The sequence below is a fragment of the Urocampus carinirostris genome, chromosome 15, assembly GCF_059441175.1.
Source record: "Urocampus carinirostris isolate Australia breed hairy pipefish chromosome 15, RoL_Ucar_1.0, whole genome shotgun sequence".
Taxonomy (NCBI): Eukaryota; Metazoa; Chordata; class Actinopteri; order Syngnathiformes; family Syngnathidae; genus Urocampus; species Urocampus carinirostris.
In genome coordinates, this window is record NC_142363.1 from 36,173,882 (window position 1) to 36,457,370 (window position 283,489).

At 43.1% G+C, this 283,489-nt stretch overlaps 12 protein-coding genes and 3 long non-coding RNA genes across 23 annotated transcripts in view; 11 read left to right on the forward strand and 4 right to left on the reverse strand.

Moving 5' to 3' along the window:
- Positions 1–6,761: 6,761 nt before the first annotated feature.
- On the forward strand, positions 6,762–20,316 carry nusap1 (nucleolar and spindle associated protein 1). The gene is made up of 10 exons (XM_088354390.1): positions 6,762–6,981; positions 7,077–7,133; positions 8,521–8,836; positions 10,920–11,000; positions 11,988–12,082; positions 12,148–12,287; positions 16,239–16,348; positions 19,482–19,595; positions 19,956–20,058; positions 20,138–20,316. Exons 1-10 carry the CDS (start codon positions 6,907–6,909, stop codon positions 20,223–20,225), a joined length of 1,179 nt encoding a protein of 392 aa, XP_088210516.1. The 5' UTR covers positions 6,762–6,906; the 3' UTR covers positions 20,226–20,316.
- Positions 20,317–21,499: 1,183 nt separating this feature from the next.
- pacc1 (proton activated chloride channel 1) lies at positions 21,500–31,586 on the forward strand. 2 transcript variants are annotated; one of them, XM_088354427.1, is made up of 8 exons: positions 21,500–21,579; positions 21,654–21,885; positions 25,078–25,180; positions 25,287–25,502; positions 27,107–27,398; positions 28,713–28,854; positions 29,631–29,738; positions 31,150–31,586. In XM_088354427.1, exons 2-8 carry the CDS (start codon positions 21,856–21,858, stop codon positions 31,303–31,305), a joined length of 1,047 nt encoding a protein of 348 aa, XP_088210553.1. In that variant the 5' UTR covers positions 21,500–21,579; positions 21,654–21,855; the 3' UTR covers positions 31,306–31,586. The 2 variants fall into 2 exon arrangements, with proteins under 2 accessions (XP_088210553.1, XP_088210554.1); XM_088354428.1 differs by having other exon boundaries at positions 21,536–21,885.
- Positions 31,587–33,118: 1,532 nt separating this feature from the next.
- znf106a (zinc finger protein 106a) lies at positions 33,119–65,479 on the forward strand. Its single transcript, XM_088354426.1, has 20 exons — positions 33,119–33,215; positions 35,830–35,903; positions 36,229–36,290; positions 43,869–44,063; positions 47,001–48,864; positions 48,928–48,997; positions 50,840–50,994; positions 51,062–51,122; positions 51,201–51,849; positions 52,923–52,960; positions 53,028–53,143; positions 54,342–54,476; positions 55,682–55,798; positions 57,888–58,079; positions 59,077–59,139; positions 60,899–61,018; positions 63,070–63,141; positions 63,225–63,296; positions 65,084–65,206; positions 65,278–65,479. The coding sequence occupies exons 2-20, from the start codon at positions 35,850–35,852 to the stop codon at positions 65,332–65,334; spliced, it is 4,215 nt and encodes a 1,404-aa protein (XP_088210552.1). The 5' UTR covers positions 33,119–33,215; positions 35,830–35,849; the 3' UTR covers positions 65,335–65,479.
- A 5,821-nt stretch (positions 65,480–71,300) lies between these two features.
- capn3a (calpain 3a, (p94)) lies at positions 71,301–85,500 on the reverse strand. 2 transcript variants are annotated; one of them, XM_088355155.1, is made up of 22 exons: positions 85,112–85,500; positions 79,715–79,784; positions 79,501–79,619; positions 79,309–79,442; positions 79,075–79,243; positions 78,909–78,992; positions 78,753–78,847; positions 78,601–78,678; positions 78,309–78,469; positions 77,943–78,112; positions 76,488–76,499; positions 76,214–76,422; positions 75,999–76,079; positions 75,680–75,716; positions 75,497–75,574; positions 75,313–75,377; positions 75,119–75,200; positions 74,634–74,702; positions 74,487–74,565; positions 74,293–74,409; positions 72,648–72,706; positions 71,301–71,734 (listed from the first exon to the last, which is right to left on the reverse strand). In XM_088355155.1, the coding sequence occupies exons 1-22, from the start codon at positions 85,430–85,432 to the stop codon at positions 71,708–71,710; spliced, it is 2,316 nt and encodes a 771-aa protein (XP_088211281.1). In that variant the 5' UTR covers positions 85,433–85,500; the 3' UTR covers positions 71,301–71,707. The 2 variants fall into 2 exon arrangements, with proteins under 2 accessions (XP_088211281.1, XP_088211282.1); XM_088355156.1 differs by lacking the exon at positions 75,999–76,079 and having other exon boundaries at positions 75,128–75,192; positions 75,320–75,377.
- A 3,344-nt stretch (positions 85,501–88,844) lies between these two features.
- LOC148352281 (neutral alpha-glucosidase C-like) lies at positions 88,845–116,963 on the reverse strand. Its single transcript, XM_088354131.1, has 23 exons — positions 116,854–116,963; positions 116,705–116,767; positions 114,233–114,335; positions 114,023–114,150; positions 112,106–112,285; positions 112,000–112,021; positions 111,881–111,941; positions 111,083–111,179; positions 109,483–109,654; positions 108,041–108,161; positions 106,162–106,397; positions 103,307–103,513; positions 101,805–101,948; positions 100,453–100,549; positions 100,292–100,393; positions 99,078–99,252; positions 97,310–97,378; positions 95,224–95,288; positions 95,079–95,155; positions 94,942–95,016; positions 93,111–93,224; positions 89,121–89,233; positions 88,845–89,058 (listed from the first exon to the last, which is right to left on the reverse strand). Exons 1-23 carry the CDS (start codon positions 116,886–116,888, stop codon positions 88,845–88,847), a joined length of 2,670 nt encoding a protein of 889 aa, XP_088210257.1. The 5' UTR covers positions 116,889–116,963.
- Positions 116,964–120,412: 3,449 nt separating this feature from the next.
- Positions 120,413–145,107, forward strand: vps39 (VPS39 subunit of HOPS complex). Of its 2 annotated transcripts, XM_088354896.1 has the most exons (25): positions 120,413–120,633; positions 120,731–120,970; positions 122,637–122,702; positions 123,250–123,314; positions 124,438–124,480; positions 124,547–124,641; positions 124,715–124,813; positions 124,888–124,980; positions 126,492–126,675; positions 127,601–127,721; positions 127,787–127,907; positions 130,022–130,151; positions 133,009–133,151; positions 133,225–133,365; positions 134,950–135,091; positions 135,178–135,264; positions 138,019–138,092; positions 142,455–142,671; positions 142,740–142,868; positions 143,317–143,419; positions 143,483–143,528; positions 143,596–143,745; positions 143,801–143,935; positions 144,001–144,092; positions 144,871–145,107. In XM_088354896.1, exons 2-25 carry the CDS (start codon positions 120,898–120,900, stop codon positions 144,950–144,952), a joined length of 2,631 nt encoding a protein of 876 aa, XP_088211022.1. In that variant the 5' UTR covers positions 120,413–120,633; positions 120,731–120,897; the 3' UTR covers positions 144,953–145,107. The 2 variants fall into 2 exon arrangements, with proteins under 2 accessions (XP_088211022.1, XP_088211021.1); XM_088354895.1 differs by having other exon boundaries at positions 120,413–120,970.
- Positions 145,108–162,071: 16,964 nt separating this feature from the next.
- Positions 162,072–189,284, forward strand: galnt16 (UDP-N-acetyl-alpha-D-galactosamine:polypeptide N-acetylgalactosaminyltransferase 16). 2 transcript variants are annotated; one of them, XR_015852819.1, is made up of 15 exons: positions 162,072–162,386; positions 165,510–165,685; positions 167,706–167,804; positions 169,401–169,468; positions 174,939–175,004; positions 175,749–175,870; positions 177,849–177,936; positions 178,050–178,134; positions 182,781–182,884; positions 184,284–184,410; positions 184,484–184,572; positions 185,570–185,653; positions 185,765–185,891; positions 188,237–188,353; positions 189,128–189,275. XR_015852819.1 is itself a non-coding variant. In XM_088353910.1 (15 exons), exons 1-15 carry the CDS (start codon positions 162,219–162,221, stop codon positions 189,269–189,271), a joined length of 1,668 nt encoding a protein of 555 aa, XP_088210036.1. In that variant the 5' UTR covers positions 162,072–162,218; the 3' UTR covers positions 189,272–189,284. The 2 variants fall into 2 exon arrangements, 1 of the variants encoding a protein (XP_088210036.1); XM_088353910.1 differs by having other exon boundaries at positions 184,484–184,576; positions 189,128–189,284.
- On the forward strand, positions 179,548–181,025 carry LOC148352284 (uncharacterized). The gene is made up of 2 exons (XR_015852934.1): positions 179,548–179,795; positions 180,558–181,025. It is a non-coding gene; the product is annotated as an uncharacterized LOC148352284 (long non-coding RNA).
- Positions 181,109–182,301, reverse strand: LOC148352285 (uncharacterized). Its single transcript, XR_015852932.1, has 2 exons — positions 181,904–182,301; positions 181,109–181,484 (listed from the first exon to the last, which is right to left on the reverse strand). It is a non-coding gene; the product is annotated as an uncharacterized LOC148352285 (long non-coding RNA).
- An 87-nt stretch (positions 189,285–189,371) lies between the features above and the next one.
- LOC148352286 (uncharacterized) lies at positions 189,372–190,385 on the forward strand. The gene is made up of 2 exons (XM_088353912.1): positions 189,372–190,183; positions 190,248–190,385. Exons 1-2 carry the CDS (start codon positions 189,372–189,374, stop codon positions 190,375–190,377), a joined length of 942 nt encoding a protein of 313 aa, XP_088210038.1. The 3' UTR covers positions 190,378–190,385.
- Positions 190,386–191,713: 1,328 nt separating this feature from the next.
- Positions 191,714–240,104, forward strand: numb (NUMB endocytic adaptor protein). Of its 5 annotated transcripts, none has more exons than XM_088354253.1 (11): positions 191,722–192,020; positions 213,541–213,677; positions 219,696–219,770; positions 223,590–223,622; positions 224,902–224,976; positions 230,521–230,661; positions 231,069–231,273; positions 232,604–232,897; positions 233,821–233,967; positions 237,134–237,268; positions 238,502–240,104. In XM_088354253.1, exons 2-11 carry the CDS (start codon positions 213,552–213,554, stop codon positions 239,125–239,127), a joined length of 1,857 nt encoding a protein of 618 aa, XP_088210379.1. In that variant the 5' UTR covers positions 191,722–192,020; positions 213,541–213,551; the 3' UTR covers positions 239,128–240,104. The 5 variants fall into 5 exon arrangements, with proteins under 5 accessions (XP_088210383.1, XP_088210379.1, XP_088210380.1 ...); XM_088354254.1 differs by having other exon boundaries at positions 233,824–233,967; XM_088354257.1 differs by lacking the exon at positions 237,134–237,268 and having other exon boundaries at positions 191,714–192,020.
- A 700-nt stretch (positions 240,105–240,804) lies between these two features.
- On the forward strand, positions 240,805–244,276 carry LOC148352288 (uncharacterized). The gene is made up of 3 exons (XR_015852896.1): positions 240,805–240,943; positions 241,457–241,529; positions 244,228–244,276. It is a non-coding gene; the product is annotated as an uncharacterized LOC148352288 (long non-coding RNA).
- Positions 244,277–245,691: 1,415 nt separating this feature from the next.
- Positions 245,692–259,852, forward strand: exd2 (exonuclease 3'-5' domain containing 2). Its single transcript, XM_088355011.1, has 8 exons — positions 245,692–246,007; positions 247,963–248,309; positions 249,862–249,988; positions 251,122–251,387; positions 251,894–252,000; positions 254,360–254,495; positions 255,948–256,319; positions 259,211–259,852. Exons 1-8 carry the CDS (start codon positions 245,714–245,716, stop codon positions 259,440–259,442), a joined length of 1,881 nt encoding a protein of 626 aa, XP_088211137.1. The 5' UTR covers positions 245,692–245,713; the 3' UTR covers positions 259,443–259,852.
- Positions 259,853–262,290: 2,438 nt separating this feature from the next.
- On the reverse strand, positions 262,291–265,828 carry LOC148352290 (enhancer of rudimentary homolog). Its single transcript, XM_088354409.1, has 4 exons — positions 265,660–265,828; positions 262,757–262,844; positions 262,566–262,686; positions 262,291–262,493 (listed from the first exon to the last, which is right to left on the reverse strand). The coding sequence occupies exons 1-4, from the start codon at positions 265,660–265,662 to the stop codon at positions 262,391–262,393; spliced, it is 315 nt and encodes a 104-aa protein (XP_088210535.1). The 5' UTR covers positions 265,663–265,828; the 3' UTR covers positions 262,291–262,390.
- Positions 265,829–269,531: 3,703 nt separating this feature from the next.
- Positions 269,532–283,489, forward strand: part of psen1 (presenilin 1) — a 25,400-nt gene continuing 11,442 nt past the window's right edge. The window contains exons 1-6 of the mRNA XM_088354767.1: positions 269,532–269,641; positions 272,141–272,198; positions 274,995–275,284; positions 277,651–277,792; positions 277,954–278,021; positions 278,087–278,307. Of these exons, the coding sequence (XP_088210893.1) occupies positions 272,178–272,198; positions 274,995–275,284; positions 277,651–277,792; positions 277,954–278,021; positions 278,087–278,307 (742 nt within the window). The 5' untranslated portion in view covers positions 269,532–269,641; positions 272,141–272,177. The remainder of the gene's footprint in view (positions 269,642–272,140; positions 272,199–274,994; positions 275,285–277,650; positions 277,793–277,953; positions 278,022–278,086; positions 278,308–283,489) is intronic.

A 283,489-nucleotide genomic window follows, 5' to 3' on the forward strand; every position in this document is an offset into this window, starting at 1 on the left:
TTGATATAATTGGAAATTATTATAAATGATTTAAATTCCTTTTAAAAAAAATCTCATCGTGTTTATTTTTTCCTAGCTGTTACTTTTTCCTTGCTTTTTTGTTCTCTATTACCTTTTTTCCCTTTATTTGCTTCTTTCTTTTCTTCTGGCTTTTTTTCTGATTTTTTCCTGCTCTTTTTTTCTCTTTTTCTCTCCTTTTGTTTCGTTTTTTTCTCAGCTTTTCACTACTTTTTCATTTTGGTATTTTTTTCTTTTTGGTTGTATTTGCCCCCCTTCCTTTAAGTCATTTTGTGCACAATTTTGCATAATATTTGGTCTTGTAGGGATTAAAGAAGCAAAAACAACCCGAAGAGCCGTTCAGGATCCGAAAGAGACGGTTCTTTTTAGTGAGTCGAGCCAAAGAAGCCGGTTCTCGAAGAACTCTATTGACCTTACTCAACTTCGTTCTACTTCGACCTTGACTTCAAAATACCGCATTTAGAACACAGCGTCAGGGGAACCTGTGTAGTTTTACCTTCATACACTGTAACTTTGACTTAATTCATTTCTTAATTACCAATTACGAGCCCTGATTTTTGTGAGCTGGCTAGATTTTCTTGTGCGCGGAAAAGCTCTGGCTAGTGTGCAATTGCCCAATTTCCTCCACTACAGAAGTACATTACTACAAAATTACTACGAAACGAAATATCAATATAGTGCTTCCAACAGAGACCTCTCATATTATAAGCGTGGAAACATGACAAAAAATACTTCCACAAAATTATTACAACAGAAATTCCCCAAAAATACAACTAAAGTAACGGTAATACCACAAACTGTCAGGACCAGAACGGAAACAGGACCCAATTGCGTTACGTTTCTCACAAGTTTTATTAAAGGAAAGAGGGAGGACTTGGGAAGCAGGATCTTCAGTGGCGAGCGATGGCGGTGTCGGGAACGGAAAAACGGGTCAGTAGACGGGACAGGAGAGCAAAAACGTGGTCGGAAGCGAGTCGTAAGCCAGGGCGGGAGAGTAGAAGGGGTCAGGATCAAAAACGGGTCGAAGCCGGGGGACAGACAAGAGCAAAAAAACAGGTTGGAGTCAGGGTCGAAAAAAGGCTTGCCTAGTGTAAACGGAGGTTCGCAGACGGACTGACCACAGGGGACAGATTGGAGTAGGTTTAAATAGGGACAGAGAACCAATCAGAGTCCGGGGCAGTTGGCGGCAAAGGAGCGGGCACAGGTGAAGCATATCGGTAATCATGAAACAAACATACTACAAAAATACTGCAATAATACTACAGTACTACAATATTGATTGTAGTAGTATTATTGCAGTATTTTTGATCGGCCTCATCTCTGAAGAGGCAACTCTTAAAGTAGTGTTCAATTTAATATACGACATGAAGGGGACGAGGCGGCATACAGGGATGAGGTTGAGTCACTTTCAACGTGGTGTTCGGAAAACCACCTCATATTGAACACCACAAAAACAAAAGAACTGATTCTGGATTTCAGAAGGAATGGCAGGAATCCAGCACCACTCATCATAAAGGGAGACTGCGTAGAGAGAGTCCACTCGTTCAAATTCCTGGGCGTGCACATCTCAGACGACCTCTCCTGGTCTGCAAACACCAGAGCGGTGGTAGGGAAGGCCCAGCAGCGACTGCACTTCCTGAGATTGCTCAGGAAAAATAACCTAAAACAGCAGCTGCAGGTGTCCTTCTACAAAGCCACAGTGGAGAGCATCCTAACATACTGCATCACGGTGTGGTATGCTGGGTGCACAGCAGCAGACAGGAAAAAGCTCCAGAGGATCATCAAAACAGCCCAGAGAATCGTTGGCTGCTCTCTGCCCAGTCTGGAGGACATTGCCTGCTCTCGCTACCTCAGCAGAGCAGAAAACATCATCAAGGACTTTTCTCACCCCGGCCACCATCTCTTTGACCTGCTGCCTTCCGGCAAGCGCTACAGGTCACACAAAGCAAAATCGAACAGACTCAGAGACAGTTTTTTCCCCACAGCCATTACCACCCTAAACAGACACCGCACAAAAAACTGAAAACTGTTGCAAAAAACTACCTACACGTATGTAAAATGGTACTCACGTACGTGCTGTCTGCACTATGTTTGTTCACTGCTCAAACAGACACCGCACAAAAAAACTGAAAACTCGTGCCAACACTACCTCATACGAATATAATGTTACTCATGTCTTGTTCTTGCACATGCCGACTGCACTACGTTTAATGCTCAAATTGCACAATGTCTGACCATTTCCTGTTTCTGCACTATGATGTCTATGTTTGCACCAATGCATATGCTGACTATTTTTGCACTATGATGACTTTGCACCAAATGCAATATTGCACAACCGTTACGATACCAACGTTATCACGACAACCCTGTATGTAACATCCCACATGCCGACATTTCTTGTGTAAATACCATGTAAATTATAACTATAGCCTTATCCCCCTTGTCTTATAACATTATCTTCTCTGTTCCTTTATCTTCTTGCTCATACCTCACTATAAATGTGTAAAACTGGAGTGTCATGCCCAATTTCGTTGTCACAATATGTTAGCCCATTTGTAGCAATGACAATAAAGGTATATTCTATTCTATTCTATTCTATTCTACTATTTTTGCAGTATATTTGTCGTATGTTTGTGGTATTTTGTGCAGTATTTCCATCGTAATATTTTCTTATTACTTCTGTTGTATTTTTGTTGGATTTCTATCGTAGTAGTTTCTTGGTACTTTTGTGTTTTTTTGTCGGATTTCCATAGTATATTTTATGTTGGATATCTGTAGTATTTTTGTAGTACTGTAGGAGTTTTATGTTTGTTTTATTTTGGAGTGTTACTGTAGTATTATTTGTTAGTATTTTGTGGTAATTTTGTTGTATTTCTGCGGAAGTTTTTTTGGGTATTTCCATAGTATTCTTTTCTTAATAATTGTGTAGTATTTTTGTGATATATCTGTAGTATTTTTGGATAATTTGTGTCGTATTACAGTAGTTTTACATGTGTCGGACTTTTGTAGTGTTACTGTAGTATTATTTGTTAGTATTTTGTAGTAATTTTGTTGTATTTCTGCAGAAGTTTTTCCCGGTATTTCTATAGTATTCTCTTCTTAATATTTCTGTAGTATTTTTGTGATATATCTGTAGTATTTTGGGATAATTTGTCTAGTATTACAGTACTTTTACATGTGTCGTACCTTTGTAGTATTACTGTAGTATTATTTTTTAATATGAGTTTTTATAGTATTTCTGTTGTATTTTGTCGTACTTTCATAGTTGTTTTTTGTTGTATATCTGTAGTCGTTCTTGTCGTATTAGTGCATCTATTTTTGCCCTGTATATTATTCTCTCCAGTTTTCGTTCCTGTCTAGTTTGTCCTGTTTATTTTCGATATCCTGTTTCATTATCTATCCTGTCTGTCCTGTCCTGTCCTGTCCTGTCCGGTATCGACCCCATCTGTCTGATATCAACTCAGCCAATCAGTATCGATCTCGTTGGCCTCTGGCTTCCTATCATTTCCCGTAAAATAAAAGGCTTGTGTGAGTAATGTCACGCGTTTGGGTCCTGATCCTGTTCTGGTTCATGACACCATACGCACTTATAAACATCCATACTTCTACACCCCAAGTACTTTTAGTCGTAAAGTTTAACAGGAGCTGATCTATGCCATTTATTTCCGTGTCAAAATTGTCGTAAAAAAGAATGTGCTAAGTACATCGGTAAAATTTTTGCAACATGTGTTCATTTACACACGCACACACATGCACACCAAAATTTGGTAATACTGTAAATTTCCTCCGCACTTTGTGTTATTACCTGAATGCAAACCCTCTGCCCAAACTCCAACAAGTGTCAAATTGGCACCCTTTATTTTTTTGGTTATAAAATAAAAAGTCAACAATAATACTATGAAATACTCATGCACAACAAAAATAACAAAATAATCTATTTCACAACAATGCTCACACGAAGTTGTGAAAATTTTACATGAAAGCAGGAAATTGACCAATTTTGCGAGTATTTTCCTAAAAACGGGTATCGATACTAGGTATTGTTATCAAAACCCGATTTTATTTTAGATATTGGTACTTGCAACTGTGGCCAGTAGCAATATTTAACATTATCTAAATAAGAATAATAATTAATTCATATAGCCTAAATTAAATCAAAGTTAAAGTAAAATTTTATGTTGGGATTTAAATGTATTTCTGTTTTTTTTTGTTTTGTATTCCTGCAAAGGAAAGACCAATATTTTGTACAAGTGGCATCGGTATCAGTCTTCAAAGTCCACGTATAGTGAAATATGAACCAATAAGAGGACCCAAAATGCAAATGTCCTACCAACAGACCTTTGCTAATGCGCTTTCATTCTATGTTATCCAAAAAGAATAGGATGAATAAAGATTCTTAAATCTAATTTAGAGATACTGTTGTTTTGTGTCAGTCGCACAGGCTTTACTATCTTGAGTCTGATGGCCTTTGGAAATATAAATACAAACTTTCTAGATCAAGGTCAGGGATTTTAATCACGTTTCAGACTTTTGAGAAAGCCTAGAAGACTCTGACAAAGAACTTGGTAAAATGTAATCGAATACATTATATCGTATGTAAAACCTCAAAAACGAATTACCTTCTAAAACAGGCATGTCAAACTTCGCTTGGCTTGGGGGCCCAATCCATTGAATTTTTTTAACAATTTGTTGATTTCTACTGATGAGTCAACAAAGCTTTACATCTGAACCAACTCACCACAAACATCACAAACATAAACAAACTCAAGTGGACGCTACGGATAAAAATATGCTTGCCTCATTTGTCATACTTTTTTGACGAATAAAAAAGAAATACAAAAAAAGAGTTTAAGCGGAAACAACATAAAATCGAAGTACTAGGCTAGGCCTCGTAAAGATGAGAAAATTCTTCACAATAGTCTTTAACACAAAACCAGACTGGATGTCAGCTCTTTAACACCTTTACTGCCCTTTACGGCCCAGATCCGGCCCATGGGCTGTATGTTTGATATATTTGTTTTACAGCATGCTGGTTGTGACTCTAGCTATGATAAACATTGCATTTGCCTAATGTAGTTTTTCAGCAGTATTGGCATATTTACTTGTATTAATTATTTTATTTGAATGGCAACATTTTTATCTTCATTACGATTTTTGAGAAGGGACTGCACAATACACAAAGAGGTAAGTATTAGTTTCAGGAGCGAGCAGCAGCAAGTCAACTGCAGGAGAGAGAGTGGGAAAGGTGAGAGGAGAGAGAGTGGGAAAGGTGAGATGGCACAACATTCATTTGGACAGGTAACTTAAAATTAGTTTTACCTGGTTATATCAGTATCAGAAATTATTTTCCCCCCATTTTATTAACACTCCACTTATTGAAACATGAATATTTTGTTTGTTTGTTTGTTTGTACATGATTCAATTATTTGTTTGTTTGTACATGATTCAAATTGAATCTTTTCTTCCGGCGCCGTCACGAATGGCAGCCACTCCAGCAGCTCCCGTGTTATTTTCGATTGTTTTGTTCTCGATTGTTCTCAGCTCAGGGATGCTGCTGGAAATGTGAATTTCCCTTCGGGGATGAACAAAGTATCTATCTATCTATCTATCTATCTATCTATTTGTATTTTTGCAATATTTCTGTTGCAATCTGTCTGCAGTAGTATATTTGTAGTAATATTTTTCGAGCAGTGTTTTTTACTATAGTATAATGTAGTGGTATTTTTGACGTATTTCTGTAGAGCTATTTTTGAAGTATTTCCAAAGCAGTATTTTAATAGTTGTTTTGTATTTCCATAGTAGTATTTTTGACCCATGTCTTTCGTATTTTTGTAACAGTACTGTATTTGTATTTTGTAGTATTTCTGGGGTCATATTTCTGTTGTGATATTTCTCTTGTAGTGTTTTGTATTATAGTATTATGGAGTGGTATTTTGTGGTATATATCTGAAAGTATTTTTAAAGTATATCCAAAGCGGTATTTTAGTAGTAGTTTTGTAATTTATTTCACGGTATTTTTTTGTCAATTTCTTCAGTATTTTTCGAATATTACTGTGATTGTATTTTTGGTAGTATATCTGGTAATATTTCCGTATTTTGTATTATAGTATTACTGTAGTATTTTTTGTAATATTTCTATATTTATTTATTTTTTCTTTTCAGAATGAAATCAAAATAGTGTATGAAGTCCCTGTTACGCACTATATTTGATATTTAAAGTTGTAGTCATTTTGTAGTATATTTGTTTTTATTTCTTTGATTTTTGTTGTAGACACACAAAGGGACAGCAGGGACAAATTTAGCACAAAGCAAAATTACCACAAAATACTAACAAATAATACTACAGTAACACTACAAAATAAAACAAACATAAAACTCCTACAATACTAAGAAAATACTACAGATATCCAACAGAAAATATACTGTGGAAATTCGACGAAAAAAACAACAGAAGTACCAAGAAACTACTACGATGGAAATCCAACAAAAATACAACAGAAGTAATAAGAAAATATTACGATGGAAATACTCTTTTCTTACCAATAATACTTTATTCAATAGTTCATGATAATAGAACCAGTTTGCTTTAAAGATCCGGATTCAAAAGGCTGTCGGGCCACCTATGGCCCGCGGGCCGTAGTCCTCCTACACTTCATTCTAGAAAAAAACACAGCCGAACATTTCTCTTTTGGATTGGCTGAGGGTTTGCTGAAATCCCCGTTTGCAATTGGACGAGAGCCTTTTTTGCCAAGCGCGTTCAGCCAATCAGGAGCCCGTCCTCTCTTTTAAATCATAGTCTGTTAGGGAAGCGAGGAAAGCGCTGTGATCGCATTTCTTTCTTCCTTCTTGCTTATTTTTTGTATACCTTGTTTCTCATTTCCATCAAAAATGGATTTGGATTCCATGACTTATGTAGAGCTACGCAACTTAGCCAAACAGCTAGGTCTGAAAGCTAACATGAAGGTAAGAGAAAGTCACATTAACGCTCTAACAAGGACGCCTTCTCGAATGCGAATGGAAAAGTAAATCGTAAATATTCGTCGAATTTGTTCAAACAGGCGGACAAGCTCCGAAAAGCCATCAAACGTCTTCAAAAACAAGAGGAGCAAAACAAGGTAACTTCATTTTTTTGGGATGTTTTCCACTCTGTTCAAACGGAGATGTTACGTCAAATCAACCGACGAATATTTAAAAATAAATGCATGTTCATTTGACAGTTTATGTCAATATCGCTTTTTTTAAATAGAGAAATAAATACTTTCGCTACTAGGATACGCTTAATAACACACAAGTCCCGTGTTATTATTATTATTATTATTTTTAAAATAAGTTTAAATGCTATACAGTAATCCCTCGGTTTTCGCGGTTAATGGGGACCAAAACCACCCGCGAAAAGTGAAAATCTGAGAAGTAGCGACGCCCCTTCAAAAATGCCTAATTTTTATTATTTTTTAGACCCGATTAGTGGGGACCAAAATCACTAGCGAAAAGTGAAAATCCGCGACGCGCCTACAAAAATGCATAAAAAAATTTAAAAATATATTTTTTTATTTTATTATTATTATTTTTTAGACCCGCGTAGCTCTGAACCTGCGACCGTGGAACCGCGAAGTAGCGAGGTCCCACTGTAATTTGACTGTCATCGATATGAAAATTCAATAAAGCATGAAAAAAAAATCTCCATTTATCTGTGTGTAACCGCGGTGTACCTGTCCCACCAAAGATCCGCATTCATGCTGGACTGGATGATAATGTTTTTATTATCGTTGCTGCAAATGAATGAGTCACATCACATGGTAAGCTTCTCTGCTGGCTTTGATCTCAATGACAGCTCTTGTAGACTGCCTTAAAATATATCAAAGAGCTAGATTTTCAGTTTACATAAAATACATTTCAGAATATCAACCATCACAATACATGTTTACATCCATTTTAACAAGATACTTTGAACAAGAGATCGTATAGTGGTTTTTTAACGTCTACAATGAATTCAACATATTTTTCTTTAGTCCGAATTTCAACCAACATCATCCTTTTTATATATATGTGAGAAAATGGAAATAATAACAATAATGAGTATAAAAACGGGTACAATTTACCTGCAATTGAATGAGTCACAACACAACACGTGGTAAGCTTCTCTGCTGGCTTTGATCTCTATAAGGGGAATTAGCATTTTAGCACAACATGCAACGTCCGGCAAAACTAACATAAAAGGCGACAGAAACAAAACGAAAATAAATCAAAACAGCTTGACAACATCAATCACATTACTGTGCATGTTGAGAAATTTGTCAGCTGTGGTTTTAATGTTTCAAATTCACTTTTTTAACTTTTTAAGATCGTATTTTACCGTTGACAGCTCGTTGTATACTGCCAAAAACCCTCACCTTCCTGTCGCAAAGTCTAAAGCCAAATCAAACCTTACCCCATACCAGCAGGTGGCACTGTTGGACTCATCATTGCATTCCTTATAGGTGTTTTTATTATTATTTTTTTCAGATAGAAGACGTGGAGGCTGACTTGGAACCCCAACTGGAGAAAGAGACCTCCTCGGTGTTAGTCGACCCACGTCGAGGAAAAGCCAAGAGGCCCCATTCGGAATCCACGTCGGAACGGGAGGCATCGACCAAAACCAATCCTCTGCAAGCAAGCGGGGAGGCCAGATCCACCATAATGAGTCCCCCAAAACCGGCCACTCCGGAAGTCCAGGCTCGCAAAAAGTTGCGATTGTCCTCTTCGTCGAGAAAGTCCCATAGTGGCGTCGTGCTGGAATTTCCAGGCCACAGGAATCCAGTGAAAGCCAAGGATGAAGCAGGTCAGGTTCAATGTTCTGCCCGCACATTCTCAGCGCACAAGAAAATCTAGCCAGCGCACAAAAACGAGGGCTCGAAATTGCTAATTAAGAAGCCAATTAAGTCAAAGTGACAGTGCATGAAGGTCAAAATACACGGGTTCCTCTGATGCTGGGTTCTAAATGCGGTATTTTGAAGTCAAGGTCGAAGTAGAACGAAGTAGAGTAAAGTCAGTAGAGTTTTTCGAGAACCGGCTTCTTCGGCTCGGCTCACTCAAAGGAACCGGCTCTTTCGGGTCCCAAACGGCTCCTCGGGTTGTTTTTGCTTCTTTAATCCCAACATGACCAAATATGATGTAAAATTATGCACAAAATGACTTAAAGGAAGGGGGGAATGGAACGAAAAAGAAAAAAATACCAAAATGAAAAAGTAGTGGAAAGCTGAGAAAAAAACGAAACAAAAGGAAGAGAAAAAAAGAAGGAAAAATTTAGAAAAAAAGCCAGGAAAAAAAGAATGGAAAGAAACAAAGGAAAATAGTAAATGGAGAACAAAAAGAAAAAAGTAACAGCTAGGAATAAATAAACACAATGTTGTTTTTTTTTTTCAAAGGAATTAAAAAAAATATATAGAAAAAACAGGGAAAAAGAAGAAAATGTTTGTGTAGCTAATTTTTGAGCCGGATCGACCAACTCTTGTCATGGTCTGCTAATCACTTCCACCTGAATGTGCATTTTATGCTCTCTCACTCAAACACACACACACACTTGATTGAGGAATTAGTGGTATGATAAGAGCTAATTTTAGAGCCAGATCCACCAACTCTTGTCATGGTCTGCTAATCACTTTCACCTGAATGTGCATTTTATGCTCTCTCAATCAAATACACACACTCGAGGAATTAGTGTTATGATAAGAGCTAATAGATTAGTCTCCACCTGAACGTGATTACCATAAACAAGTTTACTCCATGTTTTACGTTATCTTTTAATCGCACGGACTTTGATCATCTGAATATTGCCTACGGCTTGATTCTGGTCTGGAGTCGGAAAAGCAATTGCTTCGCCTCCAGTCAGATATCTCATCAGAAGGTACGGAATGGGTAACTAGGTTTGGAGCGAGTGAAAGCATCGGAGCCTAAATAACCCCGTTTTGAAATCTGTGCTTGTAACAGCTCACAAGCTAAGGTTTTCCCTAGCTAGAGTGCCAAGCGTTATAAAAATAGCACGAAGCAGAAAAATGGGGACCCGAGTGTGCCGTTCCATCGCAACAGCAACTGGCATTAGTTTTTACAGCCTTTTCCCATGAAGCGTCATCGCCCCCTACAGGACAGGCGCATACTATATTCAGGGAACTATGTAAAGTCTTATTTACACTTCAAACCTTAATTTTCATGGTGCCTTGATCATGTCATAGTTACCCTAGGAACTTGGGCGGGGCCACATGGACACTCGCTAGTTTATTAGAAGCTGTTACGATTTGCAGGGTTTGTTCGGGTGCTTTGAATCCTTGGAAAAGCTTAATTTTCAATGGCGGGTTTCCAAGGGTTGAAAAGGGCTTGAATTTTGGGTGAAGTGCTTGAAATTGTTGCCGTGTTTCTGAACAAGTCTGCTTGAAAATGAGGCTGACGCTGCTCTCTGGTGGTTTGACTTAGCCATTTCTTCCGTCGTGATTAACGGCAGCTGGCATGAGTTTGTATGGCGTTGTCCTTTGAGGCATGCCAAGCAGGGCACTACGAAATGTGTATTAGTGTGTTGATTATGTCGTCGTTCTGGACATGTATTAGTACTTCCTGCAATTGTAAGCTACATACGGGGTTTGTACGGGTGCTTGAAATCCTTAAATGCTTGAATTTTAATGACGCGTTTTCAAGGTTGAAAAGTAATGGACTTTTGGGGGAAGTTCTTGTAAATGCTCGAAATTGTTAGCCGGCAGTCTTGACTCGATTAGAAAATGAAATGACGCGGACACACCTCTGGTGGCCTTGCGCCGCCATCGCATTTCTTCTTCCCCGGTGACAAACGGCAGCTAATATGAGTTTGTATGGAGTTGTCCCCTGAATTCTGTGTCCACCCTGGACATGTATGCTAAATATGTCTTTTTGTGTAGAAAATGTTGTGAAGAAGACGAGGATTCCTCGCTGTAAAGATGGGCAAGCCAAGATGAGCGCCCTGAAACCAGTCGCTCCCAGTAAGTTTTGTTCCTTTATCTTTGTTTTCTTTAACCTCACTGTAAAACGTGGACCTGGAGTGCCACGTCCAATTTTATTGTCACGATATATTCAACCCATGTTGTAACAATGACAATAAAGGTATATTCTATTCTAAGTGCTCCTTTTACACTAAAATCCCTTCCTTAACTGCTCCTGTTAAAGGGACAGTGTGTAGTATTCGGAAGCCTCTTGGTAGAAAAGAAACTTGGCATCCATTAAAAACAAAATGGTACCGATTTGAATATTAAGCAAAAAATACATCAACTTGCATTTTCTTTGAGAAATTGGTCATTATTGGACCTGTAATGAGGCCTAGCGAGAGCTGATATGATTTTTGGCTATCGTGCTGCTACGGGTACCCTCAAAACCTTTTTTCCTTTTTTTTTCCTAGGTGTTTTCCTTTCTTTTGGTGAAGACCTTTTTTCTTGCGTTGTTCCCCCCCTTTCCCTCCTTTTTTCCAGCTTACTGTAGTTTCATTTGTGGCAACTATTTTTTCCCTTTCCAAGTTTTTTTTATTTTGCTTTTTCCGGGGTCATTTTTATTTTATTTTGTTTTTTTGACTACCCCCTTTTTATTTTTATTTTCCCTAGATTATTTTTTTTCCTTTTCTTGCCTTTTTTTCCATTTAGTTTTTCTTTTTAGTTTTGCTTTCATTTCCCCCCCTTTTTTCATGTAATTTCTATTTTTCTTACATTTCTTTCTTTACTTTTTTCCTTCACAAAATCCATTATTTCTCCTGCTTCCGTGGCTCCTCCCCCGGCCGCTTATCCAATCAGAAGGCGCAGAGCGGGTAGCGTCCGAGACGGAAAGGCGGGGCTCAGCTTTATCTGAGCCGAAATAACGGGCCCGTTGAATAAATCGAGAATGCCGATACCGATATCGGGGCCCCCTTCTAATGGAAACGCGGGGGACTCCACGACGCGACGAAGGCAAACCATCAAGACTTTTTTTTTTTTTTTTTCCAGACTTTCAAAAACTGCACGAGGCCCAGTTCAACAAGATGGAGTCCATCGACGCCTACGTTCAGAGGAAGAAAGTGGCCAAAAAGGAACCGCTCCAGGTAGACCTCAAAATCCCTTCGTCATTTCCTCAATTCTGCGTACTAAATGTGGACGGGCCCTTCAGCCCGCCGCCGCTTGCTTGTTCAGTCCGGCGGTCCACAGGAACAAAACCGCCAACGAAAACCCAGCAAAGAAGATGGCGGACAAAAACCGAGACCCGGTCTTCAAGCCCACGGTCCTGTCCACGAGGAGGATCAACGTCAGGTCGGTGGGCGGGGTCTACATCGGGGCGTACTCGTCTCCGATTCGTTTCCCCGGACCGCGACCCGCACGTATCGAATCCCGATGGCCAAGTGTTGAGAAAATAGCTTTCGCATTGATATCGTGATCGTGTAATCGCAAAACACTGCGCTTTTTTTCAAAAATGCATTGTTCCGGTTTGTTCTTGGAGTGTTTGGCCAATAAGAATGGTCACATTTGTGGTGCAACGGCATCGGCCAATCAGAAGCGGGTTTTCACGACACCGGCCAATAAGGGCAGTCGAACGGCCCTCGCACAAAACAAACTCGAAGCTTTAGGAAAATGATGAAATCTGATTCTGAGGAAAGTCAGTCGAGCCCAAAAGGGGGATCTCGCTGGATTTTGATGGCGTCCTGGAATGGACTGAGGCGGCGTCGGAAAGGGAAAGCTAACAGCTTTGGGTCGGCAACCTATAACGCGCACGCGGGGGTTTAACCAATGGCACGCGAGCATGCGGTAAAATGATGATGATGATGATCATATTTTTAAAATGCGCATTTTTACCTGAAATTTAGACATTTTCAGTTGCGCGCTGGGTTATTATGAGGCTTTACGTTAGCCCCCCTCCTCCTCTGCTTCTTGTGTTGGTGTGTGTTTGCGCGGCGCCTCGCAGAGGAGAGATCAGTGTTTTAACCTGGCCAACGAAACACACCAGCGTGGACAGACGAATGGGGCTTTGTGCAAAAATGACCGTGCTGTTTTGTGCATTATGCCTCGAGAACGTTGTACCTGGCGCAGCAAGTGTTAAACGTCATTATGAGACGAAACATGAATTCAAGGATGAGACATTAAAATGCGCAGAGTCCAGGTATGGCAAACAAACACCAACCCTGAAAACCTTTGTCACTGCTAAAAACACCACCACCGAAACAAGTTATCACATTGCTCACTGCATTGCAAAGCATGGAAAACCATTTACTGATGGCGAATATTTGGGAAAAGTAGGAACGAAATAGCTCTCATTTTGCGATCACAAAACGATATCCGTTACATTGATACTTCAGAAGCATTTTATGACATGAAATTTCATTTCTTGGTAAAACTGTTTTTCAAAAATGGCATTCACAGAAAACTTGTAGCCAGGTCCATGAATGTTGGCCATAAGTGCATTATGAAAAATAGTTTTCCCGAGGGAGCACAGGCTCAAATCCTGGTGCGTGCGATGGTATCGCCTTAAACATAGACTTCCATTTTAAGTCCAATTTTATGGGGGTTGGGCATGTCCAGAAATGTTCTCTGGTTTGTAAACGGTAGTCCGCATAGAGCAGGGGTCAGTTTTTAATCACAATTTATTGGTAATACAAATCAGTTATCACTTCAGATTTTTCAGTTCACAATATTGTAAATTATACAAAATAATATTGCTGAAATATTAGTCTATTCATGCAGTTTTAATCATCACAGTTAATTGGTAATACAAAGCAGTTATCACTTCAGATTTTTCAGTTCATATATTCTTCGTGGTCTGCTGTCACGCCACAGTTGTATTGCCTTCTCAAGGTCCAATCCATTATCATCCTCCTCATAGTGTCACCAGGAATATAATTGAGTCCATTTTGGCAGAAAAGTCCTTATCTTGCTTAGGAGTATTATTTTGTTTATTGTCTTTCGTTGACTCGTTCGCTTCAACACACGTGTTTTCCTTGCCTCCCGTGTTTTCCTAGCAATATTCCAAAAAATGTCTCCGCCGTTTTTTTGTGCCGGAAATCTTGCCGTTGTTATCACTTTCGGCATTACGTTTCGACTTATTACTGACACTGAAGAAATGACCAATTTTGTGTTGATTTTTACCTTAAATCGACGACAACCACCGCAACAATGACGGCATCTCAAAGAAACGAGATTTCGTTTGCCGAGATCGGCGCGCGGACGAAAACTCGAACGGCCAGACCGAAACAACAATGGCGGATCTGCCTGACGAAAAGTTTGGAGTGCGGTAAATCTTTGTTAAAAATTAAAAAAAAGTGATCGGGTAATAATGACAATTTTGTGTCAAAAAAGTTGCGTCCCCGGGACGCACGTTGATTCGACACTATGCGTCCCCAGCAAAAATCATGGGTCTAGGACGCGGAGACGCGGGCAAACCAGAACACTGTTAATGATTTGCACAACATTATTTAATATTCAACAGAGTTTTCATTTTACACCAATCCCAATATACAACATGAATGTACATTGAAATCGTAGAACTCTGTGTTTTTCAAGCCTTTTTGAACCAAGGTACATTTTTATTTATAAAACCGTTCTGAGGCACACCGTCCGTCGAAGATGTTTGAAAATGAAGTTGGGTCAAATATTTCACTGTACTACCTCATAAGCAGATAATAGATAATACAAAAATAATACTTAAAATAAAATGATGTGCTGTCAGGTTTTCAAAGTAAATCTCTTGAATTTCTGTCTCAAGGTAATTAGCTTGTTTTTATATTACTAAATATAAAAACAATGTTTCTCATACACACACACATGAAGTAATGTTTCAATAATCAGTCTAATTGCATCTCTTGTACGTTTATCAATCTTATATTCTTTTATTGTGAAATGCTCATGTGAACTTTCTCCCTGAAGTATAATAAATGACGCCCATGTTGTGGGCGGGGTCTCTTTCCCTCGTAACAACATCACATGGAGGACGTGAGGAAATCTGCTCTTGGTATGATTCAATTTTAACTATATATATGTATTTTATTTGGGTAAATATGGCCACGAAATAGTCTTAACAATGATTGACTTTAACATGTGCTTTATGTTTTTATTTTTACAGTGCAATCTTAAACCGCGTCATTAAACAAATTATTAAATGTACTGCGCTACCTCGAGTAGAAAATTTGTATATAAAAATCTACTGATATGGATGACTATTACAGTTCCTCGTCTGAAGATGGTAAAAATACTGAATATTGATTTTTTTGGAAAGATAAAATTGGGCAAATTCCAGCGGCACACTAGACAAGGTCTCACGGCACACAGTTTGAAAAACACTGGTATAACTGACCAATTTATTTTCCTCTATTCTTGTTCATCAATCAACTAAAATATGAATGTGAACAACATGTGGAAAAGCCTGTAGCCATTCTGACTACAACTTTTTACCACAAGAATTAACCAGAATCGACCATTCTTCATCAACTATTAACTACAATCAAAAAACAAGTAATATGGTCAGCTACCGTACCATTCATCAATGATATCTTGTTGCAGAAAATATTAAAACTTGAAAAAACGGCAGCAATGCACGCGCGCTTCTTTAAAATATTTGCCATCAGTAAATGGTTTTCTTTGCCTTGCTATGCAGTGAGCAATGTGATAGCTTGCTTCAGTGGTGGCGTTTTTAGCAGTGACAAAGGTTTTCAGGGTCAGTGTTTGTTTGCCATACCTGGACACTGCGCATTTTAATGCCTCATCCTTGAATTCATGTTCATGTTTCGTCTCGTAATATGACGTTTAACACTTGCAGTGCGAGGTACAACGCTCTCGAGGCATAATGCACAAAACAACACGGTCATTTTTTGCACAAAGCCTCATTCGTCTGCCCAAGCTGGCTGGAAAGAACGAGATGTTTTCGCTCAAGGGGCCGTCATGATTGGTTCATTTATCGCACGCTTGTGTTTCGTTTGCTGGGTTAAAACAAGGGTCTCTCCTCTGTGAGGCGCTGCGGAGACACACGAAGCAGAGGAGGAGAGGCGCTAACGTAAAGCCTCTAAACAACAAAGTTCGCGACTGAAAATGTCTAAATTTCAGGTAAAAATGCGCTTTACAAAAAAAAATTATTATTGTATTTTGTTGTGCGCTCTCGTGCCATTGGTTAACCCATCGCGTGCCAGCAGTGGCACACGTGTCATAGGTTGTTGACCCCTATCACAGACCAATGGAATAGTTCCTTATCCAGCAGCCATGTTATTTTTCTGTGCGCAGGTTTTCGGAGGCCATGCCCGACAACGAACACAAGATGTCGCTGGCGAAGACGCCGGCTCGTATGGCCGCCACCAGCACGCCCTTGAACAACAACTCCAAATTATTTTCGAGTAAGGGCACCTCACCGAAATACACACATTTTTTTTGTCTCATTGCAATTGAAAAATATTAAATATTCGCTATAGTGTTGGGGAAAAAAAAACTATATTACAAATGTAGCGTTTACCAAATTGTTCGAATTTGTTATCTGACTCCATTAACCAAACACAAACTTTATTCTCCTAACAATGCATGCTCGTTTTTTTAATTTAGGGAAAATATTGACAAGAGACAGGCATTTTCACACGGGGGGAGATTTATTTTCTTAAAGTATTTAGCTAAGTGAATTCTATCGAATTTAGCTGAATTTTTGTCGAATTAGTCTTCGTCGAGCCCCCCCATCTCTTGTCTCTCTTCTTCCGTCTTTTTTCACACTTCGGGGGGCCAGGAACTCTCCATGTGGCAGACTCCTCAGGTGGCCTCCACCTAGTCGCCACCTCCTCGCCGAAAGGCGCCGCCATGTCTAAAGGACTCACACCAACAAAGCTTATCAGAACACTTGTCTCCTTTTCCCGCGTCAACCCTTGTCCCCGTTCTTGTTATTTTTTTTCTGTAAACATCCTTCTTGCCTAGGCCACACTGACCCCAAGCCTTCCCTGTGAAAAATCACTACTGCATTCAACAAGTGTAATTTGTATTACCGTATTTTCCGCACTATAGGGCGCACCGGGTTATAGGGCGCACCCCCTAAAAATAGTTTTTGGTCCTATATCTTCCATACATAAGGCGCACCGGATTATAAGGCGCTACAATGGGAACGTGGACAAAACAGTCAGATAGTTCAGTCCAACTTCTTACCCCCTTAACATTCCGAAAGCTTGCAAAGAAGCAAATACGTGTCTCAGACATGTACGGAAACAGTGTCTGTACCATGTCACCAATCACTCAAATGCATCGTTCCAAATATCATTCGGAAGGTTCAAGTCTTGGGATTCAAGAAATGCCAACCATTCCTTAGTTTCTATTTTCTTTTTCGCTCGCAACTTTACTGTGCATATGACAATAAACACTTGGAATTGAGTTGAATTTAAAAAAGACCCATCACAGAAACATCGATATCACTCTGAAACAAGATACTGGGAAAATATATAGCCGGAGTAGCTCACCGAAGTCGTTGCGTTCAATAATAATGTGCAGCCATGGTCCTCTTATATCCGTGAGTGTAGTCAATCCAGGAGAGTAAAATATTTACAAATACAGAATAGTAAAACATGTTTTATCTATGCCGTAGACAACCAAACTTGCTATTCACATTCATCTTTTTCAATTGCAGGCTTTGTTTCGCCCCTTTAGCCTATGCGAGCCTGTAAATGATAAAAAGGATCCGCCTCCTTTACCTCCTAATAACTTTAGCCAATAGTGACTGATTCAAATGATAATTGACACATTGGTTAGCCAATGAAACGCCGGTAAATAAATCCCAGCATACACCGCATACTACTTGGCGTTCGGGGGAAAATCGAGTCGGCGGCTGCTTGCCTTAGTTGCAAGACTTTGCGACTTAATATTGATCCATATATAAGGCGCACTGTATAATAAGGCGCAAGGTCAGTTTTTGAAAAAAATAAAGGCTTTTAGGTGCGCCTTATAGTGTGGAAAATACGGTATATTAAATCCCTTAAAGTCAAATAAAAAAAAATAATTTAAAAAATCCTTCAATAGTTTTCGGTCAAATTTTCGCCCCTGAATAAACGTTGACCAAACCGAATGCCACTTTAACCAATCTTCAAAGGCGCCCGGTGACAAACCACTACTCAGATCCTATACGGAAGCCCCGTCCTCCTCGTGGGAGGAAGCTAGAGTCGAGAAGACACTGGCAGTCATTCCACTTTGCTCTTCCCAACCTGACACAGAACATTAAGCCCACAGAACATGGAGGGAACCCAAAATCAGCAGAGAGGCCCTGCAGCATACATTTAAACAAAAAATGATAGGAAACAAAACGGCAAGAAGATTGGAAATAACCCGAGGGAGACCTGGTGGAGTTGTTTTTGATTTTCCATGTACTTGAGCAGAACGCGTGGCTCGGAACTCAAATGTGTCTATCGCACATTTCTCCAAAAGTAAGCGGTTTTATAGATTTTTTTATAGTTAAACCACCAAACGGTCCACAATAAGAAAGTGCGAATGTATTCTTGAATTTCTTCTTAATGCATACATTATTTATATGTATATATATATATATATATATATATATATATATATATATATATATGGCTCTCAATTTTGGGGTCTAAAAGGTTCTCGCCCCGTGTTGTGGATATTGTTTTGAAATAATGAAATCAATTCGTCAAAACACACGCTGGCGCTCCATTTTTAAAGAAAAAATGTTTTTGTCGGACTCGAAGTAGAAAAAAAACCTCAACTGAAGGGCCTCTTTTAGGGCGTCGCCACAAAAAAATATGCAGAGAGGAGATATGTCAAAAAGGGAACCCGCTTTATTGCATTCAGGACACGTTCAAAGCTCGGCGTTGGCTTTTATAGTGTTCTCAAATAGTTAAGATATTTCTTGAAGGTCGTCCGCCCCGGCATATCAGTTAGTGACCTCTTGAAACAATGTCATCCCACGACCTTCACCAGATGCCCACGTACTTATCATTAGTTATCATCCACATTCCACAACACTCTCATAACTTTGACTCCTTTGTGTCTTATTTCCCTTTTACCCTGTGTGAGATGCGCCATGGCCACTGGTTGGTCTCCTGTTGGTTGGTCCGGAACTTGCGTTTTCAATGCATTAGCGCCCCCTATTTTTCCGATGGTCGGGTGGTGTCATTACAGTGAATGATCCACTTTTTTTCAAACGTTTTTTCTTATTTCTTGTGGGGGAAAAAAACAATACGCTAGTTGCGAGTTTAAAGCCCCTGTCCTATCTTGGCTATGGAAAAGTCCGAATCAGACGGCCGCGCCCTTTCTAAAACCCTTCCCCCGCTGCGCTGTACTTTATTGAAGTCACAATGGGGTGGACAAAGAAACAGGAAAAAGAAACTCCCTCTGCCCCTCCCCCCTGGGACGGTACCAACATTTTTGACAAAGAAACGGGATACAATCTGATTAGAAATACACACTTTTGAGCAAATACGTTGAAGCCTACTTTACACTGTCGGAGGGCTAATGATTTTGTTTCCCCTTTCACAATAAAAGCTCCATTTGTGTTCATGGGAGACGGGAGCATGAGCACTCCTCGAACGCAAGAGAAGAAGGTCTTTGACTTGAAGGCTAGCTTGTCTCGTCCCCTCACCTATAAGCCCCACACGGGTAAGAAAACGGCTTCCTTTGCTTTGGATTTGTGCTCACTTTTTACAGCGTCGCCCTTGTTCTCCAACTGCTTTTATTTGCACGGCCTGGCTCTACTCTTTTGGTTTGTTGTTGTTGATTTCAGTTCCTATTTTTTCCTTTTTATATTCTTTTTCTTTGTCCTTATTTTTCTGTCCTGTGGCTTCCTTCATTTTCTTTCTTGCCTTTTGATTCATTCCAATTTGTTAATCATGTATCCTCCCTTGACTCTTTATAGTTCCCGTTTTTCTCATTTTCCCACTCTTTTTCCCCTCTATCTGTATATCTGAGCACGCCACAAGCTCATTTTGCAAGCAGTTGACCCGTTTTTTGTTCCCGAAGGCAAACTGAAGCCGTTCGGCGAGGACAAGACGGCGGCCGCCGACAAATCTTTCCTGGCGGAGTCTCGCAAGAAAAACTACAAAAAGCACCAAGTGCAAACCAGGTACTGTAAAACGCGTTTCGGTGGGAGGGGAAAAAAAACACGGGAGCTGCTAAATGTGGAGGCATTTCTGCATTTTCAGGCAAGAGAGACAATCCAAGATGGCGACCGAGCGCAACCAAAAGAAGCAGGACATGTTGTGCACCCGGCGAGGCCTCCTCATGACCTAAGAAGCCATTTTTGCGCACTGTAAATGGCTTCCTTTCTTGTTTTATGAGCTATTACTTTTAAATTATACGTGTTTCTGATCTCCTAGTTCTTGCTACTTGTTAAATTGTTTCAGCAGAAAAGACGTCTCCCTGTCCTTTTTAGAACCGTTGAAGCTGCAGATACCACTTTTGCAAATTGTAAATAACTTCCTGTCTTTTTTTAATAGTGTTAGGGAAAAAACTGTATTAAAATGTATCGTTCACCCAATTATTCAAATGAGTTATCTGACTCCATGAACCAAACACAAACTTCATGCTCCTAACAATGCATGCTCGTTTCTTAAGGGGGAAAATGAACAAAGATAGCCGGCATTTTCACACAGGGGCAGATTTATTTTCTTAAAATAGTTCCTGTAAAAACTGGACTATGAGCCGCTACTTTTTCCCCAAACTTTCAACCCTGCGGCTTATTCAGTGATGCGGCCAATTTATGTCATTTTTCTAACGGCCGCCAGCGGCGCTCGAGTACAAAAGGTAAGATTTAGACCGCTGGAATATATGCGCCGAGGAAGACTGCAACTTCTTGGCTTGTGCATAAATTAAATCAGCGTAAACATACCCTCATCATGCAAAATGCAAAAAGAAAGGCACATCAAAAAATCCACCATCACCAACGGGTTCCGAAAAGCCGGTCTGCTGCGTGACGGAGAGGAGGGCACAGAATCAGGAGTGGATGAGAGTTACAGCAACAGTGACAGCGCGAGTGAGGCTGTGGGAGCGTGGGACGACGTCTAAATGACAAAGTTTCTTTCCGACACTGAGGAAGACGACTTTGATGGCTTCAGTTCTAAGGAAGAAGATGAGGATGGTTTACCGTGATTTTTACAAGTATGGTATTTTTTATTTTTTTTTTACCTGACCCGTTTACTGTGTTGCTACCATTAACTGCCCACGGTTTGGGATGAAAGTTATATTATTATTATTGAAGCTTTGAAAACTCTCTCTGTGTGCCGTCTTTCTTTGTAAATATGTGTAACCATGTATAATATGTATTTGCAACTATACAAATAAAGATGACTTGACTTGACTCTACATTTTGATAATTATTTTAACCTTTTAATCATTCTTATGTCTGTCTCTTCCCCTCATTTTCCCTTTATCCTTTTTTTCTAGAGAGGAACAAAATAAAAACGACACTACATGTCATATTTGAACGAGCCGGTACACAAATCGAGCGCTATCATTTGGAGCCGACAAATGAGCGTCGCGGTGTCGAGCAAGGATGCGCTCCATTTCCACACGCAGGCGTCCGGTACATCGTTGGTGAATATTAAACGCGTTAGAGACTATTTTGTGACCAGAAAATGAACAAACGGTGAATTCTAACGTTACACTTGCGATTAATGTCGCCATTGATGTTAATTGTGTTTTGACGTTTTCCCCTGACAGGAAAGAGAAGAAGCGAAAGGAACGGAAGACCTCCCTTCCCACTTTTTTTTTTTTAATTTGCGTCCGTCTCTGTCACGACGGAACGCTTTATTTTTCCATTTAAAACGTTTCTAATCTTTCTAAAAATATATATTTCGAGTTTTGAAAATGTTGACAAAAAGTTGAGGGAGGGTGTTGTTGTGAAAAAAGAGGAGTTGACGGGATGCTCGGAAAGGAGAGCACTTACCGAGAGGTACGTCCTTTTTTCATGCACAAAACACTTTTAGAAACAAAGATGCTTACGTTTCTATTTTCTTATCTTTTAAAATGTATACTTATAATTGTTTTAAATCGATATAATTGTAAAAGGAATTGGAATGTGTCCTACTTGACGTCATGTGATCCGCACGCGCGCAGGAAAAGGCGCTTCCTGAAAGAAAACCTGTAAATTCCTCTTCAAACCCCCCCAAAATATCAAATAAAATTGTTTTAAATTACATTTATTTTAAATGAATTCAATGCTTCGAATGAAGGCAGTCTTGTTTTGCACTAAAGTCCAATACAGGTATCAAAGACAGTATCAAAGTCAAAAGAGGATCACCAATATTTATTTTGCACGTTACCATATTTCTAAGTTGTCTTTCAGGTTTTACATTACTATTCTTATCTCGTTTAACTCTAAAAATAACCCCAAATAATCCTTAAAATAAACTCAAAGGACTGCACCAATAAACGCGACTTGACTTGTTTGCCAAAGCGAAGTAAAAGTAATTTAAAGTCACGTGGAACGCGGGCTAAGCCTTTTCCCCTTTCACGACGTAATTGCACCTATTTTATGATTTAAATTAAAGGGGCAGTGTGTCATATTTAAGCACTCAATGTCACCGTATTGCAGGGGGCCACACGATAGAACAAACATTCTGTAGATTAAAGAGAAAGAAAAAGTGATAAAGAAACAAGAGAAAGAGGAAGGGAGAAGGAGAGAGGGTGGGACAAAGAAGAGAAAAAAGAGAGACACAGAGAGTGAGAGAGACAGAGTGGGAGAAAAGGGGTAGAAAAGAGAGAGAAGGAAAGAAAGAAAGAGAGAGAGAGAGAGAGAGAGAGAGAGAGAGAGAGAGAGAGAGAAAGAAATACAAGTACAGTGTCTTTTGTTCGAGGCACCTGGCTTTGGCAACATCAAGTTGACATATTTCAACCTGCAGCTTGTTTTTCTCTTGCGCTTCTCTGAGTGTTGTCTCGCGGGCCGGATTCAATCCCTTAGCGGGCCTGATCTGGCCCGCCGGCCGCCTGTTTGACACCTGTGTAGTATTGTGTCGCGCAAGCGAAGACGAGTGATAAAAAGCACAAGGAAGAACACACTCTACGGAGATTCGAAGAGACCAGCATTTTTCTAAAAAACAAAAAAGAAGATAAAAACAAGAAAGGAAAAGTCAAAAGATGAAGAAAATGGGTTAAAGAGACAAAAGTAAAAAAATTAGAAAAAAAGACAAACGTAAAGAAAGAGGAAAAAGAAGATTTAAAAACAAATTATCAAGATGGGGAAAAAAAGAAAGAAAAAGTAAATTAGAGCTTAAAGGGGGAAAATGGTCAAGTAGAAAGTGTCAGGACCAGAGCGGAGACAGGACCCACTTGCGTTGCGTTTCTCACAAGTTTTATTTGGAAGAAAGAGAAAGGGAAAGACAGATATTTGGATTGTGCTCCGAAAGCGAAAATGGATCTTACGTGGCGAGTGATGGCAGTGTCAGGGACGGAAAAAGCGTGTCGAAAGCCCGGACGGGAGATCAGAGGTGGTCAGGATCAAAACACCAATCGAAGCCGGGGACAGACGGGAGCAAAAAACTTGACAGGTGGGAGTCGGGGTCAAAAGAGGCTTGCCTAGTGTTTACTAAGGTTTGCAGACGGACTGACAAAAGGGGACAGACAGGACTGGATATAAATATTGATCGCGAGCCAATCAGAACCCACGTCAGTTGGCGGCAAAGGAGCGGGCACAGCTGAGTCACATCAGTAATCATGACAGAAAGAGAAAAAACAAAGGAAAAAAGAGAGGAAACACAGAAATAAAGGAGAAAAGGTGATTAAAAAACAGGCAGGAAAAAAGAGAAAGACGAATAAAAAAAAAATGAAAAACAAAGAAAAAGTAAAATAGAGAGAAAAAAGAAAAGGATAAAGGAAATAAAATAAAACAAAAAACAAGACAAATGGGGGAAAAGAAACAAGTAAAAAAAAGAGAAAAAAAAGGGAAAGAAAAAAAGGAAAATGGAAAGTAAAAGGGAAATCAGGGAAACGATGTAAAATAGAAAGAAAACAATACAAAGGAAAAAGCAGAAACAGAAATAAAGATAAAAACGATTTTTTAAAAAACAAACGAGATGAAAAGCAAAAAAAGAGAAGAAAAAAAAGTATGCCTGAATATGAGTATATATAAATGGGCAAATATTACACACTGTCCCTTAAAGTCCTTTGTGACATGTTTCTCCTTGATTGCCCCAACTAATCAATGACAATGAAGATGTATCTAATTGTAATCTGTTAAAGGTGAGGTGCGTAGGTTGAGGTGTCCTTAAAAAGTGTTCACAATGTCCAACTGAGTTCAAAGAGCCTTCATATATATTTTTAATATATAGTGCATTAAGCTGGACGAAAGGAGGGGGGACGATACTCGAGGTCTTTTTTAATTATAGGATGAAAATGGTGAAAGTAAGAAATAGACTGTTACCAAGACAGTCCAAATACCAACCTGAAGCTTAAAAGAGACGACAAAAGAAGAGTTTATCCGAGCGCATCTTAGAGAGACACTTTCGTGCACACGACACGTAAGCGTCTTTGTCGAGGCTGCAATGATGATTTCAGCCAGAAGATGGCCGTCAGAAAGTTTCGGAGCAGACCGTGTATCCGCCTCGCCCCAGAAATATGCACAAATAGCAGGGAAGTTGATGGAGAGGGAGAAGTTGTTTATTGATATTCGTTAGCGTTCAAACAGCGTTCTCATTCGTCTAAGAGACAATCAGCTTTCTTATACCCTCCGGAGCAGACACATCACGTCAGGAATAACACATGTTGCTTAGTGCGTCCTTTTGCGATGACGCGCTTGATTTTCTCAAAGTGCATGCTTCCAGGAATTGACAACCTTTTTTTCAGAACGTTTTCGTCCTCTTTCGATTCTCCAAAATTACGCGATTCCCAAGAAAATCGTTGGAGTCGGCCTGACCCAGCCAAATTCCCATCAGCTTGCAAGCTGTTCCAGACATTTAAACTCAGGAGAAACAAGCCTGGAATTTCCTGTCCAAACAAATGTGTCCTCATTAGGTCGATAAGCTCCGACTTCATTAATCCACAACAAAAATAGAATATTTTTGAAGTTACGGACCGTAACCTTTGAGGATCCAAATCAAGTGAGAAGGAAATGATTTTTTGTTGAAGTGGACGTAATCCATTTTTTCAGTTCAACGATGACGACAACCACTGTGAAGAAATGCGGTCGCCTGATTTTTTCGGCGACGTTGCAGAAGACCGGGACCAGGACCAGGACCGGAGCTTGTCGCCAGGTAACTTTTGACTTGGTCAAATATTCACACTGGGGCTTTAAGATAATCCTCAGTCACAGCCCTAACAGTGGATACATAGAGCCTGTACGTTTTTACGATTTTTCAGAGGAGGAAAACGAAAAGACGAGAGCGACGTCGTCGACACGCGTGACCAAGGCGTGTTTGAAGAACGTCCTGACGGTGGCGCTCATCGCCGTTTACCTTTTGCTAACGGGCGTGGCGGCCATCTTGGCTTACCAGACCATCTCCGACTTCCTAGAGAAGCTCCGACATCCCGTCATGTCCGTCACGTACCAGGAAGTGGACGCTTTTGCGCCGCCCGGTAGGTCGCAGGCGTTTCTTCGAACTCGTTTCATTGGTTCATTCCTTTACTTTGCAGAAAAACAATCTTTTCGTTGTTGTTGTCAAATTCATAATTGAATAATTAGTTGGGGCTTCATGCTAACGAGTTATGCTTACGGCAATATGCTAACGAATAGATGCTAGCGAGTCATGCCAACGGCTTCATGCTAACGAGTAGATGCTTACGAGTCGTGCTACTTCTAAATGCTAATGGATAAATGTTAACGGCTTCATGCTAATGAGTTATGCTTACGGCAATATGCTAACGAATAGATGCTAGCGAGTCATGCCAACGGCTTCATGCTAACGAGTAGATGCTTACGAGTCGTGCTACTTCTAAATGCTAATGGATAAATGTTAACGGCTTCATGCTAATGAGTTATGCTTACGGCAACCTGCTAACGAGTAGATGCTAGAGAGTCATGCCAACGGCTGCATGCATTCGAGTAAATGCTAACGAGTAGTGCTACTTCTAAATGCTGATGGACAAATGTTAACGGCTTCATGCTGACGAGTTATGATTGCGGCAACATGCTAACGTGTAGATGCTAACGAGTCATGCTACTTCTAAATGCTAATGGGCATATGTTAACGGCTTCATGCTATGCTAACGAGTAGATGGTAACGAGTCGTGCTACTTCTAAATACTAATGGGCAAATGTTAACGGATTCATGCTAACGAGTCATGCTTACAGCAAGATGCTAATGAGTAGATGCTAACGATTCATGCTATTTCTAAACGCTAATGGGCAAATGTTAACGGCTTCATGCTAACCAGTTATGTTTACGGCAACATGCTAACGAATAGATGCTAGAGAGTCATGCCAACGGCTGCATGCATTCGAGTAAATGCTAACGAGTCGTGCTACTTCTAAATGCTAATGGGCAAATGTTAACGGCTTCATAACGAGTTATGCTTGCGGCAACATGCTAACGAGCCATGCTACTTCTAAATGCTAATGGGCATATGTTAACGGCTTCATGCTAACGAGTAGATGTTAATGAGCCATGCTACTTCTAAAGACTAATGGGCAAATGTTAACGGCTTCATGCTAACGAGTTATGCTTACGGCAACATGCTAACGTGTAGATGCTAACAAGTCATGCTACTTCTAAATGCTAATGGGCATATGTTAACGGCTTCATGCTAATGAGTAGATGCTAACGAGTCATGCTACTTCTAAAACTAATGGGCAAATATTAACGGCTTTGTGCTAACGAGTTATGCTTACGGCAACATTCTAACAAGTAGATGCTAATGAGTCATGCTACTTCTAAATGCTAATGGGCGTATGTTAACGGCTTCATGCTAACGAGTTATACTTACAGCAACATGCTAACGAGTAGATGCTAACGAGTCATGCTACTTCTAAAACTAATGGGCAAATATTAACGGCTTTGTGCTAACGAGTTATGCTTACGGCAACATTCTAACAAGTAGATGCTAATGAGTCATGCTACTTCTAAATGCTAATGGGCAAATGTTAACGGCTTCATGCTAAAACACAAGATTCTAATTGAGTTAATCGGATTAATCGACCGATCAATCGACTAGAAAAAAAAAGGTTTCGATGGATTTTGTAGGCATCGCCTTGTATCCCGGCAACGCCCGACTGCTGAGCTGCCGCCACAATTACCACGCCCACGTCCCGCCCCTGGTGGATCCTGGCCAACCGCAAAAGAGCGACTGCGTCACGCAGGAAGTGACCTACGACGGGCTCTCGGCCAATCGGACACGAGTCGTGGTGGTCCGGGGACCGTCGGATGTCCGTCGAAAAGAGTTGATTTTCATGCAGTGGAGTCAGAACCAGACCCAAGAAGACTTTAGCGCCATCACCTACATGCTATTCGCTAGCTTTAGTGACCTGCTGCACAGGTTAGGTCACGCTAATAAGCGCGCTGACAAAAATGCTAACCGCTAATTAGCATGCGGACCGCTATCGGGGTTTCAGTGCTCGGGATCAGGATTTGCCCTTGATTTTTTTTCTAACCATACCCGACAGGACTTTAGCACCATTACCTTGATTTTATAGCTTTAGCGACCCTCTGCAAAGATGAGGAGCTAACTAGCACGCTATCTGCTAACCAGCTTTCCCTGCTCTGGATCAGGACTAAAATCTGAATTCTAATTCGTTCAAGCTGCAAAATCTTCGATCCGGCTCAAAGGACCAAGTGATTGAAGAACAATCTTATAGCTGTGACTTTCCAGCTTGCGTCGGTGAGAATTAACATTAAATTTAGAACTCAAACTAGACCTAGACTTTTAATTTACTCACGCTGGAAATTCATGATTCCGGCTCAAAGGACCAATTTATTGAAAAAATTGACAGATGAGGACTTTTATTACAAAGTTAGAAACTAAAACAACACAGAGTATATTCCCGACTGACTAAGAGAAGGCTTCCTTTAGAAAAGGCATCAAAAAAAGGCTCTCCCCCTGCCTTTGTCAAGACCAGAACGAAGACAGGACCCATTTGCGTGCTGAAAGATTTTTATACATTTGACTGTAAAGGATTTTGTACGATCAAATACAAATTACATTTAAATGCAAAAGATATCACTGGCTGAGCTGCGGTGCGGGGTCAGGGCACCTTAGTAGAAAATGTTGTTTACAGGAACGACGGGAACGGGACAAAGGTCTAATCAGCTTATCCAGACGCAGTGGGGCCCTGATGACGTAGTAATGCTCGGGGACGTTTTGACCATTTCAGACATCGAGGCGGGGGGGCTTTCCTGGCACGCCCATGGGTGGAGCCAGCCCATCAGCTTGAGGGAAAAAAAACGTGGGCCGGGAGAAGGAGGAGCAAGGCAGAAGCGGGTCCAGAAACAGGTCGGCAACAGGTATCAGGCAGGAGTAAAATGGGCAGGAGAATGTCGGATAGTGCGGAGCTTGCCTAGCTGAAAGTATACGTTCGCAAACAGTCTGACAGCTTCCTCTTGGAAGACGGGGTTTTAAAAGAGTCCGGGAACCAATCAACGGGGCAGTTGCGAATCAGCAATCATGACACACTTAAATGCATGATTATCAAAGTAATGATAAAATAATAAAAGCAATAGGTGTGAAATACTCATGCCACCGGTGGTAAAGACATACTCAGCGACACATTTTAACTATGCAACAATATTTTAGATGTAAGGTTTTGAATCCGGCTGGAAGGACCAAGTTTTGTCGATTCTGTGAATTTTCCAGCTCCGACAAATCCGATTTCATGAGGGACTGCGAGAGGAACTACTCCAAGTGGACCTTCTCCGGCGGTTTTCGGACTTGGGTCAAGATGTCCTTGGTGAGGACGGCCGGCAAAAGTTCCAGAACGGTGGAATTTCGACAGGAAGTGAGTTTGGCGACAGACAGACGATTGAAATTTCGGCCACAAATTCCACGGGTTAGATTTGCTATTTCTCATCTGTGTTTTGGAGTCCTCCGTCCACCAGGGGAGCTCTCGAGTAGCTGAGTATTATTTGCTCGGAGTTGAAGCAGTGTGACAGATACAGGACCCAATCACAGACGAGATTGATTCCAATTGCCCGATATGATATCGGACGGATGGGGTCGATACCGGACAGGAAGTGACAGACAGGATAGATAACGGAATATCGAAAATTAACAGGAGAAACTAGACGGGAACGAAAATTGGAGAAAATAATAAACAGGACAAAACCAGACGGAAACTAAACTGGAACCAGAAATTAAACAGGACAACAATAAACGGGAACAATACCGGACTGGAGATATCACAGGAAAACAGGATTGAGTCAGAACCCACGTCTTGTGGGGCAGAAGTTCGTTTGACGGGCTGACAAAGGAAGCAAGAGAGCGCTGAGCTCTATATAAACAGAAAGTCAATCTCTCAACGAGCTGCAGCTGGGGCCACACGGGAGGTGCCAATTGGGCACCATGGCAACCGTGACACACTTGGGCGGGGCCAATTGGGCACCACGGCAACCGTGACACACACGACGGGGCCAATTGGGCACCACGGGAACCGTGACTCACACGGGCGCGGCCAGTTGGGCGCCATGGCAACCATGACAGTATCGGAATGAGAATTGATGCATCCAAGTAGCAGTAGGGAACTACTCGACACATTTCTTGTGTGTTTTTTTTCAGTCAGCGGTGGTGAAATTTAACGACAAAAGGCCGGAAGCGGAAAGGAGTCAGGAGCTTTTCTTTGTGGTCTTCGAGTGGCGAGACCCCTTCATACAAGAAATTCAACTGGTGGGTTCCCCGTCGCCAAAAACCCATTTCGCATTCGTGCAACCCTCCATTGAAAAAAAAAAACAAGGACAATCTAGTTCACAGTTTTTTTAAATGAAGGAAACAGGAAACACAGGCGTAAAACAACACATCTGATCGGCTTAAACGAAGTCACGTGAATACATGGAAACGAATCTGATTGGTTAGACAGAAATCACATGTTTAAAGCGAAAAATGCCGGTCGCTAGGTGGCTTTATCCGCAATAAAAAAAGTGAAACTTTGTAACACAAAAGGTACAATGCTGTGAAGTCAAGGGAGGCAAGCTTGTGACCAGACTTCCCGGCACTAAAGCGAATGTGTGAAATACAACAGTTTTCGAATATTACACACAAAACAAAATCCCTGAAATTTCAAAAGTATAAATATTTAAAATATAAACTCTTCGTTGCTATAAAAAATGACGAAATGCAAAAAAAAACTACGCAATTTTTACTCATTTCGACAAACTTTTCTAAAAATAAGTTATTACAAAAAGCAAAAGATCAGCAGTTATTTTAAAGATCAAAAGTGTCATGAACCAGAACAGGATCAGGACCCAAACGCGTGACGTTCTCACTCAAGCCTTTTATTTCATGGTGAGTCATGCACGTTGGGCAGCAGTCTGGCGAGATTTATACCAATTGCCCGCGTTGCTATCGGACAAATGGGGTCGATACCGGACAGGACGGACAGACAGGATGGATAACAAAACAGGATATCAAAAATAAACAGGACAAACTAGATGGGAACGAAAACTGGAGAGAATAATAAACAGGAACCAAACTGGAAACTGAAAACTGATATTAAACAGGACAAAAATATACGGGAACAATAAATGTAGATGGTCTGCATTTCTATAGCGCTTTTCAAGTCACTGAAGACCTCCCAAAGCGCTTTACAATGTGCTTCACACTTACCCATTCACACACACACTCACACACCAATAGGAAGTCATCCATACAAGGCGCCTACCTCTTTATTGGGGGCATTAGGTATTCAGTGTCTTTCCCAAGGACACTTCGACATATAACACGGAGGAGCCGGGAATCGAATCTGCTACCTCTTGATCCCAAGACGAACGCTCTACCTCATGAGCTAATGCCGCCCCATCATTAAGAACAAAAAAATCTGAAGAACCGTTTGGGAGCTGGCTCTTTTTAGTGATCTGAAAGAGTCAGTTCTCTAAAAAGAACCAAAATTCAAATCACTGCATTATAACAATACAGGACAGGAAATACCAACAGGAAACAGGACGTCTTGCGGGGCAGAGGTTCCTTGACGGGCCGATTGGGGCGCCACGGCAACCCTGACAGAAAGATTGAACGGAGTCTGCTTGGCAGCAATCGATATCGTCATTTTTTCTCAGCCAAGAAAGCTTTTTTCCCTTCTCAGGTGGTGACGGCCAACCCGTGGTCCTCGGCGGCCATCTTGTGCGGCGTCTTCATGGCGCTCTTCAAGGCGGCTAACTTCGCTAAGCTAACCGTCCAGTGGATCGTCAGGATGCGACGGCGACACCGACGCAAGACGAAGCCGCCTTCGGGAACGTGACGTAGCGACCGGGACGCTTTCTGCTCCGAAGGGACGAAAAATGGACGTTCCCGAGCGTTCCGTTTGCAGGTTTCCGATCGAAAAACCGGCGGGCGGGTTCCCGATTTCCTAGCCGTTCTCGTTCCCGATCGGAGAGACGCCGATCTCGACCGGATTGCGGAATTGTATTCCGATCAAACGTCCGAATGGCGCCTCGTGAAAACATTTCCTTGAATTCTTCTCTTTCTCAAGATTTTTTTTTAAATAAAAGTTTCAAATAAATGAAAACATTGTAAATCAAACTTGGAATCTTTCCTTCATTATTATAAACTTCTCAAGCCAGAAACGGAGACAGGACCCAATAGCGTTCATTTTACTCAGTTTTATTGAGAAAGAGAGCCAGGCAAAACAGGTCGATGGCCGGGGCGGAGGAGCAAAGGCAGTAACGAGTCCAGAAACAGGTCGGTAAGAGGTATCAGGCAGGAAACAGGGCAAAACAGGTCGATGGCCGGGACGGTGGAGCAAAGGCAGTAACGAGTCCATAAAAGAGGTTGGTAACAGGTATCAGGCAGGAAACAGGGCAAAACAGGTCAATGGCCGGGACAGAGGAGCAAGGGCGGTAACGAGTCCAGAAAAGAGGTCAGTAACAGGTAGTAGGCAGGAAACTGGGCAAAACAGGTCGATGGCCGGGACGGAGGAGCAAAGGCAGTAACGAGTCCAGAAACAGGTCGGTAACAGGTATTAAGGCAGGAAACAGGGCAAACACAGGTCGATGGCCGAGACGGAGGAGCAAAGGCAGTAACGAGTCCAGAAACAGGTCGGTAACAGGTATTAAGGCAGGAAACAGGGCAAAACAGGTCGATGGACGGGACGGAGGAGCAAAAGCAGAAAAAGGTCCAGAAACAGGTCGGTAACAGGTATCAGGCAGGAAACAGGGCAAAACAGGCCGATGGCCGGGACGGAGGAGCAAAGGCAGTAACGAGTCCAGAAAAGAGGTCGGCAACTGGTATCAGGCAGGAAACAGGGTAAAACAGGGCGATGGCCAGGACGGAGGAGCAAATGCAGAAACGGTCCAGAAACAAGTCGGCAACAGGTATCAGGCAGGAATAAACAGGGCGGGATAATGTTGGATAGTACAAAGCTTGCCTAGCTGAGAGCATAGGTTGGCAGACGGTCTGACAGCTTCCTCTTGGAAGACAGGGGTTTAAAAATTGTCAGGGAGCCAATCAGCAACCAGGGCTGTTGGCGCCAAAGGAACACTTTAGACCTTTAGGAAATGCTGCTCTACTTGTGACTATGGCAGTATTTTTGTATCATAGTGTTACTATCGTGGTCTTTTTGGAGTATTTCTTTAGTATCTTTTTTTCATATCACTGTAGTTGTCTTTTTGTAGTATTTCTGTTGTCATATTTATATATGACATTATTTATCAGGTGAGTCAGCGTACCAACCAACCAACGTCGCTTCTTCGGCCATCTTCGATGGAGTTCACTTCGTTCTTTGTTAGGGACATTAAATCTGTTCCCGTGTGAAAATGTCAGCTTTCCTGTTCATTTTTCCCTCAACAAACGAGCGTGCATACATTGTTGGGTGAATGTAGGTTGTGTTTGGTTAAAGGAGTCAGTTAATTGATTTGAACAATTAGGTAAACACTACATTTTCTACATTTTATTAATTCCCAACAATTGCCGTTTTATTTTGAGCATTTTTGTCTGTCGCACCGGATGAAGAACCCTGACGGGGCTGCATGTGGCCCGCGGGTTGCAATTTCCCTCCAAAGCAAATTTGGAAAGCCTTCTTTCCGACGACGCAGCCTTACACTTGAACGCCTCTTCTGTTGCCATGCGTGGGTTCGTCGGCGCCGCCGGAGTCAAAATATTTTTAAATGAGGACAAAATCGAAGAACGAAGTCACTCGCGGTTGTCGTAAAGGTAAAAACCAAAGCAATCAATTCAAAATTCAATTAAGAAACAGGGTTTGAAAATGGAGTGTGCCTTCAAGCTGTTTGATTTAAGTTGCGTTCAAGAAAACTGGTGACCTGAGTGACGTCGGCTAGCATGCTAGCTGGATACTAGCCTAGTTTGTTGAGGATACGGTCAATATTATAACTACAATATTCACTATTATCATGTTAGGGTTTTAAATTTCCTCTTAGCGCAAGTTGTTTTATTCACATTTTATCAAAACGGCGCCTGTGTTATTGTTGACACAAGTGTTAGCATGCGATGCTAAGAAACATCAGCCTAAAGTGGATTTAACGGTTGTAACTTATCGCTTTTTTGTTATTCGCTTCATCGAATACAATAGTATTTGCCTCGAATAATTGTTCCGTTTGAACAAGAAAGTTCAAAAAGATTTGTAGCAAACGAAAACATTTTCCTGTTTTTCCTCGGATGTTTTGGCTTTGGAGTGACGTCACGGCGTCTTTGCCCATTTAGTCATGTACACTAAAGAAAGAACAAGGTTTGTTTTGGGTGTCTTTGGGAGATTTTTCTAAATGTGGAGATATTTGGATGTGCACTCAAAAGAAGTAAGGTCATATTTATATGCATAGCCCTTAATCTAAAAGAGTCTCAAAGGGCTGCACAGACCACAGAATATTGCAAACCACAGACTATTATGACTCCATCCCCTGATCTAAAACCTACATGAGGGCAAGGGAAAACTCAAAAACCTCAAGTCAAGTCAAGTTGTATTTGTTTTTACAGCCCTTAATCTCAAAGAGTCTCAAAGGGCTGCACACACCACAGATGATTGCAAACCACAGACTATTATTACACTATCCCCTGATCTTAAACCTACATGAAGGCAAGGGAAAAGTAAAAAACCTCAAGTCAAGTCCTGTTTGTTTGTGACGCCCTTAATCACAAAGAGTCTCAAATGGCTGCACAGACCACATACTATTGCAAACCACAGACTATTATGACTCCATCCCCTGATCTAGAACCTACATGAGGGCAAGGAGAAACTCAAAAACCTCAAGTCAAGTCAAGTCATGTTTATTTGCGACGCCCTTAATCACAAAGAGTCTCAAAGGCCTGCACAGACCACAGATTATTCCAAACCACAGACTATTATGACACTATCCCCTGATCTAAAACCTACTTGAGGGCAAGGAAAAACTCAAAAACCTCAACATGAGGAAAATGAAGAAACCTTGAGAAGGAACAGTTTCAAAGAGCTGCACAGACTATTGCAAACTACAGATTATTATGACACAATCCCCTGATCTAGAACCTACATAAGGGCAAGAAAAAACTCAAAAACATGTCAAGTCAAGTCATGTTTATTTGCGACGCCCTTACTCACAAAGAGTCTCAAAGGGCTGCGCAGACCACAGATTATTCCAAACCACAGGCTATTATGACACCATCCCCTGATCTAGAACCTACATGAGGGCAAGGGAAAACTCAAAACCCTCAACATAAGGAAAATGAAGAAACCTTGAGAAGGGACTGCACATGAGGTTTCTTTCAGGATGACCAGGCTGCCACAAACGTTGCAATAACAAATAATAAACAGTTATTGTCAACATAAAAAGACAAACATTTGAAACAAAAGAAGATTGAGAAACTAATACAATGATGGTAAATAAGAAGGTGTTTTAAAAGGCGAGGAAAAGTGGATCCAATATATACACAAAAGGTTTAGTGCATGTGGAAAAGAAATACTATTTATTGTACACATTTGATTTGCTAATCTAAGATTTTATTTGGGCTTCTCATGATAGAATATTCAAAGCGGTGGAACCTTTCAGAATAAGGAATTTATTTTAGGAATTCTTTATCCATTAACCTGTTCAAGTCACAGATTATGCAAAAAGAGAGAGAGTAATGGAAAAAAATATATATATATATATTTTAGAGAGAGAGAGAATGAAAAAAAGAGGGAAAAAGAGAGACAAAGAGGGAGAGAGAGAGACAGAGACAAAGGATGCATTGTGCAAGATATACAGTAATATGACCTCTGAGCCTTTTGTGGCGTTCCTCAGGGCTTCGTACTTGGTCCCCTCCTATTTACTATCTATGCCAAAGGCCCTAGGTGAGACAGAAAAGGACTGCTGCTATCCACATATAAGGGGCTCTTTGAGGAAATTGGCATTAAGTATCAATCCCAGGTAAATAGGATCGATTTGATCCGAGTACTTGCTCAGTATCGATAATATCGATATTTGGATCCTTCCACCCACCCCTAATTCAGATATCCTAGGACAGGAATGACACTTCAAATTAGGAGCTAGAAGCGTGTCAGAATGCAATGAAGAAGAAGAATGCATTGAAAAAAATAATAATAGTGGAAAAAAACTAAGCAGCGGCAATTAAAAAAAAAACCCAAAACAATCTGATACAAGAGTATCTGTTTTTTATTTTCAGTTTCATATAGCGACAACAAAAAGCGAAATGGGAATTGTCTTTTAGAATGTTAATGGTACCGCGAGCCGGCAATGTCTTGTAGACTGGTCAGAGAGCGGCCGATGATCTTTTGAGCTGTGCTCCTCTTTGAAATTAAGATTCACTTCAAGGTCCTTTTTTGTTTTCGTTTCAGCCACTTTGTCTTGAGTCAAGATGGCGGGCGACAGGAAGTGCATCCTCTGCGAGACGGTCCACGCCTCCAAGCAGGTAACCCCTCTACCTTCTTCCTATTTTCAACTTTTTGCCTTTCATCAAAAGGACTCCTGTTTTAGAGCTGCATTGATGAAATCATGTTATGGTGACAGCTAATCACGTTCTGATAAGAGCTTAGATATCAGTCTCCACCTGAATGTGCCTACCTATAACAAGTAACCTACCCTTTGTACGCTATTTCTTATTCACACACGTGCCTTCTTTCATATCAGACTTTTAAAAATTTCAATATTATCAATATTATGGATTCGCTGTCATGTCGTGACTCGTGAGTTAGCAGAGCTGGCTTTATTTATGCAGAAATCTTGTCTGTGTACAGGAGATGGACGCGCACATGAGGAGCATGCTGCACCACCGCGAGCTGGAAAATCTCAAAGGAAGGTCAGTCCATTATTTTGACAAATGTACATTCAATTAAAAAAGGCCAGTCATTACCCGTGAAACGGGTGACCTGGAGCTACAACTCGCCTCGGCTCACCAGAAAGAGACGGCTCTTTCGGCATCCAACGGCTCTTTGCATCGTTTTTGTTGCTTCATTCCATGTCGGACCAATTATTATGTCACATGATGCACAACGTGACTTAAGAGGTAGGAAAAACGAAGCAAAAAAGGCGAAAAGAGGAAGAAAACGAAAAAAGCTAGGGGAAAAAAGAGAAAAGGAAGTGTAACAAATAAAAGAAGAAACGAGAGTTCAAAGGAAGGTCGGTCCATTATTTTGACAAATGTACATTCTATTAAAAAAAGACTATTCATTACCCATGAAACGGGTGACCTGGAGCTACAACTTGGCTCGGCTCACCAGGAGACGGCTCTTTCGGCATCCAAACGGCTCTTCGCATCGTTTTTGTTGCTTCCATCCATGTCATACCAATTACTATGTAACATGATGCACAACGTGACTTAAGAGGTGGGAAAAAACAAGCAAAAAAAGGCAAAAAGAGGAAGAAAAGGAAAAAAACAGGGAAAAGCTAGGGAAAAAAAGAGAAAAGGAAGTGTAACAAATAAAAGAAAAGAAACGATAGTTCAAAGGAAGGTCAGTCCATTGTTTTGACAAATCTACATTCAATGAAAAAAGACTATTCATTACCCGTGAAATGGGTGACCGGTAGCTACAACTCGGTTTTTGTTGCTTCCATCCACGTCCGACAATAATGTAACGTGATGCACAACGTGACTTAAGAGGCGGGAAAAACGAAGCAAAAAAGGCGAAAAGAGGAAGAAATGGAAAAAACACGGGAAAAAAAAACAAGAAAAAGCTTGGGAAAAAAAGACAAAAGGAAGTGTAACAAATAAAATAAAAGAAAAGAGGAAACAATTGTTCACAATAAGTAAAAAGACAAGGAGGGAAAAGGGAAAAATCTGGGGAGTAAGAAACAAAAAAAGAAATAAAAACGCACACAGGGAACATTGACAGCAACCTTAACGAAGCTCCCCAGAAGAGGGCGCCGTTTCCTCAAGTTTCACAAATGTCGAAGTCAGGTCCGTAGCCCATTTGCGGGCCTGTAAACCTCTGTCATCAAATTCATCATATGTGACCAGTCATGTTGAATGAATGAATGAATGAATGAATGAAAACTTTATTTCGAACATTAAAATAAAAAGAGAACAAAAACAATAACCCAACAACAAAATAATGTTACACAATATGTTCGAAAAGGGGTAGTCAGAAGCAGATGCTTATTTTTTCTACCACTTCATCTTTCCTATTAAATACACCAATGATAATAACAACAATAGTAATAATATTAATAATAACAGTTATGATATAACAATAGCAACAATAACAACAAAGTTAACCATTCTTCTAGACGCCCTGTTCCCAATCTCTCGAATCACTCATACCCCATTTTCTTCATCTCTGTATTCCGCCAGGAATTTTTTTTTTGTACATTAATTTGAACAAGTGAATAGTTGGACATTGTTTGATCTCGTCTTTTAAATTGTTCCAAAGTTTGACTCCACACACAGACACACGCATACTTTTCCTGGTGGTTCTCACCTTTGGGGTTATGAATTGACTACAGCCCCTTAAGTTATAACTTCCCTCCTTCCGAATGAATCATTTTTGGGTGTTTTCTGTTGACCTTAAAAAGCAGTTGTGCAGTGAAAAAAATTACTAAATCATCTAATTTTAATCATTTGGACTGCAGGAATAAAATATTAGTATGATCTCATGTTGACCGCGGTACAGTATAGAATACTAATAATAATTCACCATTTGACTAGATGATGGCAGTAGCCCTTTGGCCACCTTGCACTTGGCTTTCTGTGAGAATTATAGCCCACCCCAGTTCTGACACGGCCATTGGAAATAAAGAAAGGAAAGTTGACTGTGAGGGCTAATTGAAGTCTTTTTTTCAACATAACCTAAAAGAACCAAGAAACTGTGGCTCTTCTATAGATAGATAGCTACTTTATTCATCCCTGTAGGGAAATTCACACTTTCAGCAGTATCCTTGTGTTGAAAAATAAAATAATAAAGATAGAGAATAGAAAAATACCCAATATAACGTTTTGCTACAGAGTATTAAAATAGTGCTATGGAAAATACACACTCTAATAAAATAGGGCAATATGCAAATGTGGGGGTGGGGTTTCATGTGGGCTTTTACTCCCTAGTGTTCATTTGAGCTGTGAAAAGCGATGGGTCCCAGGGACTCGCATGCTCAAAAATCTATGGGTCCAAACAGAGATCTATAATTCCTTTTCTGCATTAAATTATTGTTAGTAATATACTGATTCAAAGGGATCACCACAAACCTGTCTTTTTTCATTTTCTCCTTTTATACTTCCTTTTTTTCTTAACTTCTTTATACAACATCATCATTTGTAATCTAGTGCATCAAAGCAAGTGAGCCGTTGGAGAGCCGGCTCTCTTGAATGAGTTGAGCCGAAAAAGCCGGTTCTCTAAAAAGAGACGGATTTTCACGACACAACCCGAACTCGAGATCGGCGTGCGGACGAAAACTCGAACCGCGAGACCAAAACAACAATGGCGGATCTGCCTGACGAAAAGTTTGCAGTGCGGTAAATCTTTGTTAAAAAATGATCATGACAATTTCGTGTCAAAAAAGTTGCGTCCCGGGGACGCACGTTGATATGACAGGATGCGTCCCCAGCAAAAATAATGCGTCTAGGACGCAGGGTCGCGGGCAAACCAGAACACTGTACTCCCCGGGTGGAGTTAAAGAGCCTCATGGCATGAGGAAGAAATGATCTCCTCAGTCTGTCCGTGGAACAAGACAATATATATATATATATATATATATATATATATATATATATGCATATATGGATGTATATATAGATATTATATAGAACTAGACAATTCCCGCGGCAATTGTAAGAGATGTGATTGATCTGGAAGATGATCCCGGTATGTATATATAACCCCGGTTGTTAGCATTATGAGTAGGCGTAAAGTTTTTAGCTCAGAGAGATGTTTCTGTCATTTTTTACTTGGTTCTGTGGGGGGACTCCCCCCCCCCCAGCCCAACACTTTGCGAGCGGCGCACATAGCTGTTAGCATCCTCTCGCTAGCATCCACTCTTTGGGAATCACCATTTACCCATGTTAAAAGTAATGTGGGGTTGGGCCCCCTCAAACCACCCTGGGGACAGTCCCTGGTTCCTATGACTACCTTTGGGAAAAGCCTTGTGCTCCCCATTATATTGAATGGGCCCATGTATTCCGGATGGGAGACTCTCAAAATACATTAGAGCGGATGGGGACTTTTTTTCGTGACTCGTATCGCTGTCAAAAGACAAGCCATAAGAGTCCCGGTCGGGCCGGAATTTTTGGTACATGAATCGTTGGGTTACTCCAAAAGCTCTGGGAGGAGATCCCCGTTAAATTTCGGCGGAAGAAGATAGATATAATAATAATAATAATATCTCGGGGGACTGTATTAGTTGTGCCTGCTTACGGCACTTGGCAATGTAGTTGTGCCTTGCTGAAGCAATCACAACTAATAACACAAGGGACTGCCAGACTTGAAAAAGCAAACTGGAAACAAACGCTGGAAAAGCTGAAGGAACCGGAAGCGTTTTTCACGGCACAGCAGCTCTTTTTCCCCGCAAGTCAAATGAAAATGCTACGAAGGCGAGCTACGAGGTCTGATGGCAAACCTTTGAGGAAGGGTGAATGTATGAAAGAGTGTTGAAAGAATGCCAGGCTGACCCATTTTCATTTTGGCACATTTGGCCCCCCACTTCCTCAAACGTTTGGACACCCCTGGGATACTATAAAGAAATACTCCCCAAAACCAAAACCGGCACAGAAAATCCCCTTTTCTGGTTTTGTTTTTTTTCCATGACTGCGAAGCCCTCACGGTTTTGGTTTTTCTAGGTCAGGGTGAGGCAAGCGGGCACGTGCCAGTCAGGACTTGGCACGGGCGACCTGAGTTGTTCCAAGTGAGACAGGGAGATATATTTGGACGCAAACCGGCGTACCGGATACTCCGTACAAGGCAGCTGGCGTGAAGGGAATCTCACTCTCGGTTATTTTTACCCTGGAGCTGATAAAAAGTGATGAGGGCAAAGTGCAATAAAGGCTTTCCACTCAACTGAAGAGAACAGAATGTCAATGGAATTCAAAGCTGCCCCATATAGTACCCGTCGAACTTAAAGTGACATCGAATTTCAAACTAGTACAATTACCAATATGAAAAAAAGGTATATACAGTCGTATGCAAAAGTTTTGGCACCCCAACAGAAAAGATACATAGATAGATACTTTATTCATCCCCGTAGGGAAATTCACACTTCCAGCAGTCTACCCCGTTGTTTATTAACAGATGAACATGATGCCCTAGGGGTGCTTGTAGCGGAGTGGATGACGTCACGCCAGTCCAAAAGTTCGACATCCCTGCGGCAGATGGAAAACTTTTCTTTGTGTCCAGGGATACACCACCTCGTGTTAGCAAGTCCGCCTCCTCTCCGATTCCCCCCGGCTTTCGTGTCTCTGTTTAGCGGCGTTGAAGCCGGATAGCTCCGGGTAGCTCCGGGTGGCTACACGTTAGCGTCCGGAATGCTAAACGTGGGCCACGTTTCCGCAAAACACAGCAACTGCGCTCCCTGTGCGCTTCGATGTTTTCCACCAGCACTCGATGATCTTATTTGGTCGTGAGTTCGCATTTACCATATTACGGATGGCACCGAAGACTTATAACGGCGCTAGCCGCTTCGCTAGCTCCGGCTCTTCTTCCACAATAGGCCCCTTCATCACGCCGGCACGAGAATTCTTCAGGTCAAGGAGTTGAAATTCCTTGAATACACGCATTTTTGTGCGCTAAAACCAATGTCTCATAGGATAGAAGTAATCCATAGTGTAGTTGTCAAAACGGGAAGAAAAAACACCGAAGATAGGAGCAGACAATAAAACAATAGGGCAGCTGGAAAAGGCAGCCGCTCGTGGCAGCGCCGCTTTGATGATCCTCCTTTCGCAGAAATAACAGCCTCTAAACGCTACCCATAGCTTCCAATGAGGGTCTGGATCCTGGTCGAAGGTATTTTCGACCATTCTTCTTTACTAAACATCTCCACTTCATTCAGGTTTGATGGTTTCTGAGCATGGACAACCCGCTTTAAATCACACCACAGATTTGCAATAATATTTAGGTCTGGGGACTGAGACGGCCATTCCAGAACATTGTACTTGTTCCTCTGCATGAATGCCAAAGTAGAATTTGAGCAGTGTTTTGGGGTTTGTGTCTTGTTGAAGTATCCAGGCCTGGCGCAACTTGAGCTTTGTCACCGATTCTAGAACATTGTTCGCAAGAATCTGCTGATACTGACTGGAATCCATGCGACCTTCAACTTTAACAAGATTGCCAGTACCTGCACTGGCCACACAGCATAATGGAACCACCCCCAAACTTTACTATGGGTAGCAAGTGTTTGTCTTGGAATGCTGTGTTCTTCTTCCGCAATGCATACCGCCCCTTGTTATGTCCAAATAAGTCAATTTTAGTTTGTTGGAGAAAATGCAGGTTCGATCATCGTTTAAGTCTTCTCTTACGTGATTTAATCAAGTACACGGAGGCTTGCCATGAGGGGGAGCTCTTTATTGCGTCATCCCAAAGAACTCAGCAAACTCCAGACATAACTATTCTTTTATAGCTTCAATTTGAGTACAACCCAAGAGGCGGCGGAGATCTCACGTAACAACAAGGAAGATGCTGTCGTACCCTTATTAGGACATGTTGTTGAGTTTATGCCAGTTTGTCACCTTGCCCTTCACCGTTATCTGTTGTCCTCCTGTGAGGAGGATTGTTGAAACTAATTTGTCCTTCGATACTTTCCCGAGATGTGAACAACATTTCTCACAACTGTAAGCAAGTCTTTCTACATTTCTTTCTAAATGTATGCCAATCTATTCTACAAATGCAAGTCTATTTTCCACAACAAGTTTCATCAGCACCTTATTCCGGAATAAAGCCGACTTGTCCAAATGTACTTTAGCATACATCAAGCGACTCGGTTTGTGGCATGTGCGCAGAAAAAGCTTCTGTCCCATTACTCTACCATACAGCATCTCTTTGTGCAAAGTGCGCTGAACAGTTGAACGATGTGCAGCGACACCATCTGCAGCAAGATCATGTTGTAGGTCTTTGGAGCTGGTCTGTGGGTTGAGTTTGAATGTTCTCAAACATGACTTCGATAATGTGGTGTCCTCGTTTGCAGTATTTTGTGACATTGTAGCAAAAGAACTTTGCTTGCACCTTGTTTTGAAACCGTGATATAGGACAAAAAGTATACGGTACCCCCCGTCTCGATTACTGTAATGCACTACTCTCTGGTCTCTCGAAGTCCAAAATCAAGAGCCTTCAGCTGGTACAAACATGACTTAAATAATTTGGTGTCCTCGTTTGCAGTATTTTGTGACATTTTAGCAACAAAACTTTGCTTGCACCTTGTTTTGAAACTATGATATAGGACAAAAAGTATACGGTACCTCCCGTCTCGATTACTGTAACGCACTACTCTCCGGTCTCTCGAAGTCAAAAATCAAGAGCCTTCAGCTGGTACAAACATGACTTAAATAATTTGGTGTCCTCGTTTGCAGTATTTTGTGACATTTTAGCAAAATAACTTTGCTTGCACCTTGTTTTGAAACCATGATACAGGACAAAAAGTATATGGTATTGAGGGAGACACATTTTAAGTGGTTTATTTCTATTGATATGGGACACAGGCTATGGCATTCTTGGTATGTCATAGACTTTAACGATCAGCGCAATTTGTTTTACTGTTTGATGAAGAATTAGCTTTTATCTGGAGAGTGTGTTCGGCGGTTTTCCTGTATTTTGTCTAAAGATATCTGGTATGGCTCCATCCAAAAATAAATCTTTATATTTTTGCTTTTATGGCTCTGGGTCAAAAAGGTCCTCCACCCCTGCACTGCCCCTTTAAGAAATTCATTGTAGTCTTCCTGACTTGCATGAAAGTAGGTCACAATTTGGCTTCAGAGTTGGAAGCTCAAAGGGTGAGAAGACAACTGCAAAAAAAGATCATGTGACATATTTCACAGAGGTCAAAGGTAGTGAGCAGCTGTCCGGCTCAGATGTCTCTTTTGCGATTGGTCCGTTTGACGGGCAGGAGGCGGGCAGTGGAGGGGGGTTCTGATACTTCCCCGAAGGTGGTCCGAAAGAGTTTCAGAGCGCAGCGGGCGCCGTCACGGCCGAGCCTTCTTGAGCGGCCGGCTCCGTTAGCTTATGGCCGCTCGGTCTTCTTCCTCACCTGCTAGATAACTTTTAGGATCAGGAAGATTTTTGTTCATTTTTGACACCAGATCAAATTAAGTTAGCCACCTCCTGATCCGCGACCGATAGACAATTCGACGACTAGATGAAATAAAGCGGGGATTGTCGAGTCTTCTCCTCTCCCGACAGCCGACGTTATTCGAAATCATGCCGGAAGGAAGCATTGAGCGCCCCCTGTCGCCTTTTGCGCCCGGCAGGGACTGCGGGCACGAGTGCCGCCTGTGCCAGGTGACGCTGGGCACTTTGACGGAATACGCCGGGCACATCTCCAGCCCGGCCCACAAGCAGAAGGTGGACCGGGAGAAGAACCAGCCGGGCCACGTCCACCGACAAGAAGACTACTTCGACCGATCGCTGGTGGAGCTGGTCCGCAAGAGAAAAGAACACATCCGGTAAGAGACCGGGTTCGTACGGGTGCTTGAAATCCTTAGAAATGCAAGAAGGCCAGGAAAAGGCGTGAATTTTGTTTTGTTTGCTAACATGACACCCACACGCCTGCTCTCGGTCTTTATGGCGTCGTGATGTGAAGCGTCACCGCCCTCTACTGGTCGTACCCGGAGCACAGCTCTATTTAGAAAACCGGCTCTTTGGCTTTCAAACGGCTCCCAAGATTTTTTATTTTATTTTTAAATAATAATAAAACATGATGCGCTAAATCAGGGGTGTCAAACTCATTTTAACTCGGGGGCCACACGATAGAACAAACATTCTGTCGGGGGCCGGACGAGTAGATTAAAGAGAAAGAAAAAGAGAGATAAAGAAATGAGAGAAAGAGGGAGGGAAAAGGAGAGAGGGCGAGACAAAGAAAGAAAAAGAGAGAGAGCGAGAGAGCCTGAGAAACAAAAGATAAAAAGTCGTGAGAGAGGGAGAAAGAAATCCAAAGAGAAATAGAAAGACAGGAGAGAAAAGAGAAAAGAAAGCATGAAGGGTATGAAGAGATAGAGAGAAAAGGAAGTTAGAGGAAAAGAGGTTAAAAGACACTGAGAGAGAAAGAGACAAAGAGCAACAAAGGAAGAGAAAAAGAGACACAGAGAGTGAAAGAGACAGACAGAGAGTGGGAGAAAGGGGTGGAAAAGAAGGAGAGAGAGAGAGAGAGAAAAAAAAAATACAAGTAGAGTGTCTTTGTGAGAGGCACCTTTCTTTAGCAACATCAAGTGGACATATTTCAACCTGCAGCTTGTTTTTCTCTTGTGCTTCTCTGAGTTTTGTCTCGCGGGCCGGATTCAATCCCTTAGCGGGCCTGATCTGGCTCGCGGGCCGCCTGTTTGGCACCTGTGATTTAGAATACCGGCTCTTTTTTTGTTTTTTAATAATAATAATAATAATGAAACCTGATGCGCTAAATGGTTTAATAACTTTTTTTTCTGCAAAACAAACAAAATATAAAAATTTAAATTTTTAATATTTGAAGGACGATGCCAGAAAATAGAAGAAATATGGTGCTTATGGTCACTTTGAGTCTCCATAGTTTGCATTCTCCTTTGTGCTTCGTTGCGCTCGTTTTGAGTTGCGCGACACAATACGAGAAGTCATTGATCCACGCTGGTTTTTTTAACTTTCATATCAAGGCCGCAATTGGCCCCCAGGCCCTGAGTTTAAACCCCCGAGTTATAAGCACCTATCGTTTTCCAAAACTTGCGGAAAATGCCCCCGATAAGAATAATATCCATAATATATACTTTATAAAGGATTTTCTTTCCTGTTTTTCCATATTTTGTAAAGATTTATCGAAAAGATGCCCAATACATAGATGAACTAAATCACGGGTGTCAAACAGGCGGCCCGCGGGCCGGATCAGGCCCACTAAGGGGTTGAATCCCGGCCCGCGAGACAACGCTGAGGGAAGCGCAAGAGAAAAACGAGCTGCAGGTTAAAATATGTCCACTTGATGTTGCCAAAGCCAGATGCCTCTCATAAAGACGCTGTACTTGTATTTCTACTTGTATATCTCTCTCTCTCTCTCTTTCTGTCTCTGTCTCTGTCTCTTTCTTTCTTCCTTCCTTCTTCTCTCACTCTATCTCTCTCTTTCACTCTCTGTTTCTTTTTCTCTTTTTTTGTTCCTCTTTGTCTCTCTCTCTGTGTCTTTTTACCTTCTTTTGCTCTCTCTTCTTTTTTTCCTTTTCTCACTCTTTCTCTCTCTCTCCCTTTCTTTCACCCCTCTCTCTTTCTTTCTCTCTCTCTCTTTCTTTCTCCATTCGTCTCTCACTCTCTCTTTCACTCTCTCTTTTGCTTTTTCTTTTTTTCCCTCTTTGTCTCTTTCTGTGTGTCTTTTTACCTTCTTTTGCTCTCTTCATTTTTTCCTTATCTCTCTCTCTTTCTCTCTCTCTCTCTCACTTTCTACTTCTCTCTTTCTACCCTTCTGTCTTTCCTCGTTTCTCTCTTTCTCTCTCTTTCTTTCTGGGTTTCTTTCTTTCTCTCTTTATTTCCCCCTCCCTCACTATTTCTCTTATCTTTTTTGTTTCTCTCTCTCTCTCTCTCTCTCTCTCTCTCTCTTTCTCTCTCTCTCTCTCTCTCTTTATCCCTTTCTCTCTTTCCTTGTCCAACACTCTCTCTTTTTTTCTCCCTCTCCTTCTCTTATTTCTTTCTTTTTTTTCTCCTTTTTTCTATCGTGTGGCCCCCGAATTAAAATAAGTTTGACACTCCTGAGCTAAATAAAGATGTGGCCTACTTTCTATAGAAAGACATTTCCCACGATGACCACTTGGGGCAGTAGTGCTCACTCTTTGCACGCTATATTTAGTGGCATTCTTTTCAGCTGCTGCTTTCATACAAACTGACTCCAATTTCAGAAAGGGGATTTTCTCTGCAGGGGGTTGCACTTTAAAGGACAGTGCGTATTATTCAGTGCCCCCTGGTGGTTAAAAAATGTCACTCATTGAAAAAAAAAAGTCTTGAAATACCTCTCCTTATTTTCAAGGACATTTTTGTACCTTTATGCAAATGTGAATCAAAGCATTTCAGTTTTTCGACTTTTGGGACCGGTCTTAGAAAAGTCATCGCATTTCAAGTTGAAAAATTCATAGGGATTTTTCTTCTGGGGTTTAACGACAAAGTGGTGCGGCATTTTGAGTCAAGGAGGCTTAAATACAGAGCAAAAAGACTTGACATTCACAATGAACGTGGGTTCTTTTTAAAAATAGAGAAGTTTTTTATTTATTTTTAATGATATGAGCCTCAGCTAGTGGTCGCTGTCACAGTGTTCATTTTACCTCTGAAAGTGATGGGTTGTGTAGCGGGCCGGATTCAATCCCCTAGCGGGCCTGATCTGTGCTTTAAATGAAGGTTATTTGCGGCCCTCTAACGCCGTGGCTTGTGGTCTGCACCGACAGCAAAGAAAAGGAGATGGCCGCCGCCAAACTGGCCCAGGAGACAGCGGAAGCAAAGAAACGCGAAATCCAGCAGAAAGTCCAGGAACTCAACCAACGCTACCGATGGGAGGGCGCCGGGCGCTCCGTGCCCCGCGACTTCGGTCGGAACCCGCCCGACGGCTTCCTACCGACCGACTCCTGCAGAAACGACAAGCCGGGCAAAAGCGCCTCGTGGCACGCCCGGGACCCGCCGGATTTTCGAGGCTTTCAAGGCGCTCGCCGCTCCTCGCAGGACTCCGGCCCCGCCCGACTGCCCTGGCTCAGTAACCAGGGCAGCAGTTACGGCGTTTACGGAAGGAATAACATCGCCAATTACCGACTGCCGTCCTTTCAAACGTACCCGCCTCCGCCGCGTTTGTTTGCGGATTACCAGCAGGGAACAGGGCCGCCGAAACCCGACCGGGAGCCTCGCGCCAAAAACCTGGACAAGTCCTCCCGACGGTCTTCTTGTCAATCCAGCACAGAGTCACTTCCCGGCAAGGAGGCCCCCTCGAACCTAGAACCCTACCCCATCTCGATCCAGCAAAAACGAGAGGAAACTAAAGTCAAGGCGAAGCTTCAACGGAAACACAACAGTCCAGCCCAAGCACCTTCAAAGACCCAAGGGAACAGGAGTCTTTCGTCTCGACCGAAACTACCAGAAACCTCCATCAAGTCCTTGCCCCGCTCCCAAAGGAGGAGATCTTTGGATGGCCCCCGCCTGGCAACACCTCAGAACAATGGAGAATCACCTAAAGATCCAGTGGGAGGACCCATCACAGAAAACAAGGAAAACACCTGCCGGCAGAACGCATCTCGACCGAAGTCAACCGATACAGACCCCGGTCCTTCATCCGGTGCCAAAGAAAGTCTGGCCGCCTCCTCCGCCGAGAGCGTCCGGTCCTCACAAGTCAGCACATCCGTCCCCGAGAGACCCGACGACCCGGAAAACCTGACGGACGATTCAGCTCCCAAAGAACACACCAGAAAGGACCCGACCTCCACCCAACTGGAACTGACCAAGCGCATAAGCGTCCGGTCCTCGCAAGTCAGCACATCTGTCCCCGAGAGACCCGACGACCCGGAAAACCAGACGGACGATCCCGCTCCCAATGAACACGCCAGAAAGGACCCGACCTCCACCCAACTGGAACTGACCAAGCGCATCAGCGTCCGGTCCTCGCTAGCCAGCACGTCCGTCCCCGAGAGACCCGACGACCCGGGAAACCAGACGGACGATCCCGCTCCCAAAGAACACACCAGAAAGGACCCGGCCTCCAACCAACTGGAACTGACCAAGCGCATCAGCGTCAAGAGCAAACCGGGCGTCCGGGAACCCAACCTCCTCCACGCCAGGCGCGTCCGCAACCTCAGCCCGTCCCGCCGCACCGAGGGCGAAAAGGATTCCGGCCTCAAGCCCACCGTGCAGCAGCTCATCAGCGCCGGGGCTCGGCGCAAAGTCAACTGGGAGCAGGTGTACCAGGAGGTGCGCAAGAAGCGGGACGTGGGCAAAGGGATGCCCAGGTTCGGCATCGAAATGGTACCCGATCAGGGCCGGGAGGAAGACGACATAGCCGCGCTGGAGAAGTTCCCCTGGGAGGAGCTGATGGACACCTCCCCGTCCGCCGCTCCCCGCAAGCGCTCCCTGTCGGAGAGCAGCCTGGCCCCGGCGTCGACTGAGGAGACGGCGCGGAGGTCCTCGCTGGAGGACGGCGGCTGGCAGATTCAAAACCTCGCCCAAGAAGAAGCCATGAAGCGAGCCGACCGGATCATGTCGGAGAAGGTCCAGGCTCTCTGCAGATCTGACGACGGACAAGGAAAACCAAAGAGGAGGAGATCGCCGGGGGTGAGTTCCGGACCAAGTTGAGTCCAAAAGCTTCTGAAACAGCTTCTCCTTTTTATTCTTTAGGACCTTCCCGGTCTGGACGCTTCTGGTCTGCAACAAGATCCCAAAAGAAGGAAGACAAAGTCCAAAGCAGGTTTGAGACTTATGATTAGGGATCGACCGATATACGACTATTCGTATTAAAAAGAGGCCGGTGAGCCATATTTGGAGCCCATATTCCATCGCTGTAAAAGCTTTAAAACGTACTTTTTTAAGAACGTAAAAAAGAACGACGTATTTTTCTTCTCAATTCAACTAAAACTTAATTTCTCAAACATTTTACAGTCGATCAATTCTAATTTCAATTTTGTATCACGGGATCTTTGAGCCATTAAATACAATACATCAATACAAATAATCCCGTTGTGACGCTGAGAGGTATAGTACCACTTTAGTTCGACAGAGGGCGCTAAGACCGTTTTATTGAACTTTTCATCATTACAAACCAACCTGGCTTTAAAGTTTCAACTCTGTAGCGTTTGATTGTTTCCTCGTGAAAGGGAAGAAAAGTGCAGCATAAGTACAGAGAAAACATCTGAACCCTTCCAAAACACAACTGCGTTGACAACATTTTGAAAAGTGGGTTTACATTATTAAAATATTTGTTGTGGATAAAAAAAAAGACACCAAAGATGATATGATCATTTCATAAGGTAGTAGGAAAAGACTATCTTCCATATTTGCAGGTGTCTAGGATAGATTTGTAGGTATTAGATAGATAGCTAGATAGATAGATACTTTACTCATCCCCGTAGGGAAATTCACACTTTCAGCAGTATCCTTATGTTGAAAAATAAAATAATGAAATAAAAGAAATAGAATACAGAAATGCGCAATATAATGTGTTGATATAGTGTTTTTAAATAGTGCTACATAAAATACACACTGTCATAAAAATAGGGTAATATGCAAATGTAGGGGTGGGGTTTAATGTGGGCTTTTACTCCCCCGGGTGGAGTTAAAGAGCCTCATGGCATGAGGAAGAACCGTGGAACAAGACTGTGACAGCAGTCTGTCGCTGAAGCTGCTCTTCCGTTTGGAGATGATGTTGTGTAGTGGATGTTCTTATTTATTGTAAAGTTATTTGACCAACACTTTGATTTTTTTATTGTTTTATATTCTGCTGTTCTGTTCAAAACATACTTGAATAAAGAAGAGGAGATTAGAGATGCATTTAAGCAATCTCATTCATTGATTATGAAAATAATGGTTAGTTGCAGCCCTACTTTAGATGCGCAATCACAAACACGCACGCTCGATTGACAAACTTGTGTTATGATAAGAGCTAATAAATCAATCTCCACCATCCCAAAAACAAGTTAATTACACTATTTAGACTATGAAATGAAATGATCTGCATTTATATAGCGCTTTTCAAGTCAATGACTTCCCAAAGCACTTTACAATGTGCTCCACATTTCCCAATAGCGGCCTTGCAGCCATGTAAGGCGCTAACCTGCTTATTGGGGGTATTAGGGGTTCAGTGTCTTACCCAAGGACACTTCAATATGTAACACGGACGAGCCGGGATTCGAACTGGGATCCCTTGATCCCTAAACGAGCGCTCTACCTCCTGAGCTACTGCCGCTATCCCTTTATCACATTGACGCCAAGGCACGGACCTTTTAAATTCTTGATATTATCGGCAGCGTGTGATGTCTGCAAAGCTTTTGTTTCATTGGCTTCACCCTCGCTCGCTTCTCCAATCGGAAGGCGCGGGGTCAGCAGAGGGGAGGAGCGAGTGAGAGAACAGCTACAAAGCAAAGCTCCCTCCTGCTCCTCTGACCCGGTTGAAATCAATTAAATAACAATGCCGATACCAATATCCGTCAAATTCCCAACTATTGGTGCCGATAATCGGCCGACCTCCGTTAGCGCCGAAAGTCTCTCGTCCGTGGGCGCGGCATGATCGGTTGTTTGTGATTGGTTGAAGCAGAGCGCGTGCAGATCGAGCAGCTATTGGCCGTTTCGCTGCGGGAGGAGGAGCTGAGTCGCTCGCTGCAGACGGCGGAAAGCCGACTAGGTCGAGCTCGAGTGGCGCTGGAGGCAGCCTACCTGGAGGTGCAGAGGGCCGTGCTCTTCAAACAGCAGGTACCGACTTTTACCTGGACCTGTCTTGCATTCGGGGAGGTCCAATCGATTGGTTTTCCTCTTTCAGATCGCCACGGAGATGAGCACGCTACGAGATCAACGCATCCTCTTATTAAAAGGAATGCGAGGTAAACCGTATACACGAAAGGAATTATGAGATGGAGGACACGGCAGGATCCAACAAAGCCATTTTGGTTTCATCTTAGGCAATATGGATGCGACAGAAGTAGCCGGGATCCGAGTGAAGGAGGAGAAATCGGACCCCTGGGAAAGACGACCGTGTTCTGAGGCCCCGCCCCCTGCACCAAGTTCCACGCCCCCGTTTTCGGTCACCATCAAGCAGGAGCCGCTGTCCCCTGTGCGCGTCTGCGGCGCGTCGGACATCTCTGAGACGCCGATCAAGACCGAGCCGTCCAGTCGACCGGACGAACCCGCCGGCATACCGTCGGGATGGGCGGAGTCCGCCGCAACCTTGGCGTCGAGAGACGACACGAAGCCGGCGACCCTCGAGACGGACGTCCCGCCCGACGCTGCGTTCGAGACCCCCTGGGCCCCCGACTCCTCGCCCGGTTCGCCCTCCGAGTCCGGCAAGCGGGTGAGAAAGCTGAAGAAGCGCAAGGTTCTGGAAAAAGCTCACGGCAAGGCGGCGCCCGAAAGCAGCGAGGCGGAGACGGACGGCGAGGCCTCCGGGCCGCGCTGGCCCCGCCCGCAGAGGAGGGCCAAGACGGAGGAGGAGGAAGTCCCGCCTCTGAAACAGGAAGCGGAAATCCAGACGGGAACACCCCGACGTCTCAGTCGGGACTGCGACCGGGTCATCTCCGCCAGCGACATGGACATCTGCAAGTCCTCCGAGAGGTAAACGTCACGGCTGGCTCCCGGGCAATGTTCCCTCTAATTTTCCAGGGGTTTGAGCGTTCACACAAAGTCGGTGAGCAACGCTTGAAACAACAGTGAGCAACCATAATACCAAGTGTGGCAAGATAATTCATTATCAAACATGTCCAAAACTTCACGTTACATTTTGCTGAGTTTCCGGGAATGCAAAATGATTTTTCTCTTTTGAATGAATTGACTCATGTATTATTGCAAAGGTTGTACAATTCTTACAATTCTTTCACAAGATATCCATTTCTTTTTATTTCCTGATATATTTTGTCGCATAATATTAACATTTTTGGGGGCTTATTGAGTCGGTTGCACGATACAGAATTGTATTTAATCACATTTTTTAGTGGAAGTACAATGTTGGCAACAAGATTCACTTGATATCATTGGAAATTATTTGAATGCAACACAAACTTTTTCTTCTTTTTTCCTGTTTTTTAATTTTTTTTAAATTCCTTTAAAAAAAATGTCATTGTGTTTATTTTTTCCTAGCTGTTACTTTTTTCTTTTTGTTCTCTATTTACTTTTTTACTTTGTTTCTTTTCTTTTTTCCGTCTTTTTTCTGAATTGTTCCTTCCTTTTTCTCTTCCTTTTGTTTCTTTTTTTCTCAGCTTTTCACTACTTATTCATTTTGCTATTTTTTTCTTTTTTGTTCTATTCCCCTTCCTTTAAGTCATTTTGTGCATAATTTTACATAATATTTGGTCATGTTGAGATTAAAGAAGGAAAAACCACCCAAAGAGCCGTTTAGGACCCGAAAGAGCCGGTTCCTTTTAGTGAGCCGAGCCGAAGAAGCCGGTTCTCGACAAACTACTAACTTTACTCAACTTCGTGCTACTTCGACTCAACTTCAAAATACCTTATTTAGGACACAACGTCAGGGGAACCCGTGCATTTTGACCTTCATGCACTGTAACTTTGACTTGAGTCGCTTCTTAATGAGTCATTTTGAGCCCTGATTTTTGTGCGCTGGCTCGATTTTCTTGTGCACTGAGAATATGCGAGCAGTGCCACAAAAACAAATCCCTTTTTGTTTTTTGCAGCGAAATGTCTCAACCTCCGATCACGTGGATCCCTTCCTGTAAGTGTCTCCTTTCCCGCTCCCGCAAACCCACGAAACGTCAACAGTGAGGTTTTCGCGTTCTCAGGCTCGTCGGTCGGCGGTTTCGAGGGCCACCGGGAGTCGGTCAACGGCATGCAGATCCACGAGGGGATGCTCTTCACCTGCTCTGGGGACCGCACCGTCAAGGCCTTCGACCTGCTGGTGGGTGTCGCCCCCATGTTTGACGACCCCCTGCCCAGTTACTGGAGAAAAAGTGACTTTATTTAAAAAGTAGCCTGCTGAAGGTTCCTGTTGATCCTTTTCAAGATAAAGTTCTCTGATTGATAGAAGAAATTGAGTAAAAGCAGTGTCTGCCCGGGTGGCTGACAACTTTTTCAAGAAGAAGGGGGAAAAGAGGAAAATTATCACATCAAACGATTGCTTTATTCCGATTTCGAAATCGGTTTGGAAATTTCAGAATTTCATTTCGTTTGGCAATTTGCATCATCGGCAGCCAATCAGAAGCCCGCATCGAATAACTTCGTGCATCCGGACTTTCCCGAGCGTTATTAGGTCGTGCATTTGCATATCGTTTTCCACAGTAGACGCACAGACAACACAAGAAAATAGAGAGATGGATGGATGGATAGATAGATACTTTATTCATCCCCGCAGGGAAATTCACACTTCCAGCAGTATCCCTTCGCTGAGAACAATACAATAATAAAGCAAAAGGAATACAATATACAAATACCCAACGCAGCGTGTTATAGAGTATCTAGATGTGCTACACAGAATACACACTGCAATAAAATACGGTAATATGCAATGTGGGGGTGTGGGTTAATGTGGGCTTTTACTCCGCCGGGTGGAGTTAAAGAGCCTCATAGCATGAGGAAGAAAAGATCTCCTCAGTTTGTCCGTGGTACAAGACTGTGACAGCAGTCTGTCGCTGAAGTTGCTCTTCTGTCTGGAGATAATGCTGTGTAGTGGATGTGATAGAGAAGTGCTTAGGAATCAAGCCAAAACCTCAGCCCCAGAAGAAAGATTCAAAAGAAGCTAACAAAATATATGACGCTACAAAACATAAAACGTACATTAAAAGCATGGTGGAAAGAGGAGTTCACCTGGCTTGTAGCAAACATGGCATGAATGAAGACGAGTCAATACGGGTACATGATGGCAGATGGAAAACATGCAATGAATGTTCTAAGTAGATTTATAAGAAACTTCATTTTAAAGTGTTGTTCTGTTATATATTCTTCTTGGTGAGGGAAAAGAAGGGTATTGTGGAACGAATTGTGAGTTTTTTGCATTTCCTTCCCTTTTTGGAAAAGTCCGGGATTGGAAAAGGTATTCGTACCAATGTACTCTCTCCTAAACACGTCAGCTAACTTGTGTCTTTTTTTGCCTTTGACAGACTCGCCAGCAAGTTTGGGTTTTTAGCGGTCACACGTCCAAAGTCAGCTGCCTGCTGGTGTCGGACGCCCCTTCCCTTCCCCTCCGCCTCTACTCCGGCTCCAGCGACCGGACCGTACGCTGCTACGATCTCAAGGTCCGAAACTCAAAAACATCAACGAGGGAATCTCGACGCGATCTCATAGTCATCTCGTAAAACCGTTAATTTCTGAATGACTGTATTTTCCGGGGGCAGCACAGCGGCGCAGTGGTTAGCGCGTGTGGGGCACAGTTCCGAGGTCATGAGATCGAACCTCCTGTGTGGAGTTTGCATGTTCTCCTCGTGCTTGCGTGGGTTTACTCTAGTTTAATCCCATATTCCAAAAACATGCATCATGCAGGTTGATTGGCCTAACCGAAATCTCCCTAGGTGTTAAGAAGCAGGTGAGTTGTCTGTCTCTGTGTGCCCTGTGACTGTTGAGGGAGTCCACTGCCCGAAGATAGCTGGGATGGGCTCCAGCGCCCCCGTGACCCTACTGAGGATAAGCAGTGCAGATAATGGATGGATGTATTTTCCAGACTAAAAACTCCAATTTGGCCAGATATTTGAAAGCCTTACATACCGTAGAATATGTGGAGAAGATTGCAAATAATAAATGCTTTATTACACGAGGTTTTTGATATTTTGTCGATCAATATTTTATCATCGCTGACTTAAATGATAAGGCGACGGGATTCAAACCCAGGTCGTGGCGGTGAGGGCGCTGACACTTTCCCACTGGACCGCGGGTGTTCCAAAAGGCATGTGAAAAGACTTGAGGGATGATCGATCGCATTATCTCAACATTTTTACTGATTTGCATAGTGCATTTTGTTCTGCGTTCTGATTGGTTAAAGAATCTCTCCACATCTTCACCCGGGTGTCAATGAAAGACACTATTAGATCTTTATAATGTGACACATTGAGTTTTCCTGATCTATGACGTCTTATTGTTAGTGATAGGAATGAGTGGAGAGGTGTTGTAAAGGGATAATGGGATGTTTGGACGCGTTCTAAGAGATGGGCAGGGTACCTCTATGATGCGGCAGGGGTAAACCAGTGAAAACTGTCACTGTCGATTCTTATCCACGCGTGTGAACCAAGTTTATACTTTCTGTATTCGTTCGTTGTTTCAAGGTTTCCACAAATCGGGTACTTTCCCAGTAGTCTCTGCGGCTTCGGTTGATACAAAAAAAAAAAATCCACGATCGCTAGGATATTTGCTAACAGAATCAGGATCCGGAGCATCAATATGCGATGGCGAATCGCCTTTTCCGTTAAAATTCCATTATTTTCAGGCGCTTTTTGCTATTTCCTCACAGAATCGGGAGCTGGAGCATCAGTTTACCATGCCGGATCGCGTTTTGTGCCTGCACAGCCGCTGGAAACTTTTGTTCGTGGGCCTGTACAACGGCAACGTGGTCACCATCGATCTCGCGGTGAGTTCCGGTACAAACTGAGAAAAAATTGGGATAGCCTTCGTAAACCGCCGCCTCTTTGAAGTGAAACATGAGAGAGAGAGGGAGAGAGACAGAGAGAGATGGAAAGCGAGAAAGAGAGAGAGAGAGAGACAGAGAGAGAGATGGAAAGTGAGTGAGAGAGAGTGAGACAGAGAGAGAAATGAAAAACAAGAGAGAGAGACATAGAGAGATGGAAAGCGAGAGACAGAGAGATCGAGAGAGACAGAGAGATGGAAAGCGAGAGAGAGAGAGGGAGACTGAGAGAGGTGGGAAGTGAGAGAGAGATGGAAAGCAAGAGAGAGATGTAAAGCGAGAAAGAGAGAGACAGAGAGATGGAAAGTGAGAGAGAGAGAGACAGAGAGAGAGACAAAGAGAGAAAGATGGAAAGCGAGAGAGAGACAGAGAGATCGAGAGAGACAGAGAGATGGAAAGCGAGAGAGAGAGAGACAGAGAGATAGAGATGGAAAGCGAGAGAGAGAGACATGTAGAGGGAGATGGAAAGCGAGAGAGATAGAGACAGAGATCAAGAGAGACATAAAGAGATGGAAAGCGAGAGAGACAGAGAGATGGAAAGCGAGAGAGAGAGAGAAAAGAGGGGGGGAAGAGAAAGAACCTCTCCCTATTAATTCTCTTTCATTCTCTCCTTGTCTTTGTTTTTCCCCTCTCCTCCCACTTTCTCCTTCTCTCACACCTTCCGTCTTTCTCTTTCCCTCGCCCTTTTTCTCTTCCTCCTTTCCATTTGTTCCGCCCGCTACCATCGGAGCCAAGACAAATAGACTCGGGGACAGCTTCTTCCCCGAGCTGTCCCAATACTAAATTCAAATTTGCACTCCACTATTTGCATTTTGCATTTTCTTATTTCTTCATATTTTGTCATCTGTATTTGCACTGTGAATAAGCAATATTTATCATGGATCGCTGCTACCTCGGTTGCTGCCGACTGGATTTTTATATTGTGTTCCGTCTTCTGTTTTGTCATTTAAGACACTTTACCCATTCTCACACACACACACTCACACACCAATAGGGAGTCTGCCTCCAAACGTTTTGAGGATAATCGAGATGCTAAATGGTAAATGGTCTGCATTTCTATAGCGCTTTCCAAGTCAATGAAGACCTCCCAAAGTTTTTTACAATGTGCTTCACCCTTAAGCCATTCGCACACACACTCACACACCAATAAGGAGTCAGCCTCCAAACGTTTTGAGGATAATCAAGATGCTAAATGGTCTGCATTTATATAGCGCTTTTCAAGTCAATGAAGACCTCCGAAAGCGCTTTACAATCTGCTTCACACTTACCCATTCACACACTCACACACCAATAGGGAGTCAGCCTCCAAAAGTTTTGAGGATAATCAAGATGATAAGTGGTCTGCATTTATATAGCGCTTTTCAAGTCAATGAGGACCTCCGAGAACGCTTTACAATCTGCTTCACATTTACCCATTCACACACACACTCACACACCAATAGGGAGTCGGCCTCCAAACACTTTGAGGATAATCAAGATGCTAAATGGTAAATGGTCTGCATTTCTATAGCGCTTTTCAAGTCAATGAAGACCTCCCAAAGTTCTTTACAATGTGCTTCACACTTAACCCATTCACAGACACACTCACACACCAATAGAGAGTCGGCCTCCAAACGTTTTGAGGATAATCAAGACGCTAAATGGTAAATGATCTGCATTTATATAACACTTTTCAAGTCCATGAAGACCTCTCAAAGCGCTTTACAAAGTGCTTCACACTTTACCTATTCACACGTACACTCACACACCAATAGGGAGTCAGCCATACATTTGATCCTGTCTGTAATTGCACTCATTTTAAATTTTAATGTTCACTCTATGAAGCAGCTTTGAATTTCATTGTCATGACAATAATAGCCTCCCATTCCTCTTTTTCACTCTCTCGTTTTCTCACGCCTCTCTCTCTCTCTTTTTTGCCGTAAATGCGGTTGCCTGAAGAGCATAGCAATTGCCGTCCCTAAGCCAAAGTGCGGAATTGTGATTTTGAAGCCTTTGTTTCCCTGCTCTCCGGCTCTCCGGCTCGCCGGCCTTCTAGACCAACAAGCGGCTTCGGGTGTTGGAGTGCCACGCCCCTCGCGCCGTCAGCTGCCTGGCCTCCTCTCAGGAAGGCTCCAGGCGCCTCCTGCTGGCGGGATCCCACGACTGCACCGTTAGCGTGCGCGACGCCGAGACCGGACTGCTGCTGCGCACGCTGCTCGGCCACGGGAAGACCGTCCTCTGCATCGCGGTGGGTCCCTACGCTAACGCTTAGCCGCCCTCCGGAGGGACGCTCTGAGACTGCCGATTGGCCCTTCTGGACATGGACGCTAACGTTTAAGGACTGCAAATGAGACGTCGTCGAACGTTAGCACAAGCGCGTACTTTGGTAACGGCTCATATGCAGTTGTTAGCCTTAACGTCCACTTCAAGGACAACAGTTTTGAAAGATTAGCATAAAGGAGCATTTTGAGGACGAATCATATGCAGTCTTCAAACGTTAGCATTAGCATTTGTAGTTTTTTGAGAAGGGCTAATTTGCAGTCTTCAAACATTGTTATTATTAGCATTGTTGTGGATTGGCTGTGAGTCAGCAGCTTTGGAGCTGACAACAGAGCTGATAACAAACATCTGGCAGGATGTATGACTTAATGTTGAAAAAATCACAAGCGATACTTGACTTGACTAGATGTTGACTGAGCAAAGTCGGGGCCGGAAAAAACACTGTCGATTCCGAGAAAAAAAACACTTTGGAATCCGAGAAAAACACTTTGGTATCCGAATTTTGCCCCACGTTGGGCGCCACTTATTTTGGAGCGGACGTCGTTGGGCGTCGCCCCAAAATATACGCAGAGACAGAATATGACAGAGAGGGAACCTCCTTTATTCAGCAACATTCATCCAAGCCACGTTCAAATTCGTCCAGGAGACGCTGGGCTTTTTATACTGTGTTCCCGTGATCACGTGACGTTTTTCTCGGATTCCAAAGTGTTTTTTCTCGGAATCGACTCGCTTAGTCAGCAACTTGTGACTTCTTGTATCAACATCGTTTCATAACATCCTGCCAGTTGTCTGTTGTCAGCTCCGAAGCTGCTGACTTACAGTTAATCCACAACAGCATCCGTTTTGGCAACTTCTAATTTGCGCTAGTCAAACGTTAGCTTTAGTTTTGTTTTGAGAACGAATCATTTACAGCCTTTGAAGGTTAGCATTAGCGTCCGTTTTGACGCTAAGGTATTGGTGTTCAGGTGGTGAACGATCTGGTGTTGAGCGGTTCCGGCGAAGAGTGCATCTACGCCCACAACATCCACGTAAGTCCCCGTTTTCCTTTTCAGAAGGCCAGAAAACAAACTTGTGCTATTTTTAAAGGGACACTGTGTTCGGAAATAATCTTAAAATGTAGCGTTTACCAAATTGTTCGAATTAGTTATCTGACTCTATTAACCAAACACAAACCTTCATTCCCCTATCAATGTGTGCTCGTTTCTTTTGGGGAAAATATGGACTAGAGACCGGCATTTCCACACGGGGGCGGTTTTAATTTCTTAAACAATCTCAAATTAACTAAGTGAACTCCATCGAATTAGCCGAATTAGTGTCGCCCGATTCTCCCTTCATCTTCTCTCGATCTTCTCAAGTTCTTCTCTCGACCCACGTCTCTCTGCCGGCCGGTGTGCCGGCTCCTCCCATGGGCGGGCCAGAAAATCCGCATTCGGGCTCCACTTCCTCGCCTCGATGTCTGGACCCCGAGCGTTCCTGCGTCACAAAGGCCCCTCTTGCGTCGGGAAGCGCCGATTATCATATCAGCCCTTCGTCCCAGTTCCTGCTGTTTTCTGTAAACATCATCCTCCACTAGGTTGCAATGACTTGCCCCACAGCCTAGCCAGTGAAGATCTGTTGCGTTAAATATAATTTGTATTTGATCGTACAAAATCCTTTATAGTCAAATGTAAAAAATCCTTCCACTGCGTTTGATCGAATTGAGATTGTGCTTGTAGAACACACTGCCCCTTCCAAAAAACGTCCACGTCCCGTCTGTTTGAATTTTGACTGCATTGTCTCGTTACTCAGGATTCATATAGAGCAGGGGTGTCAAACTCATTTTAACTCGGGGGGCCACACCATAGGACAAACATTCTGTCCGGGGCCGGACTAGTAGATTAAAGAGAAAGTAAAAGAGATAAAGAAATAAGAGAAAGAAAGATGGAAAAGGAGTTAGGGCGGGACAAAGAAAGAAAAAAAGGGAGAGAGGGAGAGAGCGTGAGAAACAAAAGATAAAAAGTCATGAGAGAGGGGGGGAAGAAAGGGAGAGGAAGAAAGAAATCCAAAGAGAAATAGAAAGACAGAAGGAGAGAAAAGAGAAAAGAAAGCGCGAAGGGTAGGAAGAGAGAAAGAGAAGAGAGAAAAGGAAAAAAGGAAGTTAGAGTAAAAAAAGTTAAAAAGACACAGAGAGAGAAAGAGACAAAGAGCAACAAAGGAAGAGAAAAAGAAAGACACAGAGAGTGAAAGAGACAGAGACAGAGAGTGGGAGAAAAGGGGTGGAAGAGAGAGAGCGAGAGAGACAAAAGAGATAAAAAGAGAAGTCGTGAGAGAGGGGGGAAGAAAGGGAGAGGAAGAAAGAAATCCAAAGAGAAATAGAAAGACAGAAGGAGAGAAAAGAGAAAAGAAAGGGCGAAAGGTATGAAGAGAGAAAGAGAAAAGACAAAAGAGGAAAAAAGGAAGTTAGAGCAAAAAAAGTTAAAAAGACACAGAGAGAGAAAGAGACAAAGAGCAACAAAGGAAGAGAAAAAGAGAGACCCAGAGAGTGAAAAAGACCTAGACAGTGGGAGAAAAGGGGTGGAAAAGAGAGAGAGAGAAATAAATACAAGTAGAGTGTCTTTGTTCGAGGCACCTGGCTTTGGCAACATCAAGTGGACCTATTTCAACCTGCAGCTTGTTTTTCACTTGTGCTTCTCTGAGTGTTGTCTGGCGGGCCGGATTCAATCCCTTAGCCGGCCTGATCTGGCCGCCTGTTTGACACCTGTGATATAGAGAGTGACGGAGAATATGTGTATTTTTTTCTGGGGTTAGAGCGGCGAAGTGCAGCGAGTTTACAAGGGCAACAGCCACGCGGTGACCGTGGTAACCGTCGCCGGCAAAGTGATGCTGAGCGCCTGCCTGGACAAGAGAGTTCGCGTCTACGACCTTCAGGTCTGCTCCTTCTCCTCGCTCCTTTTGCTTTCGCCATTTCTTGTCTTTTTTTTTATGTCGTTTTTTTTTTGTTCGTATTTGTTGTCGTTCTTTTTTGTCTTTTATTGGTTCTTTTTCTAGTCATTGTTGTTTTTCTCCTTTTTTTACCTATTTTTTTTGTTGATTTTTGATCTTTTAGAGCAGGGGTGTCAAACTCATTTTAAGTCGGGGGCAACACGATAGAACAAACATTCTGTCGTAGATTCAAGAGAAAGAAAAAGAGAGATAAAGAAATAGAGAAACAGATAGGGGGTAAAAGTAGAGATGGTGGGGGGAAAAGAGAGAGAGAGAGAGAGAGAGAGAGAGAGAGGAAAGAAAGAGAGAAAGAATGAAATCCAAAGAGAAATAGAAAGAAATATGGGGAAAAGAGAAGTGGAGAAAGAGGGAAGGAGAAAGCAAGAGAGAGAGAGAGAGAGAGAGAGAGAGAGAGAGAGAGAGAGAGAGAGAGAGAGAGAGAAAAGAGAGTGTGCAAAATAAGGTAGAAAGACACAGAGAGAAAGGAACTAAGAGGATCAAAAAAGAGAGTGAAAGGGAGAGAGAAAGAGAAAAAGGGAGGAAGAGAAAGACAGAGAGACCGAAAGAGACAGAGACTGAAAGAGAGAGTGCAAAATAAGGTAAAAAGACACATAGAGAAAGAGACAAAGAGGATCAAAAAAGAGAAAGAGAGTGAAAGGGAGAGAGAGAGAGAGAGAAAAAGGGAGGAAGAGAGAGAAAGACAGAGAGAGACTGAAAGAGAAAAGGAGGAAGAGAGAGAGAGAAAGAAAGAAAAAGAAATACAATTACAGTGTCTTTGTTCGAGGCACCTGGCTTTGACAACATCAAGTTGACATATTTCAACCTGTAGCTCGTTTTTCTCTTGCGCTTCTCTGAGCATTGTCTCGCGGGCTGGATTCAATCCCTTAGCGGGCCTGATCCGGCCCGCGGGCCGCCTGTTTGACACACCTGTTTTAGACCTTTTTATGGGTTATATCCTCGTCTTTTTGGGGGGTCGTTTTTGGTGGCAGTCGTTTTTATGGTGATTTTGGGGGCGTTTTTGTCATTATTTAGTCTTTTTGTTTTTATCGTGTTTTTATTGTTTTTGTCATTTTTTTGGGTCCATTGTTCATGAGGTCATTTTTTTTCAGTCTCAGTCGTTTTTTTGGTCTTATTTTGGTGGTTGTTGTAGTCATTTTTGGGTCGTTTTTTGGGGCTGTTTTCTATCATGTTTTAGTGATATTTGATGTTGTTTTTGTCATCTCTGTCCATTCTTTTGTTATTTTGCATTTTTGTAGGGGTGTGTTTGATTTTTTTCGGTCGTGGTTTTGGTCTTCTGTCATTTTCTGGTCTGTTGTTTGAAGGGGGTCATTGGTTTAGCCTTTTATTGTTTTTTCTTTTGATTCTTTTCTTTTTTTTTAAATTGATTTTGTCTTATTTTGGTGGCTGTTGTAGTCATTTTTTGGGTCATTTTTTGGGCTGTTTTCTGTCATGTTTTAGTGATATTTGATGTGGTTTTTGTCATCTCTGTCCATTGTTTTGTTATTTTGTATGTTTTTTTTGTAAATTTTTTGGGGTCTTATTTTGGTGATTATTATCGTCATTTTTGGGTCATTTTTTGGGCTGTTTTCTGTCATGTTTCTGTCATACTTGATGTTATTTTTGTCTTCTCTGTCCATTCTTTTGTTATTTTTGATGTTTTTTGGGGGGTGGGTTTGAGTTTTGCTTTTTTTTTTGTTTTTGTGTTTTCGGAGGTTTTCCGGGTGGTTTCCTGTCGTTTATTTTTCAGGATAAATGAGCAAAAGTACCGGCAAGGTCATTAAAACATACGCTCGAAATGGGCGTCAAACCTCCCGTTCCGGCTCCCGTCACGCATCGTACGAAAACATCGGCCAGAACGAGGACTCGTTTCTCCTCCGGAAGGGCTTCCTAAATGTCCCCGCGAGGTTTTTTATGTGGAAAAGAGCAGCTCGCTGTTTTCCAGCCCATAAAAGGTAGGTGAAGAAGGAGTGTCCTGACGTTCAGCGTTTTGGTTCCAGTCGGGAGAGCATCTGCAGACGTACGCGGGCTACTCGGACATGGTGACCGGCATGGTGGTCCACCGGGACGAAGTGAGGGCCCTCCCGTCCCCGCCCCCGCCCACTTTGTCAGGCCGCCGTAATTATATTCCCTTTGGTTTTTGTTTTCCCTTCAGATCTACGTGGGCTGCTACGACGGCAGCGTGCGGGTCACCCGGCTGGACCTGCCGCAAAGCTACCTCTGCCAGGTAAGCTTTTGGCGATCCTGGACCATCTCTTTATTCTCTCACGCTCTTTCTGTCCCCTCTCTCTCTCTCTCTCTCTCTTTCCATTCGCTCCTTCTCTCTTAATCGCTCTTCCTCTTTTTCTCTCTCCTCCTTTTTCAAGTCAAGTCAAGTCATGTTTATTTGTATAGTCCCCTCCTGTCCGGTATCTTGCTCCAGTATCCGGTATTGTCCTGTCCGTTATCTTGCTCCAGTATCGATCCCACCTGTCTCGTCCTGTCCATTATCTTGCTCCAGTATCCGGTATCGATCCCGCCTGTCTCGTCCTGTCCGGTATCTTGCTCCAGTCTCCAGTATCTGGTATCGATCCTGTCCTGCCCGGTACCTTGGTCGTGTATCCAGTATCCGGTATCGATTCTGTCTTTCATGCCTTGTCCGGTATCTTCTTCCAGTCTCCAATTTCCGGTATTGATCCCGTCTGTTCAGTCCTGTCCGGTATCTTACTCGTGTATCCAGTTTCCGGTATCAATTCTGTCTGTCCTGCCCTGTCTGGTATCTTGCTTCCGGTATCGATTCCGTTTGTCCTACCCTGTCTGGTATCTTGCTCCAGTATCTGTATTGATCCCGTCTGTCCTGCCCCTCGGGTATCTTGCTCCAGTATCCCTATCTATCCCGTCCGTCCCGTCCTGTATCTTGCTGTTGTATCTAGTATCCGGTATCGATCATGTCCGGTATCTGCTCATGTATTCTGTATCTGGTATCGATCCCGTCTGTCCTGTCCGGTTTGGATCTCGTCTGCCTCTAGCTTCCTGTTATCCCATTTCTTTCCCTTTCTCTTTCGCTTTCTATTTCTTGTCATCACTCTCATTCCCTTTCCCACTCTTTCTCTCGTTCTCTCTCCGCTTTCTCCTTTCTTTCTCACCCCCCTTTTTTCTCTTTTCTCTGTCCTTTTTGTCTCTCGCACCTGAGTCGCACTGGTTCCTCTGTGAGAGTTGTAGAACCCAAGTATAAATATGCTTTAACGCTCTTTCTGTCCTCTCTCTATCTCTCTTTCTGTCCTTAACTTTCACTTTCTCTTCCTGTCCTTTTTCTCCTTCTCTCTCTCTCTCGCTCTTCCTCTTTTTCTCTCTCTTCCTTTTTCCTTTTTCTTTTTCCATTTCTTTCCCTTTCTCTTTCGCTATCTATTTCTTGTCATCTCTCTCATTCCCTTTCGCACTCTTTCTCTCGTTTTCTCTCTGTTTTTCTCCTTTCTCTCCCACCCCCCCCTCTTTTTTTTCTCTTTTCTCTGTCCTTTCTGTCTCTCGCACCTGAGTTGCATCGGTTCTTTTCTATGAGAGTCGTAGAACCCAAGTATAAATATTCTGTCATGCTCTTTCTCTCTCTCTCTCTCTCTCTCTCTCTTTTGGTCTTTAAGTTTCTCTCTCTCTTTCCATCCTTTTGCTCCTTCTCTCCCTTTCGCTCTTCCTCTTTTTCTCTCTCTTCCTTTTTCAAGTCAAGTCAGGTCATGTTTATTTGTATAGTCTCGTCCTGTCCGATATCTTGCTCCAGTATCTGGTATCGATTGCGTCTGTTCTGCCCTGTCTGGTATCTTGCTTCCGGTATCGATTCCGTTTGTCCTACCCTGTCTGGTATCTTGCTCCAGTATCTGTATTGATCCCGTCTGTCCTGCCCCTCGAGCGTCTTACTCCAGTATCCGTATCGATCCCGTCCGTCCGTATCTTGCTGTTTTATCTAGTATCCGGTATCGATCTTGTCCGGCCCTCGCCCCGAATCCGAACGCGGTACGGTTCTCATTTTTGTTTTTTCGGCAGGGCCCCCCGCCGGCTACCGGGGCGTCGGCTCACCCGCAGCGGCACGTGGCGCCCGCCCGGCTACGGTCGGCGCGCCTTCGCCGAAAGGACCGCCGGAACGGCTCCGGCGTCCCCTCCGAGCAGGTAGGCCCCGCCTCCTCCGTTCTCATTGGACGTTCGGTCTGGCGAGCCCCGCCTCTGCTGTGTGTCCCCAGGGGGCCGTCTCGGCGCCCGCCCGGCCTCCGCTTCCCGTTTCCCATATTGGGAGCTAAAACTTTCCCCGTTGGAATCCAACCTTCCGCTCTTTTATTTTGAAGAGTCGGGCGGTGGCGCCGCCCCTTTTCCTGACGTCTTTTGCACTGACCAAAACTTGACAATTGTTTTTGTTTTGCCACGGGAAGGCTTTTGCGCCGTCGAGTGCCAAAACGCCGTGTTTCTGCTTCCTCTCGCCCTGTTTTATGTTATGGAATTGGACTTTTTTTTCTCTTTTACTTCTTCTTTTACCGAATGGCTCGCCATTCAGAGGTGGGGAAACCACGTGGAAGGATGACTATATATACACTCAATGCCATCTTAAATAAAGTATTACTAATGGGAGTTGGGTAGCTTGTCCCTTTTGAGTGTCAACTACAAATCTAAAAATCGAATTTAGCGCTTGAGACTTGTTTTTTCTCTTCAAAGAAAAAAATACGCTAGAGAAATACTACTTCAGTAGTACTATAATACAGAAATATCACAAAACGAAATATCAAATGTAGTACTTGAAGACAGAGACCTAATATATTATTTTGCTTTTGTTCTTAAAAGAAAAAGATACTATAGATACTACAAAAAATACTACCGCAGTAACATGACAAAAATACTCAAGAAATTCTACAGAAATTAAACAAAATTTATGCAGAAATGATACAAAAATATATGAATACTACGACAGAAATACTACTATGCTCCTCCATTTGAGTGTCCACTACAAAAATACTACTACAAAACTAAATATCAAATTTAGCTTTTTGCTCTTCGAAGAAAAAAAAACGCTATAGAAATACTACTACAGCAGTACTATAATACAGAAATATTACAAAACTAAATATCAAATTTAGTACTTGAAGACAGAGACCTAATATATTATTTTGCTTTTGTTCTTAAAAGAAAAAAATACTACAAAAAATACTACTGCAGTAACATGACAAAAATATTCAAGAAATTATACAGTAGTTATGCAGAAATGATACAAAAATATATGAATACTACGACAGAAATACTACTATGCTCCTCCATTTGAGTGTCCACTACAAAAATACTACTACAAAACTAAATATCGAATTTCTTTTACATCTTTTTGTGTTTTTCTCTTTGGAGAAAAAAAAACGCTATAGAAATACTACTACAGCAGTACTATAATACAGAAATATTACAAAACTAAATATCAAATTTAGTACTTGAAGACAGAGACCTAATATATTATTTTGCTTTTGTTCCTAAAAGAAAAAAATACTACAAAAAATACTACCGCAGTAACATGACAAAAATATTCAAGAAATTATACAGTAGTTATGCAGAAATGATACAAAAATATATGAATACTACGACAGAAATACTACTATGCTCCTCCATCTGAGTGTCCACTACAAAAATACTACTACAAAACTAAATATCGAATTTCTTTTACATCTTTTTGATTTTTTCTCTTTGAAGAAAAAAAAACGCTATAAAAATACTACTACAATAGTACTATAATACAGACATATTACAAAACTAAACATCATATTGAGTACTTGAAGACAGAGACCTAATATATTATTTTGCTTTTGTTCCTAAAAGAAAAAAATACTACAGTAATACTACAAAAAATACTACCGCAGTAACATGACAAAAATACTCAAGTAATGCTACAGAAGTTATGCAGAAATGATAGAAAAATATATAAGTACTACTACAGAAATACTACTATGTTCCTGCTCGGAACCTTGGCTGGAAAAATGCTGGTTTACTGGTGTTCCCAAGAGCCAAGAAGAAATCCAGAGCTTTGACTTGACTATGATTCAAATCTATATGGGCTGATTTTTAGAAAATGAAGGGTTTTTACTGAAACCTAGGGGGCGCTACAGAGTACACACTATCTCTCAAAGTCCTGTTTTCAGTGACAACGTGTCCTTCTCGCTCAAAAGAGAGCGACACAATTCAGGATTATTTTGTGTTTTGTGGCAGTTTGTTTACTGTGTTTTTTTTTCCTGTTTTTCCTTTCTTTTGTTTGTATTTTCTTCGACGGTGGAAGGATTTCGGTGCAGTGTGGCGTTTGGCGTTATTTTGCAGTGAAAAGGAAAGTTTTGCCCAGGAAAAGTTGGGAGTATTTGTTAGGGTTGGGTAGGGTTACTTGAACTGGATTACTTTCAATGACTTTTGGATTACTCTAATACCAAATATGCACATAAAAGACACTAAATAGGAATCAAATGATGACTCACAACACGTGGTAAGCTTTCTCTACTGGCTTTGATCTCTTTGATCTCCGGCAAAACCAGGGTTGGGTAGGGTTACTTTAACTGGATTACTTTTAATTACTTTTGGATTACTCTAATACAAATATGCTCATAAAAGACAAAAGAAACTAAATCGGAATCAAATGATGACTCACAACAGGTAGTAAGCTTTCTCTACTGGCTTTGATCTCTTTGATCTCTGGCAAAACCGGGGTTGGGTAGGGTTACTTTAACTGGATTACTTTCAATGACTTTTGGATGACTCCAATACCAAATATGCTCATAAAAGACAAAAGAAACTAAATAGGAATCAAATGATGACTCACAACAGGTGGTAAGCTTTCTCTCCTGGCTTTGATCTCCGGCAACTTTTGTCTTTTATGAGCATATTTGTTATTGGAGTCATCCAAAATTCATTGAAAGTAATCCAGTTCAAGTAACCCTACCCAACCCTGGTTTTTGTTGTAAAATGTGATTTTTATGGTTGCATTTTGGGTTTTTTGTGTGTGTGTCATAACGGAGGAAGATTTTAACGGTTACACCGCATTTTTCGTACTTCCGATTTGCTGAAATAGCGGGTTGTCGGTGGAGGTGTTCGATGGAGGCCTAGGAGGATTTTAGGTTTTTTGGTTTCCGTAGCCAGGAAATACAAATTTTAGCATCGGAAGGATTCAAAGGAAGCGAAACACGGCGTTGCGCTCCGGCCTGCCCGTTCCCGTTCTTTCCTTTTTTTTTGTACCGTGCGATCAACGCCTTTTAAAAATGAAAATAAAAGAAGAAAATGCAACTCTGTGCAAAGTGTCCCGTTTTCTTCGGTTTTGACTTGAAGTCGCTAAAATTCGCCCCATGCTGCCTCAGTTATAATTCACGCGTTTGTTACCTTACTGTAATGCCCTACTCTCCGGTCTCCCAAAGTCAAAAATGAAGAGTCTTCAGCTCACAGGTGTCAGACAGGCGGCCCGCGGGCCAGATCAGGCCCGCTAAGGGATGGATTCCGGCCCGCGAGACAACAATCAGAGAAGCGCAAGAGAAAAACAAGCTGCCGGTTGAAATATGTCAACTTGATGTTGCCAAAGCCAGGTGCCTCGAACAAAGACACTGTACTTGTATTTATTTCTCTCTCTGTCTCTCTCTCTGTGTCTCTCTCTCTTCCACCCCTTTTCTCCCACTCTCTGTCTCTTTCACTCTCTGTGTCTTTTTAACTTCATTTGCTCTAACTTCCTTTTTTCCTTTTTTCTCCTTCTCTCTTCCAACCCTTCGCTCTTTCTTTTCTCTTTTCTCCTTCTATTTCTCTTTGGATATCTTTCTTCCGCTCCCTTTCGTTCTTTGGATTTCTTTCTTCCGCTCCCTTCCTTTCCCCCTCTTTCACGACTTCTCTTTTTATCTCTTTTGTTTCTCATGCTCTCTCCCTCTCTCTCTCTCTCTTTCATCATTTCTCTCTCTCTCTCTCTCTCTCTCTCTCTCTCTCTTTCATAATTTCTCTCTCTCTCTTTCGTCATTTCTCTCTCTCTCGTTTCATCTCTCCCTCTCTCTTTTTTTTCTTTGTCCCACCCTCTCTTCTTTTCCCTCCCTCTTTCTCTTATATCTTGATCTCTTTTTTTCTTTCTCTTTAATCTACTAGTCCGGCCCCCGACAGAATGTTTGTTCTATCGTGTGGCCCCCGAGTTCAAATGAGTTTGACACCCCTGCTTCAGCTCGTACATAATGCGGCAGCGAGGCTTTTAACTAAGACAAGAAAGTTTGATCACATGACCCCGATTTGAGCTAACCTGCATTGGCTCCCTGTCCGCTTAAGATGTGATTTCAAGGTTCTGTTGGGAGTATAGATACAGCAGGGAGCCAATTGAAGTTACTCATATGATAAGAAATGTACGGTTAAAGTTTGTTTTGTCAAACATTATGTTCGTTAATTTATCGTTTTTTGCAGCCTGACAGACGGCTAACCCATTTAAGCTCTGGGGCCGCATGGTACAAAAACACTCACACTTCTATCTACCGAGAGAGCTAACTGTGTTCATTGTGGTTGCTGTTTACGTTCCACCGGATGCTAACGTTAGCATAGCGCTAAATCTCCTGCCCGCTGCTATCAATAAACAGCAGCTTGCACACCCCGACGGAGCTTTTATCGTTGCCGGCGACTTTAACCAGGCATGCTTAAGGACTGTACTTCCCAAATTCATTCAATACGTGGACTGAGCAATTAGTGAAAAAAACACTGCGTGTGTACAGTAAGATCAAACATTTAGTTGGATCCGGCCATCTCTGTCTGTCCCTCACCCCCTCCTGAGGAAAACAAAGCCTGCAACAAGGACAGTACAAACATCTTCTTTGTTCCTTTATCTTCTTTGTTTTCTTTTATCCTCACTATTTTCAGTGACATGCGAAACTGGAGTGCCACGTCCAATTTCGTTGTCACAATATGTTCAACCCATGTTGTAACAATGACAATAAAGGTCTATTCTATTCTATTCTATAAGATAATCAGCAAATCCAGACGCAGAAAAGCCCTGATGACGTAGAAACGCTCGGTGTTGTTTTGAGTATTCCAGACACCGCGACGCCCAGGGGGGGCTTCCTTGGCACACCCGTGGGAGGAGTCAGCACGCCATTATGCGGGGAGAAGATGGTGAATAGGAGAGAGGTAAAGGACTTCAGAAGAGGGCTTCCCAGAGACTCCAACGTCGCTTCTTCGGCCGTCTTCGATGGAGTTCACTTAGTTCTTTTGTTCTGCCCCCGTGTGGAAATGTCGGCTTTCCTGTTGGTAAACGCTACATTTTGATAGTTAATTCCAACAACCCTCTATACCAGGGGTGTCAAACAGGCGGCCCGTGGGCTAGATCAGGCCCGCTAAGCGATTGAATCCGGCCCGTGAGACAACGCTGAAGGAAGTGCAAGAGAAAAACGAGCTGCAGGTTGAAATATGTCCACTTGAGGTTGCCAAAGCTTGGTGCCTACACTGTACTTGTATCTATTTCTCTCTCTCTTTTCATCCCTTTTCCTCTCACTCTCATTCACTCTCTTTGTCTCTCTTTTTCTTTGTTCCTGTTTGTCTCTTTCCCTGTGTCTTTTTTCCTTTTCTCTTTTCTCTCTCTCTCTTTTCTCTCCTCTTTTCTCCCCTTCGCTTTCTCTTTTTCTTTTCTCTCCTTCTCCCTTTCTCTCTTTCTATCTCTGTTTGGATTTCTTTCTTCATCTCTCTGTCTTCCCCCCTCTCTCACCATTTCTCTGATTATCACTTTTGTTTCTCACATTCTCTCTCACCCTTTTTTCCCCCACCCTCTTTTTCTCTCCCCTTCTCTGTCTCTCCTTCTCTTTTCTCTCCTCCCTTTTCTCTTTCTGTTTGGATATCTTTCTTCATCTCTTTTTCCCCTCTCTCACCATTTCTCTTTATATCACTTTTGCTTCTTACATTCTCTCTCTTTCTCCCTTTCTTCGTCCCACCCTCTCTTTTTCTCTCCCTCTCTTTTTCTTTTTTATTTCTCCTCAATCTACTAGTCCGGCCCCCGAGAGAATGTTTGTTCTATCGTGTGGCCCCCCGAGTTGAAACGACTTTGACACCCCTGCTCTATACAACGGGGTGTCCCCTTGTTTCTTCCCTCAACAACTCTGTGACTAAACCGTAATAAACAAGTTCAGCTACCGAGGTTCCGGTCGGATGGGGATCGTGCCTAGAACTGGCTGATCGCCTCATGAGCTGAAACGAATGTCTCTTTTCTCTTATTGTGTCTTTTATTCAGAGATTTAAAGCGATAGACCCAACATTCTGTTTATTTGCACTTCCGTCTCTGCAAAGACAGGTGAGTATGACCGAAATGTACAGATTTGCAAAACGTATTCATCGAGAGCAGTGATGAGGACCCTTATTTTCACAGTTAATACGAACCGATTGGTATGCCTGAGGTCTCCGCAAAAAGAGGTCGTCTTGTGTGATGCCTGAGTGAAAATATGCCATCAAAATATGATGCCAAACTGTGGTTGCTTCAAAACATTGAAAGAAGATGCGTTGACTCTGGAGTATAAGTCCCCCTACAGGGAAAGAGGAGGGCATTTCTTGTACAAACTAACAAAAGTACTGAGGAGATGGATGCAAATGGCCGGAATGAGGAGGAAGCGGCGCAGGAAGTAGAACAGGAAGTGTCGAGGTGAAATCTTGGCAGGTGCGCCCCCCTCAGGCGTACATGGTCAACTGCAGCCACTGCGGGTAGGACGACAAGAGAATGAATGGCTTTTATTGTCCTTCTACAAGTAGAACGAAATTGGAAGGATTTTATACATTTGACTATAAAGGATTTCGTACAATCGAATACAAATTACATTTAATTATAAAGGATTTTGTACGATCGAATACAAATTAAATTTAATTATAAAGGATTTGTTACGATCGAATACAAATGACATTTAATTTTAAAGGATTTTGCACGATAAAATACAAATTACATTTGATTGTAAAGGATTTTGTACGATCAAATACAAATTACATTCAATGCAAAAGATATTCACTGGCTGGGCTGTGGGGCGAGGTCAGTGCAACCTAGTGGAGAATGATGTTTACAGGAACGGCGGGAACGGGACGTAAGGCTGATAAGATAATCAACACATCCGACGACGCAGAAAGGCCCTGATGACGGAGGACGGCGGGCATTGTTTTGAGATAGGCGAGGTGGTGGAGCCCACGCGGGGCTTCCCTGGCACGCCCATGGGAGGAGCCGGGACACCGTCTTGCGGTAAGACGTGAGCCGAGAGAAGAAAGGCTAGAGGGCTTGAAGAGAGGGTTTCCCAGAGACACTAATTCGCCTAATTCGATGGAGTACACTTAGTTAAATTGTTTATAAAAGTAAATCTGCCCCCGTGTAAAAATGTCAGCTATTCTTTTCCATCAAGAATGAGCACGCATTGTTAGGTGAATGTAGGTAGTGTTTGGTTAATAGAGTCGGATAACTCATTCGAACAATTTGGTTAACCATACATTTTTGATATAAATTCCTAAGAATAGGAAATACTCGAGAACGCTGGAGATGAGCATTCGAACGCGGCCACCGGAGGGCGACGGAGCGCAGAGACGGCTTGCGTACGAGTCAAATAGGACGAGCGTTCATAGTGTTTCTGACCTCCAGTACGCTGAGTCGAATGGTCCCATCTCGGTCCTGGTCGAAGGCCTGGAAAACTCCTAAAATACACAAAAAAAGAAGATTTTCCACTTGCTCTCCCGTTCCCGAAAACTCCCTAAAACAGTCGTGACTTTTCAAGTAAATGCAAACTAATTGCTCCCCCGGGCCACTAGAGGGCGCTCAGCTTTCGTAGGCTTTTCGAATCACCAACCATCTGCTAAAACTTTTATCATTTCCCACTTGACTTTATATAGTGTGGTGATATGGTTCAGGTGTAAAACTGCATTCACTCAACTGAGAAAAAATCGTATTTCTTTTTAAACGGTGGAATCCGCGCTTGGCAAACTGCAGCCACGCTGTGCCGTGTATATAACTGGACCACGGTGCCATCTACTGGTCGATATAACACACTGGGCCTTTAAGGATGTCACCATTTCTAAACCAGACGTCATGACAATGGGCATTATTCCGTTTTTACCCGTTTTGGGCGCTTTATTGGTGATTGTTGTTGTTGTTGTTGTGGGTTTTTTTGTCTTTTGGACTTTGTGTCATTTTGGGTTGTTTTTGGTCATTTACTGCTGCTTTTAGTTTATAGTTTCAGTTTTTTTGTCCATTTTTCTAGTCTATTTTTGGAAGATATTTTTTTTTCATGTTTTTTTTTGTCTTTTGGGGCATTTTATTGGCGTTTTGGGACGTTTTTCGGGGTTAGGTTAGTATTTTGGTTGGGTATTTTGGACCAGGTTTTTTGGGTTGTTTTGGGTTGTGTTTTTGGAGGTTTTTTTTATTATTTTTTTTATTTTTTGTCGTTTATTTATCCTGACAAATAGGCAAAAATCTTGACAAGGTAAGAAAAAACATACTCACTATAATAGCATCAAACATCCAGTTCTGAACGATATGAATATAGTTGGAAAAAACATGGACTCATTTCTCTAGAAGGGCGTCATAAACGTTTCCGGACGTGTTTTGTATTTTTTTGTAAAAAAAGAGCAGCTCCCTATTTTCCTTGGTGCCCGCACAAAAAAAGAGACATACGGCCCGCGGGCCAGATCGGGCCTGCCGAGGTTTTCAAATGGGCCTGCGAAATTACACCCAGAGAAGTTCAAGAGAAAAATGTAGCTGCAGTTTGAAATATAACCACCAGGTCCCCCTCGCAGAGCAAATGGAGCTATATTACTTTCTCTCACACTTTCTCTATTTTCTTTTTTCCTATTTCTCACTTTCTCTCCTTTCTCTTTTTCTCACTCCCTTCTCTCTCTTTTTATCATTGTCTCACTTTATGTCTCTTTTTATTTCTTTTTTTTGTCACTCCCTCCTCTCTCTCTTGTTCTTGGGCAGCACTGTCTGACGTTTTGTGATTTAGGGCCTAACAAATATACACGACTTGGTTTGCTCTTGTTCTCTTTCTTGTTCACTCTATTTCCTCTCTCTTTCTCATATCCTTTCCCCCCTCTCTGCTGTTTTATCTACTAGTCTGGCCCCGTGAGAGTTTTTTTTTCTCCAAGGAATTGGACCCCCCCCCCCCGAGCCACAACATATTTAAAACCACGACGTAGCAAAAAAAAGTAGCGCTCGGAATCCAGAATTTCGGAAACTACTTTGGTGCGGGAACTTTCTGGAGGGCGGCTTTGGTACCGGTACTCACTGAACATGGCCTGAAGGCGGACCAGGCAGCTGACGAAGCTGTCGAAGTCCACGTTCATGCCCTCGTCGGCGTAGCGGACCCCGATGATGTCGTACAGACGATTGTTGAGGCGGAAACCTGAGCGGGACACGAGAAAGTTGACCGCGCAAACTGCATCGGACACAAAAGCGGCCCCACCCCAGGCGACTCCCGACCTGCGTCGTTGACGGCGTTCCTCATCTCGTAGCTGTTGATGCTCCCCGACGGGTCCGGGTTGTAATGCTTGAAGATAGCCTGGGGTAGAAGAACGGGCACGTTAGCTAAATTGGCTACGTGGCCGGGACGTTAGCGGCGTGGCTAACCTGCCATTGTTTGATTTTGCTCCACAGCTGGCGGAACTCCTGAAGGTTGAGACGACTCGTCCCGTCCGTCTGGGACGAGAGTTAAGACGACATTCGTTGAAATCGGAGACGGGGGCAACCTATGGCTCCTGGGCCACTTGTAGCCCCTCGGGTTTTTCAATGCGGCCCGTCTTACGGATATCGCCAAAATAGAAAAAGATATTCCAGTGTTTTTTGAGATTTCTGGGGCAAGGCACAGTTTTTTCCATTCAGAAATCTCAAAATGTTTCAAAATCAATTTCCTGCTCCGTTTTGTTTTACAAGCTTGATATAAGGAATCTTCTGTTTTCAGACCAAAGTTTGGAATAGGACCAAGAACGTGAGAGTAAATACTGGGATATTGTCCTTAGTGTTCCAGTTCCGTAATAGTGACATCATTAACCGAGGATCAGTTCCAAGAGAAAGAAAGACCAGGCCCGGATGCGAACCGGTCGAGAACTCGATACGAAGGATACGTCCATCAGCGCTATCATGCTCCTGCAGCTGTCCAGGCTGAAGCCTTCCAAACTCCAGCTCTTGTCTGCAGAACATTAGCAATAAATCAGTTGCGTCAGGGGGGAATCCCTTCTTGGTATCAGTCCAGTACTAGGCTATGCTGTCTCTAGTGTGTAGTCCAAGACGCTAAAACCGAATTGAAAAGGACTCACGTTTGGCGACCACCCTGTTAAGGACTTTCCTCAGTTCATTGGCCGTGATCTCCGTGTCCTACGAGAGGGAACAGAAAACCCGTCACTAGCTCAGACTCTTGGTCGGTTGTCTTCGGTTCTAGGACTCCGTCCCTTTGAGTAACCACTATGAGTCCACTTTCTGTCGTCTACACTCACGTTTCCGGCGATCTCTTGAAAAATGGTCCGGAACTGCTGGTCCTCCTCGGTCTCCTCCTCCGCAGAAGCCGGCGCCGGCTGGAATCGCGCAGGACCGGAATACGGACCGAACAAGTGGATCGTGTGGCGGAATTTCATAAGAGTTTTTGGTGAAGTGCAACCAAAGACAAAAAATGGACTCACCACAGGGTGATCGGCCTCTATGCGGTTCTCGATTTCCCTGAAAGAACACCGAAAACGTGGTCACTGCGGTTCCTGGCAACGGTACGTTACAAGCGGACCACCAAGCTGGCAAGAATGGACACAGCACTCTTGATGTGGTTATGATTAGTTGACATCGGGTATTTGATTTGAACCACGAAGGGACACCATTTCTGTCCATCACTACTTGGAATTAAAGCATCTTCATTGGAGTTGTGCAGGCTCCCAGTGCGCCTGGCTGCAACTGCTATCGGAGGCCAGGAGGGGCGCTGATCGGCTAAAGACACTATTGAACGTTTACCGCAGGTGTCCCGAGACGGGAGTGGCTTGTCCTGAAAAAGATTCCATAACAGCCTCCAACTGGGGCCGCTTTCTTCCAGTTCTACAAATCAAATCTCAGTTAAAACAGTTTGTTCTTGAGCAGACACCGGAACCCCAAAGCCCCCAGAGTCACAAACCCTCTAGGTGACAATTCTATTCCCTTTATCGCTCAAGTTTTCTACCCCAAACGCTCACTCTGACGTGTTCTTCTTTTCGGAGAAGACCCTCAGGATGAAGTCGCCCTCCTGGTGCGGTTCGTACGTGGACGGCACGATGACGTACTCGCCGGGACTCAGCCGGAAACGTTGGGTGACTTCGCGCAAGTTGATGTAGGACTTGCAGCGAGCCTTGGACGGACTGACCAGGAAAAAGTCCTTTGGCATGTGCTGCTGGTTGCCGTGCATCTGGAAAGGACGGGAAACCTTGTGACGTGATGAGGCCGGAGCTTGGAACCTGAGTAGGGACGTACCTCCTTTGGAACCTGTGGACAGACCGAGAAGATGGTTAAGCTATCAATCCTTCTATAAGTAACCTGTACTGTTTCGAAACTGAAAAATAAACGTTTGATAAAATAATATGCTCTTTAATGTTACAAATCAGGTTTAATGATAAAGCATAATACTAAAAAAACAAAGCTACACGTTAGGAATTAAAGGATTTTATACATTTGACTATAAAGGATATTGTATGATTGACTACAAGTTACATGTATTGAATTTAATGCAATAGATATTGATGGATGAATGTAGGTCATGTTTGGTTAATGGAGTCAGGTAACTCATTCGAACAATTTGGTAAACGCTACATTTTGATCATAAATTCCCAACAGCGTTGATATTCTCTGGTCTGTGAAGCCCTTTGAGACTCACAAAATATACATGAGTTCACTTCATTTATCTTTATAGTCAAGTCAAGTTTGACTTACTTTTGGAAGAGATATGCGACTTCCTCCTCCGTGGTGAAAAGGGGACAAAAAAAAGCGATCAGACCATTGTCTCAACCGCATCAAGCTTTCTTATTCCACTTTCATTTCAAAAGAAACGGCTCACCTCTTCTTTACACCAACCACATTGAATGGATTAGACAACAAATATGTCAAAATTCTTAGCGCGCTGGAGATACAGTATAAACATAGACAGTATAGAATGTTTACACGCAAGGTAGGAAAGGAAAGCCGGTGCACACAATACAAAATCTGACTTACAGCAATGTCCGGATATTTTTCCACATCCTGTCACAATCACCCGGATCGGGAACACCTGTGTTCAGGATTTGGCGCCAACAGCCAGGACAGCTGATTGGCGCACCCTGTACATTTAAATCCCCAGCTTCCGGTAAGACTTTGTCCGATTGTACTATGCGATCTGTTGCCATCTGCTCAGAAAGCCCGTACCTCCGACTCTTTGCCCGCCTCCTGTTTTTCTACCTGATCTCCGTTGCCGACCCGTTTCCGAATCTGCCTACGACCTGCCCTGCCCGCCTGACTCCTGATCTCTCTTCCGAACACAACGACGCCCTTCTTCTCCAGCCCCGACCAACAACACGACGACTACACCTGTCCAAGCCTTCACCCGCCTGTCAAGTCTCGACAATCCGTCAAACAACGGATCGAATATTCACGTCTTGTCATTCCTTCCTTCCAATAAAAACCAAGAAACGAGTGCAAGTGATCTCAGTTTTCCTTCCGTCCCGCCTGACACATTCCCCCAAAAATGTTCGTATCTACCATTTTACGTAGAATGGTCGTAAGTAGGGGAGCATCTGTAAATGTTTTGACCATTTCCAGGGTTTACTCTAACCCTTCAGCAAAAGCCTGAGCTCTGAGTCCAGAAACCCAGAGCCTTAGACCCCAGAATGACCACACCAGCAGAAAGTACTGTCCATTTCCGCCTCAAACCTTCAAAGAGGAAGCTAGCTCACAAACCTCGTAGATGGCGAAGCCAATGGTGAACAGGTTGGCGCCAATTCGGCGCTCTCTGCGTTGGTTCTTCTGCATCAGGGCCACCACGAACGTGCAGTTCACTTCGTTATCTTCTGGGTCATCGTCCTCCTCCAGCAGTTGAAGGCGGTACTGAGGGTTGGTCCAGAAAGTTTCTGCAAGATTGAAACCAATGGCATCAGGGGAGGATCTTGGTCTGGTAGTTTCTTCAGCCGTTGCGGTTTTTTGGGGGTTCACTGACTCTACTCTTACACCGGATGTGCAGTTCGATCTTAGTAAATTTGATAATTTAGCCAAGTCCGCCTCCTACATTATATTCCAGGATTTTGTCCCTGTGACGGTGTTTGGTACCAGGATAGTTCCTGCAGCCTCCAGCCGAACAGCCTCGCACCCAACGGCCCTCGTTGACAGAGACGGTCCACTTGTGGAGTTTGTCATCCTCCAGGGTGTCGGGAGTGAGGTTGCAGATCTCGATCTTTGTGTAGTTCTTCTTGAAGTCCTCAAAAGACATCCTGCATAATGGAAACAGGAGCATTCCTCACAAAAACTGCTTGTGTTCTTCATCAAACTTCTCAGCGTTTTTGATTTCTGCAGGGATTAAAACGGTTACAGAAGGATTAGAACTGATGTGAAGCCCCAATACCAGAACTCTCCATCTTCTGCACTCTGGTGTTGTAGCTTCTCCTTCTCACCATTGGAAAGCATGGCCCACTCCTTGGAGCTAAAAGACACCAAGCTGATAAACTAGCTACATTTCCTAACCCGGTCTACAAGTTCTCCTGTAGTTATACTGACTTGTCACTCCAGGGTCCGTTCCACTCCACCTGGCCCCAAGGGTTCCTGAGACGCACCAAGCGTACTTTGAGGTCTCTGTGCTGCGAGGGCCGAAACTGACAAAGACAATGACAACCTGTCCCTTTTCCTGATACAATTTGGCTTCGAGTGGTTTACCTCCTCCACTCCCGTCACAGAGTAAGCGTGGCCCTTGACCAGCCCCGTAGCAGTCCGGGTCTCATAGCGAGCGGGGACCAGAGACTGTTGTGCCAAAGAAACATCAAGGCGGCGAACCTGGTTTTGAGTTTACCCATGAAAAAAAAAACCACGTTCACGAACTCACGTCGATTGAGCAGCCCATCAGGGAGCCTCTCTCCAGAGCCTTCTTCATAATCTTGAAGAGATCTCTGGGAACTTCCTTCATTTCGTAGAACTCAGTCACCCCGCCCGTGAAGTCCTCCATGGCCTCTGTGGTGTTGCCTCCTTTCAGGGCCTCGTAGGACCCATGCAGTCTAAAGACCAGAAGAGGGTGTATCAGTTGCGGCGGTGGATTAACGTACCGACAAAAGACTCTGACTTTGCGTAGGCTTTTTCCAGCAAGGCGCTCCAGAACTCGTTTCTCTCCGCCGATTTTGTGAATACCAGCTGATTGTTGAAGGTGGGGATGCGGTCGTCGATGACCACGTCCACCCAGTCGCCGTACCGCCAGAACTGTGGACCGGTTCGGATATCAGTCAGGAAAAAGACCGGATGACTGGTGTGGTCCAACCTGGAAGTGAAAGATCCCGGCGTAGTCCTGCGTGAAGCTCTGGTCTGACGGAACCACCCGGTACAAGAGCTTCTCGTTGAGGGTGAGGCTGGCGATGGCAGCCAGAAGCCAGCAGTCGCCTGCGAACGCAAAGGTAAGAACACACCGGAAACGGCGCCGACCTTAAGTAAATGTCCGATCGCAATTCAGGGCTGAAGCGGAACAGTAAACCCACCTAGATCTCCTTGGCAGATGTCAGTCCGACTGGCCCCGCCTACAATGAACTGCGGGTTCTCACTTATTTCCTACACGAAACAGGACAAATGGGTGCCTTAGATCTGGTCATATTTCACAGGAGTCTATTTGAAGTTGCGCCCCAAAAACTCTGGGGTTAAGGTATGGGTCAGGGGTAAAAGGTTATGGGGTTAGGGATTCAGGGTCAGAAGTTAGAGTACCAGTTAGGCGGGGTTAGAAGTTGTTTGGGGTAAAGGGTTTAGGGTCAGTGTTAGGACGTTAGAGGTTTGAGCGATTAGGTAAAGTGTTTGGGCAGGGGTCTCAATCTTGCTCGGAGGCCATTCTTGGCCTTCCAGAAGATAGCTTGGGGTCCACACCATAACATGAAAGCTTAATGTTAGTGCGGCCCGTGCTAGTCTCATATAGATGCTAGCTTGGTGCTAATTTGTTAGGCAGCACTCAAAGTTAAATATAATTTGAGATCAGACCTCCGCCTCGCGATATGTTTGGTCAGCTACTTCCTGGTGAAGGATTTTATGTTAAATACAAGTTACATTTATCGAGTCCAATGAAGATTTTCACTGAGTGAGCGGAATGTTTTGGCTGGGGAATGTTGATAACAGAACTCTGACGCAGTACGTCAGGCATTGTTTTGATAAAGAGTTTCTTCGGACATCAAGGCGAGGGGCTGGACCCCGCGTGGGGACTTTCATTGACGCGCCCATGGGAGCAGCCGGCACACCAGCCATTGGAAAAAACCGTGGGAAGGGAGAAGAACTAAAGAAGATCGAGAGGGAGAATCGAGAGAGAAGGCTTGACAGACTCAAGCGACACTAATTCGGCTAATTCGATGGAGTTCACTTAGTTAAATTTGAGTGGGCAGTGATCTGTGAGTGCTGACGGAGAGGGCCAGACGCACAAGGACAGACATTGCGACGCCCTTTGGCAAGGAGGTGGTGAAGCCCAGGGGGGGGGGGCTTCCCTGGCACGCCCATGGGAGGAGCCGGCGCACCATTGCGTGGCGAGAAGAAGATTAAGAAGAAAGCTAAAGAACTTGAAGAGAGAGTTTCCCAGAGACTCAGACGACACTAATTCAGCCATATTCGATGGAGTTCACTTAATGGAGTCAGATAACCCATTCGAACAATTTGGTAAACGCTACATTTTGATAGTTAATTCCTAGCACTGGTTTAACCCACAGCTGACTAGAAGTTTCAGCAATGAAGCGAATTCGATTTCTATTTTTTGCAAACCGAACACGAAATCTTCAATTCAAATTGAAACGTGGAACGAGAGACTGCCCGGGTGTGGAAGAGATCGTCGCTGTGGTTGAACTGAAGCTTAAATGACATTGGATGCATCTTTAATGTAACTTTGGATGAATTTTTGTCCTTGAAAACCTGACTTCATTTAAACCACAGGTGTCAAACAGGCGGCCCGCGGGCCGGATCAGGCCCGCTAAGGGATTGAATCCGCCCCGTGAGGCAACGCTGAGGAAAGCACAAGAGAAAAACGAGCTGCCGGTTGAAATATGTCACTTGATGTTGCCAAAGCCAGGCGCCTCTCACAAACACTGTACCTGTGTTTCTTTCTTTCACACACACTCTCTCTCTCTCGCTTTCTCACTCTCTCTCTCTTCCTCACCTTTTCTCTCACTTTCTATCCCTCGCTATTTCACTCACTCTGTCTCTCTTTTTCTTTCTTTCTTCCTCTTTGTCTCTTTTTCTATCTGTGTCCTTTTACCTTCTTTTGCTCTCTCTTCCTTTTTTCCTTTTTCTGTCTTCTCTCTCTCTCTCTCTCTCTTGCGTCCCCCTCCTTTTCCTCCCCCTATCTCTTTCTCCCCTTCTCTCTTTCTATTTCTGTTTGGATTTCTTTTTCTATCTATTCCCCCCCCCCTCTTACTATTTCTCTTTTTATCTCTCTTGTTTCTAACATTCTCTCTCTCTCGCTCTTTCTTTCTCCCTTTCTCTCTTTCTTTGCCCCACCCTCTATCTTTTTCTCTCCCTCTCTTTCTCTTATTTCTTTCTCTCTCCTTTTAATTTTTCTCAATCTACTCTTCTTTCTTTCTTTCTTTCTTTCTTTCTTTCTTTCTTTCTTTCTTTCTTTCTTTCTTTCTTTCTTTCTTTCTTTCTTTCTTTCTTTCTTTCTTTCTTTCTTTCTTTCTTTCTTTCTTTCTTTCTTTCTTTCTTTCTTTCTTTCTTTCTTTCTTTCTTTCTTTCTTTCTGTCCAACTCTCCTTTTCATTCTTCCTTCCTCATTAGTTTGGCCCCTGAGAGAATGTTTGTTCTATTGCGTGGCCCCTGAGTTAAAATGAGTTTGACACCCCTGCTTTAAACCCTACTTTCGAAGGCCCTCAAGTAAATGGATTTTGAGACACCTGGGTTAGGGAAAAGGTTTGGGGGCAATGTTCCCTGTCATTTTCCTTAGGGGTCTGAGCGTTCACACAAAGTCGGTGAGCAGCGCTTGAAACAACAGTGAGCAACAGCAATCCCAAGTGTGGCAACTAAATCGTTATCAAACATGTCCAAAACTTGACATTAAGTTACATTTAGCTGAGTTTCCAGCAATGCAAAATTATTTTTCTCTTTTGAAGGAATTGACTCATGTACGATGGCCTACAAACGTCGTTTGTTCTTACAATTCTTTCACAAGATATCCATTTCTTTTTATTTCCTGATATTTTTTGTCACATAATATTAACATTTTTGGGGGCTTATTGAGTCTGTTGTAAGATACAGAACTGTACTTAATCACATTTTTGAGTGGAAGTAGAATGTTGGCAACAAGATTCACTTGATATCATTGGAAATGATTTGAATGCAACACATACTTTTTCTTCTTTTTTCCGTCTTTTTTTTTCTACTTTTTTTTAAAATTCCATAAAAAAATCTCATTGTGTTTATTTTTTCTGAGCTGTTACTTTTTCTTTTTGTTCTCTATTTACTTTTTTCCTACATTTCTTTCTTTTCTTTTTTCTGGCTTTTTTTTCTCAATTTTTCCTTCTTTTTCTCTTTCTTTTGTTTCTTTTTTTCTCAGCTTTTCACTACTTATTCATTTTGGTATTTTTTTCTTTTTTTGTTCTATTCCCCCCTTCCTTTAAGTCATTTTGTGTATCATTTTACTTCATATTTGGTCATGTTGGGATGAAAGAAGCAAAAACAACCCGAAGAGCCGTTTAGGACTCGAAAGAGACGGTTCCTTTTAGTGAGCCGAGCCGAAGAAGCCGGTTCTCGACAAACTCTACTAACTTCACTCCACTTCGTTCTACTTCGACTCGACTTCAAAATACCGCATTTAAGACACAACGTCAGGGGAACCCGTGTATTTTTACCTTCATGCACTGTAACATTGACTTAAGTCGCTTCTTAGTTACCGTAAATTCCGGACTATAGAGCGCACCTGATTATAAGCCGCACCCACCATTTATTGAGTGGTTTGACAATTTTGCACTTACACAAGCCGCACCCATGTATAAGCCGCGGGCGCCCGCATTAAAGCTTGTGATACAGTCACAAGTTTAAACATTTCCTCAATTGTAACTTCATAGACAGTACACAATTCTAGAACCACAGTTGACATCACAACTAGAAAATGATACACGTAATTAAGGTATGATGCCGACTTGTAAAGTCAGGGTCCCGTTGAAAATAATCCAAGGAAACAAAATGTATATTTACAAAGTTAAGGGCGGGAAAAATATATATCCACTATTGTCTGCTGCGACAACAGATTTACCGGTAACTTAGCTTTACCACATTTCCCATCAGCCCGCGTTTGCTCCGCCCCTTCTTTTTGATTCGTCCGAAGAACACATAACAGAATAAATCTCTAAAATAAATACATGACAAAAATATACAGTTGCAAATACACATAATACACGGTTACACATATTTAGGAAGAAAGACGATACACCGAGAGAGTTTTCAAAGCTTTAATAATAATAATATAACTTTCATCACAAACCGTGCCTGTGAAGGGTAGCAAAACGCTACTAGGAACACGCTCTCAATGATTCAAGCATACCTGTAGAGAAAAAACTTCCCGCAAATGTGAAATTCACGGTAGATCGTTCTCAACGCGCGCAGCTTAGAGGGAACACTGCTTGGGGGTATGGTTGGATTTAAGGTGATGGACGGGGGTCGGGGAAAAATTTGAGGGTTAGGTTTAAGGGGTTAGGGCAGGGGTGTCAAAGTCATTTTAAGTCGGGGGCCACACAATGGAACAAACATTCTGTCGGGGGCCGGACTAGAAGATTAAAGAGAAAGAAAAGAAAGAAAACAGATGAAGAAATAAGAGAAAGAGGGAGGGACAAAGAAAGAAAAAGAGAGAGAGGGAGAGAGCGTGAGAAACAAAAGAGATAAAATTCGTGAGTGAGGGGAAAAAGAAAGGAAGAGGAAGAAAGAAAATCCAGACAGAAATAGAAAGACAGAAGAAGAGAAAAGAAAGTGCAAAGGGTAGGGAGAAAGAGAAAAGAGAGAAAAGGAAAAAGGAAGTCGGAGCAAAAGAAGTTAAAAAGACAGAGAGAGAAAGAAACAAAGAGCAACAAAAAAAGAGGGACACAGAGAGTGAAAGAGACAGAGTGGGAGAAAAGGGGTGGGAAAGAAAGAGAGAGAGAGAGAGAGAGAGAGAGAGAGAGACATAGAGAGAGACACATAGAGAGAGAGAGAGAGACATAGAGAGAGAGACACATAGAGAGAGAGAGAGAGACACATAGAGAGAGACAGAGAGACACATAGAGAGAGAGAGAGAGACACATAGAGAGAGAGAGAGAGACACACATAGAGAGAGAGAGAGAGAGACACATAGAGAGAGAGAGAGAGAGAGAGAGACACACATAGAGAGAGAGAGAGAGAGAGAGAGAGAGAGACATAGAGAGAGAGAGAGAGACACACATAGAGAGAGAGAGAGAGACATAGAGAGAGAGAGAGAGAGAGAAATAGAGAGAGAGAGAGACACACATAGAGAGAGAGAGAGAGACACATAGAGAGAGAGAGAGAGACATAGAGAGAGAGAGAGAGACATAGAGAGAGAGAGAGAGAGAGAGAGAGACATAGAGAGAGAGAGAGAGAGAAATACAAGTACAATGTCTTTGTCGGAGGCACCTGGCTTTGGCAACCTCAAGTTGACCTATTTCAACCTGCAGCTCGTTTTTCTCTTGCGCTTCTCTGAGTGTTGTCTGGCGGGCCGGATTCAATCCCTTAGCGGGCCTCATCTGGCCCGCGGGCCGCCTCTTTGACACTTGTGGGTTAAGGTAACCTGAAGACTAACTTAAATATGATCTGAAGGAGTTACAGTAGTGGATTCAAACCTTACCAGTATCGCGGTAGTACGAGTCTAGAATCCGGACTAGCTCCGATTGCCCCTCGGCCGCCCCTTCCCTTGCCTGTCGATGACCCTACCTTAGGCCTTTTCCAGACGACGTTCTTGACTTTGCCGGACTTGCGTCCGAGGTCCCTGAATCCCAGGGACTCGGCGCCGGCCGGGAAGGACTCGTCCTGGAAGAGAGTCCCGCCTCGGAGGTACTTCCCCCTCAAGGCGCCAAAGTCCTGTCCGTTGAAGCGTAACGGTTTTTGGAGGGCGCCTTCGCCGTCCTGACGCTCGCGTTCCCGAATCAGCCGGTCGCAGAAAAAACCCGACCCCGAGTGGGGCATCTCGTCCCCTTCGGTTCTCTCGGACGGGGTTTTCGGAGCACCGATGCGGTCGAGCGGTCGCGCTGGCATAAATCCAAAGACGGAGCGTGTGATTGGTTCCCGGCGACCGTGACCGGGTCTCCTCGGAAAATGGAAATCCGGGCGAGGTACGGGAACGCGACGGCCTTTGTTAGCCGGAACAAAGGGCGGAGGCCCACCCCGGTGAGGCGGGCGGTCGGCCTGCCTCAGCACAAGTCATTCAAGCCTCTCTCAATGGAGATCCAGCTGCCTCAGCAAGAACGCTAACCCCCGAGGACCCCGATGCTAGCTTAGCCGCACAAGGGTTCCTATACCCACAGCCAGGGTTGGGTCGGGTTACTTGAACTGGATTACTTTCAATGACTTTCGGATTACTCCGATACCAAAAATGCTCATAACCAAATTGTTCGGATTAGTTATCGGACTCCACTAACCAAACACAACTTTATCCTCCTAACAATGCATGCTCATTTCTTAATTTAGGGAAACATATTGACAAGAGACAGGCATTTTCACACGGGGGCAGATTTATTTTCTTCAAGTATTTATCAGAGTTGGGTAGGGTTACTTGAACTGGATTACTTTCAATGACTTTTGGATGACTCCAATACCAAATATGCTCAGAAAAGACAAAAGAAACTGAATAAAATGACTAAATTGTATTTTCATTTTGTTTCTGTCGCATTTGATGTTCGTTTTGCCGGAGATCAAAGAGATCAAAGCCAGCAGAGAAAGCTTACCACGTGTTGTGAGTCATCATTTTACTCATATTGAGTTTCTTTAGTCTTTTCTGAGCATATTTGGTATCGGAGTCATCCAAAAGTCATTGAAAGTAATCCAGTTCAAGTAACCCTACCCAACCCTGTTTATGGGTTGGGTAATATGTAGTAAATTCCATTTTTATTTTCAGGAATTTACCACTGGGAAACTTTAACTTCATTTTTTGAATGTGTAAAACTGGAGTGTCATGCCCAATTTCGTTGTCACAGTATGTTAACCCATTTTGTAACAATGAAAATAAAGGTAGATTCTATTCTATTCTATTCATAATCGACACGTAATCTTTACACGAATACACATTTCAAAATGCTCCGTTTAGGTGTAATATGCTCCTGTCCCATAGATGGCGCTCCATAAAACAATGGCAGCTGCCATCGGTAACCAGGGAAGAAAACATTCAATGGCAAAGACGAGCTTCCACAAAGCAGTTTTTCTTTTTCTTTTTTCTTTTTTTATTTCTTTCTTTCTTTTCTTTTCCAGCCCTTTTCTCCCACTCTGTCTCTGTCTCTTTCACTCTCTGTGTCTCTCTTTTTCTCTTCCTATTTTCCTTTTCTCTCTTTTCTCTTTCTCTCTTCCTACCCTTTGTGCTTTCTTTTCTCTTTTCTCTCCTTCTGTCTTTCTATTTCTCTTTGGATTTCTTTCTTCCTCTCCCTTTCTTTTCCCCCCCTCTCACAACTTTTTACCTTTTGTTTCTCACGCTCTCTCCCTCTCTCTCTCTCTTGCTTTTTTTCTTTCTTTTTTCTTTCTTTCTTTCTTTCTTTCTTTCTTTCTCTCTTTCTTTCTTTCTTTCTTTCTTTTTTTCCTTTTTTTTCTTTCTTCTTTCTTTTCCACCCCTTTTCTCCCACTCCATCTCTGTCTCTTTCACTCTCTGTGTCTCTCTTTTTCTCTTCCTACCCTTCGCACTTTCTTTTCTCTTTTCTCTCCTTCTGTCTTTCTATTTCTCTTTGGATTTCTTTCTTCCTCTCCCTTTCTTTTCCCCCTCTCTCATGACTTTTTATCTTTTGTTTCTCACGCTCTCTTCCTCTCTCTTTCTTTTTTTTCTTTCTTTCTTTCTTTCTTTCTTTTTTCATTCTTTCTTTCTTTCTTTTCTTTCTTTCTTTCTTTCTTTCTTTTTTCATTCTTTCTTTCTTTCTTTTTTCATTCTTTCTTTCTTTTCTTTCTTTCTTTTTTTCATTCTTTCTTTTCCACCCCTTTTCTCCCACTCTGTCTTCGTCTCTTTCACTCTCTGTGTCTCTCTATTTCTCTTTGGATTTCTTTCTTCCTCTCCCTTTCTTTTCCCCCTCTCTCACGACTTTTTATCTTTTGTTTCTCATGCTCTCTCCTTCTCTCTCTTTCTTTTTTTCGTTCTTTCTTTCTTTCTTTCTTTTTTTCTCTTCCACCTCTGTTCTCCCACTCTGTCTCTGTCTCTTTCATTCTCTGTCTCTCTCTTTTTCCTCTTCCTTTTCTCTCTTTTCTCTTTCTCCATACCCTTTGCGCTTTCTCTTCTCTTTTCTCTCTTTCTGTCTTTCTATTTCTCTTTGGATTTCTTTCTTCCTCTCCCTTTCTTTTCCCCCTCTCTCACAACTGTTTATCTTTTGTTTCTCACACTCTCTCCCTCTCTCTTTCTTTTTTTCTTTCTTTCTTTTTCTTTCTTTTTTCTTTCTTTCTTTCTTTCTTTTCCACCTCTTTTCTCCCACCTTGTCTCTGTCTCATTCACTTTCTGTGTCTCTCTTTTTCTCTTCCTTTTTTCCTTTTCTCTCCTTTCTCTTTCTCTCTTCCTATCCTTTCCGCTTCCTTTTCTCTTTTCTCTCCTTCTGTCTTTCTATTTCTCTTTGGATTTCTTTCTTTCTCTCCCTTTCTTTTCCCCCCTCCCTCACAACTTTTTATCTTTTGTTTCCCACGCTCTCTCCCTCTCTCTCTTTCTTTTTTCTTTCTTTCTTTTTTTCTCTTCCACCTCTGTTCTCCCACTCTGTCTCTGTCTCTTTCATTCTCTGTCTCTCTCTTTTTCTCTTCCTTTTCTCTCTTTTCTCTTTCTCCATACCCTTCGCGCTTTCTCTTCCTTTTTCTCTCCTTCTGTCCTTCTATTTCTCTTTGGATTTCTTTCTTCCTCTCCCTTTCTTTTCCCCCTCTCTCACAACTGTTTATCTTTTGTTTCTCACGCTCTCTCCCTCTCTCTTTCTTTTTTTCTTTCTTTCTTTTTCTTTCGTTCTTTTTTCTTTCTTTCTTTCTTTTCCACCTCTTTTCTCCCACTCCGTCTCTGTCTCATTCACTTTCGGTGTCTCTCTTTTTCTCTTCCTTTTTTCCTTTTCTCTTTCTCTCTTCCTATCCTTTCCGCTTCCTTTTCTCTTTCCTCTCCTTCTGTCTTTCTATTTCTCTTTGGATTTCTTTCCTCCTCTCCCTTTCTTTTCCCCCTCTCTCACAACTTTTTATCTTTTGTTTTTCACACTCTCTCCTTCTCTCTCTTTTTCTTTCTTTGTCCCTCCCTCTCTCTCTTATTTCTTTATCTGTTTTCTTTCTCTTTCTTTCTCTTTAATCTGAAGAATGTTTGTTGTATCGCGTGGCCCCCCGACTTCAAACGAGTTTGACGCCCCTGATCTAGAATCTGACCCCGCAACCGATACCCAAATCAAATCTAGAAATGACAAAAGAGAGAAAACAATTGTTCTTGTGGAGCGTGAGATTTATTTTGTCCCCGAATGGGAAGTCAGCATATTTGGACGTCCCAGTCTCCGTCCAGGCTAAGCTCCAAGTTAGCCATGCTAACGGAACGCCGCTCCGATTGGTACTGAAACTTTTGGGGGACCTCCCCCCCCTCCGAGGAGACCACCACCACTTCAGAGGGTTTTTCAGGTACCCCCCAAATCTCAACCCGAGACACGGCTTTCCCGCTCTCGTAGCTTCCTGATCGGGTGCCGGCCCTGCCCGTGGAAAAACAAGATGTTGTGAAAATGGCCGCCGTGGGGTTTCGGGGAGGACTCACCGGCAAGCGAGGCGTCCGTTCCCCATCTGAAAAGTCCGAAGGGAAAACCGGTCCCGGTCTCGGTAGGCGAAAGTCCGGCCGTCATCCAGGTAGAGCTCGCCGCTGGCGCCGCCCTGCAGGAGATTTCAGTAATGACGGGAGACGGAGATCCCCGATAGGTCGATTCTTTTTTGAATATGGGACGCCTACAAAAGGGATTTTGTACCGTCCCGGCTGCTGTTTTATTCCGAGAGTTTCGCTATGGGCCAATCCTGTTGCTGTTCTTTGATGCCCGCACCCTTTTGGGCGGATCTACTTTTTGTAACCTGGGACGTATCGTTCGACGTAAGGGCTCGTGTGAAGGCTTTTTTTGCAAATTCGAAATCTACTTCTTTACTAATATGGAGTGAAATTTGGGATCTATTTTTTGTTGGGTTTTTTCTGGGTCGTTGTTGTTTGTTCTACTTTAGTCGTTTGTGGTACTTTTCACATTGCTTTCTGGTGTTTGATTTTTTTTAGTCGATTTTAATTGGTTTTTGGGTCAATTTGGTTCATTTTTGTCAACTTTTTTTTTAATGTTTTTGGTATTTTTTGTTGCTTTTTTGGGTCCATTTTTTTTTCTGGGTCGTTGTTGTTTGTTCTACTTTAGTCATTTATGGTAGTTTTCTCATTGCTTTCTGGTGTTTTATTTTTTTGTAGTGGAATTTAATTGGTTTTTGGTCAATTTGGTTCATTTTTGTCAACTTTTTTTTTAATGTTTTTGGTATTTTTTGTTGCTTTTTTGGGTCAATTTTTCTTTTTCTGGGTCGTTGATGTTTGTTCTACTTTAGTCGTTTGTGGTACTTTTCACATTGCTTTCTGGTGTTTGATGTTTTGTAGTGGAATTTAATATGTTTTTGGTCAATTTGGTTCATTTTTTGTCAACTTTGTTTTTTTTTAATGTTTTTGGTATTTTTTGTTGCTTTTTTGGGTCAATTTTTCTTTTTCTGGGTCGTTGATGTTTGTTCTACTTTAGTACTTTTCACATTGCTTTCTGGTGTTTGATTTTTTTTAGTGGATTTTAATTAGTTTTTGGTCAATTTGGTTCATTTTTTGTCAACTTTTTAAAAAAAATGTTTTTGGTATTTTTTGTTGCTTTTTTGGGTCAATTTTTGTTGTTTTTTTCCTAGGTCGTTGTTGTTTGTTGTACTTTGGTACTTTTCACATTGCTTTCTGGTGTTTGATTTTTTTTTTTTGTTACCGATTTTAATTTGTTTTGGGGTCAATTTGGTTCATTTTTTGTCAACTTTTGTTGTTTTTTTTTAAAAATTGTGATCACTTTTGGTGTTTTTTTGTTGTTTTTTTGGTCCATTTTTGTTAAACTTTGGTAGGGTTTTTTTGGCAAAGGATGTCACTGTTCTTTGATATCTATTTTTGTTGTTTTTTTCTGGGCCATTGTTGTTTGTTCTCCTAGCAAGTTCAAAATCCACTTCTCTCCTAATATGGAGTGTCATTTGGGATCTATTTTTTTTTTTTTTTTCTGGTACGTTGTTGTTTGTTCTACTTTAGTCGTTTAGGGTACTTTTCACATTGCTTTCTGGTGTTTTATTTTTTTTAATCGATTTTAATTTGTTTTTGGGTCAATTTGGTTCATTTTTGTCAACTTTTTTTTTTTAATGTTTTTGGTATTTTTTGTTGCTTTTTTGGGTCCATTTTTTTTTCTGGGTCGTTGTTGTTTGTTCTACTTTGGTACTTTTCACATTGCTTTCTGGCGTTTGATTTTTTTGTAGTGGATTTTAATTTGTTTTTGGTCAATTTAGTTCATTTTTTGTCAACTTTTGTTGTTTTTTAAAAAAAATTGTGATCACTTTTGGTATTTTTTGTTGTTTTTTGGGTCCTTTTTTGTTAAATTTTGGTAGGGTTTTTTGGCAACTCATTTCACTGTTCTTTGGTATTTGGGAACTATTTTTGTTGTTTTTTTTCTGGGTCATTGTTGTTTGTTCTCCTTGCAAGTTCAAAATCCACTTCTCTCCTAATATGGAGTGTTATTTGGGATCTATTTTTGTTGTTTTTTTTCTGGGTCGTTGTTGTTTGTTCTACTTTAGTCATTTATGGTAGTTTTCTCATTGCTTTCTGGTGTTTTATTTTTTTGTAGTGGAATTTAATTGGTTTTTGGTCAATTTGGTTCATTTTTTGTCGACTCTTGTTTTTGTTTTTTGATGTTTTTGGTATTTTTTGTTGCTTTTTTTGGGTCAATTTTTGTTGTTTTTTTCTGGGTCATTGTTGTAGTGTTCTACTTTAGTACTCTTCACATTGCTTTCTGGTGTTTGATTTTTTTGTAGTGGATTTTAATTTGTTTTTGGTCAATTTGGTTCAATTTTTGTCGACTTTTTTTTTTGTTGTTGATGTTTTTGATATTTTTTGTTTTTTTTGGGGGTCCATTTTTGTTGAACTTTGGTAGGGTTTTTTGGCAAATCATGTCACTGTTCTTTGATATCCACACTCTTAAGGGTGTATCTGTTTTCATAACCCAAAAGATCTTATCAGAAGGAAGGGCTGAGGGGAAGCCCTTTGGAACATGTTGGACTTTCTTGTCTAAAGGCTTCTCTCCCTGTTCTCCTTGCAAGTTCAAAATCCATTGATGTCTTCTCTCCTTATTTGGCATGTCCACTAAACTTGAAACTTGACTAATGGGGGACATTTTTGAAAAGCAACCCCCGCAAGTTCAAATCTGCCGGGGGGAAAACCTTTTTTATGAAACCCTCCTACACATTCAAACCAAAGAACAAACCCTATTTCCAAACTCAAGCATTTGTTAAACAAATTAAAGTACGGTACGGTCCAAGGGGTTCCCAGGGTAGGGAGCTAAAATTGTGACTCCTGTTGAACTGAAGCTTAAAGGACAATGGTCGCACCCTGCAGGTCACTTTCAGTGAGTTTCTGCCTATTAGCCAAGTTTGCTAAATGAGCTAATTTGTTTCAACATGTAGGCAGCAAAAAAAAAGGTTTGCAGGCTGTACTTGCCCAAGACACACCACAGGAACTGGTACCCCTACCCCTGACAACCCGGCTCGTTACGGGAACGTTTTTTTTTAATACAAATAATTCCTCCACCGTCAAATTATTATTCACAAAAAAATTAAACTGCCAGACTCTATTTGTCATGGTTTGGTGCCCGCAGTCTCCTATTCTATTTTCCAGTCCCCCCATCCTTTTTCCTCTCTCCAGGTGATTCCAATCGCACAATTAGAATCCTTCATATAAATACCCCAGGCTCCCACCTCACATTGCCGACTTTTCGATTCCTTAAGCGATTCACCCGCCAGGACTACAAGCTTCTCCTGCCAGACCTTCTTCTTCAGTTCCCGGGATCTTTCACTCCAGCCATCTTTTTAAAGGTACTCCCATATCTCATTTTCAAGATTTTCACCACTTAAGTTTCCTTCCTTAGCAGTTTCAGTCACACACTCCCTTCCAGTAAAGTATTTTGGTTTTTGTTAAATAATGTCCCTTTGTTGTCCTGCATTTGGGTCCGTCACCTGATTCCTAATAGACTCGAGATGATATTTTTTCATTCTTGGAAAAGAAAAATGTGAGTTTTGTGAACATGGTGGCTTTTAGAGGAACTGGAAATTGAAAAAGGTTTGCCTGTATAATATAGTTTGCTCAGATTGTTTGACGTAGGTGTGCAACGTTATTGACGCACAGGCAGACACCGGCAGAAAAGCAATATTTGGTTGAAATTGCTCCCAAAATGGGCTTTTCTTGTCTTTGTTTGATTGCATATGTATCAAATGCTGTTATCTGATATTTTCCTGAGGTCTGATTGTCTTGCACAGGTAAAAAAAAAAAATTATAATAAAATAATAATAAAGAGCGAAACCACAAAGAAGAAACCAAGATACAGCTAAGGATTACTTTTAACGGCAATCTGGAACGCTACAATTTTGCTCGCTACTTTATACCTGAAACGAGGATACCGTTTTGCTAGCTTCCGTGCTAAAAGACACAGTGGACTTAGCTTCCTCTCACCTGAGCGTCCAGAGCGATCGTGATGCTAAGTGGCGTCCCCTGCAGGTCGGCGGTGCAATTCCCCACCACGGCCTCGCGGCACACCACCGTGCCGCCTCGCTGGTAAACCGGAATCTGAAGGTACAAAATGGACGCCTTTTGTGATTCACCTGGTAAGTTCATCCTGACCTAAAGGTTTTGGAGAGGACATATAAGCAGAGACAGAAATATGGCAAAAAGGGAACGTGCTTTATTGCATCCGTTCGTTCATTCAAGCCACGTTCAAAATTCGTCCAAGAAACGCTGGCTTTTATACTGTGTTCTCGTAATGTTTTTCTCAGAAACGAAAATGTTTTTTCCGGCCCCGGCTCGCTCAGTCAACAACTTGTGACTTTTTGTATCAACATTGTCTCATGACTCATAACACCCAGAAAAAAACAACAAAAATAGATCCCAAATATCAAGAACAGTGACATGATTTGCCAAAAAACCCTACCAAAGTTCAACAAAAATGGACCCAAAAAACAACAACAAATACCAAAAGTGCTCACAATTAAAAAAAAAAAAAAGTTGACAAAAAAATGAATCAAATTGATCCAAAAACAAATTAAAATCGACTAAAAAAAAACTTGTGACCTTTTGTATCAACATTGTCTCATGACTCATAACATCCTGCCAGATGTCTGCACACAACAGGCCACCGTCAGCTCGAAAACCGCGGACTTACAGTTAATCCACAACAAAGGGACAGTGGGTAGTACATGACCACGACGTATTGCAAACGAGTGCTAAAAAACACAAGGACGAATACAAACTATGGAGACTCTGTGACCAATATGCAAACCTTTTTGACTTTTTCTTTTTTTTTTACCGGAAAAGGATGACAAATGGACACAAAAAAAACGCAAAAAGGGAAAAAAATAAGGACCAAAACGATGATCAGAAAAGACTCCTAAAAGAACAAACTTAGACCGAAATAAACAACAACAAAAGACTAAAAATAAATTTAAAAAAAACGACCCCAAAAACAAACTCCCAAAAAGTTGGCAGAAGGAGTGCCACCTCCACAGTAAACCATTGAAAAAAAAACGCCCAAAACACAAGCAATAAAAGGCCAACCACAACCAAACCAATCATTTAAAACCATCCGTAGTAGGCCAAAAATAAAACCCGCAAAAAAGGGATCATAAATGCTGAAAACGCCACCAAACCCATCTCCCCAAAAAAGGCCAAACAAAAGACACAGCCCCAAATGAAAGACCCCAGCAAAAACGGATCAAAAAGCCCCCCGTGAAACGCAACCAAAAGCAGGCAAAAGGCAAAACAAAAATGACCAGATTTAATCTGGCTGCAAAAAAATAGATTTTTTTTCGGTTTAAAACCGGGCTTCTAGAAGCCTTTTCACGTTGAAGGATTTTATACATTTGACTATAAAGGATTTCATACGATTAAATACAAGTTACATTATCGAGTGCAATGAAGATTTTCACTGAGTGGGCTGGGGAATTTTGATAACAGGACTCTGACGCAGTACGTCAGGCATTGTTTTGATAAACGCTCGGTGTTGTTTCGAGTTTCTCCAGACATCGAGCTGAGGGGGTGGACCCCACGTGGGGGCTTTCATTGGCACGCCCATGGGAGGAGCCGGCACACCAGCTTGCAGAGAGACGTGGGTCGAAAAAAAAAAAAAAAGGCAGGAGATCGAGAGAGGGGGGCTTGACAGAGACTCGGGCGACACTCATTCGGCTAATTCGATGGAGTTCACTTAGTTAAATTTTGTATTTCTATATTTTCCTTTTTTGGGGTTCAAGACAGGATTTTTTTCAGCATACGAGATCCGAAGCAGAGTTACCGTTTCCAAGGTGACGGCGAACGTTTCCATCCCGCCTCCTCGCCGAACTCGGGCCGTTTTCACGTCGTACCAAAGCTAAAATACGAATCGAACGCCGTTAAAAATTCCGAATCCTTCCTCGCCGTCGCTCGACCTACCTGTTCCGCTCCGGGAAATAGGACTTTCACTTCGGTGGCTCCCGCTTCCGTGATGGGAATCGCCATCAGCGCCGTTCCTGAGTTTGTTGTGAGCAGACGGTTAGCATAAAACGGTCAACCAACGGGAAAAAAGAGGCGGGCTGACCTAGCATGTACTGGTTGTCCACGCCGAAAACGCTGGTCTCCTCGGGGAACTCCATCCACAGGGGCCTCCGCAAAAAATGGACCAAAAATAGCAACACATTTAAAAACTACCAAAACAACCCCCCCCTGCTAGTGAATGACCCAAAACTATCCATCCATCCATGCTTCTCCTCAGTAGGGTCGCGGGGGTGCCAGAGCCCATCCCAGCTATCTTCGGGCAGTGGGCAGGGGACACCCTCAACTGCCAGCCAGTCGCCACAGGGACAGACAATTCGCTCGCTCATTCACACCTAGGGACAATTCGGACCGGCGTGGGGAGAACATGCAAACTCCACACAGGAAGTTTCGATCTCATGACCTCAGAACTGTGTCGCACACCCGCTAACCACTGCGCCGCCGTGCTGCCCCCAAAACAACTATAAAAGGCCAAAAACGACCGGAAAAGAAAACCAAAACACGACCCCAAAAAATGACCCACAAAAGGACAAAAAAATGGTCTAAAAATTGGGCAGTTAAATGGACAAAAATAGACAAAATAATTACCTCCCCCCAAAAAACCTCACCAAAGGTGACAGACAAAAACACTAAACAAAATACACACAAAAAAAGAGAAACTGACCCCCAAAATAATTGACCAAACTGACCACCTGAAAACCCCCCAACAACTCCCTAAATTTGACAAAAAAACAAACACTCCCTCCAAAATGCTTGAAAAAATGACCGCCAAAAAAACGACCCAAAAATGGCAACAAAAAACTTCTGAAATGGCGACCAATAAAAGGCCAAACGTGACCGAAACAACCACACTGAAAAAACGACCAAATAAAAAGACAAAAGAAAAAACATGGCAAAAAAGAGAAACTGACCCCCCAAAATACTTGACCAAACTGACGACCTGAAAACCCCCCAACAACGCCCTAAAATTGACAAAAACCACAACCAAACACCCCTCCAAAATGCTTGAAAACACAAAAATGACCGCCAAAAAAATGACCCCCAAAAACGACCCAAAAATGGCAACAAAAAAATTATCAGAAAAAGAAATTCTGAAACGGCGACCAATAAAAGGTCAAACGTGACCGAAACAACCGCCCCGAAAAAACGACCAAATAAAAATACAAAGGAAAAAAATTGCCAAAAAAGAGAAACTGACCCCCCAAAATACTTGACCAAACTGACAACTTGAAAACCCCCCAACAACGCCCTAAAATTAACAAAAAAAAAAACAACAAACACCCCCTCCAAAATGCTCGAAAAAGACAAAAATGACCACCAAAGAAATGACCCCCAAAAACGACCCAAAAATACCAACAAAAACCTTAGCAAAATAGAGATTGTAAATTCTGAAATCTTGACCAATAGAAAGCCAAACGTGACCGAAACAACCGCCCCAAAAATACGACTGAATAAAAAGAAAAAACATGGCAAAAAAGAGAAACTGACCCCCAAAATACTTGACCAAACTGACGACCTGAAAACCCCCCAACAACGACGCCCTAAAATTAACAAAAAAAAAACCCATCAAACACCCCATCCAAAATGCTTAAAAAAGACAAAAATGACCCCCAAAAATGACAACAAAAACCTCAGCAAAAAAAGAGATTGTAAATTCTGAAATGGCGACCAATAAAAGGCCAAACGTGACCGAAACAACCGCCCTGAAAAAAACGACCGAATAAAAAGACAAAAGAAAAAACCTGGCGAAAAAGACCAAAAAATGACCAAGAAAACCCTTCATTTTAAAAACGTCAAAAAGGCTTTAATAAAAGGAGAAAAAAAGCCCAAAAAGCAAAAAAGAAGTCCCAAATGGCCAAAACACAAGCAAATAAAGGCACAACAAGATCAATCCAATGACCCCAAAAATATCAAGGATCAAAAAGCCCCCCAAAACCACCATGATCCAAAACCACCCACTTAAAAACATCAAAAATGCTAAAAACTTGACCAAAAAAACAAAAAAAAACATAAAATGACCCCACCCTAGCATAAAAGCTATCAGAACAAAAGCGAAGCAACGATCCCAAAATGGCGCTAAAAAGACCAAAACCCAACGGAACGAAGGAGCGTTCCCGTCGTACGGCACTTACCTGAGCACAGGTAATCCGTCCCTGTGAGCCTGGTAGAAGAGCGTGTACCAGTACGGTAGCAGCGCGTACCTGGACAGACAAAAGTCCCGTTGCGGGAAAGATTGTAGAACGTTCAAAATGGCCGAAAAGGGTACGTGCTTTTTGCAACCAGACGTCACGGGTATAATCCGTTTCCGGACGATGCATTTCAGAGACGAAGAGATGACCGGGGTTCCGTGGCAAATTTCGCAAGCTTTTTGTCGTCCAGTCTCTGGAGTTCCACTTTATACCGGAGCGATGACGACAAGACCAGCTATTTTGCAAAAAAAAACCGCGTCTGTGTCGCGAACCCCGACGCACCCTAACCTGAGGGTCTACTATTGTAGACGTAAACCAGAAACCTGGTGTGAACTCCAAGGACCTGGCCATAATGGGTACTATTATGCACAGGAAGCAACAATCCTTAGCCTTGTAGGAAATAACTTTTCTTGTCCTGGAGTTGATCAAAATCTTCAGTAACTTTCACGTAAGGACAAGCATGAGTATCGATCCGACACGCGACGCTTCCCGTGGTCCAGTCTCTGGAGTTCCACTTTATACCGGACCGATGACAACGAGACCAGCTGTTTTGCGAAAAAAACCACGTCTGTGTTGCGAACACCCAACGCACCCTAACCTGAGGGTCTACTATTGTAGACGGAAACCAGAAACCTGGTGTGAACTCTAAGGACCTGGCCACAACAGGTATTATTATTGTTGGAATAATGTACATAAGTTATTCAACTTTACTAAAATTTCAACCCACCCTTAACCCTTAGTGTTGAAACCACAATGTAACAAGGGCGTTCCCTTTCTAAATAAAAGGCAAGCAGAGGGAAGACTGCTTGGGAGTGAGTCGGAGGACTGTAAATTTTCCGTTCACTTCCCTTGCATGTAAAACCATACACAATTCTCTGTGTCTTTTTTTGTATGCAGGTTTTTGTTACAAGTGTTGGGTTGAACCTGACATTTATGCACGGGAAGCAACAACCCTTAGCCTTGTTGGAAATAACTATTCTTGTCCTGGAGTTGATCCGAATCTTCAGTAACTTTCACGTAAGGACAAGCGTGAGTATCTCGCCAAGGTCCAGACTCCTGGTCAGACAAACCGCGTACCCGTGGTCTTTAAGCGGCTTCTCATATCTCGACACCGACACTGATTGTGTAGATAACAATGACTTAATCACCTCGCCTGTCCTAATCACTCCACCTGGGGGCAAGGACGATGACCTATCACACTTCTCCCACTGCTTCGAAGGACGATTGGGATAATTGCATCAACACGGCGTGGACCAATCAGCCAGAGGCTTGATCACGGGGAGTGAACAGTTCATCCCATGTGGCATAAAAGGGGCATCCCTGACAAGCCCCCCTTGTCTCTTGTGCACGATTGAAATTGGAACAGACAGAGACCTGATTTGTTAAACTATGTGATTCGGCTAGAGAAGTCAATATGAGGACTACACTCGTCGGTACAGTTAATTCAACTTCTCCGACTTCTGAACATGCTTCTACTGTAAGGAATTAGGAGTCCGATTTCAGTTTAATAGATGTTAAAACCTTACAACAGGAAGCAACAATCCTTAGTCTTGTTGGAAATAACTACTCCTGTCCTGGAGTTGATCCGAATCTTCAGTAACTTTCACGTAAGGAGAAGCATGAGTATCTCGCCAAGGTCCAGACTCCTGGTCAGACAAACCGCGTACCCGTGGTCTTTAAGCGGCTTCACCTATCCCGACACCGACCCTACCGTTCTCGAATGATGCTCCTTATGATGCGGAGGGCTTCCCGGTCCAACAACCAGGGTTCCCTGCGGGCCGCGTTCATGGACGAGTGTCCTCGGAAAAAAGGCTGCAGGCAGGACGCCTGGTACCAGCGCAGCAGCAGTTCCCGGCCCGGCCCCGGGATGAAACCGCCGATGTCGGCTGAAAAAACAAAAAAGGAAAAAGCGTCCGGTCTCTGGAGTGCCGAATCATCCGGTCTCTGGAGAGCCCGTTTCAGGGTACGTCGAGGGACTCATGTTGGAATGATATACATATATTTATCCTACGGTTGACATGAATATGTTATAAGTGTTCTCAGCCCTTCTTGTTTAGTTTTCAGCCGTAAGTTGTTCTTCAAGGCCATGAGTTGTTCTTTGTACAGTCTGTCTCTTTTCATCTTACATACCAATGAGAAACAACTTGACCTGGAACGCAATAACTCAAGTTGTGTTTCATCGAAAACCTTGAAAGAAGAAAAGGAAGTGTCCGCAAGAAACCTGCTGTGATCATCGGGCGGAAAGCAGGCCGTGCGAAAGAAGATGAATTAACTCCGCGTAGCAACGGTTAGACGGCAGTCTTGTTGTGGTAAATACACTTGCATTTGTAGAATAGATTTGCATACATGTAGAAATTTAGAGAGACTTGCTTACAGTAGTGGGAAAAGGTCGGGTAGACATCCTTGAAGATACTCTTGGCAGACATTAGGTTTCCTTGAAGATAGCGTGCAAGGGACGGGACGCTCTGTACTTGATACGTGATACAGGACCGCCTTTTGGGGTGTACTCAATCGAAGCCAAATCGTCACTACCAGCTTTAAATACATTGTCATGTTCCTAGCTCTGTGAGATCTCCATTGACGCATCAATAAAGTGACATCTCCCTCCAAACGGGGCTGGCTCCTGTCCATCCTTATCCACATATGAGAAGACTTTTCTCTCGATTATCGAACCTCCAATTTCTCCAACATTTCTCCAACAGTCTCAACTAGTTAGATAGAACCCCTCCCTTCAGAAAGTTGAGACTCATGTACGATAGGGCGAACCTTAATAAAAAGAAAGGAGATATCGGAGATTTCTTCAGAGTAATTCGGGTGATTGGCGGTATACATTCTCCGAACCTCTCCTTGCAAGAGTCTAACTCATCAGATTCTCTTTGTCTTTTATTTCAGAGCGTTTGATCATAAATGTCGGAGACAACTCACCTCCGCAAAAGGAAAGGCCGGCCACGCACATGGACAGACACATGGGGACGGAGATCTTCAGATACTCCCACGTGGACAGGTTGTCCCCGGTCCACACCGCCCCTAAAAGACAAAGGTGGCGGTTTCCCAAACCAGTCCCGATGGGACGAATCGGGGCTCACCCAATCGCTGCGTCCCGGCGAAGAAAGCGCGGGACAAAACGAAAGGTCTCTCGGTGCCGCCCGAGCGGGTCAACAGGCCGTCCGCCGCCGCCATTTGCTAGAAACAAAAAGCACTTTGAAATGTGAGCGCCTCCTAGTGGTCACAACGTGGAATGCCCAAAGGGAAGCCAAACCAAATCAGACTCTGGTGTAAAGATAACGTTTGGTGGGGGCGTACCCAGCCTGTATTTTTCTAGTATTCTGATTTTTGTAGTATTCTGTAGTATTTTTATAGTATTGCCATACTTTTGTTGTACTTCTGTCGTAATATTTCCGTCGCAATATTTTTGTAGTATTTCTGTCATAATGTTTATTGTCTCATCTCATCTCATCTCATTAGCCGCACCGCTTATCCTCAGTAGGGTCGCGGGGGTGCTGGAGCCCATCCCAGCAATCATCGGGCAGTGGGCAGGGGACACCCTGAACTGGTTGCCAGCCAATCGCAGGGCACACGGGGACAGACAACTCACTCGCTCAGTATCGTAGTTAAATTATCGTGGACGTTTTGTAGTATTTAAGTCGAAGTGTTTTGAAGTATTTTCATACTACTGTAGTACTTTTGTTGTGTTTCTTTATATTTTTCGACGATTATTGTTGTTTAATTTTTGTGGTATTTCTGTAATAGTATTTTTATATCATAGTATTTCTATACACTTTTTTTTTTTATCAGGGGACTTGATGTCTTCATTCTATTTTGGAGTACTCTATTTGATATTTAGTTTTGTAGTCATTTGGTAGTACTTCTTGTCATCAAGATTTAGCGCACTCCAAACTTCTCGTCAGGCAGATCCGCCATTGTTGTTTTGGTCTCGCGGTTCGAGTTTTCGTCCGATCTCCGGTTCGAGTTGCGTAGCGAAAGTCCGTTTCTTTTTAGAAAACCGCATAGAAATTCTTCGGGAGATGGCGGAGGCAAGGAAAACACGCGTGTTGAAGCGAACGATTCGACGAAAGATAATAAACAAAAGAATACTCCTGGCAAAAAAAGGACTTTTCTGCCAAAATGGACTTAATTATATTCCTGGTGACGCTATGAGGAGGATGATAATGGATTGGACCTTGAGAAGGCATTACAACTGTGGCGGGACAGCAGACCACGAAGAATATATGAACTGAAAAATTTGAAGGGATAACTGATTTGTATTACCAATAAACTGTGATGATTAAAACTGAATGAATATATAGATTTATATTATATATTTGTCGCCAATTTAACACGAAATTTTGGGGAGCCATAGATCTCTGTCGGGACCCCTAGATTTTTGAGCACGCCAGTCCCCGGGATCCATCACTTTTGTAAAATAAAGACTGTTCACCTGTTGAAAGCCGTAAAGGTTGTGCAGGTCTCGGTGCTCCCAGCCGCCATATTGCAAGGTGTCCTTGGGCAAGGTCAACTCGGGCCCCGAAAAGACGGTGGGTTCGTTCATGTCCACCCAAGCGTGCAGCGACGCCGTCGAACCCTGGCCCCAAAAAACCCACCGAACAAACACTTCAAGGGGGGAATATTGTGGAAAAAGCTCCTTTCGCAGTTGAAACCGGGGTTAGGACACTGGTGTCGGATCAGGCCCGCCGATGGTTTGAATCCGGCCCGCAAGACAACAGTGAGAGAAGCGCAAGAGGAAAATGAGCTGTGGTTTTAAAGATTTCCACCGGATGTCACCCAAGCCAGTGAACACTTGCAAAACAATCGTGGACTTATTTCTCCGTTTCTCTCTCACTCACTTCTTTTTGATTTATTTCTCCCTCTTTTTCTTTCTCCTGTTCACTCTCTTTTTCTCTTTTCTCTCTCTTCTTCTCTAACTCTTTCTTTTTCTCTGTCTTGCTCTCTTTCTATTTTCTCTCTCTAATTTACACTTTCATTCTCTTTCTTTCTATTTTTCTCTATCTTTCTCACCCTCTTTCAGGGTCGAACAAAAGGCTCGCCTAGTAAACACTGAGGTTCGCAGACGGACTGACAACAGGGGACTGACAGGACTGGGTTCAAGTCGGGACGGGGAGCCAATCAGAACCCGCGGTAATCATGACACACACTAACAATACTACTACTAGAGTATTACTACAGAAATTCTGCAAACATACAACTACAGTAATACTACACAAATTCTAGAATTGAAATGCTACTATAAAAAAGACGTGGTCAGGATCAAAAACGGGTCGACAGACTGGAGAAAAAAACGGGACAGGTAGGAGTCAGGGTCGAAAAAGGCTTGCCTAGTGTACACTGAGGTTCGCAGACGGACTCACAACAGGCGACTGACAGGACTGGGTTTAAGTCGGGACAGAGACGGGAGAGTAGACGTGGTCAGGATCAAAAACGGGTCGACAGACGGGAGCAAAAAACGGGACAGGTAGGAGTCAGGGTTCAAAAAGACTTGCCTAGTAAACACTGAGGTTCGCAGACGGACTCACAACAGGCAACTGACAGGACTGGGTTTAAGTCGGGACAGAGACGGGAGAGTAGACGTGGTCAGGATCAAAAACGGGTCGACAGACGGGAGCAAAAAAACGGGACAGGTAGGAGTCAGGGTCCAAAAAGACTTGCCTAGTGTACACTGAGGTTCGCAGACGGACTGACAAATGGCGACTGACAGGACTGGGTTTAAGTCGGGACAGAGACGGGAGAGTAGACGTGGTCAGGTTAAAAAACGGGTCGACAGACGGGAGGAAAAAACGGGACAGGTAGGAGTCAGGGTCGAAAAAGGCTTGCCTAGTGTACACTGAGGTTCGCAGACGGACTGACAACAGACGACTGACAGGACTGGGTTTAAGTCGGGACAGAGACGGGGCCACCCCTGTTTAAGCTAGTTTTTGCACTCACCTTGTAGCGGTCCAGGTCAAAACATCGTGCGTACCAAGCCCGGGCGTGCGGGCTGCTAAAGTCCGGAAAATAGGAGTCATCCGCCCACGAAGTACCCTTATAGGGCCGCCCCTGTCGGTCCGACACAAAATGGCCGCCGTCCAACCCCTCCTTGTAGAGGGACCAATCGGGATCCACCTTGATGGGTGGATCGATGATCACCACCAACTGAAATTGGAGAAAAACTGGACTTGAAATGAGAAGGAACCAGAACTCGGGTTTCTGGACTCGCTAAAGACCAGGGCAGGATCAGGACTACAGCCTGGGATATGGGTTCTAAAGACAAGTATTTAGGACACGGGTGTCAAAGAGGCGGCCCGCGGGCCAGATCAGGCCCGCTAAGGGATTGAATCCGGCCCGTCAGACAACGCTGAGAGAAGCGCAAGAGAAAAACAAGCTGCAGGTTTAAATACGTCCACTTAAGGTTACCAATGCCAGGTGCCTCGAACAAAGACGCTGTACTTGTATTTTGTTCTCTCTCTTCCTCCTTTTTTCTGTAAACCTTTATCTCTCTCTTTCACTCCCCCTGTCTCTCTTTTTCTCTCTCTCTGTCTTTTTACTTTATTTTGCTCTCTCTTCCTTTTCTCTCTTTTTTCTCTCTTTTGCTTTCCTGTTTTCTCTGTCTCCCCTTCTCTCTTTCTCTCTGTTTATTCTTTCCTTCTCTCATTCTATTTCTCCTTAAATGTATTTATTTCTCTCGCTTTCTCCCCCTCTCACTATTTCTCTTTTTATCTCTTGTGTTTCTCATGTTCTCTCTCTCTTTCTCTCTCTGTCTTTCTCCCTTTCTCTCACTCTTTATCTCTCTCTTTCACTCCCCCTGTCTTTCTTTTTCTCTCCCTGTCTTTTTACTTTATTTTGCTCTCTCTTCCTTTTCTCTCTTTTTTCTCTCTTTTGCTTTCCTGTTTTCTCTGTCTCCCCTTCTCTCTTTCTCTCTGTTTATTCTTTCCTTCTCTCATTCTATTTCTCCTTAAATGTATTTATTTCTCTCGCTTTCTCCCCCTCTCACTATTTCTCTTTTTATCTCTTGTGTTTCTCATGTTCTCTCTCTCTTTCTCTCTCTGTCTTTCTCCCTTTCTCTCACTCTTTATCTCTCTCTTTCACTCCCCCTGTCTTTCTTTTTCTCTCCCTGTCTTTTTACTTTATTTTGCTCTCTCTTCCTTTTCTCTCTTTTGCTTTCCTGTTCTCTCTTTCTCCCCTTCTCTTTTTCTCGCCGTTTCTTTTTTCCTTCTGTCATTCTATTTCTCCTTGATTTCTTTCTTTCTCTTGCTTTCTCCTCCTCTCACTATTTTCCTTTTTATCTCTTATGTTTCTCATGTTCTCTCTCTTTCTTTCTCTCTCTCTCTCTCTTCCTTTTCTCTCACTCTTTATCTCTCTCTTTCACTCCCCCTGTCTTTCTTTTTCTCTCCCTGTCTTTTTACTTTATTTTGCTCTCTCTTCCTTTTCTCTCTTTTGCTTTCCTGTTCTCTCTTTCTCCCCTTCTCTTTTTCTCGCCGTTTCTTTTTTCCTTCTGTCATTCTATTTCTCCTTGATTTCTTTCTTTCTCTTGCTTTCTCCTCCTCTCACTATTTTCCTTTTTATCTCTTATGTTTCTCATGTTCTCTCTCTTTCTTTCTCTCTCTCTCTCTCTTCCTTTTCTCTCACTCTTTATCTCTCTCTTTCACTCCCCCTGTCTCTCTTTTTCTCTCTCTCTGTCTTTTTACTTAATTTGCTCTCTCTTCCTTTTCTCTTTTTTTCTTTCTCTCTCTTTCTCTCTCTCTCTTTCTCCCTTTCTCTCACTCTTTATCTCTCTCTTTCACTCCCCCTGTCTCTCTTTTTCTCTCTCTCTTTGTCTTTTTACTTGATTTTGCTCTCTCTTCCTTTTCTCTCTTTTTTCTCTTTTGCTTTCCTGTTCTCTCTTCCCCCTTCTCTCTTTCTCTCTGTTTCTTTTTCCCTTCTCTCATTCTATTTCTCCTTGGATTTTCTGTCTTTCTCTCGCTTTCTCCCCTTCTCACTATTTATCTTTTTATCTCTTATGTTTCTCACGTTCTCTCTCTCTCTTTCTCTCTCTCTCTCACTCTCTCTCTCTCTCTCTCTCTTTCTTTCTTTCTTTCTCCCACTCTTTATTTCTCTCTTTCTCTTTCTCTCTCTCTCTCACTCTCTCTCTCTCTTTCTTTCTTTCTTTCTTTCTCCCACTCTTTATTTCTCTCTTTCACTCCCTCTGTCTCTCTTTTTCTCTCTCTCTGTCTTTTTACTTTATTTTGCTCTCTCTTCCTTTTCTCTTTTTCTCTCTCTCTCTCTTTCTCTCTCTCTCTCTCTCTCTCTCTCCCTTTCTCCCTTTCTCTCACTCTTTATCTCTCTCTTTCACTCCCCCTGTCTCTCTTTTTCTCTCTCTCTCTGTCTTTTTAATTTATTTTGCTCTCTTCCTTTTCCCTTTTCTCTCTCTCTCTCTTTTCTCTCTCTCTCTCTCTCTCTCTCTCTCTCTCTCTCTCTCTCTCTCTCTCTCTCTCTCTTTCTCCCTTTCTCTCACTCTTTAGCTCTCTCTTTCAAGTTTGACACCCCTGATTTAGGACCAAAGGCAAAGACGGCTTTACCAATTGGGACCGCACACTATGATCCCAATACCTAAGAGTAAATGTGAGACCTGTGACGAGAGACAGGACTGAAAGCAGGACCAGGTCATGATACTCAAGACCAAGACAGGTCTACTCATTAGGAATACATTCTATGATTTACTACTGAAGCAAAAAATTTGGGACTAAGGACAAGAAACAGGACTCAATTCCGGGCTGGGGTGTAGCTCCAACAGCACAGGACATAAGAAGGACACCGGGACGGACCTTCCGGTTCTTCTCCTGCAGGTGTCGCAGCAGTCGAGTCGGATCCGGAAACAGGTTCGGGTCCCAGGTGAAGAACCGTTTCCCGTCGGTGTGCTCGATGTCCAACCACATGACGTCGTACGGGATCTCGTACAGGTCAAACTTGTCGTCCACATCCGCCACCTGGTCTTGGGTGTCTTTGTCCCAACGCGAATGGTGGTAGCCCAACGTGAACAGAGGCGGGAGCATCTGGTAGCCTGTGAGAGAAAGACCGCCTATGGTTTTAAGTCATGCGTTTATGACTTCTCGGCTTGATTACTGTCATGGAAATGCTACTACAAAAAAGACGTGGTCAGGATCAAAAACGGGTCGACAGACGGGAGCAAAAACGGGACAGGTAGGAGTCAGGGTCGAAAAAGACTTGCCTAGTATACACTGAGGTTTGCGGACGGATTGACAACAGGCGACTGACAGGACTGGGTTTAAGTCAGGACAGAGACGGGAGAGTAGACGTGGTCAGGATCAAAAACGGGTCAACAGACGGACACCAGAAACGGGACAGGTAGGAGTCAGGGTCGAAAAAGACTTGCCTAGTATACACTGAGGTTCGCAGACGGATTGACAAATGGCGACTGACAGGACTGGGTTTAAGTCGGGACAGAGACGGGAGAGTAGACGTGGTCAGGATCAAAAACGGGTCGACAGACGGGAGCAAAAAACGGGACAGGTAGGAGTCAGGGTCAAAAAAGGCTAGCCTAGTAAACACTGAGGTTTGCAGACGGACTGACAACAGGCGACTGACAGGACTGGGTTTAAGTCGGGACAGAGACGGGAGAGTAGACGTGGTCAGGATCAAAAACGGGTCGACAGACGGGAGCAAAGAACGGGACAGGTAGGAGTCAGGGTCGAAAAAGGCTTGCCTAGTGTACACTGAGGTTCGCAGACAGACTCACAACAGGCGACTGACAGGACTGGGTTTAAGTCACCGGATGTCTAGCATCAAAAGTTTGAGGCTGGTTCAGAATGCGGCAGCTAGACTTTTGACCAAGACCAAAAAGTTTGAGCATATTACTCCTGTATTGGCCAACTTGCACTGGCTCCCAGTCCACTTAAGATGTGACTTTAAGGTTCTCTTATTAACATATCAATGTTTGCATGGACTTGCACCCTCTTATCTCTCTGATTTGATTTCCCCCTACGTTCCTGTACGGAGTCCGCGCTCGGAAAATGCCGGTCTACTTGTGACTCCGAGAGCCAAGAAGTCTGCAGGCTCGAGAGCGTTCTCCATCCGGGCCTTGGAGATAAGATCTGCAACCTCAATGGAAGTTTTTAAATCGAGCCTTACGACACACTTCTATTCCAAAGCTTATGATTGATGCCCAGCTTATATTCTGTATTGTCCTGTCTTTTTCCGACCGCCTGCCTGGTGGAGATACGAAGGAGAAGGACGATTTGAGATGAGTCAGCGGACCAGCGTTTGACCTGAAGCATGTGAACGCCTGCATGGACCAGCTGGCAGAGTTTGGAAACTGCGTCGTGGCCGTCGTAGACTTTCTGGACTAGCTTACAGGCTGGGGGAGTCGCTGCTGTCATGCCACTTGTGAGGTCCCTTCTCAAGGTTTCTCTTTTTCCTTACGCTGAGGTTTTTGAGTTGTTCCTTGCCCGCATGTTGGTTTAAGATCAGGTCATTGTAATCCTGTGCAGTCCTTTGAGACATTTTTGTGATTAAGGGCGTCATCAATAAATTTGACTTGACTTGACCACCAAGCTATCAGGACGTGAGGTCTTGTGGACCACAGAAGTTGAGAATCTTAGTTGTTTTGGACAGGTTCCAAGGAGAAGTTCGAGAAGATAGATCGTCCTCGATGTGAAGACTTAAGTTCGGTTCTCGGTCACGTACCCGTCAGTTCGGCGTACTGGCGATACATCTGCGCCGGACTCGGACCCAGTAGAAGCATGCAGTCTATCACTCCGCTCTCGGACAGCCAGTGGACATCGGTGTGGGTCGGTGGACAGTCTTTCTGTAGAAAGTAGACCAAAGTACAACCGAGGCCAAAAACTTGGACTTCAACGAGGATTAAGGACCATGGACAAGGAATACAGTTTTTACTCTAAAAACTGGTACCAGGCGATAGTAGATATGTACAGAGTCCAAAATACAACTAAAGGACTTGGCGACTTCAAACAGTATCTAGAGCACAAGTGTCAAAGAGGCGGCCCGCGGGCCAGATGAGGCCCGCTGAGGGATTGAATCCGGCCCGCGAGCATGACGTTTCCACCCCTATGCTTCACAGTGAGCGTGGTGTGTTTCAGGTGCGATACAGTGTTCTTTCTCCTCCAAACATGAGAACCTGTATTTCAACCAAAAAGTTACTGATAGTAGCCTTTATTACTGTGGTCCCAGATCTTTGTAGGTCTCTCTCTCTCTCTCTCTCTCTCTCTCTCTTTTCCACCCCTTTTCTCCCACTCTCTGTCTCTTTCACTCTCTGTGTCTCTCTTTTTCTCTTTTTTTGTTGCTCTTTGTTTCTTTCTCTCTCTGTCTTTTTAACTTCTTTTGCTCCGACTTCCTTTTTCCTTTTCTCTCTTTTCTCTTTCTCCCTACCCTTTGCACTTTCTTTTCTCTTTTCTCTCCTTCTGTCTTTCTATTTCTCTCCGGATTTTCTTTCTTCCTCTTCCTTTCTTTTTCCCCTCACTCGTGAATTTTATCTCTTTTGTTTCTCACGCTCTCTCCCTCTCTCACTTTTTTTTTCTTTGTCCCTCCCTCTTTCTCTTATTTCTTCATCTGTTTTCTTTCTTTTCTTTCTCTTTAATCTTCTAGTCCGGCCCCCGACAGAATGTTTGTTCCATCGTGTGGCCCCCGACTTAAAATGACTTTGACACCCCTGATCTAGAACCACGGTCTTCTAAATCAAAATTGGTTGGTTGGATCCCTTAAACACAAAGTTTTTTTTGGTGTGTCTTGGGCAAGTACAACTTTGTGGCGCCCATCCCTCCCCAGGCCAAGGCGAAAGTCCATTGGTTCGAGACAGGGTGGAAACAATTGTTGGCCTGGAGAGAGATGGGCGCCACCAGGCTGTACTTGCTCAAGACACACCACAGGATATGGTTCCCCTACGAGCGGTTAAGGGATCCAACTGACCAACCAACCCATTGATGTGTACAGAATCCAAAATACTACCGGGGCAAAGGGTTAAAGAGAAGAGACCAGGAATACAGTTTTTAGAGTCAAAACTGTTTACTGGTTGCGGTTCAGAGTCCAGAAGACAAACTAGACAAAAAACTTGGAACCCCCAACCAGGAACAAAGACACTAGACTAGGACCACAGTCGTCAAAATTGGTACCTGGCTATAGTTGATGTGTACAAAGGTGTCCGAGGCGTTGAGCCAAAAGACCCCCAAAGTCCGGTCCTGCTTGTGGGCCACTACCAGCGGCACGCTTCCATAAACCCCCAGACGGCTGTTGATCTCGTACGCAAAGACGTCCAGGTTGTAGAGTCGGTAGGGTTCGCCGTCTCTGTGGACAAAGGGGGACATCGGAGGAGATACTCCAGTCGCAAGTCCAAGGTTTATCTCAATACTTGGTTATATACCCTTTGTAACGGAGGCCAAACATTTTCAATAAGTCTTCACAAGCTTTTTCAGACACTATTGCTGGTATTTTGGCTCATTCCTCCATGCAGCTCTCTAGAGCAGTGGTGTTTTGGGGCTGTCCTTGAGCAACACGGACTTTCAACTCCCTCCAGAGATTTCCTATCAAGTTGAGATCTAGACACTGGCTAGGCCTCTCCAGGACCTTCAATTGCTTCTTACTGAGCCAGTTCTCTGTTGCCCTGGCTGGTTGTTTGGGACCGTTGTCATGCTGAAAGACCAGACAAGGTCTCATCTTCAATTCCTTTGCTAATGGAAGGACTTTTTTACTCAAAATTTTGTCTGTCCTTTACACAGGTTGGGCGTCTTTGTCAGGACCAGAACAGGGAACAGAACCCACTCGCGGAACGTTACAGTTTTCTTGGGGAAAGGAGAAAGGAGCGCACACTCGATCCGGAGATCGTTGGTCTCGGGGAGTAGTTTGCTCAGCGATGACGGTGTCGGGAACGAAAAAAGTCTAAATCAAACAGATCGTGGCAGGAGCAAAACAGGAGCAAAAACACCGGAAAAACAGAAATTCTCAGACGCACCATCCCAAGGCTAATGACAGGACAGCGTTCAAATATTGACAGGGAGCTAATCCGTCAACGAGCTTCTGCTGGTGTCCATGGGCGGGGCCGATTGGGCGCCATGGCAACCATGACAGAAGCTGGCGCCACATGGCGGGGGCCAATTGGGGCATGACGTTTCCACCCCTATGCTTCACAGTGAGCGTGGTGTGTTTCAGGTGCGATACAGTGTTCTTTCTCCTCCAAACACGAGAACCTGTCTTTCGACCAAAACGTTTTGGTTTCATCGGACCATCACACATTCTCCCAGTCCTCTTCTGGATTACCGAATTCGGACGGGCCTGGACGTGTACGGGCTTCGGCAGGGGGATACCTGGCAGTACAGGATTTGAGTCCCTGGCGGCGCATTTTTGTAGCGATAGTAGCCTTTGTGTCTATGGTCCAGGTTCTTTGTAGGTCTAGTAGTCTACCCTGTTCTACTAGTTCCCCCGTGTGGGTAACTTCATCAGGGGAACGCATCTGGCAGTCCAGGATTTAAGTCTCTGGTGGCACGTTGTGTTACTGATAGTAGCCTTTGTATCTGTGGTCCCAGTTCTTTGTAGGTCATTCACTAAATCAAATACTCTGACTGGAAAATCAGTGATCCAGGACTGGTGAGATCTTTTTAGAACTGGTCTGCGGGCACCTCAAGTGTCCTGAAGAGGCCCCCTAGTGCCCGCCGGCCCTACCTTGGAGACCCCTGGTGTGTAAAACAATACATTGAGTATTTGGGATCCTGGACTGACCTGGTGTCCGCCAACCTCAGTGTATCGGCGTGCTCCGGCAGGCCGAAGGCATCCCGGAATCCGTGAAGACGCAAGTCGGCGCCGATGCTTGTCGGTCCTACGCCATCGATGAAAAAAAACGAGTAAAAACACGTTTTAGTGTATTTGCAGTGCATCCATCAGTCACACTAACGGACCGGTTTTCATTTTACAACGATCCAGCTAAGTGTTTTTCCTCAAACACGAAAACGGGGACAGCACAGCGGCGCAGTGGTTAGCGCGTGTGCGGCACAGTTCTGAGGTCATGAGATTGAACCTCCTGTGTGGAGTTTGCATGTTCTCCCCGTGCTTGCGTGAGTTTCCTCCCACATTCCATAAACATGCATGTCAGGTTAATTGGCCGGTCCAAATTGTCCCAGGTGGGAATGAGCGAGTGAGTTGTCTGTCTATGTGTCCCCTGCAACCAGTTCAGGGTGTCCCCTGACCACTGTCCGAAGATAGCTAGGGTGGGCTCTAGCACCCCCGCGACCCTACTGATGATAAGCGGTGCAGATAATGGATGGATGGATGGATGGATGAATGGACGAAATCGGGGCCAAATTCAGCTTTTGTCTGCTTTTGTCCCAAAATGAGACTCAAATGTGAGTGTCCTCGTCTAGTTTGGTGTCTTTGAAGTCCGTCAAAGACACTCTGCTCTCTCTTTCGTCTTTTTATTTCTTGAACAATTAAAATTTCAACTAAAACGTGCGTGTCCTCATCCAGTGATTGTGTGATTTCAGTGTCCCCCAATCTTGTCGAGTCTTTGTGTTGAACTCAAACCGTTGGCTTTGATGTCCACGAAATTCCTGAAGGTCTCCCTCCACAGGTTGTCCTCATCCGCCTTTGACAACAAAGAGACAATCAAGTCCTACTCGTCCATTTGTTTAAGCGTTATCTACCTCAAGGTTGTCTTCCTTTGCCCTGAGGGACACACACCCAAGACAAACATGTCAATCGCTTCCGACGGTGAACCGTAATCATCAAAGACGCAAAGGGGACGCTCACGTTTGGGGACGTTCCCGTAAAGTCTCGAACCAAAACTTGTTTTGCGCGTTGAAGGTCACCAACATTTGGTCCTCAAAGAGGATCTCCACGCTGAAAGGACGGCGGCGGAGCTGGCACCGATAGTGTCCCGAGGACCAGGTCAGCGTCACCCACTCGTCGTGGCGCTCTACCACTCGCATTCTGAAGGAGATCAGGACATCAAAGACACATGTAAGGACACTACAGATCTCAATGACGTGTGTCATGATAAGGACGAGAACAATCCAGGTGAGCAACATCGAATCGTCCTGGCAAAGAAATAGATGTGGTAAAAGAATCCAGCGGTTTTTAGGACGATCTCGTCTCAGGACATCAAAGAGGGCACGTGAGGACACCGAGGAACTTCGTAATGTCAATGGCGGGTCTAAAGACTTGGACGAGGACGGAAGCGAGCCGGGTGAGCGACATGTAGTCAACCTCCAGGACGATTGTGTGGAATGACCAGTATGGAGATTTATGATCTTTTCTGTTTCAGGACATCAAAGAGGCATGTGAGGACACTGAGGAACGTGATCCAAAAATGATGACGGGACATTGAAGTGAAAGTGCAAGTTCATGTTAAAAAGGTGGAGTAGTGTGCAACAAGGAGAACATCAAAGAGGTGTGTTGTCGCAAGGAGGAGAGAGCAGTTGCAAAAGGATTGTGCGAGAGGTAAGGGAGAATCTCAAAGACACGGGAATCCAACGGGGTACCTAATGACATCTGAGAGGTTACAGGTATATCAAAAGTATGATCGTCAAAGAGGCTGAGCGACCTGGAGAGATATTTAGTTAAATCAAAGAGGTGTTGGATGACAACCAAAGGTCCAAAGTGGTTTCTCTGTGTCAAAGAGGTATCTCGTTGAGATTGACAATACCATCTAGGAGATAAAGGGTGGGGGGGGGGAGAACATCCAATAAACCTCAATGATTACAGTGGTTCATTAAACAGGACAAGGACATAACCCAGACATCAAAGAACAAAGAGGTGATGCTTTTAAAAAACCTTCACAAAATGTGTCCGCTGATGTCCACGAGGCAAATTCCGACTTCGGTGTTCAGAGGGAAGAGGTGTACGATGACCTCAAAGAGGTGGATGGGAACACTAAGAGGCGTGGGACATAAACAGGTCTGAGTCAGAAGCATATAAAACAAATCAAAAAGGTGTCGAATGGGATTTCTCAGGTACTTTGACGAGATTACATCAAAGAGATACAAAGAGCGAGGTGACATTTCAGAGATGTGAAAGCTGACATCCATCAGGGATACCGTTACGAAGGCTTGACAAAGAGGTGTCGGATGACAGCCAGAGATCCAAAGTGGCCCCTCGGTGTCAAAGAGGTACTTCAATGAGATTTGCAATGTCATCAAAGAGATACAAAGACAGAGATGACATTTCAGAGATGTGAAAGCTGACATCCATGAGGCGATACCTTACGAAGGATTGACAAAGAGGTGTTGGATGACAGCCAGAGATCCAAAGTGGCCCCTCGGTGTCAAAGAGGTACTTCAATGAGATTTGCAATGTCATCAAAGAGATACAAAGAGCGAGATGACATTTCAGATATGTGAAAGCTGACATCCATCAGGGATACCGTTACGAAGGCTTGACAAAGAGGTGTCGGATGACAGCCAGAGATCCAGAAGTGGCCCCTCAGTGTCAAAGAGGTACTTCAATGAGATTCACAATGCCATCAAAGGGATAAAAAGAGTGAGATGACATCAACATGGTGATGCTGTTACTGAAGCTTGTCGAAATATGGCGCAGGACATCAAAGAGGCAAATACTGACTTCAGCGATCAGACGGTCAAGTGAAAAGGGTGTGATTTTAGCACAGATGAGGTCAAAGAGCTGTACGCCATTTGATGTGTGTGTGTCTTGGAGTGGGCGGGGCCTCACCTTTGGCACTGCGGCTCTTTGACCAGCACATCCCGGACCCTGTAGCGAGGCCTGACGGCGTCCAGCTCGTCCACCAGGATCCTCAGCGTCTCGTTGAGGCAGGCCGACACGCTCGCCACCAGCTTGCTCTGCCACAAAATCAACGAGACGGCTCGCCAAAACCACCCATTGTCTGTGTCTTTGAGTGTCTTTGGGTGTCTTTTGGCCTACCTGCGTGGCGGCTTCCAGCAACTCAAAACGGACTCCGTTTTCTGTCAGGACCAGCGTGTCGAGGAGCGCTTCGTACTGCATTTGAGTACCCCCGGTCTGACGTCTTGAGAAAAAAAAAAATCAAATCGCGTGTCTTTGATTGAATGCAAAGTCTTGAATATAAATGTGTGGTCACAAAATTCAAACGTCTCATCTCATCTCATTAGCTGCACCGCTTATCCTCAGTAGGGTCGCGGGGGTGCTGGAGCCCATCCAAGCAATCATCAAGCAGTGGGCAGGGGACACCCCGAACTGGTTGCCAGCCAATCGCAGGGCACACGGGGACAGACAACTCACTTGCTCATTCACACCTAGGGACAATTTGGACCGGTCAATTCACCTGAAATGCATGTTTTTGGAATGTGGGAGGAAACCGGAGTGCCCGGAGGAAACCCACGCAAGCACAGGGAGAACATACAAACTCTGCACAGGAAGTCTGGAGCTGGACTTGAACCCACGCAGGAGGTTCCCATGACTTGAACTGTGCCACACATGTGCTAACAATGCACATGGAGGGCAACAAAGACCAGCGCATCAACGACTCCATTCTTCTTCTTTTTTATGTTGTCTGCGGACACGAAAAACCATTCCCCTTTTTCTTCTCAAAGACGCTCGCTCCTTTTTTATGTTTCTACTGGATTACGGGACTATGTTTGCCTCGGTTTCATCAGGACCACCTTTTCTCCTTTTATTTTTCCATTACCGCAGAGAGAACTGAACCATTGCGTTTCACCCCGGTTTCCAGAAGTCAGGCGCCCCCCAATGGACAGTTCCTAGACACCACAAAACTGAAGCGGAAGACAATAAAGCCTGAAAACGTGAGATTTGGATCGGAATCCAAACATTCAAGGTTTGGGATGGATGAAATTCTGTCCCCGGAATTAGCACGCGTGTCGTCCGGCCGAAATTCCCGCGCGTCGGCTAAATTTCCGCCGATGGGCTCCGTCAAATCGAGAGAAAGGGATTGGCGCCTTAGAGTCCAGCGTCGCTGCCCCTTTAAAAGAGACGCCGACTGGAGATGGCTCTTGCTCAAAACCAGACCGCGCCAGTCTACATCGAGGACTCTCATCGACACGCGGGGCTTAGGCTGTAAAACCTAGGACATTCATCTCAAGACGCTCAGCTTCCGAGGTGACGGTTTCAAGTAAACATCGTTCTCTCGGTTCTTGGGGAGAGATTGTGAATCTCCTCGAAACAATTCGCATTACTGTCAGGTCCAGAAGGGAAACAGGACCCAATTGCGTTATGTTTCTCACAAATTTTATTAAAGAAAAGAGGAAGGGCTGCGCTCACGATCCGGATCAGCTAGGCAAGCTTTTGTACTCTCCGACATTATCCTGCCTTTTTCTGGACCCGTTTCTGCTTTTGCTCCTCCGTCCCGCCCATCGACCTGTTTTGCTCTGTTTCCTGCCTGATATCTTTTACCGCCCTTTTTTCTGGACTCGTTATTGCCCTTGCTCCTCCGTTGCGGCCATCGACCTGTTTTGCCCTGTTTCCTGCCTGATACCTGTTGCCGACCTCTTTTCTGGACCCGTTACTGCCTTTGCTCCTCCGTCCCGGCCATCGACCTGTTTTGCCCTGTTTCCTGCCTGATACCTGTTGCCGACCTCTTTTCTGGACCGGTTTCTGCTTTTGCTCCTCCGTCCCGGCCATCGACCTCTTTTGCCCTGTTTCCTGCCTGATACCTGTTGCCGACCTCTTTTCTGGACCCGTTACTGCCTTTGCTCCTCCGTCCCGGCCATCGACCTGTTTTGCCCTGTTTCCTGCCTGATACCTGTTGCCGACCTCTTTTCCGGACCGGTTTCTGCTTTTTGCTCCTCCGTCCCAACCATCGACCTGTTTTGCCCTGTTTCCTGCCTGATACCTGTTGCCGACCTCTTTTCTGGACCGGTTTCTGCTTTTGCTCCTCCGTCCCGGCCATCGACCTGTTTTGCCGTTTCCTGCCTGATACCTGTTGCCGACCTTTTTTCTGAACCCGTTTCTGCTTTTGCTCCTCCGTCCCGGCCATTGACCTGTTTTTCTCGCTGTCGGATCGCGGATGCAAGCACTGGCTTGTGACATTTCCAGCATTTTCTTCAAATTCAAGTCGATGAATATTTTGAATTTATTTATATATATATATATATATATATATGTATGTATTGATAACTGAAATTCATTTTGAGAAGGTGAGTTGAAACAGCAACCAGTTCAGGGTGTCCCCTGCCCACTGCCCCAAGATGACTGGGATGTGCTCCAGCACCCCCGCGGCCCTACTGAGGATAAGCGGTGGAGATAATGGATGGATGTATAGTTGAAACAATATAATCATAAAAATGAAAGGCATCCTTCGTATTTTCCACCAAAAACACCTTTAAAGATCTGAAAGAGTTTGATACATATTCAAATATGTTTTCTTCTGGAAATGGTCATAAATCATTGAAACAGACTGACCTGTAAAACGCCACCTGCTGGCTGGTCATAAACTTATCCTTTCCATCTCCGCCGGGAACGCCTCTAGTCCAACACAAAAAAAGTCAAAATGTCAAAGAATAAAACCTTTACATATTTCAATTAAAGGGATAGCGTGCAAAACTGGCTACCCTGGAATAGGCTGCTTCACGTTCAGCGTCTCCATCGCAGAAGAAAAACAAAAATGAAGGATTATAAAGTCAAAAGAATTCAAATAAAAGTGAATCTAATAAGCAGTGGCGATTTTTCGGTTGTGCCGAAATTCGACTTGGGCTTACCTTTATAGTGGGAGCCTTGGACAGCGTCAAGCTGCGAATGCCACCTACGTATTTCCGGTATAGAGAACGCCCTCGCGTTTCCGGTGTACTCTTTCAAAATAAAGCGCGAATGAGGCGAAAAGAAAGGGACTCTTCGGCTCCCAAACGCTTCTTCAAATTCGGTTTTTAAATCATATTTTTTTTACCATAATCATAAAAACGTGACGCACCAAACCAACATACCATTTTAGTCTCAATTGTTTCAAATAAAGTGAACTTTTATTTCATTTCAACTTTCAAGTAGCGTACGAACAAAAATCACGCCAACTGGTGACAAGCGCGTTCAAGAAAGAGAGGGAGAAAGGGAGTAAAGAAGAATGAGAGAAAAAAGAATAGAAAAGGAAAAAGAGAAAGATGTAGAGAAAGATAGGGTTGAATCGATACAGAGAAAGAAAGAGACAGAAAGAAAGACAGAGAAATAGAGGACGAGAAGAGTGAAAGAAAGAGTGAGATAGAAAGAAAAGGAAAGAGAGAGTGGAAGAGAAAGATATTTTAAGCAAATAATTAAAAAGGAAAAACGGAGGGAAATAGAGAAAGAGAGAGATACAGAGAAAATAAGTGATAGGAAAAGAGAGAAAACGAGAAAGACACTGGAAGAAAACGTAAGAAGAAATTTGAGAAAAAGAGAAGAAAAAACAAGAAGGAAAGGGTGAGAGGCTGAGAGCAAAAGAGAGAGAAGAGAAAAAAACTATGCGAGAATAGAAGAAAAGGAGGCAAATAGAGAAAGGACAAAGAGAGAGAGAAAAAAAGAATAAAATGGGAAAAAAAAGATAAGATGTAGAGATAGATAGGGTTGAATAGAAAAAAAGAAACAGAAAGAGGGAGACACAAAAAGAAAGAGAGACAGAAAGAAAGACGGAGATAGAGAAGACGAGAAGAGTGAAAGAAAGAGTGAGATAGAGAGGGAAAAAAGAGAGTGGAAGAGAAAACGATTTTAAGCAAATAATTAGAGGGGAAAAACAGAGAAATAGAAAGAGAGACACAGAGAAAAGAAGTGGGAGGAAAAAAAGTAAAATGTGAAAGAGAGAAAACGAGAAAGACACAGGAAGAAAAAGTCAGAAGAAATTGGAGAAAAAGAGAAGAAAAGGGAGAGAGAGGGGGAAATAGAAAAAGAGCGAGAGCAAAAGAGAGAGAAGAGAAAAAAAACAATGTGAGAAGAGAAGAAAAGGAGGCAAATAGAGAAAGGACAAAGAGAGAGAGAGAGAAAGGGAGAGAGGAAATGGAAAAGGGGGAGAAAGAGGCAAAAAAGGGAGAAAACAGATAGAGAAGAGAAAAAGAAAGAGAGAGGGAAAAAGAGAATTTGTTCCTGTACAGCAGTAGGAGCGGATGTCGAAGTCGGGACGTTGGAGGAGCTGCAGACATCCGATATGGCCTGTTCTCCCCTCTCTCCTCTCGCCCGAGGTCTAGTCCGTTTTCTTTGTGTGGCGAGCAAATATTGAAATATCCAACCTTGCCGAACCGGCAGGACGCCAAACTCCTTCCTTTACAAATTGTTTGAGGACAGACGGTGTGGATTATTCATCCGCCAGTGGAAAAGAGCGCTACAAAGCGCAAGGATGAATACAAACTACGGGAGAGAAAAGGGAAAAAAAACAATGAAAGAGAAAGAAAGAGAAAAAGTGAAAGATAAATAGTGAAAAACACAGAAAAAAAGAGGGTGAAAGAAAAAAAATGCGAAAAGGCTAAAAACAGTGAGGGGTAATAGAGGAAAGAGAAAGAACGAGGGAAGGAATAAGAAAGATCGAAGTGAGTCAGAGAAAAAAGAATGAAAGATAGAGTACGGTGAAAAATAGAGTGAGAGAAGAAGAAGAGAGAGAAAAGAAGTGAAAGATAGTCAGTCAGACAGAAACAAAGTGAAAGAGAACAGGTAAGGGAGAACGAAAAAGACCGTAAGAGAAAGAAAGAAAACGAGTGAGAAGAGAAAATAAAAGGAGAAAGGGAGAGTAAGAGAAAAGGAGTGTGAGAGAAAAAGAATGAAAGATAGAGTATGGTGAAAAATAGAGTGAGAGAAGAAGAAGAGAGAGAAAAGAAGTGAAAGATAGTCAGTCAGACAGAAACAAAGTGAAAGAGAACAGGTAAGGGAGAACGAAAAAGACAGTAAGAGAAAGAAAGAAAACGAGTGAAAAGAGAAAATAAAAGGAGAAAGGGAGAGTAAGAGAAAAGGAGTGTGAGGGAAAGAGAATGAAATATAAAGTATGGTTGAAAGAGCGTGAGAGCGAGAGAAAGGCGAAAAGAGTGAGAAAATAATAAAAGTGAAAAATAGATCGAGAAAAATACAGAAAACAAGAGGGTGAGAGAAAAAAAAGAGAAAAAGTAAAAAACAGTGAGGGGGAATGGAGGAAAGAGAAAGAACGAGGGAAGGAATAAGAAAGATCGAAGTGAGTGAGAGAGAAAAAGAATGAAAGATAAAGTATTGTAAAAAAAATAGAGTGAGAGAGGAAGAGAGAAAAAGGAAATAAAAGATAGTCAGATAGAAACAAAGTGAACAAGAACAGGAAAGGGAGAACGGTAAAGACATTAAGAGAAAGAAAGAAAAGGAGTGAGAAGAGAAAATAAAAGGAGAAAGGAGAGTAAGAGAAAAGGAGTGTGAGAGAAAGAGAATTGGCTATAATAATTTTATTTTCTTTGTTTAATCTTTTATATAATCATTTTAAATAGCTGATTTTGAAGACGAGTCCAGCACTCACTATTACACACTGCCCCTTTAAAAAACGAGAGCTCCAGAATTGTCTTCCATTCTATGTTTGGACATACAAATCTCGTTTTTTAACGCGAGATTTGATGAAACGCTTGCTTCCATGTACATATTAAAATAACAGAACACCAATTCCTCTTAAACTCATCGGCAATTGACAAAATAATGTTTCCTCATTTTTATTCAAATCGTTTATTTTTGTCTAAAATTCAAATTTCTAATTGCAACGTTTTACGTCACGTGGCAAAACACATTTGTATAAAAAGATCATTTGTTCATGGAAAGAATAAAGTCATTGAAATAAGAACTCTCGAAATAAAATGCTTTGTTATTGTTATCATAATAATAATAATTATTATCATTGTATTATTATTATCATAATCGTTAGCATTATTATTATTATAATATAGTTATTTTGGGCTTCTTTTACTTTGAGCTGGTGACTTCCCGTTTTCTATCGCGAGATTTGAAGATTTCATAATTAACTGGATCGACTATATCAAACGGAATTTCGGCATTGTTAATTTCGCCTTGGTTTATTAAAATACGCCGATTGAAATATGATTTTCTAGTGGTGTTAAATACCTAAATGTGGTCTTTTTTTAATTGGCCCCTTATTGTTATTATTATTATTATAAATTGAGTTATTTTGGGCTTCTTTTACTTTGAGCCGGCGACTTCCCGTTTTCTATCGCGAGATTTGAAGATTTCATACATAACTGTATCGAATATATCAAACGGAATTTCGGCATTATTCATTTCGTCTTGGTTTATTAAAATACACCAATTAAAATATGATTTCCTATTAAATAAAATACCTAAATGAGGTCTTTTTTTGGAATTTGGCCCCTCGTGAGCGAAATGTGACGCGAGTCACGTGAAGTTAGTAGTCAGCTGAGGTGGCTAACGAGCTGAAGTGGCTAACTTTCATGCTAACGATTGTTATTGTATTTTGACACGAAAAGTGAAGAGTCTTCCTTCTAATTTCACTTTTAGGTTCGTGGACGCTTTTCATGTAAAGGTGCGTGTAGAGAGAAGCGCCGTTTTTATGTTTTGGGAGAGTCGTCTGCTCGGTGGATGAAGGCAGCGGCAACTCGGCGGAGGACTCGCCCGGCTGGTGTCGCCCCTTTCCCGGCTAAGAAGCTCCAAGTCGCCGCTTCAAGATGCACGACGCTTACGAGCCGGTGCCTATTTTGGAGAAGCTTCCTCTGCAAATCGACTGCATGGCGGCCTGGGGTGAGTTGGTCGCCAGATTTGCTGCAAAAGTCTGAAAATGCACCTCCAATAACTAGTATTTAATACTACTACTACATAAATGGTAAATGGTCTGCATTTCTAAAGCGCTCTCCAAGTCAATAAAGAGCTCCCAAAGCGCTTTACAATGTGCTTCACACTTACTCATTCACACACAAACTCACACACTAATAGGGAGTCAGCCTCCAAACAGTTTGAGGATAATCAAGATGGTAAATGGTCTGCATTTCTATAGTGCTTCTCAAGTCAATGAAGACCTCCCAAAGAGCTTTACAATGTGCTTCACACTTACCCATTCACACACACCAATAGGGAGTCAGACATGCAAGGCGCCAACCTGCTTATTGGGGGCATTAGGGATCAGTGTCTTGCCCAAGGACACTTCCACATATAATAATAATAATAATAATTTCCTTGTATTGTCATTCTGTGTAACAATGTACACAGAACGAAATGTCGATTGCATCTGACCCGATGCAGCCGCAGCCAAGAGAGGGCGCCGCCGACCACTTTTTAAGTCTTAGGAATGACTCGACACGGAGGAGCCGGGAATCGAACCTGCGATCTCTTGATCCCAAGACGAGCGTTCTACCTCCTGAGTCAAGACTTCCAACAATTTTGGGCGAAATGCCATCTTTTTGTCACATCCTTCGCATTTCCAACTAAATGCGACTTCTTTGCGTCTCTTGTGTGCACGCGACAACCCACTTGTCCAAAAGAAGACACGTGACGTCACACGCAACGCGTCCGTTGTTTGCGAAAGTACTCATGGATGCTAACGCCCTAGCGTATCTAACATTTTCAAAGTTATCGTCTCTGCTTTCGTTTTATGAAACGGGGGCATTTTCATGCTCCGGAACAGGAATACGTTGACTCAGAAATTGACAGATTAGAATGAAAAGAATGGATTGGCAACGCTTGGGCTAATGTGTCTGTCGGGGAAAGCAAAAGCGTGGTCGGGGACGGAAACGAGTTGGAAGCTAGGAATGGAATATTACTGTGCTACTAATAATACATTTTATTTTGAAGGAATGAAAACTTTATTCGAACATTAAAATAAAAACAGAACAAAAACAATAACTCAACAACAAAATAATGTTACATAATATGTTTGAAAAGGGGTAGTAAGAAGCAAAATGCTTATATCCCCTACCCCTTCATTCTCCCTCTTAAATACACCAATGATGTAACAACAATTGTAATAATATTAATAATAACAGTTATGATATAACAATAGCAACAATAACTCAAAGTTAACCATAGTTCTAGACGCACTATTCCCAATCACTCGTACCCCATTTTCTTCATCTCTGTATTCCGCCAGACGCACACATACTTTTCCTGGTGGTTCTCACCTTTGGGATCATGAATTGACGTCAGCCCCTCAAGAGTTATAATTTCCCTCTTTCAAAATGAATACCTAGCTATCTATCTAGACATTTATCTAGACATCTATCTAGAAATCTATCTAGACATTAAGACATCTCTCTCTCTCTTTCTCTTTCTCTCTCTTATTTCATGGCTGTTTGTCCCTTATAATACTTAGTTGGAGCGGCGTAAAAGCTTTTCACCAGTGCGCAGTGTACACCTATGATATATCAGTAGTCAGGAGTTTGTAATGAGTATGTTCCTGGTTTTCTTCCCACAGAGGACTGGCTGCTTGTTGGTACCAAACCCGGGCATCTCCTCTTGTACCGTATCCAAAAGGATCCAGGTATTTGTTTACCAAGTTTATTGTGATCACCAAACAGAACACTTTATCAGTTGTGCAATATGCTGTAACCTGGTATAAGAGACATTGATTTCAACTCATGAGGAGATATGACCAGCAGCCACATCAGCTCTTCAATTGAAATCAATTCGGAGACAGCTTTAGGGGGAAGGAGGGCTGTAATCGGGCTCATTCCTGAATGCCAGAGTGGGTAGGGAAGAACATCACGGCAAGCAACTCCAACACTTGTTATTTATTACAGGACAGGAATGTTCCCCGAGGCCGTAGGGTGATGAGAAGCAAGGACAACACTTCTTGATAATTGCAAGCTTCAATTCCATGGTTATCATGGTTTTGCTTCTCCCTTTAGCATCAGACCGACAGCAGACTTTAGGGCTCTTCCTCTGTTTGACCTTGTCAAGTCAAGTCATTTTTATTTGTATAGCCCTTAATCACAAATAGTCTCTTGTAGCAAATGCAGAATTCAAGTACAATCATCCAAGAGACTGTTGGTTCAATTGTTGTTTGCCATATCTTTTTGTCTTCCTAGCCACCAACCTCTTCGAAGTCACGCTGGAGAAATCTAACAAGAACTTTTCCAAGAAGATCCAGCAGGTACTCGTTAAAGTCATGCTTTCCAGCTTTTGACTATGGAGGAACAATCCTGACAAATGGAGAAATCAATCATGACCTACTACAGTGTCTGAAACTCGTGACAAAAAGTTACCGGACACCAGCCATAAAGTTGCCTGCCCCATTTTTCGCAACCTGAAACACAATAAGACGACTCATCGCAAAAAAAACATTGTTGCGAAGTATTATTATAACATTCATTGCATGTATATGACATGGCTTTTTCCATCTGCCATCAATATGTATCTGTATTGACTCATCTTCATTCATATAACGTTTGCGTTGCGTCGTCTGCTACAAGCCACGTGAACTCCTCTTTCCACCATGCTTTTAATGTACGTTTACGTTTTGTAGCGTCAAAAATTCTGTTAGCTTCTTTTGAATCTTTCTTCCGGGGCTGAGTTTTGGCTTGATTCCTCACCACTTATCCATTTTTCCTGTGTTCTCTGTGTGTCTACTTTGGAAAATGATTTGCAAACGCACGTCTTTATAACGCTCAAGAAAGTCTGGAAGCACAAAGTTATTAGATGCAGGCTTCTGATTGGCTGCCGAGTATGCAAATCGCCAAACGAAATTCCGAAATTTCCAAATTGTCCTTAGGAGTGAGTTGTCTGTCTCCTTGTGCCCTGCAACTAGCTGGCAACCAGTTGAGGGTGTCCCCCGCCCACTGCCCGAAGGTACCTGGGATGGGCTCCAGCACCCCCGCGACCCTACTGAGGATAAGCGATGCAGATAATGGAAGAATGTATACTGTATTGGATATGATGTGATTGACGTGATAAGAAAATAGATGAACAAATAAACACATGACGAAATACCATCAAGAAACGACAAAATACATTGCTATATAATTAGCTAAATAAATAAATGACAAAATGGATGAAAAAATAAATACTGAACTCAATGAAAGACAAAATACATGACCAAAAAAAATGACAAAATTCATGACAAATGCCAAAATGTACGACAAAATGCATTAATGGCATCTATGGTATGTACCGATAGTGTTTCATTGATGTGTTAATTTATGTTAATGGAAAATATTTGTAGCTGTTTATTTCTAATTCGCCCAGTGATATCGCTTCCTGACTTTTGTCATTTTCAGCTCTACGTCGTCTCGCAATACAAAATACTCGTCAGTCTTCTGGGTAAGATCTACTATGGGTGAGTTAAATCTTTGCGCCGATTTTTGATCACAAGTCTTTCTTTCGCAGAGAACAACATCCACGTCCACGACTTGCTGACGTTCCAGCAGATCACCGTCCTGTCCAAAGCCAAAGGAGCCTCGCTTTTTGCATGCGACCTGCAGGTTGCCGAACAATTCAAAGAAAGCGAGATTCGAACCGTAGCCCGAATTTCTGTCGGTTGTTTTTGTGGTCCAGCGAAGCGCCCCGGGAGAAGAGAGGCTTCGGATGTGCGTGGCCGTGAAGAAGAAGCTGCAGATGTACTACTGGAAGGATCGGGACTTCCACGAGCTGCAGGTAGCAATTGGAACAGAATTCCTGTTGGTCTGGAGCTTTTTTCTCTCGTTTTGTTCGGGCGGTTTCGTCATTAGGGCGACTTTGCTGCTCCGGATATCCCCAAATCCATGGCCTGGTGCGAGAACTCCATCTGTGTGGGCTTCAAAAGAGACTATTACCTCATCCGGGTAAGGCCCCGGGATACGCCGTGAATCTGTTCTCGGGTGGCCATCGCAAAGGGAAATTGATGTGTAGCGGGGGACACCAACCTGTGCTCAGTCCTTCCAAAATCAGATTAAAAACATTAATAGAATATATAAGAAGTACAACATCCGAGTAATATCGAGCCTTTGCACGTGACGTTGCCTTCCCCGGTAGAATGTGAGCCATGACGGACGGTTGGAGGACCCCAGCAGATTGCAGCATTTTAACGTAGCAGCTACCAAAAACTGGTAAGCGTTTGGATCAGCATTGGTATATGGGGGATCTCCACTTATGATATAGTGGTACAAATCGTCTGAACTCAAGTCAGGGTGATTTGGTCAGGAAGAATTTATCTAAATAACATTTTTTTGCGGTTTCCGACAAGGTGAGCCACCTCATCCGACAGCTTCACAATATTGGGTTGACTGGTCATTGCCGATGGTGTTAAATAGTATCGCTTTTTTGTTGTTTACTGGCCTCATCCACTGCTTACAACAGTCCACTGCTGTCCGTCATGGTGTCTCGTTTTGGTCACGTGTGTGCAAAGCGTCAATATGTGCATATGATTAAATGGCATTAAAACATTTACATACAAAATAAAAATGTCATCTTTTTTAATCTTTGATGTGACGTGACTAGGGGTGGTACGATGGGGTAGCTGGTGGATTCTAGCCTTGTTTCCATAGTTATTATGTTTTTACTTTTCCATTAAACACCAGTGCAAGCCTTGGCATCCGTAGCAAATAAATACTGTGCAGAAAAGACATTATTGTATTGCACTAACTTGCATATTCTTGAGAGAAAGCGAGAGAGAGAGACAGAGAAAAGAGAGGGAAAGAGACGCAGACAGAGAGAGAGAGATAGATGCAGAGAAAAGAGATACGCAGACAGAGAAAAGAGAGAGAGAGAGAGACTGACTGAGAGACGGAGAAAAGAGAGAGAGAGAGAGACTGACTGAGAGACGGAGAAAAGAGAGAGAGAGACTGACTGAGAGACAGAGAAAAGAGAAAGAGAGACTGACTGAGAGACAGACGCAGACAGAGAAAAGAGAGAGAAAGAAAGAAAAAAAGACACACAGACGGGGGGAGAGAGGGAGAGAGACAGATGGACAGGGATATAGACAAAGACAGAAACGGAGACAGACACAGAGAAGCACAGAAAGACAGAGCGAGAAAAAGAGACATAAACAGGCGAGATTTAGAGACACTGAGAAAAATGAGAGAAGAACAGAGAGAACGAGAGAGAAAGGATGAAAAAGACAGACAGAGGTAGACTGAAACAGAGGGAGATAGAGACATGGAGAAAGACACATAGAGAGAGAGAGAGAGAGAGAGAGAGGGATACCTGTTGACGGGGATGAAAAAAAACTATTCTACACTGTAACGTGAAATTGTCCTAAGGTGGCGGGGTTGCGTATCCCAGGCTCTCTACCGTGCTCAAAGTTCCTCTTTGGTGTGGTAAGAGTACCTTAGTTTGTTCTCCTTTCCCCGTGTAGATGGACGGTCGCGGTACCCTGAAGGAGCTGTTTCCCACCGGCAAGCAGCTGGAGCCCTTGGTGACCCCCCTGGCCGACGGCAAGGTCGCAGTGGGCCAGGACCACTTGACGGTGGTGCTCAACCAGGAGGGCGTCTGCACCCAGAAGTGCGCCCTCAATTGGACCGATATCCCCATCGCCATGGGTAACAAAAAAAAAATAAAAATCACCTTCCGCTTTCATTTAAAGTGTCCAATTGAGAGACTGTGTGTTTTCATGCTAAGATAAGGCTAAAAACCTGTGAGCCGGTACTTTAGGCCAACCCGGGGTTAGGGTTTGGACTCGGTCTAGCGGTTTATAATCAGGGTGTCACACCACATTGGCAGTAGGTCGCTAAGATATACTTCAACGGAAGCTCGTTAAACTATGTTGAGACACTTTATGATGAAAACCCACAGAACAAACTGTTCACACCTCAACTAATCCATTTAATCTATCTGATCTGAATTCAATCTAAATTCGATCTAAATTTGTTATCTAATATAAATGTTAACTAATCTATCAATTTATATAATCTAAATTTAATCTGAATATAATCCCAATCTAATGTTAAGATAATACATCTATGTAATCTAAAACTAATGCCGAATATATACATTAGAAAAGCAACTCGGAATCCATTTTTACACGCGGTCATCGCCCGCAAGTGTGCACAAATATTGATTGACTTCTGGAAAGAAAAGTCTAACATTTACCACTCTTTCATAATATGTAAAAAAATGACAAGTCTAATTTTAATGTAGTTTTAATGTAATTTTGATTTTAATTTTAATTTAATTTTATTTAATTTTAATTTAATTTTATTTAATTTTAATTTTAATTTAATGTTTCTATTTAATCTCAATCTAATTTAATTTTGCTCTAAATACAATCCTAATTTGATCTTAATCTAATTTAATTCTTATGTACTTATCCATCTAATCTAAATGTAATCTAGCGAGTCGGTGCAAGATAAGCCTGGCCCTACCCAAACGTAACGATTGACATACGAGGCCGGACCCGGGCGGGGCTCTAACCCTGGCCCCGGCTCGATATCTGACCTTGTGGCGTGTCGGCTCCCTCGACTCCAGAACACCAGCCCCCGTACATCATCGCGGTGCTGCCCCGCTACGTGGAGATCCGAACCTTGGAGCCCAGGCTGCTGGTCCAGAGCGTGGAACTCCAGAGGCCCCGTTTGGTCACCTCCGCCGGGTAACCCCTGCCCCGCCGTCGCCCTCTTTCTCTACCACCTCGCTAATCCTGGCCTCCTTCCTCAGCGCCAACGTGGTCTACGTGGCCAGCAACCATTTTGTGTGGCGCCTGGTGCCCGTTTCCATCGCCGCCCAGATCCGACAGCTGCTGGACGACAAGCAGTTCGAGCTGGCTCTTCAGTTGGCCGTGAGTGCAAACGACTGTATCGATAACTCGTCCCGACTGTCGAATAGAAAACCTTTCGATCGGTGGGCTACAAACTTTTCAGAAAGTTGAAAACTGCCGGACTTTCTCTCAACACTCTCCCATACATTCACCCTTCGTCAAAGCCTCGCCACCTCGTAGCTCGCGTTTGTAGCATTTTTATTGGACTCTGAAATGGGGCGGCAGTAGCTCAGGAGGTAGAGCGATCGTTTTAAGATTAAGGGATCCCAGTTCGAATCCCGGCTTGTCCGTGTTACATGCCGAAAGTGTCCTTGGGTAAGACACTGAACCCCCAATACCCCCAATAAGCAGGTTAGCGCCTTACATGGCTGCACAGATCACGGCCGCTATTGGGAAATGTGAAGCACAATGTAAAGCGCTTTGGGAAGTCATTGACTTGAAAAGCGCTATAGAAATGCAGATCATTTCATTTCATCATTTCTCTGCTTCCAGTTGCTTCACCTTTTCACAGCAATCCTTTCGAGTGAGCTTTTTCTAGTCTTGATATTCTATTCTTTGAAAAGAGCCACAGTCTCTTGGCCAATAAGGCAGTTGTTTCGGATTTCGGTGAAAAAAAAAAGACTCAAACTCCCACTTGTTTTGAAGGTCTATTTTCCTTTTTTTATTTATAGTGTCAGTGTTGGAAAATTCTCCGAAAGCCTAGGGAAAAGACATTACACATGCCTGCTTTAAATGGTTTGTGAGCTCTATGAAATAACTGCCTTTACTTACACATTTTATAGAACCACAGTTCATGCATCCCTTAAGCACATTTCCTGTGCTGTGTCTTGGGCAAGTACAGCTTGGCGGCGCCCATCCCCGTTCGGGCCAACATATGTTCCCACCCGGTGGAGTAGACACTTAGAATAAGGAGAGAAGGCATTTATTCAGGAGAGGACTGTACGCAAAAAAACTCAAAATGTACAATAACCAGGAAGGCCCAGATGTTACATTTATAGCAGGTGTCGGGAACCGAAAAACGGGTCAGTAGCCGGGACAGGAGAGCAAAAACGTGGTCGGGGTCATAAACGAGTCGTAAGCCAGGAAAGGAGAGTAAACGTGGTCGAGGACAAAAAGAGGTCGAAAGCCAGGACGGAATAACTATGGAAACAAGTTTAGAGCTAAGTTTTAGAGCTACTTTTTTGTTAGTATTTAGCGCAAAGGGCCACTAGTTTGATAAAACCTTTTCTGTTATTACTCTTTTGTCACTATGTTATAAGAGGTTAATTATTGAAAAGAGGGTTGTACAGACTCAGTCAACCGCTAAAAAAACATTTGACTAGAAAATCACAATGACCTAGCATTGGTGACCTATTTTGAGAACTGGTTCGCAGGTTACTCAGCTGTCTTTAAGGGGATTCCCAAATCGATGCGGAAATGCTTGCTTTATTCATCAGCTCTTTCAAATTAGCCTCAAATCCCAATCCAAGACGTACCAAATTGAATGCTCTTCTTGAACTCTTTGGAGAATATGGACGCTTAAGCTTTCTTTTAAAGGTTGCACTCTCAACGTTTTGTCCCAAACCAAATTCATTACTTCAAGTACTCTAAGTTGGAACCCACAGAAAGAGAAGGTTTGTATTCTTTTTGCAATCACATGCCTGCAGAAGAGTGTAGCGTGGGTGTCTGCTTGAAGCCTTACCTGGTACCTGGTCAAATTTGATCACGATCTGAAAAACGAAACCTTGTATTTGACACATATTTCTTAACGTAGGTCTAGGTGTTTCCATAATTGGCCAGTTTATAGCTATAAAACTTCTGCAGCTGTGTACTTTACCTTGGTCAATTTTTTTTAGATATTGTGAAAGAGTGGTAAATGTTAGACTTTTCAGAAGTAAATCAATGATTGTGCACACTTGCGGGTCAGGACCGTGTGTAAAAATGGATCCCGAGTTGCTTTTTTCATGTATATATTTGGCTCCGACTCGAATACTATCTATCTATCTAGAGAGAAAGAGAGAGACGAAGACACCTCCTGGAAAATGGCACCCGATGTTGGGAATTTAATTAGCTAACCGACGTGTCGATCATCATTTGAATCAGTTACTACTGGCTTAAGATACTCAAAGCTGAGCGATATTTATCTTTCTTTGTAGAAGATGAAAGACGACGCGGACGGCGAAAAGAAAGAGCAGATCCATCACATCCAAAACTTGTACGCCTTCAATCTCTTTTGCCAGAAACGCTTCGATGACTCCATGCAGGTTTTCGCCAAACTGGGCACAGGTACCGGACCACTCACTCACCCTCAAGAACTTCTTATGCTAAATTCAAATTCATTATTATAGATAAGTAAACCTATATAAAGGGAGCCCATTTTTTTCAGATTTTTCCGTAGTTGCATGAATTCAGTTCTTATGTTTGTTGATACCTTTTTGACACAAGCGCATAAAAAGTCACCGACCATCTCGGTGGCCTTAGGGTTGGGCGCCCGACCCCGAGACCAAGAGGTCACCGGTTCGATCCTTGGTCGAGTAAATGGTAAATGGTCTGCATTTCTATAACGCTTTTCAAGTCAATGAAGACCTCCCAAAGCGCTTTACAATGTGCTTCACACTTACACATTTACACACACACTCACACACCAATAGGGAATCAGCCTCTAAACGTTTTGAGGATAATCAAGATGCTAAATGGTAAATGGTCTGGATTTCTATAGCGTTTTTTAAGTCAATAAGGACCTCACAAAGCGCTTTACAATCTGCTTCACACTTACACATTCACACACACACACTCACACACCATAGGGAGTCAGCCTCCAAACGTTTTGAGTATAATCAAGATGCTAAATGGTAAATGGTCTGCATTTCTATAGCGCTGTTCAAGTCAATGAAGACCTCCCAAAGCGCTTTACAATGTGCTTCACACTTACACATTTACACACACACTCACACACCAATACAGAATCAGCCTCCAAACGTTTTGAGGATAATCAAGATGGTAAATGGTCTGGATTTCTATAGCGCTTTTCAAGTCAATAAGGACCTCACAAAGCGCTTTACAATGTGCTTCACACTTACACATTCACACACACACTCACACACCATAGGGAGTCAGCCTCTAAACGTTTTGAGGATAATCAAGATGCTAAATGGTAAATGGTCTGCATTTCTATAGCGCTTTTCAAGTCAATGAAGAGCTCCCAAAGTGCTTCACAATGTGCTTCACACTTACCCATTCACACACACACTCGCACACCAATAGGGAGTCGTGCAAGGCGCCGACCTGCTTATTGGGGGCATTACGGATTCAGTGTCTTGCCCAAGGACAATTTGACTTATAACACGGAGGAGCCGGGAATCGAACCTGCGATCTCTTGATCCCAAGACGAGCGCTCTACCTCGAGTCAAGACTTCCAACAATTTTGGGCGAAATGCCATCTTTGTCATATCCTTCGCATTTCCAACTAAATGCGACTTCTATGCGTCTCTTGTGTGTCGAGACATCCCGCTTGTGCAGAAGAAGACACGTGACATGCAATGTTCCAGTTGTTTGCGGAAGTACTCATGGATGCTAACGCTTTAGCGTTTCTAGCAATTTCAAAGTTATTGTCTCTGTGCTTTTGTTTTATGTAACGGGGGCATTTTCACCTTCCGGAACAGGAACACGTTGACTCAGAAATTGAAAGATTAGAATGAAAAGAATGGATTGGCAACGCTTGAGCTAATGTGTCTGCCGGGGAGAGCAAAAGCGTGGTCGGGGACGGAAACGAGTTGTAAGCCAGGCCAGGAGAGTAGACGTAGTCGGGATCAAAAATGGATCATGAGCCGGGACGGGAGAGCAGACGTGGTCGGGATCAAAACAGGTCCTAGGCGACGACAAAATGGAGCAAAAACGGGACAGGCGGGAGTCGGGGTCGAAAAAGGCTTGCCTTGTTTAAACAGAGGTTCGCAGATAGACTGACAACAGGGGATTGACAGGACTGGGTTTAAATAGGGACAGGAGCCAATCAGAACCCGCAGCATATGACGGTTTTCATTTTTTGATATATTTTTTTGTGGATTAAAACAAATTGCAACACATAAAATGAAATGAAATGTATTGGTCTTTCTTTTTTGTTTTATATGATGAGTCCAAATATAATATGATCTTTGGATAAGGACTATAGTTCAGTCGTGAGTATGACTTACACTCCGTTGTTACTTATGTGTGAAATCGTTGACAGATCAATACCGGGTTAAAACGTCCTGTGTTAAACCTCAAGAGGGCGCTCTAGGAGTCGTGCAGTATGTCCGTTTCGTGTTCATACCTGTCGCGCTCCAGGGCTCCATTCCCTTACAAACTGTTGTATTTTCCTTTACAAAATACAAAATAATCTTACACCATATTTTTTTTCAAACGTTTTTATTTATGTAGTTTAACATGTTATATTGTTTCGTTATATCATATATATACTGTTAATGAACATTTTGTTGTGAGACACTGAGTTGCTCGACATGAATGAGGTTTATTATCTAAAAAGTTCAAAAATGAAGTAGTTTGAACGTTCACTGTAGAAGGAAAAAATACATGCAAATAGAATAAAGTAGAATTTTCTTATTCGAATTATGAATTCATTTTCTGCATTCAATTATTGTCGGTAATATACAGAAATAAGGGATAACCACCAACCTGTCTTTTTTCATTTTCTCCTTTTATACTTCCTTTTTTTCTCAACATCTTTATACAACATCATCATTCGTAATAGAATGCATCAAAGCAAGTGAGCCGTAATGAGCTGAGCCGAAAAAGCCGGTTCTCTAAAAATAGACGGACTTCCTTTCACTACACAACTACCACGTAATGATGCATGATGGGGAATCCCCAGGCGCCAGACGCATGCTCACAGTGGCTTCAAACCACTGGCTTCGTTTGCGATGAAAAAACGATACCAAGATAGAGGCTACCGCGGCGAACTCGTTTGACTCGATCGATTTGCCGTTTGGTGATCGTCGGTGTTTACCGGATGGTACCCATCATTGACAAATTTGCGTTTTTCCGTACAGATTTTCTTGTACGTCGTACACGTCTTAAAATGCATCATAAACGTACTTTGTTTGGCAAAAACGTACAGGTATGCTAACGGTATCTGTGTACGGCGCAGATCCGACCCACGTCATCGGGCTGTACCCGGACCTGCTCCCCTCGGATTACCGGCGGCAGCTGCACTACCCCGATCCCCTGCCGGCGTTGTCCGGAGCCGAACTGGAAAAGGCTCACCTGGCCCTCATCGATTACCTCGCCCAGGTTCTGCCGTTGCGGTCTGGTTTGAAAAGTCGAAGGCTTTATTAAGCGGGTCGCCGCCATTTTACTTGTGCAGAAACGAAGCCTTCTGGTGAAACAGCTCAACGACTCGGATCCGTCCACCACCTCGCCGCTCATGGAGGGCACGCCCACCATCAAAAGCCGTAAGAAGTTGCTGCAGATCATCGACACCACGCTTCTCAAGTGCTACCTTCACGTGAGTCTACGGGTTTTCAGGGTTCCAATGGGTGCTCGAAATCCGGGAAAAGGCTCCAATTCTAACCTTGTGTTGTCAAGGTCGGCAAAATTCTTGAATTTTGGGTGAAATGCTTGAAATTGGTGCCATTGCCATGTGTCTTGGCAGTCTGACCATGTGTGATGTGAAGTATCACCGTCCCCTACTGGTCTTACCCAGAGGACATCTCTATTTAGAAAACCATCTCTTTTGGCTCCCAAGTGGCTTCTCAGATTTTTTTTGAATGATGTATCGTCAATAATAAGAATAATAAAGCGTTATGCGCCAATGTATTTATCCATTATCAGCACAGCTTATCCTCGGTAGTGTTGCGGGGGTTCCGGAGCCCATCTCAGCAGTGGGCAGGGGACCCCTGAACTGGTCGCAAGGCACTCTGGGACATACAATTCACTCGCTCATTCGCACCTAGGGACAATTTGGAGCGGCCAATTAACCTGACACGCATGGGTTTTTTTTGGAATATGGGAGTAAAAGTAAATGGAAGGAGACCAAGAGGAAGGCCGCGATTGACTTGGATGGATGGTGTTATGAGTGCACTGCAGGAAAGAGGTCTAAATACATTAGAAGCTAGAGCTCTTGTTGGTGATAGGAATGAGTGGAGAGGTGTCGTGATAGGATAGTGCGATGTTTGGACGCGTTCGAAGGGATGGGTAGGGCACCTGTATGATACGGCAGGGGTAAACCAGCGAAAGCTGTCGGGCCCTGCTGTTGAACAAAAGAGTGTGTTGTGTCACCCTGACCCGAGTGACATGGCTGCTTTCTCGTGTCCCGTTTCATCTGGAGGGACGAAAGCATGACCAAGTTGGGTGCCGAGGTGCTTAACTTGTTTGGGTGTTTGGGCATTTGGGTTGGCCATTGTCCAAAATTTTTGTGTGTGATTTTTTTTCCTTTTATTTTCTTTGTTTTTGTATGTGTTTGTCTTGCTGTAGGTTACCCCTCTCAAGGTCTATGACCAGGGTAGATAGATAGATAGATAGATAGATAGGGAGTAAAACCCACGCAGGCATGGGGAGAACATGCAAACTCTGGTAGCTGGTTTTGATCCCATGAACTAAGAATTGTGCCACAGACACGCTAACCACTACCCTGGTGTGCTGCTCCTAATTTATGAACTAGTAATTTCATTTGTTTTGCATGAGATCCCTGAAAAATACATGAAATACAAACAAAAAAATTGTCAAATATTTAAACAACTTAAGCTTTTTAAACCCTGAGAGTTGAGGTGCTGTCTGAGGAAGTAAAGTTCTACTGAGAGACCACAGAGTGTTGAGTTATAAAGAGACACAATGGAGGTCAAGTCAAGTCATATTTATTTGTATAGCCCTTTATCACTATAAGTCTCAAACTGTCATGAACCAGAACAGGATTAGGACCCAAACGCGTGACGTTACTCACACAAGCCATGAGTTGCGGACGGAGTGCATGGATCCCATTGTGGACCCTCCATGTGATCCCCCAAGATTTAAACAACATGAAAATTCCTGAAGATGAAGAAGAATGAGGCCCCACACATTCTGTGACACCGCTAAATGTCTGTGTTTGTAGACCAACGTGGCCTTGGTTTCTCCCCTCCTGCGGCTGGAGAACAACCACTGCCACATCGAGGAGAGCGAGTACGTCTTGAAGAAGGCGCACAAGTACAGCGAGCTCATCATTCTCTACGAAAAGAAAGGCCTGCACCAGAAAGGTAAGCGAAGGACTCCATTTTGGATCAGTTGGAGTTAGTCCGAGGGAGGGGGATGAAGTCTTCATGACTTTTTCCTTCCCGTTCAGCTCTTCAGGTTCTGCTGGACCAGTCCACCAAGGCCAACTCCCCTCTCAAGGGACACGAGCGCACCGTGCAGTACCTGCAGAGACTAGGTGAGTGAGGTGGGTGAGTCGCTGTAAGTGAGAGAGTGATGGTGAGCGAGAGTGGATGAGTGAGTGAGTGTGAGAGAAATGTAATGACTTAAGTGTGAGCATGAGAGTCAGGTCAAGTCAAGTCATGTTTATTTGTGACGCCCTTAATCACAAGGAGTCTCAAAGAGCTGCACAGACCACAGATTATTGCAAACCACCGACTATTATGACACCATCCCCTGATCTAAACCCTACATGAGGGTGTTAGAATTAATATATTAAAATGTACCGTTTACCAAATTGTTTGAATTAGTTATCTGACTCATTAACCAAACACAACCTACATTCTTCTAACAATGCGTGCTCGTTTCTTGATGGAAAAATGAACAAGAGACCGGCATTTCCACACGGGGGCAGATTTAATTTCTTAAATAATTTAACTAAGTGAACTCCATCGAATTAGCCGAATTAGTGTCGCTCGAGTCTCCATCAAGCCTCCTCTCTCGATCTTCTGCCTTTTTTTTTCCTTGACCCACATCTCTCTGCAAGCTGGTGTGCCGGCTCCTCCCATGGGCGTGCCAGGAAAACCCCCGCGTAGGGTCCACCCCCTCGCCTCGATGTCTGGATAACTGCTTTGTATTACCAATTAACTGTGATGATTAAAACTGAATGAATATACTGGACTGTCTCAGAAAATTAGAATATTGTGATAAAGTTCTTTATTTTCTGTAATGCAATTAAAAAAACAAAAATGTCATACGTTCTGGATTCATTACACATCAACTGAACTATTTCAAGCCTTTTATTATTCTAATATTGCTGAATTTGGCTTACAGCTTAAGAAAACTCAAAAATCCTATCTCAAAATATTAGAATATCATGAAAAAGTATACAAGTAGGCTATTCAACTAATCACCTGAATCATCTAATTAACTCGAAACACCTTGCGAGGGTTTCCTGAGCCTTAAAAACACTCAGCTTGGTTCAGTAAACTAAATCACTGCTGATCTGACTGCTGTCCAGAGGACCATCATTGATACCCTCCATCAGGAGGGTAAGACACAAAAAGAAATTTCTCAAAGAGCAGGCTGTTCACAGAGTGCAGTTTCAAAGCATATCCACAAAAAGTCTGTCGGAAGGGAAAAATGTGGCCGGAAACGCTGCACAACCAAGAGAGATGACCGCAGCCTTAACAAAATTGTGAAGAAGAGACGCTTCCACAATTTGAGGGAGCTTCAAAGACAGTGGGCTGAAGCTGGAGTCCAGGTATCAAAAGCCACAGTTCACACACGTGTCCGGGAAATGGGCTACAATAGCCGTATTCCCGTGGTCGAGCCACTTCTGAACTCAAGACAACGGAAGAAGCGTCTGACTTGGGCTATGGAGAAGAAGCACTGGACAGTTGCAGAGTGGTCCAAAGTCCTCTTTTCAGACGAAAGCAAGTTTTGCATTTCATTTGGAAGTCAAGGCGCCAGAGTCTGGAGAAAGGCTGGAGAAGAGCAAAATCCAAGTTGCTTGAAATCCAGTGTGAAGTTCCCACAGTCAGCAATGGTTTGGGGAGCCATGTCAGCTGCTGGTGTTGGTCCACTGTGTTTCATCAAGTCCAGAGTAAATGCAACTGTGTACCAAGAGATTTTAGAGCACTACATGCTTCAATCTGCTGAAAAGCTCTATGGAGATGAGGATTTCATTTTCCAGCATGATCTGGCACCTGCCCACAGTGCCAAAACCACCAGTAACTGGTGCACTGACCATGGCATCACTGTCCTTGATTGGCCCGCTAATTCCCCTGACCTGAACCCCATCGAGAATTTGTGGGGTATAGTTAAGGAGAAGATGAAAGACACCAGACCTACAAATGCAAATGAGCTGAAGGCCGCTATCGAAGCATCCTGGGCATCAATAACACCTCAGCAATGCCACAGGCTGATTGCCTCCATGCCACGCCGGATTGATGCAGTAATCCGTGCAAAAGAATTCCCGACCAAGTACTGAGTGCATCAATGGACATTTTCAAATGTTTGATTTAGTTTTGCTGTTATAAAATTACTTTTTTGACTTGGTCTGAGGAAGTATTCTAATATTTTGAGATAGGATTTTTGAGTTTTTTTCAGCTGTAAGCCAAAATCAGCAATATTCAAATAATAAAAGGCTTGAAATAGTTCAGTTGATGTGTAATGATTCCAGAATGTATGACATTTTTGTTTTTTTTAATTGCATTACAGAAAATAAAGAACTTTATCACAATATTCTAATTTTCTGAGACAGTCCAGTATAGATTTATATTATATATTTCTCGCCGATTTACAATTTCAACCTTGATAACACAAAATTTGGGGGAGCCATAGATCTCTGTTGGGACCCATAGATTTTTGAGCATGCAAGTCCCCTGGAACCATCACTTTTCACAGGTCAAATGAACACTGGTGGCGCCAGTAAGAGAGCTAGCGAGTGTCGCCTTTTGGTCACTTTGACTTTCCATAGTTTGTCATGTTTCTTGTGCTTGCTGTCCCTCGAAAGAAATGACTCTGACGTGATTATACAGTTTGGCACATGGAAAGCTTTTGCCGTGATTGATTGAGAGGATTATTTTCAAGCCTTTGCCAGGATCCCTTCACAAATTTTCTTGGAAGAACTTCTGTGTGCCGTCACGCCGCACATATTTGACCGGGTCACTTTTCCCATCGCTACTCAAGATAAACGTGTTCATAATTAGTGATTCATCCCATTTTGCTTTCTCCTAAAAATGTCTTTTTGTCGATCCTCCTCCCACAGGAGTTGAAAACCTAGCCATGATCTTCGAGTTCGCTCCCTGGGTGCTGAAGATCTGCCCGGAAGACGGCCTCAAGGTATTCGATAATTATTCGTTTCTTTTTCGATTTAGCTTGACGTTGATTTAAGGATGCGGCAAACGGTAATTAACACAAAAAATAGGTGCAAGCAAATAAACGCATCTTTTATTGAATACAGTGGAACCTCGCTAGTTCGCGGTTCTACTTTTGCGGGTTCAGAGCTTCACGGGTCTAAAAAATATACCTTACCTTCTCAATAAAAGCATTTAATGACTTGAGCAAGCGCGAGCTTATGTCAACTGAGGACACAGTGTGGACACTCTTATTGTGAAGGGGAGGGGGAGGCCCTGACACAATGCTTAGTCATGGTGAGTTACCACTTCGCTCACCCCCCCTTTAACTCCTCCCACCTCAACCACTTCTTATGTGGCGCTCAGTTCATCATGGAGGAACTCGGCAATGCGACGTAAGTTTATTCTCTTCCGTCACATTTCATCTCAAGTTTGACTTTATTATACCAAAAGCGAACGGTTGTTTGTACTACCTAAACACGGCTAATTGTGTGTGGTTTGGTGTATTTGTTGTAAAAGCCGTTCGATGCCGCTCGCTAAAGTACCGTATTTTCCGCACTATAAGGCGCACCGGGTTATAGGGCGCACCCCGAAAAAATAGCTTTTGGTCCTATATTTGACATACATAAGACGCACCGGATTATAAGGCGCTACAATGGGAACGTGGACAAAACAGTCAGATGGTTCAGTCCAACTTCTTACCCCCTTAACATTCCCAAAGCTTGCAAAGACGCAAATACGTGTCGAGAACACGTGCGGATGCGGTGTCCGTACGATGTCACTCAAATGCATCGTTCCATCGTTCGGAAGGTTAAAGTCTTGGGATTCAAGAAACGCCAACCATTCCTTAGTTTCTATTTTCTTTTTCGCTCGCAACTTTACTGTGCGTATGACAATAAACACTTGGAATTGAGTTGAATTTAAAAATAGACACTCCATTCCATCCATTATCTGCACCGCTTATCACAGAAACATCGAGTTCGGTCTGAAACAAGATACAGGGAAAATATATAGCCGGAGTAGCTCACCGAAGTCGTTGTGTTCAATAATAATGTGCAGCCATGGTCCTCTTATACCCGTGAGTTTAGTAAATCCAGGAGAATAAAATATTTACAAATACAGAATAGTAAAAAAATGCTTTCTGTATGCCGTCAACCACGTGCTATACGCATTCATCTTTTTCGGCCAATTGCAGGCTTTGTTTTAACGCTTCAGCCTATGCCAGCCTGTAAATGATAAAAAGGATCCGCCCCTTGCCCTCCGAATAACTTTAGCCAATAGTGATCGAGTCAACTGATGATTGACACATCTTTTTCGGCCAATTCCAGGCTTGTTTTACAGCTTAAGCCTATGCCAGCCTGTAAATGATAAAAAGGATCCGCCCCTTGACCACCGAATAACTTTAGCCAATAGTGATCGATTCAAATGATGATTGACACATAGGTTAGCCAATGAAATTTAGGTAAATAAATCCCAGCATACACCGCGGAGTACTTGGCGTTCGGGGGAAAATCGAGTCGGCGGCTGCAAGTTAGTTGGAAGACTTTGCGATTTGATATTGATCCATAAATAAGGCGCACTGTATTATAAGGCGCATGGTCAGCTTTTGAAAAAAGACTTTTGGGTGCGCCTTATAGTGCGGAAAATACGGTATGTTGTTATTGTCAGAAGGTAGCTCTTTCACTTTCATTAAAATGAGCACAGACCATTTTTTTAACTGCAAATGATGTCTTAAAAGAACCTACAAGGGTTCGCACAGGTGCTTGAAATCCTCGAAAATGCTTGATTTCCAAGGATTGGAAAGTGCTCGAATTTTGGGTGGAGTGCCTGTCAGTGCTTGAAATTGCGGTCATGCTACTCAGCAAATCTGCTTGAAAATGAAGCCGTTGCATTTCTTCATTTTGATACCGTCAGGACAACGAGGAAAAGCCTGATCCCCTCTGCCATTACCATTCTAAACTACAGGCCCCGCGAACCCATCCAATCGGTCTGCCCTCGTACCACTTTCATATATGTTTGTTATTTGGAGGGTTGGGTAGGGTTACTTTAATTTGATTACTTTCAATGACTTTTGGATTACTCCAATACCAAATATGCTCATAAAAGACAAAAGAAACTAAATATGAATAAAATGACTAAATTTTGTGCTGGCTTGGGGAGTAACATAATAGATGGAACGGCAAAAAGCTGTTTGGATTGATTTTCATTTTGTTTCTGTCGCATTTGATGTTAGTTTTGCCGGAGATCAAAGCGATCAAAGCCAGGAGAGAAAGCTTACCACCTGTTGTGAGTCATCATTTTATTCATATTTAGTTTCATTTGTCTTTTATTAGCATATTTGCAATTGGAGTCATCCAAAAGTAATTGAAAGTAATCCAGTTCAAGTAACCCTACCCAACCCTGGTTATTTGGCTCTTTGTAAGGTAACTCCTGTTGTATTCCGCCCAGTACAGTTGGTGGAAGGGAATTGATCTACGGGGACTATACTAAGTGAAATCTGATATGCGTTCCTCACATATGCGTATAAAATGTACAATGCATGTCTTGAATGAAAACTTTATTTCGAACATTAAAATAAAAACGGAACAAAAACAAGAACTCAACAACAAAACTAGACAATTCCCGTGGCAATTGTAAGAGTTGTGATTGATCTGGAAGATGATCCCGGTATGTATATACAACCCTGGTTGTTAGCACTATGAGTTAGCATAAAGTTTTTAACTCAGAGAGATGTTTCTGTCATTTTTTACTTGGTTCTGTGGGGGGACTCCGCCCCCCCACACCCCCCAGTACTGGCAAGTTCATTTAAGATGGGCCCACAACTGTTAACAACAAGGATATGCCTTGTTGAGGTCTAAAACAACACATTCATGGTAATAACGTAGTAATAACACTGTTATTACACGTTAGCATCACTTTCTAGCATGTATCCATTAGCATAACTCATCAACATGAGGTCATTAGCATAATTTGTAAATATGAAGTTTTTAAAATATTGCCATTACCAAAATTTTTTAGTAAAAAGAAGTTAGCATTTAGCCGTTAGCATCACTTTTTAGTATGTACCCATTCGCATAACTCATTAACATGAACCATTAGCATAATTTGTAAATATGAAGTTACAATATAGCCATTACCAAAACTTTGCTAGCGGCGCACATAGCTCTTAGCATCGTCTCGCTAGCATCCACTCTTTGGAATTCACCATTTACCCGTGGTTAAAGGTAATGTGGGTCGGGCCCCCTCAAGCCACCCTGGACAGTCCCTGATTACTATGACTATCCTCAGGAAAGCCCTGGTTGCCATGGCTACTCATTGATTTGTATGGGCCCATGTATTCCGGATGGGAGATTCTCAAAACCCAGCACTCTGGATGGGGACATTTTTTGGTCTCCGGGGCCACTTGCGGGGCCCCGGAGACTCGTATCACTTATCCATATTGTTGCACGAGAGTCCTGATCGGGCCGGAATTTTTGGTATATAGCTCGTTGGGCTACTCCAAAAGCTCTGGGAGGAGTTCCACACGGAATTTTGGCGGAAGAAGATAGATATAATAATAATATCTCGGACACTGTAGTTGTGCCTTACTGAAGCAATCACAACTAATAACGTTACATAAAATGTTCGAAAAGGGGTAGTAAGAAGCAAATTGCTTATATTCCCTAACCCTTCATCTTCCCTATTAAATACACCAATGATGTAACAACAATTGTAATAAAATTAATAATAAGAGTTATGATATAACAATGACAACAATAACAACAAAGTTAACCATAGTTCTAGACACACTATTCCCAATCTCTCGTATCACCCATTTTCTTCATTTCTGTATTCCGCCAGGCATGTTTTTTTGTATTTAAATTTGAACACGTGAATAGTCGGACATTGTTTGATCTCGTCTTGTAAATTGTTCCAAAGTTTGACTCCGCACACAGACACACACATACTTTTCCTCGTGGTTCTCACCTTTGGGATTACGAATTTTGAAATTCGGCTTTTATGTGACTTGAATCTTACAGAGGGGAGTCAGACCCCGTATCCTTCAATGTGATCTTTAAAAGGGTCTGCCCAGTTCTGTTCTTGCATCACCGACCAACTGCCACGATACGCAAGGCCGAGTTTGCAAACCTTGCAAGTAATCTTTTTATTGTCTGTATCCGGGTTAAAAGGCTCCCACAAGTTTTGGTTCCTGTTCTGTATTATAGCGCTCGAAATAGAGACGCTATTGCACATGAGAGAGATTATATTCCAGTAACATGCTTCACCCTGTTTGAAAACCGTCGACTTCTGGTCACAGCCCTAGTGGACGTGGATCCGCACAGCAAATTCTGATCCCGATTGTGCCCAGATCTTCACGGAGGATCTAACGGAGGTGGAGTCGCTTCCCCGGGACAAAGTCCTGAATTTCCTCAAGGAAGGTTTCAAGGAGCTGGCCGTCCCGTACTTGGAGCACATCGTCTACGTCTGGGACGAGAAGGGCCCCGAGTTCCACGACAACCTCATCCAGCTCTACCTGGAGAGGGTCCAGAGCCTCATGAAGCAGTACCTCAACTCCTTGCCCGAAGGTCTCCACAATCCGTTCCGCCGTCCGAACGCCAATCGGTTTGAGCTTTTCCCTGTGATTCGACTTCAGGAGTGGAACCCGCGGCGGCAGGGACGGAGAAAGGAGAGCTGGGAGAGTTCCGCAACAAGTTGCTTTCCTTCCTGGAGATTTCTAGCAGTTATCGGCCGGCGCAACTCATCAGCGACTTTCCCTTCGACGGTAAGCGAAAGGAACCGTTGTCGGCTCCTCGTTTTTGCCTAGTAAATACCGTAGAACCTGGGACTTGAGCAATGCGGTGTGTTAGAGATTAAATATTAAAAAATACCGTTTACCAAATTGTTCGAATTAGTTATCTGACCCCATTAACCCCCCCTGGGCTTCACCACCTGCTTGCCGAAGGGCGTCGCGATGTCTGTCCTAGTGCCTCAGGCCTTCTCCGTCAGCACTCACAGGAATTGTGTTATCAGAAATACGTCTGATGCATTTCACACAGCCTAACCTTCTAATGTACCTTGAAGAAAAACAGTCAGTGAATATTTGCCTTAAACTCAATAAATAGAACTTGTATTCAATTGTATAAAATCCTTTATAGTCAAATGTATAAAATCTTTTAGGTGTCAAGATAGTCTGTTTTGATTTTTGAGTTGTCTGTGTGACCTCCCCCAAGGTCTCCTCGAGGAACGAGCTCTCCTGCTCGGCCGAATGGGAAAGCACGAGCAGGCCCTCTTCATCTACGTGCACATCCTCAACAACGCGCCGATGGCCGAGGAGTGAGTGCACACCCGCCTGCAAGAAATAATGACAAGTTGACGTGGTTATCTCTCTCTCCTTAGCTACTGCCACAGCCATTACAACAGCTCCGCGGAAGCAGACAAAGACGTGAGTTGATTGGCTTTTGGATGGGGATACCTTCGGACTTGAGAGCGTTGTCGTGGATTTGGTCCAGGTTTACCTGTCCCTGCTGAGAATGTACCTGTCCCCTCCGGACGCTCACTGCCTGGGCCCCGTCAAGATGGAGCTGGCCGAACCCAGGGCCAACCTCCAGGCCGCTCTGCGGGTCTTGGAGCTGCATCACGGAAAACTGGACACCACCAAGGTCTGAACGAGATCAATCTCGGGTGGAGGACCGATCTTCAATTTTGACTTTCCAGGCCATCGACCTGCTGCCGGCCAACACGCACATCCTCCAGATCCGGGGCTTCCTGGAGAGCGTCCTGGAGGAGAAGGCCAAAAGCAAACGCTGCAATCAAGTCCTCAAGAGTCTCCTGCAGGCCGAGTTCCTCAGGGTAAGTCGAGCTGGCGTGGTCCGAGGTGACGAAGGCGTCTTCTTGATGTCTTTTTTCCTCTGCAGGTGCAGGAGGAACGCATTTTCCAGCAGCAAGTCAAATGCGTCATCACAGAGGAGAAGACCTGCCGAGTCTGCAAGAAGAAGATCGGAAACAGGTCAGACGTCGCTTGTTTTGAAACGACAAATGCGTATCGACAACCCTGCTTACCAAAGCTAACAGATGCTATCGTGATACTGTGGCAACCCAGCTGGCGAATGCTATTAGCTGCTAACATGACACTGGCAACTGCGCCAATGCTAATTAGATGCTTACGCGACAGCATGGCAACCCAGCCAACGAATGCTAATAAATGCTAACACGACACTGTGGCAACGCAGCTGCTAACATGACACTGGCAACTGCGCTACCCAATGCTAATTAGATGCTTACACGATGGCGTGGCAACCCAGCCAACAAATGCTAATAAATGCTAACATGACACTGTGGCAACCCAGCTTCTAACATGACACTGGCAACTGTGCTATCCAATGCTAATTAGATGCTTACACGACAGCGTGGCAACCCAGCCAACGAATGCTAATAAATGCTAACATGACGCTGTGGCAACCCTGCTGCTAACATAACACTGGCAACTGCGCTACCCAATGCTAATTAGATGCTTACACGATGGCGTGGCAACTCAGCCAACAAATGCTAATAAATGCTAACACGACACTGTGGCAACCCTGCTGCTAACATGACACTGGCAACTGCGCTAGCCAATGCTAATTAGATGCTTACACGACAGTGTCTCAAACCTGCTAACCAAAGCCATAAAGGTGCAAGCTGACGGCCGCTAACAAATGCTAATCGATGCTAGCACAAAGATGGTTCTTTTATCCTCTCATGACTCTTGTGCCATTTTGTATGTATGTTTTTTTTGGCTACGTTAGCGCTTTCGCCAGATATCCCAACGGCGTGGTGGTGCACTACTTCTGTTGCAAGGACCGCAATGCCACGCCCCCTCCCGAGTAAGCCACGCCCCCTCCCCTTCGCGCTACCCTCCAGGAAAGGATGGCGGGACTTTTGGAATCGGTCGCCACGGAGACCACCGAGGATGCCCGGCCTTTTTGCCGACTCGAGATTGTAACTCTTTCCTTGGTTTTCTGCTGACTAACGTTCCTGACACGCTAAAGGCTAATGAGGAGTTTATTTATTCGCGGAGTGAAGAAATTGAAGCAGAATTGTTATTTCAAAGAGTCTAAACCTTCTCGCGGTTAGTCTGCCTTCTTTCATTTCTACTAGACACATATTCGGCAGGATTTTTGACTGTTATGCATCGCCATCAATAAAAGATGAAATCCATCGGGTTTTTCTTCAATCGGAGTTACACTTTTGGACTCGTTGGCGAGCTATGCCAGGATTCCGAGCCCTCTCGAATGGCGTCAGTACTCACACTCTTAGGGAAATTCACACTTCTAGCAGTATCCTTGTGTTGTTTGACAGGATGGCCTCAGGGTGCTGTGCTGTAGTTTAGCAACAGCGGAGTGGATGACGTCACAGGCTAGGCCAAAAGTTCGACGTCCCTGCAGCAGATAGAAACCATTGTACCCAGGGTTACACCGCCTCGCGTTTACGTCAATAGCGAGGCCGCTTCCTCTGTGCTTCCCGCAGCTTTTTGTGTCTCTGTCTGCCCTAACAGCGCTGAAGCTGGTGTTAGGAATTAAATATATTAAAATGTACCGTTTACCAAATTTTCCGAATGAGTTATCTGACTCCATTAACCAAACACCACCAGACAATGCGCGCTCGTTTCTTTTTGGGAAAAGATGGACAAGAATAGCCGACATTTTCACACGGGGGCAGATTTAATTTCATAAACAATTTAACTGGGTGAACTTCATCGAATATGGCTGAATTAGTGTCGTTGGAGTCTCTGGGAAACCCTCTCTTCAAGTTCTTAAGCTTTCTTCTTATTGGCCATCTTCTCCGCACAATGGGGCGCCGGCTCCTCCCATGGCCGTGCCATGGAAGCCCCCCCTGGGCTTTACCACCTGCTCGCCGAAGGGCGTCGCGATTTCTGTCCCTGTGCGTCTGGCCTTCTCCGTCAGCACTTCTAATGTACCTTGAAGAAAAACAGTCAGTCATATCTTAGATTAAACTCAATAAATGAAACTGTTTTTTTACCTAAGTGAACTCCATCGAATTAGCCGAATTCGTGTCGCTCAAGTCTACGTCAAGCCTTATCTCCCGATTCTCCCTCTCGATCTTCTTTTCGACCCACGTCTCCTTCCGCATGCTGGCGCGCCGGCTCCTCCCATGGGCGCGCCAGGAAAGCCCCCTCGCCTCGATGGCCGAAATGGTCAAAACATCAGAGCGCTTATCAGAACAACTTCTCCAAACAATGTCTACCTTCTGCATCAGAGTTCTGTTATCCAAATTCCCCAGCCAAAACGCTCCGCACTTCGAACGGCGCGACCTGAAGCCCAATCTTCGTTGCATTCGATAAATGTAACTTGTATTTAATCGTATAAAATCATTTATAGTCAAATATATAAAATCCTTCTCCGGGTAGCTCCACGTTAGCGTCCGGGATGCTAGACGTGAGCCGCGTTTCCGTACCTCATCACGCAATCTTTGTCTTTTTTTCTCAAATCGATATTGGTTTATTCCAAAATAATATATAAATATTTTGCCACTAGGGTGCGCTAAATCAGAGGTCTCCAACAGCTTTGTCTTTAGCTTTCTACACAGCTATTTAAATGGCTTTTCAATGTTTAAACTAGATATCTGTTTACCATTCTGTCTAACTATCCAGCTCCCTTTTTAGTTATGTAGCGAGCCATTTAGCTAAGTTGCTATTTGAGAGAGGGTGCCTTTTGCGCTCATTTTGTAGCAATTTTTATTTTGTAGTAATGTCGTGATTTTTGTCAAACCCCAATGAAGACCTCCCAAAGCGCTTTACAATGTGCTTCACACTTACCCATTCACAGACACGCTCACACACCAATAGGGAGTCAGCCTCCAAACGTTTTGAGGATCATCAAGATGCTAAATGGTAAATGGACTGCATTTCTATAGCGCTTTTCAAGTCAATGAAGACCTCTCAAAGCGCTTTACAATGTGCTTCACACTTACCCATTCACACACACACTCACACACCAATAGGGAGTCAGCCTCCAAACGTTTTGAGAATAATCAAGATGCTAAATTGTAAATGGTCCGGATTTCTATGGCGCTTTTCCAGTCAATGAAGACCTCCCAAAGCGCTTTACAATGTGCTTCACACTTACCCATTCTCACACACACTCACACACCAATAGGGAGTCAACCTCCAAACGTTTTGAGGATAATCAAGATGCTAAATGGTAAATTGTAAATGGTCCGGATTTCTATGGCGCTTTTCCAGTCAATGAAGACCTCCCAAAGCGCTTTACAATGTGCTTCACACTTACCCATTCTCACACACACTCACACACCAATAGGGAGTCAGCCTCCAAACGTTTTGAGGATAATCAAGATGCTAAATGGTAAATTGTAAATGGTCTGGATTTCTATAGCGCTTTTTAAGTCAATGAAGACCTCCCAAAGCGCTTTACAATGCGCTTCACACTTTTCCCTTTTTCACACTAACTAACCGAGCATCTGGTTTAAGGGAGGTGCACTCATGAGCTCTTAACATAACATCGGTTCATTAACAAGCGTGTGTGTGATTGAGAGCATTAAAAGCACGCTATAAGGGAAATGATTTGAATACCAAAATTCTTTCTTTCTCCCTTTTTCATTTTCCCTCCCCTTTCTCTCTCTCTTTCTTTACTTGTGTGGTCCCCATTCGATTTTACTTTTCTAGCGGCAGCAACGATATGCAAAATAAAGGATTAGAATAGACATTTTTCTACATACAGGCAAGCTATTTTTCTAAATCTAACGTGTCTCCGAGTCTCTTTGCCCTAAAGGACGTGAGACGGGGTGTGCTCGGCTCTGCTGAAGCAGGACAGTGTCCTCCACCGACTGGGTAGGGAGCAGCCCATGATGTGTTTTCTTGTCTGTTGCACGCGGTGATGCCGGTCCGCCCTCCGCCAGGGCACGTCCGGATTTTCCATTTAGCAGGGACTCGCTTGCGACTTGTTCCTTAATGTCTACACACATTTTCCACAGACACATTTTTCCTTTTTCACTTTTCACGCCGAGCTCAGCGAATTTGGTTTCTTGCATTGTTGAGGTGGCAAGAGGAAAAATCATGTGCAGGAGACAAATGAGCTTCCTTTTAATGGGAATCCTTTTTTCAAGCATGAATATCTTTGAAAATGGATCCTCATTTTTACAAAAACAAAGCTTAACGTGTCAAGACCAGGACAGGAAGCAGAACCCACTCGCGTAACGTTACTCACAGTTTATTGGGGAGAAGAGAAAGGAGCGCACACTCGATCCGGAGATCGTCAGTCGCGGGGAGTGGATTGCTCAGAACGAGGAAGTGGTCAAAATCAAACAGATTGTGGGGAGAGCATAACAGGAGCAAAAACACTGGAAGAAATGGAGATTCACAGGGCTTGGCAAAACAAGAGCAAAAACGGAGATTCTCAGGAGTTTCGCAGACGCTCCGACAAAAAGGCGACTCACAGGACAGCGTTTAAGTAGTGACAGGATGCAATCTGGCAGTGTTTCAGCTGGTGTCCATGGGCGGGGCCAATTGGGCGCCGTGGCAACCGTGACGGAAGCTGGGGCCAATTGGGCGCCATGGCAACCGTGACATAACCTCCCAGTTCTAAGTGCAATATCTCGGTAAAAGTAAAATTATTTATTTTAGATGTTGTTCATGATTGAAACGCGTCATCTTGTCACTACCGCGGGAGTTTTCCAGCTCTATTCATCTGATTATTTAATTGTAACATGATCACTTTGATAATCACATTGCTTATTTAGTTATAAATACACTTATGTTCATCCACGTATTTGAATAAAGTATCCACTTCCCGTATTTGTATGACATTTGAATGAATCCTTTCGTATCAGTACCCTCCCAGCAGCCGATGACTCAGCCCTTATCATACAACCTTCAAAATCCGTCTGCGTCCGGTTTAAACAAGGGTCTCTCGTAAACATGCTAGTTCCTTTCATTTACTGTTTCGGTTTTCATTTTGCTAAACCGCGCCCCTTTCCTATAATAACTGCGGTCAGCCATTTTCGAGGTCTTTTCTGTTTGATTTTGAATGTCTATACTTTCTATTAGAGCTGAATACCTTTTGAGTCTTTGTATTGTATATTACGCCAACTGGAGCGCGGCTGTCATTTTGTTTTATCCACAGAACGATAACAAAGCCGATCGTCATTCTTTATCCAACCGAGGGTCGATTTTTCTCGCAGGGGATAGCTTGTTCGACGAATGCTAAAGGTCTGATCGGGACGGCATCGTTTTGTCCTCGTCTGATGGTTTTCCCGCCGACTTTGTCTCGTGAAATTGTGCCGATCCGGATGACATATCTCGAGATCATTTCTTCCTCATGCCATGAGGCTCTTTAACTCCACCCGGGGGAGTGAAAGCCCACATTCACCCCAACCACAAATTTGAATATTACCCTATTTTTATGACAGTGTGTATTTTACGTAGCACTATTTAAACTCTATAGCAACATGTTATATTGGGTATTTCTGTATTCTATATCTTTTATTTTATTATTATTGCTGCAAGTGTGAATTTCTCTTCGGGGATGAATAAAGTATCTACCTAGACATCTATCGAGACATCTATCGATCTAGACATCTATCTCTCTCTATCTAGACATCTATCTATCTAGACATCTATATCTATCTATTTAGACATCAATCTCTATCTATCTAGACATCTATCTATACATCAATTTAGACATCTATCTAGATATCTATCTAGACATCCATCTCTATCTATACATCTATCTGGACATCTATATCTATCTATCTAGACATCCATCTCTATCTATCTAGACAACTGTATCTAGACATCTATCAAGACATCTGTATCTATCTGGACATCTATATCTAGACATCTATCTAGACATTTATCTATCTGGACATCGATCTCCAGCTATCTAGACATATCTAGACATCTATCTAGACATATCTAGACATCAATTTAGACATCTATCCAGACATCCATCTCTATCCTACTAGACATCTATATCTGTATCTAGGCATCTATCTAGACATCGATCTCCAGCTATCTAGACATCTCTCTAGACATTTATCTGTCTAGGCATCGATCTCCAGCTATCTAGACATCAATTTAGACATCTATCTAGACATCCATCTCTATCCTACTAGACATCTATATCTGTATCTAGGCATCTATCTAGACATCGATCTCCAGCTATCTAGACATCTATCTAGACATTTATCTGTCTAGGCATCGATCTCCAGCTATCTAGACATCAATTTAGACATCTATCTATCTAAACATCTATCTATCTAGACATCTATTTAGACATATCTATCTATCTAGACATCCATCTTTATCTATCTATCTAGACATCTATATTTGTATCTAGACATCTATCTAGACATCTACCAACTAGACATCGATCTCCAGCTATCTATCTAGACATCTATATCTGTATCTAGGCATCTATCTAGACCTCTATCTAGACATATCTAGGCATCAATTTAGACATCTATCTATCTAAACATCTATCTATCTAGACATCTATATTTGTATCTAGGCATCTATCTAGACATCTATCTATCTAGACATTGATCTCTAGCTATCTAGACATCTATCTAGACATCAATTTAGACATCTATCTATCTAAACATCTATCTATCTATATCTATTTACCTATTTGGACATCCATCTCTATCTATCTAGACATCTATCTGTCTGCTTCCGATTCCATTTCGGATGCTGTTGTCGCGGTCGACCACACGTGAATTTCCTCAAGTGTCCCCGTCTTTTCTTTTCCCTTTTTTTCTCTCCATGTTTCTGTTCAATTTTCCTGATTTTGTTTTTTGCACAAGTTCAAGCAAAAAAAAAAAAATCCGCCTAGTAACACGCACATCTCCTGTTTGCGCAAGAAATTGTCAGGGAGGGAGAAAGCTTTTCCCCAAATCTCAGCGTGATGTCAACGCCAGTGGCTTTACTCAAAGAGTTGTCTCTTGGGTGTTGAATTCTTGTGCCGGCGCTCTTCTATTTACGTCTGCACACAACTCAGGACCAAACTTGTCTGAAATGCTGACTCGGTTTTATTGTCTTGCAGGAATTCCGTTCGGCTTCTTTCCTTCAAATGCCGCTTTTCCTGCTCGTGAAGAAACGGGTGCTATTGCACGTGAATCGTATTGTCAAGTTATGTTTATTTGTGACGCCCTTAATCACAAAGAGTCTCAAAGGGCTGCACAGACCACTGACTATTATGACACCATCCACGTTCGGGGGAAAATCGAGTCGGCGGCTGTTGCGTAAGTTGCGAGACCTTGCGACTTAATATTGATCCATATATAAGGCGCACTTTATTATAAGGCGCATGGTCAGCTTTTGAAAAAAATGAAGACTTTTAGGTGCGCCTTATAGTGCGGAAAATACGGTTAATATTTTGTGAAAATGTCGGCATTTCTTATCCATCTTTTCCATCAAGAAATGAGCACGCATTGTTAGGTGAATGCAGGTTGTGTTTGGTTAATGGAGTCAGATAACTCATTTGAACAATTTGCTAAACGCTACATTTTGATATTTAATTCCTAACAGTGTGTTTTTTTCTTATTTATGGACACGTTTCGTCTGCAATTCTTTTTGTTGGCCTTTTTTCAGGCTGCGTTTTATTTTGGTTAAGTTTGGAAGCCAAATCCATTTTTTGCTGCTATTCTTTCCCACCACTTGAATTCCTGGACATTTTTTATTTTTGTTCTACTATGGAAATTTAAACCTAAATTCAATTTTTCTATGAATAGTCTTTTTGTTTTCATTCCTACAGTTTTCTTTTCGTTGTGCTTCCCCTCATCTGTCCTTTTATTGTATTCTTCTAAATTGCTATTTTTCTAGGAAATTTCTCTTCCCACCAAGTTTATTTTGTTGCGGTTGTTTTTTTTTTCCCTCATCCTGGAAAACCAACCCAACTTTTCTGCCTTAACCACAAGCACACTTAAATAGTGTCATTTCCCTGCGTTTTCTTGTGAACGGTTTCTTTATTTTTCCTGTTTTTTTTTTCTTGATGTAACCACGGTGTACTTGTCCCACCAAAGATCCACATTCACGCTGGACTGGATGATGAGGTTTTTATTACAGTTGCTGCAGATGAATGAGTCACAACATTAGCTTTTCTGCTGGCTTTGATCTCTTTGATCTCAGTAGCAGTTCCCTCTGAAAACTGCCCAAACCATATCAAAGAGCTTTCTTTTCCATTTACATAAAATACATTTGTACATCCATTTTAACAAGATACTTTGAACAAGAGATCGTATAGTGGATTTTTTAACGTTTACAATGAATTCAACATATTTTTCTTTCGTCTGAATTTTAACCAACATCATCCTTTTTTAATGTATATGAGAAAATGGAAAAAAAAACAATAAGGAGTATAAAAACGGGTACAATTTACCTGCCAATGAATGAGTCACAACATTAGCTTTTCTGCTGGCTTTGATCTCTACAAGGGGAATTCATATTTTAGTCAAACAGAAACAAAACGAAAATAAACCTAAACAGCTTGACAATATCAATCACATTGCTGTGCATATTGAGAGATTTGTCAGCTGTGGTTATAATATTTAAAATTAACTTTTGTGGAGCACCAAAAGATGTGTCTTACCATTGCAGTTCTCTCTGGTAAGACTGCCAACAAACCCCGCCTCCCGGTCACCTGTCAGAAGCCAAAACTGAACTCCACCCCATACCAGCAGGTGGCACTGTTGGACTCATCCTTGCAGGACACTTACCAAAAACTATACACATATTTTAGCAGGAATTTCAATAAAACTAAAGTTATTATGACACCCGTTACATCAGTGGTGTCAAACTCATTTTAACTCGAGGGCCACACAATAGAACAAACATTCTCTCGGGGGCCGGACTAGTAGATTAGAGAGAAAGAAAAAGAGAGAGAAAGAAATAAGAGAAAGAGGGAGGTAAAAAGAGAGAGGGTGGGACAAAGAAAGAAAAAGAGAGAGAGGGAAAAAGCGTGACAAACAAAATATAAAAAGTCGGGAGAGAGGGGGAAAAAAGGAAGAGGAAGAAAGAAATCCAAAGAGAAATAGAAAGACAGAAGGAGAGAAAAGAGAAAAGAAAGCGCGAAGGGTAGGAAGAGAGAAAGAGAAAAGAGAGAAAAGGAAAAAAGGAAGTCAGAGCAAAAGAAGTTAAAAAAACACAGAGAGAGAAAGAGACAAAGAGCAACAAAGGAAGAGAAAACGAGAGACACAGAGAGTGAATGAGACAGAGACAGAGAGTGGGAGAAAAGGGGTGGAAAGGATAGAGAGAGAGAAAGAAATACAAGCACAGTGTCTTTTTTTAGTAACATTAAGTTGACATATTTCAACCTGCAGCTTGTTTTTCTCTTGCGCTTCTCTGAGTGTTGTCTCGGGGGCCGGATTCAATCCCTTAGCGGGCCTGATCTGGCCCGCGGGCCGCCTCTTTGACACCTGTGCGTTACATGTATTGATTCCGCTTTTTTTTTCTCTAATTTGAGAAGTCAACCCCGGATTCTTCCTTGCAAGAAATTGCGATTTTTTTTTGTTTATTTTCGGGGTGGCTTTGGGCTTATCGTCGCATCCGTTTCCCCTTTCCCTCGCAAAATCCTGCCTAGCAACAGGCGCGTTCACGGTCTCTCCTTTGACCCGAGTGCCCACGAGCACGCCGTCTTTTCTTTTCTCGCTGGGAATCGCTCTACCGGCCGCTTTCCTCTGTTTTCTTTTCCTTTTTTTATATCCTGCGGCGGGGCGTCGGCAAAGATGCGCCTTTAAGCCGCACCTCTTGGGACTTCTGCACACGTCAATTCCTCCTTTCTCTCTCTAAGACACGGGTGTCGAACGGGCGGCACGCGGGCCAAGTCAGGCCCGCTAAGGGATTGAATCTGGCCCGCGAGACAACACTCAGAGAAGCGCAAGAGAAAAACGAGCTGCTGGTTGAAATAGGTCCACTTGATGTTGCCAGAGCCAGGTGCCTCTCACAAAGACACTGTACATGAATTTATTTCTCTTTTTCTTTTCCACCCCTTTTCTCCCACTCTGTCTCTGTCTCTTTCACTCTCTGTGTCTCTTTTTTTCTCTTCCTTTGATGTTCTGTGACTTTTTAACTTCTTTTGCTCTAACTTCCTTTTATCCTTTTCTTTCTTTTCTCTTTCTCTTTTTTTACCCTTTGCGCTTTCTTTTCTCTTGTCTCTCCTTCTGTCTTTCTACTTCTCTTTGGATTTCTTTCTTCCGCTCTCTTCCTCTCTCACGATTTCTCTTTTTATCTCTTTTGTCTCTCTCTCTCTCTCTCTCTCTCTCTCTCTCTTTTCCACCCCTTTTCTCCCACTCTCTGTCTCCGTGTTCACTCCCTGTGTCTCTCTTTTTCTCTTCCTTTGTTGCTCTTTGTTTCTTTGTCTCTGTGTCTTTTTAACTTCTTTTGCTCTAACTTCCTTTTTTCCTCTTTTGTCTTTTCTCTTTCTCTCTTCATACCTTTTGCCCTTTCTTTTCTCTTTTCTCTCCTTCTGTCTTTCTATTTCTCTTTGGATTTCTTTCATCCTCTCCCTTTCTTCCCCCCTCTCTCACGACTTCTCTTTTTATCTCTTTTGTCTCTCTCTCTCTCTCTCTCTCTCTCTCTTTTCCACCCCTTTTCTCCCACTCTCTGTCTCTGTCTCTTTCACTCTCTGTGTCTTTCTTTTTCTCTTCCTTTGTTGCTCTTTTTCTCTTTCTCTCTCTGTGTCTTTTTAACTTCTTTTGCTCTAACTTCCTTTTTTCCTCTTTTGTCTTTTCTCTTTCTCTCTTCATACCTTTTGCCCTTTCTTTTATCTTTTCTCTCCTTCTGTCTTTCTATTTCTCTTTGGGTTTCTTTTTTCCTCTCCCTTTCTTCCCCCCTCTCTCGCGACTTCTCTTTTTATCTCTTTTGTCTCTCTCTCTCTCTCTCTCTTTTCCACCCCTTTTCTCCCACTCTCTGTCTGTCTCTTTCACTCTCTGTGTCTTTCTTTTTCTCTTCCTTTGTTGCTCTTTGTCTCTGTGTCTTTTTCACTTCTTTTGCTCTAACTTCCTTTTTTCCTCTTTTGTCTTTTCTCTTTCTCTCTTCATACCTTTTGCCCTTTCTTTTCTCTTTTCTCTCCTTCTGTCTTTCTATTTCTCTTTGGATTTCTTTCTTCCTCTCCCTTTCTTCCCCCCTCTCTCGCGACTTCTCTTTTTATCTCTTTTGTCTCTCTCTCTCTCTCTCTCTTTTCCACCCCTTTTCTCCCACTCTCTGTCTGTTTCTTTCACTCTCTGTGTCTTTCTTTTTCTCTTCCTTTGTTGCTCTTTGTCTCTTTGTCTCTGTGTCTTTTTAACTTCTTTTGCTCTAACTTCCTTTTTTCCTCTTTTGTCTTTTCTCTTTTCTCTCCTTCTGTCTTTCTATTTCTCTTTGGATTTCTTTCTTCCTCTCCCTTTCTTCCCCCCTCTCTCGCGACTTCTCTTTTTATCTCTTTTGTCTCTCTCTCTCTCTCTCTCTCTCTCTCTCTCTCTCTCTCTTCCACCCCTTTTCTCCCACTCTCTGTCTGTCTCTTTCACTCTCTGTGTCTTTCTTTTTCTCTTCCTTTGTTGCTCTTTGTCTCTTTGTCTCTGTGTCTTTTTAACTTCTTTTGCTCTAACTTCCTTTTTTCCTCTTTTGTCTTTTCTCTTTTCTCTCCTTCTGTCTTTCTATTTCTCTTTGGATTTCTTTCTTCCTCTCCCTTTCTTCCCCCCTCTCTCGCGACTTCTCTTTTTATCTCTTTTGTCTCTCTCTCTCTCTCTCTCTCTCTTCCACCCCTTTTCTCCCACTCTCTGTCTGTCTCTTTCACTCTCTGTGTCTTTCTTTTTCTCTTCCTTTGTTGCTCTTTGTCTCTTTGTCTCTGTGTCTTTTTCACTTCTTTTGCTCTAACTTCCTTTTTTCCTCTTTTGTCTTTTCTCTTTTCTCTCCTTCTGTCTTTCTATTTCTCTTTGGATTTCTTTCTTCCTCTCCCTTTCTTCCCCCCTCTCTCGCGACTTCTCTTTTTATCTCTTTTGTCTCTCTCTCTCTCTCTCTCTCTCTTCCACCCCTTTTCTCCCACTCTCTGTCTGTCTCTTTCACTCTCTGTGTCTTTCTTTTTCTCTTCCTTTGTTGCTCTTTGTCTCTGTGTCTTTTTCACTTCTTTTGCTCTAACTTCCTTTTTTCCTCTTTTGTCTTTTCTCTTTTCTCTCCTTCTGTCTTTCTATTCCTCTTTGGATTTCTTTCTTCCTCTCCCTTTCTTCCCCCCTCTCTCACGACTTCTCTTTTTATCTCTTTTATTTTTCCCTCGCTCTCTTTTTTTGTCCTGCCCTCTCTCCTTTTCCCTCCCTCTTTCTCTTATTTCTTTATCTTTCTTTCTTTTTCTTTCTCTGTAATCTACTAGTCTGGCCCCCGAGTTCAAATGACTTTGACACGAAGTCTTTCGGTTGAGAAAGGACAAAAAGAAAAAAAAAAACCCACGTCGTCATTCTCTCCCAATTCCTCCTTTGGGATTTTAGCCTGGCGAATGGGAATAGTTTTGCTGCTACGTCATTCATCCTCAAATATGGGAAAGCGGTGTCCGTGTCAGCCGTTCATAATTGATAAAGACGGATCGGGTGAAGCTTTTCTCCTCTTTTTTTCTCGACCCAAAAAATAGGGAGGAACAAAAGAATATTGAAGAAGAAAAAAGACAGAAAGGGGGAAAGAAGTTAAAAAAAAGACGAAAGAAAGAAAAAAGAAGAAAAAAGACAGAAAAGGGGAAAGAAATAAAAGAGATGACAGAAAGAAAAAGAAAAGAAAAAAGACAGAAAGGGGGAAAGAAAGAAAAAAAGATGAAAAAAAGAAAAAGAGGAATAAAAGAAGAAAAAAGACAGAAAGGGGAATAAAGTAAAAAAGATGAAATAAAGAAAAAGAAGAATAAAAGAAAAAAGACAGAAAGGGGGATAGAAGTAAAAACGGTGAAAGAAAGAAAAAGAAGAAGAAAAAATACATAAAAAGGGGAAGAGGTAAAAAAGATGAAAGGAAGAAAAGGAAGAATAAAAGAAAAAAATATAGAAAGTGGGAAAGAAGTAAAAAAGATTAAATAAAGAAAAAGAAGAATAAAAGAAAAAAAAGACAGAAAGGGGGAAAGAAAGAAAAAAAGATCAAAGAAAGAAAAAGAGGAATAAATAAGAAAAAAGACAGAAAGGAGGGAAAAAGATGAAATAAAGAAAAAGAAGAATAAAAGAAAAAAGACAGAAAGGGGGAAAGAAGTAAAAAGGGTGAAAGAAAGAAAAAGAAGAAGAAAAGAAGAAAAAAGACATAAAAAGGGAAGAGGTAAAAAAGATGAAAGAAAGAAAAGGAAGAATAAAAGAAAAAAAGAGAAAGGGGAAAGAAGTAAAAAAGATGAAATAAAGAAAAAGAAGAAAAAAGAAAGGGGGAAAGAAGTAAAAAAGATGATGAAAAGAAAAAGAACAATAAAAGAAGAAAAAAAGGGGGAAAGCAGTAAAATAAATGACAGAAAGCAAAAGAATAATAAAAGGATAAAAAAAGAAAGGGGGAAAGAAGTAAAAAAGATGAAAAAGAAAAAGAAGGATAAAAGAAGAAAAAGACATACAGGGGAAAATGAAAAAGGAGGAAAAAAGAAAGGAATAAAATAAGAAAAGGCAAAGAAGACTAAAAAGAAAGAGGAAAAAAGCTGGAAGGAAAAGATATAAGCCACCATCCATCCATCCATTATCTGGACTGCTTATCCTCAGTAGGGTCACGGGGGTGCTGGAGCCCATCCCAGCCATCTCCGGGCAGTGGGCAATCACACAGACGACTCACTGGCTCATTCCCACCTAGGGACAATTCGGACCGGCCCATTAACCTGACATGCATGTTTTTAGGAGGAAACCCACGCAAGCACGGGGAGAACATGCAAACTCCACACAGGAAGGTTCAATCTCATGAACTCAAAACTGTGCCACAAACACACTAACCACTGCGTCACCATGCTTCCCACCTCTGTAAATAATTATGAATTATTTTTTATCAAGATTGAGTGGAGAGGGATGGGTGCCAGCAGGCCGTACCTTCCCAAGACACACCAGGGGTAATGTTCCAGTTAAGGGATCCAAACAACCCCATGATCAACACTCCGATACCTCGAAGCGGTTTCAGTATCACCAGTCTGCGACGTCGTCCATTATTGATAAAGAAGGCTCAAGTGGCCGCTCAATTATGAAACAATTCTAAGTATAGAGACAGGTTTGGAATGTCAATGCGCTCGTCCGGTCCCGCGTCCCAAAAGTTGTGATCATAAATCCTAAAAGAGCATCAAAACATGAAAAGAATACATGCTCAAATGGCACAACGGCACAATGAACATAAAACGAGAGGCACGTCTTGTCAAAAACAAAGAAATCCTCAAAAGACCCATTTAACTTGAACTGGGGATGCGAAGAGCATGCTGGGATTCCCGCAGGCGCATCAAATTGCCAGGTAGAATTCTATATGTCGGGCAGCGCAGTGGTTAGCGCTTGTGCGGCACAGTTCATGTCATGGGAACCTCCTGCGTGGGTTCAAATCCAGCTCCTGACTTCCTGTGCGGAGTTTGTATGTTCTCCCCGTGCTTGCGTGGGTTTCCTCCGGGCACTCCGGTTTCCTCCCACATTCCAAAGACATGCATTTCAGGTGAATTGGCCGGTCCAAATTGTCCCTAGGTGTGACTGAGTTGTCTGTCCCCGTGTGCCCTGCTGGCAACCAGTCAAGGGTGTCCCCTGCCCACTGCCCGGAGATGGCTGGGATGGGCTCCAGCCCCCCCGCGACCCTAATGAGGATAAGCGGTACGGCTGATCAGATGAGATGAGATGAGAATTCTATATGTCGGTGTGAACTGTACTGTATTTTAGACTTTGTATCCTGAAACAACTTTGTAACTAGAGGCAAATATTTCCCTGTTTGTTTGTGAGTCGAAGTACCACCGGATCTTCTGCCACGCTTGTCCCTGGTGTCCCTTCCTGCAGAATGAACTCCAGGTTAATAAAATAAATAGCCGATGCCATTTTTCTCTACGTTCTATTTTATTTATTGAAAGATATTTATGAAAAAAACAGTTTGGAGCAAATTGAGTGCTTCATAAAGGGAATTCTCCCCTTTTGTCAGTCCGTCTGCAAACCTCAGTTAACACTAGGCAAGCCTCTTTTCGACCCCGGCTCCCACCTATTTTTGCTCCTGTTGGTTCGCCCTGTTTTTGCTCCTGACCACGTCTACTCTCCCGTCCCGGCTTTCGACCTCTTTTGTCCACGTCTACTCTCCTTTCCTGGCTTCCGACTCGCTTCCGACCACGTTTTTGCTCTCCTGTCCCAGCTACTGACCCGTTTTCCGTCCCCGTCACGCCGCTTCGACCTGTCTTTTGATCTTGACCACGTCTACTCTCCTCTCCTGGCTTTCGACTTATTGCTGATCCCGACCTCATTTTCTGCTCTCCTGTTTTCCCCCGTTTTCCGTTCCCGACACCGCCATCGCTGCGCGCAACATTTTCGCTTTCTTCCAATAAAACTTGTGAGAAACGCAACGCAAGTGGGTCCTGTCTCCGTTCTGGTCCTGACATGCAGATTCATGAAGCCTGAATGACTTCCGTTCCCTCGTGTATTGCCAAGTTATCGGATTTGGGACTTTACTGACGGATACAGAAACAAATGGATTTTTTCCACGTGGCCTGGCACGCGATTCCGTCCCCGACTTCCAGGTTTACCCACTCTTGATTTTGAGTGTCTTGGTTTCTTTAAAACGTGTCAGAATTTGAATATCAGCTGGGAAAAAGATGTGACCTCCGTGTTTTAGGAATAATCTCGGATGGAAAGATGCTATTTTCAAGACAGGGGTCAGCAATCGGGGCCAGAACGGAGACATGGTCGGGATTAGCAACGTGTCGAAAGCCAGGAGAGGAGAGCAGACGTGGTCAATACAAAAGACTGGTCGAAGCAGCGTTGTCGAAGACGGAAAAAACAGGTCAGTAGCCGGGACAGGAGAGCGGAAAACGTGGTCGGGACCAGCAACAAGTTGAAAGCCAGGAGAGGAGAGTAGACGTGGTCAAGCTGAAAAGACGGGTCGAAGTGGCGGTGTCGTGCACGGAAAAAAACGGGTTAGTCGCCGGGACAGGAGAGCAGAAAACGTGGTCGGGATCAGCAACGTGTCGAAAGCCAGGAGAGGAGAGCAGACGTGGTCAATACAAAAGACGGGTCGAAGCAGCGGTGTCGAAGACGGAAAAAACAGGTCAGTAACCGGGACAGGAGAGCGGAAAACTTGGTCGGGACCAGCAACGAGTTGAAAGCCAGGAGAAGAGAGTAGACGTGGTCGAGATCAAAAGACAGGTCGAAGCGGCGGGGTCGGGACGGAATAAAACGGGTCAGTCGCCGGGAGAGGGGAGCAGAAAACGTGGTCGTAATCAGCAACGAGTTGAAAGCCAGGAGAGGAGAGTAGATGTGGTCAAGATCAAAAGACGGGTCGAAGCGGCTGTGTCAGGGACGGAAAAATCGGGTTGGTAGTTGGGACAGGAGAGCAGAAAACGTGGTTTGGATCAGCAATGAGTCAAAAGCCAGGAGAGGAGAGTAGACATGGTTAATACAAAAGACGGGTCGAAGCGGTGGTGTCCGGGACGGACAAAACGGGTCAGTCGCCGGTACAGGAGAGCAGAAAACGTGGTCGGGATCAGCAACGCGTCGAAAGCCAGGAGAGGAAAGTAGACCTGGTCAAAATCAAAAGACGGGTCGAAGTGGCGGTGTCGGGGACGGAAAAAACGGGTCAGTCGCCGGGACAGGAAAGCAGAAAATGTGGTCGGGATCAGCAACGCTTTGAAAGCCAGGAGAGGAAAGTAGACGTGGTCGAGATCAAAAGACAGGTCGAAGCGGCGGTGTCGGGGACGGACAAAACGCGTCAGTAGCTGAGACAGGAGAGCAAAAACATAGTTGGGATCAGCAACGCGTCGAAAGCCAGGAGAGGAGAGTAGACGTAATCAAGATGAAAAGACGGGTCGAAGCGGGAGCCTCAAAAAGGTTTGGAGGCTGACTCCCTATTGGTGTGTGAGTGTGTGTGTGAATGGGTAAGTGTGAAGCACATTGTAAAGGGCTTTGGGAGGTCTTCAGTGACTTGAAAGGCGCTATAGAAATGCAGACCATTTACTATTCAGCATCTTGATTATCCTCAAAACGTTTGGAGGCCGACTCCCTATTGGGGTGTGAGTGTGTGTGTGAATGGGTAAGTGTGAAGCAGATTGTAAAGCGCTCTGGGAGGTCTTCATTGACGTGAAAAGCGCTATAGAAATGCAGACCATTTACCATTTAGCATCTTGATTATCATCCTCAAAGCGTTTGGAGGCCGACTCCCTATTGGTGTGTGTGTGTGTGTGTGTGAATGGGTAAATGTGAAGCAGATTGTAAAGCGTTCTGGGAGGTCTTCATTGACGTGAAAAGCGCTATAGAAATGCAGACCATTTAGCATTTATATCAGGGGTGTCCAAACTTTTGAGAAAGCGGTCCAGATTTCGTTAAATGTGTGAGGGCCAACTATTCAGCATTTGGAACAGTTTTTTAAAAAAATCACTGTGAAAAGTTTGCAGGATTTTCATTCGACCCGCAAGGGTCTTGTGAAAAAAGCGCTGCTAAAACAGCTTCCAGTTGCTTCACATTTTCACAGCTTTTATTTCCAGTGGGCTTTTTTGTAGTCACCTGACAGTGACTCTTGATATCATATTCTTTGTTTTTTCGGAGTTCAGTGAAAAAATACTCTTATGTTGTCCTGGAAGCGGCAGCCCTCACAGTCAACTATCCTTTTTCTCATAGAAAGGCGAGGGCGTGTTGGACTATTCCCATGATTTTTTTTTGTTGTTGTTTATTGGCAAGCCACAAATGATTCATTTTATGACAGAGGCTGTGTGAAAATGTGCTCACGGGCCGTAACTGGCCCTCGGGCCGGGCATTGGACACGCCTGCTTTATATCCCGCCAATCTCTGCGTCGAGGGTCGGCGCTAGGACCGCGCGCGCCTCGCTCCGGTCCATTTCGCGTGCGTCCTCCTCCGGCACCGCTGCTTCTATTTCTTGCGCAGTCCTCGATTTCCTCGGCTTTTTTTTTTTCTTCATCTACTCCTCGCGGACCGGGTCCCGAACCCGGGAGGTTCAGGTGTGGGGGAGCGTCGGCCCCCTTATGGACTCAGCATGCGCAGGATTCGGGCCAACGCCATCGCGATCCTGAGCGTCGCTTGGATCATCGGAACCTTTTATTATTTGCGACAGGAGCAAAAAAAGAAGACTCCGGATCACCCGGGACCCTCTTGGGCCCCCAGACAGGAACGCTACCTGGAAGGAGGACTCCTGCAGATCCTTGTCAGTCCTTTCGCTTCTTAGGGGTAGGGGGGGGGGGGGGGGGGGGCGGTCTTACGTCATCTTTATTCGGATGATCCTCATCAGAATCGGATTAAGCTGCGTGATCATCGTGTCGCTACGAGGACCCACGCGTGTATTTTGCAGAGGGTCTCGATCACTTGCGTTACCTTGTCCGGGTGTCCGCGAACGCACCTGTCAAAACGCACTTGGGTTAAAACGAGGACACAATCGAATACATAGAGAAATAACAAAAGGATATACGCGAAGGTGTCAATGAGCCGAAAAGGTGTATTTTGCTGGCACTTGGAATGAGAATGATGTCGAGGTTGAGAAACATTGTGTGCGACGAGATTAGACGTGGCAATCCAAGGTAAACAGAGTCTCTGTCTCTATCTGTCTCGCTCTCTCTGTCTCTCTCTATCTCTCTCTATCTCTCTCTCTCTCCTTCCCTCTGATTCTCTCTCCCCCTCTCTCTCTCTCCTTCCCTCCGTTTCTCTCTCTCTCTCTCTCTCTCTCTCTCTATCCTTCCCTGTGTTTCTCTCTCTCTGTGACTCTCTCTCTGTCTCTCTCTCCCCCTCTCTCGCACTGTGTCTTTCTCTCTCTCCTCTTTCTTTCTCGTTCTCCAGCTCTTTTTGTCTCTTTCTTTCACCCTTTTTCATTTGTCTTTCTCTCTGTTTCTTTTTCTTTCTTTTTCTTTCTCCCTATTTCTCCCAATTTTCTTTCTTTTCTTTTATAACTCTTTCCTTTTCTCTATGTCTCTCACACTCTCTCTCTCTCTCTCTCTCTCTCTCATGTCTTTCTCTTTCTCCAGCTCTTTTTGTATCTTTCTTTTTCTCTGTTTCTCTCCCTGTCTCTCTCTTTCTCTCTCTCTCTCTCTCTCTCTCTCTCTCTCTCTCTCTCTCTCTCTCTCACGTCTTTCTCTTTCTCCAGCTCTTTTTGTCTTTTTTCATCTTTTTCCATTTGTCTTTCTGTTTCTTTTTCTTTCTTTTTCTTTCTCCCTCATGTCTCCCAATTTTCTTTCCTTTCTTTTATAACTCTTTCCTTTTCTCTATGTCTCTCACACACTCTCTCTCTCTCTCTCTCTCTCTCTCTCTCTCTCTCTCTCTCTTCTCTCTCTCTCTCTCACGTCTTTCTCTTTCTCCAGCTCTTTTTGTCTCTTTCTTTCATCTTTTTCTATTTGTCTTTCTCTCTGTTTCTTTTTCTTTCTTTTTCTTTCTCTCTGTCTCTCAATTTTCCCTCTTTTCTTTTATAACTCTTTCTTTTTCTCTCTTTTCCCCTCTTTTTTCGTCTCTCTTCCACATCCTATATGTCTCTCTTCTTTTTTCCTCACTCTTCAATAATCTGTGGTCTGTGCAGCCCTTTGAGACGCCTCGAGATTGAGGGCCAAACAAATAAACAGGACTTGTCTTGACGACCAGAATAAGTAGGCTCAAAAGAATAATAATAACAATAATAAGCATCTTCTTTATGTCTTTTAAAAACTCTTCTCCCATTCTTTAAATCTTTCTCTCGCTCTTTGTCTCTTTCTCTATATCTATATTTTTTTCTCTCTATTTCTCCCTTTATCGACTGTTTCCCTCTCTCGCTATTGTGCTCTCTCTATTTTTCTCACTCTTCTCTTTTTTTCTGTCTATTACCTTCTCTCTCTCTTTTACTCTTTCCCCCTTGTCTTTTTAACTCTTTCTCTTTCTTTTTATCTCTCTTTCTTTTCTTCCTTGCATGGCTGACTCCCGATTGGTGCGTGAGTGTGTGTGCGAATGGGTAAGTGTGACCATTACCACTGGAACGACAGTATCATTTATTCTCCGACAAGAAAATGAATCCTCGAAATGCCAAAGAATTGAATACAACGCCGCTCAGGTTGACAAATCCTCGTCTAAGTTTGCGCGGTCGCGCACTCCCGTTGTGTCATCCCGACCGTTGACTTTGCCCTTTTTTTTGTTGACTTAACTTTCCGTTTCCGTCCGACGGCATTTTTCCAGTACTCTGTTCGGAAAAATAAGCCGCCGTCTTTTTCAATTCCTCCATTTGTTCTTTCTTCCTGGTTTTCCCGCCACTTCTTATTTTTTTTCATCCAATCATTGATGATGTTATTGCTTGAGCTCCGCCCACTCACCTGCACAAAACTATCCACATTTGGATTTTCTCTCAAATCAATTCAGGAATAACAGCCTGGAGATAGTGTTATGCTTGTCCTGACCACAAGGGGGCAGTACAGTTAAGTAGGGTTGTCGCAAAACCAAATGAAGAAAAACCGGGCCCTTTCTGATGATGTATGTATTTACTTCTCCCTCTTTTTTAGTTTATTCATCCAATATTCTATTTATTGATGGATTTCGTCCCGTTTTGATGGATTTATGAGTTCTGGAAATCGATAGACAAATAAATAAATCGTGAATGTGTACATAAATATTGTCACGGTTGCCGTGGCGCCCAATTGACCCGTTTTGTCAGTCCGTCAACGAACCTCTGCCCCGCAAGACGTGGGTTCTGACTCGGTCCTGTTTTCCTGTGATATCTTCAGTCCGGTATTCTTCCTGTTTATTGTTGTGCTGTTTAATTTCGGGTTCCAGTTTAGTTTCCGTCTGTTTTTGTCCTGTTTATTATTTTCTCCAGTTTTCGTTCCCGTCTGTTTTTGTCCTGTTTATGATTCTCTCCAGTTTTCGTTCCCGTCTGTTTTTTGTCCTGTTTATGATTTTCTCCAGTTTTCGTTCCCGTCTGTTTTTGTCCTGTTTATGATTTTCTCCAGTTTTCGTTCCTGTCTAGTTTCTCCTGTTAATTTTTGACATCCTGATCCGTTTTCTATCCTGTCTGTCCCGTCCTGTCCGGTATCGACCCCATCCGTCCGATATCAACTCGGGCAATTGGTATCGATCTCGTCGGCCTCTGGCTTTCGGTATTTCCACGCCAGACCGGCTGCCTAACGTGCATGACTCCCCATTTCCCGTAAAATGTGTGAGAAACGTCACGCGTTTGGGTCCTGATCCTGTTCTGGTTCTGAAAAATAAATCCAATGACCAAATAAAGAAGTCAATAAATAAATAAAAGAATTTTCCGTGGAAGTTACAATAGTAACAGTCACGATAATAACGCTATCGTATTGCGTGTCGGTGTCCAATCTAGGCGAGCGGGCCCTCGCTGCAAGGAGGGCCCCTGCTGGGACCCCCGGAGGAGGAGAAATACCTGGAGGGCGAGCGCCTGGGTCCCGGGGAGGACCCGTACCGCCGGCACGCCTTCAACCTGCTGGAGAGCCGGAAACTGGGGGGGCGCCGGCCCCTCAGGGACACCCGCCACTACAGGTATGGCCGGGGGGGATTTCATATACTTTTATTCCTGAATTGAAAAGATTGAAAAGAATACAAATTGAGATTATTCCAGTACATCTTTTATACTGTAGGCGATTTTCTTGAAAATCTGTTTTTTTTTGTTCTTAATAAAAACATAAATTTTATATATATACATATATATAATTTAATATTTTTTAATTGAAAATTGATGATTTTATTCCAAAAGTAATGTATTGCAAAGAAAATCATAAAAAGGATCATTGGACTATAATTATTTTCATAGTTTTCCATCCATTATCTGCAGCGCTTATCCTCAGTAGGGCCGCGGGGGCGCTGGAGCCTATCCCGGCTATCGGCAGGCAGTAGGCAGAGGACCCCCTTAACTGCTATTTTCATAGTTTTGGATTTTTAATTTAACTAGGAACAATAACATATTTTAAAAAATGAAAAATATTTGATCACATGAAGTAGAATATTACTAAATGTGAATCAGAAACGCCGCAGGTTCTGATTGGCTCCACTATTTGAACTCAGTCCTGTCAATCCCCTGTGGTCAGTCCGTCTGCGAACCTCAGTAAACACTAGGCAAGCCTTTTTCGATCCTGACTCCCGCCTGTCTCTGGATACCACCCGTTTTGATTCCGACCACGTCTGCTCTCCCGTCCTGGCTCCTGACCTCTTTTTGTCCCCGACTAAGTCTACTTTCCCGTTCTGTCTGACGACTCGTTTCAGACCCCGACCACGCCTTGCTCTCCAAGTCCCGGCTACTGACCCGTTTTTCCATCCCTGACACCGCTATCGCTCGCTACGGAAGATCCACTTCTGTGTTTGAATCACGATCCGAGTACGAGAGCGACTTGCTTCCTGCGCCTAGCGAACACCGGATCGTGGTCGCAGCCTTTCCTCTTTCCTTGGGTCCTGTTTCCGTTCTGGTCCTGACAATATTATGTAATAATAAAGACATTTAGAATACCTGACATATCAATTCATAAATAACAATACATTACAAACAAATAAAAAGAAGGAAAATATAAAAAAAAAAACAATGATTAATATGATAAAATAAGAAGACAAATATTTAGTAATAAAAATAGTATTGACTAAATATACTATAAAATACTGTATTTATAAATAAATGGCAATACATGATAAAAAACTACACAAACAGTAATAGTCATAATAAATACATATTCAAATGAATACTTTTTCATATCCAATAATATAATTCAATCAATAAACTAAAATAAATAATGACAGGACCAGAGCGGGGACAGGACCCACTTGCGTTGCGTTTCTCACAAGTTTTATTAGAAGAAAGAAAAGGGTTGCACCCACGATTCAATGTTCGCCGGACGCAGGAAGCAGGTAACTCTGGCAGTGTCGGGAACAAAAAAACAGGTCAGCGGCCAAGACAGGAGAGCAAAAACGTGGTCGGGTCAGAAGCGAGTCGTAAGCCAGGAAAGGATAGTAGACGTGGTCGGGATCAAAAATGGGTCATAAGTCGGGACAGCAGAGTAGACAGGGTAGGAGGACAAAAAGAGGTCGAAAGCCAGGACGGGAGAGTAGACGTGGTCAGGTTCAAAACGGATCAAAGCCGGAGACAGACAGGAGCAAAAACAGGTGAGAAACAGGGTCAAAAAAGGCTCACATCAGTAATCATGATAAATAAATGCTAATGAATACGAATTTCGTAGAATGACGAATAAATATAAGTCAAGTCAAATCACATTTATACATATATTAAATCATAATTGTCATCATTTTTTCGCATTTTTCTTTACAAAAGGCTTGGCAAAAAAAACGGAGTCTCCATAGTTTGTATTCTTCCTCGTGCGTTGCAGCACTCGTTCTCGGTCAACACCATTGAGTGGTGGAGTATGACGCGCTGTCCCTTTAACAATGACTTGAACTTTTGTTGATGCCAAAGCGGGCTTTGCTGCGATGCGCTCTCATCGCCACGCGACCGTATCGCTCACCTGTGATTGGAGCACATTTTTGAAACGTTCTTCTTCTCTTTTTCCGAAACGTGGAGGTGCGCTTCGGTCCGATACGACGCCCGCCTTCCGCCCACCAGCGTCGTCATCACTTTCCACAACGAGGCGCGCTCCGCCCTGCTGCGCACCGTCAACAGGTAGCTAGCTCGCTCAACGTTAGCCACGTCAGCCACGTTAGCCACGTTAGCATTGCGCCCTCTACAGGTAACTAGCTCACTCCACGTTAGCCACATTAGCATCGCACCCTCAACAGGTAGCTAGCTCACTTACTGTTAGCCACGTCAGTCACATTAGCATAGCACCCTCAACAGGTAGCTAGCTCACTCAACGTTAGCCACGTCAGCCACGTTAGCCACGTTAGCATCGCGCCCTCAACAGGTAACTAGCTCACCCCACGTTAGCCACATTAGCATCGCACCCTCAACAGGTAGCTAGCTCACTTACTGTTAGCCACGTCAGTCACATTAGCATAGCACCCTCAACAGGTAGCTAGCTCACTCAACGTTAGCCACGTCAGCCACGTTAGCCACGTTAGCATCGCGCCCTCAACAGGTAACTAGCTCACCCCACGTTAGCCACATTAGCATCGCACCCTCAACAGGTAGCTAGCTCACTCCACATGATCCACGTCAGCCACGTTAGCATTGCACCCTCAACAGGTAGCTAGCTCATTCAACGTTAGCCACGTTAGCCATGTTAGCATTGCAGTGTCAACAGGTAGCCGCTTAGCATTGCAATAACAACAGGTAGCTAGCTCACTTAGCGTTAGGCACGTCAACCACATGAGCCACATTAGCATCACACCCTTAACAGGTAGCTAGCTCACGCAACGTTAGCCACGTTAGCATTGCACCTTCAACAGGTAGCTAGCTCACTTAGCCTCCTTAGCCACCTTAGTGTCGCACTGTCATCGAGTTGTTTCATCACTTGGCCTTAGCTACGTTAGCCACATTAACCACGTTAGCCATGTTAGCATCGCACTGTCGCTGGCTCAGGTAGCCACCTTAGCATTGCAATATCAACAGGTGGCTAGCTCACTGAGCGTTAGGCACATCAGCCACATTAGCCACGTTAGCATCGCACCCTCAACAGGTAGCTAGCTCACTTAGCCTCCTTAGCCTCCTTAACTACGTTGGCATTGCACTGTCATTGAGTAGTTTTGTCACTTTTCCTTAGCCACGTTAGCCATGTTAGCATCACACTGTCATCAAGTCGCTGGCTCAGGTAGCCTCATTAGCATCGCACCCTCAACAGGTAGCTAGCTCACTCAACGTTAGCCACTTTAGCCACGTTAACCACGTTAGCCATGTTGGCATTGCACGGTCATCGAGTAGTTTTGTCACTTTGCCTTAGCCACGTTAGCCATGTTAGCATCGCACCGTCATCAAGTCGCTGGCTCATTTAGCCACCTTAGCATTGTAATATCAACAGGTAGCTAGCTCACTGAGCGTTAGGCACGTCAGCCACATTAGCCACATTAGCATCACACCCTCAACAGGTAGCTAGCCCACTCGACTTTAGCCACGTCAGCCTTGTTAGCCACGTTAGCAGCGTTAGCCACATAAGCATCACACTTATGCTCCATGACGGAAGGAAGAAAAATCAATTCTAAGGCGTTCATCAAAATCACGGATTTCGTTCTGTAACTTATCGACCGCTCTCTCTCAAATGTTCCTATTTTGTCGCTTGTTTTTCCTTTGACTTTTGTGTCTTTCCCTCTTTGTCCCCGTCAGCGTTTTGACGCAAAGTCCTCCTTCGCTGATTCAGGAAATCATCCTCGTGGACGACTTCAGCGACGACCGTGAGTGCAGAAAACCCTTCCTGTGTCTTTGAGGAGGTGGTGGCCCCGCTCTCGAGAGGCCACGCCCACCAGGGGCTCTAACCTTGGCGTGCGGGCCGATCGAGCGGACTTTTAAGGTTGCGCTTTTCGCTTCCGGTCCGCGTTAGCTCGCTGTCGTTTTTACGAATCGGTGAATCGGATTAAAAAAAAAAAACACGGATTTTTCATTTCATCCTCTATTCTATATACGATATCTATCGATCTCAATCAGCTGTACTAAAAAAAGCGAGTAAACGTGCTTCCATGTAGGGATTACAAGCCAGCGGAAGAGAATGTACTTTCGTGTGGTATTTCAGGCAAAAATCAGGGATTAGTGACCGTTCCTAACATTCTGAAGGCAAAATATACGCAGAGAGGAGATATGACAAAAAGGGAACCCGCTTTATTGCATTCGGGACACGTTCAACGTTCCAGACGTTCTTTATAGTGTTCTCAAATAAAGTTAAGATATCTCGTGAAGGTCGTCGGCCCCGCCCTCGAGAGGCCACGCCCAACAGGGTTTCAACCTTGGCGTGCGGGCCGTTTGAGGGGACTTAAATGGTTTTAAGGTTACGCTTTTCGCCTCTGGTCTGCGTTAGCTCGCCGTCGTTTTTACGAATCGGTGAATCGGATTACAAAAAAAAAAAACGCGGATTTTTCATTTCATCCTCTATTCTATATATGATTTCTATTGATCTTTATCAGGTGTATTAAAAAAAGCGAGTAAACGTGCTTCCATGTAGGGATTACAAGCCAGCGGAAGAGAATGTACTTTCGTGTGGTATTTCAGGCAAAAATCAGGGATTAGTGACCGTTCCTAACATTCTGAAGGCAAAATATACGCAAAGAGGAGATATGACAAAGAGGGAACCCGCTTTATTGCATTCGGGACACGTTCAACGTTCCAGACGTTCTTTATAGTGTTCTCAAATAAAGTTAAGATATCTCGTGAAGGTCGTCGGCCCCGCCCTCGAGAGGCCACGCCCAACAGGGTTTCAACCTTGGCGTGCGGGCCGTTTGAGGGGACTTAAATGGTTTTAAGGTTACGCTTTTCGCCTCTGGTCTGCGTTAGCTCGCCGTCGTTTTTACGAATCGGTGAATCGGATTACAAAAAAAAAAAACGCGGATTTTTCATTTCATCCTCTATTCTATATATGATTTCTATTGATCTTTATCAGGTGTATTAAAAAAAGCGAGTAAACGTGCTTCCATGTAGGGATTACAAGCCAGCGGGTACCTTTTGGAGAGAATGTACTTTCGTGTGGTATTTCAGGCAAAAATCAGGGATTAGTGACCGTTCCTAACATTCTGACGGCAAAATATACGCAGAGAGGAGATATGACAAAAAGGGAACCGGCTTTATTGCATTCGGGACACGTTCAACGTTCCGGACGTTCTTTATAGTGTTCTCAAATAAAGTTAAGATATCTCGTGAAGGTCGTCGGCCCCCCTCCTCGAGAGGCCACGCCCAACAGGGTTTCAACCTTGGCGTGCGGGCCGTTTGAGGGGACTTAAATGGTTTTAAGGTTACGCTTTTCGCCTCTGGTCTGCGTTAGCTCGCCGTCGTTTTTACGAATCGGTGAATCGGATTACAAAAAAAAAAAACGCGGATTTTTCATTTCATCCTCTATTCTATATATGATTTCTATTGATCTTTATCAGGTGTATTAAAAAAAGCGAGTAAACGTGCTTCCATGTAGGGATTACAAGCCAGCGGGTACCTTTTGGAGAGAATGTACTTTCGTGTGGTATTTCAGGCAAAAATCAGGGATTAGTGACCGTTCCTAACATTCTGACGGCAAAATATACGCAGAGAGGAGATATGACAAAAAGGGAACCCGCTTTATTGCATTCGGGACACGTTCAACGTTCCAGACGTTCTTTATAGTGTTCTCAAATAAAGTTAAGATATCTCGTGAAGGTCGTCGGCCCCCCTCCTCGAGAGGCCACGCCCAACAGGGTTTCAACCTTGGCGTGCGGGCCGTTTGAGGGGACTTAAATGGTTTTAAGGTTACGCTTTTCGCCTCTGGTCTGCGTTAGCTCGCCGTCGTTTTTACGAATCGGTGAATCGGATTACAAAAAAAAAAAACACGGATTTTTCATTTCATCCTCTATTCTATATATGATTTCTATTGATCTTTATCAGGTGTATTAAAAAAAGCGAGTAAACGTGCTTCCATGTAGGGATTACAAGCCAGCGGGTACCTTTTGGAGAGAATGTACTTTCGTGTGGTATTTCAGGCAAAAATCAGGGATTAGTGACCGTTCCTAACATTCTGACGGCAAAATATACGCAGAGAGGAGATATGACAAAAAGGGAACCGGCTTTATTGCATTCGGGACACGTTCAACGTTCCGGACGTTCTTTATAGTGTTCTCAAATAAAGTTAAGATATCTCGTGAAGGTCGTCGGCCCCCCTCCTCGAGAGGCCACGCCCAACAGGGTTTCAACCTTGGCGTGCGGGCCGTTTGAGGGGACTTAAATGGTTTTAAGGTTACGCTTTTCGCCTCTGGTCTGCGTTAGCTCGCCGTCGTTTTTACGAATCGGTGAATCGGATTACAAAAAAAAAAAACGCGGATTTTTCATTTCATCCTCTATTCTATATATGATTTCTATTGATCTTTATCAGGTGTATTAAAAAAAGCGAGTAAACGTGCTTCCATGTAGGGATTACAAGCCAGCGGAAGAGAATGTACTTTCGTGTGGTATTTCAGGCAAAAATCAGGGATTAGTGACCGTTCCTAACATTCTGAAGGCAAAATATACGCAAAGAGGAGATATGACAAAGAGGGAACCCGCTTTATTGCATTCGGGACACGTTCAACGTTCCAGACGTTCTTTATAGTGTTCTCAAATAAAGTTAAGATATCTCGTGAAGGTCGTCGGCCCCGCCCTCGAGAGGCCACGCCCAACAGGGTTTCAACCTTGGCGTGCGGGCCGTTTGAGGGGACTTAAATGGTTTTAAGGTTACGCTTTTCGCCTCTGGTCTGCGTTAGCTCGCCGTCGTTTTTACGAATCGGTGAATCGGATTACAAAAAAAAAAAACGCGGATTTTTCATTTCATCCTCTATTCTATATATGATTTCTATTGATCTTTATCAGGTGTATTAAAAAAAGCGAGTAAACGTGCTTCCATGTAGGGATTACAAGCCAGCGGGTACCTTTTGGAGAGAATGTACTTTCGTGTGGTATTTCAGGCAAAAATCAGGGATTAGTGACCGTTCCTAACATTCTGACGGCAAAATATACGCAGAGAGGAGATATGACAAAAAGGGAACCGGCTTTATTGCATTCGGGACACGTTCAACGTTCCGGACGTTCTTTATAGTGTTCTCAAATAAAGTTAAGATATCTCGTGAAGGTCGTCGGCCCCCCTCCTCGAGAGGCCACGCCCAACAGGGTTTCAACCTTGGCGTGCGGGCCGTTTGAGGGGACTTAAATGGTTTTAAGGTTACGCTTTTCGCCTCTGGTCTGCGTTAGCTCGCCGTCGTTTTTACGAATCGGTGAATCGGATTACAAAAAAAAAAAACGCGGATTTTTCATTTCATCCTCTATTCTATATATGATTTCTATTGATCTTTATCAGGTGTATTAAAAAAAGCGAGTAAACGTGCTTCCATGTAGGGATTACAAGCCAGCGGGTACCTTTTGGAGAGAATGTACTTTCGTGTGGTATTTCAGGCAAAAATCAGGGATTAGTGACCGTTCCTAACATTCTGACGGCAAAATATACGCAGAGAGGAGATATGACAAAAAGGGAACCCGCTTTATTGCATTCGGGACACGTTCAACGTTCCAGACGTTCTTTATAGTGTTCTCAAATAAAGTTAAGATATCTCGTGAAGGTCGTCGGCCCCCCTCCTCGAGAGGCCACGCCCAACAGGGTTTCAACCTTGGCGTGCGGGCCGTTTGAGGGGACTTAAATGGTTTTAAGGTTACGCTTTTCGCCTCTGGTCTGCGTTAGCTCGCCGTCGTTTTTACGAATCGGTGAATCGGATTACAAAAAAAAAAAACACGGATTTTTCATTTCATCCTCTATTCTATATATGATTTCTATTGATCTTTATCAGGTGTATTAAAAAAAGCGAGTAAACGTGCTTCCATGTAGGGATTACAAGCCAGCGGGTACCTTTTGGAGAGAATGTACTTTCGTGTGGTATTTCAGGCAAAAATCAGGGATTAGTGACCGTTCCTAACATTCTGACGGCAAAATATACGCAGAGAGGAGATATGACAAAAAGGGAACCGGCTTTATTGCATTCGGGACACGTTCAACGTTCCGGACGTTCTTTATAGTGTTCTCAAATAAAGTTAAGATATCTCGTGAAGGTCGTCGGCCCCCCTCCTCGAGAGGCCACGCCCAACAGGGTTTCAACCTTGGCGTGCGGGCCGTTTGAGGGGACTTAAATGGTTTTAAGGTTACGCTTTTCGCCTCTGGTCTGCGTTAGCTCGCCGTCGTTTTTACGAATCGGTGAATCGGATTACAAAAAAAAAAAACGCGGATTTTTCATTTCATCCTCTATTCTATATATGATTTCTATTGATCTTTATCAGGTGTATTAAAAAAAGCGAGTAAACGTGCTTCCATGTAGGGATTACAAGCCAGCGGGTACCTTTTGGAGAGAATGTACTTTCGTGTGGTATTTCAGGCAAAAATCAGGGATTAGTGACCGTTCCTAACATTCTGACGGCAAAATATACGCAGAGAGGAGATATGACAAAAAGGGAACCCGCTTTATTGCATTCGGGACACGTTCAACGTTCCAGACGTTCTTTATAGTGTTCTCAAATAAAGTTAAGATATCTCGTGAAGGTCGTCGGCCCCCCTCCTCGAGAGGCCACGCCCAACAGGGTTTCAACCTTGGCGTGCGGGCCGTTTGAGGGGACTTAAATGGTTTTAAGGTTACGCTTTTCGCCTCTGGTCTGCGTTAGCTCGCCGTCGTTTTTACGAATCGGTGAATCGGATTACAAAAAAAAAAAACACGGATTTTTCATTTCATCCTCTATTCTATATATGATTTCTATTGATCTTTATCAGGTGTATTAAAAAAAGCGAGTAAACGTGCTTCCATGTAGGGATTACAAGCCAGCGGAAGAGAATGTACTTTCGTGTGGTATTTCAGGCAAAAATCAGGGATTAGTGACCGTTCCTAACATTCTGAAGGCAAAATATACGCAGAGAGGAGATATGACAAAAAGGGAACCTGCTGTATTGCATTCGGGACATGTTCAACATTCCAGACGTTCTTTATAGTGTCCTCAAATATAGTTAAGATATCTCGTGAAAGTCGTTGGCCCCGCCCTCGAGAGGCCACGCCCACCAGGGCTCCAACCTTGGCGTGCGGGCCGAACGGTTTTAAGGTTGCGCTTTTTCGCGTCCGGTCGGCGTTAGATGGCCGCCTTTTTCGTTTCGTTTCAAAAACTTTTGTCGTTTTTCTTCTCCTTTGTCAGCCGACGACTGCCTGCTTCTCGCCGTGGTACCCAAAGTGCGATGCCTCAGGAACGCCAAGAGAGAAGGTATCGCCGCCTCAAACGCAAGGCCAAGAAAGGAACTTGAATGGATGCATAGAAAATGAAAGAAAAGAAGAAAAAAGGAACAAGAAAGAAAAAAATAAATAGGGGAAAATAGTCAAAAGGGTGAAATGGTCAGAAAAGAGAAAAACGGCAAAAAAGAAACAAAGAAAATCAAAAAGGAAGAAAACAAAGAAGGAAAAAAAGAGAACAAATAAGAAATAGGAAAAATAGAAAGAAGGAAAAGAAAAAGAAGAACAAGAAGGAAAAAAGAGAATAAATGGGAAAAATAGAAAGAATGAAAAGAAAAAGAAGAACAAGATGGAAAAAAGAAAAGATATAGCAAATAGGAAAAATAGAAAGAATGAAAAGAAAAAGAAGAAGCAGAAAAAAAGAGAAGAAATAGGAAAAATAGAAAGAATGAAAAGTAAAAGAAGAACAAGAAGGAAAAAAAGAGAATAAATAGGAAAAATAGAAAGAATGAAAAGAAAAAGAAGAACAAGAAGGAAAAAAGAAAAGAAATAGCAAATAGGAAAAATAGAAAGAATTAAAAGAAAAAGTAGAATAAGAAGGAAAAAAGAGAACAAATAAGAAATAGGAAAAATAGAAAGAATGAAAAGAAAAAGAAGAACAAAATTAAATAAAAAAAGAGGAAAAAAATAGATGTCGAAAGACAACAGCTAGATAAGACCAAGACAAAAAAAGGGGGAAAAAAGGAGTCTTTCTTCATTTCTTCTTCTCTTTTTTCAGGCTTGATCCGGTCCCGGGTGCGAGGGGCCAACTCGGCCTCGGCCCCCGTTTTGACTTTCCTGGACAGCCACTGCGAAGTCAACGTGGATTGGCTGCAGCCCTTGATACAACGCGTCAAAGAGGTACCCCCGTGTGAGAACTACTTCCCATGATGCAAAGGCAGAATCGCTCGGCCCTCCGCTGCTACGATGACGCTTTTCCCTTTTTTCCGTCTTCCCGTGCAATCAATCACGGGGCGTTGGCTCGGAAGGGGAAGGGTCTCGCTTCCAAATGATGATATCATATTCGAAGGCGGGACTTTCCCACGCATTCACGAGTAAATAGGGAACGCTGTAAATCACGCGGGACGTCAATAAACCCCGGTTTTTGCTTGCAGGACAAGCCCAATAGTCAGAATACCGAATTTGTATTTTGAATTTCCCTGCTTTTCGCTGACAGGATTAAACCAGGGTGGTCAGAACATGGGAAACGGTGGCTATCCCCTGAGTTTTTTCTTACAGGTTCACAGCTGAGGCCTCAGGAGATTAGTAACAGTCTCTATTCCCTGTTTTTTGCCTGAAATACCACACAAGGAAGTAATCAGAATGCAAGAAAAGCCAGCCGATAACCGTTTTTTGCCTAAAGGAGCGCACCAAAGTGGTCAGAATGTTAGGAACGGTCGCTAATCCCTGATTTTTGCCTGAATTACCACACGGAAGTGATCAAAATACAAGAAACGGCAGCTGATCTCTGTTTTTTGGCAAAAGGAGCGCACCAAAGTGGTCAGAATGTTAGGAAAAGCCGCTAATCCCTGCTTCCTTGCTTGCAGGACTGCACCCAAAGCGGTCAGAATGTTAGGAATAGTCGCTATTCCCTGATTTTTGCCTGAAATACCACACACAAGTGATCAGAATACAAGAAACGGCACCGATCTACGTTTTTCGCCTAAAAGAGCGCACCAAAGTGGTCAGAACGTTAGGAAAGGCCGCTAATCCCTGCTTTCTTGCTTGCAGGACTACACCCAAAGTGTTCAGAATGTTAAGAACGGTCGCTAATCCCAGATTTTTGCCTGAAATACCACACGGAAGTAATCAGAATACAAGAAACGGCAGCTGATCTCCGTTTTTCGCCTAGAGGAGCGCACCAAAGTGGTCAGAATGTTAGGAAAAGCCGCTAATCCCTGCTTTCTTGCTTGCAGGACCGCACCCAAAGCGGTCAGAATGTTAGGAACGGTCGCTAATCCCTGATTTTTGCCTGAAATACCACACGGAAGTGATCAAAATACAAGAAACGGCAGCTGATCTCTGTTTTTTGGCAAAAGGAGCGCACCAAAGTGGTCAGAATGTTAGGAATAGTCGCTATTCCCTGATTTTTGCCTGAAATACCACACACAAGTGATCAGAATACAAGAAACAGCACCGATCTACGTTTTTCGCCTAAAAGAGCGCACCAAAGTGGTCAGAACGTTAGGAAAGGCCGCTAATCCCTGCTTTCTTGCTTGCAGGACTACACCCAAAGTGTTCAGAATGTTAAGAATGGTCCCAAATTCCAGATTTTTGCCTGAAATACCACACGGAAGTAATTAGAATACAAGAAACGGCAGCTGATCTCCGTTTTTCGCCTAGAGGAGCGCACCAAAGTGGTCAGAATGTTAGGAAAAGCCGCTAATCCCTGCTTCCTTGCTTGCAGGACTGCACCCAAAGCGGTCAGAATGTTAGGAATAGTCGCTATTCCCTGATTTTTGCCTGAAATACCACACCAAGTGATCAGAATACAAGAAACGGCACCCGATCTCCATTTTTCCCCTAGAGGAGCGCACCAAAGTGGTCAGAATGTTAGGAAAAGCCGCTAATCCCTGTTTTATGCCTGAAATACCACACAGAAGTGATCAGAATGTTAGGAAAAGCCGCTAATCCCTGTTTTCTTGCTTGCAGGACTGCATCAAAAGCGGTCAGAATGTTAGGAACAGTCGCTAATCCCTGTTTTATGCCTGAAATACCACACAGAAGTGATCAGAATGTTAGGAAAAGCCGCTAATCCCTGCTTTCTTGCTTGCAGGACCGCACCCAAAGTGGTCAGAATGTTAGGAATAAATGCAAATCCCCGATTTTCGTCTTGCAGGATCACACTCGAGTGGTGAGCCCCATCATCGACGTGATCAGCCTGGACAACTTTGCTTACTTGGCCGCCTCGGCCGACTTGAGAGGAGGTGGGCTCGGGCGGGGGTCTCTCGGGGGAGTCGTCGGTCCGACAGCTGCAAAAACAGCCGGACGCGCCCTTCGCATCTGCAATCAACGGAATTTCTGTCCTCCCTCTTTACAGGATTCGATTGGAGCCTCCACTTCAAGTGGGAGCAAATTCCCATCGAGCAGAAAATGTCCAGGAGCGACCCCACTGGGCCGATCAGGTACCACGCCTTATTATTGACTCATTTTCGCACTCGGGTCGCAACAAACAATCGTTAAAGTCGGGGTGCGTCCTTTGTTGTCCACCTTTACTCTATGAAGTACGTGGAAAAAATGCCCAACTGAGTTCAAAGAGCCTTCATGCTTTACTGTGCTTTGAATTGAGTTGCGGTCGGAACAAACCCCCCCATAAGATGAAAAGAGAAGAGTTTATTTGAGCTTGGCAAAAAAAATAAAAAGAATTCAGATGTGACTCTGCCGCCATCTCCTGGCTTCAAGTCATGATTGCAGCCTTACGTTTCAAATGCCACACCCCACCTTTAATCGTCTCGCTTGATTATTAGAAGGAAATTGAACTGGTGTGGCGTGAATTGAATGCAAACACGAGAGCATTGAAATTGCTTACGATGTTGGCCGACAGAGGGCGCCATTTTCATGCACAATGTCCTCATTCAAATCCATTCAATCCTCGCGTTTTCCTCATAGTTGTAAAAAAGTATTTTATGGCAAACATTTGGATATTTATTGTTAAGGTTTGACAAACGCTTGGATGAGTCACAACGTATCGGACGGACCCAAATGCAGGGCGCAAGGGGAAAAAGGGAGGTGGTCGAGAAAGAGAGAGAGAGAGATGGAGATGGAGACAGAGACTGAAAGAGAGAGAGAGAGAGAGAGAGACGGAGACAGAGAGAGAGATGGAGACAGAGACTGAGAGAGAGGGAGAGAGAGAAATGATGAAAGAGAGAGAGCGTGAGAGAGAGAGAGAATGAAAGTAAAAGAGAAGATGAAAGTGAGAGAGAGAGAGAGAGATGGAGACAGAGACTGAGAGAGAGGGAGAGAGAGAAATGATGAAAGAGAGAGAGCGTGAGAGAGAGAGAATGAAAGTGGAAGAGAGGATGAAAGTGAAAGAGAAGATGAAAGTGAGAGAGAGAGAGAGAGAGACAGACAGAGAGAGAGAGATGGAGACAGAGACTAAGAGAGAGAGAGATGGAGAGAGAGACTAAGAGAGAGAGAGAGAGAGAGAGAGAGAGAGAGGATGAAAGTGAGAGAGAGGATGAAAGTGAGTGAGAGAGAGAGACAGACAGACAGACAGAGAGAGAGAGATGGAGACAGAGACTAAGAGAGAGAGAGAGAGAGAGAGATGGAGACAGAGACTGAGAGAGAGAGAGAGAGAGAAATGATGAAAGAGAGAGAGCGTGAGAGAGAGAGAGAATGAAAGTGAAAGAGAAGATGAAAGAGAGAGAGAGAGATGGAGACAGAGACTGAGAGAGAGGGAGAAAGAAATGATGAAAGAGAGAGAGAGAGAGAGAGAGCGTGAGAGAGAGAGAGAATGAGAGTGGAAGAGAGGATGAAAGTGAGAGAGAGGATGAAAGTGAGAGAGAGAGAGAGAGACAGACAGAGAGAGAGAGACGGAGACAGAGGCTGAGTCCCATTCTTCGCACTTTCACTCGCTATGTGCCCTAGTCACTCGGTTTGCGCGTTCACGTGAAAATGGGGTGTGTCCCGATACTCTCAAGACCGAGGCAGAAGTGCCCTCAAACCATGTCGTAGCCACTTCAAGACCGAGGGGGCTCTCGACCTCACTTGGCAGCGAAGTGACTACCCAGAAGGCTTTGCGAATTCTCAATATCAACAAACATGCCCGGAAAGGAACCGCACAAATGTAAGTAGTTTTCCACAACCGCGCATGTATTTGCAACAAAATGTATTGAGATATCTTAGTTAGACGTAAATGCAATAGAAAATCGTATTTTCGCGTTAAAACACGAACATTGCAAAATCGCTACTTTACGAAGTGCACTAATCTACCAAGGGAGCTGGCAAAAAAATATTCACGCTACAAACTGTAAAGTAGGATAACTGTGCAGAAAATCACGGTTCAGCCCATCCCTGTTTTTATCTTAAACGAGTCGTCCTTTTACATCTACTGTACATGGCCAGTCGCTAAAGGAGCATAGTCAGAATACCGTTCTGGACATAAGCGCTTGTTTACTGCACACAATTTCGGGTGTCGTGTTTTATTTACAATATGATTCTTTCATGTGAGATCAGAATGCATTAGTTTTCATCATGCATTATGAGTAATGTCTCCGAATTTCACGTGGAAATACAGTTGATACAAACTACTATCACATAGTCCACTGCCTTCTCTGTAAACACATATTAAGTAAACTAATTACCTTCTCAAAATGTTGTCCAAATGTGGAGACAATTCTAAAGCATATGTGATGCTGGCCAATAGAAGGCTCATACAGCCATAAGAATAACATGTCAATTTTGTGTATCTATTCACTATCAAATACTTATCCAGAACACATCCTATAATTTCCTGTCTCACATCAACTTGTTGAGCACCCTATACACAGTTGTTTTTGTATAATACATCAGCATTAAGTAATTCTTGTTTTTTCCACCCAACCTAAAGGCCACTGTAGAACGTCCCGTGGAAGAGCTGGTCACCATCACAGCTACCACGCCATCCACACCACCGGGCACGTCGTTGGCACCTTCTAATCCGGCGCCAAACCCCAAATCACCCAGAAAAAAAAGGAAGCACAATACACTCCTTGACTTTTTGAAAGTGGAGTCTGCCGGAGTGAGGAAAAGGCTCGAAGAAACTGTGGCCAAAACTGAGCGGTTCCTGTCCTTTTTGGGAAGCTCGTGGACAAATTTCCAGAACAGTGACATCTCTGCAATGTTTCCCTTTGTTTTATAAAAGGAAAATATTTTTTTTTTATTAAGAACTCAATGAAGTTCCAGTTTGTGTTTCCCAGCTTCATGGAAGTATTGGTATATTTTTGTTAAAATTTGTGACACATTATTTATTTACTATTATGTATTTTGGCCCAATGTGAGTTTGTTTTTCTGAAAGTAAACTATTATTTAAGCTGGAGTGATTTGTAGTTGTTTTCTGTCCAACAGTCACATAGTTCACACACAGTATCTCACATCATTATGAAATAAACCACCAAGGTGTTACTCAAAATGAAGATGTTTATTGAATAGTAATGCAGAAAAGCACATAATGCAAATGTGGGTCTGACTTAAAGAGCCTAAAATATGGCTTTTGGGCAATTTATTCCATATTAACTGTGGACAATTCTTTGTACGGTGGACCTGGGAACCCTGAAGACCCGTGACACCACACGGTAGGACAGAGCGTGGGCCAGCCAGTACACGTAGATCAGGACCTCCAGCCACGGCCCTGTTCCCTCTTTAGCAGCTCCTGCAGGGCCCACATAACCTTCTTGCTCAACCTTAAGTCCTGAATGAGTTCTGACTCCACATCCAACCATAAGCACAGGATGGGAACATTCCTGTCCAACCTGTCCACGCTTATGGGACAGCCACTCTGGAACACAATAGATAACAAACAATTTAGACATAAATGTGGGCATAGAAAAGAAAAAGACCGCTTTAACTGTGATGTAAGCATCATGAAAAAATGTTGAAATGACCTTTTTTATATCCAATGACAACTCTTTTGAATTAAATTCCTTATGAACTAAGGTTTTTGGGTCGTACAGGGAAGTTTGGTGACGATATTATGTCAGCTTAAGGGTCAGGTGGACTGTTCTTGTGTTTGTTTACTTTTCGTCATGTCACACATTCAAGACCCCTACTATATGTCATAAAATGGCATTAAGATACCAATAAGTAGATTGCCATTTATGTCTACACAAACATAGGGTATTATGTGAACGTGCATTGTATGTTAACTCTTTCTGTATTTGACCGAACGGGTCATTTTTTTTAAATGAGTGTACGTACCTTGTAAAGATGAATCAGCACTACATAGCGCCGAAGCTGTCTTCAGTATAGCACATTTCTCCTCCGTTGATTGGAGACACGGAAAAGATGAAGAGCTTTCAGGCAATCGGTAATAACACAGCAGTAGCGGGCATTTTTAACGTTGCACGAACTCTCCAACTGACACACTGCAGGTTGAGACTCAAGTTGTTTACATGTGAGGTAGACCAATACGTCACTGAGGTCTACAGCCAATTAATATTACCGCCATCTCCTGGACAGGGGTGGAACCTTGCAAGTCTTGTCCAAACCATCTCCACTTTGCACTCCACCGGCGGAGGGCACTCCTCTATCGAGGGACCTCACTGGAGGGTCCTCAGGGCCGAGTGAGAGAAATGGGATTGGGCCAGAGACTAAGAGAGAGAGAGAAATGGAGACAGAGACTGAGAGAGAGAGAGAGAGAGAGAAAGAAATGATGAAAGAGAGAGAGAGAGCATGAGAGAGAGAGAGAGAGAATGAAAGTGAAAGGATAAAAGTGAGAGAGAGAGAGAGAGAGAGAGAGCGAGCGATGGAGACAGAGACTGAGAGAGAGAGAGTATGAAAGTGAGAGAGAGGATGAAAGTGAGAGAGAGAGAGAGAGAGAGAGAATGAAAGTGAGAGAGAGGATGAAAGTGAGAGAGAGAGAGAGAGAGAGAGAATGAAAGTGAAAGAGAGATGATGAAAGTGAGAGAGAGAAAGAAAAAAATAAGAGAGAAAAAGGGAGAACCTGGAGAGAGAGCAAGAAAGCACACTAGAGAAAGACAGAAAAAGAAAAAGAAAGATGAAAAAAAAGGCATTTATGAGGTAAAGACGAGGAGGAGGCTTAAGAGGAGGACTTGACTGTGATTTGTCTTTCCAGGACCCCGGTGATGGCGGGGGGCATCTTCGTCATGGACAAGACTTGGTTCCACCGCTTGGGACAATACGACACTCGCATGGACATTTGGGGGGGTGAAAACTTTGGTGAGAGCCTCCCAAAACATTCAATTCAATTCTTTTTAAGGGAAAAAAGCCAAAAAGCGGACACGCCCCGAATCTGAACCGGGAAAAGCCGCGGGACGGGTCTTAAATGACCCCAAAAAACAGCAAAAGAACCCAAACAAATTGCCATCGAAAATACCAAAAATGACCCATAAAAAGCTCAAATCCATCCCACATCAAGACAAAACAGACAAAAAAGAAAGAATCCTAGCCCCAAAAACAAGCCAAACACCGAAAATCCCCCAAAACGACCATTTTGAATCAGCTTGCGAACACTTTCTCTTTTATCCGTACGATCGCCACGGAATTCGCGTCTCCGAGGATTCCGCGGATCCTCGAGGAACGATGCGATTTGTCCTGTTACCGCGGCAACCCCTCTGTCGCCACGACTTCTCTCGTCGGCGTCGCAATCTGGCACTATTCTCCCCGGGCCCGGTCCAGAAGTGTGGCGCTCTGTTTCGCTCTAAAGTCGGCTTGTTCGATAGGAGTGGGCGGCCTTTCTCTCCTTTCGAATTTTGTCCAGAGTTGTCGTTCCATTCTCTCCTTCCTCTCTTTTGTCCAGAGTTGTCATTCCATTCTTTCCTTCCTCTCCTTTGTCCAAAGTTATTGTTCCATCCTCCCCTTTCTCTCTTTTGTCCAGAGTTGTAATCCATTCTCCCCTTTCTCTCTTTTGTCCAGAGTTGTCGTTTAATTCTCCCGTTCCTCTCTTTTGTCCAGAGTTGTCGTTCCATTCTCTCCTTCCTCTTTCTTGTTCAAAGTTGTCGTTCCATTCTCCCCTTTCTCTCTTTTGTCCAGAGTTGTAATCCATTCTCCCCCTTTCTCTCTTTTGTCCTGAGTTGTCGTTTAATTCTCCCGCTCCTCTCTTTTGTCCAGAGTTGTTGTTCCATTCTCTCCTTCCTCTCCTTTGTCCAAAGTTGTTGTTCCATTCTCCCCTTTCTCTCTTTTGTCCAGAGTTGTCATTCCATTATCTCCTTCCTCTCTTTTTGTCCGGAGTTATCGTACCATTCTATCCTTCCTCCCTTTTGTCAAGAGTTGTCGTTCCATTCTCCCCTTCCTCTCTTTTGTCCAGAGTTGTCGTTCCATTCTCCCCTTTTTGTCTTTTGTCCAGAGTTGTCGTTCCATTCTCTCCTTCCTCTCTTTTGTCCAGGGTTGTCGTTCCATTCTCTCCTTCCTCTCTTTTGTCCAAAGTTGTTGTTCCATTCTCCCCTTCCTCTCTTTTGTCCAAAGTTGTTGTTCCATTCTCCCCTTCCTCTCTTTTGTCCAGAGTTGTTGTTCTATTCTCTCCTTCCTCTCTTTTGTCCAGAGTTGTCATTCCATTCTCCCCTTTCTCTCTTTTGTCCTGAGTTGTTGTTCCATTCTCCCCTTCCTCTCTTTTGTCCAGAGTTGTCGTTCCGGGCGTGGATGTGCGGCGGCAGTTTGGAAATCTTGCCGTGTAGCCGAGTGGGCCACGTTTTCCGCAAGCGCCATCCTTACCCCTTCCCCCAAGGGAACGCGCTCACCTACATCAAGTAGGCGACCGACGGCACGTCCGGCGAGCGCCGGGCGAAAATCTTTAACCCCGACTCTGGTCCGCCCGCTCAGGAACACCAGACGGGCTGCCGAAGTCTGGATGGACGACTACAAGCGCTACTACTACGCCGCCAGACCCTCCGCCCGAGGGAAAGCCTTCGGCAGGTCCCGTTCGCTTTTCTTCCCTTGTCTGGAGCCGCGGCGCTGCGACCTAAAACCGGCGGGAGAATGCAAACTACCAAAGCTCGAAGGACCGCACAAAAAAAAAAAAAAAAAAAGAATTGAAGGAGAGAAGGAACAAAAACAAGTTAGAAAGAAGAAAAAAATAGGAAAAGAAAGTGGAAACAAGGAAAAATCCAATTTCAAAAAGAAGAAAATAACGGAAAATAAAAAAAGGAAAGAAAGGAGAAGGAATAAACGGAGAAAAGAAAAATGAAAAGAAATGGAAAAAAAGGAAAGAAGGAGAAAAAGAAAGTGGACAGAAGTAAAAGGAGAAAAAAGAAAAGAGAAAAGGGAGTAAAATAAATTTAAATTGGAAAGAGAGAAGAAAAAAATTATAGAAAAAAGGAAATAAAAGCAGAAAAATGGCATAAAGAGAAAGAAAAAAGGAAAATGGAAAAATGAAAAGAAATGGAAAAAATGAAAAAAAGAAAGTGGACAAAAGTAAAAGGAGCAAAAATGGCAAAAAATGAAAAAAAAAATAGAGAAAAGGAAGTAACAATAAATTAAAATGGGAAAAAAATAAAGAATGAAGAAAAGAAAAAAGGAAAGAAAAGCAGAACAATGGCAAAAAAGAGGAAGAAAAGAAAAAATTGACAAAAAAAGAAAAATGGAGGAATTAAAAAAATGGAAAAAGGGAAAAAATGGAGAAAAACAAAGTGGACAAAAGTAAAAGAAGCAAAAAGGTCAAAAAGAGGAAAAAGCAAAAAGCGAAAAGGGAGTCAAAATAAATTAAAATGGGGGAAAGGAAAGAGAGAAGAAAAAAAGAAAAGCAAAAAGCAAATAAAAGCAGTGAAATAGCAAAAAAGGGAAGAAAAGAAAAAATTGAAAGAAAAAAAAGAAAGAAAGAAAAGTGTGGTACATTGACAGCCTCCTCCTTTTTCCATTCTCTCCTCTTTTTCTTTCTTTTTCGAGAAATCTTTTGTTTTTGTTTTCCAGCATCGCGGAACGAACGGCGCTACGCCGACAACTGGACTGCAAACCTTTCCGATGGTACCTGGACAACGTTTACCCGGAGCTCAGGTGACCCACAATGCACCGGGGCAGACGGGGGTGGAGTCCTCCGTTCTCTCTTTTATTTTGACCAGCCGGTTTTGTGTCGTTCTCCCCGACCACACCCTCTACCCCTCCCAGGGTTCCCGAGCTGGAGTCCGTGTCCGGTATCCTCCGCCAGGGGGCGCTGTGCCTGGAAAGCCAAGGCCGGGACGGACCGAGACTGGCCCCGTGCCAGGTGCCGGGGGGGCGGAGGACCCAAGCGCAGGTCGGCACGACTCGCTTTTCGGCTTTTGGTAACGGGGCCGGAGACCCCGGCGAAGGGGCCGCGATGCCTTCAAAAATGGGGCCCTGGGGCCCAGCTTGGACACCCATACATAATATAGCAGGGGTCCTTGTCCAGAGTTGTCGTTCCATTCTCCCCTTTTTCTTTTTTGTCCACAGTTGTCATTCCATTCTCTCCTTCCTCTCTTTTGTCCAGAGTTGTCGTACCATTCTCCCCTTCCTCTCTTTTGGCCAGAGTTGTCGTTCCATTCTCCCCTTTTTCTCTTTTGTCCAGAGTTGTCCTTCCATTCTCTCCTTCCTCTCTTTTGTCCAGAGTTGTCGTTCCATTCTCCCCTTTTTCTCTTTTGTCCAGGGTTGTCATTCCATTCTCTCCTTCCTCTCTTTTTTCCAGAGTTGTCGTTCCATTCTCCCCTTCTTCTTTTTTGTCCAGAGTTGTCGTTCCATTTTCTCCTTCCTCTCTTTTGGCCAGAGTTGTCGTTCCATTCTCCCCTTTTTCTCTTGTCCAGAGTTGTCGTTCCATTCTCCCCTTCTTCTTTTTTTGTCCAGAGTTGTCATTCCATTCTCTCCTTCCTCTCTTTTGGCCCAAGTTGTTGTTCCATTCTCCCCTTCTTCTTTTTTTGTCCAGAGTTGTCGTTTCATTCTCTCCTTCCTCTCTTTTGTCCAGAGTTGTCGTTCCATTCTCCTCTTCCTCTTTTGTCCAGAGTTGTCGTTCCATTCTTCCCTTCCTCTCTTTTGTCCAGAGTTATCGTTTCATTCTCCCCTTTTTCTCTTGTGTCCAGAGTTGTTGTTCTATTCTCCCCTTTTTCTCTCTTGTCCAGAGTTGTCATACCATTCTCCCCTTCCTCTCTTTTGTCCAGAATTGTCATTCCATTCTCCCCTTCTTTTTTTTGACCAGAGTTGTCGTTCCATTCTCTCCATCCTCTCTTTTGGCCAGAGTTGTTGTTCCATTCCAGTATTTTTAAAGTATTTCTGTCGTGGTATTTTGACTGAATTTGTAGTGTATTTTTTTGACGAATGCAAACCTTTTGTAGTATTTCTGTTATCTGTCATGAACCAGAACAGGATCAGGACCCAAACGCGTGTCGTTTTTCACACAAGCCTTTTATTTTACGAGAAATACCGATTGCCGAGGTTGATATTGGACAAATGGTGTTGATAACAGACAGGACGGGACAGACAGGATTGATAATGAAACAGGATCTAGACGGGAATGAAAACTGGAGAGAATCATAAACAGGACCAAAATGGACGGAACGAAATTAGAAACCGATATTAAACAGGACAAAAATAAACGGGAACAGTACCGGACAGGGAATACCACCAGGAAACAGAACCGAGTCAAAACCCACGTCTAGCGGGGCAGAGGTTCGTTGACGGACTGACAAGGGAAGAATGAGAGCACTGAGCTTAAATAGACAGAAAGCCAATCTGTCAATGAGCCGCAGCTGGCGCCACACAGGCGGGGCCAATTGGGCGCCATGGCAACCGTGACATTGTCATAATTTTGTATTAGAGTACTACTGTAGTAGTATTCCTTTCAAAATAGAAGCAAGTCGTTTTGGAGAGGACGCGGTTGGGCGTCGCCCTAAAATATACGCAGTGACGAAATATGGCAGAGAGGGAACCTCCTTTATTCAGCAACATTCATCCACGTTCAAATTCGTCCAGGAGACGCTGGGATTTTTATACTGTGTTAGGGGGGTTGATTTCTTGGTTAAGGTTTCAAGCAAACATTAGGGCTTCAACTCGGGAATGCAATTTGGTTTGAGAGATTCGTGCTTCGCTTAAGGCTTTGAGCAAATTTGACGTTTTGAGATTTGCTCATTTCAATCGGGACAGACCTCGGGGAGGGCTTCCGACAAATGTCAGGGTTTCCGGCGCGCTTTTAAAGCTTGGGATTACGGCTTCGAGATTTTTGTGTGTTGCGCTTCAGTTGAGGCTTCGAGCAGATATTCAGGTTTCTGATTCGGGTCACGGTTCAGGTCGAAGGTTTCAAATTCTTGGCAAAAGCATCAATGCCCGCTTTAGGGTTTTAAGCAACGGGTAGGGTTTCAAATTGAGGCTTCAAAAGGTTGGGCTTAGGGTTTTAAGCAACGAATAGGGTTTCAAAATGAGGCTTCAAAAGGTTGGGCTTAGGGTTTTAAGCAACTGGTAGGGTTTCAAATTGGGGCTTCAAAAGGTTGGAACGGAAGGTTTGCTTCAACGCTTCAAATCCGTGATTCGAATCTGTCACCGGAGTTCTGGTTTTCAAGGTCGGGTCTGTTCACTGCCGGTTTCCTAGGTCCGGTTTCCTAGGTCTAATTTCCTTGGTCCGGTTTTTATTCGCAGAGGTGGGAATTGAGCGAGCCGCTGATCCGTCAAGGAGAGCTTTGCCTGGCCGTGGCGTTCTTCACCCCGGGGTCCGGGGTCGCCATGGAGCCCTGCGACCCGAAAGAGCCCAGACAGGTCAGTCGCTCCATCTTACGTCGCCCCCTGGTGGCCCGAACGTGCGTTGCGCGGTTTGAGGATGCAAGGGCCGGTTGAGAGCCCCCGGGATACGACACTTTTCCAACCTATAACCTCTGAATATCCATTTCTTGTTCTCTCTCTTTTTCTCACTTGTTCTCTCTTATTCTCTCTCTCTCTTACTTGTTCTCTCTCTCTTTTTCTCACTTGTTCACTCTTATGGTCTCTCTTTCTCTTTTTCTCACTTGTTCTCCCTTATTTACTCTCTCTCTCTTGCTCCCTATATTCCTCTATCACTTATTCTCTCTTATTCTCCCTCTTTCTCAGTTGTTCTCTCTTATTCTCTCTCTCTCTCTTATTCTCTCACTTGTCCTCTTTTATTCTTTCTCTCTCTCCCACTTGTTCTCTTATTCTCTTTCTCTCTCCCCCTCTCTCTCTCACTTGTTCTCTCTCTCTCCCTCTCTTTTTTTCTCACTTGTTCTCGCTTATTCTCTCTCTCACTTGTTCTCGCTTATTCTCCCTGTCCCTCTCTGTCTCATACTTGTTTTCTCTTATTCTCTCTCTCTCTCTCTCTCTCACTTGTTCTCTTTTATTCTCTCTGTCTCTCTCTCTCACTTGTCCTCTCTTATTCTCTCTCACCTGTTCTATCTTATTCTCTCTCTCTCTCTTTCTCTCATTATTTCTCTCTCACGATGCCTTCCCTTCTTCTCCGTTTTTGACGCCATTTTGTCCCCCCCCCCCTTTTTTTTCTTCTTCGTTGTCGTCGCCGGGTAGAAATGGAAAGCCAGAGGTTCGACTTTGCAGCAGGCGGTCAGCGGCCTTTGTTTGGAGAGTCCCGAGCCGCCCGGAGCGCCCGTCGTCACTCAGTGTCGCCCCCAGGCGGCCGGACAGACCTGGCAGACGCAAATCCTCACCTGAAGGACACTCAAGGTCGCTCAAGGACGTTGTCAACCTCGCTCGGTTTACTCGGGACGTGTGTCGTTTGGGAACGAAGTGGCTGGCCCGGCTCCTCACCAAGATGGCGCCCATACAAGAAATTGCTCTCTCTTTTTTGTTTTGCTCTTTTTTTCGCTCTCCTTTCCCCCTCTTTCTCGAATCATCTACCTTTTTCTCTCTTTCATTATCTAGGTCTTGCTCTCTCTCTTTCTATTTCTCCGTGTCCTTCTCTCTCATAATCTACCTCTCCCTGTCTCTTTTTCCTCCTTTTCTCTATCTTTTCCCTCCTTTTCTCTATCTTTTCCCTTTCTATCCATCTTCCCCCCTATCTTCCCCCCCCCATCTTTTTCCTCCTTCTTTATCTTTTTCCTCCTTTTCTATCTTTTTCCTCCCTCTCCATATTTTCCCTATCTCTCTATCTTTTCCCTCTCTCTCCATCTTTTACCTCCTTTTCTTTATCTTTTCCTTATCTCTCTATCTTTTTCCTCTCTCTATATATGTATATTTTCCTCCTTTTCTCTATATTCTTCCTCCCTCTCTATCTTTTCCCTCTCTTTATCTTTTTCCTCCTTTTCTCTATCTTTTCCCTCTCTATCATTTCCCTCCTTCTCTATCTTTTTCCTCCTTTTCTCTATCTTTTCCCTCTCTCTATCTTTTTCCTGTCTTTCTTTTCCCTCTCTTTCTATCCTTTTCCTCCTTTTTTCTATCTTTTCCCTGTCTATCTTTTCCTCTCTATCTTTTTTCTCTCTCCATTTACTCTTCCTCATTTTCTCTATTTTTCCTCCCTCTCTATCTTTTTCCGCCTTTTCCCAATCTTTTCCCGCTCTCTCCTTTTTCCTCTCTCCCTATCTTTTTCCTCCTTTTCTCTACATTTTTCCTCACTCTATATTTGGCCTCTCTCTATCTTTTTCCTCTCTATATTTGGCCTCTCTCTATCTTTTTCCTCTCTATATTTGGCCTCTCTCTATCTTTTTCCTCTCTTTCTTTTCCCTCTCTCTCTATCGTTTCCTCCTTTTCTCGATATTTTTTCCCTTTTTGTCTCTTTTTTCCCTCTCTCTCTCTCTCTGTCAAGGCGAGCACGGTCATAGGTCACTCGTTCGCTCATCCGAACGAGGCGAAAACGTCCCCTCTCGCTTAGCGGCCATTCAAAAACAGATCGTAGCATAAAGGGACAGTGGTTTTGCCGCACCTTTGCCAGAAAACCTCAGCGAGCCGTCAACAGATTCTTCTGCGGAATGCTGCTGCGTGCTGCTTCTTCTCGACTCCGGACGGAATTTTCCAGGTCGGGACGGAGTTAAGCTCAAATCCCGCTAGCTAGCGTTAGCTGGCGGCTCACCTCCCGTCCGTGGACTATGTCTCCTTTAAGAGGATAAAAGGGGGGAATGCTTCAGATGATGTTTTTGGTTATGCCCATTTGTGCACGCCTGCCATTTAGCGCTCTTTTCGCCTTTGCTTGCTATTTTCGCTTGAACCTGAACGCTAAAAACAAAACAATTCTAAAATAAGAACTTGTGTTGTAGTACTTTGTGGTTATTACCAGGTTCATCATTGGAAGTAGAAAGAAAGAAGGAAAGAAAGAAAGAGGGAAGGCGGGAAAGAAAGCAAGAAAGAAGGCAAGAAAAAAGAAAGAAGGGAAGAAAAAAAGAAGGTAGGCAGGAAAGAAAGAAAGAAAACAAGGCAAGAAAGAAAAAAGAAAGAAACAAGGCAAGAAAGAAAAAAAGAAGAAAAAAAACAAAGAAAGAAAAAAAAGAAGAAAAAAAAACAAACAAAGAAAGAAAGAAAGAAAAAAAGAAGAAAAAAACAAAGAAAGAAAGAAAGAAAAAGAGAAAGAAAGAAGAAAGCCAGGAAAGAAAGAAGGAAGCCAGGAAAGAAAAAAGGGGAAAAAGAAAGAAACAAAGAAGGAAGTCAGGAAAAAAGGAAGTCAGGAAAGAAAAAAAGAAACACAGAAACAAAAAAAACAAAGAAAGAAGGAAGTCAGGAAAGAAAAAGAAAGAAACAAAGAAAGAAAGAAACAAAAATAAAGACAAAAGACAGGGACTGAACGGAAAGAGAGAGAGAAAGAGAGGGGATGTCAAGCAAGAAAGGAAAAAAATAGTAAAGTGTGAAAGAGATGGAGAGAAAGGGGAAGACAACAAGAAAGAGAAAGAGGCAAGGAAGGGGGGGAAGGAAAAGAGAGTAGAAGAGAATAAAGAACGGAGTGGGGTTAATTAGACTCCGTCATTTGACTAGAAAATCCCAATGACCCATCACTCAGAACAGGTCCGCGGCCACCTGAGCTGTCTTTAGGGGGCGCCACTTCGGAGATTGTCACGTTCCATCATTGCGTCCTCCTATCTCTTCGCCAATTGGTCTGACAACATCACGTGACAACAGTCGTGGATTTTCGTTTGCGTCGATGCAGTGGCGCTTAAAATGCGCCAGAGAGCGCCGTTTCGTTGCGCACACTTCTACACGCTGTTTCCAGGCTCCCATGCAGGTTCGCTCCCTTACCTGTCCGTCAGCGCCCATCGCCCAATGGGAAGGTGAGAAGGCGGGAAGGCGGGCCGTTACTAGGGAGCACGTTAGGTTGCGCCGCCCGCCCGCAGCCATAAACGGTTGTCGCCGAAGCCGTCGTTCTCGGCGTCTCTTTCTGAGCTTTCTCGCGTTCCATTTGGATGATTCGCCCCGGACGGAGAAGCGAGGGAGGCTGACGCGGCGGAATATTCGACGGTACGGCGTCTGCCTCGGCCAGGTAACATTTCTCCTTTTTTTGCTAGCTCGTCGAAGGCAAGCGGTGGTTTCGTGACGTCATCCCCGGAACTCTCGACGAACGCCACTCGCTTCGGTGGACTTTGTCAAAGTTTATCACCCCGAAGCCGCTTTATGCTCTATTCCGTCCCGCTTGGGGGAATTCTGGGCATTCCGGTGGTCTACCTGAGTAAGGTGAGCTTTCTGGGGCTCTTCTCACCTGACTTCCGGTTTGCGTGACGTCATCGCTGGTGTAGCAAGTGAAAAGACTTTGGCTTTTGATGATAAAACTGGACACGTCAACAAATCTTTTATGGCCGAGGACTACGCGAAGGTAGCTTTCCTTGGGTCATTTCAAATCAATAACCCCGAAACCGGGGGTAGGATGCATTTCTTCTGGGCTTGGAATTCGTTTTGATAGAATCCCCATGAAGATCTCATCCTTGACTCAGCCTCTTGGCTGAGAGCAAGTGTCTCGGCCCCTTGGCTTTGTAGCGTATTATGCATAATTTGACCGATAATGGATAATTGATAAAGAATATAGAACAATAAACCTTACAAAACCCCCCCCCCTTCCACCACCAAGCGTCCCTTTCTTGATCTTTCAATTTCTCTCTCCTCACAAGTACTGTCTACGAAACGGTGATCTTACAACCATATTATAACAGTTTCCCGGTTCTTTAACGGGAACTCTTAAAAGTTCGTCGCCAAATACAATGTTTCAGTGTCGCCGGGCGACTTTGCAAAAGTCTTTGGAGCAATCTGACCTGCTTTCTGCATGCTAGTCGAGTCAAGTCCTGTTTATTTGTGACGCCCTTAATCACAAAGAGTCTCAAAGTGCTGCACATATCAAAGGCGATTGCAAACTACAGACCATTATGACACCATCCCCTCATTTAAAACCTACATGAGCGCAAATAATACACATATTATCAACATCAAATATAGGTTATTCATATGCTATTGAGTAGAAGTGTGTTTTACACTTAGATTTAAACATTTCCACTGAGGTTTCAGATGGAATCTCAGGCGGAAGAGCATTCCACAGCACAGGAGCCCAAAACGAGAATGCTCTGTGGATTTCTTCTTGGTTCTTGGGATCACGAGTCGACCAGCGTTTTCAGAGCGAAGGCTCCACTGGATCATAGGGGGAACTGAAATCTGATAGATATGAGGGAGCAAGTCCATTCATGATTTTGTATAATACCAACAGAACCTTCCAATCACATCTTAAGCGAACAGGGAGCCAATGCAGGTTAGCTAAAATCGGGGTCATGTGATTGAACTTTCTTGTCTTGGTCAAAAGCCTGGCTGCAGCATTTTGTACCAGCTGAAGACTCTTGATTCTGGACTTCGGGAGACCGGAGAGTAGTGCATTACAGTCATCAAGACGGGAAGTAACAAACACGTGAATTATAATCTCTGCATCTGACTGAGACGGCATGGGAATCATTTTAGCAACGTTGCAAAGACGGAAGAAAGCTGTTCCAGTCATATTCTTAACGTGTGTTTAGAAGGACAGATGTGACACCTACATTTTTGAATGAGTCACTCTGGGTGATATTTCGATGGACCAATACCTAAAATTTCAGTCTTTTCAGAGTTAAGGCGCAGGAAATTGAGCGACATCCATTCTTTTATCTCAGTGAGGCAGGCCTCCAAATTTCCACAGTTTACTGAAATTTCCAAGCAAATTTGTAGTCCACTATGATTGGTTATCATTATCAAATCGCAGTTCTTATTAGATCACAGATGAGGGACCGTTTCATGTGTGATGTCGTTCTGGAAGAAACGTGTTCCCATAATTGACTGGAAAAGTGTGAGAAATTCATCAAATTGACCCCTCTGAAAGAAGACGTTCAATAAAGATTTTGATACTGTAACACATTTATTTTGGCCCCCTCCCTTAAAAATATGTCATTTTAGTGCTGATAAGATCGACCATGGGTCGGAATTATTTTGGAAAGATATATTGTTGATATCGATTACAAGAGTTTGCTGGCTATTCATTTCAAATCATCCTGAATGAATGAATGAACTTTATTTCGAACTTTAAAATAAAAACGGGACAAAAACAATAACTCAACAACAAAATAATGTTACATAATATGTTGGAAAAGGGGTAGTCAGAAGCAGATGCTTATATTCCCTACCCCTTTATCTTCCCTATTAATTACATTCTATAGACATTTCCTCTTTAGTGTCTAAATACAACACAATCTCAAGGATTCACACATTACATAGGTCAGATATCAATAATTATAATCATAGCAATAGTCACTTATTTTATACACTAATCCTCTTAGTCCCCATCCCTCAACGTCATAAAGCCACTAGTCACCAAACATCACAGCGACACCAATGATAATAACAACATTAGCAATAATATTAATAATAACAGTTATGATATAATAATAGCAACAATAACAACAAAGTTAACCATAGTTTTAAACGCAGTATTTCCAATCTCCTGTATCACTCATACCCCATTTTCTTCATCTCTGTATTCCGCCAGGAATGTTTTTTTGTATTTAAATTTGAACACGTGAATAGTTGGACATGGTTTGATCTCCTCTTGTAAATTGTTCCAAAGTTTGACTCCGCACACAGACACACACATACCTTTCCTGGTGGTTCTCACCTTTGGGATTTTGAATAGACTACAGCCCCTCCTCAAGTTATGATTTCCTTCTTTCCGAATGAATAATTTATGGATGTTTTCTGGCACTATGTTTTTGTTGACCTTAAATAGCAGTTGTGCAGTGAACTATTTTACTAAATCATCTAATTTTAATCATTTGGACTGCAGGAATAAAATATGAGTATGATCCCGATATCCTGCCCTGTGTATGGTTCTTATTGCACATTTTTGGAGGATAAAAAGGGAACTTTTGTAATGATTGCCCCAGACTTCTGCACAATATGTTAAGTATGGCAGAACTAGAGAACAATATGATACAATGAGCTAAAGACATACTAGTATTGGTAGAATGGTTGGTAACTACGATCCCAATGAAGCAAAATCCGGTGCCAGTTCGTGTACAGTGAGACAAAGGCAGGATCGATGGCGGGCTCTTTTTTTTCTTTTCATCGTTGCACGAAAGAGACTCGTAATTGATGTATTTTGGGACCGCGGAGCCATTTCGGGACTCTATTGTCTGAGAAAGTTCGATAAACGAATGGTGCAGACAATGGTAGGATGCGTCGCTACAATCTCCTCCAGAGGTTTGCCCTTATTTCCTCAAAAGTGGTCTCCTCTGGAGAAACTGCTGCAGTGTTAAGTAGAAAGAGCACTGGTGTGAAAAATACTGTATTCATTGAAATGAAACGCTCCAAATGATAAGCAAAAAACACATTTTTTGTAGAGGGCCGTATGCTAGAGAAAAAAATCGAACTGGGGTCTGACAAGTAAATTTAAGAGAGAGAGAGAAGTAAAATGAGAAAGAGAGAGAGCTCAATAGAGAAAGAAGGGTAGGGGGAAAAGTGAGAGTAAGAGAGAGCGAAAAAGAGAAGAAATGTGAGTGAGCCACCTTTACCACCTCTGACCAACTCCAGCTATCAGCCCTTTTCAGCCGCTCCGGGCGTATCCCAACTGACTTGGTATGAATAAACAGCAGCTCCCATGCCCTGTCGCTGGCTGCTCACTTGAGAAGATCTGCTCATTTTGCCAAGGGGCATCTTTTTTGCCCAGTTTCCTTCTCTAGCCAGTCACTTGGCTGCTGACTATGGCTGGTCGCTCGCTGCCATTGTTATGATCAGTTGCCGCGTGTCAATAATGCTTTTTTGCAATCTTTTCATAGGACCGGGATCCGTCCTCTTACACGTGTCTTTGAGAATTGCACGCGCAGAGCGTTCAATGAGCTCTGAATCTGTTCCGTCACGCAGCATTCGCAGTGATTTTTCAGAACTCTAATTTCGAAACGATGAGCTCGCGAGAACATCGTGTTTTTATATCACGAGACGGATCGTTTGTTTGGAGAATTTGTTTTGTGCATCGTGAAATATTCCAGGCGCAGATTTTCTCAAGGCAGAAAGAAATGACAAGGCTATTTATGACTTACATCATAGTCGTGTTTATTGGTTTTGGCTATTTATCACAAAGAGTCTAGCATTAAATTATCCCCCAGTGTTCTTGTTTGCCCGCGTCCTAGACGCATCATTTTTGCTGGGGACGCATAGTCTCAAATCAACGTGCGTCCCCGGGACGCAACTTTTTTGACACAAAATTGTCATTATTACCCGATTACTTTTTTTTAACAAAGATTTTACCGCACTCCAAACTTTTCGTCAGGCAGATCCGCCATTGTTGTTTTGGTCTCGCGGTTCGAGTTTTCGTCTGCACGCCGATCTCGAGTTGTGTAGTAAAAAGTCCGTCTCTTTTTAGAGAACCGGCTTTTTCGGCTCAACTCATTAAAGAGAGCCGGCTCTCCAACGGCTCACTTTCTTTGATGCATTATGTTACGAATGATGATGTTGTTTAAAGAAGTTAAGAAAAAAAGGAAGTATAAAAGGAGAAAATGAAAAAAAGACAGGTTTGTAGTGATCCCTTCAATCGGTATATTACCAACAATAATTTGATGCAGAATATGAATTAATAATTTAAACTGAATGAATATATAGATTTGTATTATATATTTGTCACCGATTTACAATTTCAACCTCGATAAGACTAAATTTTGGGGAGCCATAGATCTCTGTTGGGACCCATAGATTTTTGAGCATGCGAGTGTCCGGGACCCATCACTTTTCACAGCTCAAATGAACACTGATCCCCTGATGTGACACTGACAGGAGGGCAAGGAAAAATAACCCCGGACACCTATCGAGTCCTTTACGTGTTTCTAAACAAGTGTGACGTATTAAAGCTGCCTGTGCATTGTTGAAGCAGAATGGCAGAATTCGTGTCCCTTTATAGCAGCCCATTGACACAAAAAAACTTTGATCTGAGGTAAGAACAGCTCAAAATAGAACAAAGTATGTGTTAGCAGCAAGATAGCCACTTGATTTAACAAAAACAATCATACTGGATAAATGGACAAATTGTCCTTAAAAGTGCTTGAATTTTGCCATGAAGAAAGTGCAAGTGCTGTGTTTTGTTTGGAGAATTCTTTTGGGGGCTTCTATCTTTAGCACCTAATGAGGTCCAAGGGGCTTTGAGCTCCTCTTATGTCGCCGCCGGTTAAATCAAGGAGGTGCTACGGAGCCTGCCTACATTGAGCCATTCCCGTGCCCCCTCCGTAATTTATCAGTCGCCAATCCGACACAGCGACACCATTTAATGCCGTCCTCTAAATGAGACGCTCGATGGCTGTTTTTGTTCCACACAATAGATATGGAGGAGCAACCCTGCTATTTGTAGAAATCCATCACTGGCTACAAATATTTGCCATCAAACGAAATCAACATCGCAACATACGATACCTTGATATATGACATAAATGCATTTCATCCTTTATTTATTTCTCTATGTATACGGTGGTGTATTTTGTGGGGGCGGGTCAACTGGCCGAGCTTTTCCCCCATTGGTTGTTCGGTAAGCAACGAATCAGCTATTGGTGAAAAGCTTAGCCAGTCGGACCCGCCCCCTCATTTAAAGTACGTTTTTTTTGTGGCTGAATACACCATAAACCTAAATGACTCAACAAATAACGACATAAATGGATAGATAGATACCAAAATAAATGATTAAATCTCATCTCATTAGCTGCACCGCTTATCCTCAGTAGGGTGGCGGGGGTGCTGGAGCCCATCCCAGCAATCATCGGGCAGTGGGCAGGGGACACCCTGAACTGGTTGCCAGCCAATCTCAGGGCACACAGGGACAGACAACTCGCTCGCTCATTCACACCTAGGGACAATTTGGACCGGCCAATCGACTTGAAATGCATGTCTTTGGAATGTGGGAGGAAACCGGAGTGCCCGGAGGAAACCCACGCAAGCACGGGGAGAACATACAAACTCCGCACAGGAAGTCTGGTAGCTGGATTTGAACCCACACAGGAAGATCCCAAGACCTTAGAACTGTGCCGCACACGCGCTAACCACTGCGTCGCCGTGCTGCCCCAAATGATTAAATACATAACCAAAATAAAAATACATAAATAAATAAACGACAAGATACAAATCCAAGTAAATACATGACAAGATACTGAAATAAATATGTGAAAATGTGCCTGACAAATAAATACTGAAATACATAAATGACTAAATATTTAAATGACAAGAAAGTACGGCAAATTCTACCCAATACGACAAATACAGGTGACAAAACAGAACTTAGAAATGTAATTTGATGTAAATGCTATATCAAATAAATGTAACTAGTCCTTGATGTAAATCAGAGTTGGGATATCGTCGTATTTACCTTCAGAGCGTCCGCACTGAGCCGAAGAGAGAAGGGATTGCCTTGCGTTGTGTGCCGAGATCCCCCCCCACCTCTACCGCTCACCCAATCCAACGGCTCCGAGCGGTTTGCGGATCTTGTATGGTGTTTACAGTTTGTTCTGTGGATTTCGAAGTATCTCAACAGTGGACATATATAGGGTAATAGGCTTCCGTTCAAAGAATTTCTTCGCAACCGACTGCCAAAACAGGGTATGGAAGTGTGACACACTGACCGTAAACTGTAGTTGGACTGAACCAAGAGTTTTCTCAGTGAGGTTTCGTTTTCGGGTGTATTCAAATGGAAGCCAAACTCCAGATGATAACGCCGTATTCCGATTTGATATCCCAAGCCGTATATGAAAAGAGTCATAGAGAAGGTACATCGAATTACGAATTGATTCTGGGAGTAGCTCTGTCACCAGTTTTTGGTTGGTTGGATCCCTTGGTGTGTCTTAGGCAAGTACAGCCTGGTGGCGCCCATTCCTCTCCACGCAAATAGAAACGCTGATTTCATGTAAATGCGCTTTTGAGACCTGCAAAATGACAGTATATTTTTCAATAAATGCTGAAAGAGCATCAGAACACGAAACTAATGTTCAAACGAGACAACCGTACAATAAGCATAAAACGAGAGGCACGTCAAGTCATTTTTATTTGTATAGCCCTTGTTCACAATGAGTCTCAAAGGGCTTCACAGACTATTATTTCAGACTATTATGACACCATTCCCCTGATCTGGAAACAACATGAGGGCAAGGAAAAACTCAAAAACCTCAACATGGGGAAAATGAAGAAACCTTGAGAAGGGACCGCACATGTAGTATGGCCCTTTCAGGATTACCAGGCAAAGGATGTTGCATTTTTGCACCAAATGCATATTGCACAAACCCTTACGATACCAAACTGTATGTAACATCCTACATGCCGACATTTCTTGTGTAAATTTTGTGTCAATTATAACTATAACCTCATCCTCCTTGTTTTATAACCTTATCTTCTCTGTTCCTTTATCTTCTTGGTTTTTTTTACCTCACTGTGAATGTGTGAACCTGGAGTGTCATGCCCAATTTCCACAAAAAGTATAGGTTATTCATATGCTCTAGAGTAGAAGTGTGTTTTAAGCTTGGATTTAAACACGTCATGTCAATAAACCGGGAATGAAGGAAAGAATCCAAATATTAATTTACCTTAGAATTGACCAGAGTTCCTAAACTGAGGGTAGGGTTCCAAAATGGGTTTAAAGCTTGGGTTACAATAAGAAACGAGGTTCGGGCTAGTGTTCGTGTTAGTGTTTTAAACCAATTATAGTGGAACCTCGGTTTTCGAACGCCTCTCAGTTCGAACAAATCGAAGTCCGACCAAAAATTTCGAGAAATTCTTGCTTCTCTGTTCGGACGCTGGTAATGCGTGAGTGCGTACGCTAGGGTGCGATGCTGAGGGTGTAGATCGCTCTTTTCCTGACCAACTGTTATCACGTGCGGACATGCTTCGTTTTGCTTTCGCTTTTAATATAGGTGTACGACGTGCTTTAGCCCCTAATTATGCCTCCGAAGAAAGTCAGTGCAAGCAGCAAAGTTGCTAGAGGTGAAAAAAGAAAAGTAGTGCGTACAACTATTGCATTTAAGAAAGAAATAATAGCACAATATGAAGGAGGTGTGCGAGCGCCTTCTGCTGACCACCACAAAGGTAAGAAATCCTATTCATAATTCTTTTCTTTATCCTTTATTTTTTTATTTTTTACACGTTCATGTTAGCGTAATCTTTCGTACGGAAGATTACAATAACGCGAACGTAGGATTAGCCTGGGTTAGCTTTAAGTTTACGTTAAACATTCAAGCTAAACATTCAGGGTGTTGGAACGGATTAAAACGATTGACATTATTTTTAATGGTAAAAATGATTTCGGTGATCGAACAAATCGGTTTTCGAACAGGGTTCTGGAACGGATTATGGTCGAGAACCGAGGTTCCACTGTATAGGCTTCTAGGGTCTAGAGTTGGGGTTTGAAACGAGAGGTTAGGCTCTCATTCTTGTGATCTGTGCTGGATTTCTTCTATTAATGGTACTTGGAAAAATGGAAAATTGGTTTTGAAAGTCTAAGTGCTTGAATCTGGCCATGAAAAAGGTGCAGGAACCCTGATGTCGGGGCTTGAGACAGGCGGTATTGTGCATCAGAGATTCTATTCACGCAAGATGCCTCACTCTGTTGGGAAAAACGTGTCCGGCGACAATGTCATTCGTTGTTGATAATTTCTACGATCGATTTACGTTGTCGATGCGGAGTAACGGTGGCAGCCCTATCGAAGAGCTGACGTTTTCTTGCAAAGCGGCAGGCCCGGTAGCGCTCGTCGGCGTCCATGGGTTGAAACATTTCAATTCTTTAGGCGTCTGCACCCCCCCCCCCCTGCACAAATCGCCCGGTTAGGACACGGACGGCATTCCTCGCATACGTCGGCGGCCATCGCAACTGCTGCATTCCGTATTCCTGGAGGGGTCGGGTGTGGGGATGGGGGGGGGGTTAGTTTCACTATTTTGCCGCCTTGATTCGTTCGCGCCCCGCTCGAGAGCAAAGGCGGGTCACGGGTTTAGCGCCAGATTGCTCGGCCAGAATTTCCGGTTCTCCCTCCTCGACACAGATAATGACGACACCAAACACAAAAGCTTCTTTTGACTCTCGTCACGTCGGCCACTGCAAAAATTCTCGTCCGTTTTGTTTCCCACAAAGAGCAAAAAGGAAAACGGGTCGTTTCTGCATGAAATGGTCCATTCCTTTTGACTCTGACTAGGTAATCATCTAATGAATTGGATGTGTTTGTCTCATCTCTCATTAGCTGCACCACTTATCCTCAGTAGGGTCGCAGGGGGTGCTGGAGCCCATCCCAGCAATCATCGGGCAGTGGGCAGGGGACACCTTGAACTGGTTGCCAGCCAATCGCAGGGCTGGATGTATTTGTGATTTGCTGAATCCTAAAATCTGCATATCCTTGACCAAAATTTCACAGCCATTTTCTGTTTTGCCAAATACAGAAAAAAGAATGATGTGTGCTTCAAATGGTCTTTTCCGTTGATCTCGACGGAACAATAATCCATTTTATCAGATTTAAAAATCAAATTTGCTGAATCATAAAATCTTCATATTTTCCTGCTTGCGCAGATCCTGACCCCCAAAAATATTTTCTTCTTCAAAAAACACAGAAAAAGACGAGAAAAGACGCCAAAATCGACATGTCCATTCAATTGTCTGCAGAGGGGCAATAATCCAATCAATAAAAAAATCAAATTTGCTAAAAAATCCAATCTACATATACCCTCCCTTTCACAGATCTATTTTCTAGATTGTGAATGACATGTTTTTGGCCAATTGCAGGCTTTGTTTACGTTCCGCAGCCTGTATTGCTAGAAAAGACAACACCTTCTTTACCTCTAAAAAACTTTAGCCAAGAGTGACTGATTCAAATGATGTTTGCAAGTTGGTTAGCCGATGATATTCTGGATAAATCGATTTAAGGATGTTCCTAAAATAAGTGTGTGTAATGCCACTCGGGATTTATTTTGACGCTCAAGTGTGCACAATAGTGATAGAGACGCAGAAAAATAATTCACACGCTTACAACTCTTTTACAACGTCTAAAAAATTGGCCAAAGCACACTCACACGCCAATAATATAATCAGGCTCGAATAAAAACTTCGGTGATGATTTTAGTTTGGGGAGGAAACGTTACCTATCAAAAGAGACCCAAAGCATCCATTTTTCTCCAAACGGTTCTTGCCAAATCATAAAATCCATTTTAGAAATGCAGTTATTAAATTCAAATCACCCGAATCTGATTGGGATTATCAAAGCCCCAGTGTGTAATATTTGACCACTAGATGGCCCTGTCATGTAACGCTGCTACTCTGCGCTCTGTGGCACTGGTTTTCGTTCGCAAGATGACAGACAAACATGGCGGCTACCACTCGCTATGTAAAAGAAAAAACAATTTCTCCATCTATGATTAGTTTGTATAAAAATGTAGAATTTTGCCCATTAGTCAAATCAATGTTATTTTTACTGAATGAAAGTTATGTTGTTACACTACCGGACATTAAATATGACGCACTGTTCCTTTAAGCAATCACCAACTGGATAAGTGTTGTGTGTGCTGTGTGTGTCAAATTTGCATTTAAATGCATTCCAAAATGCTTATTCTTGTCTGAAAACTGCACAGAATGTTTTTCTTTTAATGAATTCAACTTTTTAAGATTTGTTGTCGGATGCCAGGGGTTTAGTATTGAAGATCGATCAAAATTGTGCAGACGGACTGATAAAATCCAGATTTTATGTATGGGAGCCGAAGTACCTGGCTTCTTCCCCAAATCGACCAACAAACTAAACCGCCGTCGTCAAATACAGGTTCTAAGTGCAATACCCCCTTCATTTTTTGAATGCATTATTCCGCTTTTTACTTGAGATGCTCTTGACTTCATTCAAAAGCAGTTATACAGAAGAAGTACGTTATTGCAGTCAAGTTCTTCATTTTTGTACCGTTTACGTATTCAAACTTGACTTCATTTCCAAAACGTTGTGCAACAGAAGATTTTTCAGTCGTCACGTTATAGTTTTAAGTGCAATATGCCGGTTCGAGTGGAATATCTTGGTCGTGTATCGTACTTATTTCAGATATAAATACTTTATGTTAGAGATTGTTGGGAATGAACTATCAAAATGTGCCGTTTACCTACCGTAAATTCCGGACTATAGAGCGCACCTGATTATAAGCCGCACCCACCACATTTTCAGAGGATAACCGCTTTTGTACTTACACAAGCCGCACCTGCATATAAGCCGCATGCGCCTACATTAAGACATGTAACACAATCCCGAAATTAACCCAAAACCGACATTGAGTCCCGCCATTGTAACTGAATATGAAGTACACAGTCCAAAAACAACAGCCGGCAAATTGAATGTAAACCGGTACTTACGGTACTTAAGATATGACGCAGACCTGCAGAGTCCGGGTCCCGTTGAAAATAATCCAAGGGAAAAAAATGTATATTTCCAAAGGTAAGGGTGGGGAAAAATGTATATCCACTATCGTCCGCTGCGTCCACAAACACGTCTCACCTTTACTCCACTTCCCATCAGCCCTCGTTGTATTTGCCCCTTCTTTTTGATTCGCCCGTGGAAAACATGTCAGAATAGGTCTCTAAAATAAATACATTACAAAAATATACAGTTGCAAATACATGTTATACTTGGTTACACATATTTACAAAGAAAGACGGTACACCGGGAGAGTTTTCAAAGCTTTAATAATAATATTATTACTTTCATCCCAAACCGTGTCTGTGAAGGGTAGCAAAACGCTACTAGGAACACGCTCGCAACACAAGGAAACGGGTCTGTTAAAAAAAATGCGGTATTTGTAAAAATCATGGTAAACCGTGCTCATCTTCCTCCTTATAACTGACGTCATTAAAGTCGTCTTCCCCAATATGGGAAAGAGACTTTGTCATTTAGACGTCGTCCTACGGTCCTTTATTCAAAAACACGCTATCAGCAAACTCGCATATATTCCAGAGGTCTAAATCTTACCTTTTGTACTTGAGCGCCGATGGCGGCTATTCACTGAATAAGCCTCGGGGTTGAACATTTGGGAAAAAAGTAGCGGCTTATAGTCCGGAATTTATGGTAATGGTTCCAATTAGTTATCTGACTCCATTGACATTGATTCTTCTGAACTTTTAGCTTTTTCTTATTGGCTCACGTCTCTCCGCAAGATGGCGTCCCGGCTCCTCCCATGGGCGTGCCAAGCAGTTGTTTTCGCTCCTTGAGGTCTGGCTCTCCCACAACAGCGCCTGTCGATCAGCGTCAGCAAATCCACGAGTCCTGTTATCAAAATTTCCTAGACAAAATATTATGCATTTCGAACAGCCTGTCAGTGAATATCTATTGCATTCAACTCAAAACATGTAAATTTGTAGTCAATCGTATAAAATCCTTTATAGTCAAATGTATACAATCCTTTCAGGGTAACACTTTCGATTTTTCTATTTATGAATCTTCATGATGTGTATTTTTTGCCCCCTGGAGTGCGACCATTCTGATTTTTTTTTCCTGGGACTTTGCACCCGAGTCCAAAACGGAGATCGCGTGGGTTTCTCTAGGAACAGTTAGCGTAGTGCCGATTGCTTTTACAGCTAGAGAGCTGACCCGTAACCGGGAGATGCCATAAAACACACTCACGCTTGCTTCGCTGTTATAAGTCACCTATTAACTCTTGCGTACATTGTCAGCGTTCCATATGGAAGGCTAACTCGGCTTCCTCCGGGTCACTGCTATGCTAACGTAGCGTCGCCGTGAGTCATTGAGACGGACTTTTTGTCCTTTGGAAGCTAAACGGATTTCAGGACTCGTAAGATTGGACGACCTTGTGAATTTTACGGGCTTTCGGGCTTTTTAATCAACACAAATGATTTGTTGATTTATTTTTTTTTTTTTTTTGCTCAACCACACTTTATTTTGCGAGGATTTTGGTGGCGCCGTTTTTTAGAGCAGCTTCAGCGACAGACTGCCGTCACAGTTTTGTTCCACGGGCAGAATGAGATCATTTCTTTCTCATGCCATGAGGCTCTTTAACTCCACCCGGGGGAGTAAAAGCCAACATTAAACCCCACCCCCACATTTGCATATTACCCTATTTTTATGACAGTGTGTCTTTCCTATTGCACTATTTAATACTCGTTATATTGGGTATTTTTGTATTCTATTTCTTTTATTTTATTATTTTATTTTTCAACACAAGAATACTGCTGGAAGTGTGAATTTCCCTATGGGGATGAATACTGTATCTATCTATCTATCACTCTCTCTTTCTCTCTATCTTTTTCTCTCTCTTTCTCTCTATCTCTTTGTCTCTCTCTTTGTCTCTCTCTTTGTGTCTCTTTGTCTCTCTCTTTGTCTCTCTCTTTGTCTCTCTCTATCCCTCTCTCTATTTAATTTTCAGGCTTGTCACTTTAAACCCCCTAAAACTGCTTTAAAGCCATGTAATAAAAGATTTTTAGCCAGAATATTGATAAAATGTCTACTTAAACATTGAGAATCATTTCATTGTGTAAATAATATGCACAATAAAAAAGCCAAAAATGCAACATTTTAAATCGTTTACTCTAACTTCCAGCAGCGCTTCAACGGCAGACACATTTTTGTATTTTGCGATCGTTTCCTTCTTGTCACCGGTTTCCACTTTTCCTTACTTTCTTGGGACCAATTCTTATGAGCGGAAAAGGAATTAAAAGCAATGGGACCGGAAATGCAAGTTTGGCGTGAAAATTGCGCAATACCTTCACCCAAAGTTTCCTGTTTTGGCTGATGCTATCAGTTCTATTGATCCGTTAACGCCTTTGATACTACTTTTGAAAGAGGCCAACCAGTTGGGTTGCTTCCCCATTCAAGCATATTCGTCTTTATTCCATGAAGAAACAAAGAGATCCCCAAGCTTTTGTAAACGTCAAGCTACTTTTTAGCGCTAAGAGCACGCACTTTCATATGCATTTCTAAAATGGAAAGTTTGCTAGGTGGCTTGCTTAATAGCTAAAACGGTAGCTTGATGGCGAGCTCGAAAGGTAAACAACTAAAAGAGAGCTGACTAAAAGACTAAAAGCCAACTCGCCAAAATTGAGCTTGATAACTGGGAAAGAAGATAAGATGTTAGCTAGCACGCAAAAAAATGTTGAAAGCTGAATATAGCTAAAAAGTTGGCTTGATAGTAAGCTGGATAGGTTAACGGGTAAAAACTAAAAGGGGGCTAAATAGCGAGCTGGTTGGTTGGTTGGATCCCTTAGGGCAACGACTTGCAGTGGTCAAGCTGAGAAGTAATTCCACAGGGCTCTGTACTTGGCCCCCTTCTTTTTAGGTCTGTGCATCCCTTTGAGACTCTTTGTGATTAAGGGCTATACAAATAAACATGACTTGACTTAACCACACAAGTGGTAGTGGCACCATTTCCTTTGGTGTGTCTTGGGCGAGTACAGCCTGGTGGGGCTCATCCCTCCAGGCCAACAAACGTTTCCACCTGGTCTCAAACCAGGGACCTTCTGCGAGATAGGCGAATGTGCTAACCACCGCGCTATGGAAACAACATTGAAAATCCAGTTAAAAAAACCATTGAAATTGCCATTTAAAATGTAATATTTCATGCCTCCTAGTGGTAAAAATCTTTCATAGCGGAATCCATGCGTTGTTTCTGTGGCAGCTTAGTGCTTGCTGTGGCACTGTTTTTCATTTCCACTAAACACCAGCGCCATCTAAAGCTCAAATATGACACACTGGGGCTTTAAATGAACGTAAACACACCCAAAAAGGTACAGCACCATTTTTTTTTTGCCCGGAGTAGTTTGCATGCGCAAACTGGAATACTGATGCTGGCGGCGGAGGTCTCCAGTGGTAGTTTGCGGGATTGCTCCTAGCTTTGATTGATTTACCCTTGTACATAGAGCAAGATTCCTGTCGCAAATGAAACGGGTGTACGGAAATTGTCGTGTCCCAGGCGCTGGTATAAAGAGGTACGGCGGTATACGGAAAACAAAGTTTGCATAAGCTAGCGAGCGGCCATTCGAACCTCCTGACCCGCATCCGTTTTGCTGCCGCTAAGGCTCATCCCCGGCGTTCTCGCGCAAGGATTAAATGGAGCGCCGTTCCTGGAAAGATTATTTTAGCATTTTGACCCTCTGACGTAGATTTACAATGACAAATGTCATCCCTGTTTTGATGAAAACACAGGAAAAAACATGTACCATGATACCTCTACCTACAGGAATATTTGTATTAAAAGGACTTGTGAGTACAATATCAAATGGATCATTGAAGAGAATGCCGGGTTATTTTCCCCAAAATGAGCGGTCCTCCTAGCCAATGGGGTGCCAGGAAGAGGCTCATGTAGGACACGCCCCTTTCACTGCAAGATAGCAAAGGAGCCGACAGTTTGGAGATGCGAATAGCAGCACCTCAAAGTGTTTTTAATTATTGATCCCCTTACTAACCTGGAATTGGTCGTAATTTTTCCGAATCATATCTTCCTTTGGGTGGAAATTTTGCTGAGAGATATTTTTTTAGGGAGACGTCTATAGCTGTCTTCTTAAACCTAGCTAAAATAGATATGTGACGACAATGGCCATCTAGCGAAACCTAGTTGGTATGGATTTTTGAAATCCTAGCTAGAATAGACCTTTGTTTTTTGGGTGTCCTGGGCTGTCCATGGCAGGCTAGCTTGAATGGATCGTTGACACATCAGTTGATGGCAGCCTAGCATGAGTGGATCTTTGACATTTATAGATGTCCATGGTAGCCTAACTCAAACTGATCTTTGATGACTATCCCAGCTAGCTTAAATGGATGTTCTAAGTCTACAGACGTTTATGGCAGCTTAGCCAAAATGGACCTTAGACAACTATAGCAACCTAGCACAAGTGCATCTTTGACATCTATAGTAACTTATCTGAAATGTATCTTTGACATTTATAGATGTCCATGGTAGCCTAACTCAAACTGATCTTTGATGACTATCCCAGCCCGCTTAAATGGATCTTTGAAGTCTACAGACCTTTATGGCAGCTTAGCCAAAATGGACCTTAGACAACTATAGCCGTCCATAGCAACCTAGCACAAGTGCATCTTTGACATCTCTATTAATTATCTGAAACGTATCTTTCACAACTATAGATGTCTATGGTAGCCTAACTCAAACTGATCTTTGATGACTATCCCAGCTAGCTTAAATCTATCTTTGAAGTTTACAACGGTGTATGGCAGTTTAGCCAAAATGGACCTTATAGGAAACTAGCTGTCTATAGGAAACTAGCACAAGTGCATCTTTGACGTCTATAGTAACTTATCTGAAATGTATCTTTGACAACTACTGATGTCCATGGTAGCCTAACTCAAACTGATCTTTGAAGACTACCCCAGCTAGCTTAAATGGATCTTTGAAGTCTACAGACGTGTATGGCAGCTTAGCCAAAATGGACCTTATAGGAAACTAGCTGTCTATAGGAAACTAGCACAAGTGCATCTTTGACGTCTATAGTAACTAATCTGAAATGTATCTTTGACAACTACAGGTTTCTGTGGTAGCCTAACTCAAACTAACCTTTGACTATCTTTGTCTATGGCAACCTAGCTCATATGGATCTTTGACAACTACAGAAGTCTATGGCAGCCTAGCTAAAATTTGTCTATGGCAACCATCGCCATCAATGCAACTTGGCTCATTTGGATCTTTGATGTCTATGGTAGCTGAGCTAAGATGGACCTTTGACAATGATGTTCATTCCCTTACAGCCTATTAAAATGCATCTTTGACATCTAGAGCGGTCTATGGCAACTTGGCTGAAATGGGTCTTTGACAGCAATAGTGTGTTAGTGTGTCACAGTACTTTTCCTTGGGTCATCTTTGATGTAATGGAGAAAAACTAGCAAATCACAATTTTCTGTGTCTTCACAAAAGGCCAAAATCATTTATGAGAAGAAAAGCCGTTCATGGCCTCCCATGTTATTCTTCAGGTGCGAGTAAATAGGTGCCCTGGCTGCCTGGCCATCCGCCACGTTTTGTTCCCCAGAACCTGCCAAGGCCGGCGTGCCGTTCACCCCCTGTGCTCCGAAATCTGTTCTTCCTCTTCCGTTTTTATATCTGCAGAAAAAGGCAGAGCGCTTACTGCTGCAGTGGAACCTATTTTAGCATTTCAGCTGGACGAGTCGGGCTCTCGTATTACATCACCTCAAAAAGCCCACATGGGAACGTCTTGTTTGTAAACACTGGCCTGCAAAGAAGGGATGGTGCGGACTATCTACAGGCAGGGTTCGTACGGGTGCTTGAAATCCTTTAAAATGTTGTGTTTTCAAAGACTGAATAGGGATTGAATTTTGGGTGAAATGCTTGGAATTGTTGCCATGTTTCTCTAAACGTCCGCTTCCAAATGATGCAGACAATGCTCTCTGGTTGTATTCCTGTAAGGATTATGTATCCATTCTGGACATTTATTATGGGTCGTGCAAAAAATGAAGTTGGTAGGGTAAATTGTAACGGGAAGAACTTCCTGAAAATGAAAATGTAATCTACATACAGTATTTTTCAATACTCATGATGACCCAATATCTAAATGGGGAAAGAATTGTCTCCAAAATATTTACACATGTATTGATCAGATCACTTTGACACGCGAGATTGAAAATGGCACATCTATTCTTGACTCTGCAAAAATACATGATTCACGCTGGATCTCTTTTTTGAATGGTACTGGAGAAATTGGAAACTTGGCTTTGAAAGTCCTTAAAAGTGCTTGAATTTGGCCATGAAAAAAGGTGTAAATAAAGAACTTTGTCACATTGTGATCATTTTTCTCACAGTCGGTAAACTCTGCACAGTAAAGCTCCGCTTTAAAGGGACAGTGTGTAATATGAAGTGCCTCCTAGCGGTCCAAAAATATTTGATTCGATTAAACAACAAAACGTTGATTTGAATACCAGGCAAAAACAAATCAACGATCATCATAGCAATGTTCATTTTGATCAAAAATCATAGCTGGAGACTTTTGTAGTTCTTTTGCATAGTGCAATCCACACTCAAGTCTGCACCTGTCTCTCCGGCGTCTTGCTGCTTGCGTTGGCACTGGTCTTCGTTCTTGGCCTTAAATGCCATGAAAAAAAAATGGTGTTTTTGAGTGGCTAATGGTATTGCCTTAAAGACTTCAGTTTCAAATAAAATGACATCGGGTTGTTCTCGGTGTAATAATTAGTAATCTGCATATACAGCTACAGCTATGGCTTGTTCATATTCAAAATCATATAAAAGTCACAATTTTGCTCTGTTCCAGGTATTCCTCATGAAACATGTTTGACATGATTTCTATCTATCTATCTATCTATCTATCTATCTACCCTGGTCATATCCCTCAAAAGGGGTGACCGACAGCAAGACAAACACATACAAAAACAAAGAAAATAAAAAAAGGGGTAAAAATAGCAAAAAACTCACCAATTGTTTTGGACCATGACCAACCCAAATGCCCAAACACCCAAACAAGTTCGACACCTCGGCACCCAAGTCGGTCATGCTTGTCCCTCCAGATGAAACGGGACACAAGAAAGTCACTTGGGTCAGGGTGACACAACACTCTTTCAAGTCAAGTCATTTTTATTTGTATAGCCCTAAATTACGAAGAGTAGAGTAGAAGTGAGTTTTAAGCTTAGATTGAAACATTTCCACTGAGGTTGCAGATCGGATCTCAGGGGGAAGAGCATTCCACGGCACCGGTGCCCGGATGGAGAACGCTCTCGAACCAGCAGAACACTTCTTTGCTCTCGGGATCACCAGAAGACCGGCACTCTCAGAACGTAGGCTTCGGACCGGGACGTAGGGGGAAATCAGATCTGAAAGATAAGAGGGAGCAAGTCCATGTATGATTTTGTATAATACTAAGAGAACCTTGAAATCACATCTAAGGCTAACTGGGAGCCAATGCAGGTTAGCCAAAATCGGTGTGATGTGATCGTACTTTTTTGTCCTAGTTAAAAGCCTCGCTGCGGCATTTTGTACCAGCTGAAGAGACTTCATTCTAGACTTCGGGAGACCAGAGAGTAGTGCATTACAGTAATCGAGACAGGAGGTAACAAACGCGTGAATTATAATTTCCGCATCCGACTGAGACAGTATTGAACGGATTTTAGCAATGTTACGAAGATGGAAGAAAGCGGTTCTAGTCATTTTCTTTACATGCGTTTCAAAGGATAGATCAGGGTCAAATATGACACCTCAATTTTTAACTGAGTCACTCTGTGTGATGTGACATTTGTCAATGTTCACAGCAGTTTTTGAGAATAAGTCACGGCATTTAGATGGACCAATGACTAACATTTCGGTCTTTTCAGAGTTAAGACGCAAGAAATGTTGTGACATCCACTCTTTTATCTCAATGAGGCAGGCCTCCAAAGATTCCTCCTCTTCTCTTCAACAGCAGGGCCCGACAGCTTTCACTGGTTTACCCCTGCCGCATCATACACGTCCCCTGCCCATCCCTTAGAACGTGTCCAAACATCCCACTATCTTTAGTGGATATAGGATCCTCTCCTCTCTATCTCTACTCCCTGAGAGACAACAAGGCAAAGAAAGGGGGGCGGGAGACCGAAAGGTCTCGCACTCCCTAGTTATAGGGTCACTAAATGTGAGAGGATGTGGAAGTTTGACATGACGCCATTAGTATTTTTGTGCATCCAAAATAACACAAGAAGTACAACAGGCTTTTCTTTTGAAATGGAAAACGGCCTCCAATTCACAATACTGGTCTGAAAAATAACAATTTAGTTTTGTAGCCCCGTTGCGCTTTAAAATGGACGTCCTTTTATCGTTAAAGGTTTGGCACGTCGGCCCGCGTGTGCGTGCACAAACGGGATTAAAAAATGTCTTCGTCCCGCGTGATCCCGGCCCTCTCCGAAAGTTCCTGGGATCGGCCGTCTCGGAGACGGCGGAATGCCGCGCTCGGCTGACTTCTGCTCCTTCGCTTCGGATCGCCAGCTTTGTAATTGGCCCTTAATTCTCCGGGGAGATGTCCGACCCTCCAAAACATATTTTCTCCATGTATTATAAACAGGTGCAGACGTAAGTGCAGATTGCACTATGCAAAAGAACTACAAAGGTCTCCGGCTATGATTTTTGATCAAAATGAACATTGGTATGATGATCGGTGGCCTTGGGGGTATGGCGCCCGTCCCGAGACTGGGAGGTTGGGGTTCAAGCCTCGGCCGAGTCATACCTAAGACTCCTAAGATACCTAACACTTCAGTTGGGTTGAGTGAGGGGGCTGGGAATCCCCTCCTCTGTATCAATCTCCCAAAAAGAGTCAGAAATGACTCTAGCCACCTCCCACTAGGGGGGCAGGGTTGGGTAGGGTTACTTTAACTGGATTACTTTCAATGACTTTTGAATTACTCCAATTCCAAATATGCTAATAAAAGACAAAGGAAACTAAATATGAATAAAATGATGACTCACAACACGTGGTAAACTTTCTCTCCTGGCTTTGATCTCCGGCAAAACGAACATCAAATGCGACAGAAACAAAATGAAAATCAATCCAAACAGCTTGCCAACATCCTTTTTGCCGTTCCATGTATTCCGTGACTCCCCAAGCCTGCACAAAATTGAGTCATTTGATTCCTATTTAGTTTCTTTTGTCTTCAAAGCGGCACCGCCATCGAGCGGCTGCCTTTCCAGCAGCTCCCCTGTTATCTCTCACTTTTTGTGATTTTTTTTGTCTTATTGTCTGCTTTTATCTTCGGTGTTTTTTCTTCCCGTTTTGACAACTACACTATGGATTACTTCTATCCTATGGACATGGGTTTTAGTGCACAAAAATGCGTTTACTCAAGGAATCAACTCCTTGCCCTGAAGAATTCTCGTGCCGGCGTGATGAAGGGGCCTATCGTGGAAGAAGAGCCGGAGCTAGCGAAGCGGCTAGCGGCGTTATAAGTCTTCGGTACCATCCGTAATCATGGTAAATGCGAACTCACGACCAAATAAGATCGAGTGCTGGTGGAAAACATCGAAGCGCACAGGGAGCGCAGTTGCTGTGTTTTGCGGAAACGTGGCTCACGTTTAGCATTCCGGACGATAACGTGGAGCCACCCGGAGCTATCCGGCTTCAGCGCCGCTATACAGAGACAAGAAAGCCGGGGGCGAATCGGAGAGGAGGCGGACTTGCTAACACGAGGTGGTGTATCCTTGGACTCAAAGAAAAGATTACCATCTGCCGCAGGGATGTCGAACTTTTGGACTGGCGCGTGACGTCATCCGCTCCGCTACAAGCACCCCCACGGCATCATGTTAATAAACAACGGGGTAGACTGCTGGAGGTGTGAATTTCCCTACGGGGATGAATAAAGTATTTATCTATAATATACATATATTATTTATTCGTTTCTACGTATGACCGGATCACTCCTCCCTATATCGCTTAAGTTTTTCACAGCTATTGAGAGACGTCTGCTTTTCGCGTTGGCGAGGAAGGTGCCGTCGCTCCGCCACTTAGAAATGATTATTTCCATGTCCTTTTGTGTCCTGCACAAATTTGCGTGGGATTGCTTCTTACACATCCGTGTTTTCAGGGAGGGCGGCCATGAACAAGCTTCGCCAGAGCTTCCGTCGCAAGAAGGACGTCTACGTGCCAGAGTCCAGCCGACCTCACCAATGGCAGACGGACGAGGAAGCCGTCCGGGACGGAAAATGCAGCTTCGTCGTCAAGGTGGCCGCTCTGATTCCATCTCTTCTTTTTTGTCTTAACCTTCGATGTCCTCAAACTTTTGTTTTGAAATCCAATGGGTGTTGGCTGCGGAGTCTGGCCTATTTTGGCAACAAGCCTGTACCCATGCAAACACGAGCGCTAAAAGCAGTCTCGTTGCTGTCTCGTTATGTGTTTTATTTACATTTTACAAGAACTTACTAATATTGACCAAGTATGGTCCTCTAGTATTTCAATGCCGGCCCAATTTTGACATTCAGAGCCGTCTTTAGCAAACTAGCTAAAATGGATCTTTGACAAGAGAGGCCGTTCTCTAGGGGCCTAGCGTAAATAGATCTTTGACGACTGTAGCCGTCTATGTCAAACTAGCTTATATGGATCTTTGACGTATATATCTGTCAATGGCAACCTAGCTAGCTTTGACCTTTTACAACACTGGATGTTCTCTAGAAACCTAGCTAAAATGATTCCTTTATGTCTCCAGACAGTGCTGTGCAAACTTTTGAGAAAGCAGGGGCCAGGTTTGGTCATCTGAAAATGGGTGAGGGCCGACGATTCTGCCAACATCTTTATAGATTCACCTTTTGTTAAAGGTTTGCAGTGCGTGGCCATCAGACCTCGTAGCGTTTGAACAGCTTTCAGTTGCTTCACCTTTTCACAGTGTTCGTTTCCGGTTAGCCTTTTGCAGTCTGTCAGTGCCTCTTGATATTCTATTCTTTGAAAAGAGCCACAGTCTCTTTGCTAATAAGGCAGACGCAGTTGTTTCAGATTTCGGTAAAAAAAAATTTAAGTTTTCCAGAAAGCCCTCACAGTCAACATTCCTTTTTTATTTACAGTGGCCGTGTCAGAAAGCAATGGGCAAGGTGGCCAAAGGGCTTCTGCCATCATCTGGTCAAATTGTGAATTTCTTTTGCCTAAATTTCTTTTACGCCACAAAGGATTAATTCCATGACAGAGGCTGCGGGCCAGTCAAAATTGGATCACGAGCCGCAACTGGCCCCCGGGATGCACTTTGGACATAACTGTCTAAAGCCGTTATGGAAGCCTCGCTAAAATGAATCTTTGACACGGCAGGCTCGCTGATATGGATCTTTGACGGCTACAGGCATCTACAGGAGTTAAGCTCATATTGGACCTTGATGTCTAAAGCATCCTAGCTCAAATGGATCTTTGAGATTCAGAGCCATCTATGGCAGGCTAGTTTAAATGGATCTTTGACATCTAGAGCCGTCTATGGCAGCCAAACTTAAATGTATCTTTGACAGCAACAGCCATCTACAGGAGTTAAGCTCATATTGGACCTTGACGTCTAAAGCATCCTAGCTCAAATGGATCTTTGAGGTCAAAGCGGTCTATGGCAGGCTAGTTTAAATGGATCTTTGACATTTAGAGCCGTCTATGGCAGTCAAACTTAAATGGATCTTTGACAGCTACAGCCATCTACAGGAGTTAAGCTAATATCGGACGTTGACGTCTAAAGCATCTTAGCTCAAATGGATCTTTGAGATCCAGAGCTGCCAAACTTAAATGGATCTTTTACATCTAGAGCCGTCTATGGCAGCCAAACTTAAATGGATCTTTGAGGGCCACAGCCATCTACAGGAGTTAAGCTCATATCGGACCTTGACGTCTAAAGCATCCTAGCTCAAATGGATATTTGAGATCCAGAGCTCTCAAACCTAAATGGATCTTTGACATCTAGAGCCGTCTATGGCAGCCAAACTTAAATGGATCTTTGAGGGCCACAGCCATCTACAGGAGTTAAGCTCATATCGGACCTTGACGTCTAAAGCATCCTAGCTCAAATGGATCTTTGAGATCCAGAGCTGCCAAACTTAAATGGATCTTTGACATCTAGAGCCGTCTATGGCAGCCAAACTTAAATGGATCTTTGAGGGCCACAGCCATCTACAGGAGTTAAGCTCATATCGGACCTTGACGTCTAAAGCGTTCTAGCTCAAATGGATCTTTGAGATTCAGAGCTGCCAAACTTAAATGGATCTTTGAGGGCTACAGCCATCTACAGGAGCTTAGCTCAAATCTGGCCTTTGACGTCGATGACATCCTAGCTAAAACTGATCTTTGACGTCTATTGCAGTTTATAAAAGCCTAACTCGTGTGTATTTACTTTCCTTTCCCTAAAATCGTTGCAGCAACAAAATGTCAGTGTCGTCTTCTCGGGGGGTTCCTGGTGTCTCGTGCTTTAGCATTCGCATCTTTTTCATTTTTCTTTCGACTTCCCGACGCCGCTCCCACTCGTGCCTCCCGGATACCTCTCCGGAGAGCACTTTGGAATGGGGAAAATGGGAGGGGGCGGGGACTAACGTCTGCCGCGCTCCAATTGGTCAGAGTCACGATGACATTTTCGACACCGTCTTTAGCATCCTGGGTCGAAGAATTCGCAATCTGAGCACGGGTTAGGATTAGCACAAAGGATCATGGTCTTTTTTTTTTCTTAAACTGGCAAAATATTGCTTAAGCTGAAAACTATTTGGGGAAAAAGCGACAACTACATGCATTGAATGTAAACTCAGATGTGCTACTGTACTATAGTGGTCTTTTTTTTCTTTTTAATTTTATTATTTTTTGTTATTCATTTTATTTTTATTTCAATTATTATTATAAAAAAAGTGTGCTTTTAATGCTTTCTCACTCAAATGCACATACGCTTGATCAATGCTCATGTTGTGATAAGAGCTCATATGTCAGTCTCCACTCAAACGAGCTTCCCTAAAACAAGTAAACTACACTTTTTAATGCACAGGCGGCCCGCGGGCCAGATCAGGCCCACTAATGGTTTAAATCCGGCCCGCAAGACAACAGTGAGAGAAGCGCAAGAGGAAAATGAGCTGTCGTTTTAAATATTTCCACCGGATGTCACCCAAGCCACTTAACACTTGCAAAACAATTGTCTCTGACTCACTTCTTTTTTATTTATTTCTCCCCCTCTTTTTCTTTCTCCTGTTCGCTCTCTCTCTCTTTCTCTCTCTCTTTCTCTTTTCTCTATTTCTCTCTCACTCTCTAATTATTTTTCTCTGTCTTGCTCTCTTTCTATTTTCTCTAATTTACACTTTTCTTTCTTTCTATTTTTCTCTTTCTTTCTCACCCTCTTTCTTTCCCTTTTTTGACCTCTCTCTCACCTCACTTTGTCTCTTTTTCTCCTGCTGACTTTTTCTTTCTGTCGTTTCACTTCTTATTCTTTTAATCTTTCTCTTTTTTCCCTTTCTTTTTCTCTCGATATTAATTTCCCCCTTCTCCATTTATATCTCTATTCTGCTCTCTTTTTCTTTCACTGTGACTCTTGTCTCCCTTGTTCTCTCTATCTGTTTATCGCTCTCTTTCTGTCTTTCTCTCTCTCTCTCTCTCTTAAACTAACTAGTCCGGCCCCCGTGAGATTTTTTATAGCATTTGTGGCCCCCAGCTAAAATGAGTTTGACACCCCTGTTTTAAGGTGTCTCTCTTTCTCACACACACGCGCTTTACTATCTCGGACTTTTTGAAAATCTCATTTTTATTGGTTTACTGTCATGTCGAAGCTCATGAGTTAGCAAGGATTTATTTCGCTTTAATGTTATTGATCCTCACCCTTATCCAATCAGATGACGTGGGGCAGGTAGCAACCGAGAGAGGGAGAGAGAGGCTCTGCTGTATTTGAGCCTGAATAACGGGCTTGGTGAATTCATCCTAATGGCAATACCTATTTTTCTCAGATTTGCAATTATTAATCCTCTATTTTTGTTTTCAATAAGTGACGTCGCCTTCTGCTATTCCGACTATGGGCAAATCCCGGGCAGGCATGTCTGGGATCAATATTCTCTTTGTTGCCGTTCGTTATTCCGAGGCCATCTTATCATTCACCACTTTCTGTCTCTCTACTTTTCTCTTGCTCTTATTTTTTTCTCCACTTGTCAAGTCAAGTCATGTTTATTTGTATAGCCCTCAATCATAAAGAGTCTCAAAGGGCTGCATTGATTTCCACAGTTTAGAGTGGCAGATTCCTCCATCGGAAGATATAGTTGAGTGTCATCTGCACAGCAAGGGAAAGTGATATTATACTGGCGAATAATATCACCTCATGGAAGCATGTAAATAGAAGGGGGCCAAGTACTGAACCCTGCGGAACACCACAAGTAACACTAAAGGGCTCAGATGTCATTTCACCATATTTAACACAGTGTGTTCTATCTGAGAGGTAGACCACAATGTGTCATTACAGTCTAAAATATGCTTAGCTAGCTTCTTGCCAGGGTTGGGTAGGGTTACTTTAACTGGCTTACTTTCAATTACTTTTGGATTACTCCAATACCAAATATGCTCTTAAAAGACAAACTAAATATGAATACAATGATGACTCACAACACGTGGTAAGCTTTCTCTCCTGGCTTTGATCTCTTCGATCTCCGGCAAAACGAACATCAAATGCGACAGAAACAAAATGAAAATCAATCCAAACATCATTTTTGCCGTTCCATGTATTCCGTTACTCCCCAAGCCTGCACAAAATTTAGTCATTTTATTTATATTTAGTTTATGTCTTCTATCAGCATATTTGATATTGGAGTAATCCAAAAGTCATTGAAAGTAATCAAGTTAAAGTAACCCTACCCAAATGCAAGACTAACCTAATGCTGCATTCCATGCATTCAGTAATTTCAGATTCCTTATTAAAGCAACAGTTTAAAGAAAAATAACTTGGTCCTTTAATTAGTCGGATAATTTTTGGCCAATGTTTAAGGGGTCCTAATCAAAGAAGTGAGAATTTTAGTTACCCACAAGCAGTGTTCCCTCTAAGCTGCGCGCGTGCGCAATTGTGCACTGCTCGCACGTTCTCAGCGCACAAGAAAATCGAGCCAGCGCACAAAAATCAGGGCTCAAAATTACTAAGAAGCGACTTAAGTCAAAGTTACAGTGCATGAAGGTAAAATTACAGGGGTTCCCCTGATGTTGTGTCCTAAATGCGGTATTTTGAAGTCGAGTCGAAGTGGAACGAAGTTGAGTAAAGTTAGTAGAGAACCGGCTTCTTCGGCTCAGCTCACTCAAAGGAACCGGCTCTTTCGGGTCCTAAACGGCTCTTCGGGTTGTTTTTGCTTCTTTCATCCCAACATAACTAAATATGATGTAAAATGATGCACAAAATGACTTAAAGGAAGGGGGGGAAATAGAACAAAAAAGAAAAAAATACCAAAATGAAAAAGTAGTGAAAAGCTGAGAAAAAAGAAACAAAAGGAAGAGAAAAAAGGAAGGAAAATTTCAGAAAAAAAAGCCAGAAAAAAAGAAAAGACAGAAATGTAAGAAAAAAGTAACAAAAAGTTGAAAAAAAAACGGAAAAAAGCAGAAAATGTTTGTGTTGCATTCAAATAATTTCCAATTACTGTATATCAAGTGAATCTTGTTGACAACATTGTACTTCCACTCAAAAATGCTATTAAATACAGTTGTGTATCGTGCAACCAACTAAATAATGCCCCCAAAATGTGAGTATAATGCGACAAAATATATCAGGAAATAAAAAGAAATGGATATCTTGTGAAAGAATTGTAAGAACAAACGATGTTTGTAGGCCATCGTACATGAGTCAATTCGTTCAAAAGAGAAAAATCATTTTGCATTGCTGGAAACGCAGCAAAATGCAACTTGATGTCAAGTTTTGGACATGTTTGATCATGATGGAGTTGCCACACTTGGGATTACGGTTGCTCACTGTTGTTTCAAGCGTTGCTCACCGACTAACTTCAGGGACAGAGTGTAGGCTGGGGTATGAATTGTCTCTCCCTTGGCATCTTTTGCTCTCTTTCTTTCTCTTTTTTTCTTTCTCCTTCTCCCTGTCTGGCCTCCATGGGTCTTTTTTTTTTTTTCTTACCACGTGGCCCCCGAGTTCAAATGAGTTTTCACACTCCCGACCTAGCGGAATCCCTACCTCGTAATCTCTCCTACGTGTCAGTCCGTCATTCAGCACCTGCTCATTCGGCATCAGACGCACTGGGGCTTTAAGGTGTTTTCCTGACTGTGTCTCTCTTGTAGTATTTGGGCCACGTGGAGGTGGACGAGTCGCGAGGAATGCACATCTGCGAGGACGCCGTCAAGCGCCTCAAGACGGTACGTCAACCAGAAACTCCGACTCACCTTCTCGCATGCACGAGTATGGAGGATCCCTCCTGCCCGATGGCCGCAAACGGATTTCCACGGCGTGTCCTCGCAGCCGTTTATTTCGTTTTTCCGTCGAGCAGGACGGCTCCGCCGTATTGTTCCAGAGGCCTTCTCTCATCCCGGTCTCGACCTTGCGGTCCCGGGCCGGGGTTTTCCTCACTCTGACTTTTAACAACTCGTCCGAAAGACGTTTTCGTTTCATTTCTTTCGTGTGAAGACGAAATTTGTTCACTTTCGACTTTTCCTTAAATGACGAGAAAATTCAAAATAAGATCTTTTTTCCTCTTTCAAAAAGCCACTATGTCGTGTTTATATGAACCTGTTAAAGACCCAGTGTGTAAAAATACTACATTTAAGAGATAAAACCGCCTTTTTTCCATCCATCCATCGGTATATGCACCGCTTATCCTCAGTAGGGTCACGGGGGTGCTGGAGCCTATCCCAGCTATCTTGGGGCAGTGGGCAGGGGACACCCTCAACTGGTTGCCGGCCAATCACAGGGGACACAGGGACAGACAACTCACCTGCTTATTCACACCTAGGGAGATTTCGGTTAGGCCAATCAACCTGACACGCATGGTTTTGGAACGTGGAAGGAAACCGGAGTGCCCGGAGGGAACCCACGCGAGCACGGGGAGAACATGCAAACTCCACACAGGAGGTTCGATCTCATGACCCCAGAACTGTGCTACACACGCGCTCACCACTGCGCCACTGTGCTGCTCCCTGTTTTAATAATAATTTGTAATTGCTGTAATTGAACTGGTTGCCAGCCAGTCGCAGGGCACACAGGGACAGACAATTCGCTCGCTCATTCACACCTAGGGACGATTTGGACCGGCCAATTATACTTTTGGAATGTGGGAGGAAACCGGAGTGCCCGGAGGAAACCAACGCAAGCACGGGGAGAACATGCAAACTGCACCGCCATGCTGCCCCGCCTTTTTTCAAATAACAAGTAAAACACGTTCTCACGTACTAGGTCGACAAAAATGTACTCGTATGAGTGAACGAAGCTCACGTTGAAAGGTTTTTGCCACTCTAGTTTGCTGCAGTGTTCCTTTTAGCACGCAACAGCCGCACACTGCACACAGATGAGCCCAAATCCTGTCATTCAGGCTTCTTCTATTTTTTTCCCCTGAGGTTTCCTTCTCTAGCCACTCGCTATTGTTAGTGATAGGAGCTCTGTTGTTAATAAAGCCTGCTTTTGCAACCTTTTACTGGCCTTTTAAGTAGCTGTTCTCGCTAGCTGCTACAGTGCGCCTCTTACAGCAGCTCTGACCAACAGCTGCTTCAGGTGTACAGTCGGCTGGAAGTAGGCTTAGGTAGATGTATCCTTCAAGATTCTGTTTTTTTTCTTTTTTCAATTTACATGCTTTAGTTAAGTCATGTTTATTTTCCTAGCGCTCAATCACAAGAAATCTCAAAAGGCTGAACAGACTACAGCCTATTATAGCACCATCCCCTGATCTAAAACCTACATGAGGGAAAGGAAAAGCAAGAATGGAATTTTATTGTTCCTGCTTCAGTGGCTCCGCCCCCCGGTCACTTATCCAATCCTAAGGCGCGGGGAGGAGTAGGGGCAAGGGAGAGAGGCTGGGCTGCATCTGAGACTTCATAATCGGCCTGTCGAGTGAATAAAAATGGCCACTTGATAATTGGAGGACCTCTGCTCTCTGATCCTTTCTAGTGCCAAGATTTTTTTGAAGCAGGTGCTTTTTGCGCAATTGTCAATAGGATTCCCTGTCACCTATTTTTTCCCCAACACCCGACCTGGGCTAACGGCGGCCAACAAGCTAGCGTGCGTGAGAACGTCCGGGCTCGGTAACAGGAGCGGCGCGGAACGCCTACCCGCGGCTTACCGGCAGGGGGGGGCGGGCGCCTCGGGGGCACCAGATAGGGGATTAAGAGCAAAGGCGGAGCTAGCTTGCTAGCTTGCGTCTGCTTTCTTTCGGCTGGCCCGAGTTTGACCCCCCAACCCCCTCTTTACCTCGCCTTCCTGCCTGGATCAAATGCACACTTTTGAGTCACTGGCGAAAGCGGTCAAACGGTCACTCGACACGCTCTTTATTGTTTAGAAAGCAAACATGGCTAAGCTTTTGTTTTCTGATTGGTGGAAAGCGGCCAGGTGAGGTGAATCAAAACACAGAAGCAGATACATTTACATACATCCTGTTGGGAATTAAACTATCAAAATACAGCGTTTACCAAAATCTGACTCCATTGACCAAACACAACCTACATTACTGAGTTAATTGTATAAAATCCTTTATAGTCAAATGTATAAAATCCTTTAATCCCCATTACATGAAAACCTGTTTTCTGTCGATGTGATGAATGATCATGACAATTAAATCATAATTATTATTATAAACACTATAATGATGTATTATTTCTTCTTTTAAATATTTCTGCATAAATTAGAAATTGACAGTGCTCGAATTGGGCCATAAAAAGGTGTAGGAACCCTGACTGAGTGTAAAAGACTTACAACCTATTCAACTTTAGCACTATATTCTCATTTTGTCAGACAGTCTAGTATCCAAAATTTGACTCCATTCCTGTTATCCATTATCTGCAGCGTTTATCCTCAGTAGGGTCGCGAGGTTGCTGGAGCCCATCTCTGCTGTCTTCGGGCAGTGGGCAGGGGACACCCGTAACTGGTTGCCAGGGCACACAGAGACCGACAACTCATGTTTACCTAGAGACAATTTGGACCGGCCAGTTAACCTGACATGAATGGTTTTAGAATATGGGATAGAACCCACGCAAGCACGGGGAGAACATGCAAACTCCACACAGGATGTTCGATCTCATGACCCCAGAACTGTGCCGCACATGCGCTCACCACTGCTTCGCCGTGCTGCCCGGTCTCAAAATCCATTCACTTTAAGGATGCTGGAACTAGGGGCAAATCAGGTTTTCACCCAAAAAGTTCCGATAAAACCATTCCGCTGTTCTCTCCTGCGGATCCTTGAAAAGTCTTAAAAGGCATTATGCACAAAATAAGGCCTGAAAGGTCTTAAATCCAAATTTTGAAAGTCTTAAAAATGCAGACACATTGATCAGATTTATCCATCCTTCCATTATCTGCACCGCTTATCCTCAGTAGGGCCGCGGGGGTGCCGGAGCCCATCCCAGCTATTTTGGGGCAGTGGGCAGGGGACACAGGGACAGACAATTCTCTAGCTCATTCACACCTAGGGACACTTTGGACCAGCCATAAAAAGTAAAATCCATGTTTTTGGAATGTGGGAGGAAACCGGAGTGCCCGGAGGAAACCCACGCAAGCATGGGGAGAACATGCAAACTCCACACAGGAGGTTCGATCTCATGACCACAGAATATACCTTTATTGTCATTGTTACAGTACATTTGCTGCTCCCTATTTTAATAATTATTTTTAATTTGCTTAATTTTACCAAGCGAAATTGTATTTTTTATAAAGATATTTTTGGCTCAGTAGGGATTTTTTTTTCAGTCGCTGAGGGCGGAAGCGGAGTTTCCACCCTTCCGTGTTTTCCATTCTGTCTCATGTGACATTTTTGTCCTCACAAGCGCTCTTCTTTTCTTTTCCTTCTCTCATTTGGGCTCCAATCATTTGGTGGGCTTTGACTTGCGTGTTTTGACTAACTCCCCTCGATTCACGCCCAACCAAAATGGCGTCGACGCTAAAAACCCGATGAAACGGCGCTTGTCATATTGTGTTACCCCCATTCCTCTCACCCGCCCCGATTTTTGATTTCATTTTTGGACACCGCCCTCCAGGACAGGAAATTCTTCAGAGGATTCTTTTCCAAAGTAAGTTTGATTTTTTTGTCCCAGTGCTTTTCACCTTTTTCATTTGAATTTGATTTTTCGTGAATTTTCTCTCACGTTTAACACGTCACTCTGTTTCCCAGTCGGCGGACGAGCTTTTACACTTTGTTGTGATTGTCGATAACATCTTTTTTTCTTGGAGTGGGCGGGGCCTCACGCACCTCGACGCACCTGCACACTCCTGTCCCCGCCCGTCCACCTGAACACACATGCGCACCCTCAACGCACCTCCCAAAGCGCTTTACAATGTGCTTCACACTTACCCATTCACACACACACACCAATGGGGAGTCAGCCTATAAACGTTTTGAGGATAATCAAGATGGTAAATTGTCTGCATTTCTTTAGCGCTTTTCAAGTCAATGAAGACCTCCCAAAGCCCTTTACAATGTGCTTCACACTTACCCATTCACATATACACTCACACACCAATAGGCTGTCAGCCTTTAGACGTTTTGAGGATAATCAAGATGCTAAAAGGCAAATGGTAAATTGTCTGCATTTATATAGCGCTTTTCAAGTCAATGAAGACTTCCCAAAGCGCTTTACAATGTGTGTCACACTTACCCATTCACACACACACTCACACACCAATAGGGAGTCAGCCTCCAAACGTTTTGTGGATAATCAAGATGCTAAATGGTAAATGTTTTGCATTTCTATAGCGTTTTTTAAGTCACTGAAGACCTCCCAAAGCGCTTTACAATGTGCTTCACACTTACCCATTCACACACACACTCCAATGGGGAGTCAGCCTCCAAACGTTTTGAGGATAATCAAGATGCTAAATGGTCTGCATTTCTATAGCGCTTTTCAAGTCAATGAAGAGCTCCCAAAGCGCTTTACAATGTGCTTCACACTTACCCATTCACACACACACTCACACACCAATAGGGAGTCAGCCATGCAAGGCTTATTGGGGGCATTAGGGATTCAGTGTCTTGCCCAAGGACACTTCGACGTATAACACGGAGGAGCCGGGAATCGAACCTGCGATCTCTTGATCCCAAGACCAGCGCTCTACCTTCAGGCACTCGTACACACTTGCTCACACCTTAACGGGCAGACTGGAACACACACACCTGCGTACCCCCGTGCACCTACACACCTGGGACACACCTGTACGAATGTTCTCACCAGCAGGGGGCACCTAAGCACCAACTTTCTCCTTTCTCTCCTCGCGTTTCGCTTTCGCATAGCCGCTTTTGTGTTTTCCTCGACCGTACCGTGTCGTTTTCACCGTTTTCTTCTCTAATTTTAGGCGGGAAAGAAGGCGGTCCGAGCTGTGCTGTGGGTGTCGGCGGACGGTCTCCGCGTGGTGGACGATAAAACCAAAGTGAGAACGTGACATTTTTTTTTCATTAATGAAATGTTTTGTGATCAAAGAAATGTAGCTCATAGACTCCAATTGACTTTTTTGTCGTTGTTAGCAATGTCATGAACATTGTTTACAACAAAGTGAGATGTGGCACTCCAGAAAAAGCCCGTCATCAAATACCTATTTAAAATACCTCGCAAATGATATTGTTGTTTTTTATTTTTTTTACTGCCGCTGCTAAATTTTACTGCACTTATTCAATGCTCTAGTGCAGGGGTGTCAAACTCATTTTAACTCGGGGGCCACACGATAGAACAAACATTCTCTCGGGGGCCGGACTAGTCGATTGAGAAGAAGGAAAAAAAGAGAGAAAGAAATAAGAGAAAGAAGGAGAGAAAAAGAGAGTGTGGGACAAAGAAGGAGAGGGAGAGAGAACGTAAGAAACAAAAGAGATAAAAAGAGAAATTGTGAAAAAGGGGGAAAGAAAGAGAAATAAACAAATCCAAAGATAAATTGAAAGCGAGAAAGAGAGAAGGGAAGGAAAGAGGAAAGATGGAAGTGTAGAAAGACAGAAAGGAAAGCAAGAGAAAGAGAAAAAAAGAGAACGGGAAAAAAGGAAGAGAGACCAAAAGAAGGTAAAAAGACCCAGAGAAAGAAAGACAAAGAGGAACAAAGAAAGAGAAAAAGAGAGACAGAGAGTGAGAGGAAAAGGGAGGAAGAGAGAGAGAAAGAAACACAACGACGGCGTCTTTGTGAGAGGCAACCTCAAGTGGACATATTTCAACCTGCTGCTCGTTTTTCTCTTGTGCTTCCTTTGGCCTCGCCTCACGGGCCGGATTCCATGCCTTAGCGGGCCTGATCCAGCCAGGGGGCCGCCTGTTTGACACCCCTGCTCTAGTGCAAGGGTCAGCAACCTTTTTGGTTTGGAGTGCCACTTTCAAATTTCCTTGTTAATCAGTGTGTCAGTGTGTTTTTTCAGTGTGTTTTATATCCAACAGAGCTGTCATTTTACACCAGTCCAAATATACAACATGGATGTACATTTTAATCATATAACTGACCAATTTATCTTCCACTATTCTTGTTCATCAATCAACTAAAAATAGAATGTGAAAAACAAGTGGTCTGTGGCCATCCATGACTTCAACTTTTTACTACAACACTAAACCATTCTTCATCAACAATGAACTAGAATCAAAAAACAAGTGATATGGACAGCGACCATAACATTCATCAATAAAACTTTGTTGCAGAAAATATAAAAACTTGAAATAACAGCAGCAAAGCAAAAGGCACGCGCGCTCACACACGCTTCTTTAAAATATTCACCATCAGTAAATGGTTTTCTGTGCTTTGCTATGCAGTGAGCAATGTGATAACTTGCTTCAGTGGTGGTGTTTTTAGCGGTGACAAATGTTTTCAGGGTCTGCGTTTGTTTGCCGTACCTGGACACTGCGCGTTTTAATGTCTCCAGCTCGTCAGACTCATCCTTGAATTCATGTTCATGTTTTGTCTCGTAATGGCGTTAAACACTTGCTGCGCGGGGTACAACGCTCTCGAGGCATAATGCACAAAACAGCACAGTCTTTTTTTGCACAAAGCCTCAGTCGTCTGTTCAGGCTGGCTGGAAAGATTGAGATGTTTTCGCTCGAGGAGCCTTCATGATCCGTTCATTTGTCGCGCGCGTGTGTTTCGTTGACCGGGTTAAAACACGGACCGCTCCTCTGCGAGGCGCCGCGCAAACACACACTGACACACGAAGCAGAGGACGAGCTAACGTAAAGCCTCTAAATAACACGGCGCACAACTGAAAACGTTTAAATTTCAGGAAAAATGCACATTTTTCAAATATAATCATGATTATTTTGTCGCGCGCTCGCTACCTATGCTACCTATGACACGCGTGCCAGCAGGGGCACGCGTGTCATAGGTTGCTGACCCCTGCTCTAGTGTTACAATGAGCTATTCTTCTTCATTGCATTAGTATTATTATTATAAGAGCTTAGGCAGTTTTTCAAAGCACTATGTTGTCATTATGTTTTTGCCTATTTATCCCCATCGTCTTTTATCTTTTTATTTCTTTTCAAAGTCTTTAGATGACATGTTTTCATACAACGTTTTACAACATTGATATCGATGATAAGAAAGTCTATTCGAATCTATTGTTTAGTGCCCCCTAGTGGTAAATGGTTCGCATTATATATCACACTTGGCAAGTCACTGAATACCTCCCAAAGCTCTTTACAATGTACTTCAGACTTACCGCGTATGACAAATAACTTACGTTAACAAACAGTATTTCATTCAATGAGGAAAAAGACATCAACTCTCATATCAATGTTTTTAATAGAAAAATAAAACAACCTCACCTAGCAAGTTAAAGACAAATCAATTCCAATTTAAGCTGACATGATTATTATTGTCAGGTGCTTTTGGGGATTCAAGAATCCACTTCAAATACTTAAAGTAATAATATTAAAATACACAATATTTCAAAGTGCCTTTCATTCTTTCCTGTCACGACAAACCCTGCGTTTTGGCGTCGGCAAGAGACTTTTGTTACTCTCTTTACCTTGTCTCCGCATCAGTGTTAAATATCATTTTTATGGGTTCACCTGAGGGTCTCTGTCTACTTCGTGTCTTCACTTTATACTCGATGCTTCTACTCTGTGCCTCGTGCCCTGCGTGGAGGCCAAATGGTCAACAGAACAGTCTGAAATGAAATGAAATGACTTCCCAAAGCGCTTTACAATGTGCTCCACATTTCCCAATAGCGGCCCTGCAGCCACGTAAGGTGCTAACCTGCTTATTGGGGGTATTAGGGGTTCAGTGTTTTACCCAAGGACACTTCGACATGTAACACGGACGAGCCGGGATTCGAACTGGGATCCTTTCATCCCGAGACGAGCGCTCTACCTCCCGAGCTACTGCCGCCCCGTAATGAGAACCAGTGAGAACGCCACTGCACACCTAGTGTCGTGGAGGGGCAATTGCACTTTATTCTGGGATAGTTCAAACAAAAAAGTTCCCCCATGTTAAAACGCACCCGCGCCCCGCCCCACTGTTTGAGAACCACTGAATATTAAACAAAAATAAAAGCAGAATAAAGCAAAGCATACATACAATAAAGTGCCTGTTTTCAGGAAATTTTTCAATGCAGGAAGATGCAATCATGGAGCTGAAATCAATAGTCTTTTGCTTCCTTAATGTCTATAAAAATGCCTTTCCTTATCTGCACTCGAGTAAATAAAGGTCCAAAAGCCATTCGTGACCTAACTATGCAATCATCTCATTCGGCTGGTGTTTGACTGACATCTGCTGGCAGAAGAGAGGATTGCTTTTTCCTCTAAGCGGTCGCGAGCCCCAAAAGACAGGCTCTAAAAAACACTTTGGATCCAAAAATGAGACCAAAGCAATACTTGGACCCAAATGGACCAGTTTTTGTATTATTTTACACCAACTGACCCCGTTTGGTTTGTTCTAAAAGAAACAAGTCCGAGACTCGTGTGTGTATAAAATGAACCGGTTTGGGGGATGCAATTTTCAACAAAAATACTTATAGTTTTTTGCAGAATTTTGGACTATAAGAAAACTGAAACGGGAAATATTTTTAGAAGTTTAGGTTATTATTCGTATGCTCTCTAATTTACACTTTAATTCTCTTTCTTTCTTTCTTTCTCCCCCTCTTTCTTTCCCTTGTCGACCTCTCTCTCTTACCTCACTTTGTCTCTTTCTCTTTTTTCCCTTTCTTTTTCTCTCGATATTCATTTCCTCCTTCTCCATTCGTATCTCTATTCTGCTCTCTTTTTCTTTCACTGTTACTCTGTCTCCCTTCTTCTCCCTATCAATTGTGGCATTATTTCTCCACTTCACTTCTGTATTTATTTCTCCCTCTTTTTATTTCTCCTGTTCACTCTCTCTTTTTCTCTTTTCTCTATTTCTCTCTCACTCTCCAACTCTTTCTCTTTCTATTTCCTTTCTCTGTAACCTATGCTGTAATTGTCTTTCTTTCTTTCTATTTTTCTCTTTCTTTCTCACCCTCTTTCTTTCCCTTTTTCGACCTCTCTCTCTCTCTCTCTCTCTGTCTCTCACCTCACTTTATCTCTTTTTCTCCTGCAAACTCTTTTTCTTTCTGTCGTTTCACTTCTCTTATTCTTTTAATCTTTCTCTTTTTTTCACTTTCTTTTTCTCTCTATATTCATTTCCGTTCATATCTCTATTTTGCTCTTTCTTTTTCTCTCACTGTTACTCTGTCTCCCTTGTTCTCCCTATCTGTTTATCGCTCTCTCTTTCCCTCCCTCTCTTTCTCTGTCATTTTCTCCCTCTCTCTTTGTGGTATTGTGTCATGCAACTGAAAAGGAGTGCTAAAAATCACAACTAAGAATCGATTTTGTTTTGATGATACATCCGATGTTTTTCTACACGAGTGCTTTATGAATCCATTTCAATTTGGTTACATTTTGCTTCCATTTTTTTGACCAAATTATTTAAGGATGCGACAATCTGATGATAATATGTAAAACAGCATTTTTAATGATATGATAATAGTCAAATATCAGGACAATACATTCATGCGTTGAACATTTTTCATTTCTCTAAAGTGACAATGTGTCATGTTTGACCGCTAGATGTCACTGTGTAATGTATTGTGTCATGCACAGGTGTCAAACAGGCGGCCCGCGGGCCAGATCAGGCCCCCCAATGGTTTAAATCCGGCCCGCTAGACAACAGTGAGAGAAGCTCAAGAGGAAAATGAGCTGTAGTTTTAAATATTTCCACCGGATGTCACCCAAGCCAGTTAACACTTGCAAAACAATTGTAGTCGTATTTCTCCATTTCTCTCTGACTCACTTCTTTTTTATTTATTCCTCCCCCTCTTTTTCTTTCTCCTGTTCATTCTCTCTTTCTCTCTTTTTCTCTCTTTCTCTCTCTTTTTCTCTTTTCTCTATTTCTCTCTCACTTTCTTTTTCTCTCTGTCTCTCTCTAACTTACACTTTAATTCTCTTTCTTTCTTTCTCACCCTCTTTCTTTCCCTTTTTCGACCTCTCTCTCTCACCTCACTTTGTCTCCCTTTCTCTTTTTTCCCTTTCTTTTTTCTCTCGATATTCATATCCCCCTTCTCCATTCATATCTCTATTCTGCTCTTTTTCTTTCACTGTTACTCTGTCTCCCTTGTTCTCCCTATCTGTTTATCGCTCTCTCTCTTTCCCTCCCTCTCTTTCTTGACTTTTTCTCCCTCTTTCTTTCTCTTAAACGTACTAGTCCGGCCGCCGTGAGATTTTTTTTATAGCATTTGTGGCCCCCAGCTAAAATGAGTTTGACACCCCTGGTGTAATAGAACCTAAAATGAGTGCTACAAAGCACACAAACTCTGATGTGCAACATTTTTCTTATTTTCTTTTTGGGAAGAAATCTCTCTCCCCAGGGTTCCTATGGGTGCCTGAAATCCTTGAAAATGCTTGAATTTGAATGTCGTGTTTTGTGAAGTGCACGTAAATGCTCGAAATTGTCGCCGTGTTTCCCGGCAGTCCGACTAAACTATGTGTGATTGTGACGCAACAGGACCTGATCCTGGACCAGACCATCGAAAAGGTTTCGTTTTGCGCTCCGGATCGCAATTTCGAGCGAGCCTTTTCCTACATCTGCCGAGACGGAACCACGCGACGCTGGATCTGCCACTGCTTCATGGCCGTCAAAGACTCGGTCGGTCCCGCCCCAACATTGCCCGATATTCTTTATTTTAAGAACATTTTTTAATAGGTTGGTCGTTTTGGTTGTAACAATTCTCAGAATTCACTGTGTGAATATAACTTGTTTTTATATTCCTAAATATAAAAAAAATCTTTCACACACACACACATGAAGTAACGTTTCAATAATCAGTCTAATTGCATCTCTTGTCCGTTTATCAGTCTTGTACTCTTTTATTTTGAAGTCGCATTTCCGGTGTATTTTTCTGTTTCCTGTGTAAATAAAAGTTAGCTTCACACACGGGAGGAGAGGGCTTTAACATTTTTACATTTCTAATAATTTTATGAGACTCCAGTGGGACCCACCGGAATCTTCCTACGGTATTATGCCAACGTTGCTGTTGCCCTCCCCGCCTGCAGGGGGAGCGCCTGAGCCACGCGGTGGGTTGCGCCTTCGCGGCCTGCCTGGAGCGCAAACAGAAGCGGGAGAAGGAGTGCGGCGTGACGGCCACGTTCGACGCCAACCGCACCACCTTCACCCGAGAGGGATCCTTCCGGGTCACCACCGCCGCCGAAGCCGCCGAAAGGCAGGAAGTCATGAGGCGGCTGCAGGAGCGCCAAAAAGGTCCGAAATTACACATGGGGGTTTCATTGTACTGGGGAAATTGGAAAATTCTATTTGAAAGTTCTTAGTTAGTTACCGTAAATTCCGGACTATAAGCCGCTACTTTTTTCCAAAACGTTCAACCCTGCGGCTTATTCAGCGATGCGGCCAATTGATGTCATTTTTCTAACGGCCGCCAGCGGCGCTCGAGTACAAAAGGTAAGATTCAGACCGGTGGAATATATGCGCCGAGGAAGACTGCAACTTCTTAGCTTGTGCACAAATAAATCATGCAAATTGCTAAAAGAAAGGCACATGACGCAGCTTTGAAGCTAAATGCAATCGAGCAGTCCGATAGAGAAGGAAACAGAGCTTTCGCACGTAAACTTTACTTTGCGAGCGTGTTGCTAGTGTGTTTTGGAATAAGGGAGCGTGGGACGACGGTTATACGGAAAGGAACTGAGGAAGACGACTTTCATGGCGTCAGTTATACGGAAGAAGATGAGGATTGTTCACCGTGATTTTTACAAGTACGGTATATTTTTTTAACAGACCCATTTACTGTGTTGCGAGCGTGTTGCTAGTAGCGTGTTGCTACGTGTCGCAGTCACGGTTTGTGATGAAAGTTATATTATTATTATTAAAGCTTTGAAAACTCTCTCGATGTACCGTCTTTCTTTGTAAATATGTGTAACCATGTATAATATGTATTTGCAACTGTATATTTTTGTAATGTATTTATTTCAGAGACTTATTCTGATATGTTTTCCACGGGCGAATCAAAAAGAAGGGGCGAAAACAACGGGGGCTGACGGGAAGTGGAGTAAAGGTGAGACGTGTTTTTGGACGCAGCGGACAATAGTGGATACATATTTTTCCCACCCTTACCTTTGGAAATATATACTTTTTTTTCCTTGGATTACTTTCAACGGGACCCGGACTCTGCAGGTCTGCATCAAACTTTAAGTACCGGTGTCATTTTCCGTTCATTTTGCCGGCTGTGGTTTTTGGACTGTGAACTTTATATTCAGTTACAATCGCCGGACTTAAAGTCGGGTTTGGGTAACTTTTGCGATTGTGTTACATGTTTTAATGTGGGCGCATGCGGCTCATATACAGGTGCGGCTTGTGTAAGTACAAAAGCAGTTATCGTCTTAAAATGTGGGCGCATGCGGCTTATAATCAGCTGCGCTCTATAGTCCGGAATTTACGGTAGTTTAAAGAAAATGGTCCACCACCATGGTTTCAGGGGCGATAAAAAACTTTTTCAAGGGCCACGTTTGGCCCCCGGGCCTCGACTTTACCACTCGCAGTGTCGATGATGTCATTCACCTGAGGGAATGTTTTTCAGCGGAGAACGAGGCCAAGACGTCGGCGTCGGCGGGGGGCGTGGTCAACGTGTCGGCCGTCCAATCGGGAAGCTCGCCCTCGTCGTCGCCGCCCCCCTCGCTGGGCCCCTCCTCCGGGCCCCAGGTCATCCCTCGGCCGCACGCCCCCGCCGAGGCCCTGGCCCGCCAGGTGTCCTTCCGAGGGTTCCCGGCCCTCAGCCAGAAAACGTCTCCCTTTAAGAGACAACTTTCACTAAGAATGAACGAGTTGCCCTCAACGCTGCAGCGGAAGACGCACTTCCCCATCAGGAACTCGGGTGAGGGGCCGCCCGAGGGGCTACCATTTTATTTTCAGATATTACAAGTTGCATACCTGTCAACTTTAGCCTATTGCTCCCCTCATGAATGATTGCCATTCCCCTTTTTAAGCCATAGTAAAACGTGACAAACACAACACGGCACCTATTTACTCACAGCCAGGGATCTGTTTTCTTCACCAAATAAACAAAACCAACTATTATTTCAGCATCTTTTAGTTCTTTACTACTGAAATGCTACAAAAAATATGACTGCAGTATTACTACAAGAATACCCAAAAATCTTACTAGATAGATAGAAAGATGGATACTTTATTCATCCTCGTAAGGGAAATTCACACTTCCAGCAGTATCCTTGTGTTGAACAATAAAATAATAAAATAAAAGATATATTGGGTATTTTTGTATTTTATAACAAGTATTAAATAGTGCTACGGAAAATACACACTGTAATAAAAATAAGGTAATATGCAAATGTGGGAGTGGGGTTTAATGGTGGCTTTTACTCCCACGGGTGGAGTTAAAGAGCCTCATGGCATGAGGAAGAAATGATCTCAGTCTGTCCACGGAACAAGACTGTGACGGCAGTCTGTCGCTGAAGCTGCTCTCACTGAATACTCGAGGACTACTCTAAAAATGAACTGTGAAAATACTTCAAGAATACTACGAGCACCCTACTACGAAAATAGTAAAAGAATACGCTAACGTCTACATTATTAATGATGGTAATAATGGCAATTTCCATTGTTAGGCTATCATAAACCTATTTACTCACAGCAAGGTAGACTGTGTAAAATAAAATCAAAGATAATTTGTGTATTCATTCATTCTTAGTTCTTTTCTAAAAATCCTACTACGGAAATTGTGGCCTAGCGGGGTGAGGGCGGCCATATTGACGGGCGTCTCTTTCTCTCTGTCGGCAGCAGTCGCCGAAGCGGAAGGCGAGAACGACAGCATCAGTTCCCTGTGCACTCGGATCACGGCGACCTTCAGCGGGACCCCGGGGGACCCCTTCGCCTCGGCCCCCATGCCCAAAGCCCTCGCCTCCCCGCAGTCCCCCGACAAAAACGGTAAGCCACGCTAACAATCTTCCCTATCAAAATAAGAGCAAACATTTGGGACTAGTTCAAAAGAAAAGCGAGCGTATTAGATAGATAGATACTTGATTCATTCCCGCAGGGAAATTCACACTTCCAGCAGTATCCTTGTGTTGATTATTAACAGATTGACAGGATGGCCTCGGGGTGCTGTGTTGTAGTTAAGCAACAGCGGAGTGGATGACGTCACACGCTAGGCCAAAAGTTCGACGTCCAGATGGAAATCTTTGTGCCCAGGGTTACGCCACCTCGTGTTCACGTAGATAGCGAGTCCACCTCCTCTGCGCTTCCCGCAGGCTTTTGTGTCTCTGTCTGCCCTAACAGCGCTGAAGCCAGGTAGCTCCACGTTAGCGTCCGGGATGCGAGACGACGTGAGCCACGTTTCCGTAAAACACGGCAAACTGCACGCTTTGATGCTTTTCACCAGCACAGCCAGTTCGTCGCTCTTATTTACCATGATCCTGGACGGTCCCGAAGACTTACAACGCCGCTAGCCGCTTAGCTAGCTCCGGCTCTGCATCCACGATAGAGCCCCCTCATCACGCCGGCACGAGAATACTTCAGGGGAAGGGGTCGATTCCTCGAATAAACGCATTTTTGTACGTTACCAAATGGGACCAGTTGCGAAAGAAAACCACTTTGTTTGGACGAAATCTAGTCCCCTCAGAACGACTATACTGGACTGTCTCAGAAAATTAGAATATTGTGATAAAGTTCTTTATTTTCTGTAATGCAATTAAAAAAACAAAAATGTCATACATTCTGGATTTATTACACATCAACTGAACTATCAAGCCTTTTATTATTTGAATATTGCTGAATTTGGCTTACAGCTTAAGAAAACTCAAAAATCCTATCTCAAAATATTAGAATATCATGAAAAAGTATACAAGTAGGCTATTCAACTAATCACCTGAATCATCTAATTAACTCGAAACACCTTGCGAGGGTTTCCTGAGCCCTCAAAACACTCAGCTTGGTTCAGTAAACTAAATCACTGCTGATCTGACTGCTGTCCAGAGGACCATCATTGATACCCTCCATCAGGAGGGTAAGACACAAAAAGAAATTTCTCAAAGAGCAGGCTGTTCACAGAGTGCAGTTTCAAAGCATATCCACAAAAAGTCTGTTGGAAGGGAACCAAGAGAGATGACCGCAGCCTTAACAAAATTGTGAAGAAGAGCCGCTTCCAGAATTTGCGGGAGCTTCAAAGACAGTGGGCTGAAGCTGGAGTCCAGGTATCAAAAGCCACAGTTCACACACGTGTCCGGGAAATGGGCTACAATAGCCGTATTCCCGTGGTCGAGCCACTTCTGAACTCAAGACAACGGAAGAAGCGTCTGACTTGGGCTATGGAGAAGAAGCACTGGACAGTTGCAGAGTAGTCCAAAGTCCTCTTTTCAGACGAAAGCAAGTTTTGCATTTCATTTGGAAGTCAAGGCGCCAGAGTCTGGAGAAAGGCTGGAGAAGAGCAAAATCCAAGTTGCTTGAAATCCAGTGTGAAGTTCCCACAGTCAGCAATGGTTTGGGGAGCCATGTCAGCTGCTGGTGTTGGTCCACTGTGTTTCATCAAGTCCAGAGTAAATGCAACTGTGTTCCAAGAGATTTTAGAGCACTACATGCTTCCATCAGCTGAAAAGCTCTATGGAGATGAGTATTTCATTTTCCAGCATGATCTGGCACCTGCCCACAGTGCCAAAACCACCAGTAACTGGTGCACTGACCATGGCATCACTGTCCTTGATTGGCCTGCTAATTCCCCTGACCTGAACCCCATCGAGAATTTGTGGAAAATTCTCATTTTCTGAGACAGTCCAGTATATACAGACTCCGTTTAGAACAAATGGAAATTGTTCAAAACAAAGGTCAGCATATTTGGACTTGTCTAAAGCAACAAGACTCGATTTGGACCAAATTAGACTTGCTCGACACTGCACGATAGGGGGCGCTGCACAACTGAAAGACTTTCATGTGCGCCTTATTCTGGTGGAAATACGGAAGTTAAAAGATATAGTGATGAGATTTGGACCGAATTGGACTACACATAAGAGCGACTCGATGTGACTTTCATTCATTCATTCATTATCTGCACCGCTTATCCTCAGTAGGGTCACGGGGGTGCTGGAGCCCATCTCGGCTATCTTCGGGCAGTGGGCAGTCGCAGGGCACAGAGAGACAGACAACTCACTGGCTCATTCACACCTAGGGACAATTTGGACCGGCCAATGAACCTGACATGCATGTTTTTGGAAAGTGGGAGGAAACCGGAGTGCCCGGAGGAAACCCCCCGCAAGCACGGGGAGAACATGCAAACTCCACACAGGAAGGTTCGATCTCATGACCTAAGAACTGTGCCGCACATGCGCTCACCACTGCGCTGCTGTGCTGCCTCGATGTGACTTATTTTGTTTTTTTGAATTCTTGCCGCTCAATGTTATTGCGCTCTCTTCTATTCTTTTGAATTGCATTATTATTATATCTTCGGCCAGTCTCTAAGCGCTACCTTGTACTTCATTTTATGCTCATTTATCCCTATAGTACTTTGGCGGTCAATAAAATATTTGGCCAAATAGGCCATCGACCGATAAAATTCAAGAGGTACGTTTATTTCCGGCTCCCGCCGCTCTGGCCGGCCTCCTGGGGTGTTGTCAAGACAACCTGGGCTGTCCCTTTGCTTCACCCATGCAAGATGGCACCAAACCTCATGCCCGGTTGCTATCGGAGAACTCGATTGCCGTGAATTATTGAATTCAAGAGTAGTATTCAAGTCTTTTTTACCCGTTTTTACCCCGGAGTGTCGCGTCGTCTCTCTTCGCATGCAATGTTATTATCAATGGAAATGTAAAACTAAGCGTACTAGATGTAGCTCATGCAGAACCTATCCAATGTTTGTGGAGGTCATTTTTCCGTTCATTCATTTTTTGCATGCTTTCATTAAACCACGCAAAGCTAACAATCTTTGGCTCGTTAAAGCAGATCATTTTGGTTTTTTTTAAGCATCGATCTTTTGCTGTGCGAATGCAAAATTTTGCCCCGTTTTCGACTTTTGTCTTTTTAGCGTCCCACCTCGCATGTCTAACATTGAAACGACTTTGAGTTTTTCTTTTTTTTTTCTCTTTTTCTTCTCGCTGTGTCTCAGCTGTTAGCGCTTCCTTTCCCGTTGCTCAGCTTGCCCTCCCTGCAACTTTGGCCCCCGTCCCGCCTGCCCTGCCTGCCCGAGACACTAACCCCTGGGCCGAGACCCCCAATAGGGTCCCCGGCGCTGCATCCGCCGGTAAGAATACACCCCAAAAATGGGAAAATACGAGTATTAAAGGGACAGTGTGTATATTTAGCGCCTCTCAGTGATGAGACACGTTTAAATCTACTATTCACCAGTGCAGCTTTCCTGACTACTGAAATTGTGTTTTAGCATTTGTTTTCAGTTTAAATACACTTTGCATCTTGTGGTCAAATCATGCACACTGTCCCTCGCCCTTAGAGGCAAACAAATAAAAATGCTGCTTTTTCCTCACTTTGAGTTAGTTTGTATTCCTTCTTGTGCTTTGTAGCACTTGTTTTATGTTAGCATTACACCGTACAGCGACATCTAGTGGTCAAATCCTACACACTGTCCCTTTAAAAGCAAAAAAGAAAAATGCTCACTGCTTTTCGGTCACTGTGAGTCTTTGTAGTTTGTATTCTTTCTTGTGTTTTGTAGCACTCGTTTTCAGTTAGCGTTACACCTTACAGCGACATTTAGTGGCCAAATCCTACACACTGTCCCTTTTAAAAGCAAAAAAAAAAGAAAAATGCTCACTGCTTATCAGTCACTTTGAGTCTTTGTAGTTTGTATTTTTTCTTGTGTTTTGTAGCACTCGTTTTCGGTTAGCGTTACACCTTGCAGCGACCTTTAGTGGCCAAATCCTACACAATGTCCCTTTAAAAAGCAAAAAAAAAGAAAAAGGCTCACTGCTTTTCGGTCACTTTGAGTCTTTGTAGTTTGTATTCTTTCTTGTGTTTTGTAGCACTCGTTTTCAGTTAGCGTTACACCTTACAGCAACATTTAGTGGCCAAATCCTACACACTGTCCCTTTAAAAGCAAAAAAGAAAAAGGCTCACTGCTTTTCGGTCACTGTGAGTTTTGTAGTTTGTATTCTTTCTTGTGCTTTGTAGCACTCGTTTTCAGTTAGCATTACACCATACAGCGACATCTAGTGGTCAAATCCTACACACTGTCCCTTCAAAGCCAAAGACCATTAAAGAATAATGGTCACTGAGTTTCCATAGTTTGCCTTCTTTTTGTTTTTTCACACTGGTTTTTACTTCAAATACACCATACAGGGACTGCTTGTGGTCAAATCCTACACACTGTCCCTTTAAAAGCAAAAAAAGAAAAAGTCATTTTCCGTCACTTTGTAGTCTGTATTTGTTGTTGTAGTTTTTAGCACTTATTTACTTATCTCTGAGAGAGGATAGGTTATTAAAATGAAAATGAGTTACATAATGATATTTGTTGTGCCACCAGGAGGCGATTGGTCCTCGCCCGTGCCCGTCCTCCTGGCCCCGCCCACGCCCGTCCTGCTGGCCCCGCCCACGCCCGTCCTCCTGGCCCCGCCCACCTCCTCCCCGCCCTTGCCCTCGCACAAGCGCACCCCCTCGGAAGCGGAAAAATGGCTGGAGGAGGTGACCAAGTCGGTGCGGGCCCCGGGGCCCAAACCCGGCCCGGCCCCGGGCCCCCTGCCGCCGCCCGCCTACGCCCCCCTGCTGCCCCCCCGCAACACGGCTTTCCACAACGCGTCCAACGGCCTCAGCGTGCCCGTGGTGGGCATCACCCCCTCGCAGATGGTCGCCAACGTTTTCGGATCGTCCTCGCAGCCCTACCCGGGCGTGGCCCCCGCGCTCGTCGCCCCCGCCCCGACCCCCGTCTTCCCGGGACCCTCCCTGAGATTGCCGGCGCCCTCTCCCGCCCCCGCGATCTCCGCCCCTTACGGGGCCGACGCGTGGGCGAGCCCCGCCCCCGCCGCCCCCCAGGAAGACGCGTTCGAGGCCCAGTGGGCGGCGCTTGAGGGCCGGCCTCACCCCCGGGCCACGCCCTCCCCCACAAACCCCTTCTCTAGCGAGCTCCACAAAACCTTTGAGATCCAGCTCTGATCGGGAAGGGGCGGGGCTTATGCCCTCATGCCAATAGGTTTATTTTTATGCATTAAGTCTATTTTCAATAGATTCCTCAGAATTATAAAAGGGGGGGGGGGTCTACAATCAAATACGTGTTTTCTCGCGGTCCACAACGACAAAGTACATAAATATCTACAAATCTATGCAGTACAAATTGGACAAAATACATCACCTAATATATGACATCAATGTGTTTCATGTATGTATCCATTTTGTCTTCCACTCTTTATTTTAACCCCTATTTTGTCGTTATATTCAAATGAGGGGGCGGGGCAAATTGACCGAGCTTTCGGCCTATTGGTCGATGAGCGCTGAAGACGTCGGCTACTACGCCGATTGACCAATAGGTGAAAAGCGCAATCTGTTGGACCCGCCCTCTCATTTGAATGAAATCACATCATCTAACACGGAGCAAAATACTGAAATTACTGAATAATTGACAAAATACACGACAAAAGAAATAAATGACAAACATTTGCCACAATAAAAGCCGCAATAAATGACAAAAGACATAAAAAAAAATACTCCCCATACACTCTAGATCCAACCGATCGACACTGCTAATATATACGTTTGTATCCATATGTAATATATATCTATTTTCCATAAATCTATCTCGAAGGAATGCGGCGAAGGAAGGGACGACATTTTCCCAAAAAATACTTTTATTTTATTGTAAATAAGAAAAAGAAAATCAGCAGCGATCAACTAAACAACCGTGATTCGTTTTTCATTGTCTTTTATTTTGAAAGGTGGCAGCGGAAGGCTTCGTGTTTTGCACTCGATTGCTGCTAGAAGAGCCAAATAAATACCTGTTTTATTTTGGAATTTTTTTTTGGGGGGGGTGATCAAAACTGGAGACTGTGGCCTATTTTTGGGGTCCGGCCATTTTTCTTTTTTTGTTGTTCTGGATTTTAATGTTCAAAGCTGGAATAAATGATGCTGGTCAAGGGGGGTAGTGTTTTTTTTCTTCATTCTAAAAAAAAAACAGAAAACCAAATTGTTTTAAGCAGTGGTGTCAAGCATACGGCCCGCGGCCCGGATCAGGCCCTACAACAAGCCACTTGATGTCACCAGAGGCAGGCCTTGCAAAACAACTGGAGCTGTGTTACTCTCCTTCTTTTTTCTTTTTCTTTCTTTTTCTCACTTGCTTTTTCTTTCTCCTTCTTTCTTTCTGTCTCAATTTCGCTTTCCCTCTCTCTTTTTCTCAAAATTGCTCTTTTATCTTTCTTCTTACTCCCTTTCTCTTTTCAGTCTCCTTTTATCTTCTCTTACTATTTTTCTTTCTATCCTTCTAACTATGTAACATTCTCTGTATTTTTCTCCATTTATTTTTTCCTGTCTCTCTCTATATACTATATCTCATTGTGTTATTCTTTCCCTCCCTATCCTCTCTAATGTCCTCTTATTCTATTTTTCTTCTTGTTCTCTTTCATTCTCTTTTGATTTTTCTTCGATTCGTGATTTTTTTGGCGTGAGAGATTCTCAATTTTCCTGAAGTTGAGGGCATTGGTCCTCCATTCCTGTTGGTGGCGCTAAGTGGAGCAGAACGCCGTGAAGCTGCACGGCGCCTGCGCCGATATAAATAAGACCCGGATGTCGACAGGAGGTTCAATATTCTGGTACACGAAGAAGAAGACTAATTGTGAGTAGCAGCACCTGTAAAAATTGACAATTGTTCTTCCCGAAACATTCCTCGATATAAGTTGCTTTTTTGTGAATATTGGTGATAAATGGAGACGCTGAAGATATCGGTGTTTTAAAAAGCTTCTGTACTTAAAACGACGAAACGGTGCGCTTTCATTTCGTTGCCAAACACATTTAATTTCAGTTCTATTTTTCCCTCATTTGCCCTAAATGGAACCTGCGTTATTATTTTTATCTTCGGTAAATCATTTTTAAGTTCTTCCTTTTTCTTTCTATATCAATTCCATTGATACTTAAATACCAAATTCATCTCGTATTTTTTTGCCGTGTTTAGAATTATACTTTCTCTTAATATACTTAGCAAACATTCTGCTCTACTATATCTGTATTTGCCATGCTTTTAACTCTTTAACGTCTTTTGCAAACATTTCTGTTTTATTGGAAGCATTTGTGAGAATTATTTATTGCCGATATTTTTTCTGTAGTTTTGATTAACTCAATGCATTCTATTAGATTTTTTTTCACCCTTGAAGTTTTAAGTTTATCATGTAGTCTGCGAATATTCTGCTTTTAAACAAAATGTAAATAGTCATTTCATGTTTTGCCATGCATACATATAGTTTGTATATGTAACCGCGGTGTACCTGTCCCACCAAAGATCCACATTCACGCTGGACTGGATGATGAGGTTTTTATTACAGTTGCTGCAAATGAATGAGTCACAACACATGGTAAGCTTCTCAACTGGCTTTGATCTCGTTGGCAGCTCATTGTAGACTGCCCAAAACATATCAAAGAGCTTTCTTTTCAATTTACATAAAATATATTTTAGAATATTAACCATCACAATACATGTTTACATCCATTTTAACGGGATACTTTTACAAGAGATCGTATAGTGGCTTTTAACGTTTACATTGAATTCAACATATTTTTCTTTAGTCCTAATTTCAACCAACATCATCCTTTTTATATGTATGAGAAAATAGAAATAATAACAATGAGTATAAAAACGGGTACAATTTACCTGCAATTGAATGAGTCACAACACGTGGTAAGCTTCTCTGCTGGCTTTTGATCTCTATAAGGGGAATTAGCATTTTAGCACAACATGCAACGTTGTCAAACCAAACCCTACCCCATACCAGCAGGTGGCACTGTTGGACTCATCATTGCAGGACACTTACACAAAAACTAGACAACATATTTCAGCAGGAATTTCAATAAAACAAAAGTTATTATTACACCCGTTACATATAGATCAGGGGTCAGCAAGCTTTTGGGTGTGGCGTGCCACTTTCAAATGTCCTTGGAAATCAGTGTGCCACACCAAGATGAATGACTCGCACAACATTTTTTTATATCCAACTGAGCCGTCATTTTACACCAGTCCCAATATACAACATGGATATACATTGAAATCGTATAACTGACCAATTTGTCTTCCACTATTCTTCTTCATCAATCAACTGAAAAATGAATGTGAAAAACAAGTGGAAAGGCCTGTAGACATCCATGACTTCAAGTTTTGACCACTAGAATTCACCCACGGGTGTCAAACAGGCGGCCCGCGGGGCAGATCAGGCCCACCAGTGGTTTAAATCTGGCCCGCAAGACAACAGTGAGAGAAGCGCAAGAGAAAAATGAGCTGCAGTTTGAAATGTGTCCACCTGATGTTACCCAAGCCTGTTAACACTTGCAAAACAGCTGTGGTAGTATTTCTCTATTTCTCTCCAACTCTCTTCTTTTATATTTTGTTCTCCCTCTTTCTCCTGTTCACTCTTTTTCTCTCTTTTCTCTATTTCTCTCTCACTTTCCAACTCTTTCTCTTTCTATTTCCTCTCTCTGTAACTTATGCTGTAACTGTCTTTCTTTCTTTCTCTCTATTTTTCTCTTTCCTTTTCACCCTCTTTTTCTCTCCCTTTTTTGATCCCTCTCTCACTTCACTTTGTCTCTTTTCCCCTGCTCTTTTACTCTTTCTTTCTGTCGTTTCACTTCTCATTCTTTTTATCTTTTTCTTTCTTCATTTTTCTTTTTTTTCTTTATTTCACTCTTTATTTCTCAAGTATTAAGTATCAAGTACCAGCTGTATCTCTGTGTGGTGTGGAGGCTGCAGCGCTACCGACTGGGGTAGTGTGAGGAGGGTAACGAGGACAGCAGAGAAAATAATCGGGACTACACTTCCCTCCATTCAGGACATTGGCCAGAAGCGCTGCCTATCCCATGCTAAGAACATTATCGGGGACCCCTCTCACCCACATCATGGACTGTTCACTCTGCTAGCCTCTGGGAAGAGGTACTGCAGTGTGCGGTGCAGGACCACCAGGCTCCGCAATAGTCTAGTCCCCCTGGCCATTAGACTGTTAAATGGTCAATCTAACATATAGTTAACTTAAATCTAAACGGCTGTTAATCTGACTTTTGCACTACTGGCAGTTTTTTTTTATAGCTTGCCACTCCTTGCACATTGCTCTCTGCACTATTGTAATTACAGCGTTATTGTTACAGTGTTAATGTTACTGTGTACCTGACTTGTTAACCTGACTGCCCATTTTGCACATCTGGTTAGCTACTCTTCTTGCACTATCGGCACTATGGTAAAATACTATACGTAGCCAAAATACAATACAACATTATTTATATCTGTACATTCAAGGAAACTGTGGGGGTCAGATGCATCGACATTTCGTTCTGTATACACGTGTACTAGAATGACAATAAAGTAGATCTGAATCTGAATTATATTTCAATTTTTCTCTCGTTTCTCTCACTGTTACTCTCTCTCCCCATCTGTTTTCCCTCCCCCTCTTTCTCTTTTTCTCCCTTTCTTTCTCTTAAACTTACTAGTCTGGCCCCCATGAGATTTTTTCATAGCATTTGTGGCCCCCAGCTAAAACGAGTTTGACACCCCCGAATTAACCCCAATCAACTATTCTTCGACGATGAACTAGAATCAAAAAACAAGTGCTATGGACAGCTACCATACCATTCATCAATGATATCTTGTTGCAGAAAATATCAAAACTTGAAATAATATAATAATAATATAATAATAATAAATAATAATATTAGTACTCAATACAACATTTTATATCTGTACATTCAAGGAAACTGTGCGGGTCAGATGTATCGACATTTCGTTCTGTATACACGTGTACTAGAATGACAATAAAGTAGATCTGAATCTGAACTGAATCAAAGCAGAAGGCACACGCGCTTAAAAATATTCGCCATCAGTAAATGGTTTTCTGTGCTTTCTATGCAGTGAGCAATGTGATAGCTTGCTTCAGTGGTGGCGTTTTTAGCAGTGGCAAAGGTCTTCAGGGTCTGTGTTTGTTTGCCTTTGTGGAGCTCCTTCTCTTGCTAACAGATTTTCAACAGTGTTCTTTTTGGTGACTGACTGATTCCCAATTTTTTGTATATTTGCAGAGATGCAGCATGGCTCAAAAGTAGACCGACTCAGAACGACCATTGTGTGGTCAGTTCAATTTCCTGTCATTATTTTGTTTGTATCCTTTTTCCCCTTTATTACTATAAAAACATGGAAGTAAGACCTTGACATAAATGGTAAAACGCCAAACTGAGTCTGCAAATTCACTTGCCAAGGCTGGCCGTCGTGGGGTCAATTTGGTTTTATATCATATTTTTGGAATATAATTTGTCATTGCAAAACGTGAAATGCACAAAGTAATTCAAAATTGCCATCCTGCCAGATGATTTTAAACAATTTGTATAGAAGTCATTTTAAAATAAAAAATATGACTGAATCATCCCATCATCATTTCCTGTTACATCAGGAATCGGGAACCTTTTTGACCCAGCGAGTTATAGTAGTGGTTTCCCACGAGTTGTAGCCCCAGGTCAACCGTTTCATGCTTGATCGACCCAGCATTGAGAAGATACAGGGTCCGAAGCGAGGGCTTGTTGTTGTAGTTAGTCTAGCCGTTAGCAGTAGGCCTCCTCCCAGAACCCGATAATAATCCACGAAGCACCTCTTGGTGATCACCATTCCTTTGCGCTCTTCTGTCTTTCCTCAGTCCGATTCGATAGCTTATTTTCTTTTCAATGTAACGAGTCGGTTTGTTCACAGAGGCGGCACCCGCCAGTTGATAGGCTAATAACTAACAAAGAGCACCTTCCCCAATCTGTCCTGGCTGTCAGAACACAATGGACAATACATTTATCAACGATGTTAGGAAATTAACTATTAAAATGTAACGTTTACCAAATTGTTCGAATTAGTTATCATCTGACTTCATTAACCAAACACAACTTACGTTCGCCTAACAATGCATGTTCGTTTCTTTATGGAAAAATTAACATGAATAGCTGACATTTTCACACGAGGGCAAATTTATTATCTCAAAGTATTTAACTAAGTGAATTCCATCGAATTAGCCGAATTATTGTCGCTTTTCGTCGAGCCTCCCTCTCCATTGTCCCTCTCAATCGATCTTCTCTGTCCACGCCTTCCTCCCAAGCCGGCGTGTCGGCCACCCCCATGGGCGGGCCAGGAACGCTCCACCTCGTCGCCACCTCGTCTGGAGAAACTCAAAACGACACCAAGCGCTTCCTCGTCCTCAGGGCCTTGTTCTCCAAACATCGCCCGCCACCTGCCTCAGAACCTTTGTTACCAACAGAACTAAACAAAACATTCGCATTCGGAAACGGCGCAACCTGTCATTGACCTTAAGCCTTCTCTGTGAAAAATCTTCATTGCATTCAATGAATGTAACTTAAAAAAATGGTATAAAATCTCTTATAGTCAAAAAAATAAAATATAAAATCCTTCAATGACAAAGACCATATGATTCAAGATGGGCAAAGTAGCGAGGGGTCTCTGGATTTCACAATAAAAGGTTCCTACTGGATTCCAATGTTCGTCCCTCTGCTTTTATTTTAAGAGCGGAGAGCGATGGCTCAGCAAAGGCCACTGGTGGTCGCGGTGACGGCGATCTTTGGCGCCACCTTCGGCGGCTTCCTGTTGTGGCGAGCGCTCAGAAAGAAGCATCCGCCCTCCGCCCAGAGGGAAACGCCATTTCCCGTCTCCCGCCAAAGCCGACGCCCGCTTTCATACCAGGAGGGCGAGGCGAGCCCGCTCGAAACGTGCCGCGAGATCTCGACGACGCCCCCACAGACGGCCCCGCCCATTTACATCCCGTCCTCCAATCAGCTGCTGGCGGTGGCCCCGGTGATGGTCAGCTCGCAGGTCACTAAACACTATAATAACTTACAAGTCACTGACTTTTGACGGGGTTTGTACAGGTGCTTGAAATCTTTGAAAATGCTTAATGTTCCAAGGTCGGCAAAGTGCTTGGAACTTTGAGTCAAGTCCTTGAAATCGGTGCCATGGCCATGTTTCTTGTCGGTCTGACTCTATAGGCCACGGAATAAATGAAGAAAATTAAAAAAAAAGGGTGTAAAAATGACGCCTGCTTAGTTATTATGGCTGGTCGCACCCAAGAGGACAGCTCCATTTAAGAATACTCCTCTTTTGGCTCCTCATATTTTTTTTTAAATGAAATATAAAAAATAATAAGACATTATGCAACAAACTTAGCAATTATTAAGGAAATATATATATAATCTATATGAAATTAAAATAATCACGGATCTACCAAAAAATTGTAAAGTCGGACAACATCACAAAATTCCTGAAAATACAAAAGGAAAAAAACATATTAACTCTTTAGTGCCCTAAATAATAGCGTTGGAGAGGAGTAAACGGCGGCAGCTGTGCTAACTCCCGAGTCAAGACCGCCGATAGAAGTTTTTAAAAAATCCGTGGTAGAAAAGGGAGAAGTGCGTGTGATTTAGAGAGAACAGTTTTTACACCAACTTGTTTTAGGGAAACACTTTCAGGTGAAGACCGATATCGGCTAAAAACAAATGTGTGCGCGCTTGTAATTGAAAGAGCATAAAAGGCAGGCTAAAGTGGAAGGCTGAGTGATTAGCTATTACCATAACATGACTTAGTCAATCTTTCCTCCAAAAGGGGAGTGCCCACTCGTTTCTATGCGCCAGCTCTGTTGAAATTTCCATGGACGTTTTGTTGAAGTCAGTCCTTAAAGAGACGGTGTGTATTAATTGACGCCTCCTAGTGGTACAAAAAAACCTTCATTCATTAAAAAAATGATGTGAATATTAGGCAAATATACATAAACTATCATAGCAATGTTAATTTTTTTTAAAATATTCATAGGTAGAGAAATTAGTATTTTTTTTTTTTTACAAAGTGGAATCCATACATAGTCGCCGCCATGTTTGTCTGGCAACTTGCTGCTACGCAGTGCTCTGTGGCACTAGATTTCTTTCACAATCTCGTCAAGTCCCGTTTCTTTGATTGGCCTTTGATCACAAAATGTTTCAAAGGACTGCACAGGTTACAATGACACCATCCCATGATCTTTTTGGACAATACAGTGCCATCTAGTGGGCCAATATTCCACAATGTACCTTTAAGATTCCGATTCCAATCTACTTTATTGTCATTCTTGTACACGTGTATACAGAACGAAATGTCCATACATCTGACCCGCACAGTTTTCTTGAATGAACAGATATAAATAAAATGTTGTATTGAGTTGGAGTATTGAAGTACTAATAATATACTAAATAATTATAGCCATGTATAGTATTATACAGTAGTGCAAAGAGTGCAAGAGGAGCAGCTGACCAGATGTGCAAAATGGGCAGTCAGGTAAACGAGTCACTGTACAATAACAATAACACTGGAGTGGCTAGGTATAGAGAAGTATTACAGTAATATTTTTGTAGCATTTCAGTTTTTTTTTTTTGTCCTTCTGTAGTTTTACTGCAGTTGTCATTTTTCTAATATTTTGATATTTTGTAGTTTTACTGTCGATGTATTATTGTTGTTTCTAACTTAAAGGGACAGTGTGTAATATTTAGTGCCCCCTAGTGGTATGAAAAAACTTTTGAATACGAAGTAAAAATACTTGAACTATCGTAAAAAAAAGAAAAGAAAAATCTTAGGTGGAGAAATGTATTTCTTATACAGTGAAATCCTCTCTTGGGTCGCCAACATGTTTGTTTGGTAACTTGCTGCTACGCTCTGGTCCGCGGCACCGATTTTCCCTCGCGTTAGACGATCCAGTGCCATCTAGTGTTCAAATACGAAACGGTATCGACTTGTCCTTGCAGGAAGACTGGCGGCGCTGTTGGCCCCCCCTCCGCCAAGACCTGGCATCTGTCCCCGTCCTGGGCCTGGACTGCGAATGGGTCCAGAACGGGAAGGAGGCACCGCAAGAGCGCCCCCCGGCGGTGGCCCTGCTGCAACTGGCGTCCTACTCGGGGCGCTGCGCCCTGGTGAGGTTGTCGGCGTTCGGCCGCGGCGCCGAGCTCCCTTCGGAATTGGCGGCGGTCCTGCGAGACCCCCGCGTGCTGAAGGCGGGCGTGGGTTGCCACGACGACGGCAAGCGCTTAGCACGCGACTACGAGCTAACGCTGACGGGCGCCGTGGACCTGAGGCATCTCGCCGTCCGGCAAAAGTGGGTGCGCCCTTGGTGTAAAAGCATGACATCGATTTTCTTTTCACAACGGGTCCGCATAAACGCTGCTCTCTGGCTTCGCTTTGCCATTACATTTCTTTCCCTGTGATTAACTGCAGTTGGCATTAGTTTGTATGGTGTTGTCCTATGAACAGGGTTGGGTAGGGTTACTTTAACTGGATTACTTTCAATGACTTTTGGATGACTCCAATACCAAATATGCTCATAAAAGACAAAAGAAACTAAATAGGAATAAAATGATGACTCACAACACACGGTAAGCTTTCTCTCCTGGCTTTGAGCTCTGATCTCCGGCAAAACTCACATAAAATGCGACACAAACAAAATGAAAATAAATCCAAACAGCTTCCCGACATCATTTTTGACGTTCCATGTATTCCGTTACTCCCGAGCCTGCACTAAATTTAGTCATTTTATTCCTATTTAGTTTCTTTTGTCTTTTATGAGCATATTTGGTATTGGCGTAATCCAAAAGTAATTGAAAGTAATCCAGTTCAAGTAACCCTACCCAACCCCGCCTATGAAGCGCTATCGCCCCGTACGGGTCACACCCAAGTGGAACGGTGCATGCTACACCTAAACAGGGCACTACGAAATGTATATTATTGCAAAGATTACATATCAATGATGGACATTTATCATCGACCCTGCAAAAAAATAGGGTAGTATTTCCAAGTGGTAACATGTGAATACATTGATATTTTCAATGCAAACTACAAGCATCCTGGCAGGGGCATTACCCCATGATTTGAGTTTCTCCTTGCCCTCATGTAGGTTTGAGATCAGGGTATGGTGTCATAATAATCTGTAGTTTGCAATAGTCTTTGATCTATGCAGCTATTTGAGACTCTTTGTGATTAAGGGCGTCACAAATAAATATAACTTGACGTGAGGTTTTTGAGTTTTGCCTTGCTCTCATGTAGGTTTTAGATCAGGGGATGGTGTCATAATGGTCTGTAGTCTGTATCTGTAGTCTGTATCTGTGGTCTGTGCAGCCCTTTTGAGACTTCTTGTAATTAAAGGGCTATACAAATAAACTTGACTTGACTTTAGTGTAACGTTCTCAATTACGTATAGCAGGGGTCTCCGAGGTGACACCCCCGACCTGTTCTGATAAGAGCTCATCGGTGCTGGCTCATTTCCATTTTCTAGTCATTGAAGCCCTATTTCAGATCATGAACCTGGTAGTAAGATGATGGAATATTGTTTGAGAAATTTAAACTGATTCCAGTTCCTGGGCTATTGATCATTATTTTAAGCAATGAATTAGGGGAACACAATGAGAATCTTTTTGAATAGTTTTTTTGGTCTTTTTATTGATGTATTTGTCATGAAATGCAACAAATTTAAATCCCATTCATGGGTTTTATAAGACAAATGAGCCAAAAATAGCAGTTTTTGTCTTGACCATTTTGGGCAAGCTAGCTTTTTATCTTTTTGCTAGTTTTCTACAAAAATGCTGCCCTCTTTTCTAGCTTGCTCTATAACTTCTGTTTTGAGAGGGAAGCAATCTCTGTTTTTGTGTCCTCAGGGAAGCGCCATTGAGCAACGGTTTGGGCCTGAAGTCTCTGGCGGCCGACATCCTGCAGGTGGCGCTAGACAAGTCGCCCCAGCTGCGTTGCAGTGATTGGGAGGCCAAACATTTGACACCCGAGCAGGTTTTTATTATTTTTATATTTTTAATGGCACAGTATTTCATATTGAGTGCCCCCTTGTGGTACGAAACAACTTTCATCAAATGATTCAGATATGGATCAATTTTAAAGGGTTGGTTGGATCCTCAAGGCACACGGGTGGTAGGGGCACTTTTTCCTGTGGTGTGTCCTTGCGGGCCCATTCCGATCTTAAACCGGGGAACCTTTAGGTGTTAGGCGAATGTGTGAACCACTGCACTACAGATTTGAATACTAGGCCAAAATAGCGGAGCCATCATACCAAAGTTCATTTTTATAACAAATGATCGGTGGAGAAGGGCAGCACGGCGGGGCAGTGGTTAGCACGTGTGCCACACAGTCCTGACGTCATGAGATCGAACCTTCCTGTGTTGAGTTTGCATGTTCTCCCTGTGCTTGTGTGGGTTTCCTCCGGGCACTCCGGTTTCCTCCCACATCCCTAAAACATGCATGTCAGGTGAATTGGCCGGTCAAAATTGTCCTTAGGTGTGAATGAGAGAGCGAGTTGTCTCTCTGTGTGCCCTCTGATTGGCTGGCAAGCAGTTGAGGGTGTCCACTGCTCGAAGATAGCTGGGATGGGCTCCAGCACCCCCGCAACCCTACTGAGGATAAGCGGAGCAGATAATGGATGGATGGAACAGTGGAGAAATGAGGATTTCATTTATATAGCGGAATCCCTACCGAGACAAATAAACCATCCATCATCTGCACCGCTTATCCTCAGTAGGGTCGCGGGGGTGCTGGAGCCCATCCCAGCTATCTTGGGGCAGGGGACACCCTGAACTGGTTGCCAGCCAATCGCAGGACACACAGGGACAGACGATTCGCTCGCTCATTCACAACTAGGGACAATTTGGACTGGCCAATTAACCTGACATGCATGTATTTGGAATGTGGGAGCGAACCGGATTGCCCGGAGGAAAACCACGCAAGCAGGGGGAGAACATGCAAACTCACCCAGGAGGTTCGATCTCATGACCTCCCAACTGTGCTGCACACGCGCTAACCACTGCGCCGCCGTGCTGCCCACAAATAAACTAGAAAAGGACAATCAAAGATGAGGTAAAACAAAGACTCAAAGATGATGGGCCGGCATATTTCGTCTTTTGTGTTTTTAGATGCGCTACGCCGCCAGGGACGCCCAAGTGTCGGTGGCCCTCTTCTTCCACTTGTTGGGGTTCCGCCCCGGCGCAGCGCCGACTCGGCCCGACAGCCTCTCTTACTCGGCCTTGTCCGCCCTTTGCCAGGAGTTCCTGGACCTTCCCTTCAAGGGGCCGGGGGGCCGGCGCCGAGGCCCCGGGAGCCCCCCTTCCGGAGACCAGCGAGTCCCGGAAGGCCCCAAGAACCACAAGAAGAAGTCGCCGGGCGCGGGCTACTCTGCCAGGTGGGCCGAATCTTATCTGTTTCTCGCTGCGTTTGAACGCGTGTGAACGGGGGCCGGGAGGGGTACTTGTTTGTGACGCCATTAATCACAAAGAGTCTCCAAGGGCTGCACAGATCAAAGACTATTGCGAACTATTATTACAGACTATTAACCTACATGAGGGCAAATGATACACATATTGAGGGAGCAAGTCCGAAAAAGTAAATATAATCTTCATTTTTTTTTTTTGTATTATGAAACAATTCCTGCGCTCATGGCCTTCTCCCTCACAGTGTGCTGCGGGGTCCTTTTGCAGTTATTAGATAGATAGATAGATACTTTGTTCATCCCCGAAGGGAAATTCACATTTCCAGCAGCATCCCTGAGCTGAGAACAATCGAAAATAACATCCAATAGGACATTCTGTGGTTTCGGGCAAATGTCCGATATTTGAACCGAGAGGGAATTCAAAATGTCTCCTCGGTCATCGAAAGAATGAGGCCTCACGGTTTCTTCTCTGCACCCAGGAAGTCTCCGCTGTACGACAACTGTTTCCTGCACGCCCCCGACGGACAGCCGCTCTGCACCTGCGACAAGAAGAAGGCCAAGTGGTACCTGGACAAAGGCATAGGAGGTTCCGTTTTGACTTTGCTCTCGTTCGATTTTCCCGTACAGCGGTGGAGAACCCGTGGCTCGCTGATAAAACGCTCATTGCGCAAATTCCACAATGAATGAATGAAAACTTTAATTCCAACATTAAAATAGAAAACAAAACAATAACTCAACAACAAAATAATGTTACATAATATGTTTGAAAAGGGCTAGTCAGAAGCAAATGCTTATATTCCCTACCCCTTCATCTTCCCTGTTAAATACACTAATAGCAATTGTAATAATAATAACAGTAATGATATTAGAATAGTAACAATAACAACAAAGTTAACTATAGTTATAAACACAGTATTTCTATAGTATCACTTGTATCCCATTTTCTTCATCTCTGTACTCCACCAGTAATGTTTTTTGTGTATTTAAATTTGAACACGTAAATAGTCGGACATTGTTTGATCTCGTCTTGTCAATTGTTCCAAAGTTTGACTCCGCACACAGACACACACATACTTTTCCTGGTGGTTCTCACCTTTGGGATTATGAAATTTACGACAGCCCTTTAAATGATAATTTCCCTCTTTCCGAATGAATCATTTTTGGATGTTTTCTTTCACTGTTTTTGTTGACCTTAAATAGCAGTTGTGCAGTGAAAAATTCGATGAAATCATCCAATTTTAATCATTTGGACTGCAGGAATTATATACGAGTATGATCCCAATATCCTACCCTGTGTATGGTTCTAATTGCATGTTTTTGGAAGATAAAAAGGGAACTTTTGTAATGATTGCCCCAGACTTCTGCACAATATGTTAAGTACGGCAGAACTAGAGAACAATATCATAAATACAATGCATTATAGTTGAAAATGAATTTGGCTTTATTCATTATTGAAATGCTTTGAGATACTTTAGTCGGATCTGTGTTTTCCAGCTAGTTTATTGTCTATTATATAATCTGGTGATCTCGGGTTTGCCGCGCTCATAGCCGAAGCTACTCTAGTAAAATGAAGTCGTTCGGTCCCATATACCAATTTTCGCTCCAGTTTACTGTCAAGGTGTCACACCAACAGACCTCGTTTTGCCTAAGAATCTTTTACGCGGAAGCTCATGAAACGATCCGTGTTCTCTGTCGAGACACTCTATGATTAAAACTAGGGATCGATCGAAATGGGTATTTCGGGGCCCATCCCGATCGTTAGCATCAAGAGGCAGATCGCCCATATTTAGAGCCCACATTCATTTGCTGGAAAAGCCTCGAAATGCGCTCAGGAAGTATTTAATCATGCGAAACCAAATACTCGTTGTATAACTCAAACTTGAATTCCCCTCGAAAACTTTCATGTAAATAAATGACAATTTCAACACAATGAACATCCTACACTTCAATCCAACAACTAACAGTGCGGGAAATCACTGAGGCTTAGCAGAAACTTATAAAGGTACATAAAAACTTGATTTTTTTTTGTTCAATAATGAAGTAAAAATGTCATGAACAACAAAAAAAATGCACTGAAATTTCAACGGAGCTGGCACATTGGGCACTCCTGTTTTAGAGCCAGATTGACAGTTGTGTTATGGTAACAGCTAATTACTCAACCTTCCACTTGAGCCTGCTTTTTATGCTCTCAAACACGCACGCCACCTGAACGTACCTAGATATAGATAGATACTTTATTCATCCCTGTAGGGAAATTCACACTTCCAGCAGTATCCTTTTGTTGTTAAATAACAGATTAACAGGATGGCCTCGGGGTGCTGTGTTGTAATTTAGCCACAGCGGAGTGGATGACCTCACACGCTAGTCCAAAAGTTCGACATCCCTGCAGCAGACGGAAATCTGTGTCCAGGGTTACACCACCTCGTGTTGACGTAGATAGCGAGTCCGCCTCCTCTCCACTTCCCGCAGGCTTTTGTGTCCTAACAGCGTTGAAGCCGGGTCGCTCCGGATAGTTTCGGGTAGTTCCACGTTAGCGTCTGGGATGCTAGACGTGAGCCACGTTTCCGTAAAACACTGCAAGCTGCACTCCCTGTACGCTTTGATGTTTACACCAGCACAGCCAGTTCGTCAGTCTTATTTGATAAAAAGTTCACATTTCCCATGATTACGGACAATACCAAAGGCTTAAAACGCCACTAGCCACTTAGCCTTAGCTCCGGCTCTGCGTCCGCGATAGGGCCCCCTCATCAAGCCGGCACGAGAATAGGGCATCAAGGACAATACATAGAATCCATCCGTGTCAAATATCGACTCCGAAACAGACCATAATACCCACAGATAATAACCCGCCTAAAAACATTTTTGCTTCATTGGATGGATCTTCTTGAAATTTGTTTGCTCGTGACCCCTAGTTCTAATATATCACATTTTGTCCCGTGGATCAGTTCTGGAGAGCCAGGACCCGTTCGTGGTCCGACTCCTGTTCGAGCCGTCGGGCCGTCCGGACCCGCAGGAGGACTACTACCTGACGGCCAAGAAGAACCAGTGCGTGGTTTGCGGGAGGGCCGACTCCTACATCAGGTGGGTTTTTTGACATTTTCGTTCGATTCGATTTTGTTGAGTTCAAGCGTTTTCCGTACAAGGATCCCAAACACGGTCGCGCACTGGAAAAAATGCTTGAATTACAGTAATCCCTCGGTTATCGCGGTTAATGGGGACCAAGACCATCTGCGAAGTAGCGACGCCCCTTCAAAAATGCTTAAAAAAACGTATACAGGTATACAGTATACCCCACCTGTATACAGTACACCATATAGAATACGGGTAGAGAGAGTGAGTGAAATTCATGTTAAAAAAACTAATATATGTTGTATTTACACGGAATAGGATTTTTAACACTACCAGTTACATATTGAAAATAAAAACAGTGAAAATGTGATATTTGATGAGTGTTTGTGAAGCGTTTTGGGAAACAACGGTTAAAAAAATGGTCTGTGTTCATTTGAATGAAAGTGAAAGAGCTACCTTCTGACAATAACAACATACTTGTTACTAGCAGCATCGAACGGCTTTTACAACAAATACACCAAACCGCACACAATTAGCCGTGTTTAGGTAGTACAAACAACCGCTCGCTTTTAGTATAATAAAGTCAAACTTGAGATGAAATGTGACAGAAGAGAATATACTTGCGTCGCCGAGTTCCCTCCTTTATAAACTGAGCGCCACATAAGAAGGGGGTGAGGTGGGAGGAGTTGAAGGGGGGGGAATGAAGCAGCAATGACTAAGCATTGTGTCAGGGCCTCCCCCTCCCCTTCACAATAAGAGTGTCCACACCGTGGCCTCAGTTGACATAAGCTCGCGCTCAATGGCAACAAGTCCATAAATGCTTTTATTGAGAAGGTAAGGTATATTTTTTAGACCTGCGAAGCTCTGAACCCGCAAAAGTGGAACCGCGAACTAGCGCGGTTCCACTGTGCATTATTGTGATTTCAAGGTTTGATCATGGCAGAATCTTGTGAAGCGCTTAGAAATGCTTGGAATTGTTGCCATGTTTCTTAGCTTAGGTGTTGGGCTAGGGTTTGAGCTTCGAATAAGGCTTTTAAACTTACTTGATGGTTTGAAAATAGGATTAAAGCTAGGGTTGGAAACTTAATTTTAGGCTCAACTGAATTTATGGTTCTAAAATAGTGTCTGGGGGCTAGAGTTGGGTATAGGGTTAAGACAAGGAACCAGGGCTTGAGCTCCATAGTAGGGTTCCAAAATAGGTTTAGGTCTAGGGTTAGGTGCTAGGGTTTTTTGGGCTTCAAGTGAGTGTTTAAAATGAATTCCTGAAATAAGTTTAGAGCTAGGGTTGTGGTTTGAGACGGGTTAGGAGTCGGGTGTAGGTTTAGGAACTAGGGTTTGAGCTCCATGTTAGGGTTCTAAACTGAATGTAGGGTTCCAAAATAAAGAGAAAATTGCACCTGGAAGATGGCAGCCATTTTTGTAAATCTGTTCAGACGAGATGGTGTCTGTTGTTGTTGTCCTCAGAAAGAACGTGGTCCCCCACGAGTACCGTCGCCATTTCCCCAAAGACATGAAGGACCACAACTCTCACGACATCCTGTTGCTCTGCACCGCCTGCCACGCCGCCTCCAACGTGCACGACGACGTCCTCAAGCAGCGATTGGCCGAGCGATTGGCCGCCCCGCAGGGTTGCGAGGAAGCCGTCCGGGTCCTGGAAGACTCGGACCGGCGCCGGGTGCGCTCGGCCGCCCGGGCCCTCCTGGCCGACGCCGGGGCCGGGGCCATACCCGAACCCCGCCGCCGGGAGTTGCGAACGGTGGTGGCCGATTTCCTGAGCGTGGCTGAGCCGGAGTTGACGGAGGACGAGCTTCGGCGGGCCGCCTCCTTGGAGACCAGGTGAGGTCCCGATCGAGGTTTCTAGCAGAGATTTGGGTTTTCGGGTCTTTCGGGATTCCGATCCGCACGCGGGCCGCGCTAGTTGGTGAATTTTCATTGTAGGAATATGCTTTTTATCGCCAACAACCTTGGACCTCAACACCCGCTAAACTTGCTTAGGAGCTGCATGTGGTACTTGGCCCTTCTTAACGGCTCCCAAGCGTTTTTCCCAAAAAGTAAAAAAATAATAACGGAGGGTAAATGCAGTTTTCCATAATGGCCACATGGTGGCGGCAAAGTATCTTAAATGAAGTGGAACGGGTTCTTAGTTGTGCAATTCAACGGCAAAATTATAACTTCACCGTAGTTATTTTGTAAAAAAAAAAAAATCTTTTTAAAGTACAGTACTTTTATTTGTCAAACAAGTACTTGAGCTTGTAAATTGATTTGTTCTTGAGTACAGTAATAGTATAGGTTTCTACTTTGTGCATTTTAATGTTCCGCAGGAAGTTGGATACTTTATTCATCCTCGTAGGGAAATTCACAGTTCCAGCAGTATCCTTTTGTTGTTTATTAACAGATGAACAGGATGGCCTCAGGGTGCTGTGTTGTATTTTAGCAACAGCGGAGTGAGTGACGTCACACGCTAGGCCAAAAGTTGGACGTCCCTGCAGCAAATGGGAATATTTGTGCCCAGGGTTACACCACCTTGTGTTCACGTAGATAGCGAGTCCGCCTCCTCTGCGCTTCCTGCAGGCTTTCGTGTCTCTAACGGCGCTGAATTCGGGTAGCTCCATGTTAGCGTCCGGGATGCTAGACGTGAACCATGTTTAAAACACAGCAAACTGCACTCCCGTTAACTGTGATAACTGTTCTGTAATTCTAAACCAAATTCCAACGGTGGTCGGGGTTCTGGGCACTCAATAGGGCAGGGGGCTCCTACCATTGTGAAGAGTTGAGCTACTTTTCGGTACTAATTGGCACAAAGAGCTTACCTATTGGATATGTATTTCGGAAACTTCCAGGTTGTAATGATAAGAAGTTTAGTTAAAATAGGACTAATCAACCACTAAAACATCCAGCCAGTTAGAACTTCAATTTCCTGGAAAATCCATAACCCGGTGAGTTATTTTCCCAAACCTGTCTGAGGGCCACTCGGCTGTTCTTACCTCGAAGACGCCGCAGTTTGGGTTTCTAAATTTCAAGTTATGGTGAGAGTTGGGCGTCAATGAGATTTTTCTTTTTAACGATTTCAAATCTCATTCCCGGTCCGATTGTTCAGCTCACACGATGGGGTTTGAAAATTGGATTTCAAATCATTCGTCACGTATTTGGCTTTTTGAGGTGTCACTTCAATTGAAAATGAAGGCCGAACGTCAGGGTTTCTCGTCAAAATGTCGCTTTTCACCTGAAGTGTGGCATTATCATTTATATTCAATGAAATGATCAAACGTCACACATTAAAAACTAAAACAAAAACGTTTTAGTTATTGTTTATTGGACAATGGCCTCAACCATTACCCTTATAAAGTGACTGTCACAGACTATTATGACACCATTCCCTGATCTAAAACCTACATGAGGGCAAATAATACACACATTTTGACAGGAAATTTAGGTTATTCATATGCAATAGAGTAGAAGTGTTTTAAGCTTAGATTTAAAGATTTCCACTGAGGTTGCAGATCCATTCTCAGGGGGGAAGAGCATTCCACAGCACCGGGGCCCAAAATGAGAATGCTCTGTGGATTTCTTCTTGGCTCTTGGGATCACGAGTAGACCATCGTTTTCAGAGCGAAGGCTCCGGACCGGAACATAGGGGGAAATGAAATCTGAAAGATATGAGGGAGCAAGTCCATGCATGATTTGGTATAACACCAACAGAACCTTCAAATCACATCTTAGGTTAACCGGGAGCCAATGCAGGTTAGCTAAAATATTCTTGACAATACACATCCAAGCTCTAAGAAGACACAAAAACATTTCACACAAGATGTCATTTTGAACAAAATGTGAACAGAAATTAAAATCTTCAAACGTTTCATACTTGCGGACAATTCTTGTCAAAAGAATTAGAATTTTGAGTTGTAACAACAACAAAAAAGGATTTGCAATAAGAGTTTAAAATGGTTTGCATTTTAGCAACAGACATGTTATCCACAAGGGGGCACTCCAAGACCATTCTATTTCTTAAAGGCAGAACAGTTGCCTTATTCCTTTCACTGGGTATAAGGCGCGCTTCAGAAATTTCTGGACAGTCGTTTTTAATAGGAATGCCTTATCGTCAGGAAAATATGGTCAGTATTTAGTTTTGTGGATTGTTGGGTTTAAAAGGGGAACGGGAAACTGTTTTTTGCCAGCGCTTCTCAATGAGAGGAGGAAAATAAAGCTACCGTAAATTCCGGACTAAAGAGCGCACCTGATTATAAGCCGCACCCATCACATTTTAAGGGAAATACCGATTTTGTCCATACACAAACCGCACCTGTATATAAGCCGCATGCACCCTCATCAAACAAACACGAAATTAATCCAAGCCAAATTTCAAGTCCTGCGATTGAAACTAAAGCACACAGTCTAAAAATTACAGCCGGCAAATTGAACGTAAAATGATATAAGTACTTAAAATGTGTTGCAGACCTGCAGATTCTGGGTGTCTGTTGATAGTAATCCAAGGAAAAAAAGTGTCTATTTCCAAAGGTAAGGGTGGGAAAAATATATATCCATTATTGTCCGCCGTGTCCACAAAAACTCACCTTTACCGGTCCCCACTTTCCCATCAGCGTTGGCGTTTGCTCCGCCCCTCTTTTTTAATTTGCTCGTGCAGAATAAGTGTCTCAAATAAAATCACACACAAGTCTCTACGTGAACTCAGAGAAACACACACGACACGCCTGCGTTTTTCTTTGCAGGATCCTGAACGAAACCTACGTGCCGCACGGGCTGAAAGTGGTTCAAGCCTTCGCCGAACGAGGTCCTCCGGGCCTGATGGAGCTGGAGCGCAAATGGCGCCAGCACTTCCTGACTTCCATGCGACCCAAACACTTGCCGGCCCTCTGGTGCGTCGGCCACAACCACGGCAAGCTCATGCAAAAGTACCGGCGGGACGAGTCCGTCCAAGACCCCTGGAACCACTCCCGGTAGGACTAGCCCCGCTTTCAAAGAGGCTCCTGGGAAATCTCCCTGATAAATGATCCTTTTGCTACTCTTAAATTATTGAAAGATGAAATGAAAAGATGAATTTTGAAGCTCATTGCTTTTGGCAGCATTTTGTTGGCACTAATGCTGTGGCTTTAAATGTTTAGCCCCGCCCACTGGGAGTATATTCCAGACTATTGTCCTATTCAGTCAATAGCTCCCGTTGTACTCTCGATGGGCGCGGCGCCCCTTAGTCTCTTATCGCACGTCCTCTTCGATGGTCCTTGCGACGGGCGGGACGCCACCCGGGGTCCACGTTTTAGTGTGCCCCCTAGTCCCGACAACGCCTTTGGAAAATGACGTGTTTGTAAATGTGAATATGAATAAAGTTTGTATGAAATGAGAAACTGGAAGAAGGTGCCGCACGCCCGTTTTGTTTTGACTGTCTTGTACAAAATCCGGAAAAGGATTCGCTTCCTAATCTTGGTCCTTTGAGCCGGAATCCAAGTTGAAGATCTTGAATCGGTCACTTCAAGTTTCAACAAGTTTTGCATAAAACAAGTCAATGCAACAAATAAACTACAAAAAATACAATCGTTTCTTTTAACGGAAACACTATCCATGAAAAACAATGAATTAATATGTTTACAAATCTTAAAAGAAATGACAAATTCTAACCTTTAAAAATTACTCAACAAATGTAAAGTCGACACAAAAACTACATGGTAAAAATGAATCTTGTCCAATCACAAGAAGCTTTAGGTTCTTTTTCTTGTTTGAAATATTAAAGCCTGGCGCAAGATATTGTTGTAGGTGCAAAAGTATTTTGGGCGTGATAAGTCTTAAGACTTTTCATATTTGGATTTAAGGCATTTTACTGCTAGTAAAGGCCTTTTTTTTTAAAGAATGAATTTAAGGGACTGGCAACCAGTTGAGGGTGCCCACTGCCTGAAGGTACCTGGGATGGGCTCCAGCGACCCTATTGAGGATAAGCGGTGTGAATAATGGATGGATGGAATTGATCAGCGGTAGCCTTGCTCTGTCCTTCCTTTTCGCTCCATCTAATGCTTTCAATGGTAGTGACAAATACACCCACTTTCATTTAGCGCGTTAAAAGACTGAATCGTGTTTTGTGAGTGGTTTTCTATCCTGTATGTACTTTAAGTGGGCCAAGAGGTTGCAGGTTCGATTCCCGGCTCCTCAGTGTTATATGTCGAAGTGTCCTTGGGCAAGACACTGAATCCCTAACGGCCCCAATAAGCAGCTCGGCGCCTTGCATGGCTGCTATTGGTGTGTGAATGAGTGTGTGAATGAGTAAGTGTGAAGTCAGTGTTCATTTGACCTCTGAAAATTGATGGGTCCCGGACACTCGCATGCTCAAAAATCTATGGGTCCCAACAGAGATCTATGGCTCCCCAAAATTTTGTGTAATCGGGGTTGAAATTGTAAATCGGCGACAAATATATAAATCTATATATTCATTCAGTTTTAATCATCACAGTTACTGGGAAATACAAAGAAGTTATCACTTCAGATTTCTTAGTTCACAAAAATATTGTACATTATACGAAATAATATAGCCAAAATATTAGTCTATATATTCATGTAGTTTTAATTACTTCAGATTTTTTAGTTCATATATTCTTCGTGGTTTGCTGTCCCGCCACAGTTGTCATGCCTTCTTGATGTCCAATTGCAGCAACGGAATTGCCATAGCTAATTTGTGGTTTTCATGTTGTTGTGCCGATCCAATGTGCTTTTCTGAGTTTGTATTGCGTTTTTTTGTCACGCTGGGTGCACGCATCACAGAACATGTAGCCTCCATTATCATCCTCCTCATAGCGTCACCAGGAATATAATAGAGTCCATTTTGGCAGAAAAGTCCCTTTTCTTGCAAGTATTCTTTTGTTTATTATCTTTCGTCGAATCGTTTGCTTCAACACATGTGTTTTCCTTGCCTTCGCGTTCTTCTGAAGAATTTCTCCGCCGTTTTTTCGTGCCGGAATTATTGCCGTTGATAACACTTTCTGTATTATGTTTTTAACTTATTAGACACTGAAAAAAATAAAAATTTTTGTTGATTTGCAACTAATACCAACTTTTTCAGAGGCATACTTCTCTTTCACTCAAACTACCAAAACAATGACGTCATCTCGAAGCAACGAGATCTCATTTGCCGAGATCAGTGCGAGACCAAAACAATAGCGGATCTGCCTGACGAAAAGTTGAGTGCGCTAAATCTTTGTTTAAAAAAAAGTAATCGGGTAATAATGACAATTTGGTGTCAAAAACGTTGATCTGACACCATGCGTCCCCCACCAAAAATGAGAACCCTGGTGAAGCACATTGTAAAGCGTTTTGGGGAAGTCTTCATTGACTTAAAGCGCTGTAGAAATGCAGACCATTTAATTATTGGCCGCATTTAGGAGTAAATTGCTCCCAATTTAAAGCCTTGCCTAACTACAGTAAAACCTCGGTTATCGCAGTTAATGGGGACCAAAACCACCCGCGATATGTGAAAATCAGCGAAGTAGCGATTTTTTTATTTTTCAGACCTGGTTAATGGAGACCAAAACCATCCGCAAAAAGTGAAAATCCGCGAAGTAGCGGCGCACCTTAAAAGAAAAAAAATATATATTTTTTAATTGTAATATTTTTTTAGACCTGGTTAATGGAGACCAAAACCATCCGCAAAAAGTGAAAATCTGACCCTTCAAAAAAATAAATCTCATCATCTGCACCACTGTAATATCAAACTCTCAGCTTGAGGCTCTTTCCTTCATCAACACATGGGTTTCCTGAAGATCATTTTGATAAAGTTCAGAAATGATGCCAAGCAAGACACCGACTCTCATTTCCTATTGAAATGTCATTTTTATTTGTAAATCAAACCTTTAAGAAAAAAAACAACGTGCCTTTCGCGAGGGGGGGGGGATGAGGGATAACGGACGCCATCAGTTTGCAGCCTGCTGCGCCTGCCGACGTAAGAGAACGTAAATCTTCTCCTTGATCCAGTCCTTGTTGTTGGGCTGGTAGGTCTGCGTGTCGGCCCGGTACCTGGACCCCGAAAGTGGCGTGACCGCCTCGCCGAGAAACTCGAAAGAGACGAGGGGGGGGGAGAGTACTCACACCAGGCAGCTGAGGTCGGCCAAGTCGTCGATGAAGTCGAAGAGCTGGCTGATGTCGTAGGTGATGGAGGGACTGTTGGGGTTCATCCGCTTCAGGTGCTCTTCGTACATCTTGCAGACGCCTTTATGGCACAAAACAAACGCACCCGGGTTTGAGCGATGGCACCCCCTCCCCTTATCCCCGCTATTTACCTTCCATGCATTCGTTGACCGACTCGTAATCTGCGTAGGTTCTTCCTTCGGGGCGCTTGGTAGGTTGCACCAGCAGGATGGTGTGAGACTGAAACCGAAAAAATATATAATAATTTCAGCCTTTCCAAACAAGTCACAAAAATCCCAACCACTTTCCGGGAACTGAAAAGAGCCAACCGAGGGCAGTTCTGCCTGAAAGAGGCAGCTCATGCCATGAGGCTCTTTAACTCCACCCGGCGGAGTAAAGGCCCACATTAAACCACACCCCCTACATGGCATATTACCATACTTTTATTGCAGTGTGTATTTTATGTAGCACAATTTAAATACTCTATAAAACACGCTACAGTGGGTATTAAGCACGTCATATTGGGTATTTGTATATTCTATTCCTTTTGCTTTATTATTGTATTGTTTGCAGCAAAGGGATGCTGCTGGAAATGTGAATTTCCCAAAGGGGATGAAGAAAGTATCTATGTATCTAGCTTTTTAACTACAATCTATCGCCGCATTCCAGAAAAGTGCTCTCTTCGCGGGTAGTTCTGGTCCCAGTCCCCGTGCGGTGCCAAAAATCCAGGGACCTCCAATTATATACCACATTGCAAATTGGCTTTAGTCAAAAAATAATCCATTACTGTATGATTGTCTACCATTTGCTATTATACCCTACAGTGAACTTTTAGCTACGTTAACTCCAGGGTTGTGTTAACCATCGTTAGATCAAAATGAAGCCACTAACTTGGTCCTGACCGACCACCAAGCGAAAGGATTATCGCTCTTTATAGTTAATACAACATCTTAACACACGTATCCCTGTTGTAATTTCATCCGATGGCCTCAGACGCATTATGTATACATTTTTTTAACCTCAACACTCCAGAGACCCTACCACCACCAACTTACTAAGCAACCATAAAGGGCCAATTTGTTATTTAGTGCCCCTAGTGGTAAGGAAAAAACTAGCATTTAAACATGCTGTCTGGGAAATGAGTCTGATTATGGTATGTATGTGCCTTTTGTGTGATTATATTCTCAAAAGTGCCATGATGAAGGCAAAGATTATATCCAGGTACTGTTGATATTTTTGCAACAACTGAATCCTCTTGCAGCCCGCTAATTATCAAGATGGCCTTCACATCTGTTCGATAGCGTGCCTCCATTTTCCACAGTCCTTTCACGCCACAATGATTCATCGTATCTTTAGTGGTACAAAGTTTCATTTTCCTTACTGCTCAATTACTATGCTCACGTTTGTTTTCTATCTTGGCCAATTTAGCTTTCTTTCAAGTATTCATGTGATCTTGCTTAGGCCAATCGTTTGTTTGACTACTTTCCAATAAATGAGTCTCTAGCAATCTGCAAGGCGTGATTCCTTCCTGAACCGATCTTGGAAGCACACTGCTCCGATGGAAGGGCTATCAAAAACCTAATTTCTGACCCGAAATGGAAGGAAACGTTTTAACCTTGATGCATGATTAAAACAATGATTTACTGTACAATAAACATGTCATTCACAGTAGCTGTTGTACAATACATTGTACTCATTATCAGGGTTGGGTAGGGTTACTTAACTTGATTACTTTCAACGACTTTTGGATTACTGTACTCAAATACCAAATATAGAATAGAATAGAATATGCCTTTATTGTCATTGTTACAACATGGGATGTACAACGAAATTGGATGACTCCAGTCCACATTTACAGTGAGGATAAGGAAACAAAGACACAAAGGAACACAGAACTATAACCGAATGTTTGATCTTTACATTCCACATAGTCCAGCGTTTTTCCGAATTGCTCAGTCCACAATTGAATGGATTTGGGAGTACAGTCCATAAACATGCCCGATTAAAGTCGCCGTCGACGATAATGTGAATTTCCCTTAGGGGATGAATAAAGTATATATCTATAAAGCTCCGTTGCTTTATCTATGCTAATATGCAAATAAAAGACAAAAGAAACTAAATATGAATTCAATGATGACTCAACACGTGGTAAGCTTTCTCTCCTGGCTTTGATCTCCGGCAAAACGAACATCAAATGAGACAGAAACAAAATGAAAGTCAATCCAAACAGCTTGCCAACATCATTTTTGCCGTTCCATGTATTCCGTTACTCCCCAAGCCTGCACCAAATTTTGTCATTATATTCATATTTAGTTTCTTTTGTCTTTTCTGAGCATATTTGCTATTGGAGTAATCCAAAAGTCATTGAAAGTAATCAAGTTAAAGTAACCCTACCCAACCCTACTTATTATCTTTTAGCACATTAGTATTGACAAATGTTAACATTTTTAGTTTATTTTTAAAAATAAGCATGAAATAACTGAACGCTAAAAAGCTCAAACGGACAGGGCAAAAATGTTATTGTGCATTTTGGTCACCGTAGTTTGTACTCTTTCTTGTAGCACTCGTTTTCAGTTATACTACGGGATAGTGCGACACCCAGTGATCCAATATGTTTACACTGTCCCTTCAAAGTCCAGCAACACTAAATCTAAACAAGCTGAATTTCAAATAATCTACAGCCTTAACGAAAAATATTGTATATCAAGGGACGAAACGTTGCGTTTGTTACGTATAAAAACTAATGACACACTCGTAAAACGCGTGCATTTTAGTGGCTTGGTAATATTACATTTCAACTCGACATGGCTGTTTATTCAATAAAAATGACTTAGTCACGAGCAACCATTTTAAACGTCTGTGATCAAATCAATATTCTTATTGGAAAAGCGATTTCTCCAAATTCGCCATCTTTCCACCTGTTTACGCTTATGCTAAGAGTTAGCCGCAAGCTAGCCAGCGGTGCCGACCGCACGGAACGTATTCTAAACACGCTAGAAACGTTTTCCCGTCTGCTTCTGAAAACGAATCAAATCCGTTTTGAAATTGGACTCACCATGCTGAAATGTGCTTTTAGGAGTCGTTTCTGGAAAGAATGAGCGACGAAATGGTGGCGTCGCGTTAGCTTTTTAGCCTTGGACGAGTTGACCCCTCAACCGGAAGTAGACGAAAACAGCCCTCACCCCTTATTTTTAAACCGAGTTTTTTTTTAATATATTTTCAAGAGTGACTTATTTTATTTTGCATTTTTGATAAGTGAGCAGTAGATAAAAAAATAAATATTTTCTTAAACAATTCTTCGACACCACTTGGTGTATTTGTATTCTTGTTTTATGACGTCAGGGTCACGTCATACTGTAATGTAAGCATACTATTATTACCGTAAATTCCGGACTATAGAGTGCACCTGATTATAAGCCGCACCCACCACATTTTAAGAGGAAAAACGATTTTGTACTTACACAAGCCGCACCTGTATAAAACATGTAACACAAACACAAAATTAACCCAAACCCGACTTTAAGTCCCGCGATTGAAGCCGAATGTCCTTCATTAAAGTACACAGTCCAAAATTCACAGCCGGCAAAATGAACAGAAAATGATACCGGTACTGAAGGTTTGATGCAGACCTGCAGAGTCGGGGTCCCGTTGAAAGTAATCCAAAGAAAAAAGTGTATATTTCCAAAGATAAGAATGGGAAAAATATACATCCACTATTTTCCGCCGCATCCACTAACACGTCTCACCTTTACTCCACTTCCCGTCAACCCCCGTTGTTTTCGCCCCTTCTTTTTGATTCGCCCGTGGAAAACATATCAGAATAAGTCTCTAAAATAAATACATTACCAAAATATACAGTTGCAAATACATATTATACATGGTTACACATATTTACAAAGAAAGACGGAACACCGAGAGAGTTTTCAAAGCTTTAATAATAATAATATAACTTTATCCCAAACGGTGCCTGTGACAGGTAGCAACACGCTCGCAACGCAGTAAACGGGTCTGTTAATAAAACATACCGTACTTGTAAAAAGTAGCGGCTTATAGTCCGGAATTTACGGTAATAAAGTGTGCAAAGTCAAGGGGGCGGGGTCTCCAAACTTTTGTGACTAATTAGCGCAATTAGCTTTCCAATTATATGACTTTGATTATTCGAATCGTGGGAACCTCCTGCGTGGGTTCAAATCCAGCTCCCGGCCTTACTGTGCGGAGTTTGTATGTTCTCCCCGTGCTTGCGTGGGTTTCCTCCGGGCACTCCGGTTTCCTCCCACGTTCCAAAAACATGCGTTTCAGGTGAATTGGCCGGTCCGAATTGTCCCTAGGTGTGAATGAGCGAGTGAGTTGTCTGTCCCCGTGTGCCCTGCGACTGGCTGGCAACCAGTTCAGGGTGTCCCCTGCCCAATGCCCGATGATCGCTGGGATGGGCTCCAGCACCCCCGCGACCCTACTGAGGATAAGTGGTTAAGCTGATGAGATGAGATGTTGCATTCACTTGACGTTTCAATGTATCCATTCAGTACATTTCCTAGCGATGTTAGCCAATCATACCACTTGCAAAAATCATGTGACATCCAGCCCTAACAAAGGTCTCTTGTGAACATGTCACTCCCTTATTCCGACTCCAAAATCCCATTTCCGTTCAGTTTCCTCTTTCAGTGAAAGATTCTTTTGTTATTGTTAAAAATAAAAACAGTGGTCAGCCATTGCTTCGATGCTTGTTTAGGGATGACTTTGTCCTGTTTGCAAGCCCAGAATATTCGGTTTGTTTCTTATTTTGTTCCTGTCTAGTAAAAGTCCTCAGCAGAACTTCTCTCTCCAGCTCTTGTTTCTTTATCCAAATACTCGTTCAGAACCCTGGAAGTTGAATGCTTTTGATGATATCAAATGCTTTTGCATGGATTCATGTCTTCTAGGAAATATCTGGTTAAGTTCTCCCATAATAATAACAATAATAATATTATAGTGATTATTAAAGTGTAATGCAAAAAAAAGTAAACAGAATTTAGGGGTATGTGGAAGAAATTTAGACTAAGTATAATGATGTAAAGCAGGGGTGTCAAAGTCATTTGAACTCGGGGGCCACACGATAGAATAAACATTCTGTCGGGGGCCGGACTAGTAGATTCAAGAGAAAGAAAGAGGAAGGAAAAGAGAGATAAAGAAATAAGAGAAAGAGGGAGGGAAAAGGAGAGAGGGCGGGACAAAGAAAGAAAAAGAGAGAGAGGGAGAGAGCGTGAGTAACAAAAGATAAAAAGTTGTGAGAGAGGGGGGAAAAGAAAGGGAGAGGAAGAAAGAAATCCAAAGAGAAATAGAAAGACAGAAAAAGAGAAAAGAGATAAGAGAAAACAAAGCGCGAAGGGTAGGAAGAGAGAAAGAGAAAAGAGAGAAAAGGAAAAAATGAAGTTAGAGCAAAAGAAGTTAAAAAGACACAGAGAGAGAAAGAGACAAAGAGCAACAAAGGAAGAGAAAATTAGTGACACAGAGAGTGAAAGAGACAGAAAGTGGGAGAAAAGGTGTGGAAGAGAGAGAGAGAGAAAGAGAGAGCAAGACAGAGACAAAGAGAGAGAGGAAAAGAGAGAGAGAGAGAGAGAAATAAATACAAGTACAGTGTCTTTGTTCGAGGCACCTAGCTTTGGCAACATCAAGTGGACATATTTCAACCTGCAGCTTGTTTTTCTCTTGTGCTTCTCTGAGTGTTGTCTCGCGGGCCAGATTCAATCCCTTAGCGGGCCTGACCTGGCCCACGGGCCGCCTCTTTGACACCTGTGATGTAAAGGGATGTTGTTGTTGTTCGGGGGGAAAAACAAAAGAAAAACAAAAAAAACGAAGAAAAAGGAAATAAAATAAGCAAAAACGAAAGGGGGAAACATAAAAAGAAAAAAGGGGAATAATAAAAGAAACAAAATGAAAGTAACGATTGAAGTATTTTATACATTTGACCATAAAGGATTTTATACGATTGACTACAAATTACAATTAATGCAAAAGTTATTCACTGACTGGGCTGTAGTTCAATGTTAGGGCACCCTGGTGGAAAATGTTGTTTACAGGAACGGCGGGAACGGGATGTTTGGCTGGTAAGATAATCAGCACATTCAGACGCAGAAAGGCCCTGATGATGTAGAAATGCTCGGTGTTGTTTTGAGTATTCCGGACATCGCGACGCACTTCAACGAGAAGGTAAAGCCCAGGGGGGGCTTCCTTGGCACGCCCATGGGAGGAGTCGGCACGCCATTATGCCGGGAGAAGATGATGAAAAAGAGAGAGCAAAAGGACTTCAGAAGAGGGCTTCCCAGAGACTCAAACATCACAAATTCGGCCGTTTTCTATGGAGTACACTTAAATGGTTATTGAAATTAAATATGCCCCCGTGTGAAAATGTCGGCTTTCTTGTTCATCTTTTCCCTCAAAAAACGAGCGCGCGCATAAATTGTTGGGTGAATATAGATTGTGTTTGGTTAATGGAGTCAGATAACTCATTCGAACAATTTGGTAACCGGTACATTTTGATATTTAATTCCCAACACTATAAAAAAGAGAAAAGGGAAAAACAACTACAATTATTTAAATGAGCAAAAATGATCTTTATAGTGAAACACATCTTTTTCCTACCCTGTAAATTCTTCTTTTTTTGTGATTAAAATTGTGTGTCATACAAAGAAAAGAAGAGAAAGATGGTGCGGCATTACAACAGCCAATCATGTCAGCTCCCTTGAGGTGAGGATCAACTTTTGTCAAATCATTCTTATATCTCCACCGCCAAGTTTTTTTTATTGTTTAAATCAACATCGTTTTAGTTTTTTTCCATACAGAGTTCTTTTAAGTCGCTAAATAATACACACTGTCCCTTTAAAACAGTGTATCGTTTGAAAGCGGAACCAAATACCGGAAGTCGTTTTGCGAGGGAGGGCGATTCGGACAGCACATCCCGGAAGTGGACTGAACGAGAACAGGAAGAAGAAAGAAGGAGAAAGTACCCCGTTTCCTACCCGATACTCTCCCTACGCCCAATCCTTCTCTATTTGTCGACGGTAAGCTTTATTCAGTGACAATCATTTCAGTTTCGTTCTAACTGTATTTTCAAAACGCTCATTAGCGGAATCTTCTTGTCGTCGTGCTCCGTCCTTTGTCATTGTTGCTAGGCGGCTAGCTGAACGGCTACACGCTAACAACAAAGGTGGCAGGTGCTTCCGAGCCTCGACATTTATGTACTCTCATTTGTATAAAATGTTTCATTTTCGTGTTTTAATGTAGCTCAGTTTGAAACCAGACAGCGTTGATTGGTCTAAAACACGTCGTAATGAGGTCCAAATGAATAACGGCCATGTATTACACAGGAACAAATCATTTTCTTGTTGGGGGATTGCTGTGAGAAGAACAAATGGACATTAGTAGATGGAAAGTTAGAGAGAGAGAGAGATGGAAAGTTAGAGAGAGAGAGAGATGGAAAGTTAGAGAGAGAGAGAGAGGTGGAAAGTGTGAGACAGAGAGAGAAAGAGAGATGGAAAGTGAGCGAGAGAGATAAAAAGTGAGTGAGAGAGGGAGAGAGAAATATAGATAAGTAAGAGAGAGCGAAAGAGATAGAAAATAAGAGTTGGAAAGAGATGAAAGTGAGAGAGAGAGAGATGGTAAGTGAGAAAGGTAGAAAGTGAGAGAGATTAAAAGTTAGAGAAAGAGAAATAGAGAACAAAAGTGAGTGAGAGAGAGAGATAGAGAGATATGTAAAGTGAAAGAGAAATAGATAAAGAGAGAGAGATGGAAAATGACAGTTGGAAAGGGAGATGAAAGTGAGACGGAGATAGAAAGAAAGAGAGGGAGAGATGGGCAGTGAAAGAGAGAAAGAGAGAGCTGGAAAGTGAGCGAGAGTGAGAGAAAGAGAGATGGAACGTGAGAGAGAGAGAGAGATAAAAAGTGAGGGAGAGAGAAATATAGATAAGTAAGAGAGAGCAAAAGAGATAGAAAATAAGAGTTGGAAAGAGATGAAAGTGAGAGAGAGAGATGGACAGTGAGAGAGAGAGAGATGGTAAGTGAGAAAGGTAGAAAGTGAGAGAGATTAAGAATAGAATAGAATAGAATATACCTTTATTGTCATTGTTACAAATGGGCTAACATATTGTGACAACGAAATTGGGCATGACACTCCAGTTTTACACATTCAAGTGAGGTATGAGCAAGAAGATAAAGGAACAGAGAAGATAATGTTATAAGACAAGGGGGATAAGGCTATAGTTATAATTGACATGGTATTTACACAAGAAATGTCGGCATGTGGGATGTTACATACAAGGTTGTCGTGATAACGTCGGTATCGTGACGGTTGTGCAATATTGCATTTGGTGCAAAGTCATCATAGTGCAAAAATAGTCAGCATGAAACAGGAAATGGTCAGACATTGTGCAATTTGAGCATTAAACGTAGTGCAGTCGACATGTGCAAGAACAAGACATGAGTAACATTATATTCGTATGAGGTAGTGTTTGTTTTTTTTTTTGTTTTTTTTGTTTTTTGTTAGAGAAAGAGAAATAAAGAACAAAAGTGAGTGAGAGAGAGAGAGAGATATGTAAAGTGAGAGAGAAATAGATAGATAAAGAGATGAGTGTGTGAGAAAGAGAGAGAGATGGAAAATGAGAGTTGGAAAGAGAGATGAAAGAGAGAGGGAGAGATGGACAGTGAAAGAGAGAAAGAGAGAGCTGGAAAGTGAGAGAGAGAGAGAGAGACGGAAAATTAGAGAGAGAGAGAGATGGAAAGTTAGAGAGAGAGATAAAGTGAGTGAGAAAGAGATAGAGACAGACAGACTGGCATTCATTGTCTAGGTACAATTTAGACCAGCCAATTCACCTGCCATGCAGGTTTTTGGAATGTGGGAGGAAACCGGAGTGCCCGAAGGAAACCCACGCAAGTACGGGGAGAACATGCAAACTCCACACGGGAAATATTTGATCCCATGACTTCAGAACTGTGCTGCACACGCGCTAACCACTCAGCTGCTGTGCCGCCCATGTTTTATATGTACACACCCCCGCGACCCCACAGAGGATAAGCGGTGCAGATGATGGATAGAATAATATATATAAATATGTATTTATATAGGGCAGCACGGCGGAACAGTGGTTAGCGTGTGTGCCGCACAGTTCTGAGGCCATGAGATCGAACCTTCCATGGAAAGTGAAAGAGAGAGAAGGAAAGTGAGAGAGAGAGATGGAAAGTAAGAGATAGAAAGCGAGAGGGTTTCCGTCCAACCTGGTGTGACATGTTGTTATAAGTATAAAACAGCCCTTCCTTCTGCAAAATCAGCCCATTTTTCAAAGGTGATTGCGGCACAAAAGAATAACCCCAAAACCCTTGGCTGTACAAATAAACTTGACTTGACTACTGTGACGCACTACTCTATCTATTGGTTCTGGTCCTGAGGCTTAAATGATGCTAAAGGGAGAAGCAAAAACCGAAGAAGAAAAGAAATCCGGTCCAGTTCCTGTGTCCCCATCCGCTCTTGAAAATTCTTATTTTTTTTTTTCTCTTTGATTTTACAGGGCAGCGACAGCTCGGTCCCGGAGGGCAGGTGGAAACATGGATGCCGAAAATGACGCGGTCCGTGAGTCACTTCATGAGTCAAACGATTCCACTTTAGTGTCTGCTTGTATATGTTTTTGCTAGCGGGCGCGGCCCGTCAAAGTCCACTTTTTATTGACTCTTCCTTTTTGTGTCATACAGCAATTTTCTTTTGTCACTTTGCCCACGAAAGAGTCACAAATCCTGTTATGAGTGACTCCGTTTGGCCCTATTTTTCAAAACAAGCCAAACTTTCATTATTTGGCAATTTCTACCCTCACTATGTACAGCAGGGGACTTCAACTCCATGGACTCTAAGCCACTGTTCTTAAAAGTCCAAAATATCGAGAAATAAAGTGAAAATAAATCAACCCCTGATAAATGAAGCCGTCATTTGCACGGGCTGCACTTCCGTCCAAGGGATAGTGTGTATTATTTGACCACTAGATGTCGCTTTATTGTGTCGTGCAACCCAAAACCAGTGCTGAAAAGAACAAACTACAAGGACCTCAAGTGAGAAAACGACAACGTTTTTCTTTTTTCTGCCCGGCCTTTTATAAAAAAGTAAAATAGAATATATGAATAGATAGATAGATACTTTATTCATCCCCGTAGGGAAATTCACACTTTCAGCAGTCTCCTTTGTTGTTTATTAACAGATTAACAGGATGGCGTTGGGGTGCTGTGTTGTAGTTTAGCAACAGCGGAGTGGATGGCAAAAGTTCGACGTCCCTGCGGCAGATTTGTGCCCAGGGTTACACCACCTCGTGTTCACGTAGATAGCGAGTTTGCCTCCTCTCCGCTTCCCGCAGGCTTTTGTGTGTCTGTCTAACAGCGCTGAAGCAGGGTAGCTCCACGTTAGTGTCCGGGATGCTAGACGTGAGCCACTTTTCCGTAAAACACAGGGAGAACACAATAGGGGGAAAAGGGAATTTAAAAAAAAAAAACAAAAAGGAGGAAAACAATTAAAAGATTTGTGGGGGGAAAGGAAATAGGAAAAAAAGACAAAGAAGAAAGAGAAAATGCAGATGAAAAAGAGCTCCATCTAAGTGAGGCTAATATGATGTAAAATAAATGCAAATTTCTCAACCTGCGAGTATTTTGAAACACGGATGTTTGTTTCATGGTACATGTCATTCTGCTTATTTTTAAATTATTTTAGAATTTTTTTTAAATAGGAGTCGCCTAATAACACACACTGTCCCTTTAGACTTTCATATTAAGGCCCAGGCCTCAAACTATCACCCAGCGGGCTGCGAATTTGAGACCCCCGATGTTTATGACAAAAAAAAAAGGAATCTGTTTATTTCTAGGATTTTAATGAAGTCGCGACCGGAACCGAACACGTACGCATTGTAAGACAACAGACTGAAATTATGGTCTTATACATATATACAAAATTTTTTGGGAGTTTTGCTCATTTAGTTGTCCATATAGAGCAACTAAATCCCAATATACAACATGGATATACATTGAAATCGTATAACTGACCAATTTGTCTTCCACTGTTCTTGTTCATAAATCAACTAAAAAAATGAATGTGAATAACAAGTGGAAAGGCCTGTAGCCATCCATGACTTCAACCATTCTACATCAACAATGAACTATAATCAAAAAACAATTGATATGGACAGCTACCATAACATTCATCAATAAATTCTTTTTTCAGAAACTATCAAAACTTGAAACACACACACCTTTAATGTATTCGCCATCAGTAAATGGTTTTCCGTGCTTTGATATGCAGTGAGCAATGTGATAGCTTGCTTCACTGGTGGCGTTTGTAGCAGTTACAAATGTTTTCAGGGTCTGTGTTTGTTTGCCATACCTGTACACAGCGCGTTTTAATGCCTCCGCCTTGAATTCATGTTCATATTTCGTCTCGTAATGACGCTTAACACTTGACGTGCGAGGTACAACGCTCTCGAGGCATAATGCACAAACGGTCATTTTTTTGCACAAAGCCTCTGTCATCCGTCCACGCTGGCTGAAAAGAACGAGATTTTTTCGCTGGAGGAGCTGTTGTGATTCGTTCATTTATCGGACGCCGGTGTTTCTGTGAGTGTGTTAAAACACAGATATTTCCTCCCCTGCGAGGCGTGGCCAGACACGCTCACACACAGAGCAGAGGAGGAGGGGCGCTACCGTAAAGCCTCTTAATAACACAGCGCAGCAACTGAAAACGTCTGAATTTCACCTAAAAATCTCTCATCTCATCTCATTATCTGCACCGCTTATCCTCAGTAGGGTCGCGGGGGTGCTGGAGCCCATCCCAGCAATCATCGGGCAGTGGGCAAGGGACACCCTCAACTGGCTGCCAGCCAATCGCAGGGCACACAGGGACAGACAACTCGCTCGCTCATTCACAGCTAGGGACAATTTGTGCCCGGAGGAAACCCACGCAAGCACAGGGAGAACATACAAACTCCACACAGGAAGTCCGGTAGCTGGATTTGAACCCACACAGGAGGTTCCCAAGAACTGTATACTAACTAACTAACTATATTATTTTGCCATGCGCTCGCGTGCCATAGGTTGCCGACCTATAGGGTATTGTTAACTATTTTATGGGCCTTTGTGGTAGATGGTTTAGCAATTCCTGGAGAGAGGAAGCCACGTCATACATGAAGTCAAGTCCCATTTATTTATATTGATCTTAATCACAAAATGTCTCAAAGTGCACGGGCCACGACGACACCATCCCCTGATCTTAAACAGACATGATGGCAAGGAAAACCTCAGCAGAGGAATATAAGAAAGCTTGAGAAGGGGCCTCAATCATCGAACAACATAAATCCAATGCAATCTTTTGGACCTTAAGTTTTTTGTGGGCAGGAACGGCAAGGGGCCAACGGCAGCACGGAGCAGCACCAGGAGGACGGCACTAGGATGCGATCCAGGGGGGCCCCGACGGGCCCCGAGCAAAACGGGCGGCCCCCCTCGGCCGGGCCCCCCTCGGCCGGCGCGGTGGCGGAAGCGGACGAGGAAGACGAGGACGAGTTGACCCTCAAGTACGGCGCCAAACACGTCATCATGCTCTTCGTGCCGGTCACGCTCTGCATGGCCGTGGTGGTGGCCACCATCAAGTCCATCGGCTTCTACACCCAAAACGACGGACAGAGGCTGTGAGTTTCCACCAGACGGTGGCTCGCCTTAGATTCATGCAAAAAATCGTGCATCGTTTTTGCATTAAATCTACATATATTCCGAGAATGTAAGAGCAACACGCAGGGTTTGTACTTGTGCCTTGAAAATGCTTGAATTTTAATGTTGCGTTTGAATTTTGGGTTCAGTGCTTAAAATTGTTGCCATGTGTCTTGGGAGTCTGGCTCAAAATGAAAAGAAATGGGGGAGAAATGACGTTGACAGGCCTGCTCCCTGTCATTATGGTGTTGTTGCGTGAAGCGCCACTGCCTCCTATTGGTCTTACCCAAGCGGACAGCTCTATTTAGAAAACCGTCTCTTTTGGCTCGGCTCACTGAGAAAAAAACGGTTCTTCTAGCTCGCAAATGGCTCCTCAGTGATATATTATCTGTAATAATACAAGATGATGCACCGAATTATATAGTATTTAGTCATTTCATATGTTTTCAGGGGATCCCAGACAAACACATGAAATAGAAGTTAAAATAGTTACAGATCTACAAAAGATACTTATCAATTTTACACACTGAACAGATTTAAAGTCAAACAACACAAAGTCCCTGAAATTCAAAAACATTAACATAAAATTAAAAATATGAACTCAACAAAATGCAAAAAAAAAAATGACTCTTTACAATTCTGTTTTTAACCAATTTAGACCAAGATCTTCTGAAAAACGCCCAAACATAAAAAAATTAAATATATAAAACAAAAAGCAAAAGTTTGGCAGTTAATTGAAGGATTGACAGATTGAAAGCACTCTGCTTCGGAGCAGTCATTGAAATGAGTCAAAATGTAGCTCCTTTTTCTGCTTTTTATACAAACATGACTTTTCTTTCTTATTTTTGGTGTTCAACTCCATTATTAGCCAACACCTATAGAGTCCTTTTCGTCTTTCTAAACAATTGCAACGTAACGGAGCTGCGTGCGCATTGACGGCAGAATTCACGTCAGTTTATAGCAGCCTGTTGACACAAAAAGATCATAGATAGGAACAGCGCACAATAGCACAAAATATGTGTTAGCGGCAAGATACCATTTTTTTTTGAGTCATCCAATCAAAAGCAAACCTTTTTTTGTTCTGCGCCAGATCTTTCCTTTAAAGGTAATGGAAAAATGATAAAAAGGATCTTCAAAGTGCTTGAAAAATGCTTGAATTTGTCCACGATTCAAGTCAAGTCCTTTAGTGTTACCTGTGGTATTCCGCAGGGTTCAGTACTCGGCCCCCTTCTTTTCAGCATTGACATGCTTCCATGAGGTGATATTATTCGCAAGTATAACATCAGTTTCCATGGCTACGCAGACGACACTCGACTATATCTTCCGATGGAGGAATCTGCCACACTAAATTGTGGAAATTTGGAGACCTGCCTCACTGAGATAAAAGAGTGGATGGCACTCAAATTCTTGCGCCTTAACTCTGAAAAGACCGAAATGTTAGTTATTGGTCCATCTAAATGCCGTGACCTGTACATTGACGAATGTAATATCACCCAGAGTGACTCAGTCAAAAATTTAGGCGTCACATCTGTCCTTCTAAACACACGTTAAGAATATGACTAGAACCGCTTTCTTCCGTCTTCGCAACATTGCTAAAATTCGCCCTATGCTGTCTCAGTCGGATGCGGAGATTATAATTCATCTCGTCTCGATGACTGTAATGCACTACTCTCCGGTCTCCCGAAGTCCAGAATCAAGAGTCTTCAGCTGGTACAAAATGCCGCAGCCAGGCTTTTAACCAAGACAAGAAAGTTGGATCACATGACCCTGATTTTAGCTAACCTTCGTTGGCTCCCTGTTAGCTTAAGATGTGATTTGAAGGTTATGTTGGTATTATACAAAATCTTATATGGACTTGCTCCCTCATATCTTTCCAATTTAATCTCCCCCTATGTTCCGTTCCGAAGCCTTCGCTCTAAAAACGCTGATCTTTTAGTGATCCCAAGAGCCAAGAAGAAATCTACAAGTTGTAGAGCGTTCTCCATCCGGGCCCCGGTGCTGTGGAACGCTCTTCTCGAGAAGACGAGAACTAATGCCGGGCTCTCTGTTTTGATCTAGTCGCAATCTTAGCATCTGATTTCAACAGGCCGTGGAAAAAAACGCTATCCTTGTTATATTTCTCACACGTAAGTGAAAGGACGGATCGGCATCGAATAGGAGTCACTCCATCTGTCGAAGTTCAGGGCTGCGTTTGACCAGACGTTGGGACTATGAGCCATGCAGTGAGCAAAGTGATAGCTTGCTTCACTGGTGGCGTTTGTAGCAGTGACAAATGTTTCTCAGCGACATTTTCCCGGCCAAGGCGGCAAAAATGACGTCTTTGGATGTTTTCCCACAATCCCCTTAGGATCTACACGCCGTTCCCGGAGGACACGGAGACGGTGGGCCAACGGGCGCTCAACTCCATCCTCAACGCCTCCATCATGATCACTGTCATCATCGTCATGACCCTCGTACTCGTGCTCCTCTACAAGTACCGATGCTACAGGGTGCGCCAGTCTTCTTCTTTGGTTTCCTTTCTTTCTCCGTTTTTATTTTGAGCTCGATTGACTCAATGAAATCGCAATCGGAGTTCTTTTTAGGTCGTTGGTTTTTGAAATCCCATTCTGCTAAAAGTGAACGTCCGACTCATCTTCTTTTTTTCTCTTAGGTGATCCAAGGCTGGCTTTTCATCTCTTCATTGCTGCTGCTCTTCTTCTTCTCCTACATTTACCTCAAGTAAGGCCGCGTCTCGTCGGCACGACGTCGCGCCTTTTTACGGATGCGATTCCCCTCCCCGCCAGGGAGGTGCTCAAGACCTACAACGCGGCCATGGACTTCGTGACGTTGGCGCTTGTGATGTGGAACTTTGGCGTGGTGGGCATGATATGCATCCACTGGAAGGGGCCCCTTCGCCTCCAGCAGGGCTACCTCATCATGATCAGCGCCCTCATGGCGCTGGTCTTCATCAAGTACCTGCCCGAGTGGACCGCCTGGCTCATCCTGGCCGTCATCTCCGTCTACGGTGAGCCGATCCCGGTCGGTCGAGAATCGAGAAATCGGGATTATCGATATGCCGTACGCACCGGAGATAGTCCACGATCCGTCCGGGGATTTTTTAACGAACCCTCACGAAACGTCTTCAAGTCATACTGCTCTGTTACCTACGGGAAAACGGCAACTGCTGACGTATAGAGATAGATAGATAGATACTTTATTCATCACTGTAGGGAAATTCACACTTCTAGCAGTATCCTTTTGTTGTTAAATAACAGATTAACAGGATGGTCTCGGGGTGCTGTGTTGTAATTTAGCCACAGCGGAGTGGATGACGTCACACGCTAGGCCAAAAGTTGGACGTCCCTGCAGCAGATGGAAATGTTTGTGTCCAGGGTTACACCGCCTCCTGTCCACGTAGATAGCGAGTCCGCCTCTTCTTGTTGTAGAAATTGGAGGTCCGATAATCGAGAGAAAGTCTTCTCATAAGTGGATAAAAGAAATAGACAGAGAGCCAGCCTCGTTACGGAGGGAGATGTCACTTTATTGATGCGTCAATAAAGATCTCACAGAGCTAGGAACATGACAATGTATTTAAAGCTGGTAGTGACGATTAGGCTTCGATTGAGTACACCCCAAAAGGCGGTCCTGTATCACGTATCAAGTACAGAGCGTCCCGTCCCTTGCACGCTATCTTCAAGGAAACTTAATGTCTGCCAAGAGTATCTTCAAGGATGTCTACCCGACCTTTTCCCACAAACGTAAGCAAGTCTTTCTAAATTTCCACATGTATGCTAATCCATTCTACATTTGCAAGTGTATTTGCCACAACATATCCCCCCCTTTTTTTTTTTTTTTCTTCTGTTACCTTATCCCCCCTTTTGGGAGTTTATACTCCCATTTTGAATGGAAATTAAAATTGAAAATCAATACAGAGTAGTGGCAAAGTATTACAAATCATAGATATCAATACACGGACAGAGTTTACGCGAATCGAAAATAAAATAAAATTCTGGCGGTCAGCCTGCTGTGATCATTCTAACTTTCATTGTTCATGTTTCATTTACAAAAACCCCCAACACTCCAAACATCTGACCCATGCACTAACCCCCCCTTCATTTATCTTTATCCGTACACACTGGATTATACACGCGGACCGTCGACGGTTGATCGGTACGTGATAAAGGTAAATGAATAAATGAACTGATAAGTGAGTGATAACAAATTTCGGTAACAGTCGTCGATACATTCCAAGATGAGTGCATGACTGGATAGTGATATCCACATTGGCCTTTGGCCTGACCCCCGTGAACAATTTGAAGACCATGCATTGTCGTATTCGTCAACGGGTGCCGTGAAGTCAGATGTTGGAGTGAGTGTTCATCCCAGCAGGCATCACGCTCAGTTTCCATGCAGCCAAAAACCCGGAAGCGACGATGCATCCTGACCATCCCAGACAGCAGCTTGCTCCCCGGCAGTGTGACATACCAACAAAAGAATCACAATCAGAAACCAATATATTTGCTGCTGTTATTCCTAGTGCTATATAGTGTGTTGCGTGTTTAACAATAGTGCTAATTGATATCGTATTCAGTCCAGATCATCATATGTGTCTCTTTCCGCAGATGCTCCATTTTTTATTATAATGTAGACTGACTATCAACGTTGCCAGATAAAATTCAAGGTGTTGAATTTAGTTGAGTCATCTGTCCTTCCTCACTAAGGAATAGGCTTGGATACTTAATCACTAACCGTGCTCATTGAGCTTCTGCCACCCTAGTATTAGCCACTACTGTCATTTGTTCTCCAAAAGTCTTAAGAATTCCTCTTTCAAGAATAGGTATGGCACAACAAACACATAATTATTACGACAGTTAGTACAAGAATTTCCCCCTTCGCTAACATACCACCCCAGTACCCAAATGTAGACGAGAACCAACCAAAAGAGATACTGTTCTTTTCAGTATTTACTGTCACTTCATTGCTCAACTCACGAATCTTTGACAGTGCTTTTGTGAAGCTTCCTGCTTCGGATGTATTTAAAGGTATATAAGTACAGCATTCCTCCTATATCATATGACACACGCCTCCTTTACTGGCTAAGAGAAAATCGCTTTGCTCTCCTACTGCACTAAAGGCCTCGTTAGTGTAATTAACAAAACGTTGCTGGTTGTAATAAATGTAATTAATCCATTCTGCGTTCTTATTCGGAGTTATCCAGATACATATCGATTCTAATCCAGACTTAATTTCATCCCTAGCTTTAAATTCCTCTGGAACTCCTCTCGGTTGTCCGATGGTATCTAGCTATACACGTCTACCCGGAACATATGTTTTCTTTACTGCGGCCAAATGTCAACAAAAATATTTCATTCAATTACCTTTTCCCCTTTACATTCCTTCCCTTTGTCACTTGCATGTCCCCCTCTTCTCTTTTCCTCAACGCCTACTTTCTTTTCCCCTTTTTACCTTCTTTTACTAACTTTTATCTTTCTGTATTTGTAACTTCCTTACTTGCTCTGCCAACAATCCATTTTCTACATAACTTTCCCTTCTCCTACGCCCTCTAACACTTTAGCCCATGGGAAATTGACATATAACCATCCCACTTATTTATTCATTTATTTATTTATTTTTCTTTCCAAACCAATTCAATCTACTATCTTAGCTTCACCTACTTAATGTGAAAATGACGTGCATTGATCTACAATGTTCCATCTTACTCATTTTTATTCGACTCAATGAATTTTTCCTCCATATTCAATGAAAAGAAAGTATTTACTCACGCTTTTCCACTACTTTCGTACAACAATGCTTCTATCTCAAATTAATCCATCCCAATTCACTCAATTGGATTTTTCCTCGTCTTCACATTCCTTAATTCTCCAATTTTGAACTGAAAACCGGAATAGGTTAACTTTTTTCTTTTTGATATTATTCTATCCTTCCTTGCTGTTATTCTGGCATTAACATAATCTAAAGCACCTAAAATAACCAAAAATAATTTTTCTAGACTTTTCACTTCTAAATTCATCGTTTTCCAACTGAAAAAACATTTATTTTTCTGGGAACTCCATAGGCTCTCGGACGTTATGTTGCACACCCTTAGCGTCAAAACGATTTCTAAAAAAAATGAACGTTTTCGATTCCTAACGAGACGTGCTATCGGTTCTATCTAAAACAATACATTTTAAACCGTCTACCTCTTTAAAAACGTTTTTCTCGTCTCAATGAGCACTGTATTGTTCCCTTTTTCCTTTTCCTTCGATATTTTTCTGTTAATCCTTTCAGTTACGTGGGCCGATTAAACGCTGGACAACCATATAGACAAGAAAGATAAGAATACAGGAAAGAATACAAACACTTACAACATTGAACAAACACAAAACATATGACAAGACAGAGGGCCCACAAAAATTTAAGTTAATTAGTCAAATTAAGTCAGTGCACATTGAGGCCATGTGCCTACACAACTACCGAGTTAGGGTTATGGTTTTCCTCTTCTACACAATCTCCCGAATTTTACGTACTGGCCGTGCACTCATTTTTGGCTGTCGGCGTTGTAACCTCACTCTTCAGTGCTGTCGCCGTGGGTGTAGGTTTTTCTGGACTTTGGCGTGTCGGTACCCTTCTCGCCTGTATCGTCACATTAAGGTTTAGCATATTATCCGTCACTTTAGTCTGTACTGTCGTTAACACATTTGGTTTCTGGTAGTCCATCGGCACTCCGACTGGTTGCACGTCTTTATATTTATTTTAAGTGAAAATCAAAATCCCCACTATAAGATGCCCTATCCATTTTGAGCATTCTATCCCAAAATTCTAACTAGAAGATAAACAATTTATATTTATTTTTATTTATTCCCCTCGAGGCAGATGACCAGGATAGATTGTTAAATTGTCAATTTAACCCAAGAAAAGACGTTTTTATTGTTATGATTCACTCTTTGTTTTGCCTTTTATAAAAATCATAACCTATATATGATCTCTTCAGTAAGTAAACTTGTTCAAAATAACAGTATTTTGCAAAGAAAGCAGGTATTTCACGCTCAAAGTGAATGATTTTGCCAAAAATGAAAAATACCATCCCAAAATGTTCTCAATGTGGGCGATTTGCTAATGGTGAATGGTTATCTTAATTGATTTTTGTTAATCAATTTGACAAACATTGTAAATTTTGTAATATTACAACATTTCTTCTGTGTAATATTTTTCTATCCGTCCAAATTTCGTAATTTGAATCTCAAAAAACAGTTATATGGAGAGCTTATTCAGAAGACAATTTTTCATCAATTTCGGAAAAAACTAGGTTTTAACTTATTTTTACGGAATGTCTCAACTTCCCCCCTGAGTTAAAACCTAAGTTCACAATCTATGTCTCTCTTTCGTCTGACTCATCCCATAATACTCGGAATTTCAGTAATTCAAACTTGTCTTCTATCGCAATTGCACTATTCATACACGTCCTTCTACTCAATCAAGGAAGCAAGGTTTAGGGCGCTCTGAGGAGAGGGATGACTGAGTATGGGCGCCAAGAGTGGACTGAGTGTGTGATCGCGGCCACTGTGTTGTGCGGTGCAGAGACGATTCAGTTTTATTAAGACGACAGCAGTGCGCGTTTGTGTGCGTCGTCGTATCGATACTAATAACTAAATGGAGTGGAATGGAACTATGACGACTATAACATGAAACCAAACGAGACGTCACGCTCTATAGAGAATTTATCGACCTATTTCATCATCGCCTACAATCAGCTCAAAAATTTTTTTTTTTTTTTTTTTCCAACATTCTGCTTCTTAAAAAGAACCTAAAAAGAAATCCGTCATTAAAAGCGCAATTAACCACCAGTCCATCGTCCCAAAAACAATGGTTCTAAGTCAAGGGTGGGCAAACTTTTGGCGTCACGAGCCTGGGGACACATCCAGTTTTCCTCATTTACAGTTATGATGTTATATTTCATTGTATTTATTTCATGTTTATCTATTTTGTGTATCTGTATGAACCCCTACTGAACACCAGCATACCTTCAGGGCAATTGCAGTTGATTCAACAAGGTTCGTTTGCTTTCGGAACGGACTAATCCCGTTTCAATCCAATTGATTCAAATTGATAATGTGTTTCGATTTACAATAGTTCCATCATTCCATATTTACTGCTAGAACCAATTAAACTTATAAGTAGAGGTACATCTGTGTCATTGTAGCTGTGCA

Bases quoted from the DNA above. Each gene is read 5' to 3' on its own strand.
- nusap1 (XM_088354390.1), top strand. From the start codon at position 6,907: ATGGATTTGGATTCCATGACTTATGTAGAGCTACGCAACTTAGCCAAA. The intron at 8,837-10,919 runs GTCAGGTTCAAT...CTTTTTGTGTAG, and splicing joins GAAAGCCAAGGATGAAGCAG to AAAATGTTGTGAAGAAGACG. The intron at 16,349-19,481 runs GTAAGGGCACCT...TCACAATAAAAG, and splicing joins CAACTCCAAATTATTTTCGA to CTCCATTTGTGTTCATGGGA.
- exd2 (XM_088355011.1), top strand. From the start codon at position 245,714: ATGGCTCAGCAAAGGCCACTGGTGGTCGCGGTGACGGCGATCTTTGGC. The intron at 251,388-251,893 runs GTGGGCCGAATC...CTCTGCACCCAG, and splicing joins GGCGCGGGCTACTCTGCCAG to GAAGTCTCCGCTGTACGACA. The intron at 254,496-255,947 runs GTGGGTTTTTTG...TGTTGTCCTCAG, and splicing joins AGGGCCGACTCCTACATCAG to AAAGAACGTGGTCCCCCACG.
- numb (XM_088354253.1), top strand. From the start codon at position 213,552: ATGAACAAGCTTCGCCAGAGCTTCCGTCGCAAGAAGGACGTCTACGTG. The intron at 233,968-237,133 runs GTAAGCCACGCT...GCTGTGTCTCAG, and splicing joins GCAGTCCCCCGACAAAAACG to CTGTTAGCGCTTCCTTTCCC. The intron at 237,269-238,501 runs GTAAGAATACAC...TTGTGCCACCAG, and splicing joins CCCCGGCGCTGCATCCGCCG to GAGGCGATTGGTCCTCGCCC.
- pacc1 (XM_088354427.1), top strand. From the start codon at position 21,856: ATGCTCGGAAAGGAGAGCACTTACCGAGAG. The intron at 21,886-25,077 runs GTACGTCCTTTT...CCATTTTTTCAG, and splicing joins AGGAGAGCACTTACCGAGAG to TTCAACGATGACGACAACCA. The intron at 25,503-27,106 runs GTAGGTCGCAGG...TGGATTTTGTAG, and splicing joins GGACGCTTTTGCGCCGCCCG to GCATCGCCTTGTATCCCGGC.
- vps39 (XM_088354895.1), top strand. From the start codon at position 120,898: ATGCACGACGCTTACGAGCCGGTGCCTATTTTGGAGAAGCTTCCTCTG. The intron at 124,481-124,546 runs GTAAGATCTACT...TTTCTTTCGCAG, and splicing joins AATACTCGTCAGTCTTCTGG to AGAACAACATCCACGTCCAC. The intron at 133,366-134,949 runs GTGAGTCTACGG...CTGTGTTTGTAG, and splicing joins TTCTCAAGTGCTACCTTCAC to ACCAACGTGGCCTTGGTTTC.
- capn3a (XM_088355155.1), bottom strand. From the start codon at position 85,432: ATGCCAGCGCGACCGCTCGACCGCATCGGTGCTCCGAAAACCCCGTCC. The intron at 78,993-79,074 runs GTGAGTTCGTGA...TTGGCACAACAG, and splicing joins TGATGGGCTGCTCAATCGAC to TCTCTGGTCCCCGCTCGCTA. The intron at 76,080-76,213 runs GTGAGCGTTTGG...TTTGATTTGTAG, and splicing joins GAAAAGAAGAACACGTCAGA to AACTGGAAGAAAGCGGCCCC.
- znf106a (XM_088354426.1), top strand. From the start codon at position 35,850: ATGGCGGGCGACAGGAAGTGCATCCTCTGCGAGACGGTCCACGCCTCC. The intron at 54,477-55,681 runs GTCCGAAACTCA...ATTTCCTCACAG, and splicing joins TACGCTGCTACGATCTCAAG to AATCGGGAGCTGGAGCATCA. The intron at 55,799-57,887 runs GTGAGTTCCGGT...CCGGCCTTCTAG, and splicing joins TGGTCACCATCGATCTCGCG to ACCAACAAGCGGCTTCGGGT.
- galnt16 (XM_088353910.1), top strand. From the start codon at position 162,219: ATGCGCAGGATTCGGGCCAACGCCATCGCGATCCTGAGCGTCGCTTGG. The intron at 184,411-184,483 runs GTAGGCGACCGA...CCGCCCGCTCAG, and splicing joins AACGCGCTCACCTACATCAA to GAACACCAGACGGGCTGCCG. The intron at 185,654-185,764 runs GTGACCCACAAT...TACCCCTCCCAG, and splicing joins AACGTTTACCCGGAGCTCAG to GGTTCCCGAGCTGGAGTCCG.
- LOC148352286 (XM_088353912.1), top strand. From the start codon at position 189,372: ATGGCGCCCATACAAGAAATTGCTCTCTCTTTTTTGTTTTGCTCTTTT. The intron at 190,184-190,247 runs CTCTCTCTATCT...TCTATATTTGGC, and splicing joins TTCCTCACTCTATATTTGGC to CTCTCTCTATCTTTTTCCTC.
- LOC148352281 (XM_088354131.1), bottom strand. From the start codon at position 116,888: ATGGAGACGCTGAACGTGAAGCAGCCTATTCCAGG. The intron at 112,022-112,105 runs GTGAGCGTCCCC...TGTGTCCCTCAG, and splicing joins TTACGGGAACGTCCCCAAAC to GGCAAAGGAAGACAACCTTG. The intron at 101,949-103,306 runs GTGAGTGCAAAA...TTTTGGGGCCAG, and splicing joins TTGACCTGGACCGCTACAAG to GGTTCGACGGCGTCGCTGCA.
- LOC148352290 (XM_088354409.1), bottom strand. The intron at 262,687-262,756 runs GTAAATAGCGGG...TGTGCCATAAAG, and splicing joins GGTCAACGAATGCATGGAAG to GCGTCTGCAAGATGTACGAA. The intron at 262,494-262,565 runs GTGAGTACTCTC...TTCGGGGTCCAG, and splicing joins GCCGACCTCAGCTGCCTGGT to GTACCGGGCCGACACGCAGA.